Source organism: Hesperophylax consimilis, chromosome 3 (assembly GCF_061612785.1).
Source record: "Hesperophylax consimilis isolate HC1 chromosome 3, BYU_Hcon_1.0, whole genome shotgun sequence".
NCBI classification, from domain to species: domain Eukaryota; kingdom Metazoa; phylum Arthropoda; class Insecta; order Trichoptera; family Limnephilidae; genus Hesperophylax; species Hesperophylax consimilis.
In genome coordinates, this window is record NC_142838.1 from 10,489,443 (window position 1) to 10,758,395 (window position 268,953).

The following is a 268,953-nucleotide window of genomic DNA, read 5'->3' on the forward strand; positions in this document are numbered from 1 at the left end:
AATACATTTGTAAAATTATTAGGCTGTGGTGGTAAAACAGCTAACAGCACGCGACAGTTATGGAGCCAAGAACTAGAGTCAAGAGAGAACTAGGGTTAAGAGAGAACTAGGGTCAAGGTCACTAGAGCCAAGAACGCGGTCTATTAATTGATGTCCGATGAAAGTGTTTACTTTTTCACTGTTGAAACAATCTTAGTTAATTTGTAAATGGTCTACATTTAATGCATAATTTGCAGTGGAGGTCTTTAAATTCTTGAAATAATCTGATAGTAAGGTTATAAGGTTATCGTGGTTATAAGGCTTTTTAAAAATTATTTTTAGATGATTTCTAATGACAAGAGAGGTGTTTTGAATAACATACAAATTATTACACCACAAGTTTCCGTATTCCATGTACGAATTGGTGTTCCAAATAAAGTCTCAGATTGTCATTAAACAAGTAGTGTTGAAAAACCGTTACTCAATATACGTTTTGGACCGCTTTGCTGTACAGTTTAGTAATTCCCAAATGCTCCAATTAAAGAGTCAAGAGCCATGTTTTTGGTGCGCGGTCTTATCGAATAGGTAGTTCATACATTTACAATACTTTATACATTCCAATCATCAAAGGTTCTATCTCAGGTCTCGGGTAGAGAAAGAAATGGCTCTTCACTGTGGCGAAGGCAGTTTCATTTGAGAGCATACGAACATCTTCAGAATGCATCAGATTAATCATTTTAATAATAATTTAAACCTGTCTACTCTTCTGTCATTTTCCGAAGAAAAACGCAGAAGACAGAATGCCGTACATCTCCACATTTAAAAAAAACACCCATATATTGCCAAATCGTTGCAATTTCGACTTTTAACGAAAGTCAATAATAGGATAATTCCAATGTGTTTTTATGTCTCTAAAAGACATTCTCTAAAAAATATATGATTCACTGATGAAGGCATATGAAGGATAATGAATGTAGCGTTTTTGACGTCACTGTGGTGGATTGGATCGGACAACGTCGGTGACAGTTTCCTTATCAATCAGTAGCTTTTAATACGTCATGATGACGTATACAAGCCAGGTGCCGTTTCAGAATGTTCGATTTTAGATTGTTTTGAAAATCAATAAAAATTATGAATGAAAATATTAAAATCATACATTCTTAGTACAACGATCAGAATCGCAAAAATAAACTTTAAATCTTCCACACTTTTTGAACAGTATTTATGGTTTGTGAAAATACCATGTTGATTGATTATGTTTGTCTATTAATTTGATGATTTTCTTCCGAATTGCATTTAAAAACGATCTCAATGAGCAGGTAATTGTAAAAGAATTAATAGAATTGTATTCACATTCGGTGTCTCACTGGAGAATAGACAAATGAGCTCATCCATAGAAAATATGAAGATAGAATAAAGAACCATGTTTCATTCCACCTCATAACCGAAATATTAACAGGCCTCCGTGGCGTTGTTGTCTGCGCAACTCAATATTTTTAAACTTTAACTTTAAATCGAGAGGTTGCGGAATGGATTCGACAAATATACGCCTCACAACTCTTTCTTTGGCGATTACTCCTTAATTTATTAACAATCATGGGTACCTTTCTGCTATCCCAACTCCTGACATAAATCGAGGCGCTATGCATAAAAAAACCTTGTTTTATAAACATTAGTTTATCATTAAAAATCACTGCTGCTGAAAATAATAAAGCTAGGCCTGTGTTTATGGGGGATGTATTATTTCTCTATTTATATTAATTAATTTATTGGACAATTTGTATTGCCCCGCTTTTGTGAGATATCACCTCAGGGGCGCTTTACAGTTGATGCAGGTGCAGGTATTACAAAATATATAAATATTACAAAAATAAAGTGAAGTTAGGTTAGGTAAAAGGAAGAACAGTTAAAGGCGACACGAAAATAGAAGATGGAGAGTCTGCAGCAAGAATCCTAAGTGGTGAAGAAACTGGACCAGCTGCTGCAGCGAGAGAGTCCACCGCGTCCACCAACAGTGCCACCACGAGGTTCGTCATCCGTCCAGGTATGGGTCTGCTGCTAATAAAGCGCTGACACAACATCCTCACATAGATAACAGACCTTGGCAGCACCGCTATGACGTTTGACGAAGAAAAGTATTCATATTTTCAGTGCTTTTAGTAAGAAGAAATTTTTAAGAAGAAATTTTAAATCTCTATTGCTATTTATATTTCTAATACTTTCTTGAATTATTCCCATTGTTTTTTTTATATTTTAGAGTTGGGATAATTAATGTTTGTCTTAGATTTCTATTATTTTTAAAAGGTCCAGTTTCATTAAGAATATTATCTTTGTAAATTTGTAAAGTTTAATGTGAGAAGTATAATGCATATAGTTTTCTGCCTTTAAATTATTTAAACAGAAGTTCTGACGAATATATATATGGTTTAAATGTTGAAATGTTTTAATGTTATTTTTGTGCTGTGTAAACCGATAGTGAGTTTTTTTTTAAAGTTCCACCCCATCCTATAATGCCATATTGTATTATTGATTGGCAAAGTACGTCAATCTGAGGCCAACTTTGTTTAGAATACTTGTCTTGGACATCTGAAGATGAATGTTAGATTCTTCACACTGTGTTTAAGTATGTTAACGTGTGTGGATCATTTTAGACATCGCATTATGATTCACTTTATATTATCACATCTTCCTGGAGCGTCCCCAACTTCTTCCAGCTTTACGCTTCATAACAGATTCGTTGAAATTTGCCTATTAGAAGTTTTATAAACCTTACCAAAATTATTCATGAAGAAATTCACTATATTAATCAACGAACAAAATTCTTACGCCCTTAAATAGTAATTGAACTACTACAAATAGAAACACAAGCAGAATGATAATAGTGCCGAACTTCAATACCTGAACTACCTATCCTTAATTTATTGCCTGCTTTAGTTCAAGTAGTTGGTAACGCGGGCGTTGATATTATGCTATTTTCGTCAAGTATTATTTTTGGTCGAACGAATCTCAGGAGACACTCATCGGGTCACGCGGCTTTATTTATGTTTCATCAAAGCGGAAATGTACCGAATAGTTTTTTCAGGCCCACTAACTCAACTGCTTCGTGGCATGGAAGAGTTAATTTTAACTGTTGGCGATAAATTTGTTGCTTTAAATCGTGTGCTTACTAAACAAATAGGCAGTCTAGGCACACGTAGAGTTGCATGTCACCTGTTATACGCGTGTCGAATAATATATAGGCGGCCGTGGATAATTTCTAATCGAGAAAGAAATTAATTAGTATGACGAACTGGATTGGCTAGTGGCTTGACCGCCTTAGAAAAAATAACAGCATTGAAGGTAATTTTAAATGGTGGGTATTTGTACTAGTATTTGCTTGAAAATTTCTTACGCAATCTTATTAGAGCCCAATCATTTGTTAATTGGTTTATTGATGTTGGAGTTTTGATTTTTTTAAAGACAGGCGTATTTTGTTTATAAACGACTTTAGACCCTCCAATGTCCCTGTATACAGGATTGTGAAGTAGCATGCAAATACTTTCATGTAATATAGAAAGATAAAGAAACATTATCATATTAATTTAAAATGAATGTAAAAGATACGATGTAAGTTAGTTTAAGTTGAGATACATATTAAGGAGAGTGGATATTCCAGAGTGGAAGATACTACCAGTATCGCCCTGGTGTAAGACCACCATTCAGAATTGAAACGTTGCTCCAAATGGCTTTAGCCGTGTTTAGTGACTAGATCTGAATAGCCAGGTACTTCCCCACCTTCCTCTTTCCCTTCCCCACTTACCTTCAGCCTCACAACATCCCCCAATTGGGGATGCCATAGTCTCACTGGCTCCAGACGGGAGCAGTTGGGACTCTTGTGAGGTATTCACTATAAAAAAAAGGGCCTTGCTTTTAAATGTCACACAATTGATCAACAACTTAATTAATGTTGGGTAAATGGATGTTTATCAGTTGTGTAATTTAAAACAAGTTTATTAGTAAGGGTTAAAAAGTGTAAATATACATGTTTAAGGATAAGTAGGGCAGACTTCCCACTCCCGCCGGGCAGTCCCATCGAGAACCTACGTGGCAATCGGAGTAACCGACAGCAGTCAGCAGTACCCGGCGTCAGCGCCCCTTACCTGGCTCCGTTGTAAGTGGGAGAGAATAGAGAATTCCCGAAGACCCTAAGGAGTACGGTTTTAAAAAAAAGAAGTAGGTACGAAATTTTAAAAATCTCCTACTACCAACTAACATCACACAAAGCAGACATGTTGTGGTGGAGTACTTAGCTATCCTTGAAATAGAACTCACGACGCCTGGGTGAGAACACGACGCGTTGCCAACTATGCCACTGACTGGTCAGTAATCGATTTGATTCAGATTGATTATTTTAAACAGCATCATGTTTTCGTTAACATCTCTCATATATCTAACGTAAAAACTAAGAAAGTTAACACAGACTTATTTTACACTATAATCAATCACCAACTTACAAGTATCTATCTCACAAAACCTTGTTCATCAGTGAACAATTTGGGAATATTCAACAAACCATATAGCGTCTTTTCAATTTTTAAATAGGTTTTTTCAAAGCTCCATGGATGAAGAAGTAAATGACATAGTGATCTTATTCTAAATATATATACAGGGTTTTCCAATAAGAGGTGTTATTTTGAAAAGCCCGTTATTTCGGTAGATGTTACTTTTGAAGCTATCATTTTTTGACATTTGACAAGTAGAAACTACGCCATCAATAAAAATGAAACGATACACGCTTCAACAACGCATTGAAATTATTAAAATTCACTATAAAAATGGTGAACATTTGGCAGAGACGGTTCGTAAAACTCGAACATTTTTGGGTCGTCGTGAAGCACCTTGTCAGACCGATATACAGAAACAAAATACAGAAATTGGTGAAAAAATTCGAGTTGTTGGGACAAATTAGTGATGTGAAGAATAAAACCCGTGCACGTCGCTCAAGAACAGCCGAGAATATTGCTGCTGTAGCCGAAAGTGTTGAAGAAAACACAGGTTTGTCTATTCTTCGTCGTTCTTTGGAATTAGGCATTCCACAAACGTCATTACACCGTATTTTGTATGAAGATTTGTGTCTTAAAGCTTATAAAGTTCAGTTAACACAAGAACTCAAGGTGGCCGATCATCAACAACGTCGTGTCTTTGCTGATTGGGTCCTTGAAATGCGTGAAAATGATCCGGAATTCCATCGAAAAATCATCTTGAGTGATGAGGCCCATTTCCACCTCGGTGGCTTCGTCAACAAGCAAAATTGTCGCATCTGAGGCTCGGAAAACCAAAGAGTTAATGTTGAAAAGCCTCTCTATCCTCAACGTGTGACTGTTTGGTGCGGTTTATGGTCCGGCGGAGTCATTGGACCTTACTTTTTCGAAAATGAGGCTGGAGCAACAGTTACGGTGAATGGATTGCGCTATCGAGAGATGATTGATGATTTTTTATCCCCAGAATTGGATGGTAGTGATCTGGACAACGTTTACTTTCAACAAGACGGCGCTACGTACCACACAAGCAATGAAACCATTGATCTTTTACGGGAAAAGGTTAAAATAAGACCTCTTATTGGAAAACCCTGTATTTAAACGGCCAAATATTGTAAATTCGAGTATATACATAGACATATGAATATTAGTAGACCTGCCCTAAGTGATTAAAAGCGTATTATCCCCACTCCCCATACCGGTTCCATTGGAGCCGGCTGTGCTCGCGTATGGCCTCAAGTGAAATTTGAAAACGTGACGTCATCATTCTTTTGCGAACTATGGTCGAGGCATCATCGGTTCATTTTACGAAATAACACGGCAAAATGTTGACTTGTGCTATGAAAACTTGTAAAAATAGATGTGAAAAAGAGAATAAACCCAATTGTCGTATTACATTCCATATATAAGCATTATTTTACTTTATTTTAAGCATATTCACATCGTATAATATAGATCAGTTGTAGAAACATATACTATCACATCGAGATACGTCTGGACGCGAAACACAAAGCTGGTTGGTTGCTGGGAAGTAAATTATGAACATTTATAAAAGTGTCTTAACTAAATACTTAAACTAAATATTCGACTCTGAAAATAGAAGAAATTTTTTGCCGAATTTGGACTTCGCAAATTTGTTCATAACGTGGCGAGTAATTTGCGCTCCCATGTAAAAATGTCTATTCATTAAAAAGCAGATTTTACTTTTAAGAACTAAATGGTGATATTATAATGCGAGATGCCTATTTACTGTCAGATTGATTTATTGACGAATCACAGTCAGCTTTACCCCCTTCGTTCTTCAATAGTTGATTTTACCCCTCGCCATTATCTTCTCGTCTATTAATTCCTATGTCTGTGAGTATATATGTAAACGGACAAATTTCCTGCTTTCGTCCGAATTATATATTTAATAATGAATAAGGCCTAGCCCCAGATTATTTTTATTGAAATTTTTCCGAAAAACAATTGCTCAATGAATTTCTAAAAGAAACAATAAAGTTTGTCTAAATCCTCCAGTTTCCACAGATTCGGTTTCTCTCGGCGTTTGTTGGAATGTTTTGACCTCAGCGACTAGCTACTAACTTATGCAAATAGTGTTCAGCGACAGGCCGAGGGAAGAGGCCTGGTACTGTGTGACCCTCCCCTCCCCCTTCCACCTCCCACCACCTCAAAAATGACGATGTATCCTCTTCACCTCGCCTCGGGCTAATTGTTTGCATTCGATTTCACATCAGTTTGTTGACCAATTGGTTTAGGGAAAACTAACTAAGGTGCTTTTTAAAAACGTGGCAAATAAATTTCAGATATTTATGCTTTTTCGTAATCGAAAAAATCGTAATGAAAATAGTAGAATAAACCAACCAAACAAACAACAAACCTAACCTTAACTAACATAACCTAAAATATTTTTTTTTGTTTTACACGGTTACCGTTTTTGCTGCATTACAGCTTTCTACCAATCAAAAACTTGGTTTATTGGCACATTAAGTATGCAAATAAATACCTACGCCAAAAAACATTCAAAATTAAAGTATGAAAATTGACCTGTACAGTACGTGCACCTTGTTAAGTTTATGAATGATGCACAATTTTATTTCATGTTATACAGAACCATGTAATAAAGAAGAACAATAGAAAAGCAGATTCCGTGTTGATTTGAAACCAATGCCGCCACTAACTTAGTTTTGTACCTTTTGGATTTCGATCATTTAGGACGCGCTCTGTCTCTTTTACATTTTCCTGACATCGGAGGTATATCGCCAACCCATTTATCTTGGATCCTACAACTTGCTAAAAACTATTTCCCAACTGCAAACGGGACAAAATTTCCTTGATCCGTTTTCCCATGCACCAGTATTACTTAAATCAAGGTTAAAGACTCTTCGATGTAGCTGATGCAGAAACGACAATATATTCAACCTTTTGATAATTGGCACGGATACGTGACTTTGACAACCAATAAACTTTACGTATGAAGAGAACCTAGTCTCGAATTGAAAATAACAACAACTTCACCATTCGCCTCACTGCAAAAGGAATTGTTCCCAAATTGAACAAAATTCAATTTACAAAAAAAGATTTTTGCGGGTAAATCTTGTATTTATTATTTGCAGGCAAATCATGTATTTAAATGTATTTGAGTACACCTATAGTATCGAAAGTTACAAAAAACATTCACACAAGTCACTGGTCACTCAGCTAAGAAACAGACCAACCCCCCACCACGACTGTAACTCTCCAGTACCTACCTAACTTTTAATTTTTAGTTGCAAAAAAAGTCATCGGAGACTAAAACATCACCTACTTTTTTACTTCACATAACCCCAGGAATCACTGGTTGAAGTAAGTCATGAATATACATGTATTTTATACTTATTGTTTAATAACTGTAAGAAATAGGATGTACCTACTTACCGTACTTCATATTTTATTTGTATAGTAATTTGAATATGCACGTCAAAAAGGTAAATGCCATACGACATAATAAGTACGCTTAAACTTGCAGTCCTGGCTAAAAAGAAATCATTTAATTTGACGTTGACTAAATAAAAAATGTGTAAAAATCAAAATGGCGAGTCCGGTAATATGACGGGAATGTAATTATTTTTAATTGTTCTTTAAATAACTGCATCAACGAAAAAATCATTCATTCGCACGACAATCTTCGTCAAAGTCAATTAAATTTATGACATCTTATAAAAAAATGTAATTTTTAACACTTTTCCTTTTTGAATCAGTGTTAATTTGATCTGATTGCCGTCATAATTGGTACTGAAATGTCTGCTCTGTGTTAAAAGAGAAATGTATGATGATAACAGTCATTAATATGTATTTCGTAATGATCATTAATTAGCTTGGTGCTCCTAATTCGCACTAATATCTACTTAAATTAAAAATGATTCTTAATAAATTATAATTTTGTGAAATGAATTATTTCTAATTTTGTGAAATGAATCAACCAAAACTCTCACTAGAAATCTGCATTTTTATTTATTTCATTTTAAATGAATTTCGAACAGCAAGATGCTTTTTGCATGTAAAAAATGTTCTTAATAAAGCACCAAATCAAATATTATTGGAAAGAATTTTGTTTTTTCCAAATTAATGCACATTTCTGATATGTACCACTAGTAACTCATTTTATTAGTAAATTACTTATTTTTGTGGTAACTAAGCCTCTGTGATTTCTCCTACAGGCGGTTTGCCATCATATCTGTATCTATGTTTCTGATGGTGACCGAATAAATCATCAAAATGAAAATTCATCACATATTTAAAAAGTTATATGAAGTCATGGAGAGTGATGAAACAAAAACTTTACTAACTGGGTTAAGTAGGTTAGGTTTAAAAAATTTTTTCATTTTTTTTTTTTATTTTTTTTTATTTATTCACATTTAAACCCGCTAAACTACTTATGTAGTTTGTCAGCAGGGACATAGAGACAACATTTATACACTCATAAGATACAATTTGAACGGTACATAATTACATAAATTGGTTACATTGCAGAAAAGTTTAAATAGCAGCATAAAAGCCTTATATAATAAGCAAGTAAAAATAAATGTATGAACAAATTAGTATTATCAACACAGACATAGGAATTAATAGACGAGAAGATAATGGCGAGGGGTAAAATCAACTGTTGAAGAACGAAGGGAGTAAGGCTGACTGTGATTCGTCAATAAATCAATCTGACAGTAAATAGGCATCTCGCATTATAATATCACCATTTACTTCTTAAAAGTAAAATCTGCTTTTGAATGAATAGACATTTTTACATGGGAGCGCAAATTACTCGCCACGTTATGACCAAATTTGCGAAGTCCAAATTCGGCAAAAAAATTCGGTTCTATTTTCAGAGTCGAATATTTCGTTTAAGTATTTAGTTAAGACACTTTTATAAATGTTCACAATTTACTTCCCAGCAACCAACCAGCTTTGTGTTTCGATGTGATAGTATATGTTTCTAAAACTGATCTATATTATACGATGTGCTTAAAATAAAGTAAAATAATGCTTATATATGGAATGTAATACGACAATTGGGTTTATTCTCTTTTTCAAATCTATTTTTACAAGTTTTCATAGTACAAGTCAACATTTTGCCGTGTTATTTCGTAAAATGAACCGATGATGCCTCGACCATAGTTCGCACAAGAATGATGACGTCACGTTTTCAAATTTCACTTGAGGCCATACGCGAGCACAGCCGGCTCCAATGGAACCGGTATGGGGAGTGGGGATAATACGCTTTAAATCACTTAGGGCAGGTCTACTAATATTCATATGTCTATGATTATCAACAAGTACATCAATAGTTTCATAAATAGGGGTAGGTAGTCAGGTATTACAAAATAATTGTTTTTCCATTTTCTAAAAATATTCGTCGTTTCTAATGACTTTATATCATTTTTAAAGGTATATTTTTCATATTTTTAAAGGTGTTGAATTGTCGATGTGTTGATTTATCATGGAACCGTTTCTGATAACTATCTTAGTCAGCGTCATCATAGATTATTCGTCTTGCCAATAGAATCTTCCTGTCTCTATGACCAACCTGCCAATGGTTCTCCCGGAGGAGAATAAGGATATATATTTCGTCAGCGAGGAGAGATTCAGAGGGAAATCCTTTGGATTCTTGAAAGAGTCCTCCATGGCGCGATCTTCACCATTGCCAGTTTTTTTTAAGTTCTTTTTTTATATTGTATGTGATGATAAAATCAAGTTATCTACCTGTTTTTAAGTTATTTTTTAGTGTCAAAACAAAAGTGTCCATGTTACACTACACTCCCGCGACCTTCTTAACCAACAATTCGTTCAACCTTGCAAAATGATGGCACGTTCCCTGGCGATGGACACGGCAAGCCTGTCCGAAACTTTGGCTCTAGGAAGACGAGGAAGCGCGAAGTCTCAACATTAAAAAATCATATTAATGTAACTGTAAGATCTACATATAGATTATGACCTATAGCTGTAAAACTTGCTAAGATACTGATTGCATTCTCCATTCATCTGTTCCTAAGAATGGCGTGATAGCATGTCATTCAGTAAAAGCAGATATTTTGTTCAGCTGCCCAGATATGCGTTTATAAACGCACGCATTATTCAGCTGCATAATATCTAACTTATGTATGAAGAATTATTGTAGAATTCCGTAAAGGTATACCTACCCATTTCGTGCGGGATTACATTATTGACGATTCCGACAAACAGCAACGAGAATCATCATTCCATATCACGCAAATATTCAATTGGCTAGGTACCTTCTCTACAGATCTTTGAAATCTGCAATTGAGATGAGATGTGATCAGTTATCGTATTATCTATCGTTATCATTTCGTTCAGAAAAATATTCTTACAGTATGCGGTGATTTTGATTAGCCAAAAAATTAGAAACTTCAGTATTTTTCCAACTCTTCAATTTTTCCAATTATATTTAGTACAGCGCATAACACATGGTCATAAGCCGATCTTCACAACATTCGAGCAAAAAAGAAACGTCTTGTCAAGCCATATGCTCTGCTCAGTTCTCTCCCACTTATAATTATAAAAAATATCACAATATTTGCAATTTACATAAATGTCATCTAATACAGGGTGTCCGGGGGAAAAGTACAAAAAAATAATATTCTTCTATTATTTATTTTTTATCTTTTTTACTACTACCATCGTGTAGAGTGGTGTAGATCACCTAGGTACATGTATATATATCTACATATTTCTAGACAAGTTTTTTATGGAGTTTCTCTTATTTCCTAACTTAACTATTTTTCCATTATACTAAAGACAGAGGCGGCTCATGACTTTTAAGTGCAAAGATTTTAAAATGATTTTTCTTTGGAGACTTCGGAGAATTTTCAATTTGACGGTGCTCTATACCGCTTTCCTGTAAATCTTCATACAAAAAATAGAATTTTCAAAACAAAAACTTTTTTTTACTTATTGGGGATGCGATAGTTCCACCGGCTCTCGGCACTTGCGACTCACGTGCAGTAATAAGCGAGTATAGTAAGCCACCCAGTGAGGCCAACATTACTGGATAACTCTGAAATGTAAAAAATATTGTACAAAACAAATACAATCACTTATACAAATAAAAACATGCCAAAAAAACTGTTCTAATAAAAATAATTTAAGAATTTAAAACCCAAATTTGGGTGGCCATTGCCCTCCTCTGGTACAAATGCCAAATATTTTAACTATTTTATTTAACTTATCCTGTATTCATTTTTAAATCATATATTCATTTTTATGTATGATTTTGTATGGCTGGCGGAGTATTGCACTCACCGCTCTGTTCAACTGAATTAAACATACTTTATTACTATTATTAACATAAGCCCTTGCGGTGATTTCTGATGAAGTTTCGAGTTGAATTATTGCATTCTCGTGGCATCTGCTCTGCCCGGAGGCTCGGAGCGCAGAAGTTCAAGAAGCTACGCGGGGGACCAAATAATCTGGCTCAAGCCTCGAATATCTGTAAACCTTAACGGTACCAAAACGTGTTCCCCAAAGATATAAACGCCATTATGTTCGGAATTCAAATTCAAGGTTGCCGGAGAACACCGAGATAATAATAATTACTGTATCGCGGATAAATATTTTTTTAATTGGGCTGGATTAAAAAACGGATAAGATTTCCTAGGATGCACGTTAGACTGGTCAACATTACAGGCATTTTTTTTAATTTTTTTATTTATAGTGAATACCTCACAAGAGTCCCAACTGCTCCCGTCTGGAGCCAGTGAGACTATGGCATCCCCAATTGGGGGATGTTGTGAGGCTGAAGGTAAGTGGGGAAGGGAAAGAGGAAGGTGGGGAAGTACCTGGCTATTCAGATCTAGTCACTAAACACGGCTAAAGCCATTTGGAGCAACGTTTCAATTCTGAATGGTGGTCTTACACCAGGGCGATACTGGTAGTATCTTCCACTCTGGAACGTGCCGCAAATATACTATAAGATAATTCACATCAGTTTAACCATATATCTTAACCCAATCGGCACAAAGCACTCTCTTTAGGGTGAATTGCCTAATACAAAAAAAAAATATATATATATACTATATATTATTTTAATTAATTAATTGTGAAATAACACAAATCAATCAAATAAAATTTATTTGCGCACGCCGGGTTCGAACCCGCGACCTTCGGAATGGCAGTCCAATGCGTTACCACTGAACTATGCCGGCCGTCAATTAATCCGTAAGGCCGTTAATCGTAAGCTGCGTAATATTTTCTTATGTGCTCTAGGATACTCGGTTAACTCGATGTACCAGATTCTAGGTAATTATTTCAGATATCATCATTCATTGGACTGTATGTTAGACTTTTTATGCGTAGGTTATACATAGCCAGTACCAAAGACAGTAACTATGTTATAAGTGGTAACTTAACCACTGTCCTGAGAAAGGTGATAAGTGCCGTCTACACTTGCAATTACGAGTAAGTAAGTGATTTAGAAAATTCATGTATTTTTATTAAAAGTAGATTGATTATGCACGAAGATAAATCGGTTTTTACCTTTGCGATAAATTAACAAGCCTTATTAGAAAAATCGTAATTTAATTTTCCTTGGTAATATATTATCATGACGATATAAATATTTTTCGTTGCGATGAAAAAATATTCAGATTTTCATGAACACGTGTTCCGAGATCATGATAATATATTCGTGATTTACAAGAAAAATGTAAATTTTTACAGGAAGCCTGAAATAAAACCAAAATATTAAACTTTTATTCGTTTGGAAGGCCTGCAATCCCGTTTTTAACGGTAGTTAACAATAATTGGAAAACTGACATTTTTCTCCGCGTGGACATAAAATCAGCACAACAATTACAATATCCCCCACCTTACTACAAGGATGCGAGCGTAATGTGGAGGGGGTTACTTAACTGATAAAATAGATAAGATTCGAGACGAGACAAATAAATTGGTACTTGATTTAAAATTAACCAAACAGTTTATTTTCCACTTGTCACTGTCATTGCTACTGGCTTCGTGTAACATAGCCAATGGAGCCAATTGTCATGAGCGGTAGATATTCATTACAAAATCTCATCTTTTAGCCATCTTCAGATATCTATGTGGAAAAGATGGCAGCTGACAATCTTCGATTCCATAATATATATTAGGTCATCACGAATTATATTAAAGGAGTGAGTATTTCATAGGTAGGCATTAATAGTATTTCAAATATTTGCATGGGTCTAATTGTTTGCCATGTTAGTCGTACATGGGTTATATCATAGTACCATACTGAGCTCATGCCCGTATCATGTTAGTCGTACATAGGTTATATTATAGTACCATACTAAGCTCATGCCCGTATCATGTTAGTCGTACATAGGTTATATTATAGTACCATACTAAGGTCATGCCAGTATCATGTTAGTCGTACATAGGTTATATTATAGTACCATACTAAGCTCATGCCCGTATCATGTTAGTCGTACATAGGTCATATTATAATGTAAACGGAGAAAACTAACTAATACAAAATATTGTCAATTTATTAAAAATCTCTTCAAATTATTCGTTTCCCTATTAAAAAACGGGACTCAAGGCTTATAACGAAAGATTTGAAAAATTTCAAAACAAACTACCATATACATATAAATATCATATATGTTATGAGGAATTCGGAACACGTGTTCTTAAAATAATATAATTTTCGCATCTCGTCCATCATATTTATTCGGACCAGGCTACCTGCGTGAACGCATGTTCAGATATATTTAGAATATTTTTTTTTTTTAAATTGGTCATTTGTCTACGTTTAGTAACAAGATTCATTACTCAACTTCTTAAATATTTAGAAACGAAGCATTAATTTTCTTACGAGCGTTACCATCTCAATGAGTCTTTGGGTTTTTTAAAGAATAACTACGCATTTTTTATCTGAAGTGGTTCAGGTACTTTTTACTTGATCTATGTAAATATTTGAAGACTTTATGCATTATTTGTCTAAACTCTAATGAAATTTTTTTCAGATTCACTGCCCAAATTCAAATTTGGCATCAAGTCAATAATTTAAACTGTTCAATGCGCATACATATAGACAAACGCACACACACACACACACAAACAATCACTTATACAATACACACACACCTATATACTACACACGTCACCTGGGAATTAAGGAACCATACCACTTAGCAGACATTACAAGGAAACATATCATAGGTACCTAACATGAAGCATCTTAATCCTGGATATTGTTTAATTTCTGTAAAGCATGTACTGTTTGTTTCTATAGTATAAAATAAACAAAAAATAAATAAAATATTGAAAAACATCGAAACCGACCTGGGATTTCTGACGAATTACGTTCCCCTATTTGGCGACTTTTAATGAATTATGATATCAATTTCAAATAAGAAGATATTCAATAGTAGATACATACAACTTACAAACAATACTTTTTTCCACTAAACGCAAAAAGACAGAAAATTACTTACAAAACATACCATGAAAATAAGTCACGTATGTCTAGGAAGATATTTATTATACGGCTCAAGCGATCTCCAACACGCCTATTAATTTAATCCGTTTCTTAAAATATATCTTAATTTGCACATGTTCTGTTACGTGATTACACGTCGGGTAACTGGGTTTAATTGCCCGGTTAGGTTAGCGAACTTTGTCTGTGAACGTTAGGATAATGAACAACGCCCCGGGGTCCCCGTGTCCAAGAACTAAGAACTGACTTAGCGTGTGCTGAAATTTCATCCAACGAATTAATTATATGTACCTACTAAGCGGCCATCTCCTTCCTCGATCTTCACAAGATTCGTCTCTGCCGCAACTGGAGGATGCTTAAGGGAATGTATACATTTGCGAACCGTACCACGAATTACGGGAAAGGAACGAAACAACTGCAAGGGGCGTTTCGTGCCATTTGCGGTTGCTTCGTTTCTTTCCCAAAAGCTGAGATTCGGTTTGGCAGTTCGGCTCGCGGATGTATACGTAGCATAAGAACATAAAACTTAATGGATACCACAGATAGTTCTGTTGTAATCTCTCCTTCTTTCTCATAAAAGAGGCAAGTATTAGAGAGAGACGTTACAGTGGAGATCTTGGGGTAGGACGGTACGAATGCCATCGGCATAATATAGATGGTGACTGCTGAGGAAAATTACATATCTGATTATGATTTATTATTTTAGTTGGGTGAGCCGACTTCGAATTGTTAATTTTTATTTTTATTTTAGTATATAATATTATTTTCACACAATTAAAATTATTTGTGAAACAACTTTTTCATTTATTTTGAAGGTTATACCCATCAATGTAATATATCATGGAAGAAGAAGATAATACTAATAAATCTAAACGAACGATGAAACAGAACAAGACACATAAAAAAAAGATAACGGTCACAACTAGGAATTGAACCCAGGATCTCTACTCTTACCGGGACAGGCGTCTTAAACCACTCGACCATTGGGACCTATTTATTGATAGTCATATTTCAAATTCTGAATTAACAATATCATCTTGCAACTATTTTTCCCATATTTTTGGCATCTACCTTTTTTAAAATGGTAAAAAAAGTTTTTAATGGATTTGGTTTGTAACCTAGATAGTATCTCGGATAAACATATCCGATTTTTATTTATATGCGACACTTTTTAAAACAACCTACCTACGACATTGTTAATACTAGCCACAAAATATAATAAAGTTTTTGTTTCGTCACTTTCCATGACTTTATATAACTTTTTAAAGATGTGGTGAATAATCATTTTGATGACTTATCCGGTCACCATATTTTGCCAGGTGGCTAATCTCCGGTGCAGTAATATGATGAAATTCCTTTAAATGTAAGGTATAGTAAATATAATTATAGAAAAGAACAATATATTATTTATTAGGGAATTATTTCTCCCTTTTTGAATCTCCGATTACTCCCAACAACGTTGGCCAGTAACCGCCACTGTTATTGAGACGAGCTAACTATAAAAGCTATCTAACAACTATCAGATAATAAAACCTTCAACGAAATTAAGACTTAAATACATTGTTTCGTTTGGCTAGTAAAAATAAAAAAATACAGTGTGTGGCAAGCCTACGCACGACGGAAGTGAAACTTTTAGTATTCTTCTCTCTCTCTTTTCATTTCATTCTCTCTTTTTTTCTGTCTATTGACATATTTATAAGTAGCATGTGATAAAAAAAAATTTAAATTTATAAAAATATGGGATTCGAACCCGGGTCCTGCATAACGAGTGTCGAACGCTCTGCCTCTAGACCGCGAGGAGAGGTATCTCGCGCGACGAGAACCGCGTATACAACCTGTACTCCTCAATTGACTTGTCCCGCGCCAATTTTCGTTTTCAAACACGGCAAATGAATAATATCACATAAAGTCTCGTTAACGCTTTATACAGGGTGTATCGGCACGTACCCGACAAACTTTAACCAGCTATTCCTTAGCACATTTGGAGTAAAAATGTTATGGGCACTTTGCTGTCCGGTAACATTTTTTTAATATTTACAACACAGCGAACATACAAACTTGCTGTCCCTTTCCGCTAGTCACAATAAGTAGGCGTAAACTAGACAAGGGCGCAAAACTGTATAGGAAAACTTAATTATTTTTAAATCATTAGGTTAATGGAAAATGTTGATAGATACGCTTATCTTCCCAATAATATTATTTTACAAGCATCGATACAATTGCTGTCCCTCTTCCGCTAGTGACAATAAATATCCGTAAACAAGACAAAGGGCTGTTCCTCGCCGATGTAAGCGTAAACCGATGCACAAATACATTTTTGCTAAGCTTTTTTATTGCAATCAACTCGCTCTGCTTTACTCGTTTCTTGAATGAATACCAGAGGCAGTGAGGAGGGGTGGGAGATATGGTATATGAAGGTTAGGGCGTACTTCGACATTCAGATTTGGTCACCAAACATGGCTAAAGCCATTTCAAGCAACGTTTCAATACGGAATGATTGTCTTACACCGGGGCGAAACTGAGAGTATCTTCCGCTCTGGAACGTGCCACAAGTATACTATACATTATTTTAATTGAATAAATTGTGAAATAACACAAATTAATTAAATAAAATTTAAATACTGAAGACAATATTAGTGATTTTTTCAAACGAAAATCTGAAACAGAAAAATCAGAAAAGGAAACGGTCACATCTGGGACTCGAACCCAGGACCCTTGTCTTTCCGGGACAGAGCATTGTCCCGGAAAGACAAGGGTCCTGGGTTCGAGTCCCAGATGTGACCGTTTCCTTTTCTGATTTTTCTGTTTCAGATTTTCGTTTGAAAAAATCACTAATATTGTCTTCAGTATTTAAATATTATAATTTGAGGTAATTAGTTATTGTGGTAATTTCCACATTTTCATATGTTTCTTCGGCGATAATTTAATTTTAATAAGATCATTGTACGTACGTAAGTTCTTAAATATTCAGTGCTTATTTAGTCGATAAATGTAATCTTGGTTTTTCTTACAATTTTATAATTATTTTATTTTTTGCATATAATGCAAATATTACTTCACGATACCTCCATGACTATGTAGCAAAATTGTATTTTCTTGATTCAGCAAAAACTCTGGAACCTTAGCGCCCCGTCCTGAAAATCGAACATATATTTTTTTAATTGGAATTTCTAAATCAATAAGTTATTCCGAAAAATAATAAATAAAATTTACTTTTGCAAGCCGGGATTTCAACCCGTGACCTTCGGCTTGCTAGTCAAGAGCCTTACCCCTCGACCACGGATACCGTCAGCTTAGTTGCTACAATTTGTTATTTCGGTCATATTCTACTCCTAAATTTCAGGGTGTGTATGCCGTGTATGGTAGGGATCAAGTGTTCAATTCCTCTGCAAGCTAAATCCTTCATCATTTTACCCCTAATAATGGTAGTAGGAGTTTATGAAATTAATATTGTCGGTTCATTCGTTACCCGGAAAAGTTCATATTTCTTTAATAAATTAAGTAACCAAGATATAGTTACGTGTAAAAAATATAAAATGTATACATATACGAGTATAGATAGGTATTCTTTGTAAGTATCACCACATAAGTTTATTGCGTATGAATAAATGTGGGAACTTCATACAAACAATATTACTTTTTAAATATCGTTCCATTTCAATAAATGTCATTTTCGAGTGACCTTAAAGACGTTCTCTGTCCATCACAACATTACTAATGTCGTAATTGACATGTATATCTAGACACTCTTCTTAAAGTGTTCGCAAATATTATGAATAATAATATATGGCCATTAGAATCACAGCCCAAGGCAAGGTCACTTTGGTTGTTTGTGTCGTTTTATACGTACGAGATCAAGATGGTATTAAAATCCTTTAATGTTAAACAAAGGTATTATAATTTATGCAGGTATGCTCTTGCCTACATAACCAAGCATTTATACGTACATATTTAATCGTAAACACACACCTTGAATGTGTATATTACGCGTGATCTGCGTCGGCGTAAGTCGTCGCCTCTCCTTAAATCTTATTTTGCGAATTGTTTTACCAAAGCGGGAAACGAAATTAATTAGAAACCATTGTTTCAATAGGCCAAAGTAAAAAAACACGCCCACCTGACACAACCGACCACAATGATAATATGCTAATACAGACACAGAAGATTACACTTGCTCAAGATGCGAATGCTGATTTCTGGACAATGATTTGGTGATAATTCCAGTTCGTGCCTATCGCATTCTGCTGACAAAACCACTTGTCATGCAATCAATGATCACACTTTGGGAGGTCTCAACTAAAATTTCATTTCAATACGAAGAACAAAAACACCATTGAAGGACGGTCTAATCATCAATGCAATGGCATTTACATGGGGTTTCCCGCGAGATTAAATTGTCTTTCGTGGTGCTGTTTATTATTTATCTAATTCGAATGAAGCTAATCTAGGTCATGTTGATTGCTATTTGTTGGTTTCGTTGGAGGGATACAGGGACGCAGATCAAGAAGATGGTCTCCAGTGCATTTTATGGACAAGTTCTGAAAGATTTGGATTGCGAGTAGATTATTTTAACAGGAGCGTGATGATCGTAGCCCGCTGCCATGAGAAAACTAACTAGATAAAATATATTTTTTTAAATCTCTAACCCCACACGGAAGGCCCTGAGGAAAATAATTTACCTCAAGGCCTATGTCATCTTTGGGGATGATGTGTGTGGGTTTTTTTAGAGAAAATGAGAGGAAGTTCTGTGAAGGAAAAACGTATGAGGGATGGATAGGAATGGTTATTTGTGGCGGTACTCCAACCAGCCGCCCAAATTTAAAAATCAAGATAAACGAGGTGTAGAGCGTACTCCGTACGAAAGATATTTTATATCGAATTTGTTGAATCTTTTTGGCCTTTTTTTCACTCCACAGACAGGTCTGAACCCTCTCACAAATTTCGACATCTGCAAATAAAGCCTCGTGTATTGTTTGTGGAATAGTATGTTATAAGAATAGTAATTATATGTTTGGGGGCGGCTGCTTCATGGGGTCAACGGGACAGTTACTACCAGAAATTATAAGACGAGAATAATTCATATAAAATATTAATCAAATTGTAACGCATACTTATTTTTACGTGGCCAACAATGCAGAAGAAGAAAGGTTTCCGGTTGGAATTCAAAACTACTTCCACCTAACCATCGATAAATGAAACAAATAACCGAACAATAAACAGTAATTAATATACAAATATAGTTACAGATTATTATTTTAAATTCTCCAACACAATATGTTAACAAAAGATTAGTTATATATATATATATATATATTTTAAATGACCTTCCACCTCTGAACTCCTAGAACCACCTCTGAATATGGGTATGTATATATATATTTTAATTATATTAGTTGAGCTTCTGTATAAATCTGGACAGTTAATAGTCTAAAGGTAATTGACTTTATTTCACACAAAACTAACAATGTGTGCGAAATAACGAATATCCGCTCGCAATTACCCAACACTATTACAGGAAATTATCATATTTGTGATTTCACCAAGTTACCTAATTGACACTATCGTCGGTGGATCATCTCGATTGCGTTAATTGTGTTTCGCCATTCGCATTCTTAATCCACCATTTCGCTCATAATTTCGAGTTCTCCCAACCATATCTTTATGTTGTCTATTTGCATTAAGATTTTGTTATTGTGGTAATTTCCACATTTTCATATGTTTCTTCGGCGATAATTTAATTTTAATAAGATCATTGTACGTACGTAAGTTCTTAAATATTCAGTGCTTATTTAGTCGATAAATGTAATCTTGGTTTTTCTTACAATTTTATAATTATTTTATTTTTTGCATATAATGCAAATATTACTTCACGATACCTTCATGATTATGTAGCAAAATTGTATTTTCTTGATTCAGCAAAAACTCTGGAACCTTAGCGCGCCGTCCTGAAAATCGAACATATATTTTTTTAATTGGAATCTAAATCAATTATTAGTCTGCCAACAGAATTCAATTAACTTAATGAAACATCCATTAAACTGGACGGAGAAAAATGGGCATGGCTGATTTATTGAAATTATGTTAAACACGTAATGGCAATCCATTAACTGATAAAATATTGTTTCATTCAGAATACATCGGAACAAGTGTTAATGCAGGTGGTCTTTTCTTGACAAATATATTAAGGAAATGCGACAATATTAGTATTTTTATGCACACATGTTCATTTTCCGCCTTCCTTATAAGAGGTTCGAGTTATACTGATACTTCGGATATCTGTCAATTCATTCGTTAAAATGCCTGCAGTCCCGTTTTTAACAGGAATACGAATAATTTGACCAGATTTTTAATAAATTAGTAATTTGTATATCAGTAAGTTTTCTCTGGAGCAGGTGGATGAGTTTGTGTATTTGGGAAGTATGTTTACGAGAGATGGGAGGGCTGACAGAGATATTGAAAGAAGGGTAAATGCAGGTAATTCCGTTAATGGAGGACTGAACGCCGTTGGCGCTAACAAAAAATTGTCCAAAGAAGAAGCACAACGGAGTGCTGGTACCTACCTTGATGTATGGAAGTGAGGCATGGAACTGGCAAAGAAAGGATGAAAGTAGATTGAATGCTGTTGTAATGAGATCCCTGAGGCGTATGTGTGGTAAAACCATGTTTGATCGTGTGAGGAATGTGGAGATCCGCAAAGAGTGCAAGGCTGATGTAAGCGTAATGAGTAAGATTAATAAAGGGACGCTTAGATGGTTTGGGCATGTAGAGCGAATGAGCGAAGATAGGAGTGTAAGGAGGATATATGATGCAAATGCGAATGGTAGCAGAAGTCGGGGACGCCAGAGGAAGACATGGCACGATCAAGTGAATCAGATACTCGAGTCGGGCCATGTCAAGAGTCAAAATAATAGAAGAGTATGTATGAGACGATGTATTAATGTGAATGAGGCAAGGAGTGTGTGCCAAGACCGAGTTGTTTGGCGGTCCGTCCTCTCTGCCTACCCCTGCGGGGAAACGGCGTGATGGTTAGTTAGTTAGTTAGTTAGTTAAGTTTTCTCCGTGTACAAAAAATTCAACGTCATGTCGTGTGTCATGTAAGCATGTACCTATCATTAAATTTTTTGACACACGGAGAAAACTTACTGATATAAAAATTACTAATTTATATCAGTAAATTTTCTCCGTGTGTCAAAAAATTCAACGTCATGTCGTGTGTCATGTAAGCATGTACCTATCATTAAATTTTTTGACACACGGAGAAAACTTACTGATATAAAAATTATTAATTTATATCAGTAAGTTTTCTCCGTGTGTCAAAAAATTCAACGTCATTTCGAGTGTCATGTAAGCATGTACCTATCATTAAATTTTTTTATAATATGGCAAAAAACGAATGAGAGTGTTGAGTGTTATTAATCTCAAATAGTTATATTTTGACGCTTCTGTGTTGTAGATATATAAATAAAAATAGATACTTCATCACTTCTCCAATAATTGCAAATTACCATTGTATGTGCGTCATTATAATTCGAACCCAGTACCAGTTCCGGTAAGACAAGAGGACTTGTTTACGAATCTGAATTGCTACTGTTACCTTTTTTCAGTGTTTATCGGTTTCATATTGATATGATCATAAATATTACAATGAGGTTTAAGATTCAATAAGTTATTATGACTACGGTAGGTATCCTTGTAATTATCACCTGGCTCAGTTTAAAGTTCTTTACAAGCGTTGTTTTAAAGCTATCGAAATATTTTGTTTTATTTTTATTTATTTATTTGACTACTTAGATTCGCATTTCGTAATGGCAGATTTCAAAAGAAAGGTAGGTATAATAAAAACTGTTTCTACAAAAGATGCTTTACCAATTGCATGCTTTACCGCCACAATCATCCGAAAATAGTTTGTGAATAGTCGAAGAACAAATTGAAATAATTTATGACCAGATTTCCATTTCAAGTAAACACAAAACATTGAAGTTTTCATGACACAATACAAACTTGTTTTATTTGTTCTGTGTGAAATATTGGATCATTTGCACAATTATTATTAATGTACCTACACATTTATTTGTTGCGTACCAATTAACAAAATTTTCTTTAATTGTTGTAATGATCATTGGACTAGTGATTGAAAGAATATCGAAACATTGAAAAAAAACTCAACGACCACGTTTTTTTTTCAAGTAATTTAATTTTTCAATATCGTCGCTTCCTATAATAGTAAATCGGTTTAAGAATCGATTATATTTTTGTAATAATTAAAATGTATCGAGTAAATTAAAAACTTTTTAGTGGACGAGTTTTGAATCAAATTTGAATACGGACCAAAATAATATTTTTAAATTTTATCATTTCAAAATGTTTGATTTTGTTTTCGATTTTTTGTAATATATCTCGATTACGTACATCACTATAAGGAACAGAAATGTGCTGGTCAAGGCATACTTGATTTAATAACCACATATTGTTGGAATAGTTGGCTTCTTGCAGAGATTGCATTATTTCCTGTAACATATTTTTGTTCTACCTAATTTAGATAAGCGACTCACGCAATGATGAAAGAAACACAGAGGATGTAATAAAAGCAATTTTATATTCGCGACTTTTCACTATTCGGTGTTTTAACGATTTTGTTTCTTCGTTTTGATACTTGGTGCCCGGAAACTAGTAAAGCAAGAATGAAACTGGTGAATTTACAATGCTTTGAGTTGTTTTTGTTGCATAACTTGATTTGAGCTTTCGTTTCCAAGTAAAAGATTCCTGTTTCATCATGTTTCATCATCGTGTTTTTTTGGTTCTCTAGAGATTCTCTCGTAGAATTTTTCCGCTTGTGCCACTAGTATCCGAACACGTGTATAGTATATATAATGTCAGATTAATAATCAAATCATTAATATCTTAATATCAAAGCGTTTTGGGCGTGGCCTATATCACCATATCGCTCGCCGTACAATCCCATACACACCTGTTACACCAGACAGAAGATATTAAGTGTTGGCGTGGCGATGGTGATATGCCGTCAGGCGATATTTTAAAATGATGCGACCCGCTCTCCTGCCGTATATCCTGCGTCAGATCAATTTATTTAGTTGCCGTGATCACTCGGCTGTCAGCTGTTAAGGTGTACAGATCCCGTAAAAAGAAATGATACTCGCGTAACCTTGGAATAATTGTGGACGGTACATTGAGTTATAAGGAACATGTTTAAAAGAGTCACAGTGGTGCTATTTCAAGCTTCGTCTCTTGTATAATACACTAGTTGTACTAGCTGACTTGTACCCAGCGTTGCTGGGGGTTATCCTTAAAATATAGACATGTGCCATCGTGGAATTTTCTGTAGGGCTTTTTAAGATTGCCTCGGCTAATAAGCGCCCAAAATATTTTTCTTAGAACTTGATTACAAAACATTTTCTCTACTTTCTGTAAAAATAATATGCCTTTGTTTTACACTATATAGAGATTAGAGATAAGAGAGAAATATTACATATCAGTGAAATTGCGTAAGATTATTACCGTTAGTCCTAATCTCACAATATTGGACCATGTAGACACAATGTATAGTCCCTCTTTACGAGTATATAAAAAAAAATACAAAAACAAGTGCATCGTGTCCAAATGCATTTGTCCGATGTTCATATAATGCCGCGAGATGCGAGCATGTTGATGTGACCTTAGTTGCATGCGTGTGGTGTCTTGCGACCACTTTAGCAATAAATTAAAGACTTCTATAACCTGTAACACAATTAATAGAAATGTGATGGTTTCGCTGGTTTCCTGTGCATTTATACGACCGAGGGAGTCAAGTCAGCCAAGCGTGAGACCAAGGGTCTAATAACGGACTACTGACTGTGGCATGTAGTCGTCAGGAACCATTGAACTTTACTCAGAGTTTTGAACAAAGGAAGTTCTGCAAGAGCTGTGAGTCTTCTTAGTGAGTAAGGCAGGTGCGTCAGGGTGCATTATTCATCTGAAGGAAAAAAACAACAATTTTACTTCTTCATCAGCAAAGCAACAAAAAAAATATACGTGCATATTTGCATTGGTTCCACGACCACACATAACTTCGGAGAAGTTGAAGGAAATGAACAAGACAACATTTTTTTTATTTATTTTAATCCCGCACAACAGTCGCAACTGCTCTCAATCGCCTGGAGCCAGTGAGACTATGTCATCCTCAATTGTGGTATGTTGTCAGACTGAGAGTATTGGGGAAGGAAATGGGGAAGAAGAAGGTGGCGAAGTACCTACCTGGCTATTCAAATCTGGTCACCAAACACTGGTAAAGCCATTTCAAGCAACGTTTCAATTCCGAATGGTGGTTTTACACCAGGGTGATACTCAGAGTATCTTCCACTCTGGAACTACTATATATTATTTCGAATGAGTAATTTGTGAAATAAAACAAATTAATCAAATAAAATTTACTTGCGCACTCAGGGATTTGTTCCAGCGCCCTCCGGATAGATAGTCGAGAGCCTTACCCCTCGACCACGGAGGTCATCAAAGAACACGCGACCTAACCGAACCTAGCACAATCTATCCTTAAATAATCTAACCTAACCTTTTATTTATTGTTATGTTTTATTCGATTAGAAACCATTTAAACTTGTTTATGAAAACACTTTATTATTAGAAGCGTGCACTAGTGTAATTCTTTCGGAAAACGAAAAACTTCTCATAAACTATTTTTATTGATGATTTTAGAAAAGGTTTTATACTATAACTACTTTTATTCTAGTTAGTTTCAATTCCAATAAATTTATTAGACAGAATCAAATATTTAAATACGGGGTTTTCCAATAAGAGGTGTTATTTTGAATAGCCCGCTATTTCGGTAGATGTTACTTTTGAAGCTGTCATTTTTTGACATTTGACAAGTAGAAACTACGCCATTAATAAAAATGGAACAATACACGCTTCGATTGGGTCCTTGAAATGCGTGAAAATGATCCGGAATTCCATCGAAAAATCATCTTGAGTGATGAGGCCCATTTCCACCTCGGTGGCTTCGTCAGCAAGCAAAATTCGTCAACAAGCATGTGGGGCTCGGAAAACCCAAGAGTTATTGTTGAAAAGCCTCTCTATCCTCAACGTGTGACTGTTTGGTGCGGTTTATGGTCCGGCGGAGTCATTTGACCTTACTTTTTCGAAAATGAGGCTGGAGCAACAGTTACGGTGAATGGATCGCTATCGAGAGATGATTAATGATTTTTTATGGCCGGAATTTAATGGTATTGATCTGGACAACATTTACTTTCAACAAGACGGCGCTACGTGCCACACAAGCAACGAAACCATTGATCTTTTACGATTGAATATCAAAATAACACCTCTTATTGAAAAACCCGTTACATCTATTTGAATTTCAGTTTTGTTTTCGGTAATGAATGCACATCCTGGAAGCGTAAATTAACCCACTTCACGACATCCGATCGAGCTGAAACTAGATACATAGACTCTTTGTCGATGACAGTTCATTCTATCAACATTTGGTGGCAATCGCGTACACACAAGCGGACATCTACGCATTTCTCGGATGAAATTACTTATCAGCATTTGGCGAGGTTGATAGAGTTGTCGACTCCAGTTCTTGGGTAGGAAAGTTAAATCCTCAGTCAAAGAATTTTTTTTAGGTTTTAGAAGACATTTTAAAATATATGTAAAAAAGTGGTAAAAAAATTAATTTTACGGGTTGATTTGTTTTATTCTAATAATTTATTTATTTAAATAAATTTAGGTAAATCTAAAATCACTTAATAATAATACGGTAGAATTCTAAATAATAAAAAAGAAAACAGCTAAACAGAACATGGTTGAAAAATCCATAGAATATATATTTGATTTTAAAAGGTCACCGCCATGCCGTTATAATTATTCATTCTGACAATGAGATATCGAATGTTAGATAATCAAATACCGTAATCATTTCATTGTTAGAGGCTAAACAAAAAAATATAATATACAGCAAGCGAAATTTGGGCTGGTCCATTTGTTTGTGTAAGTAGTCATTATTTCAAAACGATGGAGATAGGAAGAATAACAGAATGCAGACGAAGATCGTTCTGTATCTTGTTATTTAAAACTTACGTAGATTTTTTAGTTAGTTTCTACTGTTATTGTAACATTGAATAGACTAAATTACAGATTCTAAAAATATAACATTATTAATTTTTCAAACCAACGGATAATGTGTAATTTATTTTCTTCTTCAAAAACCTTACAGCACTAACTTTAATAAAAATCAAAAAAAAAAGTTGTTTTATTTCGATGAGCACCAGAAACACAATTGAAATAATTATAATAAAACATACTATTTCGGTTGTCTGTGATGTGCGTTAGTTAGTTATGCGTGAAATCTGGCTCGATTAATTTAAAAAAAAAAAACAATTTAAATGGAATTCAAACAAATAGTACTTACTTGCCAAACATAATAATTTTAGTTGTTTGTGATGTGCGTTATTCCTACGCAAAATTATTTATGTTCAATGTACTCAAATTTGCTTTGAATTTAAGTGTTATTTTCAAATTTGAAACTGCTTGTGTTAAGACTCAGACAAGCGATAAAGTTTATGGATCTACTTATATTTAATTATTATAAGTAGATAATAATTAAATACAAAGAAAATTATTTCAATAGTCCTTTTTAAAATTAGAATTATAATATCAATTTTATAGAATTTTTTTTTACATTTTCAATATTTGATCAGATTTTTCGAGAAAAAGACTACCCCTTGATTTCACACGAGTCGGCGATAGTAAAAAAATAAAACCAATTAAATATTTATTTTATTTAATGTGACAGAATTTACTGATTCATGTAGCTAAATTGAATTGTTTCCGCTATAATCAAAATTTATACACGCATACTTATATATTATATAATACACGCATTCGCATACTATATATATATATATATATATATATATATATATATATATATATATATATTATATTACATGCAAGGAGGAATCCAGTAGTTCCACCCACTACAAACACATCACATGCACAAAGACAATACTCCTACTTAGGGGCTAAAGTGTTAAACCTCATTCCCGATGCATGGAAATTGAAAAGTGCTAGCGCGTTGCGAAAATGGGTTAGCAATTGGCTTCTGGACATGGGGAGAGTCGAGAGCGAACTCATGCTAACACAAACTCACATTTCTATTATGAACAATAAGTGTTTAATTTAAAAAAAATGTTAGTTAAAATTAATTTTTTTAGTACTTATTTAAGTACTTAGATAGAAAAAAATATAATAGCGTTGATAATATTATGTTAAATTTTATTTTTTATCTTCCAAAAGGCTATTTTATACTTAAGAGAGATAAGGATCTAAAGTCACTTTTTATTTCAAGTTTAAAAATGGTTATTTTTGTTCCAAATAACTTGATCTTCATTGTTATTATTATTATTATTTAAATTTAAATTTACGAATCGCATGCGCGGTTTTATTTCGATTACTGTAATTAATAATGACTAGCCATTTAATAAATAAGGATTCGAAATTTTAAAATTGGAAATCCATATGTCATATGGCATATATTCTGGTCTAGTAATGAGTAATTTCTATCACCTAAGAAATTCTAAAAATATAGTACTATAGGATTCATATGTCTTATACTGATTCATAAATGTGGAAATTCTAACTATACAATTGTAAAAATTCTCCAAAATGCCCTGGAAAGAATCTCAGACTTGTGATGTCCCGAAAGAAACCATTCATCTGTTCTGAATGCAATTACTAATGTTATCCAAATTGACCCTGGTAATAAATTATATCTTTGCGATTCTTTCAAGGATAAAGAAACCATCCTGTCACTTCGAATGCAATCAACAATGTTCTCAAAATTTGTTTTGGCAGCATCGCCATTCCATTGTAAGAATATTATGTACTAAATACACAATTTGGCTGTCCTGAAACGGGAATCCTTCCTAGTTGGACAGACAAAGGTTCATATATAAAAAAAAATTAAATTAAAAATGTTAATATTAAAGCTCAGTTGGCATCGCGTTTGGGTCCCACCTAGGTCTCGGACGTTCAATTCCTCGGCTGGTTAAGTCCTCGATCACAACACAAGCAATATTTTCCACTTACTGTGGTGGTAGTAGGAGATTTTCAAATATTGTCAAGTTATTCGTAACCTGGTTTGTCTTTCTTTGAAAAAAAAAAGAAGGTGGTTTTCATATATTTTATTCCCATTGCGACGTGAATAAGTACTATGATTATTGTATCAAGTATGTGTTCATTTTACATTACATAAAATATAAATTGGTAATTAGGTACTAAATTGATTTGATAAAATGTTTTTGAATAAGTGCAATTTCAAAAGCATGCTTGCACAGAGACAAGAGATTATTACTGATATTTAAAATCTCTTCACTTTATTCGTAATCTGATTAAAAACGGTATTACAGACCGTTTCCAGTGAAACTTATAGATCATTCCTGATATATAGAAACACGTGTTCATGCACCTTCATCATGCCTTATATAATGCATTTTAAATGATTTTTATGTTTATGAATACATTCCTCTTTAACTAAAAATTTAACTTGAATCCTATCAATTCATTATCAAGGGGTCTGCAGTTCAGTTTTTACAGGATTACTAATAATTTAAAGAGATTTTTTAGTAAATATGTAATATTTTATATAAATAAGTTTTCTCCTTTTGACGCTGAACAAGGCGTATTTACTCCTATCATTCACTTCTTTCCCAAACACCACATATTCAATTTATCTCCACTACCAATCACATACATTATAGGTTATATACTTTGCTTGGTAAGCTAGTTTTAAAGATTAGACTAACTGATAGTGGATGTGGGATTAAGGTTGAATCATCATGACGCGGACAAATAAAAAAGTATATTATTACAGATTAGTAAAATGGTCACGGATTAACACGTTATAGTTTCTAGAAGTGCCGATATATTAATTTATATTCATAGTAGAAAAACCATACTGAATATTCTCATGCACGAGAAACATTATAATTCCAGAGGTGTTCATGGTTGCATTGTAAAAAAACTGAAAGGATTCCAGCGAATAAAATGAATAGTAATTTAATATTGTTTAAAGCTCATATTAGTTAAATAAGTTATATAGTTATTGCTTTTGCATTACGCATGTGAATGCATTCATTGGTCAGCATTATAAGAAAAACCGAGACTAAGATTCCGCTCAACTAATTATTTAAAAAAATATATATAAAAGAAAGACAAACATTCCCGGGTTACGAATAACTTAACAATATTTTTAAATCTACTACTCCTACCACAGTAAGCGGAAAATGTTGCTTGTATTGTGATGGAGGACTTAGCCTACTGAGGAATTGAACGCACTGCGCCTGGGTGGAACTCAGCCACCGACGATATTTTTTATTAACCTCCTCGGACCCAAGGAAAAAAGTGTGTAGAATTTTTTTTTGTGAATTTGTATTTCAAAAAAATCACAAAAAATTAATTTAACTAAAAAAAATATATTTTGCATGCACAGTTTTTCTCGTATGTCTCTTTGTAGGAGACGCTGGGTCTCTAGCATAAAAAAAATAATTTTTTTCTTTAATGCTGGTAATAAATGTAACAAAATAATATTATTATTTTGATTTTTTGAAAAGCGTTTTATTAAAGTTGAGAGTTATATTGCATTGACAATTTTTCACAGACATGAATGACAAAATATGAAAAATCTATCAATTTAGTGTCATAAAATAAAAATATTAGAACACTCAAAAGTACACATCATAACAGTTGAGCTAAAAATATAGTAAATACAACAAACTTACCAATTTCTGAACCTGCAAAAAGTACCTGCCATTTTGAAACTTCCATAAAACCATTGTATCAGTATTTATTTGAAAAACAAATAATTTTAAACGTATAATTGAAATCTATGATCAAAAGTTCAAACACGAAAATATTTTGCATCTAATAATGATCTGTAATCACATCACTTCTCCGGATACTTTTTATGTCGCCCACAGGAGACGGTGGGTCTGAGGAGGTTGAACATTATTATAATTAGTAAATGCATTAGGATTAAAATTCAAACACAGCTACAAAGCTTATGACAGAAAATCAAAAGCTTTCATATTTCTTACATTTCTGTACCTTTATACTTTGGAGTAATACGTTTGCAAGAGATTTAAGATTCTTCTTCTCATAAGTATAAAAATATCTCTATTCAAGAAGAACATAAAAACATAATATTTAATCATTGAAGACAATATTAACGATTCTCAGTCGAAAATTTGTAACAGCAAATTGTCGCATCTAGGAAATGATCCCGGGACCTCAGCCTTGCCAGGCTTTGCTTTATAACTGATTAATTCGACCCTAACCCCTTCGGCCATACTATTTAACTGTTTCATATTTTCAACTAAGAACTACCAAAATTTTCTGCTATCTGTATGTATGATTACAGAATTCTTTCCAAACTAAATGCAATCTAGATAGTGTCTGATATAAATGATTTAATGTGCGACATCTATTGACTTTTCCACTAAATCTAGAATACATATTTTTAAATAATTTAATAATTGAAGGCAAATTAGAGACTGTCAGACGAAATTTTGAAACAAAAATCTGAAAAAGATTCGGTCGTATCTAGGAATCTTTCCTGGACGCGACCAACTCATTGTATTTTACTAATTGTAACATACATTTTCCTTGAGAAGTTGCACAAATGTTGTGCAAAATACATGTTATGATTACAAAACATTAATAAGACTTCTGTGTATTGTGAAGAAACACACAATAACCGCAATGTAAACATTGTTTGTTATATATTTGTCATAATTAAATAACATTTGAGCGATAACAACTTCATCATAAAAAATACGCAAATTCATGTAACAGATAATAAGTACTTACTTTATTTTTTCAGTAACAATATGTTATGAAAGATTTATTTTTTAAAATGATTAACCACAAGAATTTTCTTTCTTCACAAGAAATATTGCGTTTCTGATAGATGTCTTATATTGTAAGAATTATTCATACATTTCAATCGCAAGAACTTGTTTATTGGAGCAAGCAATCTACCTATATAAAAACTAATATCTTCCTGATAAAACATATTAGTATTTGTATTCATTTCCACAAAATCAGAACCAATAAACTAATTACGTTTATGCTTTGAACTGCCAATAACAATAAAATAAAAAAATTATATTTGATTGGCATCTGATGGTTGGTAGGTATGCAGTGTATGAGTGAATCAAACCTACTAATTTCGGTTGTATGTGATGTGACGTGCCTTAGTTATTTCTGCATGAAATTTTTCACGTTCAATAAACTAAATTTTTCTTTGAAATTATAAAAAGTGTAATTTTCAAAACTTGACTGAATGTGAAGAATAATTCAGAAAATCTACAAAAGTAAGTACAATATTGTAACAGAAAATATACTTTATATGTCTTTTGCACAATTTAAATTATTATATCCCGTGATTTAAATTCTTTACTAAAATTGAAAAATCACGGGATGGTCCGATTTTTTGACAAATCGCCAATTAAAATAATTTTACGTTTTTCTCCCTCAATTGTTTCTGACTTTCACCCTTCAAGTGTGTTCTAGGCCATCATTTTAAATTATGGAGAGAATGAAAGTGAATTTATAGATCAATTTTGTTTAAATAGGCAAATTTCAAAATTATTTGAAAGATTGGAGTTGAATTGGAAATTTGAAGAGATGAGATGTTGAATGGTTGGGAGGCAATTTTAGATAAGCCTTGATAGAAGAGAGGATATTTTTTTAAAGAGGGACAACCAAAAAATGTGTGATCTAAAGTTCTCACATCTAGACCACAGAATCTAGTCTAAAACGTGAATTTGAAAAAGATGAGAATTTACAGAACAATGTCCAATCCTCGTTCTAATAAGTGGGGAAATTTATTTTTTGGAAAAATGGGGAAATTGTTGAAACCACGGATTTGATGCGATAGTTCTTTGTTTTGAGGCATAGCATGCTCTTTTGAGTTGACTAGCAATATGCCAATACTCTGACCAAACATTGAGGGATCTATTTTTTAGGATGAAAATAATAATAGTCATAGGGTTGGATGCTCCTTGTTTTGCCAAGGAATCCGCAATATCAATAGCTACAATGCCAACGATTCCAGAAATTCAAATCTGAGTTACGGTTTTACCAACGCTTTGAATGCAAGCTATCAGCACTCTAATAAGGCATACAAAGTGATCATCAGGATGAAGAAGCGGACTGGATTTAAGTTTTTGGAGGGAACCGAGAAGAGCACAAGGGAATGAAAAAAATTGTTTATATATTTGAGAGATTGAACTATTGCAATCCACTCGGTTGAAAATATTGAAAACTGATTTGAATTTTTTTTTTCATTAGAATTATTGTGGTAAACTTTAGTACCTATACCACAGTTAGGAGAGTCTGGAGATTTGGAGCCATCAGTAAACAAAAGAGAGGAGTTGGGCCATTTAGATGAAATAATTTCATTGAACATATTATTGACAGAACGGGCCGGGAGATTGTAATGGCTTTTAAGGATGCCGTCGTTGGGGATAGGGTGAAGTCACTATATTTTATTTTTTTTAAGGGAAGATCTGAGAGAAACTGAAAAATTTTACAAATGGCAGAAAGGGTTTTAAATATTGTATAATTTATAAATATTATATTTACATGGAGGTACATTCCTACTTTATCGCTAGTTTGAATTCATCACACAACTGATTCGAATTTTAAATTCGAAGCCAATTCGAGTTCAATGAACCAAAGTTAATATTGATGATGATAATATATGTTGATTCCAATAGGAACCGAATAACCCAAACGCAGAACCTCTCCAAATATCCAACACCATTACATTTCATGTGGTTTTTAAAGTTGCTTTCCCTTTCACAAATCAAAGAAGTTTCGATAATTCAGAATGAAGTGTGTCTGCGGTTTCTATTCTCCTACTCACCTACAGCCAACATTCAACTTGATCACTTTCCAGGTAACAAACATCTCGTCTGAATAAAACATGACACCTTCAAAAGTAATAGTTGAACGTGTTAGTTTGTCAGTTTTTCATTGTCAATGTTTTGCAATGTAATTCGTACTTTAATATGCAGCGGAACATTCAAGTCGCTTAGAATTTCATAAAATAGCTTATAGGTATAAGCCGCTACCGTTCGTTGAATAACGTCAAACAAATATTCGTGTTTAGGTAGCTACGGGTTAAGTGCAGGTAGCCAATGATTACAATAATAAATTTTTTTATTTAGTTAGCTTAATTTTGTGATTTTTCATTCGAAGTGCGCATTGCTCTCACATAAGATTTGGTTTCTCCAATAAAATAAAACAAGCAAATAAGATACGACAACAAAGCACAATATTAAATGTTAATGCTTTTGTAAAGTACACAAACGTCGGGAGATGATTCAACATGATAGTATAAGTAAAAAAAAAAACTTTCTTGGAAATTTCAACGTTTCAAGGTAGTTTTCAGGTACAAAAGTTGAAATTTTTGTGTGTAGAAAATAATATTCTTGTGAGGAAAAATATTTTTGTACGGGAAAAAAACAACTGATTTTCGAAAAAAGTTTATATTTTTTCCCCCAGACAACTTATTTTTTCTTTTTACCTTCATTTTACCACCGGACACCCTGTTTTATCTTTTTACCTCCACTCTACCCCCGGACACCCTGTTTTATCTTTTTACATCCACTTTACCCCCGGACACCCTGTTTTGTCTTTTTACCTCCATCTTATCCCCGGACACGTTGTTTTATCTTTTTTCCTCCTCTTTACCCCCAGACACCCTGTTTTATCTTTTTACCTCCACTTTACCACCGGACACCCTGTTTTATGTTTTTACATCCACTGTTTTAGTCCGATGACATTGAAAACGCTGCATTTAATCGATTTTCTGAAGTGGAGTTGTATAGGCACGTTTTTTACAGTCTCTACGTAATCAGATAATATTATTACAAGGTGGTTTTTTTGTATGTTTATTGATGGCAATAGATAACTTTGGTTTAATTCCATAAATGCCTGATAGTAGAGGCTTTTTCGGAAATGTAGACTTTACCGATATAATTTCGGTTCCATCGAATGTGTGACTCGTTTATTGTTCCAATAGTGTTTTTTTTTTAACATTAGCTCCACACAGAAGGCCCTGGAGAAAATTAATCCCCTCAGGAACTATGTCACTATCGGGAAAAGGAAGGAGATGAAGTTCTGGGAAAGAAAAAGGTAGAAAGGGTGGGTAGGAATCTGGCAGTCAGTGTGTCCGGGGGTGACGGACGTGTGAATCCTTCCCTCCCACTGTTGTGCAATGCGATGCTACGAGAAAATCCTGCTGGGTAGGTCAAAAGGTCTCCCTCAACCAGTCTCTCCCAAACTGGCCTGCCATGTTGTTGGTGGTCAGACGTATCCGCAGCCAAGACCCAGACAAACCATGAACCCGGTCACCCCTGCTAAGTAACCAAACTACGCAAACCACTTGGAGTGTCCTATGGCAGAGGTGGTGGTTATCCAATATATGATTTCCGCAGTGGCCGTACCACCTTCCAAATTGTGAACAAGATATTAAAGCATTATTTTTTTTAAGTTCCACACTTTTGCGATTATTGGCCATTCGATGACAGAGAATCTCAGCTAACGCGACAGTTTATTTCCATCTAAGTTCACTTCTGAAAGCTGAGTTCTGTGACAGATTACGGCAGATTAAGAAGTCTCACGGTATATGAGTTTTATTAGACTCTCGCTTGTTTCCGACACGCCCATTAGGGTCGCCAATTGTCGTTGAAATGTCATTATTCCCCGCGAAGGAAAGTGTGCGAGTTTTTCCGATGACATATTTCTCCAAAACAATGGACGCGTTTAAAACGTGGGTAATCAAAAAACACTTTCCAACCTTAATCTTTTTATGAGTTTGAATTTTAGAGGATAGACAATTTATTAATTACTAGCTGACATGTACCCAGCGTTTCTCGACTTTTCTCTACTTTCAATAAATATAATATCCATTTATTATATATTTAAACCTTCCGGAAAAAATCTATAAATTATAGTTAAAACTCTATCAAACTCCGTTGCATAGTTTAAAAGAAGTGAGCACACAAACAGACAGACATACGCGGATAATGATTGTTTTATACTATTTAGAGATACGAATGTATTGTCACGATTACGAATTTACTAAAAGTTTATCAGGAAACCGCCTGTAATCCGGTTTTTAGTTCATTATGATCTGAGATGTTCCGGGATGTTTTCGAACGTTTCCCGAACATTCCACAACTGTTCAACTGTTCTGGAATGTCGTGGAATGCTCTCGAATACTCTCGAATGTTCTGGACTGTTTTTGGCAATTTCTAGAAGGTGAAATTTCCAGCCCTTATATCTTCCAAAGCCCGTCCTTTAGATAAAAAACGGGAACTTTCATTATGGATGGGGGATAGAGGACTACCACACCATATAACTTCCTTGATAGTACCGGGACTCGTTTCAGTTTTAGCGGCACGCTCATTGTACACTTACTTTTAGAATATATACTGATTATTAATACAACATCTATATTTAAGTACTTTGCATCTATATAACCTAGTGTCTACCTACTGTTTTTCCTGGTACCTAAACATAAATTAGACATACCATATACCTTTACAAGCAACACAGTAACTACCGCTCTAAAAAGTTATAGATATTGTACCCCGTCGCGTGCATCGTTAAGGTACCCACAATTTGTACTCTTGGTAGGTATGAATACTGTGTTACATTTTGCTATTAACAAATCTTGCGTGGTGTATATTTTAGAAAGAAAGAACTTCCAGGGGGAACATTTTGACCATCTTTGAGTATCAAAGCTTAAACGTGTTAGAGAAGGAACTTTTAAGCATAAAGAAAGAACATTTAAACCGCAGTGATATGAATCACTAAAGACTGAATTAAGTTCAATGTTGTGTGTGTGGCAAATGAAATAAGCATACATAAAGCATTTGGGCATAAATTTTGCAAACAACTGTGTATGTTTAGGATCGGATAGAATATATAGAACTACAGGTGCATCATAAAGAAAGTGAAAGACCGTTTAAAATGTCTCCTTAAGGATATCAACAGAAATCTTTAAACAGTTCGGCGTTCCAAATACATAAAAAATCTATTCCAAAAATATTCTGGTTCATCATCTCATAAAAGACAAAAGGGCAAACACATCTCATAATCATAAAACCAGAGGAAAGCAAAAAGACAAGTTGAGTATACCTAAGGGTAATACTTCTTCTTCTTCTTCTTCGATGGCGCTACAGCCCATATCGAGCTTTGGCCTCCTGCAACAGTCGCCTCCAACTCCTCCTGTCCTCAGCGGCTGACTTCCAGTTTGTCACCTGGAGAAGCTGTGCTGCATCCCCTCTTACCTCATCTTCCCACCTCAGTCTGGGTCTTCCCACTTTTCTCTTTCCACCTGGGTGACCAGTCAGAATTCTTTTTGGGACGCGTGTATCCGGCATTCTCTGTACATGCCCAGCCCATCTCAGCCTGAGGAGTCTCATGTGTGCAGAGATGCTAGGGGCGTTATATATATCTTACAATTCTATATTGTGCCGGATACGTCACTGTTCGCCCTCTTTCACGGGTCCATATATTCTTCTCAGCACCTTTCTTTCAAAAGTATCCAGCATTTCAGCCATCTTTACCGTCAGTGTCAGCGCCTCACATCCATATGCCAATACAGTTCTTACAATGGTCTTATATATGGTTATTTTGGTTTTTCTGTGGACACTACGTGACTTAAACACTGGCAGCAAAGAGAAGTATGTTTTGTTGGCTGCTGTGATTCTCCTTCTGATTTCTGCTGGATCCTCATTGTTCTCTGTCAGGCTGGAGCCCAGGTAGGTGAATTGATCGACCACTTCGTATGAGTAGTTGTCTTTAAATAGTGCACTACTTCTTCTTCTGTGTGAGGGGTTCCTGCTCTGTACCATCATTTTTGTTTTGTCAACATTAACTCGCAGTCCTACTTCTCGCGCCGCTGTTTCTAAAGGGTCGAAGACCTCCTTAATGGCTGAAATTGATCTTCCGACAATGTTGATGTCATCCGCATATCCGACAACTTGACTGCTCTTGAAACAAATATTGGAGCCAGTGTCTATTAGTGTTTTTCGTATTACAGGGGTAATACTAACTTACTTATTTAATTCATTAATAACTACATTAAGTCCAGCAAATCAGTATCAGAAAAATAACTGACAAAAAAGTTAATGAAAATACCCTACGCCCTAAACCCTCTATCCAATGGATGGAGCGAGGACTAAGAAAATATAATGTATCTATTTTAATATTTGTATATTACGTCTTCTTAAAATTTCAAAATTTCTCAAAGTTTATAATCTAAAAAATTGAATTACCAGTAGGAACATCAGTGCAAATCATGTCCCACATTCCCGCATGGAATTTCTACCAATTTATAACATTTTTCTCTTGAACACTAACACTAATATGTGTATACGAGTATTATGTTATTTTCAAGATAATTTCTATACATAAGCCGAACCAGAAAAGTAATTTTATGAAATTACAGTACGCTTCTAAAATTATTAAAAACAAAGCTGTTTCTGTTATCTAATATTAACCTATAACAGGTTAGAAAAAAATCACTGTGTTTCTTTAAATGCTACTAAAGACATCTGTCGAGAGATTTTTGCGCTATCTGAAATAAGTCGTCTTTTATTAAACATTTTTGCTGACGCCTGTTAATTATGACGTTGTTTTTTTTAATATTAGCGCTCTCCCTCTTATTTACATTTCTCCTCTTCTTCTTCTTTTTAAGCGCTCTCTTATCTGAGTACAAACGCACTTAACACAAAGTTGTGTATTTATTTAATCATTCTATTATCACAAAGTTGAACATATTAACACTTCGGTTTCCGAGCTTCCTTATCGGGTGTAGGACAAAATATTTTATGTCTATCTCCTCCTAATGCAAAAAAGGAAAAACATAATTGTTAATTTGGCCGTACCCTCATTATTTCAGGTAACATAATATCAAACAAAAACCCTTTCTTCCCACTACACAATTCAATGTCAAATTAGCATACCAAAAAACAAAACCAAAAAACGTCAGTTTTTTTCAGAGACCCATCATTATTAGGAAGGTACCAACGCCTTCCGTTTTGCACGCGGCGCATTCGGCCAGCAAATCAAGGTTACACAATAAAAAAGTTAATCATTCGAATGCTTTCACATTTTAGGCGAGCCGTTTAAACTTCACTTTTTGAAAACGGTCAAATAACTGAATAAGGTATGAGGTACCTGTTTCCGAAGCAAGAACAAAGCTTAAAGTAGGACGACATTCTTGACTAGAAAATATTCGATAAGATGTCGTCATCAATAAGCGGACTGAAGAAATTTCGTTGAGGATTCGCAAACCCTTCATACAGTAAAGTCAATAAGTATCTTGAGTTGTTAGGTAAGTAGGTACCTACTAACTTTCCATGCCTTCTTTATTTTGATTGGTCCATGATTTAAAGTACATAATTATTCACTCTCCTCCTTTTCACGCAATAAAAAATGATTGTCATACTTTCTACATTATGAGCTTTATTATTACGAACCATCAAAATATAAATATAAGATCTAGTTCGCATGACTAAAACAGTTTTAAAATTTCGCAAATTGCACAAATACTAATGAAAAACTTCAAACTTTTGATTTGGTATTTGTTGGGAAGTAAGAGTTTCACAGATGCACTCATAGAGGGCAGTGCATAGAGCTTGCGTGGAAGTCCGCAAGATGGCAGCCAGTGGCCAGTAGTCGCCAGGGCCAGTGAGAAGGCTCCCAGACAAACTTACTGTTTCAGATCTCAATTAGCCAGCTTCTAGTTAGGTCGACTATCGAGTCACCATTGTAATACGCGAAGTATTAATAAATCCCTGATTTATCACAAAGAACCATTTATTTATAATCTCCTTCCACGACGAATTGGAGAACTGTTTGTGGGAACACACTCTAGTAATATTTTCCTTCATATTTGGGTGTCTTATACTATATTTCATTGGACTTGTTGTTAACGGTTACATTATTGGTGTAAAACACGAAACAGATATTAGGATAAAACTGAATTCAGGGGGAAAGACAGAAAATGAATACTGATTTTAGGATGAAAAGACAGTTTATAGGGGAAAATGGAGATATAGTCAGAGTCGAATTTTAGGAGAAAAACAGAAACAAACAAATAAAACAAAGCATTAGCATTGATTCAAAAGAACTGAGCACCGCGAAACACGCATTTTTTTATATCTTTATCATCTGATCTCTATCGGTAAGTACTAAGTACCCATATAAGAGAGAATTGTAATCTTTATTTGTAAAAAGCAAATAACTGGCTTCCATTATCAGATACTATCCAACAATCGCGACGGAAGATAATATTTAATATTCGCTAATTTCCGTGCACATCCGCTGCAGTCTAATAATAGGCTCACTTTCGTTTTAGATCTGTTGTTCTACATAATCCATATCAGCAGCATCTGAATGCCGTTTTCCAAACGTTGTCAATACGGAGGTAGATGGCTGGCCTTACAGCCCAATAAGCAGTAAACAACCAAACAACGCAGCAAGTGGACCTGACGACTTTCAATTATTATTGGTGGTTCGACCATCCGGGAACTTTGACACGAGACACGAACACTAGGCAGTAGGCTGGCCCGTGTTTTTAAAATGATGTACGATAGAAAGAGTCTCAAAAGTTGCGAAATATTGGATCAAATTGTCATTTTAAATGTGGGGTTTCAAAAACTATATCCGATACACGCGCCGTACTGTCAAACTTATCAATTTGTGATAAAACTGCACCGAATTTGACGACGGCCGACTGACCAATGGCCGTTGCCTCGATATCAGCGAAGTTTGCTATATTTCCAAATTTCCCAAATTGTTCGAATTCAACACGTTTGGCCCTGTACGGACTTTTTAAAACAATATCGCAATATTTTTTCTACTTCGAGTTTTTATTGAAAAATAAATTATAAAAGTTTATTTTTGAAACTCATAAAAATTGGTCCGTTTTGAAATTGTAGGTGGCGCATCTATCTATCTCCTCACTTTCAAATAATTCAGGGCCATCTGGAGTATTTGGATATTCATTTCCATAATCAATTATTTTTATGTTTTTTTGATCTTCAGCACACGATTTCTCGTTTTAACAGTCAAACAAATCTACCGTGTTAAAAATTTCAATCAATAGCTCCATTCATCTTGTAATGCTATGATGTGCTAGAAAATTTGTTCTACCGTGTGGTATCTTGTTATAAATCGTGGCGACAACTATGGCTGTTATCAGTACCTAAGAGTATATTGGTGTTATGGGGAGTAAAAATTATTTTTTAAAAGGCTTTGACAGCCCAGCCTATCGAACTGATGTGACCGATAACACTGCCTTACTTTCTAGACTCAGAAACGGGCTCATAAAATTATATTTTTGTATCAAATCAGAAAATTAATTATTCATTAATTCATCCATATGGTAAATGTAAACGAAAATAGTTTGATCATCGGTGGAAATGGCGGCGCTTCCTCTTCTGTTTGCGGATTTCTGTGTTCCAGGATTATAAAATTGTTATAACAGAATAGCTATGCAGATAAAAACTTTTTTTTTTTAATTTTGTGCCGCAATTGTATATTTTAATGTTCTGAAAATGGATGATTTCATATCAAGGTTCAAATTATTTTTATTGCGAGGCTTCGCGAAATTTCATTTTCGTTTTCATTTTGGTTTTTTTTCAAAAAATATTGAAAACACATCTGGCGTCTTGTCTTATTTTTTGACAGTTGAGTGGATATTTCAAAGCTCCCTGAAATGCCAAGTAGAAAAGCTGCAACGGATTTAGTACAGTCAGATAGCCACTGAGATAATTTATACCTTCCATATTGTGACTAACTATCGCGGTATTGTTAAAATTTTTCTAACTTTCACGTTGCAATGATTATAAGATTTTTCGAAAATTCTTCTGAAATATATAAGTATCTACCTAGAATGCATATTTAAAACTAGTGCGATCAAAAGACAATCTCAGGAATGGTTCCATGTCAAAACAAAACAGTGACAAAATAGAAAATTGATGAAAAATAACAAACAAATAAAAAACCTAACCTAACAAATTTTTAATCATGTTCTGTTTTGTTACTGTTTTGTTTTATCCGCCTGTGATTCTGTTATGTTATATTCACGAGGGACATATCCCTAACAGTTGTTCATCAGCTGAGTTCGCGGATAAGCAACATTACAAGCAAGAACAACCTACTTTCTCATCGCGCCGCCTCACGTCACTTTCTTGTTCATTGATTTGCAGATTTCATTACTTCTTGCCGGCCAGCCGTCTTGCGACTTGTCATCCTCCTGCGGCTAATTGCGACTTGCCGCGCTTTTGACCCACGCTGCTGGCTTCTCCCGCTCCTCGCGGATGCCGAATCTAATCTACTCAGCAATTAAAATTAAATTTAGAAGATCCGGCGATAATGGAAGTCTCCTAACACGGAGTCAGACAAGGCCTGCGGACACAAGAACGTTTGGCAAGTTTCTTGCACTTGTAGGTCAGTGGAAATTAATTTGAAATAATTAAACCGTTCAAGTGTTAAGAATGCCAGAAGACCTAATTCCATTGAAAATTCTGAGTGCGATTTCACAGGGAAGACGTCCAATGCCTTGTCTTTGCCTCAGGCAAAGCTGGGAAAAGTAACCCCTAAGGATATACGAGGAGAGGCTGGGCCCACCATGCCACCATGGGCCGCCCCAAAGTACAGCAGGACAGAGACGGCTGGAGACGCCATATCGAGATTCCCGACCCAAATCAAGCAAGGGGAAGAAAATGAGATGAGGTGAGAATTAAACAGTTTAAATGTTGAAATTCATCCAATTTGGGTAGGTTTTTAAAACATTTAGGCAACCATGTCCACACAATGTACATAGTTTGGACAGTTATAGACATATATACAACTAAGTTTCAAAATAGTGAATCATAAATAGAAACGAAAATTAAATACAATACAAATAATATATTTATCATTATTGATACTGATACAAATTATATTTTTATCATCAAAAAATTTACAATGATGGACAAGATATTACAAATATAGTCCAATTATTTCAAAACTGTAGCTATTAATAGAAATAAAAAATTGATGTGATATCACGCAAAGATAAAGAAACTAATGTTTTTAGAGTAGCAGTTTTAGAATGCAAAGAATACGATAAACCCCTACCCCACTACAAAATTCTTATTTGTTCTAGTCAAAATAATACGCGGACCACGACGACTGATAGCCGACTACTTATGCAGTCTTGCGAAATGTACTGCAGGATTGGCTTTGATTCATGCCATTTTTATTATTATCAATCTTGCGTTTAGCAAATAGCCTACAGGGAACTGAAGGGAAACATCAGGACTGGGATAGCGATGAAATTGAGCAATCTTATTAGATATTGAAATTAATCATGCTATTTAAACACATCTAAATAATCTTCCATGGTCACGTCCATACAAAAAAATAATTAACTAAAATTATTTAAAGTTCATTGGGACTTTTCTCTTTTGTTACATTATTTTACTTATTTTATAAATAAATACAAAAAAAACTCACTTAATCCAAAGCAGGTTATATTCAACTCAAATATGCCTACAATTATTCTATCTTTATTACTGTGCCATTATACACATTTTCTATTACTTTTCTTATATATCTTATATTAACTAGAATAGTACATTTGTTTATAATCCTGTATTATTTTTTTATGATAAATAAATACAAAAATTCCCATGTATGTGCGCAGTATCACACATTTTCACAACACCCGCATTCTTAGAAACAATTTCAGAAATATTGATCAGAAGTAATGCGCACGATTATAACGTATCGAGAAGGTCTCCTATCCTTATCCTATATTCCTCTTCCTCTCCCCGTTACCTTCCTATTAGTTTTAAGGCAAAACAAAACTTCTTTCTCAAACCGATTTTAGCATAAGAAACTTTTTCGATATGTCATATAATTCTATATACATACAAAATATTTGTATTGTAATTGCCGTTTGTTTCTTACAATAAATAAAAACTTGGTATTTCGAGACAAACATTATTCATCACTTATTTCGAGTAAAAGTTTAAAATAAGAAGAAACCGAAAACCTTTTAGAATTGACGAAGGGACGGATAAAGCCGACACTGAGAGACACGCAGCCTCAGCTTTGGGCAATGCCCATTGCCCATTGCCCAAGGCACGAGGCGGTCCTAGCGTGAGGGAATTTGTAAATAAAAAAGTGCCACAGTCAGCAGCTAAAGTTTAACAAGATTTCATTCATCTCAGACTCAGAGACATGTCTCGATGTCTGGCAGTGGCCCGACCATACTTTTACTATGAACTACTGAATGGATTCTGTTGAAATATACAGAATGTACCATGTACCTAACGCCACGAAAACAATTTATTCCAGAAGAGGTTAAAGACTGTCAAGAGACATCATACCCCTCGTGCTGGTTTTTCTGGAACACTGATTGTTATTATAAAATGTTTTGTTACTAGACCATCTATTGTCATATCACTCACTTCTCCGCTCACTTTTTCACGACCGACTTTTGTGCATTACGCAGTAAGTACCTACGCATTTGGTGCAGGGATTTTGATGTAAATAAAAGGCACATTGCCAAAAAAAATCTAAATTTGACAAAATTTCATAATTCCGTAATAGTTCATGACAAGCTATTTTTGTAAGATCCAACAAACTTAAAAATCAACCTCACACCTAGACTTGACCAAACAAAAGTTATAAACAAATGTGTACGGTGCATTGGAATCAATACACTTTTATACCAGTACAACAATTGGTACATAGGCCCAGTAGGCCTTATAACTATTATAACAAATGTATGTTTTATTTGCAAGACCTTTGTTGACTAACTTTATTTCATAGAAGAGAATCGGATCCCGCGGTCTCCATTCTCTGAATCAAATAATGTTCAACTTTAATTTATTGCACTGCAGTGGGCGTTTTGTTTGTTATTATTGCAATGTCAACTGGTTCACAAATCCCTAGTACTTAAGAATAATATAAATATAACAAGTGAAACTTTGTATTTAATTTAATGATACCCGCAGTGAGAGCAGATGAAACCAGATAAAATGCAAACATTATAATATCATTTAAGCCTCTCAAATATACATTAGCATAAATCGGCTATCGTTGTGCCTATTCTTAAACAAATCTTATCGTTAGATAACCGCTATCATTGATAAGATAAATGTTTTAAAAACCCAATTCAATGGAGGTCATAATACTTTCCTGGGGTATCTTATCCAAAGTGTGACGTACAACGCACATACACAATATTATTATTCAATTTTACTGCATTCCAGAACTAGAATATTGTATTGTACTGAATAGGTACTGAAAGTTGAACAACAAGAAAACTTGACACACGAGTAAATAGGTACAGGTTAGATGTAGGTATTAACTATATATTATTATGGAGAATATAGTTTTATTGTGGATGTAGAATCTTGCTAGTCAAAATACATTCGCACCATGGCCATTTATTTTGGATGTCTATGATCTGCAGCGTTTTCAGTAAAATAATGAATGAATTAAAACAAGACTCGAAATGACAGGCCAAAAAGATGGGTTGTCAAACCAGTATGTGTATACACAAACTTATTTACTTAATTTATTCAAATAACTTCTAAGAAATTAAGGCTTCACTTTTCGTGTTATTCCCGCGTTTCCGTTCAACCAAAAAGCTTCCATGAACTGAAAGAAAACTTTCAGTATTCAGGCGTGATCTTTTCTCTCGTTACTCATGTACATGTACAAACGACTTTCCGCTTTTTGCCTAACATTTCTACTGTTTTAATAAGCCCATAATTCATCAAACAAAGTCATGAATAATGTACAATACGTACACATTTAGTGGAGGGAAGAAATCGCCTCTCTAGAGACTAGCCGCACGAAGCGACTGCCATTCATTCGGCAGTTCTAGTAAAACCAGTTAGACGAGGAGAGACCGTATTGTAATTCAGTCGATAGGTGGCAGGCGTGCGGCGCACACGTTGTCCGCTTGTGTTGAGCTCTAAACTGGTGATAGCTTCCCGTGTATCGTGTAAACACTGCCTCTGCAGGCACTTGTCCGAGAGTCGAGAGACTTCACCTCGTGGAATGTTGTGAACCTGCCTGTAAAAAATATACTCGCAGAATCCTCATCAGCCGGTGCGGCCACTGGTGCCGGCGTTCCCCAATTTCCTTATTGTGTGTGCTACAGATGTTGACATTGATAAAGCGAGCAAATGTTTGATAACAGAGTGATTTAAGCGATACAATTGTGCAATTAACGTGGAAAGTGCTGCAGCTAAAATAATAGTGTCGTATCCAACTACTTGCATTATGTACACATCTCGAACATGAGATTAATATTTATGAATATTTGGTACAGTGTGCAGCATCTGGGAAGCGCGTTTCTCTTAGCGAGTCACTGGTGACGTTTGTCTAGTTTTATTTTGGTGTTGTTGTTTTTGTGTATCTTCTTGAGTAACCCCCGAAAGGTACGAGGATCAGTTTTAGAGCACGAACCAAAACTTGAGAGTGCTTCAAATATTAGTGACTCTTGGTTTTCTAAACCTGACTCTAGAATCCAGTGTTTTGAACATAAATGAGAGTATTACTTATCCTAACCAGTGAGGAATAATGCATCGTTTACTTTATGAGTATTAAAGTATTCGGTTTCACTCCCTAATCTTGGATAAACCCAGGATTTCTTCTTCGCTTGACCAAAGGATTCACCATCAACATTCCAATTTCAGAGGTAACAATAAATACCTACATAAACTAACTTCTTTATTTCAGAAGACCTTTAGACCAGCAATTCAGCAAATGGATACGGTTGAAACACAGCCTTAACTCGTTGCGCCGTTGACTTGTTACGCTTTATATTAATGACCGAGCATTACGTAGATTCGAGATAAGTTGGAAATGAAACATTGTTATTTCCTCACAAAATCTCACGCACATAAATTTATGCAATTGTCGGTAATGTACCGAGGTTCTTGCTGCGAAAGGTTTTGCATTGTTCGGTCGTTTCGGTAGCTAACTAATAATAGTAAAAGTTTTATCAGAATAGTTCATAAGCGAATGAACAATCAAACACAAATACGACTGACATAAGTACCTACAGTATTACAGAAGCATCCCATCAAATATCATTTTATTTTTTACTACGATATACCTATTACGGCCGCGGGCGGCAGTCCCAAACGTTGCGCCTACCCTTCCTGACGATGCAATTTACATAACACCGATGCTCACCCTTCAGAAAACAATTAATTATACTTGTTTTTATTAAATATCGTAGATTGACTACCGACATTTGGATAGCCTCCATAACCTAACGGTCTAGGAAGGTAACACTCCAAAAATATACTGATACGTATATCTTCTGAACAAAACTGGCTGGCTGTTGTGATCATTTTAAAGTTTGGTGAATCTTAAGAAATGGGCATCCATCGATCATCTCTGTTCCGTTCTTCGTATTTCTCAGTCATGACCATTGTTATGATTTCACGTGATAGTTACCGCACAGTGGAAGTGTGGACTGGATGAAGTGAGGGAGAGAAAAATAAAGAGGAAGATTGGGAAATAGTACCTGGTTATTGAAGGCTAATCACTAACCAAATAACTAAGCTCTTTTAAGCCCTCTGTTTGTTATATGTTTGTATTGTTATTTTGTCTAATTTCTTATTTATTATTTCGTAATATGGAATGTATTGCACAACCCCTGCATATATTCTGGAGTAAACTATTATTATTATTGTAAGCAAAGTTTCGCTTATGAATAATGAATAGTGGTCTCTTACCAGGGCATAATTTTATTACGATATTTATGTTCGGACCTAAAAAAGTCGTGCTATCTTTCGATGAAATTCGCGTTATTGAATTTTATTTTTTTGAAAAGCCGTGTTTTTTAGTTTTGTATTCAGTTAAATTGCGGCGTTTTAATGACTATTCAAGTTTTCAAAACCGCAGGTCAAAAATATTTTAATGTATTACTTTCTTATTTTAAAATACCAGAAAATCACGTGAAAAATACGAAAGTTTTCCAGAAAAATGCGAATTCGAAATTTCGAACGCGAAATTTTCAGGAACATGAAATAAGCTGAAAGACTAAGGACGGGTTGTTTCGGAGAATCTGAACAATTCATCAAATTTCAACGTTCATTTTCAAGCTCTGTGAAAGATTTTTTCAAGTTCTGTTTTTATATCATTGTAGGCTAGTTGCTTGACAAAACTGAAATAAAAACAGAACTTGAAAAAATCTTTCACAGAGCTTGAAAATGAACGTTGAAATTTGATGAATTGTTCAGATTCTCCGAAACAACCCGTCCTTAGGACGGGTTGTTTCGGAGAATCTGAACAATTCATCAAATTTCAACGTTCATTTTCGGGTTCTGTGAAAGACTTACTCAAGTTCTGTTTTTATATCATTGTAGGTTAGTTGCTTGACAAAACTGAAATAAAACAGAACATGAAAAAATCTTTCACAGAACTTGAAAATGAACGTTGAAATTTGATGAATTGTTCAGATTCTCCGAAACAACCCGTCCTAAGGACGGTAACTTAAATAAGACTTTCACAGAACCCGAAAATGAACGTTGAAATTTGATGAATTGTTCATATTCTCCGAAACAACCCGCCCTAAATCCCTAAAGATTGATGACAAGGGGGTCCTTTTCAAGCTGCCTGCAACATCCTCATCACACTTGCTCTCTCCGGAACCTCACCTTTATATCATCATATTCACTATCATGATTTAGTATGTACAGAATGTGAACGGAGTTGGCACCAATGGCTTTGCTCAAGGGTTAAATTAAAATTTATTCCAATTGAGTTAAATAATTTGACTATATCAAAGGTAAATCAAGCACTGTGTGCTCACCGTATTTATCAACAAATGGCCTGTTAACCTACGTTTAACTTATAATTTATTTTAATGATCTTGCTTGGTATTTATCATTACGTACTGAAGCATCTAATCTAGACATGTATGTATTGTGAACATGAATAATTATTATAATCATGACTTGATTTAAATATTTTTTACACCCTCGCTTATTTCTTAGAGTGATTAATACAATACACGTTGATTAATAATCATCACGCCATAGATTTTTATAGATATATAAAATTAATTAAATACCTAGTGCACCTATATATGTATATATCGAAGACCTAATGAAATATTGAATGCGGTTTTTTTCTAATTAACTCCAAACGGGCAAACCTGTGTCATATTTGGTGATGCTATGTGGAGGGTCTCTTTAAGTAGAGAAAGGAATGAACCTAGGTCAGATATCCATGTTGTAGGAGGGAGGAAGGACTTGTTGATCATAATAACAAGTCGGAAAATGACCCGCTGATGATGCAGACAATGTCACTGAGAGTTAAAAATTCAATAAATAGTTCTATTTTATATAATTCTGAAAATAGTCTTGACAATCTCGCCTATCCAATATAATCTCAAATTAGTAACGATTCATTTATTATTATATGTAATTATTGAAAACAATATTAGCGATTTCTAAACGAAAATCTGAAACAGAAAAATCAGAAAAGGATACGGTCACATCTAGGACTCGAACCCAGGACCCATGTCTTGCCGGGACACCGCTCTACCATATCCTTTTCTGATTTTTCTGTTTCAGATTTTCGTTTAGAAATCGCTAATATTATTTCAATAGTGAAATATTAAAAAAAAATTAAAAATTTGAGGTTTTACTCAATAAAGTTATTCCAAAAAATAAATATTATTATATGATTCATGAAACTTATTTCACCAGCATTTCGGCAATATTCATTTATGTGAAGTTAATTAATATAATAGTAATAATAATAATTAATTTTATTCCAGAATGTGGGGAGGTTAGTGCAATCCCACACGTCCCATATAGATATACATTATTTTATGTATATTATTTATTTTTTTGTATAATTGATATAATAAATTAACAAATAACAACAACTACGCAGGGCGTGGTCTTGAGTGAGCTTGGGCCCAGCGCTCACTCCGGAGTGGAGCTTTTTGCTGGTAGGCTGCGGTCACCAACCGTGTTGGTGGAGGCTCCAGTGCCCCGGTGTCTCGTCAGGCCGGCAAATCTGAAGTTAAACTTTCAATTTACTCGGAAATCAAGAAATTGGTAAAAAAATAATACCAATTAAAGATAATAGTTTTTACACAGCAGAACTTGTTTATAAATACATATGATGTTAAATTAATTAATGATATTATTCAGTATGAAAAACTTATTGTTATCGGAATATAATTCGACCGAGGAAGATTATTCCCATATCATTCTTAGTAGTTGTGAAGAAGTTTTGTTTTTTACGTATGTGAGTGTTGGTGCCATTTGGGTTAATTTTGTGCCTCTGTAAGTGCCCTGGCTGTCCTTTACTGTTGCTTTATACCAGGGTCCATTGTGAGATCCATCCCCGTGCAGGTGAGCAGAGAAGTGAGGGCACTGCATATTACGATTCTGACTGTGACACACCCACATTGGAATAAGCCACGTGTACCTTCGTCATTACGGCTTATTCGTGTGCTTTCACACGCTAGCTCTCTTCTGGAGTAATCAAAACCGATCAATATCCATTATCTGTGTGCTTTACCTTCGTGGTCATTATTGTGTTGTGAGAAATCGTGAGTTGGACTCATTGATATAAATATAAACTAGATGATCCCTCAACTAACAAACACTCTATTTATTCAAGGTAGTAAATGCCAACTGCAGGGAGCCTATCGGGACTATGACATCATGCAAATTTTGTCAAACGAAAAAAAGGGAAGTAAAAATTACAGAGGTTTATGGAACTTGGATATTTAGAACTGACATATAAATATACCTAGAGTCATCTCAAACAAAGTTTCAGTTCTGAATATTTCACTAGATTGATATTTTTGTGATGACGGTGATCATAATCTGATGATGGCGGGCTATTATAATTGTAGGATTTGTGAAACTGAAGGTATTTATAAAAATATATATAAATTTTTACACAGTTTAAATTTGTGAGAGCTGGTCGTTTATGCGACTTGCTCTTGAGTACGACAGCTCGGCTGTGGAATGATTTGCCAGCCTACGTGTTTCAACCCTCCTATAACGTAGTTCTCTTCAAGACCCATGTTCACTCCTTCCATTCCACAAGAAGACAAAATCAAATCAAAGTTCTATAGTTCAATTAACCGGAGTTACAGACACACAACCGAAATCAGTAATTTTAAGTCTAAATGAATGATTAAGGACCACTCTCATCTCAGCCTCCGCTGCACGTGCGTGAGCCGCACCTCGTCGCGCTGATACCGTGTGACGTCGGTTCACTTAATGAGATGCGCGTCACCTTATCCCACTTAACCGAGTGGTCTCAATAGCGCATTCGATGCAGCAAGGTGAGGGTGGCACTGCAGTGTGTGGTGTGCAGTCTGTTGCACCGGCAGTGACCTTGCTTCACGGGTACTCCGTCTTACACTAACCCGACACACGACACCAGGAAAATGCCCCGCTCTGTTTAGTGTGTGGGAAATTCAATCCCGAGTATTATACTTACCTACTTTGTATCGAATAAAAAGACAACGAATAATCACTCGTCGTGGATCTAGAAATTATGTTGTATGAAAGTGTATTTATTTCACTTGTAATCAATTTCTATTTTGCTTAGTAACAAAATTGCATTCTTACACACAAGAATTGAGTATTTTGTGCTTACATTCAGGCATTACTCACTGTAAGTAACTCGCAAACATTAAATGGAAATTGTTGATGACTTATTTTAAAATATTGTTTATATATAACTCAATGGCAGGTAGATACCATCATATTGATGAGGTATTCTGATTTGACAGCTAGTAGTAGGAACCGCGATCATGCGTACTCTGGCGGGATAAGAAAGGTAGTAACCAACACGGCCACCATCGTGAAACGGAACCGGAAAGTAACAAACAAATTTAGAGACAGATAAAACAGGACTTCACTATGCTACGCTCAGTCAATTAATTTTCTGTTTTAATCAAAGGGTGAAGCAAAAATCTAGTATGGAAATGTGCTACTTTATTAATTGTGTTTCAAATATTTAAATACGAACAATTAAATAAATGAAATTTTAAAAATTTAAGGGCAAGTTTGGCAATTATTAATCTACGATTTTTTACTGTAGAAATATAATGAAATATAAATAATTTAAATATCAATTATTAAAAAAACTATTTAGATGAGTTTAAATTAAAATTTCAAACGACCGATTTACGTTGGAACAGAGACTTATCATATATACATTTTAAATTCCGACACAAAACACACCTTTTTACGATGTTTTATTTTTTTTATTTATATTTAATTTTATTTAAATAGTAGTTTGCAAAAGATTATTTTTTTAATAATTATCATTTGCTCGCAAAAAATGTCAAAATTGCCTATAAAATGGTAAAAAATTGAATACTTTAATTTTCTAATTTAAAACACTAATAAGTAAAACTGCATATTTCCGTACCAGATATTTGCTATACCCTTTGATTTAAAAAATTCGTGGTTAATAAACAAAGTGTTTTATATAAATTAATTATTAAAAAAAAAACTATACAGTTTGGTTAAGTATTTTGGCCTTAAATCCCAAATTTATTTTTTTATTAATAAACCACCCCGCCAAAAGTTAGGCATATATGTTTGAAGTTAGTACTTTCCTAAAAAGGTCTTAAAGGGAGTAGCCATATAGCAAAAAAATTGATTTGAATAAATTTCGGAGAAAATCTCAATCACATATTAATAATATTTTTTTATTTCCTTATTTAAGCATGTGACAGACCACTTATTTCAGCATATCGCTCTCCGTACATTGTATGTAGAGCGATATGCTGAAATGTCGTATGGCTATATGCTAAAACAATTGCGTATAACGTAATCTGTCGGCCCTATTAATCTGAATCTGATATCAGAAGTGTCAAAGTCTGAGAAAATTCATAATAATAATAAGATATCAGAATGCTTGGTATATCGTTGCGCGTCGTTTATCGTGAAAAATCTCCATTAAAATTGCTGAGAAATCAAAAGAATTTTTTCTCTTTTAATGCCAGTTTTACCTGAGAATTCTTAACCCTTTCAGCCCCAGTGTTAATTCAAATTAACACGAACTTTTTGATTTTTTTACCGTAACGGTAGCGATTTAGAAAAGCCATGTTTTTTTGTTTTCTTATAGTTTGTAATCTTTCTGTGGCGTCTATTTTTTCCGCTAGGTTGAAATCCTTATTCCCGCCGCAAAAACGATAAATATTTTGACATCTGCTGATTGTGAGTTTCATCGAATTTCTGCCGTCATTGATTACTTAATTTAATGTGAGATATCAATATTTTCTACTCGAATTACAAATATTGTAGCGCATAAAGATGTGTTTTACAATAATAACATCAGTTCAATTCACTGTTCACAGTCATTTGCCAGAATATCGTAAATGAATTTCAATGTTCATTCAAATTAACACTGGTAGTGACGGACATATTATTCTGGATTATTTATTTAATTTTCTGAATGAATTTTAGTTAAAATGTTATTTGTTTCAAGCCTTAGACATTATCACTACATAGTAAATGTGCATTTTTGACATGAAACAGTTATTTGTATTACTTCTGTGTTGTGTTTATTTTACTTTGTGTTTATTTTTGACGGCCGGCATAGTCCAGTGGTAACGCATTGGACTGCCATTCCGAAGGTCGCGGGTTCGAACCCGGCGTGCGCAAATAAATTTTATTTGATTGATTTGTGTTATTTCACAATTAATTAATTAAAATTATAAATAGTATATTTGCGGCACGTTCCAGAGTGGAAGTATCTAAAAGTGGAGTTACTACCAGTATCGCCCTGGTGTAAGACCACCATTCAGAATTGAAACGTTGCTCCAAATGGCTTTAGCCGTGTTTAGTGACTAGATCTGAATAGCCAGGTACTTCCCCACCTTCCTCTTTCCCTTCCCCACTTACCTTCAGCCTCACAACATCCCCCAATTGGGGATGCCATAGTCTCACTGGCTCCAGACGGGAGCAGTTGGGACTCTTGTGAGGTATTCACTATAAAAAAAAATAAAAAAATTAAAAAAACTTCACTATTTAAAAAATACCCTATGACGTCCAATGTTAAGCCAAATTAACGTAAAATAATTTCTAAAAAATTAAATTAAATACCAAAAATTTTCAAATAATTTTCTGAGGTATTATCAAGGATTACATATTTTACGTATGAGGAAACAATAATTCGGGTGTGAAAGGGTTAACATTTTTCCAAGCAAAGTTTAATGACTATGACTAAAACTTGATAATTTACAGTATGATAAGTGCTTATTTTACTGCCAAGATTAGGAAAGTGAAACATCAAATTTAACCCAATGCAAATTTGTGAATGGTTTTTCGCCTCTTAATCGTCAATTATTGCAGTCTGCTTCACAATCTGATTAATTCTATGAAAATCCTTTATTATTCTCATAATGGTGCCTTAAGTAGGAAAATAATCTAATCTCTCAATTTTGTACTTAAGGTACGTCACGTACGTTATAATCTACGCGTTCATAGATGGCGATAATTTATATATTTTTAATACACTTTGGATTGAATGGATTGGATTCAATCATCGGTACGATATGTATGTCTTATAGATTTGTATGTGTCTATAGATTTGTATGTCTTTCTCGAAAGAATTGAGTTTTTATACGGACAAAACTATTTATTCATATTCATATTGCGTGTGTACGGGCGCAAAAAAATAACGTCTTAATATTTTAAGGCAATAACCTGCAAAAAGCGTATTTTAGTAAAATAATTAAATTGCCTCCATCTATGAACGTGTAGATTGTAACGAATTTTGCGTATAACGTAAATTTTTCTCTGTCAATCAAATGTGTGTGTCTATTTAATAGTTTTGCAATATGTACAGCGTTAACATGCTGTTAAGGCGAAGCTTAATGCCAAATCACTATTTTGATTAATCTTTATAAAGAATTGGTGTACATTATGAATACCAAAAAATATGCTTTAGATATTCAATAAAAAATATAAATGCAAACTCCTAAAAAAAATATTTTTTCAATAGAAATGAATGAACGCATAAATTAAACAACTTTAAAAAATAAAATATTATAGCTAAGATTATCTGTGACAGTTTCACTTGATTAACTTTTTTGCTTTCTTATAAAATTATTTACAAAATAAATAAAAACTAGTTTTTTGCTTGAAATCGAACGTTTCTTGACACCGTTTGTCAAGCGATTTTAATGCCTATTACCTACGATATAAGGTATACCAATAGTATACACATTTTCGACTTGTAGCTTCGTCTTAATCTGCTTTGACAAAATAATTTTGAATGCTTTTCAGAAAAGTTCTCAGCTAAAAATGAACCGATCTACCTTATAGATATAACATATTCCAAAAATAGTTTAATTCTATGATTCATGATCTGAAAATGTGTTAGGTTTTTTTCCATCATCTGCTAACCAATAAATAACTATTTGATTACATTGACACTAAAACAGGCATGTAATGTTGTTAAAACAATATTAGTATAATGGCCGGCTTTATTTACTTATAAAAATGGAAACTTGTATATTCTATATTCCACAACAATATGAATCATTACACCTGTATTCACACGGACAAACACCAAATATTTACACCACTGGTTTCTTTGTAACAATGTCATCGCTGTGATATGAGAAATATGTTGGCGCATTTTCTTTTCGATTCCTGATTCCAGTTAAAATGATGAAATATATTATAATCTAAGTGAATCTAGGTGAAATAATAAGTGACTTAATCATAGCACACTGACAATGCGTTAGTAATCACTAATCAGTAATCATAGCGACTGATAAACGAGTTGTGCGTTTTATGAAGCAATCAAAGCAAGTAAGTCACGTCGTTAGGGAGATTCACACCTGATTTCATAATAACATATAAGACATAGTCAGTGTAGCATCAGGTAATAAATTAATAAAGTGATGTTTTCACTCAGTCGGAGAGCTGTTTGATGGGTAAGAAACGGCGCGCGAAGAGGAAAAGAAATCTCGTTATCCGTTGGTTTCTAAAGCATTGGATTAGATGACAGGTATTGCACGCTCTTGTTATGGCATAAGTGAAATCCAGTGCATCCACTACTTAATTACCTGTGGATCGAAGTGCGTGCGGAGGTAGCATGGCCAATAGAAGTTGGACGTCGACAGAAATCTAGATCTGCGTTACCGCTTCCTCTGATATTCATCCACAGTTCGTACCCGCATGGCTTCGTCACTCCGCCCTATATTTCTAAACTGGCTTTTAGAAATTCGACTGCGCTGTAATGCCATAAGCCGGCTTATCGATAATCGCTACCATATCAGTGACGTGCCGGTAATTCTGAAAAACTTCATGTGTTTTCCAGACAATTTTCCAGCTGAATAGAAAATTCCTTATTTTTTTGTGTGTTCCTTTTGTGTTGTACAAATTAATAAAAAAATAACCAGAGCGTCTATATCCATATAATTAAAAATGTTAATGTACCTTTGTTCAAAATCATAAATCTTCGAAAGTTCTTCACAGATTGCTTTTAAATTTTGACATAACGTTGCATTCGAATACGCGTATGTTTTTTATATAAATTAGTCATGTAAATGTCACATGTGACAGGCAAAAACATGTTTTTTTTTAAACAGCGCCATCTGTTGGACGTAATAGCAACACGCGTGACGGGGTACAGCTAGTTGTAAATAGTCAAAGACTGTGTACCTGATATTTATTCGCCACTCTTGAAATGTTTAAAGGGTTGAAAACCCTCTCTAACATAGTAGTAAATACAGACCTTCAGCAAATAAATTAATAACAAAATAAATAATTTCATGATTACGTCATATTGGAAATAACATCTAATTAAACAATAGTACCTATACCATAACAACATACCGGTAAAGAAATCTTGAGGCAATAGGCTCTGTCACACGTAAACTTCGGAGCGGCGGTACCACGCGCCGCTCCAGGCCACCGCGCAGAAAAGTATCACAATGGACTGCGCTGTAAACCGTTACCTTACCGTCGGACTTTACTTTTCTGCGCGGCGGCCTTCATGGTGCGTGGTACCGCCGCTCAAAAAAATCCACTGCCGCCGCCGTAATTTAAACCAAAAAAATAATATCTATGCTTTCTTAATAAACAGACCGTATGTCCTGGCTTGCCTGCTAAATATTCCATACTGCATTATTAAAGACAGAAAAGCAGAAACAGCAGTAACGTAGGAGAAGAAGAGAAAAAAACATATGCAAAACATATTAGTGGAAGTGTTATATTTTGTACGTCTCTAGACAATAACTACTGGGTTTTTACTGGCTTATTGATTAGTTGAGTTAGCTAAAGCTGATAAGGGCATAGTTCGAATGCTCCACTATTATTGCTCTTGAAAGTCTACTATATCAGGTACTGATAACTGGAAATTCAATGAAGAAACTAAACAATAGTATTATCGAAAGGAATGTTGATATAAATTTATATCCACTATTATTATTTTGCATTAAAACGTGGTCACACTCTACTAAATATATATTTGTTAAAGAAAGCGCAAAACATCGATTTAGTTAGTAGTGTTACCGAGTTAATACGATGGAATCATTATTGTAAATATTGGGGTATTTTCATAAATTATGAATACCGTTAAAATATGTGAGAGATTTAAAGTTTATTTTTCTGATTGCGATCACCTTACTAAAAATATGTAATTTAAATATTTTCAATCATAATTATTTATTTCAAAAACGATCTAAATCCGCACATTCTGAAACGGTTCCAATTGGCTACAACTTATGACAACTTATGAGATTGCTGTCACCAACGTCTCCCGGCGCGAAGTCAACGTCACCGAATTCACGAATAAAAACAAATCGAAAATATCACATTTTAAACCGCTGTAGAAAATGTATCTGTCAACATAAAACTAATTTAAAAACACCCTGATTATCGAATTTTTTCATTAGAAAACAGTGAAAATACTCTATTACACCCCTTTAACTAAGAGAGAGCACCATTAATTATAGGTACCTATTGTAAATTATAACTTCCACATACATATACCTGAGTTCTGCGTGTTCAACAGAATGGGCTACAGATTAACACAATATTAACATTTCATTACTGGTAAACTTGCGATAATTATTATAAAAATATGTATTATTTTCACTCAATATGGTCACACAATGCATGTTTAAATATTAATAAAAACGTATCATTTAGCTTCCATGTGTAGCTAATCAAACAATCAATTTCTTATATAATAATACAATATACAGTAACTACCTATTCTTCTTTCACAGATTTGTATAATATTTATTTTTCACGATTTACAAAAATTAACAAAGCAATCCAGAACGTTAAACAGTGATTATTACGAAGTTTTACTGTGGGTATTCGCAAAAGAATTTATAATCTGCTCTTTCATAGATAGCGCTGCACTAAGTATTCTGTTAAGGCCCCGTAGTAAGCGTTCAAAGATGGTTTGAAAGGCAGTAAAAAATGACAATAATTAGGGTGAAAATATTTAATAAAACACGACTCGTATGAAATAGGGCAAAAATCTCTCGAGAAATGCTTTAGTTACATTTAAAGATACACTGTGATTTTTTCACGCCTATAACATATTAAAGAAAAGTACAAAACTAGTTTTTAATAATTTTCATGGCTTATTTTGCTATTTTTTTTAATTGACGTTTCTGCATTACAAGTGTATAGATAGATATTATCTTCAAAATGACATTTTTTAACTTATGAACTTAAAGAGTTAAAGAGAAACTTGTGATAAATCGGTAGAAATATGGTATGCGTGGGCTTAAGAGGAGACTTCACTAACTTTATCGGAATTTGCCCGAGGCTCCCATTTTATTTTATTTTATTTATTTTAAACGGATGCACACAGGATCTGAGTTAGTTATTTTAAAGATTTATAAACACAGTGTCTTACCATTATATTTTACATACAACGGTTTGAAAATTTTGTAAAACGTTTTCCAACTATAAAATCAGCGGTAAGCACCTGATTTTTTTTTCTAGACAATGAAATAGTGACTTTCCGAGGTATTCATTCTAAAGCATCTTAGATTTTAGTAATATGTTCATCAGAATCAATTAAAATATACCATGGAAAGATCTACTTTCTAGGCCTACTAAGGCCAACCAATGCACTCCGGGCCGCATAATTTTGTAACCGCCTTCTTCACTTGGTGTGGAGGGTCTTTTTGTGGAGAGGAAGGAGTGAACATGAGTCTTGAAGAGTCCCATGTTGTAGGAGGGAGGAAACACAGAGGCCGGCAGTTCGTTCCACAGCCGAGCTGTTGAACTTAAGAACGAATCGTAGAAGCGACCCGTTCTCATGTGACAAGTGTCAACCGTGTACAAATGTAGGGCGCGCGTTTGGCGTGCATCCCGACTACGCACCGGTGCCGAAGAGATCAATGACGCTAGTTCCTCAGAGCATCTTCCATTGTAATACCGATAGAACAAGGACAGCATACCTACCTGACGTCTGTGCTCTAAAGATTGCAGTCCGTTTGTTAAGATTGGGGAATCTATCAAACGGACCGCCCGTTTTTGCACAGAGTCAAGGGTTTTTTTCAGGTATTTAGGGGCTCCGGACCAGAGATGGCTGCCAAATTCGACAGTAGGGCGCACTAAATTCACTTATGTCAAAGATTCCGACTTTATTTTAGAGTATTGTGTCGTCTTAAGATATTTATATTTATTAGTTGCTTCAACTATCTATGGTTTTAACTAAATTTCTAGATAAAACTACACGATTGTGTGATTTTCCTTTATTTGGGTCGAACCTGCATCGCCGATGACCACACGTGCCGGAATGCTAAAATGGCAAATATTTATTTTTTTGTTTTGCAACGAAAAGTTTCTGCGAAATTGCAAAATGCGGTTTAGCAATAATGTGAATAATGCTGGCGTTAACCTTATCCCTGTTGGTATTACAGAATTACAAAGCAAATAATATTATTGTTTTATCAGTTATATTAAATGTTCAATCATTTTTATTTACTTTTTCATAACCCTCGTTGCAATCGAATTGATTTATAAATTTACTAGTAGATAGATAGTATAACATACTGAACACAAGATTATTCACAGCTCCATAGCTCATATTGAAAAATAGCTACGATGAAGTATAAATTACAGTAAAAAAGCTGAAATGCGAAAAATTTGGAGATTTCAGATTTAATATCAAACATTTTTATACAACCCATCTTACTTATTAGATTCTTAAGCGCTGGTCCAACGACCGTACGGTAAAGCTGGCCTTAAGCCTGGTTTAACCATTTTACCATACACTTTTCGCGTAGCGTTATATTTACACCATTTTTATATGTAAGGGGGAACATATTTTATTTTGCATCCTGGATTCGAACATAATAATATTAGGATGTTGAATAAATGCTGATAGTCCCACAAAATGCCTTTGCCAGGTAGTATCTAGTATTTGACTTGGTCAGTCTGCTGAGCCATGTCTTGGTATTAGGATTGTCACTTTTTTGCTGGTAAGTGACTTGAAAACCCCACCTAAATTTGTGGACAAGCCAGGCGGGTAAGGACCGCTAAACAGTGGGTTAAACTATGAAATCTGCAACTGTGAAAGCACTATATTCATGCAATGTGGTAATGCCTGCTAACTAACGCACATTACTTACTCATTATTTATAATTTATAATCAACAATGACCACACAGCGACCATTTCAGTCGCACACTTTTACTTTCCCGGGTTAATATTTACTTTCTACGAATTAACAATCGCTCTCTTTTATGTTCTTAATCCTATTTAGTTTGCGCGAAGTCTATTAAAAATTTATTGCTGGGAGAAAATTGTTCTTGAATTACGCCTATACATAATTAGTACTTAATTACGGTTAAGCAACATGCTGGAATAATGAAAACATCTTTTATGAATAAAATTTACATCACAATGCGTTACGTTCACAAATCGTCCACTGTTATTATGTGGAAACGTGTTGTAATGGATTATATTTACGTTTATCACAGTCAAAAGAACAAAGCTACTTATTTTCTGTAAACCTTCGATTAAAATCTTCGAACATTCCTTGTTGGTTTTTCTCTGTAATCTTTATCAATTGGTTAGGTAAGTACCTACAAATAATGCAGTTGCAAGTTAGATAATATAGCGGAGAGCTGCATTGTTTGATAATCGTTTGATTAATTGATAACTTTTCCAACGTCATTGAATCGTTACTGGATTTCTAAGAAAATGTAAATAATAAGTTTTTATATAATTATATTTGATTTATAAATAAAATAGTACTGTGCTCTGGGAGCACGTTTGTATTGATTTAGAGGAGTTTAATGATTTAATTTCTTCCATATTAAATTATACAACATAAAGGCTGGAACTAGTGTCACACATTCACGGAGAAAACTTCATCGGTGTTAAACATTTTGACTTTCAGCACCGTATTAAGTGAATATGAATATTATGAAGTAATATGGAAGTAATTTACCTATGTTATAAGACTAAGGACGAGTTGTTCCAGAGAATTTGAACAATTCTTAAAATTTCAACGTTCCTTAGCGAGTTCTGTGAATGTTCTATTCGAGTTCTGTTATTATGTCATTACCTGCCAGTTACTTGAAAGAACTGAAATAATAACAGAACTTGAAAAGAACTTTCACAGAACTTGAAAATTAACTTTGAAAAATTAAGACATCTGTCAAATATTTCAAATTTATAAACACATTTCAAATACTTAAACCCATTTCAAATAAAGAATTAGTAATTGATTGATTAAAATAAAATATTTTTTTTAGAAACTTCATTGCTTTATTTATACGTGGTTGATTTCTTAGGCGTCTTTTTTATGTAAAATATATCCTGAAAGCAATTATAAAAAGCATAAACCTAAGAATTAATCAAAGCTTTATGAAATGTTGGTGTTAATACAGTCATAATGCATATGTCATATTTTATAAATATGTTCATAAGCAATGCACATATTTATATAAATTACTATATTTATATGTAAATATATTAATTTTTATATTAATATATTGCTTGCTATGTAGTCATTGTCTTATCGAGTCATTGTTACATATAGTCATTATTATATATAGTAATTGTTATTTGTAATTTATTTTATTTTAAGTATTTGTTATATAATCTAGTTATTGTTATATATAGTGATTAAATATAGGCATTGCTGTGACAGAGAGAGTCTCGTAGAGAACCTCCGTAGTTAAGTATTTACATTATTTGGATTTGAGTGAGAAGATTTAGATAAAAAATTTTGCAGAACATAAAATAATCATTGATTTTAATATCTCTTCTAAACAAATTAAACTGTCTTCAAAAAATGAATTTATTATACATATATGTAGCAGTAAATGGCTAGCAGTAGTTTTATCAATTGTTCAAATTCTCTGAAATAACCCGTCATTAATTTTCAAGTTCTTTGAAAGTTCTTTTCAAGTTCGGTTATTATTTCAGTTAGCCTAGTCTGTCAATCAGCCTAGCTTATAATGATATAATAACGGAACTTTAATAGGACTTTCACAGAATTCGCAAATAAATGAACGTTGAACTTTGATGAATTGTTCTAATTCTCTGAAACAACCCATCCTAAGAGTAAAGACGGTTACAAAAAATAATGGGAAAATATTTGACCTTATTTTAGTGAAACTAATGCATCAATCATTGTCTGGTTCGATGAAGGTGATTGCATTTCTCAGTGAGTTCTCAAGGCGTTACTCGTAAATTTGTTCTATTTTTACAGTTACATATGCGTTATCCTTGAAAATCTGTTTTATATTATGTGTCTTAATAAAGCATTGATATTGTATAAATGTATTATAATAATGTCATGATAAGAAGACAAAGAAGCAGACAGGTCACTTGTAGATTTTTATTTGGTTCCTTGGATTCCATTCATTGGATAACAACGCGTCTGCCATAGGTCACCCCACGCGGTTCGCTACGTTTCGTGACTTAGCAGAGGTGTCCGGGTTCATGGGGTGAGGATTGTCTAGGTCTTGGCAGCGGATGCATCTGCCGTGAAGAGACTCACCTACTATGAGGCGGGCCGGATTTGGGTAGACTGGTGAGGGAGATTTTTTTTACCTCCCCATCAGAACTTCTACCCACCCCTCATACCTCTCCTTCTTCTCCTTCCTTTCCTTAAAAAAAACCTTCACACAGCATCCCCAAAGATGACATAGGCCCTGAGGGGAAATTATTTTATTAGGATGAACTGTCGACTTGAAAAAGTTGCTGACATCGGATGGGTGGGAGTCTCCAAGAATCGGAAGAGTGAGGAGATTATAATATTAAAAAGTCGAAATCATAGATAATTAAAATTATAGTACCAATGAAAAATATTATTTAATTCGTGTATTTATCTGAATATTCAATCAGTGACAGAATACACTTTTATTGGTAGCGTTGTACCTGTCCAATTATAATTTATATATTTGGTGTGGCAATCTTATTTCCTTCGACCAACGCGAACTAATAAAAAAAATCCTTGAGACCGAAACAGCAAACCCAGTTTTTAGAAAGTGTATCAATAAGATCACTACGTGCAATTTTGTGACGTCAGTCAATTACTGTTAGTTGTACAAGTCGACAACTTTACTCACTCAGTGATGCCTTTACTGAACGTGTACTCAAGTAATATCACTTTTTTATATAATGTATCATTCGCCCACCCAGCTTACTTATCAGATCTTGCTTTTTATACTGGCCTGCGATTATTATTCCACATTTCAAATTTAGAATAAAAATAATACTCTGGTCAAAACGATTATTAATATACTATCCACTATAATAATCCATATTTATGTAGATACTAGCGCAGACCCATGGAAATCTGAGAAATTTTAACATCAAATATAGATGAAATTAATTTTCTGTTAAAAAATGTTTATATTATAGGTTAGTACTCTATCATTGATTTATTAACACAACAATGAAAATCACGATTAAAAATTTTGTTTGTTGAAATAATTATATTGTAAGTAGGTACTTTGTCGCTTGTCTGAATTTTTGTAACAAGTAGTTCAATTTTAAAAATGACAGTTAAATTCAAAACAAATCCGAGCTTATTGGACCAGAGTTACACAATCACAGACAGACCTACAACCGAAATTAGTTGTTTTTTTAATTTTAAAATATTGAACCATGTAAACAATTATCTATTCAAAATATTGAAGCATGTAAACAATAATCTATCCAAAATATTGAATCATGTAAACAATGATCTATCCAAAATTTTGAAGCATGTAAACAATGATGTATCCAAAATATTGAAGCATGTAAACAATCATCTATCCAAAATATTGAAGCATGTAAAGAATCAAATCATAATCAAACCGTGATTATTTAATATTATCGTGTTTAAAGTTTTGAATATTGTTATTTTAACCATTATCTACATACCGATATTGTAATGTGAAGTTTAAATTATTATTTTGGTCGTGTCAATTAAAATTGTATGCATGGTGGCAATCGTGCTGACATTTTAAATTCCTGTCAATTTCGTCCGGACCGAGTGTTTGTTGAATTAAAATTATTATGTCATGTTTCATATCTATGTACACTGGACTTGGCTATTGTCTGTGATCTAAACCTGAAAACATTTCTATAATGCAACTTTCGATTTTCAGTTCTCGTTTCAAGGCTAAAGACCCATAATAACTGCCCACTGGACACCGGATCGATAATACTATGTAACACTATTCAATTATATCTTATATTCAAAATTCTTTATGGGGTTATAATTTGGTCGTGAAATACAGTGCTAAGAATAAAGTGTGCGAAATTTATGGACAATAACATAATATCTTGTGTAACAACCTTATTAAATTAAGCAAATGAACGCATTATTTCATTTGAAGTGAAATGAAATATAGCAAGCCCACGCAAAACCAATTTCTACCGATTTATAAAATATTTACAAAATAAATATATGTTATTTTTAAGATAATATCTATACACTTGTAATGCCGAAACGGTAATTGAAATTCCCTCGTTAGAAAAAATCGCAAAGTAAGCTCCGAAAATTATTAAAAACACGTTTAGTTCTGTTATTTAATATGTTATATGTATGAAAAAATTCACAGTGTATCTTTAAATGCAACTAAAGCATTTATCGAGAAATTTTTGCTCTATCTAAAACGAGTCGTGTTTTATTAAATATTTTCACAATTTTCGCTTAATTATTATGGTTTTTTTATATATATTAGCGCGCTCTAATATTCGTATTTACGTATCTTCTTTTCAAACAATCTTTGAACGATTACTACGGAGCCTTAGGGAGGGTTGTTTCAGAGAATTTGAACAATTCTTTAAATTTCAAAGTTAATTTTCAAGTTCAGTGAAAGATTTTTCAGTTCTTTCAATCAGCCTAGCCTATAATGATATAATAACAGAACTTGAATAGGACTTTCACAGAACCCGAAAATGAATATTGAAATTTGAAGAATTGTTCAAATTCTCTGAAACAACCCATCCCTAATGATCGAACAAAGCACACTAAATTTGCGTAAATATTTAAAAAAATTGTACCCCGAATATGGTTTATCGAATTTGATTAAATATATTATAATTATGATTGTACTACTACGGGATGTCCGTTCGATAATTTCCCCATCTTATCGGACAGATTTCAATCTTTTAAACATAGACGATAGATGGATTTCACATCTTATCGGACGGATTACAATCTTTTAAACATAGACGATAGATAGATTCCACATCTTATCGGATGGATTGCAATCTTTTAAACATAGACGTTAGATAGATTCCACATCTTATCGGACGGATTGCAATCTTTTAAACATAGACGTCATGTGAATATTCATGTTTTTATTAACTTAATGAGTAAAACCTGAAATAATGTTTTCAATTATTGAACATTCTATATTTTTTTGGTATTTGAGTAGAAAGTGCTCAGAATAACGAGTGTCATTGATTCCTTCTGCATCGCTGTACATCCGGGAGATACGCCAAATGCGTGACCCATTTTTTAAGACAGTAAACAATTTTCGCATGAAATCAGGATACGTTCAGATCTCGTTCTGGTATAGTTCAACTGTGTAATATAATTTAAAGGGTTTTTTGTTTCTTCCCACCTACTATTCAAACCTTCCACACGGTATGCCCAAAGATAACATGGATCCTGGAGCAAGCCTCAGGGCCTTCTGTGTGGGGTTTTTACAAAAAATAACGAAATTTGTGTTTACCGTTAAGCGTCAATGACATACCTTGTTATTAACAATAACAGTATTCGGCTAATTGCTTTCACTGCAACACAATAACACGAAACCTATCACAATATGTTCATCACAAACAACAAAAAAACAATGACGCAGACGACAAGTGGAATAGTTGTTTTTCTTCCTCATTCAGTGAGTTATTGAACAGACCGAAGCATTTTTGGAATAATTGTGACAATACGTGTTGTTAATTTCCTGGTAATGACCCGTTATCATCAGTAAACATAACTCGAGGACGTCCGTGACTATAAATTATTAGAAGTGCCTTTGACAGTTCTGTAGATAATTGTTAATAATTATTACTTTGATACACGTTGAATAGATACATACGGACTACCTACGCCCAGTTGTTCCTCGACCGATAAGGATAATGACCTAGACCAGAGATCGTTGTTCCCTTGCTTAGCAACATTTTACTTCATCAATTAAAAGTTAATGACTTTTTTCAATAGTAGCAGAAATCCTTAAAAGCAATAAGCATATTATGAGAATTTTATAGCGCAATTTTCATACGCATGATAATAATTATCAATTATTTAATTTTATGCATCAATGATATTTCATTGCAAATCCCCTTTAAGCCAATGGCAAGATGTAACTCTAGTCAAAAATATTATGGCTTAAAAAACATCATTCTTTGAATGAATAAATCGTAATTTTAAAACGATTTAAACCGTGAGTCACCCAAACGCCCTGTGATTGGTCGGCGGGTTCTGACAGCACTTAAGGCGACATAAGGATGTAAGTTATTTATATTTAAGATTAATAAAAACAGGGCCTCACCTATAAAATATTTTATGTAAAACGGTCTGAATATTTCAAAATTATCTTTTTATTTATTTATTACAAAATAATACAAGAATTCAAATTATAACTGCATGCCAAATATTTTTATTTCTAATTATTCTACAACTCCATAAGGTAAGCGTCAAGAGTTCGTGTTTATAGGAGAAGTAAGGATGTACAAAAGTAAAATACGATATTAAAAGACTTATTAAATAACTACAAACGTGATTCAACATACAAATTAACTTAATTCAATATTAAATTTACTACAAACATAATTCAACATTCACAATTTTAGAGAATTCGTATTATAACAATAACCAAAGTATTTTTAATATATATTTTTAATGGTAGGTAGTATAGATTAAGTAAACGTATATTAAGGGTACAATATATCAGTATCCAATTTCGTCTTGCTGACTGCTTGCTCTTACTTTGCATAGGTTGCAATTAATCTACTTATATGTAATTTGTCCCATTTTCCTGCATTTGTATTTTCTTGCAAGATCCGTTCTCACCCATTCGAAATGCACCGATAACGGAAATCGCTCGTCCGAAACATAGGCGTAAGATATGTATATAATTTTTACTTTTTCCCATGAGTCTTTCCGGCATCACAACACATAATGCGTGAGAACCGGAGAAAAGCAGAACATACTGAAAAAGCAACCCACACTCTATAACACGTATTTATACCCTTGGATACCTCATTAAGAACTTCTATTTTTTCCCATTGTAGATTTTACCTAACAAAATTGCTGTTTTTACATTATTGTTTTTTTGCATTCACAGTATCGGCACCCACGACAACTTGTTTTTAAATGAGTCTTTTTGGATACGTTTTAACAATAATAACATTTGCTTTTTTTATTAGTCAGTTTGACGGTGTTTCTTGTTTTTTATCCCCTGGGATGCTGGTCCTTCGAAAAAAGGTAAACCAGTCCTACCTGATCGGCCATACCGTGCTATCTCCCTCTTTCTCGTGAATGACGCATGTATCAAACTGAGAGGTTACAAATAAGCTCTCAGCAACAATACCATATTCGATCCCCTGCGTGTCAACTTAATTACGCCAGGTAAAAATAAATCAACCTAGTAGCAAGAGAATGCGTAGGTTCTTCTACTTATCACGAATATGGTAGTAAAGACGGGTTCTATACGATCAGGTCTACCCTTACCTGCGTTTCGTAGATTGTAGTTGAATATCGCTGAGGCGTGACGTAGTAACGCGTCACCGGGTCCAAGTTAAGTATTCTGTATGGGGAGCCTAAGATTCCCAGGAAGACATAACTCTAGTTTTATAGAAATCTTATGTCATTTGTGTGTTATTTAATTCTGAATTACAATCTGCTTCGCTTTTGGAATTTTTATTAGATACTGTCTTTTTTTAGGATATTGATTACACGTTGACTAAATATAGTCAACGGATACGATTATTATAATTATAATAGGTACTTGGTAGGGTTTTTTTTTGTCCCGTTGACGGCCAAAAAGCCATCAAATATCCTCAATAAATTAATATTCAATTTCTGTGTTGTTTCATATTTTTTTTAATCTTTTGTTTATCTTTGTATCTATCTCATTTATGGGACATGTATTATTGAATTGCATCACCGCTACCCTTCGGGAATTATTATTTTTACTTTTTCCTTTAATTTTTAGAATTTTCATTTTTACTTTTTTGTTGACATAGTAGATGACACGTTCGTTACCATTATTATAATGATAGCACAGAAATGAGATCTTGTTAAAATTAGTTCGTATTTTGAAAATGTGTTAAAAACATTATATTATAAGAAGGTACTACCTACTTTATCGCTTGTCAGAATTCTCCACACAATTCAGATGAGTCCAATTTTGCAAATGACACTTGAATTCAAAGCAAATTTTAGTTAAAAGAATCAGATTTCACGCAGGACGAACGCACCTCACAGACTGCTGAATTTTGTATGCTCTATTATTAAAGTTCCAGCCACTGATGATAGAATCTGAGTTTCTGGTCTCTATACCTACCAATCTAGCAAGTAAAACTTTAGCATTTATTCGCCCATGGGGCTTTTCTATTGAGTACATTGAAATTTTGATGTTTTTTTACAGAAGAGTTTTAACCAATAGTTGAAAAAAATAATTTCTTACATTACAGTGGTTTTTCAACTCGATACAATTAAAAAAAATTAAAATATCAACAACTGAAATTTTCAAAATGTTTTAAAAATTGATTTTGTTACATTAAAAGTGTAAATATCATTGGTATATTCATTAGGCAAGTTTGCTGCATAATTTGTCTGTGAATGGTAACTTATGCCTAGATAAGTAATCTTAAAATGACTAGACTCAAAAGTTCGCAACAGCCCATCACCGAATTTACAATTTTTAAAAACAAGCGTAAGTCGCTTATCTTACGCCGATAATATTAATATTATCAAGACACCTATGTTGTATAGAATATAATCATACATTATTTCAATATATCGTACAGTAAGATCGATGGCGGTTGCATTGCTCGGATAATAATAATAATCTGTTCACCAGTCAAAGGGATTACAACTGTACACACACCGCCCCGGTAGGAATGTGCAGGTGACTACGAACAATAAAATATGTTTATTTTGTTCCTGCGGATTATTCTAAAAACCTCGCCTTTACAACACCACACCGTTACAAAATTCCGAGAAAAATAATTTAAGACTGTTTAGGAAATACATGATATAATTTAATCTGCTTTGTACCTATTCGAGTTTTTCTCTTTCCCACGCTGCTTTAGTTGCCTTTTGTTTATTATCTTAACAGATTTCTTTAATTAAAATTATTTGCATCTATTGTTGATAGTTGTTACTATTTCAAAACGTTTAGAAAAAGTTCAAGTATGCCAGTCGGTTATGTAAGAACCGATAATCGGACACTTTCTAAACAATACCCTTTACCTTCGAAGTGAAAATAACATCGTATTACAATGTAGATGCAATGGCGGACATTTCTGAAGGAGAACTGAACCGTGACTAGGAACCAGTTCTTATTATTCGATTCTATCGAGTCCAGTTTATAATTGAGCAAAAAAACCTAAAGTATGATGATTCGGTCGGGGCGGCTGGAGCTACCCGCTTCTCTTTGTTCCAAACAACGCTTCAGGCTGTGACCGACAGAGGCCGAAATCATCTTCAAGAAATTGAGGTAGTTTTGTTTGATGATTATTGTTGGTATTCATCGAGATTCAAGGATTTATTCTTTCATCTTGTAAGGTGGTTTTGTGTATCAGACAATAGTTTCATAATTCTCAATAATTTATTTAGTTTTTAATAATTACATTTTACATTATGCGTTAACCAATAAAGTTTGCACATAAAATTCATGTTGCATACAGAAAAAAACATAAATAAACAGAAAAACATAAAAACACCTTCAGGAAAATAATTTAGATATCTTAGGGTAGGTACGTATAAATTTGCGAACCGAATCGCGAACTGTACCACGAATTACGGGAAAGGAACGAAGCAACTGCAAGCGGCGTTTCGCGCCATTTACAGTTGCTTCGTTTCTTTCCCATAAGTTTTGGTTCAGTTTGGCAGTTCGGCTCGCAGATGTATACGTAGCATTAGATATCTTGCACACCTTAACGAAAATAACTGAGATATCTTAGATATCTTACACACAGCAGGGGGAGAGGGTACGTAATTAAAATCTCCAGTAACTAGCTCAGGCTCAGGAAGTTATAATTATTGTAGGACGGCCTCCGTGGTCGAGAGATGAGGCTAAAGCCGAAGGTCGCGGGTTCAAATCCCGACATCCGCAAGTAAATTATATCATTTCACAATTTAAATTTAAATCAGATTCAGCTGAAATGTAGGTATTAAGGTAATTATAAAATAAATGTTTTTTTAAACAACTTTTTAGGTTTATAGGTTATTTCTTTTAAATCACTTTTTATGTGTATAGGTCGACCGGTTTCGGTTGCACTCAACCATCTCAGGACAATGGAAATATACACTTCCATTGTCTGTATTATTTTCCAGGTACTGAGTTCTTCACCCGATCAATTCCAATTTTAAAAGAGACAAACTTCAAAGAAAAATTATTTATTATATTTATTTTTGGACAGATTTTACGTACTAACGCACATCACAGTCAACAGATTTTAGTTTTATCGAAATTAGTGTCGAACCAACGTATAAAAGTGAATGTTTTCATAATCAATAGTGACAAAACGATTACGTTAAGAAGTTGGTTAGCTAGTAGTGTAAGTTCATTAATCAGGAACCCCTTCTTTCTAAAACCAGAACTATAATGTTAATCTTTTTATTGTCTTTAGCTGAATAATTTCATGCTAAAACCCCATAATCTGCTTCAAGAAATTGAGATTATTGTAGTTAGTTTCCATTAGTGCTCTTCTATATTATTCTACAATATTCAAGGACTTCTTTCTATGTGCATACCTTCGTAAAAAGTAATTACATCTGACTGACAACAGATCCCTTCCATTTGTATTTTCGATTTAGTTTCTTAATAGATTTATATCTCGAGCTTCTGTTCCGCTTCGTGTCAGATTATTCCTTGTAAGGGTCCACAGCCTCCGCCAACGGCCGCATCACCTTTTCGATCAATCCATCGTCAATAAATTATAATGGCGTGGTTTTTTGCGATCGATTTTTTGCATTAGATCTGAGTCACGCTGTATATTATAGTCTGGCTTCAGAATCGACCAATGACAAAAGAAACAAAGAAGATTTGTAAAGTAAGTCGGATAAGGGACATGGAAGATTTCGTGAATCATTGTTGTTACTAATTCATCTTCTACCCTCTTGCATCGCCAACCGCCACACAGCGGGCCTTCCGGCTGCAATTTACGAATTTTTCCTATGGAGCTACCTAAGGAAAATACGTTTTAACATCGGCTTCACACCTTGCAATAACTCAAGGATCGATTCCGGTAGAAAATCGCCGCTATACCCGTCGAGATGCGGCCGAACAGAGAACACATCGAAAATCGTCTTCATCAATTTATCACTGCTGGAGGCCATCAATTTTCTCACGTCAACTTCTGGACTTGATACATAAAACGGCATGATGTACCGATTTAAATTAAATAAATCCCTTTTCTTTAAGTTGGACCGTTTTTTTGAAAAGCCCTTCAAAACTGCATGGTCTGATTTTGCACTGTCTGTTTTGCCGCATTCTTACAAGAACTTTGCAGCCCTCTGGAAATTGCTGCCATTTTTCTAATCGCTAAATAAGTCATCTTTCGGCTAGTAAGGTATTAACGACCAGTTAAAATATATATTTTTAAATCCTTTCGAAAAAATCAGCCTTATGATAAGGTTTTCTTTAAATACGGCATATCCCAAACCACAAACGGAATTGAGACAAATCAATATCATATTTGGACACTTATTTCGATTGAAAAGTTCATAGTTGTGCTGTGTATCGCGTACAGTTCTACAATCCAACATCTAAGGAACCAACCAAGTGTAACAATCATGTCTCGGAATGAGATCACGCAATCACAATCAGCCTGGTCCAGGGGACCAAACCAGTGCAGTCACCAACTATCAGCAATGAATATGATTGGTAACTGGTATGGTGTCTGGTATTAATGTTAATGAGAAGTGCGGGTGGATGCGAGGGTGTTACCAAATCATAATACAAATACAACTCGGTCGAAATCAAATGCTGATCTCATTTATCAACCAATATGTTAATGTTTGTCAGATTTATGTGTTAATGACAGAAGAATATTTGCGACCACCATATATACACATGTTTTTATCCTCACGCCTTACAGCGTCAAATTTTGTAGGTTTGTAAATGGCAATGTAAAATAAAAGCATGTGAAATTATGTAAACAGTCACTAATTCAATGTCATTTTTTTACGCCACAATAAAAGACAGTAGAATCTCATTTGTATTTCGTGCACATTGATTGTTTAATTTTATATAAATACAATATACATACTTGCAAATAATTATACTAGATAACATACGAATGTTTCTTTCGGAACAGTTTTATATGATGTTTTTATAAATCAATACCCTAACACTAACTGATTGATGAGAAAGAAACACGGAGAAAAATGAATATTGCTGATTTATCAAATAAATAAAATCTCTTTAAATTATTCGTAATCCAGTTAAAAACGAGAACGCAGGCCGTTTCTGATAAACTTTTAGTATATTCGTCATATATCGGAAAACGTGTTCATGCTCCTGCATTTGCCTCTATCATATATAATGACGAAATTTAAAAACATTATGATTTTATGAAGACGTGTTCCGAAATCGTGATAAAACATTCCTATTTTACTAAAAGTTTAACAGGAAGCCTATCAATTCATTATTTAAGGACCTGCAATCTCGTTTTTAACTAGATTACGAATAATTTGAAGAGATTCTTAATAAATTAGCAATTCTTAAAAAAAATTCCGCGAATATAATAATTTTGTCACAAAATGTAAGTTAATAATAAATTCACATGTAAATATTTACAAGTAAACTTGCTTAAAACTGATATTTCCCAACAGTGGGCAACTATGTACTAAAACGTGTATTTGTGTAGGGCCTCATTAAAATTTGTAACCGGCCAGGCAATCACCTGTGCACGTTCACCGTAACGCCTAATTGAATATTGATACCAATTCTGATAATAATTCCGCTATAAAATAACAGACTTATGGACCTGTCCGATTTCATTATAAATAATTTCGGCATCTGGTTCACAGTTCAGGGTTTACTGACTTTTTAATCTAGTACCTAATCCAAGTTGTAATCAATAAGAACAATAAACACAAAAACAGTAATCAGTAAGAATAAATATTTGAATAGATTTTTTATCACTTTGAAATGACTAACATTTTTAGACGATTTAGTCAGCCTACGTAATATTTTTTTCTTTTATTTATTTATTTGTTATATCTATTATGTAGATAAGCACACTACTCACCTAGAGATTAGCAATGAGAATTGGCTTATCTGTGTGATTATTTATTTGGGTAACCATTCTAGATAAATAATTGAAAATATAATTTTCTTTTTTTTCAAATAAATAAAAAAAGAGGTAATATTCATAATGTATAAATAATATTTTATTAAGGCAATTCACCACATAGCGTCACATTTAGAATCGTGCCGTTAAAAATAACGCTCCTTCAGTATATGGCGATAAGGTCTAAATTGCCTTCCATTGATGTGTTTGATGTATGTATAAATGACCAGCTCAGGTACGGAGGCTCCATCGAAGCCTGTCAACCTAGTCTCAAGAAGCTAGGTGTACTGTATAGGTCCCGCAGATACTGCAGATAGTACACAACTGCTGACCCTGTACAGATTGCAAGTGCGCACCACTGTTGAATTTGGCGGCCACCTATAGTCTGGGGCCCCAAAATACCTGAAAAAACTCTTGACTCTGTGCAGAAACGGGCGGTCCGCTTGATAGATTCCCCTATCTTAATGGCGGATTGCAATCTTTGTAGCACAGGTGTCAGGTAGGTATGCTGTCCTTGTTCTACCGGTATTACAATGGAAGACGCTCCGAGGAACTAGCGTCATTGATCCGGCGCATAACGGTGGAAACAGCATTTGTATACGTTCCCGAGTTCAACAGCTCGGCTGTGGAACAATTTGCCGGCCTCTGTATTTACTCCTTCCTCTCCTACAAAATATCCTCCACACAGCATCCCCAGAGATAACATAGGCCCTAAGGGACATCCTTTTCCTCAAGGCCTCATATGTGGGTTTAATGTTTAAAAAAATACCTGCTTAAGACCGCCAAAAGGTGTTTTATTTTATTTTGCGAAGTTCGTGCACAAATTTTTAAAATTTTCCGATAATTTTCCACATTATAAAATAAAACTATAACCGAAAATAGGTTCGTAAGTAGGAGATTTTAAATTTTAAAGCCCTTTTTATATGCCTATTACTTTATTTTATGGACTTATTAGAAGACTTGTGCCATATCAAGATATGTTCTACTACAGAATTTAATTAAAGCTTCTAAAATATTTCAAAGCCATCAAATTTGAAAATCAAAAGATTTTGCATTACTTCGTAGTGTCCTTAATAATATTAATTGTAAATGCTCGGTGTTAAATTTACATAAGGTCGAGAAATCTTATACAACTTATTTGCTTGATATTGTATTTATCACTTGACATACTTAATTAAATACATAGCGGAGATATAGTTTTTCCCTTCATTTACATGACCCTACACAGAGTTTACTTATAAATAAGTAGGTGGCAAATTTCTCACTTATCTTCGCAACTAGACTGTGTTGATATTTACAGTCTAGTGCACTTGTATAAAAGTCAAAGCTCCTGTTAAAAACGTAAAAATGAATTATTTACAGGTACATATGTTTATAATATAATATATGTGAAAGATACGCATGTACTTGTAATAAATAAGGGGTCGATATAATAACATCGTTATTATTAAAAGTTTTTTTTTTAAATCGAATATATATGTAATACGATTGCTTAAGAGAAATATTGTTAATATTTAATGGTAGCTGAAGTCCCGGCGTTGCCCGGGCTTTACGCTTTAGTTTTTTAAAATCATGTAGACATTAATTTTCGTCTTATTTTGAACGTCAAGGGTGCAAAATTTCATCAAGAAGTGTCAAAATTCTGCTTTTGGGGTGGGAAAAGGGAATGGGGGTGGTTTTTTGAAATATCAGGTATGGAATGAATTTCCTCTAGCTGGTAAAGTGTGCAAAATTTTATCAATCTTCTAATAAAATATAGTTTTTTTTATAAAATTCAAATCTACACTGCCTGCCAGTTTCATGTAAGTAAGTCTTTTGCTTTTTGTTATTTGTTTAATGTTGTCCTAAATTAAAACCGGTTGGCATGTGAAATATATCATGGTTGTTGAATCCATTCTAATAATTATGTCAAACCAATTCTAACTTCAATATTAACTTACGAACACGAATCCTTTAAGATTTTTACTGTTTCCCAATGTCATTTCCAATCAATAAAAAAATACATTATGATAGCCAATTTGTGCAATAGTTTGTAATATTTTATGCATATGCAATAATAAATATCATTACTTCCAAGTAAAAATTGAATAAAAAATAAATCAATAAAAGAAACAACGCGATTGTCCGATAATAAAACAATTACTTTTGATTATAAATTTATAATAAATGTTTATAAAACTTGTAACAAAACATAGAGACACTCATGGAGATAAAAATCCGCCATACACGCTCCCTCTTTCTTATGAACGACGTATGTGACAGAAAGAGAAGTATCAACGGAATTCTCAACGGCAGCACAATCACTCGAGGCCAACTGTATAGTCTTATAAATCTATAATTTGTATGCAAAGTTTAAATGTATAATAAATCTTTACTTATAAACCAGGCTTTAATTTATTTACCAACATAGATATATTTTTTATTGAACATCAGTATTAGGTTATACATTGTAATATGCATTATTTCTTTTTCAATCAGCAAACTTTACGTGACCGAGAATTTTACTGCTTAAGATAGCAATTTGTATGCATGGATTTTCAGAAATAAGTGGTGTTCACTATTTTATGTTCGCGATAAGTCACTCTTCTAATCACGGGAAAAAGTTGACCTTCTTCGCAATCTCCACACCTTCTGTTCAATGTGTAGATAAACACGTAAAAATACAAATCTACAAACCTATAAATATGCCATTTTTTTATATTAGCGTTGGTTCTACGTTCTACCTGTATTCCAATGGACGGTGATGCTGTTTGTGACTGTTAATCTCTTTGGCATAGGTGCACGCTGGGCCGTCAAAACATTTTTTTTCAAATCGGAGACACGTAAAGCGCGTTACAGACATTTTTACACTTTGACATTTGCCACATACTCGACGGCTCGGTTAATGATAATAATAGGATCATTTGTATAGCGTCGTTTTTGTGAAAAATCATCTCAAGAGCGCTATACAAATTTGACTTCCCGGGCTCTATCTAATTATATACAAACAGACACAGAAAACATGGGTTCTGGCAGGACACTTCAAATAAACTTAGGTTATGGCAGGTAACTTCAAATAAACATAGTTTCTGGCAGGTCTCTTCAGATAAACATAGGTTCTGGCAGGTCTCTTCAGATAAACATAGGTTCTGGCAGGTCACTTTAAATACACATAATTTCTGTCAGGTCTCTTCAAATAAACATAGTTTCTGGCAGGTTTCTTCAGATAAACATAGGTTCTGACAGGTCACTTCAAATAAACATAATTTTATTAGAAAGTTTAAGCCCGATTTCGCACACACAGGACACAATATTAATAATAATTTTTTTCCGGGCTATATGCAAGAGTTTGTGCTGTGCAATGTAGTCCATATAGGCATAACGTACACAATAAAATGTTATTAAACAATGCGCACTGTATGATTTTGCACTTGCTATTTTCCCCCACTTTGCTAATTGATATTACATTTATAAGAAGAATAGTGGCAAATGTAGAATTGATATATTTTTTTTAAATTTTACGACTGTCGAATTTTTTATACAATTATCTTAAAAATCTAAAAACAAATCTACCAAAGCTTAAGAATATATGAAATAATCAATAGTTACTTACATTTTTAACACATTAAGGACGGGTTGTTTCGGAGAATTTGAACAATTCATCAAATTTCAACGTTGATTTTCTGGTTCTGTGAAAGTCCTATTCAAGTTCTGTTATGATGTCATTATAGCTAGTAGCTATACACAGCTAAATTGATAACAGAACTTGAAAAGTCTTTCACAGAACTTGAAAATTAACTTATAATTTTAAGAATTTATTCACAGCTTCGCAACGTTCATTTCAGTTGTAGAATAACTTATTAATAACAAATTTCTATGTTTCTTCTTTTCTATAGCATTCAACATCACTGTTTAATTTCCTTGTAAGAAAACCTCCACACATCATCCCCAAAGATATAATATGCTGCAATGTAAATAAGGCATCAAGCCTATAAAATAAAAATGTTTGATGGATGATTATCGTCCCAGAATTTCAAAGCTTTATTCATAAAAGTTTGCAGTCGGTGAAATCAAAGCTTTCGTACCTTTACTAAACTATAACAATGTATCCTACTTCCTGGAAGTTGTGGGTTTCATGCAACTTGTAGGACAGTGAGAAAGAGAAATACGCCATGACGACGGGACCTTACAGCATTACCTCAGTCCCAGAACCTCGCCTAACAATATATACCAGTATTATACAATATCTACAATCGTCCATTCATAGAAATGCAGTACCTAATATGCTATGCAATTTACTTGCATCTCGTGCTGCGGGCTTATGCTAGAAACTTGTTTGTGTCTACTCAGCCGGGAATGAAACTACCTTACTGCCATAGAACCGTGCTTAAATCAAACTGGTGACATTTGGTTTATTACGAAACTCTCGAATCTAGGCTCCATCTGACATTCGAAACTTGGCCACCTTGGGCGGCCGCCGCTGCATGTGGTTTCTTTACTAAATTACACTCTTTCCAGTTTAGGTTAATTACCATATGTGATTATTTGTGACAGGGTAATTTCCTCTTATTAAAAACATTCACAGAAGGTCGTCGGGAAAAAAGTTGTGAAATTTTTTTAAAGAGTTCTTGGGCAGTCTTCTGTTAACAGTAAAGTATGTACCGACAAAGTAAAATTATATTGAGTACATCTAAATATAATCAATATCACACACAGTAAATAATTCTTTCGCAGATTAAATGTTGATTTCCTCCAAGTTCTTTGTAAATGTGGAAATGAGCAATCATCAATTATCCTTGAACGGCATTTTGTCCTTATAAGATATTAATTTGTGCGTGTACATGACGGTTCCATGATAACTCAACACAATGGCAATTGAACACTCCTTTAAAAGGGGAAATAAAGTCATTAAAAGCAATGAAAACTAACCTAACCTAACCTAAATTAAACCACGTAACCTAACCTAACCTATTTAACCTAGTTTTTGTTTCATCACGATTCTTATACCATACATCAAAAGTGAATAAAGCAGTTCATTTTAACTTTTTAAATTCGTGACCTTTGTGTAACAAAAACAAAATAAACAATATTTATACAAGCGAAATAAGTGTATTTACGAACAGTTGGTTATTCTGCTAATTCCTTTCAATTATCTATGAGCATGTTGATGGCTGATTATAGATTGTTGACGTTAAATATTGCTTGTAATTTTAATTAACCTACGTTACTCGGTCGACTTGCTTCTCCACACTCTTTGTCATGCTCACTGGTTTCCAATAACCATACGTTTCAAATCAAAAAGCTTCTGGTTTGACAGGTTTTTCATTCAGAATTGTAATAGGATAAGAATCAAGTATTATTTTTTAATCTGAATCCAGCACGGCCAAAGAAACTAGAGAACATAATACAATATTTCAAGCTATTTGTGGTTATGTGAAGAAAATGCTAAGGCAATTACTTTTTTAAATGCCTATTGTCATATTGGACGAAGCTTCTTACGTAACAAGGGTTAGTTGACGAGAACCTTACTTCCTTATTTATATACTCCTCACGTTTAATATGCATTAAATGTTGTTTTATTTCGTTGTGATATTTCAAAACGTTATGATTGCATGATTATTTTTACTAATTTCCCAACAGCGGCGCAAATCAGCTGTGAAAACAATAGAAGAGAGATTTGTTGTGTATTCAGAAGCACAATACCTACTTTATTGGTAATATGATCAGTAGCTATTTTAATATGCAGAGCTACTTTTAGACAAACACTAACAATTGACGGAAAAATCTCATTGCCACATGCTCCTTTCTCTAATAGCGTAACTTTCAAATATTGTCTTCGTAAGTAAGTAGTTAATGTGTATTGTGTATTACAATACTTAGCGATGGAATATCATAGGTCACGAACGATTTACCATTAATAGTTATATTTGGCTATTTTAAATCACCTCAAGGGCGCAGTGCAAATATATTTATTAAATACTAAAACTACTGACTAAATTAGTGAATTACATCTAAGACTTATTAGTGACTTACGACTAAGGCCTATAACACTATCTTATGACATATATATTTTCATATGTAGAAACTTACATTTAAAAATACATCGATAAATATTCTTTCTAATTGTACTAGCGCCAGAAGAAGAAGTAAGTTCTATAATATTAGGGGGGTTTCATAATTAATTTAGAACAATGGTGCAAAATGCGCCCATTGCGTTAGCAAGAGAAAATACTATCAAATTAAGTATTGAAGTTTACTTAAAACATTATTGGTTGGATACAACATTGATTATTTTAACATTCATGTTTTTAATCCTACCAAACTAGGCATATTCCCTTATTCGTGATCGGACTATGCCTATACTTTCTCAATGCCCAATCCCTAAAAAAAAAAAAATAATTAGGCTTCAAGGCCCATAATCACTCCTTCCTCTTCTCCTGGAGGAAATTGTGTCCTTCACGGTCTCCCGTGTGGAGTTAATGTTAAAAAAGGCTCATTAATTTCCCATAAAATATTTATTTACCATCCACAAAAAGTAATTTTGGTAATTCGTAGTATAGAGATTTTGACTTTGAGTAGTGATGTCTGCAAGGTGCTATCCGAAACCAACTCCTATTTTAGTTGTTATTCATTGGGTTATTTGTGGATATACATAATATATAAAAGACATTGTGTTCAAAAATGATTAAAACAGTTGCGGAAAATTCTGAATAGAGTAATGTAAACCACGTCCACATAAAACGTTAGTAGAGTACTTTGTAGAGATTCATCATGATGGCATTATGGAAAATGCTGCACTTTGCAAACGACAATAATATTATCATCTTACATATTATTAATTAATATTCAGCAGCTTTAGAAATATTCCTACTTTACCCTGCCGACTCCACGGTAAGGCTTCTGTTAGTAATTTCAATCAGTATTCAGTTTGCGAAACTCCGAGAGAAGGATGTGTTTGTTCCTGCAGACAATGCACTAAACGTACCAGTACCACGTTGCCAAGTAGAGAAGTAGCTGTATAGTGTATAGCGTATGGTATGGCTTCAATTAGATTCACGACATTTATAAGCCTGTCTCGTGGGTTATATTTATCACCACCCGCCACCCTCCACCCGCCACCAGTCTACAGCCATATATTTTATTGTATTCTACTTGTAACGAAAAGCATAATAATCACCAGCAGTAGATGTACACGCTGAATGCTGATGCTGAATTATGTGTCAAAGTCCATAAAACAATGAAAATTTTATAGAAATTACATTTTTCTTAACATACTTATAAGGTCTTAATATAACAATACCAGATTACATTTATGCCTTTCTAGCTTAAAACAATTTACTTCAATGCTATTTATCAATTGTAGCTCGAAGTAATATATTAATGAATTCAACAAAGTCCATAAGATTATGGATAATTTATAGAAACTACATATTTTCATAACATGTTAGGTCTCAATGACTTAATGTTATTTCTTATTTTTTATATTAATATATGTGTAAATTTACCTTCACCGTTTAATTGCTTCTTGAAAATAACCAATCTTTACCAACTTTAATTACTAAGGGTTATGTTTGGATATAGCTTACTTTAATGCCAAATGGGTTTGCCTTTAAAATCTTTTTAAATTAAAAGCACATTATAACTGATTTAAATTATGATTATTAGTAATTATTGTAATTATTTGTAAATGCATCCAGCATTGGAAGATAGTCCCTGATGATAATTGTGATGATTTTATCTGTAAATTATTTTATCATTTTGGAAGTAGGTATACAATAATATGATTGCTTTCAAATAAAAAGCGGTGAGCTAAAAAGGCATTGCTTTCAAATAGAGTGCGGTCAAATAAAAAGCTCACTCAATGTTCGAGCCAAAAAAATATTATTGCTGAACGAAGATTGATTGAAATGGGAAACGGCGATTAAATCAACCGAACTTTGGACTACAATAGTCGATATATACGTATGAGTATAATATAAAACGTATACACTACACTGCATATATAGTGGTAATCCATTGATTCCATTGACGGTGTTTGATAAGTTATCTCCTACCTTACCAAAAAATGCGATATTTCGTTTGTTAGAGTAGTTTTACTAACTGTCACATATTGTGTAGATATAGGAAATAACGATGGTGTGGTTCGCAGGTGAAATGTTTTATTTACTTTAATGGCCTACTTCTCCATGGATTTATCTTTAAAACCATATTTTTCATTTGATAATAGTTTCAGTTCTACTCTTGTGAAAGACCACCATCCTGAAGATCATTTACTATTTATTTAAAATGGCTTATAAACTCATTTTAGTGATCAAATCTAAATAGCATCACATAAGATTCTCATTGAACTAGCAAGAACAATATCGTATGGAATTTTATTTGATAATTTGTTTATTTTATAATCGTTGTTTTTGCGTTAAGTATATTATTTTTTAATAATAGCATTCAGTTGTGAATATAAAATTCTGACAACATAAAAGTAATTTAGAAGACATTTAAATTTACTTCGACGATTTTTTCCATTCTTGTTTTATTGGTTTGTGTTATCTTATAAAATTGCTATCGAAAGAATGTATAATTTAATCGATGTTTTCTGCATTCAATGAAATGCAGTTCAATACGACTCAACAAGTGTTGTGAATTTTATATGTGCAATCTTGAAATATTTGATTATTCCTTATCTAGAATTAGTTTCCGATACTATTGTGCTATTCCAAGACAATGACGATATGCCTATTTACGTTTACTCAAAAACTATATTGCCAACACACTCTATAACTCTCTTCGAGATATATATAAAAACAGCCAGCATAATCCGAAAATTCAAAGTAAGGATTTAAAAGAATATCTTTTAAAAACATCTTCTTCTTCTTCTTCAATGGCGCTACAGGCCATTTCGAGCCTTGGCCTCCTTTAACATGAGCCTCCACCGCCCTCTGTCCTCGGCCTTCGTCTTCCAATCTGCAACATGGAGTAGTCCTCTGGCATCTTTCCTGACATCGTCCTCCCATCTCAGCCTAGGTCTGCCCGCCTTTCGTTTGCCTCCCGGGTATCCTGTTAGAACCTTCTTTGGTACACGTTAGTACTGGGCGTTGACGATAATTCCATCCAACGCCAACGTCGTTATCGTTGGCGATTTTCAACTGTTGAAAATAACTGTTGAAAATAACGCCGACGTTGACGCAACTATAATTGATTATTTCTAGTGATTTATTAACTCAGGTCTGTTTTTAGTGCTTAATTCTCCATACTCGATGAAACCTTATTCATTATATTTGTTATTATATTTTTTTAGATAATTTACTAATATCTACATATATATATTCAAATTATCATAAAGCATTAAACGTTATAAATTATTACTGTCCAAGTATTTCGAATTTCGATGCTTATTCAGCTTAGTTATTTGTAAGAATATAATGTCCAGTTTTGAAAAATTAATAAGATTAGACGTTTTTTAAGAAAAATAAAACCATGACTTACATTATTTGATAGGTTTACTCCAAGCTCAGTCTATTTATGGTCCAACTTTTTTAGCACAGTTCAGAAGTTTTTACACATAAAATTATTTGTGTACAATATTTACGGTTATTAAGTCATTTAAAGGTTATTTACAAATTGTTTTTTTGCGCATTTCTATATTTTCGAATCCATATTCAAAAACACCACTTGTCGCACTTTTCCAGCCTTTTTAGACTGCACCTGCGGTCAGATGTAATTTGTCCAGTCTTGGAAAAAATTAGTTCACAAGGAACGGATGTTGCTACAATACCGCTTTGTTCTATGAAGATTTTTTCAAATTCGGAAAATATACTCCATGTTCCTTCCACCATTTCAGGGGACAACTCTTTGGACAAGAAGATCCATTTCGAGATACATGTCCAGTTCTTTGCGGATTTTGTTATTTGGATTATTCACTGGCTTAATTTTTTCGACTACTGAATTTAATGCATTCCAAAATGATAACGGTTCGTCTGAAGATTCTGTTTTATTGTCAGAAATATCTTGCGAATAGTCTTGTTCTTCCGAGGGAGTAGGTACCCCCCTTAACAAAAGTACGTGAACTATATTTTTAAACACATTAACAGTGTTGGGATTAGAGTAATAAATCACCATATGTTCAACTGTTTATTAATATTTATCATCAGTCCAAAGTTCAATAACACTACGGCACTAACACTAATAATTATTATTCAATTAGAAATTAGTTTAGTCGTCAAATTTATATCAAACACCTATGTATTTTTTCATCCTAAGTAAAACAATTAACAAAAACAGATTGAATAGACGCGCGACAAGCCAGTACAATCAAACTAAACGTATAGGAGATCGACACGATACCATAAATATGCACGATACTAACAAAAAATAGATCAACATCGTATAGGGAATCCCTATTAACGGGTGGTTCCCCGGATCATTGATGTATTATTATTATCTCTATGCGCCACACACGTAATAATAATCCTATAATAAAGTTGAAACTGTTGGAAGACGTTGGTTTCGGTGTTTAAAACATTACCCTGTTGAAATATTAAAGACGTTGAAGATATATTTTGCTTGTCGTTGATAAATTTTATTGTCCCTTGGCGCTGCGTATCGGCCGTATTGGATGGGAAAATCAAAAAACACGTGCAGTAGGTACGTACATTACCAAAAGACCATTTCAAATTAGGCATAATATCGTTCACGAAGTGTAATCTCTTAACCCTTTTGATTTAACAAGCCAAACTGTTGAAAACAATAGGTACAAAACGTAGCTAAGCGGCCGACGTTGGTTATTTTTTGCTAGTCGTTGATAAATTTGATTGTCCATTGGCGCTGTGTATCGGCCGTATTGGATGGGAAAATCAAAAAAAACGTGCAGTAGGTACGTACATTACCAAAAGACCATTTCAAATTAGGCATAATATCGTTCACGAAGTGTAATCTCTTGACCCTTTTGATTTAACAAGCCAAACTGTTGAAAACAATAGGTACAAAACGTAGCTAGGCCGACGTTGGTTATTTTTTGCTTGTCGTTGATAAATTCGATTGTCCCTTAGCGCTGTGCATCGGCCGTATTGGATGGGAACATACAAGAAAAACGTCTAGCAGGAGTTACATAACCAAAAGACCATTTGAAATATCGAGTAATGTTGTTCACGAAGTGCAAACACTTAACCCTTTTATTTATTAGGCAGTTGAATCGTTGACTGCGTTGAATAATATTCGCAAGTAGGTATTATATTTCAACTATTGACGCTAATTATTATCAACAGCGTTAGACGTTGAAACAATATAACTATTGTTTCCAACGGCTAGTTATATTTTGATACAGTACTAGTACACGTGTGCTTGGCATTCGGTGCACATGTCCGGCCCATCTTAGTCTTTGGAGCCGTAAATGAGTAGAGAGTCTGGGAGCTTGGTAGATGTCATATAGCTCCTTATTGTGGCAGATTCTCCATGCCTCTCCCTCTCGCACCTAAGATTCTTCGAAGTACCTTTCTTTCGAAGGTGTCCAGCCGTTCCGCAACTTTTAAAAACATATAAAAACGAAAATACGTAATTCTTATCTTGTTGTACTTTGTTTTATTTCTCTTTCTCTTCTTTTCTATCCCCTGTATTTTTAATCGAGCATAATCTATTTTTACCAGTGTATTAGTGGGTAAGTACCTCCTCCTAAATTCCCTTAGCTCTGTGCTTATGCGTACGAGTATATGCCGGTCTGTTTCCTTTTTTGTTTGTTCTACTTAATCTTCCTTTTTCTATTTGTGTACTGTTTTATATGTGAAACTTATAATTATAATATTTTTCTATTTTTGTACTGTTTCGAAACTGTTTTGTACTGTTCCGTTGTTTATGTGAAACTTATAATTTTGATATCAAAATACCAATGCAAAATTGTATTGTAAGTTCCTCTCGTCTTACAGTGAGTTTTGTAACTTATCGAGATTGCTCTAGCGAGAAATAAAAATAATTTTAAAAAGTGTTCGAAATAATATAGCTGTAATACAGCTGTAACGCCTGACTATAGCGATATACGTTACATTGAAGCCGTGAAGAAAATGCACGGAAAAATATTTCGGATCTGCGACATAAGGTAGAAGTTAAAAAAAAATAAAGAATCAGGCCTATAAATACTGCTTCAAAGTTCAAAATCTCCTTCTTACGAACCCCTTTTCGGTAATGGTTTTATTGTATAATTTGAAAAATATATTACTTACCGCCATCTACATAAGGAGTGTTATTGCTGGTGGTCTGATTTCAAATGTTACACAACGTAGTGCATCGCCTTTACATATTTTTGTCAATTTCGACAAAGTTTTCGATAACTTTCGTGCATTTGGAAAGATATTTTCGTTAAACTTTTGGAATTTTTTAAACATTTGAACTATTGAAACTTGAAGCTTTTTTACTGTTCATAGTATGTTTGTGTTATGTTTTTCTTTATGTTTTATAATCACATTTGTTTACTCCCATATGCTGTGTTTGTTTATAAGATTGCCCATTTCATAATTCTATTTTTAAAAAAACGCTACTAATTTTAGAAAAATCTTTGGTTTAATAACGAAAAGCGCCCACTTATATTGTACACAGGTTCCTATTTTTATAATTTTGTAATTAACCATTATTACCAGCTCTGTATTGTTTTTGTTAAGTTATGTTTATGTTACACCCATGTTATGTTTATGGTAGGTTTATGTTTATGATATGTTATGTTCATGTTATGTGCATGTTATGTTATGATATGTTTATGTTATGTTCATAGTATGTTTGTGTTATGTTTTTCTTTATGTTTTATAATCACATTTGTTTACTCCCATATGCTGTGTTTGTTTATAAGATTGCCCATTTCATAATTCTATTTTTAAAAAACGCTACTAATTTTAGAAAAATCTTTGGTTTAATAACGAAAAGCGCCCACTTATATTGTACACAGGTTCCTATTTTTATAATTTTGTGATAATCTACTGTTACCAGCTGTGTACCGTTTATTTTAAGTTTGTTATGTTTATGTTATGTTATGCTTATGTTATGTTATATTTATGTTATGTTATGTTTATGTTACGTTTATGTTATGTTTGGTTTATTTATGTTACTTTATGTTATGTTATGTTGTTTTATCAATGTTGTTTTGTCAATCATGTCAATTTTATCCTGTAATTTGTTGTATTTATTAATAAGAAAAATGTTGTAATGTATGGCCAAGATCACTCTTAATGGGTGAAAGCCAAAATAAAGAATAAAAAAAAAAAAAAAAAAAGCTTTTTTAAAACTTTTTGACAATGATACTTTTGTGTAGGCTATGTATTCAATAACTATTTAAAATCAAAAACGTTTTTGACATTATTTTGTATAATTTGAAATTTTTAAAATATGTTAATCGGAAAATATATTCGTTAACTTTTGCCCATTTAGACAATATTTTCGATAACTTTAGTTAATTTTTTTCAATGTTTCGGGATATCTTACCATATTTGACCATATGCTGGGTTACCTCAGCATCCATTGCAAGTCTAGCCTCTCGAGACTTGTGTATCTTCATAAACAGAGTGTCTAATTATTTGTGTTGTAATTGTTTCAGGAGCCGGCAGCCATGGCGGCCACGGTGGCGGTGTCCTACCCAGAGCCCGGGGGGCCCGACCTGGCAGACTACTGGGCCGAGTATGGACTGGCCACCACCTTTTACGAGGAGCCGCAGAATTATGAAGGTAAGCCAGATTTTTTTTCATATTAACCCCGCACAGGAGGCCTTGAACAAAATAACTTCCCTCCGGGCCAATCTCATCTTTGGGAATGCTGTCGGAGGGTATTTTTAAAGAAAGGAAGGAGAGGATATTCTGGGAAGGAAAAGGTATGACGGGTGGGTAGGTAGGCTAGGGATCAGTGTATCCAGGAGTGACGGACGTATAATTATGTAATATGGGTCGACAGACAGTTAGAGACGTCAAAGGGTCTCCCAAAACCAGAATCTCCCGATCTGGCACGCCACGCAGCTGGTTGGCAGGCGCGTCTTGAATACACGTCACCCGATGAACCCGGGCACCCCTGCTCACCAACCGTAGCGAACCACTTGGAGTGACCTATTGCAGAGGTGTTGGTTATCCAGTAAATGTTTCCCGGACGGTGGTACCCAAACCCGCCTCAAATTGAATATACTCTCGACCGTTAAATACTTTCAGTATCGTCATGGTGACAGACCACTATCTAGAGTCGAAACTTTGCTAATGGCTTTAACTAAAGCCTAACGCTTTAACTAAGCCCAACGTAAACATAAAACTAAAAAGTATCGTGACCGGAGGGGTGATTCCGGCTCTACTTGGATAATGATTTGTCCTTAACCTTAAAATGAACAATTCGTAAAACCGGGATCGATCCTCGCTAAGAGATCAGAAAGATATCCAGTTTTGGCCTCGTGACAGACTATAGCCAGATTCTTATCAACCATTTCCTTGTCTTTCCCATTTCCCTTCCTTGATTCATTTAGCTTACCACATGGGACAGCTAGATTTCCCTTCCTTGATTCATTCAGCTTACCACATGGGACTGCTAGATTTTACTCCCTTGATTCATTCAGCTTACCACAAGGAACTGCTAGATTTCGCTTCCTTGATTCATTCAGATTACCACATGGGACTGCTAGATTTCCCTTTCTTGATTCATTCAGCTTACCACATGGGACTGCTAGATTTCCCTTCCTTGATCCATTAAGCTTACCACATGGGACTGCTAGATTTCCCTTCCTTGATCCATTCAGCTTACCATATGGGACTGCTAGATTTACCTTGCTTGATTCATTCGGTTTACCACATGGGACTGCTAGATTTCTCTTCCTTGATCCATTCAGCTTACCACATGAGACTGCTAGATTTCTGGGTATCTAGAACTCTTATCATTGATTTGAATTCCTTTTAGCTACACTTATATTAGATATTTTGCACATAATTCATTCAAATTATCTGTTATTATAGAATAAAAGGTTTCCCGAGTTTCAGACGGCTTCAGTTTTTTTTAAATGTTACGACTAATAATAAGATGTACCCCATAATTAAACTGTGCTTGAGTGTATGGGGTCAGCCTCTTTGTAGCACATTGTAGAATACATCATAATTAATAAATTAAGACATGATTGTAACATATTTTCTGTTATAATGTAACATTATTTTTTTAATAAAACACATTAAAAAAAATAAAAATTAATTAATTACTGGGGCGCTCTTCTTGCCGCACACAATAGAAAATTGGTCCTTTACAACGCTGTTTGGTGTGGTATAAAAATAATTTACAAATTCTCCCATTTTACTTTTCGTAAACTTTAAAGTCGCAATGATCGCCGTTTTATACGATTTGATTTCTGCATTATATTATTACTGTATTGTTTGTAATCTTTCGAACGTGATTAATTTACTAATGAAGCACCCATAGAGAAATCACACACAAGTGCTCAATTTCCATTAAATACTGATAAGATGATAATTTCTCCGCCTGTATTAGTACCAACAGCATGTAATTCAATTTCACTGTGATATTGTGCACTTGTAGTAAGTAAGTACGTACTGCGTTTGCAATCGCAATGATGACATTGCAATTTATCAGCTTAGGGACTTAACAAAGTTTCTCCGTTTTATTTATAGCTATCTGCGTTAGAAAATTGTGTATAAAAGTATTCGGACAGATTAATAAATCATCATTTTAAAAAAAAACATACATTCAGCTTGTTGATTTTTTACAATATTAAAAAAAACCACCGAATGGATAGTATTCACCTTCAAAGAAATAATTTTATCTCATGGTTTCCTTTGGCATAAGATTGATTCATTTCAAACTGTCAATGTTTTTGTGTGGTGAAAAGATGTCTAAAAGGAGTAAGAAGTGTGGGTATCTATTATAGCGTGTAATGTATAGCAAGCTACAGATGTCAAGTATAATGATTCTGTTTCATGGAATAATTAGTGAATGACGCGAGCTCTAGTTTATGTGGGAACCTCTTGTACTTGACTATTATGATTGTCCTGGTTCAATGATACAATATATAATTTGTCTTTGGCGTCTGAGACGTCTCCGCTCGTTTCTGGTTGCACAATGGATCGAGTCAATGCTCTATTATCCGTAGAACCGGACTATTATTGTACCACGTTCACTTTCGCTTTCGCAAAAGCATCTCTTCTCCCAGCTAACACCATCACAAACTCGATGGACCAATAAATGATATCTGCATCTTCCACTCTCCGGGTCAGCCGGGCTAGACACCACTTCGGGTCATTTTTACCGAATTACGCAATACATTAAATCGTATTTACTCATAAATCATTTATATTAGGTTTTTATGCTAACAAGATGGATTTTTATGTATCAAGGACGACTTCTTAAAAATTAAATAAAGTCATTATATATTCAATGACTTCCTTGGTAATAATTCACGTGTACGAATAATTAAAGTAGCTACATTAATATGAACACAATTTAATATTGAAATATGATATGGGTATAGCAATATAATAACTCGTAATAATGTTTATGTGTGATTTTGCCCGGCAGCACTCTTTGCATTAAATTTTGTATGTTGGTTCATAAATAATATTAATTGTTGGCAATGTGTATTTTTTCATGGCACCTTCCAACCTGTTCAATATAGGTGCCCAGTAAATTATACAGAATAAATTATAAGTTGTACATAAGTAGATAAATTAACATCTATTTCGTGAACATCTACGGTCCAGTGTTTTCTCGTCTAACCTGTTTTCTTCGGATTCTGCGCAATAATTGAGAATCGGCCAGGCTATCGATATTGCTAAGTAAGTTGGTATAGCTATTCGGTGACCAGTTACAGCGTTCTAACTAACTTGTATCTACAATTCTCATTTGAAATAAGCCTATAATTAAATATTTTAAATCTAGCCGATCTCTCATTAAACTGTCAATTAAAATATCTCTATTCTTCATACACATGATAGCGAAATTTCAATTAATTAAATTCCTTAACAGATTTTAAGGTTAATCAAATCGATCTCTTAAGTAATAATTGATTTACTTGAACTAATTCTTTGTTTCAATTTCATTCGAAAATTGTTTTCGGCCAAGGCTACCTGACCCAGCAGGATTCCAGAAATTTGCCGAATGGCCAATAAATATGGTAAAATCCGTTTTTGTGTAGGTACCGTAAACAATATTGTATTTTAAATTTAAATCTTTTGAATCAGAACCGTTTTATCGGACTAGTCATATCTATCTGCTTGTTTTTCTAACCGGAATGGGGACTCATTTCATTGCTAGGTCTTGTTCTACACTTGTTATCTTTCCTCCGGAGTCAGTAGTGGTTCTGTTGGCATCCTGAGCACACATCGTTCCCGCTACCCCGATCCTTAATTCGTGTATGTTTGATATCCATAAGGAATGAAAACCTGACAAGAATTAAATTGCTAAACACCAAATTTCAAAGGCCTTGTATCCATGTATCCCTCCCACATTTCGAAGGATTTCTATTATACAGGAAATGCTTAAAATTTTCGCATATGGCATATTTAACATTCATACATGACAGGTAACTTATATTTAGTAGTCAACTTCAGCCATGGCCTAGATAGTGGCAACACTAGTAGTGACAAAAACTGTCTGTAAAGCATGCCTCTAAAAAATCACACAAGCAAAGGTCGTGAAAAAAAAGACTACATATTGCTCAATTTTTTTCCACTACCCTGTTATAACAGATTAACTAAGGATGCGTTGTCTTAACTTTCCATTCCAAATATCGCACTAGCTTTCGCACATGTGAAAAGTATGATTGTTTCCCAAAAATACGTTGAAACAGTCAACATATTTTCCAATAAGCGCAAATCTCCGCTTTTCCCAGAACGCTGTGAGATGCACGTGAAAAAACAAAGCTAATCCATAGATCGGAGATTACCATCTGAGAGTGTTCTCTAACCGAAGTTACTGATGCAGCGGTTATAAATAGACTCCCCTTTCCGGCTTCTGTTCACGTTTCAGGGGGGAACACGTCTTTCAGTCATACAATGAGGAATCGGTGGGATAGTTTAGATACTCTAGATTCTAGATAATATAACTGAATAGTTTCAAGATCATAAATAATTCATCACAAACTGTGCCGATTTACAACTGAGATAACGTTTTATAGAGCTATCTCACGATTAACCATAAATTAAATAACAGTGCTGCGATGGCCACTTGATGGCATTATCAATCTAAATAATTGCATTTTGAAGTGATTTACTAATCTGTATACCACCTAGAAAGCTACTTGCATATTTTTCATCAAAAACCTTTAGTTTTTTCTATTTAGCTTCAAGTCTACCACTTGACTAGTCTTACAATTGTGCAAATTGACCAACCTAACGCTGTTTTATATTGAGAGTTGAGACTGATAAACTACCCAGAGAACACTACATAATCTACTCGTACACTTGTACATTTTAACACTTCTTGGTTTGATAGCTGTGAAACTAATTAGTAGGTAGTAACTTTAATTTTTATTTTATTTTATTTGGATTTACGCCCAGCCGGGCTTTTACATGGGTTTTAAGAGTGAGTTATCGAAAATTTACAAAAAAAATTAAAGCATGATATAACACTATACAGAATATGAAACAATATTAGTAAAACGTGTAACAGTAACATAAAATAATATATAAACTAGAACATCAACTACATATAAGCCAAATCACTATAACTATATTACAAAAGCAACTCTAATTTGTAGGATTCAACAAAGTGCTGGTATAATTTACGCTTAGTTCTATAAATGGAGTCAATAAATATAGCAATAGTACCCCTAAACTTGTTGCCCAGATCATGCATCTTATTGGTTAGTGAGTGTGTCTGATAGTTGGTTGTTTATGTATTGCAGAAGAATGTTACATTTTGTCTTGTGTTCCTAGTCGGCATATGTGTCTTTTGTAAAACATAATTGAAACATAACATAAACGTTATTACACACCTGGAATTATGATTTTATAAAAATACACGCCGTCCTACATACAGCTTGCAGACAGATTGGGAGGTTTTAAATAGAATCATATATTTTTAACAACATTTTTACGAGCTGAAAGCGTAAGTTTAAATGCTTATTATCAGAGTAGGAAATCATGAATCAACTGGAAACAAGCAGGCAGCAACCTACGATACAATTATTTTTAGTGTGCCCGCCAGCCCGCCTCCTCTCTAACTAAAATCTAAACACAAGAAGTTTGAGTGGACCGCCACTTCCGAGCCATTGCAGTCAGAGAACTGCTCGCCCGCTGGCCATTGCTCGAGTTTAAAGTACCAAGTGGAAATACATTATTGTGAAAAATATAAATATGTTCGACTCGTGTATTTATAGAAACTCTGCTCTGAAAGTTCCCAGTATGACGTGCCTCAGTTTGTAGTTGGTCAGTTATAAGTACCATAGTGTGGAAGGTAATACAACTCATGCGTCAAATATGGGTTGAAGTGCATGTAAATAGTCAATAGTGAACGTGGAATGCAGTTTCATTAACTATGGGAATGGGTGCCTTGTGTCCGCTGCCCACCAACAGCTGCTTCGGTTAGTTATCTTTGTTATGAGTTATGATTGTATAATATCTTCCTGTTGTTTCGAATATTTTTTTAATATATTCTATATGCCCAATATCTTTGTTTTTTCATTAATAAAATGGTGGTCATTTTAAAAAGTCCACTTAGATGTAACGTATAATGTATGTACGACAAATCGCAGAAATTAATAATGTTTTATGTGCAATTTCATGAAAATGCAATTATCCGTTTCTAACGGCATCTATTGAGATGATTTAATTTGTAATTAAACGTTCTATGTGAAGTCTACTCATTCATCAATCCATCCAAAATATATTGAATACATTTATGAATATCTTCTTAATACATATATAAAATATCTGCCTGTGTATGTTTGTGCTCGCAAAACTGTGAAAATTTCAAAGTTTGTTCTTATTAGTGTCAGGAGTGTTTAGAGAGAGGTTTGAATGATAGAATAGTCGGGGACGCCCGAGGAATACTTATCGCGATATCTCGCACCGGAATGAGATACGGAGTCGAGTTAAAGTAGATGTAAATGTAGTTTTTTTAACAGTAACATTGTGGTATACAGTAGTCAATGGTGGAAGAAGTCTGAGACGCCTGAGAAAGACATTAGCAATAGCGATGCATCGCGAAGTCCACTAGAAAAATATATTGCTTATACATATATGTATTTAGTATTTTATGACTATAAGTAAACTCGTAAGTTCGACTTTCAATAACGTTGTTCACATGCCATCAAAATAAAGCTTTCATTATTTCTTGTGAGTGTGTTTTTGTTGTTTATGAATCATAAGCTGGAAGGGAAGTATCGCATTCGCACCGGATTTTACCCAACAGCCTTCATTTTAAGTATTCTTGTAAATATTTGAATGGTGAACATAATAAGTGTTGACCTAGTCAATAATTACTAGAAGTAGGTACTTTTTTAAACACAAGAAACTGTCACTAGCTCGTTTTCCATTATCAGTTTTACAGACTTAAAATTTCACGGGCGTTCTGTTTTGTGTCGGGGACGGATTACGAAATGTCTAACGACCGTGCAACTTTCACAGCACTCACTCGAAGTGGCTACCTATCAATAAATATATCAGAAAAATATAAATAAGTATCTAGCAACACTGACGTTCAACCGTCAGCGAGCGTTACTCCCGCTGCACATGGGTTCAAATTGTGACTTAGACTGGACAAAAATAACTAATGATACTCATGAAACAAACAGAAATACTAAAGTTTTGATTAAATAAGTAATTTTTGTACGTGATTGACATCCACATATACATATCAACAAACTTGAAAATAAACTACCACGCGTCTATTGTATAGTATCCAGCGTGTTTGAATTCACATCATGAAAATTTTAATATGTTACTAGGAGCAATTGAAAAATTTACCAAAAAAACCGAGTTGGGTTTTATCAATTGAATCTTACATGCAAAGCCAAGAGTCGACGTGGCCATATGATTTTACCGCCAATCGAATATGATTTTTGTTATTATGTTAAGAGCATTTGTACCTACTGTACAAAATCCTACAAAAGAAAGTATGTTTTTACTTTGGCGATAGGAAAAATTGGCGCACAAAAGGTTAATGAAGCCTTTTAAATTATAACCACAAATGGCGTGAGTATAATTTTTAGGGTAATTTGTTGTTTAGAAAATCACTCAAAATTAGAAATAAATTATAATAATAGATAGGTTAACTTTGCAGTCGATGGCGCCGCTAGTGTAAATTTTGTGGGGAAAAATCTCTGGATTTAAAAAAAAATACGTTTGTATGTTCAATAGTTCCTTCTTTGAGGGACTAGTGCAAAATCAAAGTCTTTATTGAAGTGGAGTTTACGGTGCTGTCATTACCGGAATCTAGAATGTAATTGTTTCTATCCTGTCAATGCATAATGAATTAAATCCGTTTTGATTTTTTCGCGATCGTGTTTTTGACCAGCTAAAGTTTCTATTTGAACCTCTGCGCAACGACGATACGTGATGTCTTGAATCTTCGGCAAAGCAAAGCATCCCTCAGCAGTTGAAGGCATAACGTTGATAGCTGTAGCCTCTCCCTCTTTCCAATAAACGGCACATGAAGCCGAAAGAGAGGTTACAACGGAACTCACGGTGGTAGCAGGTTACATAATATTACCTACTTGCACGCTATGTCACGTTTCAATTTAATTTTATGCAAGAAGCATTAAAATCAACGTCCCTATATGGGATTAAACTACAAAACAGAATGATTATATTCTTAACACGCCCCCTCATTGGAAAAAATGTTTAAGGTACTTTGATTGCGAATTAACATCATTGAGGACGCAATTTTATAGTCTAGTTCTGAACAATAACACTCGTATAAGATCATAAACATGGAACCAGTTCAATCAGTTTTTTTATCATCTACGATTCAAAAAAAATGTTACTACCGCGATCAGAGCCGGCTACACGCAGCCGCAATTTCAGCAGCAGTTTATACATATTTCATGACGCCAAAGCTCACATTTAAATATTTTTTACTGCCAGCACCAAGTTCATAATAATAGTGTAATTATTTAGGTATTTCACGTTAGAGCTCACCTGTAGAGTGTTTTTGCTACTCCAGAAAATATATCTTCTTTTTTTTAAGATAATAAAATTATAATAGGTATAAATTCGCGGCTCGAATCATTTGATTACATTAAAACTGGTAGTCAATGTGTTCAAGATAAATTTTCCATTGAATCACAATTCAAGGCTTGTCCTGACCTCGGATCCAGATTCAGGTCTCACATTCAATTCGCTCTCAGAATAATTCCATATCATTAACCCAACCAGGAACACGGTGGAGGTATTTTTTTATGCAAACCAACTTACCTACGACCATTACAAACTTTATACATGTTATTATCTAGTACCTACGGACTACCCGTGTATTCTACATACTTGTAAATACATATTTTTTATGATTTATCCTTCACGCAATCTTTTTTAGGCTGTCCACCTCACAAAAATTATTGACAGAGTTAGAGATGCTTTATTTCACATAAATATTAAACTTGCGAAGGTACTGGATTGAAATGTGAGTAGGTAAGCAGAGAACTGATGAATCTACATCACACTTGTAGTCAATTTTATGGAATAACTTTTTAATTTAGGCTTTCGTTTTCATCAACCGTCGAAGCCTTGGAGGAAATATAATATACAGTCGAAGCGTAGACTCGCCATTAATATTTTTTTAAACCTTATTGCCGAAAAAAAAATATTAAAATAATCTAAATTCTCAGATCGAAAAAAAATATTCTCGAGGCTTAAGTTTCCCGCCTGTGCCACTAGTTTACGAACACCATGTATAATGTAAACTTGACATCCTGAAACCATGACATTATGCCCAAAATAGACAAATATAGACCGCAGAACCTTTTACATTTCCCCTTTCCAGAAATTTGCTTGCATGGCTCAGAAGCTCACCGATCGCTCCTGACTAATGTTTCTAATATTAATGGTGTTATATGGTTGTTCCAGAGGGCGAGCAGGAGGCCGAATGGCTGGTAGCAGCGGGTCTGAGCCAGCTAGCGCTGCCCTTCCTGGCGGGGCGCGAGGTGCCCGAAGCGGAGGTGGCTGCCGCACTTCGCCGACTACCACGGGCACAAGCCCAGGCCGCCCGCCGCCGCGTCAAAGACCTCAACAGGACCCTGCGACGGCAGCGCGCGAGACGGCCAGACATCAGGGACGTGTTCCGGGACCATGAGGTGAGGATTTCTAAGCTAAAAATAAGGAGTAAAACCTGATAAAATAATAAAAATTCTGCCTGGGCTTCGATTCTCGATGAAGTCGTTGGCGTATGTAAGTATGTACCCTCGACGAGACTCAAGAATAAGAATGTCGAGCATACTTTCGACGGCGATTGCGAGCGGCCTGGATTGGAGAATTGATACCCAGGAGTAACTCGTGGCCACTGGCAAAGTAATTGGCAGGAGAAACACAGGTGGATGGACTGGCCGGGTGATCAGGAAAAGCACAAATTGTTTATTATTTTTATTTTATTTTATCAGGTTTTACGCCCAGTCGGGCTTTTACATGCATTTTAAAACAGAATATATCAAGTAAGCCATCGATAATTATACAAAAATTAAAGAAGACGAATAAAAAATAATATTAGTTAAACGTGTAACAGTAACATAAAATATTATAGAGACTAGAACAATACTACATATAATACAAATCACTAAAACTACATTGCCAACGCTACTCTAATTTGTAGAATTCAACAAAGTGCTGGTATAGATTACGCTTGATTCTATAAATGGAGTCAATAAATGTATCAATATTACACCCATACTTGTTGCCCAGATCATGCATCCTATTGGTCACTGAGTGTGTCTGATAGTTGGTTGTGTATGTATTGCAGAAGTATGTTATATTTAGTCTTGTATTCCTAGTTGGCACATGGAATTTAATAGTGGCAACGATGGCAGGACTTTCAACTAAGTTGTTAATGACTCTGTGTAACACTACCAGGTCTGGCATAATTAAAAAAAACGAATAGACTAAAATATAAAATTTCTTCGTTTAAAAATTCATTTTAAAAATTAAAGTTAATCAAATACAGGCTTCGAACCTCCATTTTGGAAGACCTGTTTATTGTTTTGGCTTTGTTCAGCATTGAAAGTGATGAGTAATATTGTAAGACAACCAAGCGAGAAGATATTTTAGGTGGCTTTATTAGTATGAGATGTAGGCACAAACCACAGAGGTATTTCCAAGTTAAGTTATTTTTTACTGTAATTTCGTATAAACGCATTTTATTTTTTTTTTAATTTAAATCTGTTTTTTTGCATATTTCGAAACGTAGACATGAATATCAACTATGTGTTATTTTTATTATAGATAGTTATTCATGACAACGTTAATTAAATCGCGCTGAATACCTCAATGATTTTCATTTTATCTCTTAATTTCATCAACTTATAGGTATAATACACAATAATTATATTACACAATAATAAATACGGTATAGTGAAATTTTATACAATTTAAAAATAAACTTTAAGGGCTAATAAACGTGTTTTAAATTGTATACACTGATAAGCAACCATTAATGTGTGGTAATAGGGTGACCGGGTATCTCATCAAAATGACAGTTCAACACACCTACAAAAAGTGATATAAAGTCATGAAAAGAGATGAAACAAAAACTAGGTTAAATAGTTACCGATGTAACATATCACTTTTTAAAGGTGTGTTTAATTGTCATTTTGATGAAATATCATGGAACCATTGGCCATGTGATCATTGAGTAGCCAGTCTTTTCGCACCGATTTTATAAGCTTCGACAGATCATTTTGTGATAGGTAGTCAAATTATAATATATAAGCCGATAGGAAACTCACTACCTATGTATTAGGAACACCTCTTTAAGAAAATAACAACGAAAATCAGAACTTATTGTATTCATGCCATACCTACTCAATTTCTGTAAATATAAAATATAATATTTGGGAAATCCTTAAAGTTTATTACATTGTGTAGTGTGTAGACATCAGTAGCGCAGCTATAGCATTCACATGGGTGACTCTCCGACCCTCATGTGGTGGCAAGGGGGGTTCTACAGCTTATTATTTACATCGCATTGATAAAAGAGGTGGTAAACAATAATGTTTTTACATTTTCCAGGATTATAATATTCGATTGCTATTCCCTGTTTTTCAAAGCAATTCTCAGGGCGATGGGGGTGGGGGAGGGATTTGAACCTATCATGAAAACACCGTAAAATGTAGGAAATATTAAATATTATTTATAAATATTCCTCTGCCAATCTAAGAGTCACGGTGTCATGCGTCAAAGGAATGCGGGGTATGCGTTATGCGCCACTTGGAGATAATGATAACGAATTAATGTTATTTGTATTTACCCATTGTTTACTTTACCCTTTTTATTCTGAAACCAATGACTCACACTTACCTGCTTCGTATATGACAATGATTGTTGATCTCTACCACTGTGAACTCTATAAAAAACCCACATTCTGTAAAATGTAATGTATTATGATAAAGAGGGAGAGGTTATAATATACAATGGCTATTATTATTATCAGCGTTATGCACGGACCTTATATGCCCTGAATGGAACTATTTGAGATAAATTTGAAGCCAAGGGGTGAGGGGGAAGATGTATGAAAAATTCCTTACTTATTTTTTTAATAACATATCCCATCTAATTTGCATACAAATCATTTCAAAAGTTCGTCATACAAGATGGCGGGTAAGTAATTTCCCCTCGCCCTTTATTTGGCTTCAATACCATTCATACAAAATCGTACTATTGTTCTGTCCGGGGCTTTTAGGTCCATGGCATTATGTCCAACCCTAGCTATATTTTAACCTAAAACCTATTGGTTGTACCTTTTAATTACCTGGAGAAAAATGGTAAATAAAATACTAAACTTACCATGTAGGTACTACGTAATATATAAGCAAACTTATATACCTACTTGTCAGAAAGTTTTTATGGAAAACTTGTATAAAAGGGATAATAATTATGCAACACTATTATTACTACGAATGTGAAAAATATCTACCCTGGTACCTACCAAAGTATTAATAAGTAATTTAGAGAGATTAGAAAATTCTATTAGCATTTTGGCTGTCAATTTTCGAAAGCTTCTCAGAGATTGTTCTGATAAAAATGAGTTAAATATTTAAAGGCGTAAGAACTACAATAGAATGCGTATTTTCTAAAATGTTTTCGGAAGGTACCTGCCCGTCTGCCCGAGAAATGCAGTTCCTACGCACTTGGCGACTCGGCGCACTTATGAGTTATCGCACCTCAATGGCCGGTGGTAATTAAAAAGTAATTTCCGAAGAAAAACACTCGGGTCAGTAAATCAACAGTAACACTGACTTTTGGCATGTGCCTACCTCACACTCCAGTCAATAACATACTTTTAAAGCGTACACACTCAATTTTATTGCTGAGGGAATTTGTGGCCGTTTGTTATTTTATTTCGTGTTCCAATAATATTCGCGGTTTTTTTTCATAATTCAAACGAACAACAAGTGTTGCCATACAATATGGTTTTGACACACGGAAAGTTTACGCCGAGGATTTATCGGTTTTCGGTATGTTTACTTTATCATAAAAATGTTTTATTGAAGTTTTTACAACATAAATACGCGTAAGCGTTGATTTGAAGCGTGTTTTATTATGGTAATCACATATCGTGGCGTTTTCATTAAACAATGATAATGTCAAACTAGAAATAAAACCTTTTGTGCCGTACCTATTCGGTAAAAAGGTTCTTCATTATTATAATATTATGGTGATAGATATTCATGCGCGAGAGAAAAAATAACTTTATTTTAGAGTTCCAAATTTAAAAATACTCGCGTTCTGATTCGTGCATCGTTTATGAGAAAGGGGGGAGATTACTACGAACTTGCCACTTGTTTGTCTTCATTCATTTTATCATCTAAATATCAGAATACCTACTGGTTTTAAGCTATCTTTTTTTAGCTTAGTAGTTCGTAAATTTAATTTTCATTACCATTACAGAATTCCAGTGGCAGTGAACCCCGATCCCGGAGCGCCACTCCCGACTCTTTGGATTCCTTGCCCAGTGGTGGCTCGGCCAGTCCCCCAACAGAATGGGCTGACCCCTCTCCACTCATGTAAGTCCCCACAACATCATACATTTAACTCACTTTACCCATGGACATAATAAGCCCTGGACGGAACTATTCGAGAAAAAATTGAATCCGCGTGGTGAGGGGGAAGATGTATGAAAAATGCCAAAACCTACTTAAATTTTGTAATGATGTATCCCATTCCCTGTCTCATCAAATAACCAAAAAATCATAAGCCGTTATGATTGCACTAATAATACAAAAATAAATTAGTTCATTATGTACCACTTTCCATACAAATGTTCAATACTTAGTCATACAAGATGGTTGCCAGGCAATTTCCCCTGTCCCTAGATTTGGCTTCAAGGCCATTTATACAAAATCCTACTAAGTCCAGGGCTTCTTATGTCCATGACTTTACCCAAAAATATAATAATCAAATTATAAGTAAAAAAGTACTTACCTACATATTTGAGAGAAAAAGATTTATGAAGCCAAGTAAGATTTTAGGTTGTGGTTAAACAAAGTGGGTACCTCCCATAGAGCTATACGATTATAGGTGCTATTGCGTAACTAATATGTTTTCGAAACATATTCCTCACTCATTACCATGTGATAACCTGCGCACGAAGACAGGATTCGGTAGTTTTAGCTAGAGCGTTGGGAGAGTTGGAGGTCAGATGGAGGTAAAAGAGTGGAACCTATTTTTTCGCTTCATGTCTCATCTAAATAATATAATAAATCAATGGTACCTCCATATTATTAAACAAAATTGATATGACACAAACAGGCACACATAATATTATTGCTATCCAAAAATTGAAAATTTTTACTTTTGGGTGTAAGTATTTATAGAATATTATACTCGTATTTGGTTGGGTTGGTAACTACTGAACTTTTAGAAACATATTTTGATAACTGATCATTCTAAATTTCCTACATGATTTCGCTTAAAACGACACACTTTCATATTGGCAAGTACAAAACTTGCCTTTTGGAAAATTGAGGATACACTTTTCTTCGGCTGACATGTTCACTTGGTTCACAGCGAAGAAGAAGCCAAAAAATGATAACTTGAATTATTTTTTCAGTGACAACTACCCCATCCCCATTCTGAAGCAGAGCCTGTACCGGACGCCCTCTGCACCCCCGGTCACCTTCTCCGGGGGCTCTCCGCCCCTGGTCCCCTTGCCTGTCAGTCCCCGCCGCGAAGGGGGCGTGGGGCACTCGCCCCCGGAGCACCTGCCCTACCTGCAAGCCCATCATCAGGAGCTCTTTAAACCATCCGAGCTGCACTGGGCAGATGTAGCTTCCAATACAGGTAAATTACTTTTAGGATTCTGCTGTTGAGAGCTCTGTTTTAACCTCTCTTTCAGTTACAATTTAAGCACATCACATTAATAGCATAATTTTTTAATTATACTTTCAAGCTAATAACACTTCAAATGATATAACTTTAGGTCACTAAATTTGGGGTACCTACCAATTGCTTATTTTTTCATCTCCTATACTAAGTAGGTATTTGAAGTACCTAGCCACAAATATATTTTATAATATTTTGTAGCAAATCAACTGCACTACAAGATATTTTTTATTATTTAACCTTTAGGAGAGTATAGTCGTACCGCGTACATCCGTAAAAACTATGTGTAAAGGAGTATGCTCGTACACCTTACGGCGGTGTTTGTAGGAGTCCTCCTAATATGTAATAATAAATATTTTTATTATATTAACTGTTTGGGTGCCAATCGTCGATTTTCGTCGATTCGTGTTTTAGCGAAGATTGCCGATCGTCGATTTCCGTCGATTGCATCAGTCGTGTTCTGATTCGCGCGTACGTCTGTACGTAAAATTCTCATTTTTTCGAAACGCCTGGACTTCGGGATCCTCCTCCGCGTGATTCTAAACCAATATTCTTTAATAAAATACCGAAAAAAATCATCGAAATCCTTGAAAATTCAAAGAATTTATGGGGTTTTAAAAAAATATACAGGGTGTCCGGAAACTCGTAGTACAAGCGGGAAACTGGTGAATCTACATCACATTTGGAGTCGATTTTGTAGTATATTTTTTTTTTTTTGAGCTTTCGTTATCGAGTAAATCGAGTTTGAAGTTGATTTTTTTTTTTTTTTTTTTAATCAAATTCTTATAAATTATTACTGAAGATCAAAGTACCCAACTAATTAAAACTATTTGAAAGTAAAACAAATGAAGAAACTCGGATTTGAAGCATTATTTTGAAATCACCCTTCATTTAACCCGGTGTAATCATAAAATATTTCTGCTCTGCAGGGTTAAAACATCTGTTATTCAACCCTAAACACCAGAAAAAACTTTAACCCTAAAATAGCCGAAAAATATTTTTGTTTGGTTTTTTTTTTTTTTGAAAATGCTCAAATCAAAAAACTTTATGTTTTTTTGGGTTCCCCATGTGGTGTAGATTCTCCAGTTTCCCGCTTGTACTACGAGTTTCCGGACACCGTGTATAGTTTCATAAAAAATAATGTTTTTTTGGTGGCATTTTACAAGCAACTGTATGAATTTTTTTGGCATTCAAACGGTTAATAACTGAATAATTCGGTTGTTTTTATCGGTTTTTTCATTTTTAAATTAAATCTGGCGGACCCGATGGGCCACTTTCGTCCATAGTGCAAACTGTCCATATTATTAATATTTATCATTTATTTTCAGAGGGCATAGAGCTATTAGGATATCAAAGATTTGGAACCATCCAAGGACCAAGATTAGGAAGAGACAGAATGGCAACAGCATTACTACAAGACCATCAACCTTTCAGGTAAACACTTAGCCCCTTATCAATTTATTTATGACGGCAAAATGCATTTGTCCCAATCAAAGGGATAACTTATATTATCAAATTTGATTCATGCTGACATTATTGATGATAAATGCTTATTTTCAACAGACGGAAACAATCTCACTCATCTATCACACGTGCCCACAGCGTGGCATCGGAGAGATTTGGAAATGATAAAAGTAATCTCTCCCGAGCGTCCTCGCACGAAGTCTTAAGTTTCGAGCAGAAATTCAAGAAAGACACAGAGAACTTTGTAGTTGATGAGGTAATTTTCAAAAATATTCCTCACCTCCATCATGTTTAAACTGTCAATATTTTATAGCACCTTTTAAGAGAGGGAAGTGTAGTGAATTTGCTATAAATAATTTGATGGTTTGTTTGCAGATGTGGCCAGAAGATGGTATTGCCGTCAATATCGAAGAACTCTCAGAAACACATCTACGAAAGCTAATGCCGTTATTGTGGCTTGATCTTACCGCATTGTATGACAGACATAATCTGCCTTTCCAAAAGAGGAAACCTTACAAGAAGAAGCGAAAAGAAGGTAAATTATTGATACCAAATTTAAAAATCTTCATTTTCAATCATTTTTCTCAGTATGTATAAAAACATTTGAAGAAATGAAGTTTTTGTCTCAAACTGTTTTTAATTTCAGAAAACAACGTTTTTGGTGTCTCTCTTTTGACGCTAGTACGAAAAGACCATTTGGTGGCTGGAGAAGCAGGAACTGTTGTCCCAAAAATCTATCGCCTTCTATTAGACGCACTAATTAATAGAGTTTACGAAGAAGGCATCTTGAGAATTGCTGGAAACAAACACAAAGTAAGTTATTTAATGTAATTATTAATAATAATAATAATAATAATATTGGACAATTTTTATAGCGCCGCTTTTGTGAGTTATCACCTCAGGGGCGCTTTACAGTTGATGCAGGTATTACAAAAAAAATATATATATATATTACCAATATAAAGTGGTAAAGTAAAATGAAGAACAGGAACAGGTGACATGAAGACAGAAGATGGAGACTGCAGCAAGAATCCTAGGTGGTGAAGAGGCTGGTCCAGCTGCCGCAGCGAGAGAGACTACCGCGTCCACCAACAGTGCCAGCACGAGGTTCGTCATCCGTTCAGGTATGTGTCTGCTGCTAATAAAGCGCTGACATGTGTCTGCTGCTATTAAAGCGCTGACACAATATCCTCACATAGATAACAGACCTTGGCAGCACCGCTGTGACGTTCGACGAAGATAGAAAATGGAGACTCTGCAGCAAGAATCCTAAGTGGTGAAGAAACTGGACCAGCTGTTGCAGGGAGAGAGTCTTCCTCGTCCACCAACAGTACCAGCACGAGGTTCGTCATCCGTTCAGGTATGTGTCTGCTGCTAATAAAGCGCTGATATGTGTCTGCTGCTATTAAAGCGCTGACACAATATCCTCACATAGATAACAGACCTTGGCAGCACCGCTGTGACGTTCGACGAAGATAGAAAATGGAGACTCTGCAGCAAGAATCCTAAGTGGTGAAGAAACTGGACCAGCTGTTGCAGGGAGAGAGTCTTCCTCGTCCACCAACAGTACCAGCACGAGGTTCGTCATCCGTTCAGGTATGTGTCTGCTGCTAATAAAGCGCTGATATGTGTCTGCTGCTATTAAAGCGCTGACACAATATCCTCACATAGATAACAGACCTTGGCAGCACCGCTGTGACGTTCGACGAAGATAGAAAATGGAGACTCTGCAGCAAGAATCCTAAGTGGTGAAGAAACTGGACCAGCTGTTGCAGGGAGAGAGTCTTCCTCGTCCACCAACAGTACCAGCACGAGGTTCGTCATCCGTTCAGGTATGTGTCTGCTGCTAATAAAGCGCTGATATGTGTCTGCTGCTATTAAAGCGCTGACACAATATCCTCACATAGATAACAGACCTTGGCAGCACCGCTGTGACGTTCGACGAAGATAGAAAATGGAGACTCTGCAGCAAGAATCCTAAGTGGTGAAGAAACTGGACCAGCTGTTGCAGGGAGAGAGTCTTCCTCGTCCACCAACAGTACCAGCACGAGGTTCGTCATCCGTTCAGGTATGTGTCTGCTGCTAATAAAGCGCTGATATGTGTCTGCTGCTATTAAAGCGCTGACACAATATCCTCACATAGATAACAGACCTTGGCAGCACCGCTGTGACGTTCGACGAAGATAGAAAATGGAGACTCTGCAGCAAGAATCCTAAGTGGTGAAGAAACTGGACCAGCTGTTGCAGGGAGAGAGTCTTCCTCGTCCACCAACAGTACCAGCACGAGGTTCGTCATCCGTTCAGGTATGTGTCTGCTGCTAATAAAGCGCTGATATGTGTCTGCTGCTATTAAAGCGCTGACACAATATCCTCACATAGATAACAGACCTTGGCAGCACCGCTGTGACGTTCGACGAAGATAGAAAATGGAGACTCTGCAGCAAGAATCCTAAGTGGTGAAGAAACTGGACCAGCTGTTGCAGGGAGAGAGTCTTCCTCGTCCACCAACAGTACCAGCACGAGGTTCGTCATCCGTTCAGGTATGTGTCTGCTGCTAATAAAGCGCTGATATGTGTCTGCTGCTATTAAAGCGCTGACACAATATCCTCACATAGATAACAGACCTTGGCAGCACCGCTGTGACGTTCGACGAAGATAGAAAATGGAGACTCTGCAGCAAGAATCCTAAGTGGTGAAGAAACTGGACCAGCTGTTGCAGGGAGAGAGTCTTCCTCGTCCACCAACAGTACCAGCACGAGGTTCGTCATCCGTTCAGGTATGTGTCTGCTGCTAATAAAGCGCTGACATGTGTCTGCTGCTATTAAAGCGCTGACACAATATCCTCACATAGATAACAGACCTTGGCAGCACCGCTGTGACGTTCGACGAAAATAGAAGATGGAGACTCTGCAGCAAGAATCCTAGGTGGTGAAGAAACTGGACCTGCTGCTGCATCGAGAGAGACTACCGCGTCCACCAACAGTGCCATATATTTAATCAATGAAAATAATATTAACAACTCTCAACGAAAATAAAAAGATAACGGTGGAAACTGGTACTCGAACCAAGATCCTCTAGTCTTACCGGTTATGATATTTGTCATTTTTAAATTGAAATATGAGATCGATTAAAACTATCTAAATTAATTAGGTCTCAGTAGCTCAAGTGATGTATTGGTTCCGGTAAAACTAGAGAATTTGGGTTCGAATCCCAGTTTTGACCTTTTTATTTTCGGTGTCTTATTCTATTCTCATACAATTATTCAAATTATTTTCAATACTTAAATATACAATGAGGTGAACTTCAGTAATCCTAATAATTTTATTAATTATTAATGAATATTTTAATAATTTTGCATAAAATGTTAAAATGTGAAATGCTAATGATATAATTGTTTCAGGTGGAACTCCTCTGTAGTGAAATAGAACGTAGTTTTTATACTGAACCTCGAGTGGTGGAAGAAGCCATTGCTGCTGCAGGTTCCCACGACGTTGCTGCTACACTCAAAAGGTTCCTCAGGGAACTTCCACAACCAATTCTCACTACAGAGCTGGTGACTCTGTTTTATCAAACTCACGGTATGTAGCTTTTGCAATCTTAAGATTTTCTGTTTCATGTTTAACAAATCAAACAGAAAAAAATCTGCAGTTCCTCACGTGCCTCTATGTTCCAATGTTCAAATCTCCATCTTTTGATTAATACTCCTTAAATAGACAGAATCTTATTTCTTTAGTTATTTTGTCTGTTTTGGTTAAGCTTCTTTGTACGGTTGGAGAGTAGACATGAGACAAAGGGGAACTGGTAGAATGAGACCTCTTCAACATTGTTCTCCGTGGGTTAAAACTGTTAACATTCACCATCCCCGCAGAGCAAATGACTGCATCAGATGTGGTTTAATATTGTCCACCTTAAAATCTGAACAAGCTTTCTAAGAACCTTGCTTGTAATACTGGTTATCACAATAAATTAGTGTGCACAATTGGTGATGTTCCTTCAGATCAAATGAACGTAGCATCTTTTGTTGTTTTAGCGCTGGATGGCCCCGCACAAGGCAGAGCTTTGAATCTTTTAGTTCTACTGATGACATTTGAGCATAGAGCCACTTTGCTGGAGCTACTCCTGCTGATGAACCAGATCTGCCGATGCCAAGCTTCTAACAAGATGTCCGAGCATAATGTGGCCATGATCATCGCGCCAACCCTATTCCCCCCCAGGTGAGATTCTTGCCCTTCTTTTGAAGATGACCACATTATCATATTCAAACAAGAAGTTCAAATTTATCTCTTATTTTTTGAAAGTACATGTCAATCGTACGCAATTTTTGAACTGATTCAATAAAATTAAAACAGACCATGTGTTAATATGAGATTAAATAATCAAATGCAGTTGAAGATGGTAGGACCGTACTTATTCTAAGACAAAGGTAATTTTAAGAGGTGTTTTTTTTTTTGTCCATTGCAGTCTCGTGATGAGACCGAGCGATGGTTTGGAGGCCCAGCTGCAGATGGCTGCTAACAGTTGCCGTGTGACAGAAGCCCTCATGAGGTACAGCGATAACCTGTGGCTCGTACCTCCCACACTGGCTTCACAACTCGACAGGAAGCCTCATGTACGTAGAACTAATGGACACACGGGAAACTCATGAAGCCTACATCATGAGTCAAACTCATGATCACCGTATCATGAATCAGACTTAGGAAACTCACGATTGTAACCTCATTATTTCTTTTACACTGAGGAAACAAATGATCGCTTCATCGTGATTTCTTTCCAATGAGCCATTTGGATATATATTATGTGGACCATAAAATAAGATTTATTTGTTTTTACCTTGTGACACCAGCTTATTATTTATAAAATCTTATCAAATCTCTCAGATTGTTGATAAAATCAAGAGCATTTGTTACCCATTAAATTTTTCTTTGATAAATCTCGCAGATGTGAAAATAAGTTGCATATATTTTTGAAGAAAATTTGTACATATTTATTATAAATTCGCTTATTGACTATTTGAACGTAAAGACATTCATTTATGAACGTATTTCTATATATTTATAAATTTCAAAAATACTGAAAAATAATTTAAGTTAGCAAATTATTCCCATTAAGATTTGGGCCAATAGAAAATTAATATAAATCAATGAGTCAATTTCTTTGTGCCTTTGCGAAATCCAATACTATATTCAAATATTATTATGTATTAATATACTTATTAACATTTTGTTTGTACATCGTCAATGGTAATTAGTTAGTTGTCGCTCTAAATGTTTTTATCGAATATAAATTATCATCGCTTAGCTATATAAGTATCGCACAGTAAACTTATGACCATTTCTGCACTGTAAATATCATGAGCTTCGAGGTCTTTTTAAATAAGTCGCTTTACGAAATAAGTTACCAACAATGTGATTCATTATATTTAAAGACTCACAGATTTTTTTATAATTTTCAATACAATTATTTATTATTACTTTTAGTAGGGAATGTGTTGAATAAGGTTTTCATTATTCAATGGAAAGTGTAGGTTTTATACCTAGTAGCCAAAGCAATATCAAAGAAATATTATTAAAAACACTTCTTAGTTTTTACATATTTCACTAAGAATAAGCAACATTTTCTGAATTCTTGTGTCGATGTACATAATAGTAATTATACGCTTTTCTCTTCCGATGTTGATATTGTTATTGTATTAGTAACCATGATTTTAGCAACTTTGGCACAATAATTTCGAGTTGAGCCTGCAGCTGTCTTCCAATTTCAATGCACACTTCTTTACTTTGAAAACTTAAATACAAATACCAATAAAAAGATGACCATAAAAAAATATTATTGACTTTGAAAAAAAATCGAAAATAAACTGAAATTTTGATAATCAATGAGCATTATTTGGCTTAACTGAAAGAATCTTATCGGTTTCTCTAACGAATCGGAAGACACCAATGAATTTATATTTATTTCTTTGAACAAACTTTTCTACTTATTTGCTTGTACAAAAAGAAGACTGATATTAATTTGAAATGTACTGTTTAATTTGTTTATAATAAAATTATCTAATTGTGTACCCATAATTCTTTTTAGCATAAATACATTTGAAAAATACAAAATTTGTTTCAATTCTACCCTTAAAACAAAATAGTTCTCATACATAATGGCATATTTATTTATTTAACACGTGCAAAAAATATTATTACACCAGATTCATCATTTAAAATACAAAAACAAACATTCAAGTTATTTAAATGTATTGGAGTTTGTCGTCCACACACAGTGAAAAATTCGCCAAGATATCCGTTTTTTATGTTTTCAAAATGTTCAAACAATGAGTACATATGAAAAATAATTCACTACTCTTAATGAAACAATTTTTTCTCACTCTCATAGATATGGAATAAGTAGGTTGACTTTAGCTGTACCATAAACAACAATAATAATATGCTGGCATTCAATCTGTAGGCGCTAATAGCTCCGTTGTAACTTCTGACTGAATGACGATAAGTGGTAGAGCCGTAAGCTCTTTTGTTCTGGACCCAGAGATCACGAGTTCAAAATCCTGAATGTGTAATTAAAACGGAGCTCTCAGCGGCAGGACTATAATTTGCCAGTTTAATAAATGTATATCATTTATCAGTCACAACTTCTGCGCAGACGTGGTGTCTATCTATTCAACATCTATGAGTGACTCCTAGTCGATTCGCCTCTTCTTTACCAGCGACCCGAGGAGGTCGGAGATGTAGGGCAGGTTATTGGTCTGGTCGTTGGCCCCCGTGTCTCCGGAAGCCAAGGACAGGGACTGAGCGGCACCCCCGCCGGCGGTCTTGGCCTGCCCCTTCATATTGCGGTGCTGGGGGAAGCTAGGCATCAGCTTTGGATCGCAGGCTAAATAAATACATATTAGCGGTTAGCGAAAGAAAAAAATCCTATTGTGATAAGTGAAAGATTCAAATTATGGGGCTGGCAGATTACGCTATACACATCACAGCTTGGCGTATTTCAGTAAATCGCTCGCCAAACACTACCAATGGGAAAGTATGGCGAGCGACATGCTGAAATAGGCCAACCATGAGAATATAGCGTGGTCCATCGTAGGCTTTGTTATAGCTAGACCACAGTGCACATATGCAAGTCTCTTGCAATGTGCAGAATGGGATTATTTATTGGTACATCAGTGAAGAAGAAGATAATACTAATAAATCTAAATGAAACAAAACACAGAAAATAAAAAAGGTCATGGTCTCAACTGGAAATCGAACCCAGGATCTCTGTCTTACCGGGACAACACCTCTAGCCAGTAGCCATTGGGACATAATTGTTTGTGTCATTTTGGTTTGTTTTTTTTTGTTCTTTCATCCTGCGTTCGATTCCCAGTTGAGACAGACACCTATTGTTTTTTCATCCTGCGTTCGATTCCCAGTTGAGACCGTTACCTTTTTTATTTTTGTGTGCCTTGTTCTATTTCATGTTTCGTTTAGATTTATTAGTATTATCTTCTTCTTTAATGATATATTACATTGATGGATATAACCTTCAAAAGTTGTTAATAGAAAAGTTATTACAATAAAAATTGATTTATTAGTACATATGTAGTTCTCTAGTATTCGTTGGTGGCTTGTCACATCGCACTTGCCTCTCGAAACACGCTTCTTTCCAGATGATGCTAAGGAATGGCATTTTGTTTTTGGTTAAACTCTAGTAAGATTTATAATTTAGGAACTATTTAAATGAGAACCAGTATTTTTGGTCACTAAATTGATAAGAGGTCAGCTCCACTTTGAACTGTACCCGTTTATACCTAATTCTCAGCCAAATTTTGATCAAATTGTAATTAGCTGTCAAGCATAACAGTTAGGTTGTGGCAATAAAAAATAAAATGAGTTAACTTACGTAGTGGTGGTTCCTTGAAATATGAACTCTGCAGGCACTCCTCGGCCGTGGCCCGCTTGTTGGGGTCATACATGAACAGAAAGTTAAGTAGCCTCAGACCAGCGGCAGACAGCCATGGGAACCTCTGCTTCAGGTTGTTATACGGCTGCTGCTTCAGGGTGAAGTTCTGCAGGGCCGGGAGGGAACTGAACTCGGGCCAGATGGCATCGGAGGGGGTACCTGAATATTGTTTGAACATCAAAAACAATGAAGAGAACAATATAATTGTGTGTTGTGGGCCTGTCGAGTGTGCCCGAAATAAAGTCAATTTCCAAGTTGAAAAATTTTTTGAATATCGAAATACTTGGGTCTAGGAGCTGAAAGGTCGTATGTAAATTGGCGAAATCTATTATCTTTCAAAATGTCATTATCTGTTCGGAGATCAAGATCACATTATCAAATATATCTGTGACACAATAAAATTTTGATGTTTGCAAAAATATTGCCAATGAATTGCCAAGCTATAATGTCCAATGCCCTGAATTGCCAAGCTATAATGTCCAATGCCCTGAATTGCCAAGCTAAAATGTTGAGCGGCCCGACATGAGCCGGCTGGCACTATTTTTGTAATAACTTACATAACTGCAAAACTATGTTTTTGTAAATTGTACCATCTTACCAGATAATGTGTCCATTTATTTATAAAAATTGTATACATATATCCTTTGTAGTTTCCCCAGGATATGTATTCAGAAGAAAGTTTTTTTTTCTCTTCAATGTTATTAAAAAATATTATTTAATGAAGAAATAAAAAAATGTATTACCATGATTATAGAATTATGACATTAGACACAGTATTTGCAATGCACTTTTTCGCATATAAAACAATATACAGTGAAACTCTCTTAAGAAGTTTTCCAAGGGACCGGGGAAAAAAAACTTCTTAAGTGGGAAAACTTCTTAAGTGGGATTCAATTTTAGCCATTTAATAACTCGAGTCCGGGGCATACGTCATTACTATGTCTACCTACGTTAAATTGTCGTGAAAACAAGCTCATATGATCCAAGCGGTCAAAAAAAATAAATATATATATATACATCTTCTAGTTGTCATGGTAATTAGTATTACATATGTATTTAGAAAAAGGTGGGAATGTGAAATAAATGAAAAATGGTAGAACATAGTTGATTATAAAAAGTTTATTTACATACCTACATATAAATAAATTTTTTTTTTCGAAGTATTTATCTATAGTAGATTGCTTAACTCTATTATTGAATTCTTTTGTTGTAAAATTTTGACTAAACATTACAAATCAAAACAAAACCATCCCATGGACAAAGTAAACACAATTTTAAAACTGTTAAAGTACATCCCTCGAAAAAGCCACTCGAATTTGGATAGTAAAAGTTGCAGCATTCCAAAAGGTTCATACTGTTGATCTTATTTTAAATTGGTGTAAAGGCAATGGATTATACATATTTACTTGTTAGTGATTACTCACTCTTAACTTGACAGTTGAAGACAGAGCTGTGGATATACGCCGTCTCTTTTTTACGCTTTCGTTTACTATATGAACTGAGGGAGAAAGAAAGACTTGTTGTGGTTAATTTTACCAAGCGGTTTGATAAAAGGACACCGCAAGTAATTTTGTTAACCGCAAACTAATGATAGCAGGTTCTTTGCCTCAGAACCGTTTGCGTACTGCAACCCTGCCATGGCACTGCACAGAAAAATCTCACAAAGTCTACGCGGCAAACTGCTTATTAGTTGGCGGACTTTAACTTTTTTGCACGCTTGCTGCTTGCTCCAATGGCATTTGAGAGACTATTGTTATGATGTATTTTCGCCAGGCACAGTCGACTATCGTATATTTTTAAAGTTATTTTAATCCTTTTCTAGAAATTCCTTATGAAAATAATATGCGCAGCTCAATATTATGTACCTGTAGGTTAATTTATGGTCCTACCTAACTAGCAGACATCGAATAGCTACGATTTCGCACATAAATAAATGGCTTGATGCTTGAATCAGAAAGTTATATCATACAAGCTGTTTGACGCTGGAATTATGTATAATCTGTGAACGCATCCAAAAACTAGAAAAATCATTTGCGAAGTTTCGTTTCAATCTACATTTTAAATTTATGCATATGTATTTCCTAACCTTCAAACTTAATTTACGACAAATGTCAGATGAAACATGATGCACGGCAATTTTTGATGTTTGAATGAAACAAACGTAATTATAATGCATATTTTACCATCTCCCCCGCCATATAATCATGTTGTTATGTATAAAGGTGAAATATTCCGTATTAACCGTGATCCGATAGATTATCAAAAGTTTTTCGTGTTTTACAAATTCGATGGAATAAAAATTTTATACAATAATATTACGAAACATCTCTATGTTCATTATCAAAGAGAAGATTATTGAAGCAGGCGTCAAATGTATGCAAATGTAGATCTAGCCCACATTGTCATTAAGGTTGAGTTTAATATAATCTTTCATGTTATTTCGGCCTTAAAGACGCTTGCATATTTGTTACATAATTCCGCATTGTTTATTCGTTCCATTGCTATTTTACCTAGTTAGGGGATTAGGAGACGGGGTATTTGGTTTATTTATTGGATGTTTATTGGTTACGGCAGGTTACGGCTTACGGCCCGGCGGCCGACAAAGGGTTTTATGGTCTCAGGTACTAGGTATGGGTTTCAGTCAACGTCTTTCAATTTATGACTTGGAAAAAGGTTCATTTTAGATATTTTGCGACACAATATTTCGTTTGTGTTGATTTTACCGCCGGATTTCTAAAACCTCTTGCGGGAAGCAGTTTTAGCCCTAAAACTTCTTATGTGGGAAAAAATCGTGTTTTTTGTATGGAATTTTCAAGGGACCAAAAATCAAAACTTCTTAACCGTGAAAACTTCTTAAGTGGGAACTTCTTAAGCGAGTTTTACTGTATTTGCAACTCTTCACTTCTTCAAATACAAGCTAGATTAATATTAAGATACATTATTTCCTTGCCAAGCGAACTCAATATATTTTAGCTTGCTTTTTAAGGTTCAAAATACCATAAAATCGAGACAAGTGCAGTGGGTTCCTAGCATATGCTATATACTTGTTCTAGTACTATGGGCCAGTATATTATGGGGGATGTTGATGTTATTAATTGGTAATAAATCTAAAATAGACAAATAGTCTGGTAAGGTACTATACGAGGAATGTTTCAACGTCAGAACAGTGTTTTCAGCAGTTTATTTGTCATAATTTCATGAATAGTGTACTGACTACAGCAAAACAAATGCTATTTAAAATTAGTATCCTCGCGTATAGCACCATGCTGATTGCAGTGGGGAATTTGTGAAAAAATCAACTCGTAAATTAGCCTGCCTAAAACATTCGACATTTTGAAAGCTCTCGATCTCCCAATGACATATGAGCATAGATATACCATCCATGCAGCATAGAAAATCACTTTCCTCTAATAAAATCATAGAGAATATGTGTAATATGGCTGATATCTAGGTTTCCGACCTATATACGGATTATGTTCCAAGCCGAGATAAGCTCCAAATTCCAACCAAGCCGAGCTTTAAGTCAACCGATATACCGGGCCTATCCTAGTTCCACCACATTTCAAGGGTTTAAAAGCTGCTAAATAATACACATGGCATTTAAAATATGGAAAACAAAGAACACCTTATTTACAAACAAGGTGTAAATATTATACACCGCTTAAGGTTGGAAGAGTGAAACCTTAACTTATTATCATCAGGGCATAAGCATATTATTATATTAACACGGCGTAGGTATATTTAAGCCGGCCTTATACTGAGCTTAACTATACCAACCCTGATCGGGCGTGTAAGAATCTAATAAATAAGGCGGACAAAAATAAGGAGAGCTTGTTTATAGCTAACGTTTTATATGAAATGGAGATATGAATGAGTGATTTGAAGTTATACAGAATGAATATGGAGAAATGATGCGGAATATACTAACCCAGAAGATCCACAATCAACTCCAGTTGCGCAATCTCTGATCGACCGGGCAACAGAGGCTTGTGGGCGAGCAGCTCCCCGAGGATGCAGCCGGCGGCCCACATGTCCAGGGCGGGCGTCTGCAGCGTGGCCTGCAGCAGCAATTCAGGGGCACGGTACCACAGTGTGACCACGCGCGGGGTCATGCCCTTGCCGGGGAGCCCCAGCCAGCGGGCTAGCCCAAAGTCAGCTGGAATAACCAATTATACTTTACATAGATAATATGTCATCATTGGTTCCATGACTAAACAGAACATTGAAGAAAAGGGAAGAAAAGGAACAAACAAAACAAAAACAAAACCTAATAACCTAATTTTATGATAAATTCAGTTAAATTTAATTTCAAGACAATGTCCATATATAATACACAATTCAACCTATTCTTCTTCTTCTGATTGCCCTCTCTTATCGTCTTTTGTTTGTTTAGTTTGTCTCCTATCGAAAGAACTCTAAAGAACTTATAATGATATGATGGTTGAGATCCGCCAAGTTGGCAAATATGGAAAATTTTGAGGGAGGCTGTGTCTTAACAGGTTCACTGCCAGCCTTGGACAGTGAAGGCTTGGAAAACTCTGATATTAATTTATTTAATTCAATTGTACAATTTTTTCATAACATTACAGATTAGGGTTCAAGTCGTTATAATTGTACCGTTTAAACAATGTATTTGCAGTGCCAAAAAACTTGTAAGTGCACTGACTATATATCTAACATATCGATCTTTTGATCAATTGCATTTAGAAGTGCATGACTCTCCCCAAGAGTGAGTTCATGAAAAAATTAGTGCGGCTGGCTCTACAATAAAGTAGGTTATGGCGACGTCCTCGAGAGTGAGACTCCGGTACAAAGAAATTTATTTGAGCTTTTTTTTTTTTTACAGTGAATACCTCACAAGAGTCCCAACTGCTCCCGTCTGGAGCCAGCGAGACTATGGCATCCCCAATTGGGGGATGTTGTGAGGCTGAAGGTAAGTGGGGAAGGGAAAGAGGAAGGTGGGGAAGTACCTGGCTATTCAGATCTAGTCACTAAACACGGCTAAAGCAATTTGGAGCATCGTTTCAATTCTGAATGGTGGTCTTACACCAGGGCGATACTGGTAGTATCTTCCACTCTGGAACGTGCCGCAAATATACTATATATTATTTTAATTAATTAATTGTGAAATAACACAAATTAATCAAATAAAATTTATTTGCGCACGCCGGGTTCGAACCCGCGACCTTCAGAATGGCAGTCCAATGCGTTACCACTGGACTATGCCGGCCGTCAGCTAGAATCGCTAGAATCTCATTGTTGCCATTAGAATATATCCGTTTAGTAAAAGATAAAAATATTTAATCAGAGCAATACCTCTACATGTCTCTAAGGAGTGATAATTGGTCCGAGATATAAGTAGATGGTTATAGCCAGAGGATATATCCATAGAAAAGCAAAATATAAAAATCTTTCAATACACAAAATGTATGTTACTTCGTGTGGGACTCAAATGATTGAATTTGACTCCAATACACTTAAGACTAGTGTTATATAATAGCCTCAGCGTTTGTGCATTGTGAAACAAATATGAATTTCTAATTACAAAGCCAAGAAGCTTGAATGCTCTGCTTACTAAATCATTTATGTGTTGGTGAAAAGTTAGTTTGTTTTCATAAATAAACCCTAGATCTTTAATTTGGTTTAAGCGTTGGAAAACAATTTCATAATCAAAACATACGGATTCTTCGATCTTGTATACAAACGATATTGCACTTAGGTGTACTGAAGCTTAGGTCATTTATTTTGGCCCAGTTTGAGATACGGTCGATATCAAGTCGAAGAAGAATGCAGTCAAGAAGGTTTTTAATTGGACAATATAGTTTAAGTAAATAAATACAAAAAGCAAATAGTGCAAATGAATTATGATTGAGCCAATAGCGTTAATGAATAGCAGAAATAAAAATGGTCCAAGGATAGACCCCTGAGGAACTCCAGAAAAAAATATAAATTCAAGAGAACTGCAACCCTTTTAAAAAACAAACTGTCTACGATTTCAGAAATACGAAGCAAAAAAAATGGTGTAGAGTCTTGTGGAATAACCAAAAGAAGCTAACTTGTTTAGGGAAATGTCAATGTCAATCTTGTTGAATGCTTTTTCCAGGTCAAAATAAGCAACATCAACCTGGTCACCCTTGTCAAGAGTTCTTGATAAGAAATCTGAGATGCATAGGAGGTTAGATGTTACTGACATCTGGGGTCTAAATCCGTGTTCAAATAAATTTCATTTAAATCAAATAAAGTTAACTTGCGCACGCTGGGATTTGAACCCGCGACCTCCAGCTTGCTGGTCGAGAGCCTTCCCCTCGACCACGCAGGGCTTGTAGTTTCTTTGCCTGAAGGAGTGATGGAATATGTGCTTTACAGCTTTGTAACATCAGTCAGTTATGGATCCATCATCATGTATAATACATATTCTCCTATGTACACTGCATCATGTATCACTTCTATGTAAAAGCCTTTTTAGGCGTATATATATATTTAAATAAATCATCTTCAGTGCTGTAATCCTCAGAGTCCTGGCCGCCTCTAGGAAACGACTCCACTTTTGCTGATAACTTTAGTTTCATATGCCCAAGGATGAAGTGTTGGTTTCTATCAACAAATTTTGGCCTCTCAAAACTACTTCATCCTGCAGGCTTATTTTAAAGAAGTTTTGACTGTCTTCCACCCTTGTTCTACCCAGAGGAGCTGTCCTAGCTTTGTGAAACACCCATTGCACCATTCATTCATTCTCTAAAACCGTTAAAGCATTTAAGCCTTTTCCTTTCAGAACAATAAAGTAATACTATTGTAAATAGCACCTTCCAAAAAGCAAACTTCTTTTTTTTTAAATTTAAAGAGCATTGAAAACTTACCAATCTTCACGCATCCTTTGTCCGTCAGCAATAAGTTAGATACTTTTAGGTCTCTGTGCACTATATAATTTGCGTGTAAATATTTCAACCCCTTGAGAACTTGCAGCATCAAGCATTTGACCTGAGATTCGGTGAAGGGGGAGGCCATGTTGTCCAGAAGAGAGGCTAGATCTTGCTCGCAATATTCCATAGACAAAAATATACTGCAAAAAAAATTAATGCCTTCTAAATTCAAAATAAAAATAAACAATACATAACAGATTTTTCAAAAAAATATTTTCATTACCTTTCGAGACTCCGTCCAACCAAGACTTCTTTCAACTGTACAATGTTTTCATGTCGACAAGCCAATAGAACCTGTATCTCCCTCAGGCCGCTTAGTGGAAGACCATCTTTTTCTACTTCCATTCGCACTTTCTTGAGTGCAACAATGTTTCCATTGACTTTATCTTTGGCACGATCTATGGATAATACCAAAAAACAATAAATCATTTCAATAGTAAAGTATATTTCGACATATTACGATTTACACGTTTTCCCTGTTATAAATTGAAAGAATTATAATACTTACAGACAATACCGTATGTTCCTTCTCCGATTCTATTCAATTTTTCAAATTCTCCAACAAATCTGCATCTACCAAGCTGAAAAGACATAACTATAAGTAATACATAACATGTTAAACTACCCTTATATTACTGTACTTTACGCGGCTAACTTATATTACTGTACTTTACGCGGCTAACGTTCTCACATAAAATTACAGATTGCTACATTAGCAGACCAGAGATCTCTTTCGAAAACCAATGTATAATAACTTGTGTATTTTGGTAAATTTTGTTTTTATAATTCGAATATATTTAATGTATTTTTATACACAGCTACAGTTGTTAGAGCCTGTTTTATTGCTTAAAAATATGACATTAAATTGTGAAGTAAATTAGAAACAGTGCTTATGTTTTATTCCCAGTGTAAGGGATATTTTCACATCCCTTACATAGACTGTAAAATAGGGCGCTGGTCAGTTCTGGGGTAGCCGCTTCGTCCACGCTTATTATGGGCCTGGTCCTGGGGTGCGAGTTCGCTGCTGCGATCGGGTATCCAAGAGAATTCAGGGTTCAAAAAAGTGCAGAGTCAAACAAGTTCCAGGGTTAAAGCAGGCAGAAATTAGTCAGGCAGGGCGTAGAGTCGTGAAGAGAGCAGTTGGCGAATGTTGTCCCAAATCCAAGACTAAGAAGTACCGAGGTTACTGATTTGCAAAGGGGCCCGCACCTGTATTTATTGCGGATCCCGACTCCTTGCTCCATTTTTTGTGATGTGCAAAGTTTCGCAAGTTGTATCATCGGCTACGTTCGCGTAGGCCGATATAAAATGCTCTTCTTCACAATCTTTCGCACGACCCAAACTATTTTCTTTTATTAATACCAAACACAAAGATACAAGAATATGGCAAGACAAACATCAGGGGAATCTTAATATATTTCTAAAAACTCAACATACATTATTTTTTAATTACTTATTATGCTAAAGAGAGTCCGGCCTTTCTACCTGTGTTCTTTGTATTGTAATTCCTTCAACCGAACTCTCGTGAAATAATCTAAACATAACAAACACAATGAATGATATTATTCAGTTTCATGTCTATAGTTTCGCTTTGGAATAACGCTGCTTCTCATTGGTCCTAGAGCGGTCACCCATTGGTCCGCCCTACTCGTAGTGAAGGGAAGCAGGGCATGGGTAAGCGAGGCTCAGGTGTTGAAGCTCAACGTAAATATAAACATCACCCTGCTCTCCGCACCCGTCATTTCATAATATGAGTTGGAGGGAGCACCTTGCTGAGCGCTCTTCGACGGTTGTGGCCACAACACCTCGTCTTCGATTACCCTGACAACTCATCCAGTACACCCTGTAAATATTTACCTAAACACCTCACTTTAAATAAGCACAGATTGTGGAAATTACACTTTGTTTCTACTTAATTACTACAAGAAACAACTATTTAGGTCGGGAGAGATTGTAAAAAAATGTATCAAAATTCTATTTTTATTCAATCATGTTCAAAATTTTCCTTAAAAACTAATCCTTTGCCGCGTTTGACGTTTGCGAAATTTTCGTTTTAATCTAAATAACCCAAACTAAGAACCTGTTTTGTGCACGTAGTTAGTAGTTGTTTCTTGTATTTATTGTTGAAACGAGGTGTTAATTTATAATCTGTGGCTAAAGTGCGGCGGTTAGGTAAATGTTTACCTTATTCCCTACTATTTGACAGCTTTCTTATAAAATTATGAGCACTATTGAAAACAAATGGTTGCCATTCTTTCAACTAGTCTGAAATCATTTATAGAAATATAACAATGTGGGCTGTTTTTCAAAAGAGGTTCTTAATAAAAATCAAATGGACTTTCATTAAAATAACAAATTCAATAGTGCTAAGCTCTCATGAAAGGGGTGAAACATAAAAGCCCCATATTATTAAAATTTATTTCCTTTCGTTCACAAATGTATATCAAAAATATTGTACTCACTGTGTCTTTCTCCGGAATTTCGATAAGTTTTCCTGTACGGAAAGACACCAAGACTCCCTTCCTGGCTGCAGAGCCTTGGGAATCGTTTTCATCTTTGGCTGGATTACTTTTATCAGAATCTATAAAACAAAACGAACAGTGAATTTATGAACTGTGGGTAATACAACAATGTAAGACATACCATTAAACTAACTTCTAGTTAATATCTCCATTGTTTATAATTAAAGAAAACAATAACACGTATAGGTTAGTTTATTAACGATATTCAAGCACGAAACAATCCCTATCACCGCATTGCATTGAAAATTATGACAACAACCGGCTGCCAAAATTATTACAATTTCTGTGGTTATAGAAATAGATAAAGAAATTTTAAAATCATGCGCAGTGCATAATCTTTGACAATAATTCAACATTGCTTTGGGAATGTATTGTATCTCGGCGCATTAGATTAAGATTTCTACCTATTAACTCAACATTTGCAAATGCCACGTTCTCTATGGTTTTTGGATTCAACCAAAATAATATCTATCTTCTATGGTTTTATGACTGTCAAATTATATAAATAATAATATTTTTTTAAATCTTACAAACTTTAGAAGAAAATTCATTGTACTAACTCATTTATAAGAGATGCGGCTTACAAACTTTTTAAGATTTCTTTGGCGTCAAAGAACGTATGTATCTAAGTCTTATTCTAAATCGTAGTAATATATTTTAATAATTTAAATATATATAAAGTATGAAAGTGTTTTCTTGAATATCACTTTTTAATTCTAGTGGAGACCTTGGTAAATTTGAAATCGTTGAACCGAGAGACATCGGTCCTCTAAGATGTATACCAGATCATATAGTAAAACCTAGCTATTATGAAACTGGAGAAGTTGTATCAAATCTCACTATGCCAGAAATAAAAACATCGGAACAAGTCAATGGAATGATTCAAAGTTGTAAACTAGCTAGCCTTCTACTAAAAAATGTTGGAGACTTTATAAAGGTACAGACCGATTTTTTGATACCTTTAACACAACAATACATTCATGAACATAACATAAACGGCGAATTAATAGGTATTTTACCTATTTTAATAAATAATTCCTAAATTGTTTTAGGAAGGAATCACCACTGATGAAATTGATGCTTTCGTTCACGAAGCCTGCATAAGTAATGGTGCATATCCATCACCACTGAATTATAAAGGATTTCCTAAATCTATTTGTACTTCTGTGAATAATGTAGCCTGTCACGGAATACCTGATAGTCGACCATTAGCAAATGGAGACATTGTGAATGTTGATATTACAGTAAGTTATAAGCATAAATAAACCACTCACTTATAATAAATTTGCTTTCCTTGGAAAGGTTATATGATGGTTCTATGGTATTATTATTCTAAACAAGTGAGATATAATTCGTGGGTCAGGGGTGAAGGAGATAATTCAGAAATTCAAAAATAAAGTTAGGGTTCTTACCTCACAACTGAAATTAAAACCCAAACCTAAAAAAAATCCTCAGAGAATATAAGTGTTTTACATATACCTCCAAATTGAAAGACTTGCCCTAACTTGAAATCTGGGTATTATTTCGACGAATGTGACCATATTTTTGGCACCGGGAAGTTTCGAGAATGCTTTGAAATAAACTAAGACATCCCTCATAAGTTGACTGCCGAAAAGCACAAATTGAAATAACCAGACCCTGCACAGAAAAGTAAAATTCGCTAAAGTAAGGCAACAGCACAGTCCATTGTAGGTCTTTTCTGCGCGGGATCAGAATGTTCGTAAAAATGGTTAACAAACTGAACCGCTTTCGAATCAAGTTGCATAGCGATGTTAAAAATAGAGTGAAAAAGTAAATAAATAATAGTAACAGAATATTCCATTTTGGAAACAAGCCTGAACTTTTGTTCACCTGATTTGGGATTTCGCAGACTGAATGGTGATATTACCATGCGAGTTGCCTGTATACTGTCCCATTCATTTATTGAATTACAGAAAGGGAGACGGTTACGCCCCCTCACCGCTCCTTGTAATTTGGTTTCTTTCCCTTTCCCTGATGGGCTAATTTATCAATTTGGATGTCTATGATGTTTTACCAAGTTGATTGATTCAAAAATATTTCCACCTTTTTCTGACTTAACTATATCCCAACCTGCGAATTGTCACATGCAGTAGGGAGATATTAAGTAATAATTTCACAAATGTTTTTTATTTATTATTACACGCCCTAATGGGCTTTTACACACTACAAAGTTTAATAGTAGAGTATCACAGTTATTATAAATTCTACAAAATTAAAACAATAAAGGAAACATAATACAACGAAAAAATATTAAATGTTACAACAAAAGCATATAATAAAATAAGATACATTAGTAAAAATGATAAGAAGTCTCACATAAATAGATATTCAAAATAAAAATATATATATTGCGGAAATTATAGATGTCTATTTGTGTCTCGATATACAGGGTGCGCCAGAGAAACTTACTTATTTGAAAAAATTCCCGACCGTTGAGTTGGGCAGGTAGAGGGGCGGGAGGGGGCGCATCTGGAGGAGGACGTCCCCAAGTTTGTTTCCCATTCTCGTCAGTTGCCATTATGCTGTGGTCTAGAGAGCAGCGGGCATGAATTTGCTGCGACAACATTTCCCCAACCGCCTCATCTCTCTCCAAGACGATCTCACATGGCCGGCGCGCTCTCCGGATTTGACTCCATGTGATTTTTTTTATGGGGTTATTTGAAATCCCTTGTTTATGTCGATCGACCACGGACCATAGATCACCTGAAGAACAACATTCCTGATGCTATTGCCAATATTCCGATTGATATGCTGAGAAGAGTGGACGAAAACTTCAAAAAACGACTTAACCAGTGTATGCGCGATGAGGGTCGCCATTTAAAAGATGTAATTTTTAAGACAGTATGAAAAAAAACTTGGTACATTGCATTTTCAAATAAAAAAAGAATTACAACAATAACTACAGTGCTTTTGTTTTTATTGAACTTTCAAATAAGTAAGTTTCTCTGGCGCACCCTGTATAAAAGAATTGAAATAAACAATATTTATATTAATTATTTTTAAGATGAAATATATCTCCCAGATCAGAGTATTTATTTCCGAGACTGTGAAGTCTTGGAATCGGGGAATTTTGATAAGACAGTGTCCTGGTGTTGTAAAAATAAAAGGGTAGTAAATTTCGGCAAGATCTTTTGGGTATGTGGATGCTGATTAATTGGAGTAACTCAGGACAGTCAATTGAAATAACAAAAATAAAATAGTTGGTACCTATTATATTAATTTATTCACTATTTATAATATTTCACAGGTTTTCCTAGACAACTACCATGGAGACTGTTCGAAAACATTTTTGATTGGAAATGTAGACGAGCAAGGAAAAGAATTAGTTAATGTTACCGAAGAATGTTTAATGAAGGTAAAATTACTTATTTTAATAAAATGCTGATATTTTGACAGTAGTATATTTTCCTGTGTTATAAAATTGCTCGTGTCTTTTTTATTACAGGGTATATCCCTATGTGGACCAGGTGTCCCATTAAAAGAAATCGGTTTTGCAATAGATAAATTGGCAAGAAGTTCCGGTTTCACCATTGTACCTGCTTTCCTGGGCCACGGGATCGGAGATTATTTTCATGGGCCGCCAGATATTTACCACACAAGTAAGCATAACTCTTGGTGTGCCGATGCAAAATTTTCACCGTGCTCCATCTAATTCTATTTTCTAATAACTTTGTAAATTTTACTATCTTACTAGATGATGTGTATATATATTTATAAAAATAATATATAATCTACCGTTTGTAGTTTCCCAGAATAGCTATTTATATTCAGAGAAATGATTATTTAAAAATATCCTTAAAGATATGCTGGCGTTCAAGAGGTTAAACAATATAGATTAAAAATTACCCCTAAAACTTATATGAATAAAATATTTTTGCTTACCAACATAAAATTACTACCTTGTTGCCATTGATCCTTGGATCGATTATGAGAAAGAGCTTGCTGGTTTGCCCTTTTGTTTATGTTTTGCGCACGTTTATTCCCTATATTTTCCCCTTTTTCCAACTTGCCACACTTTCTCTCTCGCGGTAACACTTTAGCGACCCACATTTCAGAATGATTTTTTTTGTTTCAGGAAATTCTTATCCAGGTGTAATGTTGCCAGGAATGACATTTACGATAGAGCCGGTTGTTAGTTTGGGAGGAGAGATGATAGAGTTACTTGAAGACGGTTGGACTGCGGTGACAGCGGACAATGCTAGAACAGCCCAAGCAGAGCACACTATCTGTGTAACAGAAAATGGGTGCAATATTTTGACCGACAGCCATTTAGCTGCCTGAATTGTTTTTATTTACTGTTAAATTATTTTTATTTAGTAAATTATGTATAAATATAGTGTTTTTTTATTAATCACTCGTACTTAGTTACTACCCAACTTCGCCCAAGTTTCAGCATGGTTTTTTTCAAAAACATTTTTCTTAAAGAGCGATTGAAAAAAATAGTTGATAAAAATGATAATGGAACTAAAAATAGTTCCATTGACCTAGAAATTGAAGTCAGTAAAAACCTGTGCTAATTTCATGAAGTCAGACCCAATGTTTGAGAGATTTCAGTAACACGCAACGATGACTTTTGATTAAATTGAGTCTGATGAAAAATGATCTTAGGGTAGTAAAATAAAACCGATTTCAAAAATTTATTTAATATTTTTCGATTAAATATTTTCAAATGTCAATCTAAGTCTTGCATCGCTAATATAACACATTAAAACCGGTAGAATGCGGTGCGCGCTCGGCTAGAAGATGAACTCAATTGTATAAACAAGGAGTCTGCTGAAGATGATGACCACCCCGGGTCCTTAAGTAGGGTAGTGACTAAAGAAAAAATTAAGGAAATCGTGCTCGCAGTTTCAGACCGGAAAGTTTTTATTCATCCGATAGCCAATGAAGTGAACAGAAAGAATAGGAGAGGACCTCCATAACCATACTTGGGAAAGGTGATTGCGTGCTGTGTGTCTAGAATATTAACGCCATATGGTCAACCACGCAATTCTCAAGCTGTGTGAATAGGATGGGGAAGATGTCTGCAGGTGAATGTTTAACCCGTGATGAGACGTGAATCCACCAAAACGATCCGGACTCTACAAAAGTGGGTAAGATAGGGTAGAGATCATAGACATATGAATATTAGTAGACCTGCCCTAAGTGATTAAAAGCGTATTATTCCCCACTCCCCATACCGGTTCCATTGGAGCCGGCTGGGCTCGCGTATGGCCTCAAGTGAAAATTGAAAACGTGACGTCATCATTCTTGTGCGAACTATGGTCGAGGCATCATCGGTTCATTTTACGAAATAACACGGCAAAATGTTGACTTGTACTATGAAAACTTGTAAAAATAGATGTGAAAAAGAGTATAAACCCAATTGTCGTATTGCATTCCATATAAAAGCATTATTTTAAGCATATTCACATCGTATAATATGAATCAGTTGTTACTATCACATCGAGAAACGTCTGGACGCGAAACACAAAGCTGGTTGGTTGCTGGGAAGTAAATTATGAACATTTATAAAAGTGTCTTAACTAAATACTTAAACGAAATATTCGACTCTGAAAATAGAACCGAATTTTTTTGCCGAATTTGGACTTCGCAAATTTGTTCATAACGTGGCGAGTAATTTGCGCTCCCATGTAAAAATGTCTATTCATTCAAAAGCAGATTTTACTTTTAAGAAGTAAATGGTGATATTATAATGCGAGATGCCTATTTACTGTCAGATTGATTTATTGACGAATCACAGTCGGCTTCACTCCCTTCGTTCTTCAACAGTTGATTTTACCCCTCGCCATTATCTTCTCGTCTATTAATTCCTATGTCTGTGGTAGAGATGGTCGATATTCCTGTCCCGGTTCCTTTTTTTCTCTGTAAAGAGATTGCCATTGTAAAAAGAACTAGTAATTCGTAAGATTTTATTTTCGCGTACTACATAATGATATTACAATGCAAGGTGACTGTATACTGTCAGATTCCTTTACTGACAAATCACTGACAGAGACACGCACACGCGCCACTTAGTTCCCCTCGCCCTTATGGGCAACACTGTGTATTCTTTCTCTGTAGGTAATTGAAACAACAATGATTTCATCAGATTTATTTGCCATAATAAAATTCTTAAATAAAACAAATGTTACTTGATACATTCAAAGCACAAGCACATTATTATATCACTCATTGTATATCAGTCAAATATTTTAAAACTCCTGACAAGGCAATAAAGCAAATTGGTATTTTATAAATAAATGTCATATGTAATATGTATTGAACTTTTTAAACTGTGATAATAATGTATTAAGTATATTGATGAATGAATTATTGTTAAATTATGTTATTATTTTTATAATCAACATTAAACATTCATTGATTGTGCATTAATTTAAACACAATTTGATTTATTTTCTAGAAACACACATACATTAGTATGTTGATAGATTTTTTTACTAGTTTTTTTTTTAAATTCGAGTCTTTGGTGTAGGTACCTTATATTTATTCACAATACACCAAAAATGGACCATTTTAGGTCAAAATTGAAACACAGTTACGTTACAATCAAAGTCTTTGTTTAAATTCAAACGTTACGAAATTCAATTAAATAAACATTATTAAATAATGTTGATTATAAAAATATTTAGACCTTTTATAATTATTTTGGTGCCAACATCTATAAATATGAATATAGTTTAAAATTCAAATGATGGTGGTGTAAGTACACATATTCAAAGACCTGCATTTGATTCTAAAATGGAACCAACCAGAAGATGGTTTAAATGCACAGCAAAAGAGGAATTCATAAATACAATACTTTCGCCATCATCCTTCTCATAATGGGGTTATGGACGCACATCATAAGAGATTAAAGGTTTCATCATAGTCAGGTAGAATAATCAGTGTGCAGCGTTACGCCACTTTCAAACAGTCATAAGTCGTCTTGTGCAAGAGTTTTATGGACTAGAATATTATTACTTAACTATTAAGTATATAAAATACGACACAACGATGCCGAATTTTCACATCAACAGATATATTTTTGTGAATTATTATAATATTACGAGAATTTTATAAAAAATTTAATGGAAATTTCCAAAAACACGTTATACACGTTTAAACACTTACAAAAAACTTTATATTTAGTAACAACGAGATAGAATAAGATGGAAGGGCTTTAATAATAGTAGATCATTTAACCATTGATTTATGGAAGGAGAGTAATTATTGGATTAAGGATATTAGAATAAATATAATACGTATAGTACTTCTTCAATAGAAGATTAAAATACATACATAAAACTCCAGAATACTGGAGAAATTATAAAGATTCTGTGATAAGTGAATGTAAAATTCATAATAGGAAACCTGTGTAGTTGTGCTCCCAAGATTAATTATATTTCTGACCCTCCATAGGTCGTGCAAAGTACTTTACACATAGTATTTAGAAAGGTGTTTATGCAATAGCAAGAGACGTAAATGAAGTATGAAATTGAAGCATATCCTATCTAGATTGAGCCGTTACTACTTGTTCACTTTGAAGAACTGTTGGACAAACTGTGTGAGACTGAACACCTGGCCCGGTCCCACTGCGGGGTCCATGTTGGTGTATTCGTCTAGGTTGTGGGCGTTACCTGCAACAAACAAACATTGTCGTGACATTTCTGGGAAAGCTTACCACTAATAGACAAATTGATATGGTATTTAAAGGTAAGCAGGCCTACCCATTCCAATGATGGCCGGGTACGGCGGAGGAGGTTTGATCCAAGAACCGTCGGGCCGTTTCATGTGTCGTCGATCTGATGCAAAATTTTGGAAAAATTCTACTGCTGGCACAACACGGAAGTACCTGAAAAAAGAATTATGAATTATTTTATTACAATACTAGTTGACATGTTGGGGGTTATCCTTAGAAGATAAACATACACCACCCTGGACTTTTCTGTAGACCTTTTTAATATATACAATTCCGTGATACATTATTTTGATGTATCTAATAAGGTTAACCAGCGTAATCAATGTAGTGCTTGAAAAAATATTTTTACAACTTGATTATAAAACATGGACTTTTCTCTACTTTCTATAAATAAAATATGCATGTATTATATATATCTTTGATGTACGCCTTCCGGAAGAAATTTTCTAAATGATAGTGATAACCCTATCAATATCCGTTACGCAGTTTAGAAGAACTAAGCGCACAAACAGACAGATGCAGATAGCGACATTATTTTATACTATTTAGAGAAGTCATGTAAGACATACTGGAATAATAAAAATCAGAATTTAAGAAAAAAATTACAGTTGTATTGGAGTTTATTGAAAAAAACTTTTTTGGAAATTCAAAATTTCAAGTTGATAAAAAGTTGTCTCCATATGCACATACCAAAAAATAATTTGTACAATTAAAAAACCTTTATGTCTCCCGCAAGAGGCCTAAAGTTAATTTTTTAAGATGAAGTGATTTTTTCCTGGTTGAAAATTTTAAACAATAGATTGTGAAATAAAAGTATTTAAAACAAATACAATATTATGCAAGGTTTAGATCTCCCGCACTTGGCCTAAAATTGAATAATTTTGCTTATTTTTATAAATTTGTGATAATGGTGCTGGGAACGCCATCCATAAACCTAACAGAATATTTTCACAAACTGAATACTATTAAAAATGTGTGGAAGATTTAAAGTGTATTTTTCTGAATATGATTATGATACCAAAAATTTGTAATTTGTATTTTAATATTTTCATTCATATAATTATTGATTTAAAAAATTATCTAAAACCACACATTCCAAAACGTTTCCAACTGGCTACAACGTCATTGTGACATAGAAACCGCCAACGTCTGGTAAGACGACTGTCACCAACGTCACCCGGCATGATGTCTCTACGCTGCCGAATTCACAAATATGTAGAAATTAACATGTCGTTTTACATATTCATTCCCACGTAATTTGTTGGCAATGTTATCCAGCCTATGGGGCAGTGTGAAACATTGAAGTCAATGACTATGTGCTTCAAGGAACTCTATAACAGTTGATAGTTAAGACTGTTTATCTGTCATTGGTAATCTTATTTCATTTTAATAAAATGTGGCAACGTGCATCAACTTACCTATAATAATCAGAGTTGACCACGTGGTCTGTTCGGAATGTCTCGGTCACATACTTGTGAAAGAAAGTAGGAAAAGGCAGCTCTGAATCTAAATCGTACACAAGGCACGTTTTTTTATCCCAGCAGTACATAAATATTACATGGTAATCCTGAAAACAAAAACAAATATCATTATCACCTTTAACCTTTGGCACGCCATACTAAATGCACTGGGGTCACTGAGTTACCCCATGTATTTATCCATTGTAGTATGTAAATTAAAACAATTTTATATTGTTATTAGGAGAGTGGTAATGGCAGGATTACTCCGTTACCCCTCATGGTTAGAAGATAAAAGTAAGAGTGGCCCAAACTCCTAATAGCTTTACTCTTACCATTCGGAACCCTATTTTGATATCTCAACATAAACTGAAAAAAATTGATTCCATGTTTATTGTGAAGGGTAAACGTAACATTCATTATAATCTATGCATTCATAGATGGCGTTAATTTAACTAACTTATGAAAATACATGTTTTGCAACTTATGCTTTGAAATATTAAGATGAATTATTTGTTTGCACCAGTAAATATGCAATATGAATATGAATAAATAGTTTTGTCCGTATAGACGTACAAATGCAATATTGTATCGTTTATTCAACCCAACATTCTATTTGTATGCCTTCTGTGAAAGAATTGGGTTTGAATATGGAAAAAACTATTATAAAATATTATATTAGGGTTTGAAAACAAATAATTTGTCTTAATATTTTAAAGCATAACTTGCAAAAAGTGTATTTTCATAAAATAATTAAATTAACGCCATCCATGAACTCATAGATTATAATGTATATAATATAACATTTACCTTATTGTCTTCTCTTTAACTATTAGAACGGGTTGTTTTGGAGAATTTGAACAATTCATCAAATTTCAATGTTAATTTTCGGGCTCTGTGAAAGTCCTATTTAAGTTCTGTTATTATATCATTATAGGCTAGTTGCTTGACAGAACTTAAATAAAAACAGAACTTGAAAAAAAATTTCACAGAAATTGAAAATTAACTTTCAAATTTGAAGAATTGTTCAAAACAATTTGCCCTTAATATTTTTCATGAAGTACCGGTCACATTTATATATATAACCAAAATATTAAAATAAACTGCCAAAAGTAGTTCCCAAATAATTTAATTAATAAAAAGTAAGTATGTATGTAGTTAAAACAATTGTTGCATGTTTTGCTAACCACACACACACTTCTTTGAATCATGTGAAAAAAAAATTAAAAATTATGATTTCATAATAATTATTCACTTGGGATTTCTTAATGAGCTAGTTGCATGTGACATGGCATATTTTTGTGATAATCATCTCAGGCTGACCGTTAAAGTCCGAGTACACTTTATTGTTATGCCGTTGTTTGCGTGCTTGTAAAGATTTTTTTTTAATATTGCATGTCCGGCCACTTCGAAATATGTGAACTTGCTATGACAATCCAAAATAGGCAACTTACTCTTTATCTTCGTGCAATTAACAAATATTATTTTCGAAAAATATGCACTGCACTAAGAGCCGTGTCAAATCCATTTTTATGCCAACAGATATAAAGGGTTCACATTGAAAGATCTGATATACGTTTTTTGCCGTATTTGGATTATTTTAATTATTTAATATAAAACACTCCTTAGAATTGACAAAAAAAATTATGCGAACATTATCTATCTATGCAAAAATTATTTCTTCGAAACAAACTTGATGGCTATGTTTTGTTATGATTTTTCATAACTTATCTAAGTTGATTATATTTGCTATCCTATAATCTAAGATAAAAAATAAAAATTATGCCATAATGGTGGAAATTTATATGTCCTTGAGTAAAGTTATTCATGATATTATGAATGAAATACTGCAATTTAATTTTTTAACATGCATCATTGGTAAAAACCGAAAAATATGGCACGCACTACTTTCAAAATTTCTATTTCTGTGAAAGTTTGAAAATTTTTAAGTTCTAAATTTCATATCAATACCATTCACAGGAAAGCTAATATAACTGATCGGTTTATTTATGCTAATAACTATTGTGACAATGTTTTTGAGTTTTCTTCTAAATTTAAAATAAGCATTTCATGAATCTATCAATTTATAATAGTGATAAATCAATAACCGACGTGTATTTATACATACGTGTTTGATTATATATCGGCTAATAAAGAAAATCTAAAGTCTACATCAAACATATTGTAATAAATAATTTTCGTCTAATAGTCTTTGTTCCAGAAGGGGTCACTGACATCACTGGATAATATTAAATTAAAATACAAAATTTAAGAAACTTTTTTAAATTTCAGATTTTAGATACTCTTACCCAAAAAACTAGACGATCTTCTTCACGGCCAGCTCGCTGTCGCCACAGAGGGACTGTTTTGCAAGGATTAGAAATAAAAACGACAAAACAACGCTCCAGCTCCTCTGGAACTCGTTCATTTACATCTTCGCACAATTTCCACACATTTTCCTCACTAAAAAAAAAACACGTCATTTTATGTAAAATAAATAATATTATTATCATAATAACACGAAAGTGGGAAGACATTTATATAGGTTAACTTACCAATAACATGACACATAAGAACAATCGGTTTGTTTTGGAAATAAAGGTTTCATAACTCTATCAGATTTCTGTATGTTTTCGTTGGATGGTCTCGTTTGCGTATTTAAAGACATGTTGACATTCCTCTTTGTTTCATTCCTCTGCTCAAAATCGATTTCTTTCCTTCCCGCCGCCTGTCGGCAAAACAGAAATCATCTGTTTTTATTTCGTCGTAGCACGTAGTTCGTAGTAAATTGCGTAGCAGATAAATATTATAGATCGACCAGAACTTTCCGAACTTAAGCACTAAATAATAACTAAACCAATCGAAACTTCAGACAAGCCGGCCTACGCATGAATAATTTACGAGTTTGTCAAGTAAAACAGGCTAATAGCTTGTGTTATATAGATTGCAGCCTTTGTTATATAGCTTTTTTTATCTAATGTTATTAAACCGGCGAGTATGACTTACGTACGTCCAAAGTATGACTTGCATACGTAAAAAGGTAAATATTTACCATTCCACCATACTCTACGCATAATTACCAAAAACAGTACTATATAATTATAAGAAAAAATATTTTTAATTACCAGAATTTGAAAATAATGCATTTAAAATAATAGCTATATCGTTCAAATAAATATACTGATAATTTTCCACCTAATGTGCGGTCATCTTGAAAGTTGAAGGTGTGGCGGAATATTTAATATTTATTTATTTATTATTGGATAATTTGTATAGCGCCGCTTTTGTGTGATATCACCTCAGGGGCGTTTTACAGTTGATGCAGGTATTACAGAAAATATAAATATTACAAAAATAGAATGAAGTTAAGTTAAGTAAAATGAAGTAAAGGAACAGGTGACATGAAGATAGAAGATGGAGACTCTGCAGCAAAAATCCGAGTTGGTGAAGAAACTGGTCCAGCTGCTAATAATTTCCAAAAATATTTTCTTACAAAGATTCAAAAGGGGTTCAAGAAGTATTTAATGATTTAATACACCAAAATGAATACGCTTTCCGAAATACTAATAATATGATTCAGTTCGGGAATATTGTTGTAAGCGTCGAATAAAATGTTAAAAAGTTTAAGCACTGTACCTGTCTGTGTTTTGTTTTTTTTTTTTATTTGGATGGATTAAAAACATATTTTTAAATTAACAAACTAGGCAGATTTTTTTCCACTAGATATTGAATAAAATTTTATATAATTTTTTTCGGCGGGTTTTTTTGCACCAAATTCATGAATTGTTTTTTTTTTCTAGAAATGATGTTATCTGTATATAGCGCGCTTTGTAATAATAATAATAAACATTTTCGTAAGTAGGAACTAGAACAGCGTTTCAAAATCTTGTGACATTCGAATTGCATGGGAAGGTTGGCAGCCATGACAAATAGAGTAATTTTTCAATACCCTTTGGGTTTTTCTTGGACGGTATTTCAAGTGTGTTGGCGTATTCTCGAATCATTACAAATTCTCGTTACTTTTGACTACCCGTGACTTCAGTCTTTCCTTATATCCAGTACATCAATCGCATAAAATGACTCGTGAGTAATTTTAATAATAATTTATCTACTGAAGCTAAAATTATTACTGTGATCCACATGCGTATATTCAACACCTGCAATGACCAATATTCCAGAAATTTCACAAAATAACAGATTCTGTTTATCTTGATATTATTATTGAATGTTCAGTTTCCATAATTTTCTATTTTAAAACATACGATTTCTCTTAGATGGATAAATTGGTTCGTAATTATAACCTGATTGTTACTAACAATAACAATTGATAGTAATTATAATGAAGTTTCATAATAATTGAGTACATCAAGTTGTTGTTTTTTTTTACATTTTACCAGAGCATTTCAAATAACTGATAATTACTTATATGGATATATTATACTTAATACTTATTTTCCTAAAACCATGCTCCTGTTGATCAGGGACTAGCTGCTGTAGAATTTGCACAACAATTGTGTTAATGATAATTTATTTTTTAAATGCGTTGCTGAATCTCACATCTTTTGTTGATCTCTGTGTATTCGTACATCCCTAAACGATTACTATATTATTTTTACATTGATTTCCCCAGAAAAACCATCACGGCATGACATAAGTCGCCAAAACCAAGTTTTAGTTAAGCTTTTACTCGACGGGGCTTTATTTATATTATATTTCTAGTTAAAGTACCTTCCCCAATGTATGATGGTGTGAAAGTAGACGGGTTTCGCTATTTAGTTTCATTCGCACAGAAGTAGCAAATACTTATTTTTTTTTTTAGTAAAGGATTCTCAGTTATGTAAAATGTTCAATAATAATTATATGCATTTCTCTTATTCTAAAAACATAACTTATAATTTAATTTTTGATAAGATTTGTGTGTTTGGCATAATATTCAAGGAATAGTATATCATTGTGTTTATTTTAAGGTCATGATTTTCAATGTTCCTGCGTAAAAGATTAATATGTAACTTTTTTATCCTTAAAAAGACAATACTTTTTTAAAAATGGTAAAAAGAAACCTTCATCAATTTTTTGGTCTTCAATTCTTTTTGTACTTATAGTAAAGAATAAAAATGTAATATTTCTGTATTAGTTCATTTCTACAAGAAATGGCAGATCTATTTTACCACTAAAATAAGTACACTAAGTACTATTGCACTTTCTAGAAGAGTTCAAAAGCGTGTCACTATTATAAAAGTGAAAGCGTGACTAGTTAATGTGTTATTTAGTTTTACATCACAAGAGTAAAAGTAGGTAGGTATCCATTTTTACGGCAAAACTATTTTTTATAAATCTGGTATTCTTATCTGGCGTTGCCCAGGCTATACACAGAGTTTTTCGAAATCACATACAGACAGTAATTTTCGTCTTATTTTGAATTTCATGTGTGCAAAATTTATGTATCAAAATTCTGATTTAAAGGGGGGTGGAGGTGGTTTTTAGAAATCTCACGTAGACAATGACCTTTCTTAAATTGAAAATCTCAGTCTCTGAATAAAACTGTAGATTTGTTTAAAAAACAAACCCACACTGGGACACTTCTGCTTTGTATGTCATCGTTGAAAAACGGCTATGTGCCAGATTTCAGCAAAATCATGGCCAATCCATTATTGGGCATGATTTATCCGTTATCGCACAATTTGAATGTTGTTTGTTGACACATTTGAATACAAAACTGGGAAGTTTTTTGGTTCCTCTGTAAAATTTGGTAAAACTCTCATAGCTGGATATTTGCATATTTGCAAGCGCAACGACAGTATACAGTAAAGTCTCTATAATCCGAACCTGTTTGGTTTAACGAATTTTCGGATTTATTGAATCTTTAAGAAACTAAAGGATTTTCTGAAAATTTGAGACGTTTTACGGTACTTGAATGTAGATGCTACATAGTCGAAAATGTTATAATTTTTCCTTTCAAATCGAATACTGTGTTACTGTTGGATATCAATGTTATATTCCCTCACTAACTTCATAAAATTCTCTCCCACTTTCAAGTCTCTTTCAAATTACTCTTTTTTCTTCGATGTTTAACTTCTTGTGATTTCCACCCCCACCCCCGTCACCCGATAGTTCAGATTATTAGAGGTTTGAATTACAGAGACCATACGTGACCTATAGTTTCAAAGTGTGACATCTCCATTTTTACAGTTTTGAGATAATCATGAAAACATATTTAACTATTAATATTGACGATGTTTAACCATTTTTCAACGTATTTCCAATAAACATAGTGAAATATTTAATTTTATGAAGTAAGTTCTTTTGTATAATGCATATTTTCATTTTTATTTAACTTTTTAGTTTGGATGTGTCACATTTTGAAAATAATGTATGGATTTGTCATACTTTGAAACTCATGATACTGGATTTGTCATACTCTGCAGCCAACTTATGTAGGTCCGCCATTTTTTTGAAGCCATGGGTGTACGTAACAAACTAGCAAAATTATACATATTTTTGTTAAAATAAGTACTTTATTTTCATGAGGTAAACAAAAAATATTTATTATATTTAAAAAAAAAAGTACAAACACCATTCTCGAAAGAGTGTCAGTACAATCACAAGTTTATTATCTTAATTTTCAATAAACAATTTAAAAATAAAAAAAATTCCAATGAAAGCAATGACAGTTTTAAAAATACACTATTATTCAAATGATAAACAAGAAATTAAAATAGACTCGTAAATTGGTAATTGGTGCTTGTACAAAGGATACGTATTTAATTACAAATCATATTATAAGGTCATTAATTTCCACGATAGGTTCACAATCTTCTTCGCTAACTTCCACATTTTCAATATTCTCGGATTCTCTCTGATTTTCTTCATACCTTTCGATAACATTTTTATAATATTGTAAGCAACCAAGAGCTCTCCAGTTGTTGCCATAATGTTTTTTTAAAGATAATAAACATCCTTAATTTTAGCCATTTTTACATTTGTTCCACAATTTAACTCTTTGGGGTTAATTTGTACTGCAGATAAATTTGTTTTGAAAATTTTCTTTGAAGAACACAAATCTACTCTATAGTGAGCTTCTCCAGCAACTGTTATGACGCCTGATGGTTTTTTGGTTAAAATAAATCTTTTCGAAGGAGCAAATTTAAAATGCCATTTGCCTGGAGGTTTCAAAACCTCCTGAACGGCAGACTTCCAGTCAAAGACTTTCACGTCAGTTCCAAGATTATATACTTTTCCATGTTCCTTAAATAATACTCTTCAGGATTGACAATTACTTCTTTCTTCTTTATTTTTTTCTCTATTCCAGCAAAAACTCTGTCAGATGGTAGAAAGGAATGGCCTGGGACGGGAAAAATTATTTCAATTCTTTTTACAACATCACCTCTGTTTTCCAACCACTTCATGCACATTCCTATGAGAACAGAGTTTTTATTTTGTCCTCCGCATCCATCTACCATTAGTCGAATAGTGTTGATTCCATCAAAATTAATTTTAGAAAGAAGATGGAATAATGAACTTGCGATTTCATTTGATCCTTTTGCGTACTGATCTTCTGTCCAAGCATATATGTGCACGTTAGTGAGTTTAGAATGGGAAGTACCAATAACTGCTGTAAAATTATATGTATATAATTGGCGTGAATAGTAAGCTGCTTGATCGGCAACTTTCGGCAGTGGTTGGTTCTTTTGGCAATCAAAAGAAATTGTTGCCATGCCCTCTTTTTCTTCTTCCAACATTGTAAAGAATGCCTTTGCCCGAATTTTATGCACACGTTTTTCTATTATTAAATTATTTTTCATTGATGCATCTACTTCATACTTAATTTTTTCACCAAGTTCCAAGCATTTGGAGCACTGATCTGTCCGTGGAGTTCCAAAACCAATATTGAACTCAGAATTAAATATTTTTCGGAAATACGAAGCCTTTACGATGCAATCCGATAATGCTTGAGCATTAAACATTTGACTTAATTTGCTGATATTAAGTTCGCAAGATAAATATTGCCGTGATTTTGTTTTGCTACGACGGTAATGAATTTCAAGAGGAATAAGTTTTTTAATAAATTCTATTACAGCATTTTTGCGGTCGGCAAATTTTATGTGATTTCTATCACCTCCCCGTTTCTCAATGGGAGGAGTGCCAGAGTTAAAGTATCTTTTAGTGACGCCAATCACACGCATTTTGTTGATATGTAAAATATCCAAAAATTTGTTTCTGCATACAGGTACCGTAGTCATAGTAGTTGTTTTACGTACATTATAGGTTATTGAAAGAGACTTCTTTTTCCTTTTGTTGCTATCTGTTTCGCTGTTTCCTCTTCTCCTAATTACCGATTTCGGTAAACAATATTTTAACAAGTAATTGTCCTGATAAATTTTGTTAGACAACAAATAAAATTTCTTGTGAAATTGTTGTATGTCTACCATTGTCAATGACATGCATTGAAATGCCTTTGAATTGTGTTGGCATTTTGGCGCAAACGGCAATGTTGATGCAGAACATCTTGAACAAAAAGAAAGGGGATATTTTAATTTTACATGAAAAATAAATTTATATTTAATAATTATTTATACCCATACATATTTACTAGAGAGGTATCTAAAATACCTACATTTCACTTATTAATCTGAGTTGCCAATGAAATAGTTGATTAAAGTGAAATTGATGTTTCTAGAGACAGGTATAAAATACATAAAAAAATTCGTGTGTGAAAAATAAAATTAACTCTCGCACGCCCTTTGCAAAACTGCATGAACCATGAGTGAACTTGACAGTTGAGAACAAAACTTACCTTTTTTTCACTTCCCTGGATCTTTTCCACTTTTCTGGCTGTTTTTTTCTATTCCTTGCTTTCTCTGGAACAACACGTTCCATTGTTTTTTATCTTAAAACTTTTTAAAACTTACTAAAATACCGAAAAACTGTCAACCGACACTCACAGCTGGACACACAAGACAGAAATGGCAGTTAAATCCCTCAATCACGTGACAAGATGGCGACTCCCTATTGGTTGAAGTGGATCTGTCATTATTTGAAACTAATAAGCGAGGGATATGTCATTTTTTGATAATAACCTCAATTTTTAACTCAAATTATGTAGAAATTTGAAAAGATATGTCAGATTCTGTGGCAAAAGCTATAATCAACAATAAAATGGCTACAAAACTGCATCATTATCTCATTTTAGCCAAAAATGGAGATGTCACACTTTGATACTATAGGTCACATACTGTGTATAGATAATAAACCTAAGATGGCATACTCAATCTTGTATATATATATATATATATATTTATTTTTTTTCTTTTCTTCATTTTTTTTTATATGTTTACTGTAGTCTGGTATGAAATGTAGACCATTCAGAAACATTGAAATAAAAATATACACAATTAACATAAAAATGTATTATCAAACTTTTCATGATACAAAGTAACTGGAAAAGCAAAACCGCTGATTATGTATTTTTTATTAGGAGGCATGTTATATATGCATATATATTAAACCAAAAATATAAAATTAGTTAAACCAAACACGTTCGGATATACATATAATATAGTTTGAAACAAACATTGAGCAATAATATTGTCAAGTGGTAAGAATTTGGTGTTGCTGACCTTCACATATACGTGTTTTTACCTCATTAACGTGGAAATATTGCGAAACTTTGAATTGACCATCATTTATGCTGATTGTGGTGCTATCAGTATGAATAGCATTGTTGCAACATTAATATTTGTTAAGTGACACGATTTTCGAATACATAATCATTTCGGGCTGAAAAAATGGTAGTTATATTAGCATTATGTACTTACCTTTACGTGATAAATGCTACAATCTATTCCGGGACTGTTTATATCACTGTTTAGAAGCAAATATAATTTAGACTTATTCTTTTAAAAACAGAATCCAATTCATCAACAACCAATCAAATCACACAATCAGGGCCGGCCCTATGCGGGCGCAATTGGAGCAGTCCGCTTCGGGCGCTGAATTATCGAAGCGCTGATAATACCTAACACCAAACAGTCCTAACACATCGTCCTTAAAATTATTTTTAAAAAAAACTGCGCTACACAAAAATACAAATCATCCGAATATGATTGATTAAAGTGATCACCCACCTAGGCGTCTACCGGTTTTGAGAAGGGGCGTCAAAGTCGTATTCGCGCCTGGCACAATAGAACCACTAGATCCTACTATTAAAAACACATTCAAGAAAACAGACCCAGATTTACCTATGGGGCTAAAAGTTCTATAGCCCAGGGCTGCCAAATTTGTATGTTTCACAAATTTTTGGGTATATTAGATTTAGCTACATTTTTTACAAACTTTGTTAGGCTGATACGATTTTTCAGGCTGCAAGCTTCACTACCATCGTGGTTGATCAAATAAAACATATGTAACAATCGAGAACTACTGTTCATTTAGCACTACCTGCCATAATATAAACGAATCATGCTTTGCCTTTTTTTACTCCAAACTGTAAATCTTAACTCGTTAAGTGATTTTGCATCCATTTTACATTTGAATAATTTCACTTTACAGGTGGCAATCAAAGAGATCTTGCTCGTGCCAAAAACCAGAAAAAGCTCGCCGAACAAAACAAGAAGAAGGCAACCGATGGGATGACCCTGGAGCAACGTAAATTTAGGTAAGCACCATTATGCCATTATTTGTAAATAATCACCCAATTATTATTCTTTCATACAAATACCAATTACTGCAGGATGTTGGCAATTTAAGATTCTATGACTAAGAGGCGTACACTTTTGGGTTCTATTTTTGAATGTTTAGATGTACATATTAATCTTCTTATCTTTGTGTTCGTTTGTGATGATGTGTTTACAAAGTCATGCCGCTATAAAAATTTTCAACAGTTTGTCACATTCATTTTAGAATTTTCTATATTCTTTAGTCTAGGCCGTTGTCCCACGTGTTGGTAATCGACATAAACCGAATGTTGCAACCCTGCGCAGAAAACTAAGTTCACTATAGTAAGGTAACTGTCTGCAGCGCAGTTCAGTGTGGAACTTTTCTGCGCATGGTCTTGCAGCATTTGGTTTATGTCGTGCTCTCTTATTATATCTATTTCTTTCAATAATCAATCTAAATATTTGTGGAAATAACGTGAGATTTGCAAAAACCACAAAGGTTTTCGGATTTTCTGAACAATTCTTTCTCGGCTCTCAGATACAGATAGTATGATTTATGTGGTATTTACATGCAATCATTAAAAACTCTAATAAAACTGCCACTTGGTGGTATACCACTATTTCAACTATAGTTCGCATCGAAAAATCCCGCATTGAAATGGTTAGTCATCAAATTTTCTATGGGTATTTTTCAGCCAATTTGCCTAGTAGCAGTTGTTATTGAAAGTTAATTAAAAGAAACATGCTAAGGAAATACACTCCCCTTTTCAACTACAGCTTTTAATACTGTACCCGGCCAATCCTTTTTACCTAAATGCTGGTCTAGAATTATATTGTCCCGGCCAATCCTTTATATGCTGGTCTAGAATTATATTTCTAGTGTTTTAATATCATGCTTCGAAATATTGTGAACGAGAGGGAGGAAAGTTCAGAAGGTTCAGAACTATTTATCAAACGTAAATAAACAAATTATGCTTGAATCGGCGTTGTTGTTTTTAGTGATCAGATCAGAATGGCCAGGTGCTTCCCAAACTTCCTCATTCGTATTTCCTTCCCCTCCCCACTTCCAAAGTCTTAGATGGCCATACACTTATAAGTTTTTCTCATAACTGACTTACGTAAGTAGCTTATGCCAAAATTACCCATGTTAACAACATTACATGCCGTAATTTATAGCAATTTAACAGTAGTCGTAAGTGGCATGATTCTTTGACAGAAATTGTGTCCACCTTAACTTCCAGTCTTCTCACAGTTTATGAAATCGGTTCCATAAGTTGAGAAGCTTACCGTAAGTTAAAAATGGGAATTAAAAGCGCCGATGCAAAAATTTAAAGTCAATCTGAGATCGATTAAAAGAGTTTAATTAAATTTTAATTTATTATTCGTTTAAAAAGGTGGCTTATTTACTTTTAGAAAAGGTTAAGGCAACTTAATTTTCTTCTGAAAACAATATTAAGATAACACTATGTAAAACGTAAAATAAGTACTACAAAATTGTTTCTTTACATTGTATCTTTTTATGTTAGAACTTTTAACCTCACTGGGACAAGCCTGTGTTGAGGTTAATAATTTTACAAAACAATAAAAATAACACAAAGATATATTAAGAGAACAATATTGTTACATTAACGTTTCTACGAATTGGGTACCTACATGGTACCTATTAATCTAATTCCAGCCAATTCATTACAGTATAATGTAGTAAACATGTAGGGTAACCATGATATAAATTGATATTTGATTGCAAAAACAATTTAATAAACTATTATTTTAAATAGGAGTGAAGAAAAAAATATGTACTTATAAAAGGAAAAGGATGAAAAAATATACATTTACAACATATTATGCCATAATTCAAAAGAACAAGGATGAAAAAAAATGGAAATCCTTTTTTAATGCAGCCCATACCCCCACTCACCCCCTCCCGCTAATAAAATCTAAGTGCGGCCCGCGGGTGACACTACAAATATCCAAATGACCCCCGATGGCGAACAGGTTCCCCACCCACCTTCTAATCGTACACTTCATTGGGCCCTTTGTCTCTTTTGGCAAAAATTACAGCAGCAATTCATTGTTGACGGGAATCCGTCTTATAGCGAATAAACATTCAAAGTGTATCGGTCTCTGTGAGCACTTACATAGGTTAAAGCTCCAAGCAGCTTATGTGAGCATTAATTACCATAAGTTGACAAGTATGTAAACTTACATCTGAGTAACTTCTCAAAAAATTGTGTAAGCCGTAAATTTAAGTTAAGTAAAGCTAGCCTTCCAACACCCCAAATAGGGAGATGCCGTGGTCTCATTGGGAATGTTTTGAAAAGGTTAATTAATAACTTGTATGTTTTGTGTTTTCAGAGATGCGGAGCTGATGAGAGAAAAGCAGAAGAAGAAAGAAGAGGAGGAAGCTGCAGCAAAGGCCACTAAAAGTTAAATGGAACAAGATGATGATTATAATATAACTGAATATGTATCGCCATAGCATGAAATGATCAATGGTCATTATTTAATCTTTGCAGTTTTTCACTTGACAATTTACTAAACTATTTTATTTTTTAAATAATATTAAGTTTAGAAGAGTGATAATTTATTTTGACCTCTTTGATATTTATGTAACTGTAAAGATATCATCACTCTATTTTGTACAATAATTAAATTATAAATAGCTTTAAGACCCTTGCATTTTTCATTAAATCCTCAGTTCCCAAAATCAGTTATGGTTGTCCTTTATTCAATATTAATCTGGTATAGTCCTCCCGCTAAGAGCTTTTTTGAAACCTCTCTTTTTGTTTCATTCTTCGCTTTTGGGATACGGGGAAGAGGTTACAACAGAACTATCAACAGTGCGCATTTATAAATTTATTTTTCATATTGTTCTGCCGCCGAGAGCTCCATTGAAACTTTATTTCTGTTAAATGCATTGTTTATGAGAAAAAGAGAGGTTTCAACTGATCTTACTAGCAAAATGCAACGTGATGGTGTGGCTACTCATATTTTATAAGGAGTGGTCTAAAGCGGGAGATAAACACAAACATACCTACAAAGCAGATCAACAGATTTGGGCTAGTTTCACATTGACATCAGACTTAGCATCGCGATTTAGAGGTGTACATCATTTGCTTATATTTTAGAAAGTGTGAGGCAAACACAAATATACCTACAATGCAGATCAACAGATTTGGGCTTGTTTCACATTGACATCAGACTTAGCATCGCGATTTAGAGGTGTACATCATTTGCTTATATTTTAGAAAGTGTGAGGCAAACACAAATATACCCACAATGCAGATCAATTGGCTATATTTGGCGATTTTGGCTATTATGTAATCACGTGGCTATACATATTAGCAACTTAGCCGTGCAATCATTCTCGATATAAAAAATGACAGTGCTGGATTATAGTTTTTTCTTTTAATACTGCACATGAGTTCCAACTGTCTAGGACAATCTACTACGGCATTGATGACCAACATGCGACTTGCACGCTCATTTCGTACTGTCCTTTCTATCTTAAGCTTTTTGCCCGTTGCAGGCATCTAATGGGTAAAAATGAAGCAAGGAGTATGGGACTACAAAATTTAAAAATAAAAATGTATATTTGGAGAAAAAAAAGTCCCAAGGAGCTTACTGATCATTTTTTCACCGAGCCGTTCGGGTTGTGTAGGTTCAGACGCGTAATTTGATACCCATATCGTATGTAAGGTTTTTGTCACCGACACTCTTGTTTTTATTATAAGAGCAATCATTTTATTCCAATAATCAAATATTTTAAGTTTTCAAAATCAATTACAAAATATGTGAAAGGGTTTCGAAACAAACTTTTGTCAATTTATTTTGAATTAGCCGCCCAGAATTGCGAGTATTTTTTTAATGTTCAATATTTCAGAATGATAAAATCGAAACGATTTAATATATTTATTACCTTCAAGATAAAAAAAAATTCCTCTGCAGATTTTTTGCGTTCCGTTTGTTTTCTTAAAAATTTATAGTTTTAGAAAATACGACCAGATTTGCGACACCACTGACTGCAAAGTAAACTACATCAAGCTGTAACTCTCCCTCTTTGGTACGCTAACAAATTGAAAATGGATAAATTGTTTCTCCGGTTAAAAAAGGTTGCTCATTACTGGACTATGGCGTATGCTGTGAGGCTGAAGGTAGAACGTAGATGAAGAAGAAAGCTGGGAAGTACCTGGCTATTCAGATCTGATCACCAAACATGGCTAAAGCTAATTTTAGAATGGTAGTCTCACCAGGGCGATACTGAGAGTATCTTTTTTAGTTAAACTACCGAGCCGTTTCTTGCAAATGTAGGTAAAGATGATGGAATGCGATACATCTCTGTCCTGAACCATTTTCATTTTGACTACCTACTCGTGTTGTACAGTATTTAATTTACTGCCCTTGCCATGCTTTTCCGGGATGTCCCTGACTCCTTTCATCTGATTCTGACTCATGACACAAGTTTTTTGTGCAAATATTTGAGATTCATTCGATGAACCAGAATTATGTTTAACTTGTTGATAAACAAAATATTTATGCAATGCTTCGCTATTGCTAATGCCTTTCTCGGGCGTCTCTCACTTCTTCCACCATTCACTACTATGTACCACAATTTTACTGTTAAAAAACTACATTACATCGACTTTAATTCGACTCTATATCTCATTACAGTGAAGAGATATTGTGTTAAGTATTCCTCAGGCATTCCCGACTTCTACCATTTAAATATCTCTTAACACTTCTGGCACTAATAACAACAAACTTCAAAAATAGCAGCGCATAATATTTCATTGTTTTGTGCAAATGTTTAAAAAAAACCAACATTTTGTGTGCAGGAGACAAAAAATAAGTAGGTATGTAAAACAACAAGAGAGAATAAAGTAAAAACTGTAAGACCCTGCGTAGAAAAATAAAGTTAGCTACGGTTTACAGCATAGTAATTGTGGAACTTTCCTGCGTTAGGTCTTCGGTTTATGTCGATTACTTACCATTACCAACCCAAAGGGACGACGGGCTTGGTCAACACATTCACACAAGAGGTTGGGAGAAGGTAAAGTTGATTTTTTGAAAAGGAATATGGAAAGTTTTGATAAAATTAATGTGCGGGATGACTTACATGAAGCTGATAATAATAACATTGTCCTTTATTTATTTAAAATGAATACACACCTTCATTATTTAGCTTAGAAAGGAGAATGAGTATAGTTCGACCATAAACAAGTCAGTGCCCCCTTTGGGTTTGTACTGGATTCACAACTGAATCAGTAAATCAGAAGAGTTTTTTTAAAACATTTTCATCCGGAAAGCTTTATTTCTTAGCACGAATTTTGAATAGCTAAAAATCTTATGTAATATTTCTCTTCAAGTTGGGTTAAAAAAAAATGCCTGTGAAAATAAAATAAAATTATGGTGTTGACAAATAAATGAGAACATAAATTCTCAGGAGATTTATTTTTGTGGTGATAGGTATTAGAAATAGAAAGACTACTTCCTTCGTTTTAATTATAAAAGGAAAGATTATTGGTTTCTCACTAGAATTAAAGTTTTTTACAACCTGTGTTACAAGTCTCTATTGTAACCAATTTAAACAAGCGTGATGATATAAAAGAGTCGGGAAATTAAGGTGTTTGAACTATGAAGAAATATTTTTTATTAAATCCAAGTCAGAAGGTATAATTTTAAAAATACTTGTGGTAATATCAGCATTTGGAAATAAAAATGTTGACTTAAATTTAAAAGTTTCTCAAGGGAAGTGAATGTTCCATAAACATCCAATCATAAATAAACCATCCAACAGTGAGAGAGGATGAGAGTGGTTGATCCGGTTTATTCATGATGGAGACGACTATCCATCAACTGTGTCTGTTGTGGCACACCCTGCTAGATTCATCCACATTCATGTTTTTCTCAGTTTTCAAGGGAAGCAAAAGTGATTATTTTAAAACTATTCACCTTTTGTACTTCTCTACTCAAATTAGGTCTTTTGATTCTGTGATTTGCAATTTATTATTATTTAAAATATGCCTTGTTGTATTACAGATATTTTTAATCTGATTTGTTTTATTGAAGTAAATAGGTACTAATTCTAGCATAGGTATTTATTTCGGTTCCTACCGACAATTTTTACAGTTAAGTGTTACCATGTGTTATCTTCATAAAATGCAACATTCTCAAAAGTAAGATGGCAGCTGCGACAAGTGTCGTCGTTCTGGACAGAGGAAATAATACGACTTGTACAGTTAATTTACATGGTAAGTTCGATTAACTTAATTTTACACTCGTCATATGCATTGTATTTCGTTTGCGCTGGTTTTTATTTCTCAAATTCGCCTTGTTATAGTCATTACAACTTAGATTTTTTTCTTTCGTAAAAAAAATATAACCTATAAAAAACACTCATTAGTCAAGACTCTTTCGCTTCTATTATTATTTCTCACGAAGTAAATTGGTTTTAAAAACGGTCTCCATGTAATTTTTATTGATGGTTTGTTACTGTATTTTATAGTCTTATTAAGATTTAATTCTAATTTGTAAACAAAAAAAAACTTTTCTGCTATTCTATGACAGTTTACAATAGTTGAAAAACATTTTACCGCCAATATTTTAAAAAATGTAGTGAAATTCTCGTATCTCGTCGTCACTTTCATAAAGAAATTTTCAAGTGAGGTTGAAAGTTTTGAGGTTTTTTGTTTTGTTTTATTTTCTTCTTGGAAGTTTGATTCAAATTGGTAAAATTTTGTTATAATTTATAATATGTAGGTATAAATATTTATGTTAGTTTTTCTGACTGCGCGTTCTCTTATTGAACTAATCTCATTGTAATGCTGGTTACATCGTAATAATTACCTACTTTGAACAAATAAATGCACCACAATCACATTACAATACTCACTTTTGTTAGTTTTTTTAATGGGTCGTTCAACGCTAGCGACAAGTAACAAAATAAAATACCAATCATCACATCGAAACTTTCGACTCTTTCGAAATCACCGTTTACGTATTAGCTCCGTAAGTTTGTGGGGAAATCTTTGTATAATTTATAATATAATGTTGACTGATCTCTGAAAACTAAATAGCAAATAATGTTCAAAAACGCTGATTTAAAAATCCTCACAATCTGTTTATAATAATAACTGTATATTTTAGAGTTATTAATGCTGATAAGGTCATAAAATAAATAAATATGCATTTGCGCATTACGGTCGATCAATTACAATGTACAATCCCTTGGACAACATTATTTTAAAAACCCAATGAAACCGCTTCTATTACGAATTATGTGACAAATTACTTACTTTTTACATTAGCTCCACACAGGAAGCTATGAAGGGAAAAGGTCTCCCAAATTTCTATCTTCCACATTATAAATAAGACATGGAGTTATATAGTGTTATAGTATTTATTTCGGTATTTATATTTATTGTGTCAGACCTGCCAGAGGTGGCCGATGTTAAGTAACCTAACTTTATAGAGCTAAAACATGACCTTTTATCGGTCATCACAGCCGTGACATACCTTCCAGGGATCGCATCTGTAAGCCAGAGCAGGCGGGGTGAAAAAACTTACCCTTTATCGGCCCTCGCCCTAATTAGTGAGATGAAGCGATGCGGAAATGAGAAAGTATTCGAGATCAAGAACTAATCAATATTATTCTTACTAGATATATTCTGTTCTTAAAATCCATGGAAAAGCTCGGCTGGGCGTAAGACCAAATAAATAAATTAAAAAAAATATACTCCTGAAAACTGCATAATAATTACATGGTTTCTTATCACAGTATTGATATTTAAGGTCTTCTTTCAAATAATAAAGTTTAAGCATCCTACTTCGACCTTTCACATTTGCTTGCACATTTAACTCTTAAACCCTACCACTCTGGGAATATAGTTATTCCTACCACGGGGTACTGAAGTACCCCGCGCAAAAAAATGAATAAAATTAAAGTCTTTGATATTTTTTTTAAATATTATTTTTATTATGGCAAAGTAATAAGAAAAGACAATAAAATTTATTAATAAAAACTAATAGACATTTTTGTCGTTACATGAAGGACAGATTTTGTATTGATGGTCAGCACAAATATGGAGGCGACAAGTGTTACAGACAGATCGAGATTTTCTGTCCTTTGTGCGCGGACAAAAGCAGCAACGACCAGGGGCTCTATTCCTGAATCGAGGGCGCTCGTAATCGCCGTCGAAAGTACGTACGTTGGTCGTCGTTGCTATTCCCGAAATTGGTCGAAGGTACATACTTTGACGCCAAACGTCAAAAGTCATTCCACACAACATCTACTGGGGGCAACCAGTAGAAACAGGGCAGCGAGTGGTAGGTTGTTGGCGTTTCTATGGAATTGGCTGTCAAAATCTAGTCTAGCTGTCAATTTTTGTTTTACCGCGCGGATTCCGCAAATGTAAAAGTGGGTGAAAATTTCCCACTTACTAAGTCATTATCGGAGCTTACAAGCTTAATTAAGAGTTGCTTTTGGCAATTTGTAATATGTCCCGCAGCCATTTCTGTTTTGAATAACGAATAACTGTTGTCTGTTTGACAGTCACACCATAGAAATCCCAAAAACATCAGGAACATAGACAATATTCACAGGGGTGCCAATATAATCATCTCTTCTACCAACTTCGACCGTTCGACGCTCAAGAATACATAAAATTGAAACATTCGAAAAAGTTAGTCGCGGCGACTAGTAGTTTTTCACTCGAAGACGGCGCATACGAAAACGATTGATCGTTTAACTCCAGAATCGCAGGCCAGGTTTGGGATTATCAGGGACCGGCCTATAATCTTCACTATGAATATTCAAGACTGCATGTATAGTTTCTCTGATATCCCGGGGTAAACTCGGCTATTGTAATTTTGCTCTCATATGAGGCTTTATGAGTTCCATTGACAAAGTGTTAAGAAATTCACGCCGCTTGGTGATTTTCTATTTATCAATGTTAGTTGACAGCTTGAATAAGACCCAAGAGTTGACACTAACGGCATTTAGCAACCCGTAGAAGAGACACATGGGCAACCTTTTGATCTTCCTAGACGTCGAGTATTTCTTACAAAGTTGGTCGAACACATCCACCCCGCATTTGGTTTTACTATAGAAATCTATTATTTCTGGAAGGTACACTTCAGTATCCTTGTCAGGGCTGTCATGCATGGTGGACAGCATGATTACAACTTTCTTCTTAGCTGACTTCAGAGGACAATACGACAAAAGTGTGAGAGGTCCGTCGTAGGCAAACATTGATGTGCATCTCTCTCGATTTTTAGTGTCCAAGAAAACAGGAGAAATTTCTCGTTATTTCTTCTTTACAATTCCAACTAATGTAAAACCTTTTTCCAGTAACTTCTTGGCTGTGGGTATAGACGTGAACCAATTGTCACATTTCAGGTTTCTGTTAAGACGTTACCAGGTGGATGCAACAAAATATTGCGGCGAGGCATTCTTGAGCGAGAAGGCTTAACACCAGTCCACTTATGTCGATTATTATGACCTTTTCCGTACAGAACTAATGGAAATTCTAGCACACAAACCAAGCGCCTACCTTCTTCATTTATACCAGCCCCGTCATTGTCAGGCACTAAATACGTTTCATCTCCTTCCACTCTATCTTGATCACCGTCTTCGTGAGATGCGACTTCAAAATGGTTCCGGAAATCCTCGATTACACCGTCGGGCTCATCTTTTGAATCTTCTCCTAGGTTTAGCTCTTCGTCGTCAGAAACCAGCAAAGCAGCTGCAATTTCACCCCCCCTGAGTCTGGGATGCAATATCTGAAAACAATACAACACCTCATTACGCTGCATACATTCTCATTACATTCATAACACATTATTAGTCCATGAATGTCTCGTTATTGGGCGCAGGCCCTCCCTATCAACACTGTACTCTAACCATTATCACAAAGTAAAGTAAATCATAAATAATGTGTAAACTTACCAGAGAGATGTCGAAAAACAACTTCAGTAATTAAAGTATAACTGGAAGGAAGAACTAATACTATTCCTACCACGGGGTACTGGGGTACCCCGGAACACCTGTGGACGCGAATGCACTTGCCGGGCGGTCACGGCTTACTGACGTACTTACGCGCCAATTATCGAGAGTAGATTAGCTAGAGCGATTTTTGCAACAGTGCAATATTGTTAAAATTGTTGATATTTTAAAACCAGGGGGGTACTCCAGTGCCCCAGGTAGGGTTTAAGAGTTAATCTCGTTAGACAAATAATTGTGCCGTGTGTAGGCCATGATTGCATTCTAAAGATTTTAGTCCATAAATTGTCGAGCGTATTTTGGGTTTATATAGTTTATTGTGGTTTCTTGGTATGTGTTGTTCCGGCTCTATGTTCTGACCGAGGTAACACACGCCATTCATTGACCTAACGGTATCTAACCTAGGTAAATATTATATTGACATCAGGGAGGCAAACACGCTTTCTCAGGGGCGGGAGTTAGTCGTTACGCCACTGCGCTACTCTTAAACGATGTTTTCCTACCTGACCTAAACAATTTAATATTATGATATTCTGTCGTACTAGCTTTCGTGTATCTGAATTCAACCGTGGTTTGTTGTCAGTTGCGTCAAACTTCAACACTTGATCGTAGAAATTATTTTTCATCTAGAATATAAAATCCAAACAGGTTTATTATTTTCATCTAGAATCTAAGATCCAAACAGGTTTATTATTTTCATCTATAATCTAAGATCCGAACAGGTTTATTGGATCTTTCATTCGTGCAATCGCAACATAAAAATGATCATGAGAGAAGTGATTCCTGGTGCTTTGAGCCACTATCCCCTTAACCCTCTCATTTTTATTTCCTTTGTTGTTTTTACTCAGTTGTTGTGTTCCACACATCAATGGATAATAAGCTCGGAATGCAAATGTCAATGTGCGCCTAAAATAGTTGATTTTTCCTAGAAATTGGCTGCAGAACTTTCTGTAAAATAATATAATATTATGTATTTAATTTAGTGTCACCTTTTTCTTTTTAGTGGAACCCAAAAAAATACAAACAGACTTTACTTGTGTAGATGTGAATTTATTATTACTAGAAGTACTAGATAATGATCATTATTGTGTAGGTAGGTGACATATCATGCTATGCACGTGATGGCTTGGCCTATTTCAGCATATCGCTCGCCGTACACTACCAATGAGATTGTATGGGGAGCGAAATGCTGAAATAGGCCAACCCACGAAAATATTATTAAATCCAATCCTTATACATAAATTTTAGAAATTTTGACACAACTTTACTTTCGAATACGCGTGTGTGCCTATATTATACATATAGATGTCACCTGTGACAGGTAAAAACATGCTTTTTTATTACCTGTTACATGTAAAAACATGGTTTTTTAGAAAAACGGCGCCATCTGTTGGACGTAAAAGCAACTCGCGCTATTGTTTCTCTATCTGCACAGACAGACTGAGCCACAGCGCGTGCCGGGGTACAGCTAGTATCTACTGTTTAATTTAGAGATTGATGAAATTTTTTACACTTGACCTTCAAAACATGAGGACGGTGAGTCTACATGAGATTATGAAAAACCACCCCTTTTTCCATCCCTTAAAGCGGTATTTTGATACTTCTTAATGTAATTTTGCACACATAAGAGGAAAAGAGTTTTTGTTCACAAGATTAAAATTATTGTTTACAACTGATTTCGATAAACTGGGGGTCACGCCGAGCGACGTTGGTGACAGCTGTCTTACCGGACATTGAAATTTTCTATGTCGTGATGACGTTGTAGCCAGTTGGAACCGTTTCGGAATGTGCGGTTTTAGATGGTTTTTAAAATCAGTAATTATTAATGAAAATATTAAAATTGCGCATTTATCGCCGAAATTACATGTCACAGTTTATTGGTGTAATAGTTTAAATAGATTTTCTAAAGTTCTAATAGATTTCTTCAAACAAATTATACCGTAGTTCAGTCATTTGTATTGAATTTTCTTTCAACCCTATATTTTGAGCGCACGGTATTATTTATAATGCCATCCAAATGTAACATTACGAATACAAAGGTCAAAGAGTCCTTTATTTATGACGTGCCAGATAAGGGAAGCCGCAGCTACCCCTAAGGGCGGACTACCCTCGCTCCCTTATGTTTTCCCGGAGTCATTACTCATTACCACGATGATTAACTTTTAGTTCAGCCGTTGTAGATTAGTGTTTGCAAATTACGAGATGCTGTTTTTTATTATTTTTTGTTTATTCTTATCTACGAGGATTGATAAAAAAACGCGAAATTTGTTAATTAAACGGCCCATTTAGTATAGTAAGTCTAAATTCACTTTTGTTTTCTTGAATTGATGTATGCACATCCGATCGACCTGAAACCCGTTAGAAGACACGCTGTCCCGATTTGGGATTTGGCTCAGTTGTTAGCGCGGAGACTTCAGTCCCTGTGGAGAAAGGTTCAATCTTCGGTCAAATAAAAAAATAAATTATATACCATATGTATGCTTTAATTTTTTAAATGCACTTTAAAAGTTCACAGCAGTTAAGTGCCAGTACCTGGGGAGGAAGATTCAATCCTCAGTTAAACAAACTCAAAAATATATAGTAAAAAAAACATCGTTTTTACGAGTTTCTTTTGTTATTTCGGTACGCTCGTACCTGACGTGATAGATTGTATATTGGATACTTACTTTGTTTCTGGCTCCTCTTTGTTGCCTCCTCAATGTTGACAAAACGTCTTCCTTTCGTGGTTTTTATTTTTATCTTCAGGAGTAGTATAGGAAGAATTAAAAATATTGGATTTGTAGCCGTGGACTTAACCCCTCGATCACGGAGATCGTCGATTTAATTTTATAAAATAATCATTAATTTTTATAAATTTATTTCTTAACAATAGTTCAAAATATCAAGTGTGGATACTGATCTGACTCCATTATACACGAAAATGGCTCAACTTTATAATTATTTAAGCTGTGGGCTTTTAGTTCAATGTGCAAACTGCAACAATAATGCATAAGATAAAACAATTATTACTCCAATCATTACTGTAATCAGTAATCACTGTGTGTTCTAATGACAACAATATCTCTGAATATTTCTCAAGGTGCCCTTGTATTCACACTGATTTTAAGAGGAAAATTCCCAGGAAACTAAATAATTATTATTACAAACCGCGAATTATTTTCACGACGTTTTGAAGAATTATTGTCCTGAAAACGTAAAGAATCGTAGAACCGATTATTATTTTCTTATTTAAAGTCGACCATAAATTTTCATTGCAATGGGGTATTTTCACTAACCACGAATACCGTTATAATTGTGTGAAAGAATAAGTTTATATTTCTGATTCCGATCATAGTACTAAAAATGAGTATTTTGAATATGTTCATTAATTCTCTTAACTCATTTTAAAAACCATCCAAAACCTCACATTCAGAAACGGTTCCAACTGGCTACAACGTCATCACGACATAGAAAACTTCAATATCTGGTAAGACTGCTGTTACCAACGTCGCTCGGCGTGACGTCAACGCCGCCGAATTCACTAATAAAAACTAACATGTCTTTTTAGCGGCAAATCGAAAATGGCACATTTTAAATCGCTATAGAAAAATTCGTCAACATAAAAATACATTCATTACCGTATTTTTTTTCTTAATTATTAATTTCTAATACTGATAGTTTGCAAACTTACACAACTCTCGTGATGTCAGTCATATGATTATTGACTTTCTGTACGTTCATACCGTGCTTTAACAAATTATCTGCTCGGGTGTAAACCATGTTAACTGACAAAAATAAGTTTTGAGATATAGCATTTTGAATTTTTGGATGCACAGAAATTACACACAATTCGTAAAAAAATGAAATGCCGTTTTTATGTTTTATTATATGACAGTACAAAGTTATGTTAATAATAAGATTTGAAACAAAATAATTAAACTAAATGAAAAAATGTTGGTTTTCATCCTATACATGAACACTCGAACCTATTTATGGTATATAACATACTTATATGTTCCAAGTGCAAAAAGGATGAAAAAATTACCAATGCAAATATACGGTAAGTAATTACAGTGAAATTAATATTAGTTCAAAAATGATAAAAAAATTTCATCCACGATTAATCTCGTGAATCACAGAAGATGTAATCGATTGATGACATGACATGCCATGAAATAATAACATTTTTAGGTAAAAAATGGCATGTGCATTTGTCATCAATAAAAGTTGTAGCGTGTAAAACATGTTAAATGAAAATACTTAACATACTTTACATGTAACAGATTAGAAATGCATCAAATTCTTATCGTCGTTAGGGTTGCCAGATGCTCCAGATAAAAAAACGATCATTTTTTATCGAAGGGTCCCTATGAATTTTTTGGTACAATTTGTTCAAAATCAAAGGGTCCTTTGATAATCATAAACCCTTTTGATTTTGGCCAAAACAAACTTATATTTATTTACAAAAAATCACTTTTTAACATTTTAACTTATTTTGACTATTTGATACCTGTGATTTATAACAAATTTAACGAAAACTTTAACTTGAAAAATAATGAGGAACCCTGCCCTAAACTGACAAAAAAGTGGTTAATAAATGAACAAAACGTTTATCTATCCTAAACATTATATTTGGTATTAATATTTAAACTTAAGCTAATGTGTATTATGTTATAACATTAAATGGTAGAACCTACAGACAAGCTGATTGTCACAGCTTTGTGGGACTACCCATATCTTATATTGTATTATATGTAATTATATTAAATGTAATAAATAAAAAAAAAAAAAAATTAAAAAAAAAAAAACATATTTGGCACTATATGCTACTGCTTTAAATAATCGTTTAATACCTGAAATTGTATCTTTAAATTCAGTGCAACTGACATTTAAATTGAAGAAAACACATAATTCGCTTTTTATGGTATTCACACCTAGTTGATTTCTTTCGTCAGTCCATACACTAAACATACAGTCCTTACCCATTACACTAAAAACTCTTTCTACGAAGGCATTGGAGACGGGAACACTGCACACATATTTTACCATTTTCAACAGATTTGAGCAAGTCTTGCTACCACCCGCCAGAACCGCTCACGGCTTTTGCTCTGTAAATTATCACGTGAGTGAGGTATATATCACGTATTTAAAAAAAAAACGGACATTCTATTGTCCGATTTACCAAAATTTTCTAGACCGCTCAAAAAGCCGTACTGTCCGGTCCAAAACCGGACATCTGGCAACCTTAATCGTAGTCATATCTTCACTACTTGAAGAGTTTTGGTTAATGTTTTCGGCAGAAAACGTGGGATCTGCTCCACTGTCATCACTGGCAAAAGAATCCACAGCATTTACAATGTGTGCAAGCACTTCATCCATTAATTGTGATGACACAGAACATGGTATGTGTTGGCCATCCGCCGTCTTGCATCACTTACCATTCTTTACTTGAAACAGTATGTCCGATACTTTAGATTATACATCTCAAATTATCCGTTTAAACAGTGGTACCACTACGAGAGTGATCTCCAGCAAAAGAAGACATTAAAAAAACATCGTTTACACGATTTTTTTTTTTCAAAAATGTCTGTCAACATGGTATACATCCGAGCATTATGTATTCATTGATAATAACATTACTACAAAGCTTCGTTCGAGGTTCAACACACGACATATTTTAAAATGAGAAACAAACCAATTAATTATTATTTTCCGAAATTATATAAATATTTTGAGAAATTATTTTCCTCAGGGCCTCCTGCGTCGGGTTTAATGTAAAAAAATACTTTTTTTTCAGTTAAATGGTTATTATGTATTTCAAAACTAAGATCATGTTCAAATGAAATTAAATATTTGTGTTGACCTAAATAACTTAACAGAATAACTTCCAGAAATATCTGTTAAAATTTCACAGTTTAAATATTTTTTCCTACATACATGGATTATCTGCTTTATAGGCAATACCAAATGTATTGCAGATTACGGGCGACATATTCGAGTCCATTATTTTACGCACAAGATTACATATTTTTTGTTGTTGCTTTAAAAATAGAGAAAATTCAACATTGAATAGTGAAACGCAACGTCTCGCCCTTTGCCCCATCCACACATGACTTATTTTCACAAGACTTCATAATTATTCGTGAATGAAATCATTATTTTATGATCTCCATGTTATTTCTTGTTGGTAATTAAACGTGTTACGATCCATTCTCCCCATATTTTCCCTACAAATCAGCGTTTCCCAAACTTATATGACTTACCGCCCCTTTTTAAAAGAATTCAACCCCCCAAACAATAAGGAAGTTGAGTCCATTTTTTTATTTTTTTTTATCAATGTTCGCATTCAAACTTAAATACTGGTATTTTTTTTTTTTTGTTTAAAGTTTGTTTTCATAGTTAAATTAATTCTCAAAGTTTAAATTTTATTAAGCCCGCCAAAACGAGCGGAATCCGAGCGGTAACAGGCGGGGTGTAGTGTGACGTCATTAGAACTGTGAAAACCACGTCGCTTAAGCATTATGTATGGAAAAAAATTTAATTCTTCAACAAGGAATTCCAGTAATTTTTTTACCAATGTTAACCGTCTATTATAATTGATGTTATTAAAAAAAAAAAGAAAATTGATTAAGATTTCATAGTTAAATTAATATTTTAAGTTAGAATATTTGCTTTTCACGCCCGATACGGTACTTGTACGGTATCGCCGTCGCTACTTGTTGACGTTCCCCGCGCGAATTCAGGACCACCGCGCAGAAAAGTAAAGACCAAAAGTAAAATAACGGTTTACAGCCCAGTTCACTGTGAGACTTTTCTGAGCGGCCGGCGCACAGTGGCTTAAATTTGAGCGCTGGCGCGACATTGACCCCAGATCGGCATGTTCCCGAAATGATTTTTTTTTTACTAATGTATTCTCAATTAATCACTGACATTAAAAAAACAATTGAAAATAACATCCGAAGCTTACTTACTCGGTAATTACGCACAGAACTGAGATGTTCGGGCGCGCAACTATGCTGCTGTATCTAGGCGAGTTTGAAGGCGTGCGAAATCGGGTTGTTTGTGTACTTATTTTACAATAAAAGTATTTTTTTAAATCACTTAAGATATTCTTTAAGATACGTGCTTTATTTAAATGACTGAAAAAATATCTTTTTTTCATAAATTATAACTGTTGCCTTGGTTCAAAGCTTACCTTTTTTTTGTCAATTTTTTTTTCCATTTTTTGCCTTTAATGGAGTAGGAATAAAAATCTTCACGAGTCTTCACGCTAATTTTAATAGGATATTATTGCTGTGTCTTTTTAGTACACGGAAAAAAAAAATCACCACCAACTTTAGCCAGCCACTCCAGTAATTGAATTTTTAAGAAATGATTGTACTTAATTTTCGTCAATTTTTTTTCAGAATCCAATATTTGACTCCGATATGTCAAAGAAGGATCAACTGTATCTATGTAATATTTAGTTCTGCGTACCGTTAGAATAAAATTTAAGTTATTCACAATTATTCACTTTTAATTTAAAATAATATCTGAAACTCAATTATTATGTAATTAGTTGCAGAATAGGGGTATACTGAAATTAGGGCGCGCAACTATGCTGCTGTATCTAGGCGAGTTTGAAGGCGTGGAAATCGGGTTGTTTGTGTACTTATTTTACAATAAAAGTATTTTTTAAAATCACTTAAGATATTCTTTAAGATACGTGCTTTATTTAAATGACTGAAAAAATATCTTTTTTTCATAAATTATAACTGTTGCCTTGGTTCAAAGTTTACCTTTTTTTTGTCAATTTTTTTTTCCATTTTTTAATGGAGTAGGAATAAAAATCTTCACGAGTCTTCACGCTAATTTTAATAGGATATTATTGCTGTGTCTTTTTAGTACACGGAAAAAAAAAATCACCACCAACTTTAGCCAGCCACTCCAGTAATTGCATTTTTAAGAAATGATTGTACTTAATTTTCGTCAATTTTTTTTCAGAATCCAATATTTGACTCCGATATGTCAAAGAAGGATCAACTGTATCTATGTAATATTTAGTTCTGCGTACCGTTAGAATAAAATTTAAGTTATTCACAATTATTCACTTTTAATTTAAAATAATATCTGAAACTCAATTATTATGTAATTAGTTGCAGAATAGGGGTATACTGAAATTAGGGCGCGCAACTATGCTGCTGTATCTAGGCGAGTTTGAAGGCGTGGAAATCGGGTTGTTTGTGTACTTATTTTACAATAAAAGTATTTTTTAAAATCACTTAAGATATTCTTTAAGATACGTGCTTTATTTAAATGACTGAAAAAATATCTTTTTTTCATAAATTATAACTGTTGCCTTGGTTCAAAGTTTACCTTTTTTTTGTCAATTTTTTTTTCCATTTTTTAATGGAGTAGGAATAAAAATCTTCACGAGTCTTCACGCTAATTTTAATAGGATATTATTGCTGTGTCTTTTTAGTACACGGAAAAAAAAAATCACCACCAACTTTAGCCAGCCACTCCAGTAATTGCATTTTTAAGAAATGATTGTACTTAATTTTCGTCAATTTTTTTTCAGAATCCAATATTTGACTCCGATATGTCAAAGAAGGATCAACTGTATCTATGTAATATTTAGTTCTGCGTACCGTTAGAATAAAATTTAAGTTATTCACAATTATTCACTTTTAATTTAAAATAATATCTGAAACTCAATTATTATGTAATTAGTTGCAGAATAGGGGTATACTGAAATTAGGGCGCGCAACTATGCTGCTGTATCTAGGCGAGTTTGAAGGCGTGGAAATCGGGTTGTTTGTGTACTTATTTTACAATAAAAGTATTTTTTAAAATCACTTAAGATATTCTTTAAGATACGTGCTTTATTTAAATGACTGAAAAAATATCTTTTTTTCATAAATTATAACTGTTGCCTTGGTTCAAAGTTTACCTTTTTTTTGTCAATTTTTTTTTCCATTTTTTGCCTTTAATGGAGTAGGAATAAAAATCTTCACGAGTCTTCACGCTAATTTTAATAGGATATTATTGCTGTGTCTTTTTAGTACACGGAAAAAAAAAATCACCACCAACTTTAGCCAGCCACTCCAGTAATTGCATTTTGAAGAAATGATTGTACTTAATTTTCGTCAATTTTTTTTCAGTATCCAATATTTGACTCCGATATGTCAGAGAAAGATCAACTGTATGTAATATTTAGTTCTGCGTACCGTTAGAATGAAATTCAAGTTGTTCACAATTATTCACTGTCAATTTAAATTAATACCTACAACTCAATTATTATGTAATTAGTCGCAGAACAGGGGTATACTGATATTCGGGCGCGCAACTATGCTGCTGTATCTAGCCGAGTTTGAAGGCGTGCGAATTCAGGTTGTTTGTGTACTTATTTTACAAAAAAAGTATTTTTAAAAATCACTTGAGATATTCTTTAAGATACGTGCTTTATTTAAATGACTGAAAAATACTTTTTTTTCATAAATTATAACTGTTGCCTTGGTTCAAAGTTTACCTTTTTTTTGTCATTTTTTTTCCATTTTTTGATTTAATGGAGTAGTAATAAAAATCTTCACGAGTCTTCACGCTAATTTTAATAGGATATTATTTCTGTGTCTTTTTTGTACACGTAAAAAAAAAATCACCACCAACTTTAGCCAGCCACTCCAGTAATTGCATTTTGAAGAAATGATTGTACTTAATTTTCGTCAATTTTTTTTCAGTATCCAATATTTGACTCCGATATGTCAGAGAAAGATCAACTGTATGTAATATTTAGTTCTGCGTACCGTTAGAATGAAATTCAAGTTGTTCACAATTATTCACTGTCAATTTAAATTAATACCTACAACTCAATTATTATGTAATTAGTCGCAGAACAGGGGTATACTGATATTCGGGCGCGCAACTATGCTGCTGTATCTAGCCGAGTTTGAAGGCGTGCGAAATCAGGTTGTTTGTGTACTTATTTTACAAAAAAAGTATTTTTTAAAATCACTTAAGATATTCTTTAAGATACGTGCTTTATTTAAATGACTGAAAAATTTTTTTTTTCTGAAATTATAACTGTTGACTGGTTCAAAGTTTACCTTTTTTTGTCAATTTTTTTCCAATTTTTTGCATTTAATGGAGTAGGAATAAAAATCTTCACGAGTTTTCACGCTAATTTTAATAGGATATTATTGCTGTGTCTTTTTTGTACACGGAAAAAAAATAACCGCCAATTTTAGCCAGCCACTCCAGTAATTGCATTTTTAAGAAATGATTGCACTTAATTTTCGTCAATTTTTTTTCAGAATCCAATATTTGACTCCTTTATGTGAAAGAAAGATCAACTTAATGTAATATTTTGCAATTAATTAACCACTTAAAATATTGCTGTTATTTACATCCAGAACGTAATTACGTTGGTTTATTTATATATTTGCATTTAGTTGCAGAAAACAGATATAAAAGAGGGAATTTCCCTCTTTTATTTAGTTGTATTTGAAGGTGTGCCGAGTTAAGTTCTAAATGTGTTTGTCGTTGAATCAAAGTGAAAATTTAACCATGGATAATGTTCTTCAAGGTAAGTTATTTAAAATGTATATTATTGTTAATATTTAAATACTTGCTCAAAGTTATAAAGCCTTATTTTAATGCAGTTTATATTTCATTAGGTAAACCTTTAAGACTTTTTAACTGTTTCATCAGTAGAAGTCATAATCAAAATAGTTTTTACCGAATATATAATGGAAAAACATGTAAATTATTTATCAAAGACAATCAACCTCAATTACATTTATTTATCTTTTCAGAAAGCCGCGCTATATCAGCATCAATGAGTTTGAATTCGTCAGGAAGACGGACTCTGGCTCAAGTGGTTAAACAAGCGATAACGAGCACACCAAAGACAATAAAGCGACTGAGAAGTGCTTTCAATTTAAAATCACAAAAAAAAATTAAATCGTACACACCGGAGGAAGCACTTGCACTTATAGCGGATCTAAACCTAACCAAGCACCAGTATGTTGAACTTCAGAAGGGTGCTAAAGGTAGAAATAATACGTTGTATCCTCCTTACTATAAAATAATTATTGAAAAAAAAAAATGCTATCCCAATAAAGTTGTGGTTACAGAAACATCGGCAGAAGTGAATCTTCAAGAACTTCTTGATCACACGACAAAGCGTATCGCTCAAGCTAACGACGAAGTTTTAAGGCAAGAGTTATCAGAGAAATTCGACAAGAATTTTCACGATTTAAAAATTATTTATAAGTGAGGAAGTGATGGAAGTGGTGGTCATAGTTTATATAAACAAAAATTTTACGAAGATGGGGCGGACAAGTGCTCTGACGCTGATATTTTGATGACATCCGTGGTTCCTCTTCAATTACATATCGAAGAAATTTCCACTGGAAATAAAACCGTGCTATGGCAAAACCCTCGATCATCCTCCACAAAATTTTGCCGGCCTATAAGATTCCGATTTACTCATGAAACTGCAGAGACCACGAGAGAAGAATTCGCTTACGTGGAACGGCAAATATCAGAACTTAGGCCTACAAAATTAACTGTTGGGCTTAATGAGTTCCTCGTTAACCACGTGCTTATAAAAACAATGGTGGATGGGAAAGTTTGTAATTCATTAATGAATAATACTTCAGCAGCAGTGTGCTACATATGTGGGGCTTCTCCAAAAACCATGAACGATTTGGCAGGGGTCATGGCAAGACCTTGCAAAGAAGACGCATTCTATTTTGGATTATCAACTCTGCATGCTAGAATAAGATTTTTTGAATGCCTTCTGCACATATCGTATAGGTTAGATGTAAAGAAATGGCAGGTTCGAGGAACTGGAGAAGAAAAGATGTTGTTCCAGGTCAGAAAACAAAAAATTGTCGACAGGTTTCGTACAGAAATGGGTCTTTTGGTTGATATTCCTAAGCAAGGATCAGGAACAACAAATGATGGCAACACTTCCCGCAGGTTTTTCGCAGATCCGGAAAAGTCTGCAGAAATAACAGGCATCGACAAAACTCTTATACAAAGGTTTTCTGTAATATTAGATGCAATTTCAAGCGGCTATGTAATAAATACGGTCGCATTTGGAGAATACGCTCTACAAACGGCAAAATTATATATAACTTTGTACAAATGGTTTTATATGCCAGCCAGTATTCATAAAATTTTAATACATGGGGCGGAAGCTATTAACAGAATGATTTTGCCCATTGGGCAATTATCAGAAGATGTGCAAGAGGCTAGACATAAAGATTATCGAGCTTACAGACAACACCATACGCGAAAAATCTCCCGAATTAAAACAAATGAAGACCTGCTTTACAGACTGATGATGACATCTGATCCGTTTATATCAAGTATAAGAAAGATAAGTAGAAAACAGTCATCATCACTCTCAAAGGAAGTCAGAGACTTATTAAAAACTTCGCAACCTAATATTGAAACATCTTTTAACACGGGAGATTTTTCGGACACTGATAATTAGGTCTTAATATTTACTGTATTTTCGGTTTAACCTATTATTTATTACTTGTTTTATTATATGCAAATATTATTTAAGGTACGTGCATTACTGAACCGTTCTATTTAGCTACTTTGTGTTTTTCTGTTATATTATTATTTTGCATATGTCATTAAATTTCAATTATATCTTTAAGTACGTGGCGACTATAACATTTTCGTAAATGCATTCAATTTACTTTTACACATTATTAGCGGGAGTTAAAATATTAGTATAGGGTGAATTACACTAATTACCCTCATTATTAAACTGTTATTCCCCACTGTCTGGAAAATCCTAAGTATTATTGCTAAGTACATCAATTAATAATGTTGTGCCTAATGTTTGGGTTTCTCCTTCAATTTTTATCAGGTTCGGTGTCATAAGAGATTTCAATGATAGTAAGTTAACGTTAATCACCCAAACAGTTTACCCAAATAATTATAAACATAGGGTTACTACTGGAAATCACATTTTGTATTTATGTTAAATTATGTAATAAATATTTAGTTTTCAATATATAATTTATCTGTTTTTTTCAAAGAATTACAATTCATAAAATTATTTAGTTTTCATTGTATTTTTATTATCTGTTTTATAAAGAATTATAATCTACGAAATAATTATTTAAAAATGTTATTATCTGTTTTTTTAAAGAATTATAATGTACAAAATTGTTCACTGTATTTTTATTATCTGTTTTCTTAAAGAATTATAATCTATAAAATACAAACTTAGCGCCCAAGTTACACGCTACTTTTTATAAAAGCATTAAAATCATTATCAACATTTCAACTAATAAGAATTAACAAAAAATAAGTGGTATTTCTTATTAATACTTAAAAAAAACATCAATGATGCCAAATGGTCGAACGCCGAGACCGATGTCGCGCCAAATCATCAAAATTGGCCACTGTGCGGCGGCCTGAAGTGTATCACATGCTATGTGACATGTATAATAATAAAAACATCTAAGTTATGCAATAAACAACATATTATTATAAAGCACTATACGAATATGTATCTTTAGAAATCCATTTCATATAATAATAATAACAAATACGTACATATATTTGACAAACCCAAATAAACCTTTGGCCTATACACCTCTCTCATCTAAATCGACCATCTCTCATGTAATAGAAAGAGATGCACCATAGGTGTTCCGTTGTACGTACAAGTCACGACACATGTGACGACAGAATTCTTTCGACCAATCGTGGAGCGTATACAGTCTATTGCTATTGAATGCTTTTTCAAGAACGTTTAACTAATTCTAAGAATAATAATATAGAAATATATTTATATATTTAGAATCGATATTTTTTGATCTACATGAACATATTTTTTATAAGTCAAAATATTTTTCACTCAACTTCCTTATTGTAGGAAAGCTGTATGACTTTTTTTACTCACAATTAATTGCAATATATTTTTTAAATATATTGAAATTAATTACTCCCCACGGGACGGGTCCCGAGAGGAAATAATTTCGCTGTGGAGAAATATATGAAATTTTAATGTATAAAAATCACGTATCACTTTGTTCGTACACGCTAATCTCCGAAACCGCCCACCCGATTTTAATGAAATTTTGTGAATGTGTATAATTGATTCCAGCTTGAAAGAAAGGATAAATTTGGACCCGATAGTTGGTTCTGTTGTCGAGATCAAATTTATTTATTTATTTTTAGTTTTATCATCCCAAAATACATAAAACCACAAATTTTACTTCCCTTCACCCCCCCGCTATATTTTTTAATTCGTATTTAAGAATTTTTTATACATGAAAAATGGGGCCCTAATTCGTTTTTAAGTTGTGTAAGCTTAATCTATTCATATGGGCAAAAGACGGACTGAAAAATATATTGTCCATCCATTAAATTTAAATTCGTTACTATAATTTAAAACAACAATATTATTTAGACTTAAGGGTCAACCTTTATTTACCTCATTTAATTTTTATCCATTATCAATTAAGAATTTTCATTTTATTGATTACACTTAAATATGAGATAAATAAAAAATGTATATCGAAAGTGTTTTCTATGGATCGTATTCGTACGGCAATCGTAACACTGTGAAAGGCATATACAGGGTTTTCCAATAAGAGGTGTTATTTTGATATTCAATCGTAAAAGATCAATGGTTTCTTTGCTTGCGTGGCACGTAGCGCCGTCTTGTTGAAAGTAAACGTCCAGATCAATACCATCCAATTCCGGCCATAAAAAAATCATTAATCATCTCTCGATAGCGCAACCCATTCACCGTAACTGTTGCTCCAGCCTCATTTTCAAAAAAGTAAGGTCCAATGACTCCGCCGGACCATAAACCGCAACAAACAGTCACACGTTGAGGATAGAGAGGCTTTTCAACAATAACTCTTGGGTTTTCAGATGCGACAATTTTGTTTGTTGACGAAGCCACCGAAGCGAAAATGGGCCTCATCACTCAAGATGATTTGCATTTGATTCACTCAAGTGAATTTTAATAATTCAATGCGTTGTTGAAGCGTGTATCGTTCCATTTTTATTAATGGCGTAGTTTCTACTTGTCAAATGTCAAAAAGTGACTGCTTCAAAAGTAACATCTACCGAAATAGCGGGCTATTCAAAATAACACCTCTTATTGGAAAACCCTATACAACAAGGCAGTTTTGAGAGTATTTCTATACAGGGTGTCCGGAAACTCGTAGTACAAGCGGGAAACTGGTGAATCTACATCACATTTGGAGTCGATTTTGTAGTATATATTTTTTTGATTTGAGCTTTCGTTATCGAGTAAATCGAGTTAGAAGTTGATTTTTTTAAATCAAATTCTTATAAATTATTACTGAAGATCAAAGTACCCAACTAATTAAAACTATTTGAAAGTAAAACAAATGAAGAAACTCGGATTTGAAGCATTATTTTGAAATCACCCTTCATTTAATCCGGTGTAATCATAAAATATTTCTGCTCTGCAGGGTTAAAATATCTGTTGTTCAACCCTCAACACCAGAAAAAACTTTAACCCTAAAATAGACGAAAAATATTTTTTTTTGGTTTTTTTTTTTGTGATAATGCTCAAATCAAAAAACTTTATGTTTATTTGGGTTCCCCATGTGGTGTAGATTCTCCAGTTTCCCGCTTGTACTACGAGTTTCCGGACACCGTGTATAACGGTGCCGGTCGCATTTTTACTTATTTTCTATCGTTTTGAACAATAATCACAATCTGCTGAAATTATCGATATCAAATGAAACGTCAAAACAATATCGACGATGGGTGTGACTTGCGCATGTATTCTGTGTATATTAAATGCATAAAATATCTGACAACAGCGACACCAGATAAAAGGCGGGATTCATAAAATGCGGTCTACAAAAAGGCGGTCTGTGGCAGGACAACGTCTGTCCGGGCCTATTAGTTTATTATATAAGAAAACAACATAAATTATATTGGTTGAGAGCGAATTGAAATCAGGCGCTAGTAAAAGAATTATAATGACAATCATTCCGCGTTCTCGAGTAGTACAATAGTGATCGATGGTTTGTTTCTGCTTCTGTTCACAAACCCAAGACATCCTGATGGATGCATAAACGGATCGTAGGTATGATTCTTGCAACAATGCATGACCGTAAATCTGAATAGTGTAGTGACCAATTTTTTTCACCACCTTCTAATTATCTCCTTACAGCTCTGAGCCCATCGGGCAACTACTGCACCCATGTTACCTACTTTGGGAATCACTGCCATGGCTCTGCAGCTAATGTACTGTTGCAACATCTCTCTCTGTTACGTGTATCGTGTATGAGAAAGAGTGAGAGGTAGCGACGGAGCTATCACTGGTATGCATAGATTATTCTCTGTTGAATTCTGCCAATGGCTCGGCAATGAACAGACTATTGACATTCCTTGCCTTGCCTTGACACGCTCCGTTTCCTTAGACTAAAAAAGTTACAATCCATTTTTCTCCATTGAAATGAACCAATTAATATCATTAGCCCACCACTATTATTTTACTCACGATATACTCGTACATACTTACAGGGATTTGTTCCGTGCACATATTGATGGATATTATATATTTCATGTCCATTATTTTTAGTAAGAACCAACACGTGCAACCCTTAGGGCCAGTTGTTTTACCGCTCGTCATATTTCACATCCTCGTAAATCGACAACTAGCGCCATCTTGATATTTAAACCGGTGGAAATGCTTAAAATTTTAAAATGACACTGATTGACGATGTGCGATGATATCGAAATTCTTTCTTCAACGGATAATTTAATTACAACATTCATTGTCCTGTCTAAAGCCAATGATTCGGAAAGTTTTTACACATAGTTTTCTTTCAAATCGGTGAACATATATCACAGTTCTTGAGATTTTAATATTGTCCTAGAATGTAATTACAACTTTCATTGGTCTGTCGAAAACCAATGATTCGGAAAGTTTTTATACATAGTTTTCTTTCAAATCGGTGAATATATATCACAGTTCTTGAGATTTTAATATTGTCCTAGAATGTAATTACAACTTTCATTGGTCTGTCTAAAGCCAACGATTCGGAAAGTTTTAATACATAGTTTTCTTTCAAATCGGTGAACATATATCACAGTACTTGAGATTTTAATATTTTCCTAGAATGTAATTACAACTTTCATTGGTCTGTCTAAAGCCAATGATTCGGAAAGTTTTAATACATAGTTTTCTTTCAAATCGATGAACATATATCACAATTCTTAAGGTTTCAATATTGTCGTGGAATTTAATTACAACTTTCATTGGCCTGTCTAAAGCCAATGATTAGGAAGGTTTTTATACATACGTAAATCGGTGAACATATTATAATATATCACAGTTCTTGATATTTTAATATTGTTCGAAATAAAATATGTAAGCAATTTTAAAATTGTATATATCACCTCAATTCTGTTTTTAAAACAATTTAACTTGCCATTTATTAATAAAGCTGTGAGATAAGGATTTATGGATCCATACTGATAATAATTCCCCGTTTGTGACTGAGTATCTACCTATTTGTCAATAAAACCACGTTTATTGTTTTCTGAAGGCTACATAAATAAAACAGTAACGAAAATGATTATTTCATTAAAAATGCCATGTCAATTCTAACAGATTTTCTTCAAAATTAACTTTTTCCAGTATGCACAAAATACGAACAAAAACAAATAATCCTGTACATTAGAAAATATATGTAATAATAATTCATACTTTCCCTTGTTTTTTTTTACTTTACGCTTGTATTATTTTTTGACTAAATCTGTGCAAATTCTCATTAAAGCTGTTAATCCTTAATCAAGCCCTTCTCTGACAAGTTGATCGTTATTCGCCGTATAAAATTGTACCCTTTCAACGAGTACATGTACAGATGTACCTTTCCTTTGTTTTCTCAATTTTCTTTCAAGAGAGGGATTATTCTACTATTGTATTTTTGTATATGTTACACAACAACCTACGCAAGAGATCCACCGAACACAGCCGAGGTTCTTTTGCGTCTATGTCAGCGTAGTTTTGTTATTTGACATGATGGTAGCAGAAGTCAGGGACGTCCGAGGAAAACATGGCACGGTCAATTGAATCAGATACTTGAGTCGGGCCATGTCAATAATAGAAGAGTATGTATGAATATGAATGAGGCAAGGAGTGTGTGCCAAGACCGAGTTGTTTGGCGGTCCATCCTCCCTGCCTACTCTTGTGGGGAAACGGCGTGATGGTTAGTTAGTTATTTATTTGAAATTTAAAAATAAGGAAGAATTTTAAAAGGATACATAGGGAAAGATCCACTTGTTAAAGTAAATCATGTTCGTCCCTTAACACCCTGTATATCATTATGTTCTAAGTATATACCCAGAAAAATATTGACAACCTTTCAAAACTATTTAATTGCCTTTGATGTTTTAAAAATTTCTTTCCTTTTCTGAATTAGACTGTAAATGCAATATTTAGTTTGATCCAGTTTTGTTGTCGTGTTGTGGTTCGGCATACTAATATGAAGCTGGTGAAATATAAATAATTAATGTATAATTCTTCCATCCACAGGAGCTACCGTGGTATCGTGGCGAGTGAATAACCAGGAGCAACTTTTTGTGAGGTAAGTGCTATCTTATGTTATTATACTTCTCTAGGGATGCAGTACATCAATGAATTTACTGATATTTTTAGTCGAAACCGGGACTAAATCTGATTGTTAAAATGGCTTCAACCGAAACCCCCGTTGGTTCATTGCGATGAATCTATGATAATTTTAGCCGGAACCGAAACCCATGTTAGTTCATTGCAATGAATCTATGATGGTTTTATCCGGAACCGGGTTTAAATCTGATTGATGCAACGAATCTACAATGGCATTAATCAAAACCGAAACCCATTGCGATGAAACTATGATAGTTTTAGTCGGAAACGAAACCCATGTTGGTTCATTGCAATGAATCTATAATAGTTTTAGCCGGAACCGATTCCCACGTCGGTTCATTGCAATGATTTTTTTGTGGTTTCAGTCTAAACCGATACCCGATCTGATTGATGCAATGAATCTACGATTGGTTTAACCAAAACACATGTTAGTTTCGGCTCATTAATCGTTTTAGTCGGAACCGAGGACCAACTTGGTGCATGGCGTCTATGATGGTTTTCATCAAGTTGATGATTGATCAAACACCCCTACTTAAAATTTGTCCAAATGGTCACGGGTCGAGAATCGTCGGTTACCATTTGATGACAATATCGATTGTGATAGGGTTTCGTAAAACAAGACATTAGTCCCTTAGCTGGCTCCCTTTCAACGCTTTATCTGAACAATGTAACGCATCCTCGACATTTATTCCACCGTCGAGTGCAACACAATATTTATGTATACCTACACGATAATGTATTCCTACATATTTTTAAAATCCGTTCGGTTCGCTATCGTCTGCGAGGGACACTGTATGAATAATTAAAGTCCTTTATTCGATTTCAAAAAACACAATTACCCTGGAAAAGAGAACGTGTTTCGGTGCGGGGTGGTAGGGGGTAGGGGGTTGGGTGGGGGTGGTGGCAGGCGGGGGGACGTGGCTTCCGCGCCTTCTGGGGCAAAAACTAACTAAGCAGGGAAGCTTCGTAATAATCCACGAGACAAGTTAACCGTATTAACTGTTAGATTGCTGTTGCCATTTCGAAGCTTTTTGTTGGCGCTATCAATTCATCATTGTTATTTTTAAAAGTTGGCTCGTGTTTATATTTCTGTATTAGATAAACTAAAATATACCTTTCCTTATTTAATTTATTAATTACTAGGATGTACTACCTGGCTTCATCTGATTGCACAGTTAAAAATATGTAATAACCAATATCGTCTTACATTTCGACTATTTAATGTATACTATTTAAAGTTCAATATGGGAATAAAGCTGCAAGATGAAAATAGGTGCTATGATCAAGAAACTCCAGACATACAAGTTTTTATGTGAATCTCTTCCTTCTTTCTCCAGTGCTATACTGTGAGTATCTTCCACACGTTCCGCAAATATACTTTTAATTAATTGTGAAACGAATTAATTAAATAAAATACTTGCATACACCGGGATTTGAACTCACGATCTCCGGATTCCGTTCGAGAGCCTTACCCCTCGACCACGGAGGCTTTCAAATTCATGACACCAGAACTCACCATTCAAGAGTTTTTCGGGCTTGGTAGACATTTAACTAATTAGTACCAATCCGTGTCTCGTGTCACATAGTATTATAGTGCCAATGATATCTATTTATTAATATATTAATCAAACTCCCTTAGTATTTTAGCACTGTGCGAGTGCGTATCTTTGGCACATTTGGTCACCATAGTGGAAGCACCAAAACATGACAATTTCAGTGGCATTATCAGTATATTTGTATAATACGTAGTAATGAATTAATACCTGGTATACATGTATATGCAGTAACGAATGAATACCTGCGATATTATATGCAGTAATTGATTAATACCTGCAATATCTATATATGCAGTGAAGAATTAATACCTGCGAAATCTTTAGATGCAGTAATTAATTAATACCTGCGATATCTGTAGTCGCAATAATGAATTAATACCTGCGATGTCTTTAGATGCAGTAATGAATAAATACCTTCGATATCTGTTTTTGCGGTAATGAGTTAAAACCGGCGATATCTCTAGATGATTAGTTAATACCTGCGATATCGGTCTATGCAGTGATGTGTTAATACTTTCGATATTTACGAACCCATTTTCGGTTATGGTTTTACTGAATAATATATAAGATATGTGTAGACGTAGTAATAAATTAATTAAAATATGGAATGTATTGCATTGCACTATCCCTGCATACATTCTGGAATAAACTCTTATTATTATTATCTGTGAAATTTTTTGATGCACTAATGAATTAATACCTGCGATATCTTAAGAAGCAGTAATGAATTAATATTTGCATATGTGGTAATGCATTAATAACCGCGATGTCTGTACGTGTAGTAATGAATTAATACTTGAGATATCTGCAGATGCGGTAATTAATGCTTATAAATAGTTAACTTGTAATTTTAAGCTAATTTCTATCTTATTGTGTAAGTATGTATAATACTATAATTTAGTTCTTATGATAATATTTTGATGGTCAACTTTTTGTATACCGTTATCCTAACTATCGAAAATCTGTGTCGATGTTTTGTAAGTAACTATGATTTGTACTTTCCTATAATCTATCCTTGGCTTAATGCAGAATTCAATAATCTACAATCTGATATCGCTCTTCAGAAAACGGTCCCTAATCTAAATCAAAATACGGTAGGTACTCGATAGATTAATCGTTCAAACATAATTGTAGTTTTTATCGCAATATCATTTTACCATGGGATAATAAAGCCATAAAAATGACCATCCTATACAGTTTAATTGAGTTTCATCAATAACGCTTAGGAAAAAAGCCTTAATTTAATTAAATAAATCTGTTTGAGCCTTAGTAAAGGAATACTGGTGAATAAGCGACTACATTTTACCTGCATGAATTTTGTCAATTTTTAGGTTATGAAATTTTCACTGTAAAACGCCTTCTTTGGGTTAATAATAATTGTGTATTATATTATACATTATTATTAAACATTGAAATGTTCATTGCTTGAATACCGTACTAAATTTGTGATATAAATTATGCTTTTTTTATTATGGACATCGTTATCGCATATGATTTTTGAGTAGGTATGTTATACTGGGATCCTATCTGATTTATTCTATGATCTATTTTCAGAGACCATTTGAAAGTGGAAATAAATTGTAATATTTTGTTCACACTTGCTCTTTTCTATGGTCGATTATATATAGAATAAAACGAATGTTGACGTTGGTTTAACAACGGGTTTCTATTTATATCGGGCGTTCTACGGCATAGAAAGCATATATATTGTCACTGATCTATTTCGTAGTTTCTATAAAATAGAACATAGAATGGATGAGGTGGGAACACAGCATTAGGTAAAAAATTCCGAATAATACGTAAATAGGTACCTACCTACTAATTTTAATTGCAGCAATATTTAGGTTATTTTTTTCTAATTGGTGGAGGAATTCCATATGGCAATGCACAACGTCGTGGGGCATTTGGAATCTGGCCACTAACAATAACACTCCTTAAATAGATGGCAATAAGGTTTAAATTCCCGTTCAACACCAGCCGCCTGTTTTGATTTATGCAAGAAAAAAACATCGCCAAAAAGTGTTTTATTTTATATATTTTTATATTTTTATATTTTTGCAAAGTTCAGGTTCAAATATTTTACGATAATTTTCTAAATAACTTGCCACATTATACAATAAAACCATAACCGATATATAATTGAATCTAAATTATAAAGGTTTAAAAAAATCATATGAAATTAGGGTTGGTTTGAGAATATTGCGGAATATTCTGGAAAATGGTCGGTTTGACAAGAGCGGGTTTAGTTTGCCGGGTGCCCTCCCCGCCCCTGCGAACTTGGCGTTCGTCTGCAGAATTTGCCGTCGTGTTTTTGCCTCCGGTCTCGCCACATTCCCTTTACCGCTTCTTTCTCATAGGATTCCGCTCCTCCCATCTCCCATCTTGCCGAAGACAAATGGTCGCGGCCAGTTGGGCCCTTCCCTCCCACTCTAATTACATCCTCTCTCCCTGTCGCCTCTATCACCGGCCTCCATAATAACACAATCGGTCGATAAGCATTCGCAGTCACCCACTTGCGTATCACACTCACCACTCACTGTTCTCTGTCTCTCTGTTCACTGTATCCAGTATCCTTGCCCCTCCGTGTGTGTGCCCCCTGCTCCAGCTAGCCAAACAAGCACCGAGCCGGTACCTACCGCGCCGAGTACCTAACTACCTAGAACTAGTACCTACCCAATCATTACCTTACTATCCGCTAAATGAGTCGTGGACCCTGCGGTTTGAGTTGATTGATAATTACCGTCTCCGAAAGCGTTAGGGCAAAAATTATAGAACGTCTATGATTTTGGTGGTTGTATAATATACATAACACCTTTTCGTATCCATACCATAAAATATTTGGGAGATTTATATAACATCGTTTTTGTGAAAATCACCTCAGGGGCGCTGTACCTCAGGGCCAAAAACATATCTAACAAACAACAACAAATACAAATTTAGCAAATACAACATTTGTACTATACATAATCTATTTCTATATTATACATATTCTGGTACTAAACTCTACAGCAAAATCCCACTCTCATTCAAAACTCACAACAGTATTACAAAATTTAAATAGGTACATTAGAAATAGAAGATATCATTTTTTCCGTATACATACGTATATCTACGTATACATACTCGAGCCGAACTGCCGAACTGAACCTCAATTTATAGGAAAGGGACGAAACAACCGCAAATGGCGCGAAACGCCGCTTGAAGTTGCTTCGCTCCTTTCCCGTAATTCGGTGCTCGGTTCGCGTTTAAGTTCGCAAATGTATACGTACCATCGTCTATTAAATGAAAAAACACACTTTGTAATACACCACTTTTTATTGAATTAACTGATATCCAACTTTCGTTAGCATGTATAATAGCTGTGATGAAGCTTGAGATAAGCGAAACCTGGTTGGCTGTCAGTTATTAATTCAATAAAAAAGTGGTGTATTACAAAGTGTGTTTTTTTCATTTAATACAAAATATATTGACACCAAACATAGTCTGAAATCGAAACCACTTAACTATAATTATTTCATATTATCCATACTACAAAATTTTAATAATATGTAAATGAAATACTCAGCGCGGGAGATCCCTGCGAGGATATCATTATCTCTATTTATTACAAAAAAAGGAAAATAATAAAAGATTTATTATTATATACATACGTGTTGAGTTTAGTTTACGACCAAAGTTCAGCTCTTGTTTTATGAACTTTGTTTACTAACAGAATCATGTTAAATACTGTACATAAAATAATAATCATGGAGGGTTGTGCGTTCTGGATCACACTGATGAATGGGTCGGCCTACTCACTGCGGGGCGGGCCGGGCTGGGAGAGGCCGGTTGAGGGAGATCCAGTAAACCGGTTATCGCTGTCCGGGCCGCTGGATAGTACAGGGGCCCGACCCTTGGGCTCACGACCAAGGGTGGGCTGCCCCACCAGTCAGCGAAAAAACCCTGCCGCTGATGTTGTGCCGGTTCGTGACCGGTGAGGACCCAGCATCTAGCGTTTGGGGCGCACTGGGTGACCTCCACAGCCGGACTCTCCTGCCCATTGCCTAGAACCGCAGTCAGAAGAACATACCTTACATTTGGTGTATCCAGTTGCTCCACTCTCCAACTCCCCACCCAACCTTTTTAACCTAATCCTTCCCAACCCATCCTAAATCCCACAAACAAATAAAACAAACTTAAAAACTATGAACTCACAACAAATTAATATAAACTCAGCGACAGCGAACAGTGGGAGTCCTCAGTGTGGACCGAGGATGAAGGTGAATTTCGCTAACATTCGCGGTCTGCACACCAACCTAACTCCCATCCACCACCACCTTCTCTCACAAAATCCCCATCTCCTCTTCCTTACGGAAACACAGATTGCCGAGCCCCCAGATACCTCCTATCTGAACTGCCCAGGATATCATCTGGAAAGCCTTTTCAGGCCCAAAGGAGGTGTCTGCCTTTACAGCCGTGCTGACATCAGCTGCGCTCGTCTCGCAAATATCGAGAGCGCAAAACACGAAGTGTTATGGGTACGTGTGGATCTCACCGGTATGATGAGAATTTATGCGTGCCTATATCGCTCACCAAACCTTGCCGAATCAGACACTGTTGAGTTGTTTAAATACTTGAGTGACACTGTAGATATTCTCTTGCCCCGGTACCCATCGGCCGAGTTTGTAATCCTGGGGGACTTCAATGTTCATAATGAACAATGGCTGAAGTTCTCGGGCCCAACAAACTCTGCCGGTAGATCAGCGGAATCCTTTGCCCTTATCCATGGACTAAGCCAACTCGTAGAATCTCCGACCAGAATACCAGACATCCCATCACATCGAGCCAACCTACTCGATTTGTTTCTCACTAGTGAGCCACTCGGGTACAGAGTGGAGGTGACAGCGCCCTTAGGATCCTCTGACCACTGCCTGATTACCACCTCTGTCCCATCCTCCATGAACCGTCAACCCGACAAACATGTAAAGAGGAAGGTATGGCACTACAGGGCAGCAAAATGGGACGGCATGCGGTCTTTCTTCGGCGCCTTTCCTTGGAGTACTGTATGCTTTAGCTCCGAGGACCCATCAATTTGTGCACGCGAGGTAGAAGAAGTAATCACATCAGCAATGGATTGCTACATTCCCTTCTCCGTCAAATCCTCTGGAGCGGGCACAAAACCGTGGTTTGACCATCGCTGTGCTGAAGCTGTCAGACTCAAAAATACGGCTTTTAATGCACTCCGGAAGATTAGCTCCATGAATAACCTTTCGGAATACCGAAAACGGGCAAGGGATTGTAAGAGAGTTCTAAATAGAGCTAAGAGCGATCACGACCAGAGAATTGCGAAAAAGCTGGCTGACTGCCCCACTGGTAGCCGTGCTTTCTGGTCACTCGCTAGCTCGATCGGAAGAAATTTCTGCAGAACCACTTTCCCACCTCTGACCAAGCCTGATGGTCGGCTGGCTAACTCGGCCCGCGAGAAAGCTGAATTATTAGGCAAAATTTTCGCGGAAAACTCAACTCTTCAAGATAACGGAGAGACTCCCCCTTCCATTCCGCACTGCGGTTTTCAAATGGAGGAACCGAAGATCCGGAACAGAGAGGTTCTCCGAGTCTTGAACGAGCTGAAAGTCGACAAAGCCAGTGGGCCGGACGGAATACCTGCCTTGGTCCTCAAGAGGTGTTCTGCAGAAATGACTCCAGTGCTCGCGAAATTATTTAGGCTCTCTCTCAAAGGTGGAAAGGTGCCAGATCTTTGGAAAAAGGCAATCGTCCACCCAATCCCAAAAAAGGGGGACCGTTCCGACCCTTCTAACTACCGCCCCATAGCCATCACTTCCATACTCTATTAGAAAGGGTGGTTAACAACAAATTGCTCACATATCTCGAGAATAACAATATCCTAAGCGATCGGCAATATGGATTTCGTCGAAACCGATCGTGTGGCGATCTACTCGGATATGTAACGCATATTTGGGGGCGGTACATGGAACGTTTTGGTGAAACCCAAACCGTTGGGTTGGATATCTCCAGAGCCTTTGACAGAGTCTGGCACCGGGCGCTTATCGGGAAATTACCATCGTATGGGATCCACCCAACCCTGCATAGTTGGATTGCGGACTTTCTGAGGGGAAGAACAATTCAAACCGTGGTTGACGGCTCTTCTTCCTCACCGCACCAAATCAATGCGGGGGTGCCACAAGGATCTGTGCTGTCTCCGACGCTGTTTTTATTGCACATCAACGATCTCGTTGAATGTGCACCAATTCACTGCTACGCTGATGACAGCACCGTTCACGAGGGTTATCTTTTTGACAGGCCCCCTTCCACCTATGATGTCCGAACAGCTCGGGAAGTTTTGAAGCGAAAAATTGACCACCACCTAGAGATGGTTCGTGCCTGGGGTAAGGCCAACTTGGTCAGTTTCAACGTCTCAAAAACCCAAGCGTGTCTGATTTCGGCAAAGAGGGAGATCAATGACTGTCTGGTGCAATTTGATGGGAGCACTCTCCCCAATAAAGACTCCATTGAAATGCTTGGAGTTACTATATCAGACCAGCTCAAGTATCGGGGATCCATAGAAGCCCGAGTAAATCAGGCCTCCAAAAAGTTGGGCGTCTTGTACAGGGCTAGGAGATTCTTCAACAGTGACCAGCTGCTGACCCTGTACAAGTCTCAAGTCCGCCCAACTATTGAATTTGGGAGCCACCTTTGGGCTGGTGCCCCAAAATACTTGATAAACCTGCTTGAATCTGTGCAAAGGAGAGCGATCCGTCTGATTGACAATCCGTTGTTAACAGACCGATTGCCTTCTCTGATGCATAGACGCAATGTAGGCATGCTGTGTCTGTTCTACAGGTATTTCAATGGAGCCTGCTCCAAGGAGCTAGCAGCATTGATTCCTGATGCACCGGTGCACGTGCGCGAAACTCGACGGACACGAACTGAACACCCGTTCACGGTTGACGTTGGCTTCATGAGAACGGGCCGTTTTTACGACTCGTTTTTGTGTAAGTCGGCTCGTATGTGGAACGAGCTACCGGCATCTGTTTTTCCTCCCTCCTATAATCCGAGCCTCTTCAAGGCCCGCATTAACAAATCCCTTCCTACAGCCCCTACCTTACTCCGCCTCACAACGCCGCCCAACCGGGTGGTGACATAGTTCCCCTGTCTGTGCACTGCACAGGCAGGGACACTCTTGTGAGGTGTCACATAAAATAAAAAAATATATATATATATATATATATATAAAAATAATAATTATAGAGTAAGTTGTATTATAAGATCAGAAATCATTAAGACAATTATTCAAGATGGCGCACAGTAAAATTTAGTTGATCCATTCAAAAGAAACAAAAGGCAATCAAGACATGTCGCCTTTCAATAACGTATATTTTTAGTATCATAGGTAAAGATTTTTTAAACATTGATATAATGTAACCATAAATAAATATTATTTTATATCTTGCTGTATTGCAAACCTATGTCCCGAATCAATTTGCATAATACAAGAGGCAGTCATGAAATTATATAGATAAAAAATAATGTTTTTCTAGTTATGTTGCCATCAATCTTTCAGATCTAATAATCTTCTTCTTAATATATAAAAAAAAATCACGAAAAGTAGTCCACCGATATCGCTGAAAATTTTAAAGTTTGTTCTTATTAGTGCCAGAAGTGTTTAGAGAGTGGTTTGAATGAAGTTTTATAACATTGTGGTATACAGTAGTGAATGGTGGAAGAAGTCAGTGACGCCCGAGAAAGACATTAGCAATGGCGAAGCATTTCGGGGTCCATTAGTATAAATATAAAAATAGGTGCTAAGCAGTTGTTACTGCTATACATCATCAATCTGGATCCTTCTGGTTGCATTTGTAGACCACATAACCATTTGGTCGACAGTAGTACTTGTCCAGTGGTAGATATTACAAGTAGTAGGAAGTAGGACCCCGCTAACGAAGGCAAACTGTAAAACAGCGCCAACATTAGGCAAAGCTCTCAACCCTCGAGCCGGGGTCCAAATCTCTCGTCACGACTAACAAAAGCTGTATTAGCTTACATAATTTATAATACGTGCACGTGCGAGAATTTCCTTTTTTTGCCCCCGGCGTATTCCAGAATAAACAGAAGCTTCGAGAACCCCTACGTCCAGTTTCTTTACCTCGTTTTTCTTGCCCACTAAAGTTTTCCAACTTCCTGTTTTTGTTATAAAATATATGGCGCAGTCTGATCCTCGAATTTTCAAATAAACATTAATGAATATAGAAGGATGTTGCCTCTTAGCGCATGTAGAAAACTTACTGATATTAAATACTGTTAATTTATTAAAAATCTGGTCAAATTATTCGTTTTCCTATTAAAAATGCAACGAATGAATTGAAAGAGTTCGCAACAAAGTATCAGTATAAAAGCAAATGTTTTATGCGGACTGCAGAATACGTGTTCATACAAATACTGATGTACTTATATGTAGCGTGCCGTCATGATATCTATTCGGAAAAGAGCACGTGTTCTGGATATATTCTGAATGACTAATAATTTATCAGTTACTTGCCTGCTGTTGCTGTTTTAACAGGATCATTTTTCTCCGTGTTTTATCATCTTGTGTAATGTAATTTTTCTTTAAAACTGAAGGTGCTACTTCAATTCCAGAAGTCCATAATTACAGAGCATGTTACTGCGGAAGATTTATATTCTAGGGGAGAAAGGGGGTGATTAGATAGGTCACTTGAAACCTAATTTTCATGTATAATGTCGGCAAAATGCAGGGGAATATATTATTATGAGATAAGTCTGTCATAGACCACGCTTTAAACGCGCTATATTTTCGTGGCTTGGCCTATGTCAGCATATCGCTCGCTATACATTTCCATTAGTAGGGTATGGTGAGCGATATGCCGAAATAGGCCAAGACATGATGCGTATAACATGTGTCGCCTACCTTAGTGACTTTGATTATTTGAGAAGCTTATTACTTTTTTGTCTTTTAATTTTATTTGACAGGAAAAAGGGTAATATGAAAAGATATACATTTTGACGCCCGAAATACATAGAGTTTTGATCAGACAAAAATTCTAATCAAAACTGTATGATCAACTATTTTTTTACTAAATTGTCGCTAACGCCCTTTTGCTTTTCCGGCATCAATATTCTAAATTTTCTTTTTTGGAATAAATTTGAATATATTTTACGATTATTGAGCAAAGAAAATGGTGGGGGTTGGCTTCGTTAGGAGAAATAAATATTGTCATTATTTTTGTTTTTTTTCGATATCTGAATCTATTGGCTCGTAACGCAACATTCGTTACATTGAGCCCACGTGTAGCCAATATTAGATATTATTAGACATCGGATTATATGCATTTTCATATTTGCATATGCAAATGCATATAACTCTCTAATTACGACGTTAATGCATATTTCAGCCTTTTTCCCCAAATCGTGCATATTTCGTTTAATAGCGGGAGGTATCATCTACGTATAGGGAGCTAGGTGACTTGGTTGCCTGTAAAATCCTAGAAAAAACGAATCATTCAACTGTTGCTCGTTTCATAAATGATTCCATAAGATCTTTGTTTCCCGATTGTTCTGTGGATGAAAAAATCTGCATATTTGTTTCTGATGCTGCGCCATACATGGTGAAAGCTGGCCAAGCCTTGCAAACTTTTTATCCAAATTTACTACAAATTACCTGCTTAGCTCACGGGTTTCATCGCCTTGCAGAAGAGATACGGCTAGAGTATGGTAATGTTAATAAATTGATTTCCTCTACAAAAAAGTGTTTTTAAAAGCACCATCGCGTGTGCAGTCTTATAAAGAGCAATTGCCAAATCTAACATTGCCGCCAGAACCCATAATTACTCGATGGAGTACTTGGCTAAATGCAGTATTATTCTATGCTGAAAATTTTGAGGCCGTAAAACAAGTAGTTGGGCAATTTGACAGTTCTGAGGCCATTGCAATTCATTCAAGCAAGCTAGCATTTGAAGACGCATCCATTAAACAGAATATCGCCCTCATCTCAACACATTTCCACAAGTTACCAGATACCATAAAAAAATTTTAAACAAAAAACCTTCCTCTAATTAAAGCAATAGAAATACTGGAAACAATGGTCGAACTCGCCAACGCCCTTCCTAATTCAATATCAGAAAAGATTCGTGAAAAGTTGACTCTATTTTGTTTAAAAACCCGAGTCTTGAAGATATGAAGAACATTAATGCCTACATCAACAGCACAGGTCATACCCTGCCTAAACAGATATCTCCAGAAATGGCGCCAAATTTTAAATTTTGTCCAATGACGTCAGTTGACGTAGAGAGGTCGTTTTCGGTATACAAATTAATACTGGGTGACAAACGTCACAGATTTGAGCTCGAAAACTTGGAAAAATACTTAGTTGTATATTGTCACAAAAACTATGCATAATTTTAAGAATATTTCGCTGTTTTTGTACGGTCTTTAATTAAAATATATAAAAATATATAAAAATATAAATGGTTTTTTGATTTTGCATTGTGCATATTTTGGGCAAATCAAGAGTTTTTAGTGCATATTTCCGCCTTTTTTAGTGCATATTTGCATGCATATTTTGGCACTTTGTTAGTGCATATAATCCGATGTCTATATATTATTATGCAGAACAAATAAATTGAACCTCGTGTCATAAATTACTCAATTATGTTTCAATCAATTAGTCTTCGGTATCGCACATAATGAGCTGTGAATACTAAAAAAAAACATTGTACTAGATTCAAATTGTGATTGGTAACTTTTTGTTACCGTTATAAAATACGTAATTTTACTTGAAAAACTATGGTAAAAACACATCGATACTAGACTCGATCAGACCATTCGGGCATATAGCAATGTATCCAACAATAATGATAAGTTTTATAAATCGTGAAGGTATGGCTCTACCTCCGAGAGTTCCGTTGTAATCTCTTTCTGATGCATGCATCATTTGTGAGAGAGGTTACAACGGAGCTATCAGCAGTTTGTATGCCTTAATTACAGAGCGATCCGTTATTATCGCGGAGTCGATAAAAGTTATCGATAGATAAAGTCAATTTTATTGGAATAGAGATTCTGTGACATTGACTGATGTGACTTTTTATGGGCATGACACCTGCGGAAGTGAAATCATTTTCCCTAGGCCGATTATTTATATGAATATGAATATAATAATAACCAATTATTTTTAATAATATTATAGTAATGACTCTGATGACTGGTGATGAGTCGTTCGTGAACGAACCAAACAATTGAGCTAGCTTTTTTTGCATTAGTCATGAAAAAAATCCCTCAGGGTCTATATCATCTTTGGGGATGCTGTGTGGAGGATCTTTTTAGGAAGACGAAGTTCTGGGAAGTATAAAGGTATAGGGGTGAGTAGGAATCTGGGGGTCAAGGTATTCAGGAGTGACGAACGTATGAATCCATCCCTCCCACTGCGGTGCGAGACTCCGGCTGGAGAGGTCAAAAGGTATCCCTCAACCAGTCTCCCGATCCGACCCGCCACGCAGTAGGTGGGCAAACGCATCCGCCGCCAAGACCTAGACAAACCTCACCCCATGAACCCGGCACCTCTGCCAAGTCAATAAACGTAGCGAACCACTTGGGTCGACCTATGGTAGGGGTCTTGGTTATCCAATAAGTGGTTCCCGGGGCAGCGGTACCTACCCATAGCTCTTTTTGATGAGCCGTATTCTTACGACTCCCGGTAAACCGTACCACGCCTCAGTTGAACAGTTACGACAATTCATAAAATAGCACCATTAAAATTATCCAAGTATTAATTGTTAATCACATACTTCTAGAGAGAGTGTGTAAGAGACGTGAACGGCATCTGACAGTCCGACATCTGGTCTTATAATAATAATTGGATGACTTGTATCAAGCCGTTTTTGTGCAAAATCACCTCAAGGGCGCTGTAATAATAATAATAATATTTTGATGATTTTTATAGCGCCGTTTTCGTGCAAAATCACCTCAAGGGCGCTGTACAAGTATATAATACATTTCTACAATGATCTATGTTATAAGTTATAACTAACTGTATATGGAGATATTATACAGTACAATACTTACCTGGTAGGTCACTTGAGTTTAACACTTAATTAAAATTAAGTAATTGTTTATTAGATAAATTTAGATACAGGATTTAGGACATAATTGGATATAACTGGACTTTCTCTCAGGAATGATATATTTAATTTAAGGGTACGACAGCTTGAAAAGGTAAGTTTTTAGTTTTGACCTGAATGCTGTTGGACTTGTTATGGATCTTAGTTCTGGAGGGAGTTCTTCCAAGTTATTCCAAGCCTTCGGCCCAGATACTCCGAAAGCGCGATCACCAAACTTAGTATTTCGCTTGCGCTTAGGTTCCATCAGTCTGCTACAGCTGATGATGTAGCTGATCTAGGAGTTGACCGCCTCAGACCAGTGTTTTCCGGGACGCATATTTCAGAGATGTAGGGTGGGGCCATTTCATTGATGGATTTAAACACCAACCAGCACAATTTGTATTGGATTCTTTCAGGGCATTTGAGCCAGTGAAGGTTACGAAGGTGTTCTGAAATGTGCGAATATTTTGAAACCCCGGTTATGAGCCGCGCTGTTGCATTAAACACTGATTGAAAATTGTCAATTTGATATTTTGGAAGGCTAGCATAAATGCCGTTGCAGTAATCGAGACGTGAGACTATGTATAGTTATATTATGTACCTACATCCACTAACTACCTAGCCTAACTTACAGGTACCAGGAGTCGTACGATAATTCATACGCTTTCGCTGGGAGTCTTATCGGGCGAGCACAGAAATCTCATTGCTCTGAGCGGCTCCCGTTAAATTGAGCCGTCGTTCTATTGACTCGACTCTTTGAGCTGAACGAAAATATTGAGCTGGTACCGTGGCTCCCGCTCCTAATAAAATGAGTCCTATTGATGACACTATTTACCATTTACAGCATTTTTTGTGTGTGTTGTATGTTACTTAGATTTTTACATCTTTAGTCGTTTTTTTAACAACACGCAACTCCTAAGCATGAGGTATTATTATTTTTAAATTTCAGGCCTTTTGACCGGACGGAAAATAATAAATACATAATAATATTTCATGGGACATGCCATCAATATTGAATTATTATGCGTGGTGTCCGGAAACTAGTGGTACAAGTAGGAAACCGGTGAATCTATATCACATTTGGCGTCCATTTTGTGGTATAACTTTTTAAATTTGATATGATTTTTTTTATTTTCTATTCAATAGAGTCAATTTTGTTTTTAAATCGGTCGCTACTATCAGCCGTTTATTTTCTTTCAAAGGTGTTTATTTTCTATTAAGCTGTTTATTTTCTTTCAAATACCACCAAAGGTTTTTTTTAACCCTGTAATTGCCGAATTTTTTTTTCAGTTTACCGTGTACAATTGAACGGTTTGTAACTAAACATATTCAAGTGTTAGGTGACGTATAACGTATAAGTAATTTAGAATAATTATTTTATCCTTAATAGACGAGACAATACCCTAAAATAAATCCAGAATCTTAACGACTTAAGTGAAGCAGTCGTGCACAAAAATATGCGACGCGCGGACCTGGTGTATTGGACAGAACTGCGTTTGAATTGGTTTGAATTTGCACTATCAAATCTCTAAAATAAAGTGGGAATCTTTACGACATAACTAATCAAGTCGTGCAAAAACAATATTCGGCGTAATGAACGGACCTACGGTCGACTTTTGCCTTTGCAGGCCTAGAAAATCGATCTTTCCGTTGGGTTTCTTTTAATTATTTGTGATGAACGTATTACTAAAATCTCAAATGTTTCTACAGGGATCTCTCGGGAAGTTATTAATTCTTCATTTTTTTATTTATTGTTTTTGTGTTTAATTCGTAGAACTCCATTTAATTTTTTTTATAAATTCAATTTAGATTAAATTTGATAATATTATTATTAAGTTCTGCAAGTGTTTTAGTTTTTTATTATTGTGACAGCTGTTTCGGCTTACAAGGCCATTTTCAAACAGTTTGAAAATGGCCTTGTAAGCCGAAACAGCTGTCACAATAATAAAAAACTAAAACACTTGCAGAACTTAATAATAATATTATCAAATTTAATCTAAATTGAATTTATAAAAAAAAATATTAATTCTTCGTCTAGAAAAATAAAATCTGGTGCGTACCACTGATTTTATAGTTAAAAACGTTTTATAAAATTTTACATAAAATATTTTAATGTTAAGGTCCTGTTTTCATTCATCTTAAATATAAATCACTTAAATCCGTAGGGATACCTATAGAAACATTTGAGATTTTAGTAATACGTTCATCAGAAATAATTAAAATGTAAGAGTCGACCAAACCCACTTATTAGAGTCTTATAGACAAAATGCTCCCGGAATATTATGCTTAAGATTTAGTATTGAATTTCGTGACAGAATTTGCTACGATTAACTAAAATGAATTCATTATTTTATCCAAAAAAGCTATTTGTCAAAAAAAAACAAAAAATGTTAATTGAAAAGTTTATGACCTCTAAAAAGTAATATCTGAAAGCGTTATTTCGTGAGTTAGAACAAGTTTTAGACTAATTCCTAATTACGTGTATTAAGTACAGATAATCATTGGGCACATATAATGAAATAATAGGTACAGTTTTTGTAATGTAGAATTTAAAATATAAATACGTAGGTACCAGTCTTGAATTTTTTTTTAAAATGACTATTTGTATTTCACTTTTGTTTTCGCGAATGAATGCAAATCTTGAAAATGGAAATTAACCCACTTCCTGACATCCGGTCGAGTTGAAACTCGGCAGATAGACTCGTTTTCGATGACAATGCATTCTATTAACTTTTGGTGGCAATCACCTCCAATTCAGTCGTTAATATACGTAATAAATGTCGGTCCTACGCGATCGGCATTTGGTGAGTTTGGTAGTTGTTGACTCCAGTTCATGGGCAGGAAGGTTCAAACTTTTTTTTTCAGTTTTAATTTAGCCAATATATTTTTTTCAGTTTTAAAAGACATTTAAAAATATATGGATTCCAAAAGTAAAAAAAAAAAAACTGTTTTTTACGGGCTGATTGTTTTGTTTTTTTGGAACAAAATTCGTATGTTAAGGTATAGAAATACAAACCTTTAATATTGTGATCTGATAAATAATTTCAAAATTGAAGAAAGACAATTTAGATCTCGTAACGTATGCGGAAATGCGAAAACCCACGGCGTTTCCGGATAATTACATGGTGATTTTGTGCAATCCCTAATTTATAATGGGATAGAAAATCCTTTATTGTGTAAATATAACCAATAATTATTGATGAAATATTCCTTTTAATTTTCATAAATTTCGATGTTTTTAATTTACGATTATTGGAATGGGTGTAGGTCGCACAATTTGTATAGGTATAAACTTCCGACAGTGATGTCCTTACGAAACCTCACTGAGAAACTGACTTGTCTTACGCCTAAATATTGTTTGTTATGCGGAAAATGACAACATCGAATAGTAATAATTTTATCTTTAATAAATTAATGGATACCAAAAATTCCTCCTAAATCAAAGATTTGTAAGTAGGTACTTAAATACCTACATACTTAATTATAAACCTTATATAGCATGTAACATTTTATTCTCAATTTTAAATAAGGAATTATACAATTCGTCCAAAGAAATGCCACCAATGACAATTCTTTTTTCAAAAGGCAGGTAGGTACTTTATTTTTTTTTTATTAATTCCGCTGTTGTATACAAATTATTTCAAAATAATTCATGTGTTTTGGAAATCTTGTTAAATATTTAAATCTGGATTTGTTGATTTCGTACCGACCCAAATGGGATTAAATTTTGGCGGGCTTTGAAAATTGCAAACTTTGAAAATTATACGAAATCGACATTTGTTAAAAAAATCCTGGTATTTGAACTAGAAGTTTTTTTAATTGATTGGAATTCGTTATGAACTGAGATGCCGTAGTCCCACTGGCTTCAGACGGTTTGTAGCAGTTGGGATTCTTGTGCGGGATTCACTTTTTTTTTTAATTACACTAATGACTAATGATGATAATCTTCCATTTACTTCATTCTCTATACAATTTCCGCCTTAGAAGGTGAAGTTAAATAACTTCGATAGGGCATCCATATTGTTTGGCTGGATTAATTGTAAGTGCCAACTTGCAGGTAACGAAATTGTGTGGCTAGCCTGAGAAGCACGTTGATAGTTGGTGTTATTTAGATCGCGATTTCCCACTAGATTTTTTTAATTAAATTTTTACTGATTAATAATTGTTTTATATTTATTTATTTCAGTAAACAAGCAGTTTTCGATGGCAAGAGGGCAATCCGGGGTGGTATCCCCTTCGTATTTCGTAAGTACATGTTTACTCTTTTAGCCTAAAATAAAATGCTTTTATTTATAAACTTACAGTATTATTTATAATCTTAGAGTATTATTATTATGCTGTCTGAAATTGGAACCAATATGGTCATTTTATGTGAATAGGTTCTGTATAAAAAAGGAACTAAAATATGTGAAAAAAGCCAACCATTTTTTTTAAACTGATCTTTTTTTAAGATCTAAATCTAGCTTTAAAGGAGCTGAGTAACTGGGCCTTATGCTGTACTGATTAATGATTTTGAGATTGCTGCATTTGCCACACTCCACGGGCTAGTTACAAACGAATGTGCTGCCATCTCTAATATTCTAACAGAAACTACTTCCTAGTTGAGATTATTCGCAAGAGAGTAATGTTTTGATGTTTGTTCTTTAGCCCAATTCGGTCAGTGGGCCTTTGGTCCCCAGCACGGCTTCGCCAGGATCACCAGGTGGCTGGTGGAGAAGCCACCAGAGAGGCTGCCCAGCGGAGATGTGGAGGCTATCTTCTCCATCATGGATGATGACTTCACCAGGTCCATGTGGAATTATCAGTAAGACATTTTGTTCTCTTAAATTTTTGTTAAAAAGTATTTTTTGCTTCAAAGGATGTAATGTGATTTAGGTCATATCAAGGCTTCTTCCTTTCTTAGTATTTCTTCTCCCTGTGTCCTCTCCTTTTGGAGATTGGCTACCATCAGAGCATTTTTCACAGTGTAAAGGCAATAGATTTGTTATAAAATGGTGTTCGTTTCGTAACTTGTTCAAATAGATACTTAAATTATTTAAATGATTTTTTTTATCTTTGTTTTAGACCACTTTATTTGAGTTATATAGGTCGACCAGTTTCGGTTGCACTTAACCTTCTTCAGGACAATGAAAATATAAACTGAGTTTTTTGTATATTATAGTTTATATTTCCATTGGCCTGAAGAAGGTTGAGTGCAACCGAAACCGGACGGCCTATATAACTCAAATAAAGTGGTTTAAAAGAAAGTAATTTTTTTTTCATTTATGTAACATCAAGCCACAAAGTTTTTGCTTTCTTCGATAACATATATTATTACTGACGCCCTCAGTAGGTGAACGGTAAGAACTTGAACACTGTGCTGAGTGCAAAATCATTATCCAGTTGAGAAATTATTATTCCAAGTCAAATTGTTTCTTGAAATGGCTATAGTTATGTTCAGTAAGTAGATTGAAATAGACAGGTAAATCTCAACCATCCTCTTCTCCATCCTTCATTTCATAGCTCCTCACAAAACTCCCGAATTCAGGATGCTATAGTGTAGTGTTTTCATCAATGTTGGCAAGTCGAAGTATATAATATGACTTTTTATTAGAATTTATGTCTTCAAAAATCTATGTTTCCTATTCATCGATTTCTAAACTTGTATATTTTTTTGCATTGTTCTAGATTCCGTCTGACATATCGATTGATTTTACGTGAGAAAGAGTTACATTTCAACATTGGCGTGTACAATCCCAGTAAAGATTTGACATTCAGTTTCAACATGTTGTTGCATACATATTTCAAAGTGCCTGATGTGCGAAGATGTCAAATCACGGGACTTCATGGGTGTACTTTTATTGATAAGGTATGAGTTATTAATTTATCTTAACTAACTATAAAAACAAATAAATATAAATATCAAAACACCATTTACCCTTATTTATGAGGGGAAGTAAATAGCTACATTCAAATAAAGGTACCTACCCAATCTTTATTTTTAAATACATCTTCAAATCTAGGTAGGTACTAACATGATAATGACTATTTAATCTTATTTTATTTTAATTGTTTTTTCAGACCCGTGAAGGAACAATGTACCAAGAGGGGAGAGAAGTGGTCACCATTTCAGAATGGACAGATCGGATTTATCAGAACACTCCTCAAGAGCACATCATCACTAATGTGGTGAGCGGTCGGAAAATGCGTATCCAAAAATACAATTTCCCTGATACAGGTAAAGATTTTTTTAAATATTAAATTGTGCATGATATTATTATTGTAGCAAAGTAATTGGGGTAGGTACTTATAAGAATTTCCTTTAGGTTTGATAATATGAATGCATTCCATTTTTAAGTGTTCTAAACCACCATAAACCGTAGAACTTTGTTGTCAGTTGTGCAATATTGGAGGGAACTGAAGATGCTAAAGGGGTGTCAATATTGTTTGGAGTTTAGTGTATAGTATAATAAGTAGGCTCCGAACGAAAATTTTATTATATTTATATTGGCATATATATGGTTTTTAGGACCAATTTGTTTCTTACAAAAAGCCCGAAGATATCGATCTAGTGGGTGGTTTATTTATGGGTCAGGTGTTATTTTGGAAATAATCAACATGATGAGTATTCAATTTGGTAAAATTTCGATCGCGCTGGCCTCGCTTATTATGAATATTTTTTAGATAAAACCTTTAGATTCACCTTAATTACTGTATAACACAACTTTTTGCATTTGGGGCTGTGGAAAATATTGCAATAAAAATTTCAATTACGTAAAATTAAAATCTACTCTCGCATACGAAATCGGCGACGCGGCGACGGTCGGCCTCCATTTCTAACACTCGCTGACATTTTGTTATGTTGGTATTCCTGACACTTTACGAAGAACTAGGAGCTAGATGCTAGATAGTCGTTGCCGACTTCATGCGGATACATACATGATTCGTATAAAAACACTACATAATTTGTAATAATATAATGTAAACAAACCTTTTTAGAATCACTTCAGAGTCGAACTGAGGCACTAGAATCATGTTGGATTTCGTCGTCATTATAATTGAAACTGTACAAAACAAATAGAGTCACAATTCAGTAGTTTAGCGGCTACGCTAGGTTTGTGTAACATGGTTTGTGATACAAAAGAAAGTGTCCCCTTTATAGCGCCTGCTCGCGTCAAGGCAAGAAAAACATCCCAGTTTTCAAGTAGTTTAGCGGCTACGCTAGGTTTGTGTAACATGGTTTGTGATTCAAAAGAAAGTGTCCCTTTTATACCGCCTGCTCACGTCAAGGCAAGAAAAACATCCCAGTTTTCAAATAGTTTAGCGGCTACGCTAGGTTTGTGTAACATGGTTTTTGAGATATATATATATATACCATGTTACACAAACCTAGCGTAGCCGCTAAACTAATTGAAAACTGGGATGTTTTTCTTGCCTTGACGCGAGCAGGCGGTATTAAGGGGACACTTTCTTTTGAATCACAAACCATGTTACACAAACCTAGCGTAGCCGCTAAACTAATTGAAAACTGGGATGTTTTTCTTGCCTTGACGCGAGCAGGCGGTATTAAGGGGACACTTTCTTTTGAATCACAAACCATGTTACACAAACCTAGCGTAGCCGCTAAACTAATTGAAAACTGGGATGTTTTTCTTGCCTTGACGCGAGCAGGCGGTATAAAGGGGGCATTTTCTTTTTCATCATAAACCATGTTACACAAACTTAGCGTAGCCGCTCAACATCGCAGAAATAGTTAACTTAAATAAAAGTTGAACGTAAAAAAATAAAATCCAGCTAATAAATTTCAATCACAACGCACACAATGCATGCATATTAGGTAAATACTAATTTGACGGAATTTTTTAACATTAAAAAAAACGCCCGCGCGATTATGTCTCTAGCCACTTCTAGCCGTTCGTTTCGTCCTATAGTAACAGAAATACCAACAAAACAAAATGACATTTGACAATAAAGTTTGAAAATGGACGGTCTCGTTTCACAAAACGAAAGCTAATTTTAATTTTACGTAATTGAAATTTTTATTGCAATATTTTCCACCGCCCCGAATGCAAAAAGTGGTGTCGTACAGTAATTAAGGTGAATCTAAAGGTTTTATCTAAAAAATATTCATAATAAGCGAGGCCAGCTCGATCGAAATTTTACCTTCAATTTATATATAGAATTCTTATTACATACTAACAAAATCTTAAATAACACCTTTGTTTCTATCATTGATTTTATTAATGTCTGACTGTCTGAAGTGGTTTATATGCTCTTGTATATTATTTTATAATAATAATAATAATAATGTTGACTTTATTTCAGTGGTTTGGAATCCATGGGTAGAATGTGCCAAGGAAATAGGTGACTTTGGTGATGATGAGTTTCCAAACATGGTCTGTGTGGAGGCTGGCCATGTCTCATCTCCGGTAATCTTACTGCCTGGAACAGCTTTTGAAGCCAGTCAAATATTACAGGTAAACAACATTCAATTTTATCTCTACTATTTGTGTAGGTATGGACTAGTGATGCAACGGAAGTGTCTTAACGGAAACAGATGTCAAAAGTAAATCTTAGCGGAAGCGGAAGTGTTAATACTATGAAGAAAAAGCAAAATTTTATTTTTTAAGATTTTTTTAATTAAATTTGTATTTTGTACTTCTAGTACTCGAAATTAAACAGTGGTAAATTATATTTTATAAAAAGTAATTTAGCTGCTTTTTCACCTTTGAGTCTGTTGATGAAAATGAAAGTTTGAAAGCATCATCTAACTTCTCATACTCTGCAAACTGTTCGGCATGAATCGATTTTAGGTGACTCTTTAAAGCTGTAGTCGTGCGACCTTTTCGCGAATACACTTTTTCACAGAGTTTGCATTTGGCACTTGAGTCATCAATCAATAGTTCCAAACGGGACTTGTTTCATGATTGCACTAAACACAACATTAATAAGTAGAGTAGAATAACAGAAGATTTACTAAACGTCACGACTGTCACGAGGTGCGCTGGTGCGCAGAATCATAAATAAACCCAGTGTTGCCAAAATACATAAACTATAAACAAACAAACTCGTTACGACACGTTTGTATCGTTTGTGTCCCGCCCCCTGTCCAGTCTTCCCCGCGCCCCTCGCCTCCGCGCTCCTCGCTGTATTCTCCGTTTAGAGTTCTGTTATAAAGTTTGCGGAACCAGAAACGGAAACGGAAGTGAAAAACTTGCGGAACTTCTGCAGAAGCGGAAGCAGAGCTCTGTTGCATCACTAGTATGGACCGAGGAGAATGAAAATAATTAAATGAATAACGTTCTCTTCTGTTCCAAGATGCAATGAGAATTCAACATGTCTTAGCAATATTGAAATAAATATCCCCAATTCCCATTGTTTAAAAGACACCATAGCATTTTTCACCTGAATATTTTCAAAAATAATATCGCCTATTTTAGCCCTCTGACCCAAATGTGTCGACTGTATAATAAGATTGAGTGTGCTGAAGTAGATATTTTCGTCGATAATTTATATCGATTCAGAAAAAAAATTCTGCTATTGTTAAAAAATATGTTGCACTGATTATATTATGTATTACTTGTGTCTCTTACGTTTCAGTAATATTTGTGTTTCATATATATTTTTAATTTTGAAATTTTATTTTTATTTGTTTCATATTTTAATCTTTATTTAGGTATATGAAAATTAATGTGCCCTACGGCTGTAATTTTTGTCCCTATTTGTATATTAACTGAGTTTTTATAACTGGATTGTTCTCACGTAAGTGAGATCGTCTGTAAAAACCCAGTATAAATAAATAAATACCCAAAGTAATATAAAGTCATTAAAAGCGATGAAAAAAAACTAACCTGTTAACCTAACCTACGTAACCTATTTTTTGTTTCATCACTTTTTACCACTTGTGTTGAGTTATCCAGTCACAGTTCTCTTCTTACTTTGGCGCTATATACTTACCTTTATAGCTGGCCATTTAATGTGTATAGTGTAGATTGTGATAAAGTAAAAGATGTAGTTTGATAATTTAAGTTTAATGAAAATACGTTACACTATAACACGAAATTAATATCAGAAGGATTTAGTAGGAACCAAGAACTGTCGACTGCCAGGGTAGACCGGAGAAACAGGAATGTTGGTCGGTAACGAATTAGCAGCGAGCTCTGCTTTCGGGTTGCTATCCCCAAAACAGTGTTTCCGTATGCAAAAATATCATTTAGGTTGGTTGACAGTTCTTGACTCCACATTACTAAATTAGTAGTTCTGTGAACAGTAGACCCCAAGTGATTTATTTTTGGGGTATTATGCCGTGTTGCGCTTCCTCTTTCTTTAGCCAACGTTTCGGACAGCATTACAGTGTCCATCATCAGGGCAGATGTAATAAACTAAAATTTCTACTCATACAAACGGTTTTTTTAGATGTTGTATTTTTATATCATTTTTCATTTTACATATTAACCTATTAAAAAAAACCAAAGTTGCCCATAAAATAATGCAAAATAAAATTCTTAAATGGCCTATGTATCATAGTTTAAAACATAAATAAATAAAATAGCACATATCCGTACTAGATATTTGCAATACCTTTTGATTAGAAAAATAATCATGTTGTTTAGCTTAGTATTTTGTTGTCAAATCCAAATTTATGTTTTGTATGAAAAAGACCGCACAACCGTACCACAGGACTTTGCTACGTTCGGTTAATGAGATTCCTATTTGTGAGTTAATTGAGTTGTCTTTATTTTATGAGATTATTTTTTCACTGAATTCAAGTAGTGAATACAATTTTGAAGCTAGTCAAATAGTATAAAATGTTAACAAAATTAAAATTAATATAGCTACATACTGTGTAATAAGAAATCTGAATTAAGCAGAATACTTCACAGTTAAATCACATTATTTAGCAATGAATTCAATTGACATTTTTATTAAATTATTTAATTTCAGGTGATGTGAGTAGATGTTTCGAGCGGCAGTACCAGGAGCGAAGGCGTTCACATGGATCCGGGCTTCGGCTATCAGCAGCACCATTCTCACTACTGCCCCGGACAGAGCCTGTGTTCCTTCTGCGTAACACCAAATATGTGAAACACCTCCCCCAGGGCCTTAACCCTACCCCGTCTGTGTAAAACACCCTTAGGGTAAGGACATTGATACACCTTGCATCGCTTCCTTCAACAAGGAACATCTACTGTTAAGATTAAATTCCTAATAACACTGACTTCCAAGTGTCTTATAATGCAATATTTTTTAAATAGATGGTTTTAATGTTATTTATTTACATTGTTGTTGATTTCAAATATTAAATTTAAAAACTAGTTCATCCATGTTTATAAAAAAAAAAAATCATTTAGATTCGTTGACATAAAATTATGTGTCTTTCAATTTGAGATTCGAACTCAATTTTTATATAACTTGTAACATTACATCGACAAATGTCACAATTTTCTACAAAATTAACATTTATAAATTATACATTAAATTTAATAATTACATATTAGCATTCCTGTAAATCTTAGTTTAGAATTTTTAATAAAATTTAAAAAAACTTGCCAAAATAAAAAATAAAATGTTGAGGATTTATTGTACCTTGGATAAATGCCTTGTTTGTACTGTGAATATCATTCCAAAAATAAATATTATATTTAAGGAATTTGTGAAGAAAGGAGCATCTACTTTTTATTAAACTCATAATTTGAATTTTTACTAAATAATCTGAACATTAATTTTCTGGTTGATTAATTCTTTTTAAAAAAAAATTATGAAGTTATTCTGGTGATGAATATTGTATTTGAAGAGAAACTATCTGGCAAAAATTAAATTTTATCATTTCATCAACAGTTTTTAGTACTCATATCAATAGAAATAAAGTATATGTAGTTTTTAACAAATTTATTCTGGTAATGGTGTTCCCCTTGTAGGGCTCTTATGCATATTCATTATTAAATATGTTCTTGCCTAAATTATTTTGCATCATTTTTTTAAATGTAAAGTTATTAATTTTACTTTTTTTAGAAGCCCTTTGAAACAATATGTAATTATAATTATGTATCTTAAATTTATCAAAAATTTTGTAGTTTTCATCAGTAATTTTAATTTACAAAAATTAATGACTTACTTGAAATACGTACCTTTCTGTTATTTCTTAAAAATTTTGTTGTATTGTAATATTATTGAGAAAATAACTGACATGTTTATATCAGAGATAAAATTGTTTTTGTTAATAATTTATTTTACTTGTTATTTCAACCATGCGGGGTATCTGGGGATAAAGTGCATAAACTTCGGTATGTGTTTCGACATTATGGTAAAAGTAAAAAAGATAAATAACTTTTTTACTGTACTATCAACTTTGACATTTTTAAATCGCTTAATTGTGTAATAGAATCAGATGCTATGAAAATTATTGTCACCTAATTATATAGAAGGGAAATATTATTATGAAAAATCTTCCAAGGTTTTGTTTATTTCGAAGTGAATTTAGTGAAATTGATTTATATTAAAAGTGAAATATCAGTTGAAAGGAAGAAAGACGTACATATTGGTTTATTGTCTTTTAGCGGTTAGTTTACTTAAATTAGAGAAAGATCATTTAATGTGATAATCATAATTTTATTATACTAATAACCTTTTCCTTTCATCATAACTAAGTGCTATTAGCTATTATGTTTATTTCATTAAATACTTGTTGGTTTAATCTAGTAAAATTAATCTATATAAATAAAAATGTAAATGTTCATTTCTTCAAAACCTTAAATCTCCGAAATTTCTTCGCCGATTTCTTTGAAACTTTGACACAACGTTGCATTCAAATAAGCATGTGTTTTTAAATATCTATATTATATAATTGTCACTTGTGACAGGTAAAAACACTATTTTTTTTTAAAAAACAACACCATCTGTTGGACGTAAAAGCAATACGCGCTATTGTTTCTCTATCAGCACATACAGACTGAGCCACAAAACGCGTGGGGGGATACAGCTAGTATAAAATAATTTCAAAGTTTTCAAACTCATGCATGTTGTTATTTTTGAAATTTATTATGTCTCCGTTTAAACTTACTGCAGATCTTTGTTAATGAATGATGTTTACTTGTATTACAATGGTTTGTTTTTAAATTAATGGTATCTTCTAGCGTAAGAATATTTCTATTATTACTTATTTTCTACATTAAAGAGGCTCAACATTATACTAGTTACTGTGGCATGCTCAAATTTTAGCAACACGCTGAAATTTTTCTTGCCATATTAAGAGTTCCTACTTGGAATGCCCTTAGCCAAACATATTTGATTTTAAGTATAATGTTATGAATCATTAGTGATTTTAATGTTATAGATCCTTAGCGATTATAATGAACTCGGTGCCAATTATTGTCGGATAGCCTTTTTATGTATGAGTTTTCACATATGTAAATGCATTTTAAATGTACATCACGGACTGACCTGTCATTGCATCATAATACAAGTTAGTACCTTTACGACATTTGGCTGTAATTTTGTATACGATTTAAACAGTAATTATTGGTAGTTATTAAATTCCTAAAATTAATTCAGATGCTCAAAAAACATGCACAATTTTTAAATATTTTACAATTTTATTTGTTTGGTGTAATAGTTTTTTAAAGCTGAAATAAAAATTAAAGTATTTAGGATTTCATTGTTTTCTCTCCAATGTGGTTTGTAAATTACGCAATAATGGAATCTAATCTAATTTGAATTAAACCATAAATGTAATATTTTTTATCATCAATTAAAGAAAATGGGAACTATGTTTTATTTTATTCATATGCGAGATACATTTTTTTTCAGCCAAAAAGGAGAGAAAAGTCTACCTACAGAATAAGTAGAAGAGATTTATTAATTTATAGTATTTGATCCTTGCTATTATTTATGCACAAGTCATTCAAGGTAACTGTTTTATTTATGATCCGAGCTAATACTGAATCTTTATTGCTATAAGTAATTTTAGTGTGACGAAGTACTCGCAAGACTGATGGTCTCTCACAAAACTCTACCTTACCTAAAGAACTCAAGGTAGAAGTTGTAGGAGCCCCATAACAAAATCAGACTGTTATTAAAACAGAAATAACTTTTGACTTAGGGTACCCAACCTGACTTATGGCGGTTGCTGTTCCTGAGGTCAAAAGTATCAACCTTATATAGCTTAAGTTCGAAGTTTGAAGACGCTATGTTGTTTTTGCTTGACAGCCATCAATAGTGAACGCTCATGAATTTGAACGTGGAAAAAATTGGTCATTGTTAAGTGATACCAATACTTTCATTTGAAAGGTCAATATAAGTCAAAGGTAAATATCAAAGCCGAGCTAGATTCCGCTCTAGGGGAGTCTGCCCCTTTGTTTACAATAATAAAATATTGGGTGGCAGAGTTTAAACGAGGCCGTACAGGTTGCCAAGACAAACATCACAGTGGTCAATGAGGTGATCATGCCAGATATGGTGAAGAATATCCACAAAATGGTATTGATATCTGTCGACTGAAAGTGCGCAAACTAGCAGACATGGTAGGCATTTCAAAAAGTGCTATACATCGAATATTGACTGAAAATTTTGACATGAGAAAGCTGTGCGCAAGATGGGTGTAGCGTTTGCTTACAATGGACCAAAAACAGCTTTGTGAGGATGTTGCAATCGACTGTTTAGCGATGTTTCCCCGCAATAAAGCTGAGTTTTTGCATCGATTCATAACCATGGATGAAACATAGGTCCATCACTTCACACCCAAGATGAAAGAAGAGTAAAAAAAATTAACTGAAAGGGGAGAATCGGCTCCAAAGAAGGCAAAGACAGTTCCCCGTCTGCTGGCAAGGTTATGGCATCAGGTTTTTGGGATGCACATTAAGGTGGAATGAAATTTTTTTTTTGAGAATTTCGAAATCGACATAGTTGGGAAAGATGCTCCATATATTAACAATTACAACAAAAATAATAAAAAAAATATATTCACAATACCTGGACATCGCCAAAGCTTTATATTCTATCATTTTCACGATTTTACCTAAGTATTTATAGCTCATGTACGCGAAATAAAACACACATAAAATTTGTATTTTATCATTTATTTTACAGATAATACATTCTTTGATTGTTAGAATGAAACAAATAGTGGAAATAAAAAATGTACATATATTATTTACCGCATTGAAAAACTTGAAAATTACAAAAGTTACTATGAACGGTACTGCATTTTGGTGTTAAAAATAGGCATAAGGTGTCGTGACTCTAACCTTGTTTTTATTAATCCATCTCGCCTCAAGGGTCCACAAACAACGGCTGAGGCTTCTGTTACAATTTTCACACATCTCTCTGTAGCTTGAGTGTGGCAAGGAAAATTCTTTATCATTGGTAGTATGACATCCTCAATTATCGTGTGATCGGTAATGGCTTGTAAAATTGTCTCGTCACTTACAAATTTGGTTAGTGGTGTCTCGGTTATATTTTCCCACTTTATAACATCAATATAATCATCTGCTGAAAAATCAAAAACAGGCACTTTGAAGGTACGAATAAAGTCTGATTGCATTTTCATTTGCCGAGCTTTCAATATTCTTCTCAACGCCAACTCTCTTACGTATTTTCGGTTGTCGTTTAACATGGCTAACAATATATTTTCGTGATGCCCAAAAAAGCCATTACCTGGATTACTGGATCAATAATATCTTTTAAATCACTGGGCAAATACCGTGAAAGCACTATTGTTTCGTGTAAATGCCTTGCACCGAAAAGACATAATGGTTTGGTCTTAATGTTGAACCACATAGGCGCGTAAACTGTTAATACAAATGTCGTTAAAGTTACCATATTTTTTTATGGTTTTAGGGTAAAAATGTCAAGTCGAAGAATCCGATTCGCTGTAGTTTAGCCACCTGGATTGTACAATTTTACCGGGATTTGTTTTTGATTTTCATTGCAGAATCCGGAGTCAATAGTTTTACACATTTTCAATAGATACAGCTGATCTGTTCTTAAATCCTGTGTATTTGTCATACTTGGTAATGAACATTGAATGATTTTAAATTTCACGACAGGAAGTTGTTCACACTTATTTAAAGATTTACCAATAATTCCAGTGAAACTTTGCGGTCCAGTCGTGGTTCCGTCGATGTTCTCAAAGAGATGTCGCAAAATGAGTTCGTTTGCTTGTAATTGACAGACAGTCCACTGTAAAGGCCGTTTGAGATGTGATTCAAGGCGCCGAATAACACCTCCTTTGTACTCCGTATTAACTGCAGTTCCGTCGCATCCAATTGCAACATTTTTTTCCAAAGCAATATCTTTCGAAGACAGTAATGAAATAATTCCATTACTTTTTGATTCAGATTTTCCGGTTTTTAATGAAATTTGTCCCTTGCACCCACTACCTGGTTCTTTTACTAAACTAATGTGTTCTTCAGTTATTATTTTTCGCCGGTTGTCCTCCATGCTTAAAGTTTTGTCCTTCCGTCCATCGAAGTATAAACCAAATTGATTGGAATCGATTACTAATGGCTTACTAGTAAGGGCAGTTCTTTTCTTCATTCGAGCTCGACGAATTTTACTCCTATCCACAATGCGAGATGTATCGTTCTGTGAAATTAAACCAACATCTTGTAATACAGCGAAAACAATTGCAGCTCCTGCTCGATCTGAAATACAATATCTGTCTAGTGTTCTGGCCACAACAGGGAAATCTTTCACCTCATGGTGAGAATAATTTGGTTGTGCTTCACTTTGAATTATTTCTTGAGGGATTGAAGACGAAGCACATTTTTTTGAGAGTCTAAAGTTTAAACTACAAGAAGGAATAGCGTCAGTACCCCGATCTACTAGATAATGTCTAGCGGATCGGAAACTTTGCCAAGATGATACGCGATACACTTCACTCTGTTTGATACGCGTTTGGGATAGAAGGATTCGTTGCTGTGTGGGAATAGTTTAACTGTTCCTACAGTCCTACTTTATAATTATATTATAAAATAATAATGTAATTATATCATAGGTAATAAATAAACACTCAATTTTTTTTTACATAATTATAAGCATTTCTAAGAATCGGGAGAACATTATTGGTGTTTTCAGTGTTTTTATCAAAAATTCAAAGTGGTGGCGATGTCGTAATTATAAATAAATATTTTTTATTTAAGATAAGTACATAACGGAGCATCAATCCCGCGTATGTCGAATTCTATATTACGAAAAAAAAAAATCTCCATACTAGACCGCTCCACCTTAATGCACATGGAATAATATTCATCGATTATCATTAAAAAAAAAAAAATCAATGGCAAGTATTATACAAACTTATTGCAGCGTTTAAGTGATGAAATCAAGAAAAACCAGCCGCATTTTGCGAAAAAAAAGTGTTGCTTCGTTAAGACAATGCACCAATTCGATAAAATAAAAAAAGATAAAGTTATTGAACGCCACTGAAAAGAGTTGATTAAAATGGCATTACAAAGAAAAAAATAACAATTTTTTTTAATTTCAACTAAATTTAATTACAACAAACTATGCAATATCTACAAAATAACATATTTCCAAAAAAACAAAACTACTGAGACAATTCTTTAGGTTTTCCAGTTCCTTCAACGGGAATAGCACCGCATTGTTCTAGCAGATCTCTCTTGCCATCGAAGTATTCCTTGAACCAAGCCAGATGGTCGCGTTTCTCTTGGATGGGCATATAGGGGTTCTTCGATAACCCCACGCAAACCAATTCCATGAAGTGACGGACGGGGCCCTTCCGTGGACACCAACCTTCGAGGTGCGTTTCTAGGAATATGTGCTCAGAGAAGTGAACATCGGCTTCAGTTGTCATACCTGGAAGAAAAAAAAGTGAAACATTGCAAATGACAGATTAGATGTAAGTTTTTAGTTATAAAACATCAGCTCCCAATTGAACTATGGCTTAGTTCTATTTTTACACGGGGGATGGTATACGTTCCACAGCTTACAATGTAAAAAATATAAATATTGAAGACAATATTAGTGATTTCTAAACGAAAATCAGAAAAGGAAACGGTCACATCTGGGACTCGAACCCAGGACCCTTGTCTTTCCGGGACAGTGCTCTACCAACTGAGCTAATGGGACCCTATTCCCCTCGGTCACTTTTAACTGTATCATACTTCGAATTAGAACTACTAACATTGTCTTCATTTTTTCACCGCACATTTTTTATTGGCAACTATCTTTATGTATGATCGCGAGATTCAACCCGAACTAAATGCAATCCAGACAGCGTCTTTTTAGATAAACCTATCTTATTTTTAATGTGCGACATCTGTTGACTTTTCTGCAAGTCTAGAATTAATATTTATTTTTCGGAATAACTTTATTGAGTAAAACCTCAAATTGTAATATTTAAATATTGAAGACAATATTAGTGATTTCTAAACGAAAATCTGAAACAGAAAAATCAGAAAAGGAAACGGTCACAATTTGAGGTTTTACTCAATAAAGTTATTCCGAAAAATAAATTAAAAAAAGTAAAAAATATAGTACATAGTTTATAGGAAAGTGGGAGTGTCAGTTCTATTTTATGAAAATCACTCCAGAATGTCAAAAAATTAAACATTATTGTTATCCTCTACACTTATTTTTTCAAAGTATGTAGCTACAAAACTTTTACATTTTACATCTAGTGTATATCTGTTCTAAAACTACTATTGTAAAGCATTAGAACATCAAACCATCGGTGTTCGTTACAATAACGTCGATACTCAATAAAATATTGACACAACAGCTTTTATGAAAATGAAACTTGATCCATAGAATGAGCGGTCTCAAAGGAAGGTGTGTGCACTGATTCTCTGGGAGGGACTGCAATGGCGACCTTACAAAACACGTGAACGAACCGAATCTGGTATAGTTTTAACATTCACTAGGTTTATCTTTTGCTTTAATCCTTTTTGTTTTAAACTTTTTATTCTAGATAGTAGAAAATTACATTTTCACTTATTGTGATGTATGGTAATAAGGTTGAGTGTTTAATTGATAGATGGCGTTAGTCATAAAGCTTACTCCATAGTCTGTCAGATGTCGTTAGGGTGTAACAGGGACTTGTGAGATAATATTGTCGGAGAGCAAGCTTCTCGGGAGCCAGAGAATTACCAACCCTCGGGTAATGAATAGTGTAGTTTAATCCAGAATGTTAATAAACACAATTATAAGAAGAACCTTTTACTAATTTCAAAGAGTTCCCAACACCAAAGTCTGCATAGTAAAGGCATATATAACACTTATTTAACTAGAAATAACTAATACATTGCACACATTACATATCAATATTATTCACATTCATTGTTTTGTTGATTGAGCATAAAAGTGAATAATTTTTTTTTAAATGTACCTGCACTTTTTTAATTTTGTCTGGAAAGCAATTATATATGTTGCCCCCTTCATAACCAATGGATTGCTTGCCATAGTAAGTATGTATGGTGTTTAACCGCTTCGTGCTTTTAAACGAGTCACGCTCGCGCGCTAAATGCGTTCCAATTTCTGCTAGCCAGAGTGACGCTCGCCAGTTTCGACTAGCAGCGTTCTATTTTTAGCTAACACGAGTAACACTGGTGAGAGTTACCGATGTATTTTACTCAGTTTGAATTTTCCTGCAGTTGAGATTGGTCTTGTTTTTGAGCTTCTTATTTCGTTACTATTTATATTTTAATTGAAAAATGTATAAACTTTGAATAAAACATTTAAAAAAACCTGATTTTTAAAAAAAATACTTTTTATAAAAAAAACCTAGCATTATGTGGATAAATGTATTTTATCATGTTGCCGTGTAAAGTGTGTGTGTACTTGGGACGTTTTAATGAGTTCTGTATTTGTATGTATGAGTTTATTATTTATTTTGTACATAAGGAGACATGCATTATATTCATATAATTTTCTTAATTTTGTTTCCATATATCATTTTTTTGTGGTTTCAAGGTTTGAAGTGAAATAGCTTTTTGGTTACTTTGGTTAGTGTTACCTGTTTTATACATATATGTTTCATATGTGTTTCCCCAGATTTCAATCAAGTAGTTTAAATGTGAATGTTCGAGGCTATAATATAGACCTTTTTGAATTTTATTTGGTAACAGATATGATAACTGTGTGTTGCCTAATAAAATGCTTTAACATTCAAATATACATTTATTACCTACTGACAATTTAATCATAGTGGTCACGGTCACGCATGTGAATTTTAAAATTCAACCTGATGAAAACTCTTCGAGTCACATCCAAGCCCTAAGATATTTTTATTTAATCAAACTAAGTCATAATCTAGAATCAAGAGTCTTTTAAAACTGTTAGCTTCTTTCTGTACAAATAAATCTTGTAATTTTGTTTCATGCTCTTTTCTTTCTACAATAATATTGTATTACCTATGTAGTAAAGTTGGGAAAGATGCTCTATATATTAACAATTAAAACTGTATAATTTAAATTTCTATTCTTGTACTCCCGCAAGAGAGCTTTGTGTTTAATTTTTACAATTTTATTGATTATATAAATTTTATCCAAATGGCTCATGAATGTGAAATATTGCATACATTATGTTTGTGTTTTACCATTTATTTTGCAGATAATACATTTATAAACTGATAAGATAGAACAAATAGTGAGAAAAACAACTTGTCGGTAAGAACATTGACAACATTGAATGCATATAGGTATTTTTTTCCTGATTGGAACCTTGTTTTTGTTAAGGGCCATCTCAAAACATTTTTCGAAACTTTACGCCGATAGATGGTGTTATTTTCAATATCGTCTAATAAAACACTTTTAACACGTTATGCTTTATAATATTGAGATGAATTATTGGTTTGCGAACGTATATAAGTAATATTAATCTGTATAAATTTTTTATGGTACCTATAATTACATAATCGTAGAAAACGGCTGAAAAATACACAATTTCATTGCAAAAAATACGTACAAAAGACATTTCACGCAGCTCCGCGCGCGTTGGTACAGGAAATTTTTATTTACCCAACCAAAACCATTTGCGAAAAAGACTCCATTTCAAAAAATTTACGATGTTTCGCATGAGTATGAAAGAGACACGAGATAGAGGTTTGTTCAATTCACTAAACTAAATCAATGCCTGGGAAGATTAAATAATTTATAAAAGGAGCCGGCTAGGAACAACGGTATGTGTGCCGGGAGCTGGCGTTAACTGGACCTTTTTTTTAAAGGCCGCTTTTGCTAAATGAACATAATCATACCAAGCGATGTAGGTATATACCTACATAGTAACCATGTATTCGCGCTTTTGCTTGCTCACAAATATTTCGCGAATAAGTCAAAAGGTTACACTTTTTCTTACATTTCTATGGGGCGCATTCATCAAACCAACGAAGTGGTTAGAATTGCCAGACGGAGAAACAAATTTGTCATATAATATATATAATCTTTTGACTCTCAATTCAGAAAAAACAAAATTTATACGATTCAGTGCGACAGAAGCGGGCCAACCCAAAGAATTATACAATATTTTCATACATAAATGCATCGAATCAACTAACTGTAATTGCTATAAATTAGAATGCGTGAACAGTATAAAATATCTCGGTATTGTTATCGACAAACATCTTAGATGGGACGGACATATAGACCTTGTGACTACTAAGGTTAGAAAGCTGACGCATATCTTTATGCCAATTAGAAATATCCTATGTCTAAAAGATTTAAGACTCATTTACAACGCTATGTGTGGGTCACTATTAGACTATGCATCATTAGGCTGGGGTGGATGCGCAAAAATGGTTTTAGACCACTTAGCAAAGGCCCAAAAATCCTTACTAAGGGTAATCATGAAAAAACCTTTTAGGCACCACAGCGATTCACTATTTGAAGAGTTACGAGTTCTAGATGTCAGACAATTATACATAAGGAAAATAATTTTGAACACTCATAAAAAACGTCATCTCTACCCATCTATCGACCACTCTCACGACACCCGACACTCACGGAGGAATCCAATCGTACCACCCACAACCAAAACTTCACTTGCTCAAAGACATTTTTCATTCCTAGGCCCAAAACTTTACAACTTTATACCTGATGCATGGAAAAAGGAAAGCAAAGGTGCTCTTCGTAAATCGATCACTGTCTGGCTTCACCAATTAGGGAGAAAAGAGTGTGAACTCACACTTTTCCAAAAATAAAACAAACAAAATATCAAACACATTAAGAAAACAAAAAAACAAACAAAACTAAACAAACCAAACAACAAGTTAACATCAGTTAACCTTATAACTTTTTGCTTTTAATCTTTTATAATAATATTTTCTTTTAATGTATCATTATTTTTTAGTTATATATATATATATATTTTTTTTTAGTTATGTATATATTATATTACTTTTCTTTTTTTTCCTCTTTTGTTTTTGTTCTTACAAAATATGTATGCGTGCATGAATAACTCAATTTTGACTGTCCTAAAACGGGAATTCCTCCTAGTTGGGCAGTCAAAGTATTTTTTATCTACATGTGTCATTGTATCATCACCTGTACTAAATAAATAAATAAAAAAAAAAAAAATAAAAAAATATGCATAAGTCAGAAAGGGCTCTCGTAATATCAAGCATCTAAATAATATAGGCATTGTTTTGAAATCAGCTCGCCACGTGCGTCGTAATATATGAGTGTCCACAAAGACGATGCCTACAGTGTGCATATGAAGTCGCCTTTTCACATTAAAAAACTTTTTGTATTTTGTAAATGGGTATATTTTATTTTCACAAATGACAAACATGTCATGTAAATAATAGTAAATCCTTTATAGGGCAGAAAGGTGATTGAAAAAAAAAACTTTTTGTACAAATATCTTATACACGGTGTCCATAAACTAGTTGTAAAACTGCCATCACAGTAAGCGGAAAGCGTTGCCTGGGTCGTGATGGAGGAATTAGCCAGCTGTGGAATTGAACTCACGATGCCTGGCGGGAACGACGATAGTAAAAGATTTTTTATTTACTTATTTATTTATTTTTTATTCTTTTCACATATTCTGTCCATATTTCTTTTTTTTGTAAGATCCTTTTTCTTTCAATGTTTGTTTTAATATTTTGTCCGATAGCTTGAATTGGTCTACTTTGTCCAATTAATTCATCATCTTTCTCACAGAGAAGCAGTCCTGGATTTCTCCACAAAAATTAATTTTAGGGGTCTCGTCATTCGAACACTTGTTTTCTTTATTTCCGCGCCAGTGTTTGTGGGAACTAAAAGATATAATATAAAGGCATTAAAGGAGTATAATTTTTGAGCAACATTACATATGAATCACCCTATATCAAACGAGCGACATGGGTCATAAAATAACAAGCGTGATGGTTAGTTAGTTAGGTAGGTACCGAGAAAATATTTAAAAAATAATAAAATATTTTGAAATAATTTCATAATACTTACCTGTATTCCGATTCGCCGTGCTGACGTTTCATCCCGTTCGCACTTAAGCTGCTGCCACACGCAAAGCTCACATCAACAGATAATATAAAGCACAATAGCGCTCGCCATACAATCCCATACAGACCCGACACACGTAAAAATATAACGCGCTATAAGTGTGGTTCTGAACTTCGCTAACCGAATTTATTTTACGTAACCGCTCCCGACGCGATATTTGAAAAGTTATGAGTCCTCCTCTCCGCCGTAAAAAGGAGAGGGGGTCATTTTAAATTACGGAGCTACCAACTAAGTTCCGTGTTCCCTTTGACAGCCATGACATAAGGAGCCTAATAATGCATTTCTTATTTATTATGTTAGCTCATATCGTCATGTGTGCTAGTAAATTTAGGAACATAAAAAAAAACTTTATTTGGCAAACATACTTAACATATATTTAAAATATAAATATAATCAATATTTGAATTTGAAGTAAACAAATTTTCGCCCTTTCAAAATTAATCATATTTTTAATCTCATTATGTTTATATGGTAATATCATTCGGTTTTTTGATAAAGTTGGACGGCTTGGACGAAAGTTGAGCTTATTTTACAATAATTTATTATATGTCGCTTTCGTCGATCGGCGTGCGAACTGCGAATTTCCTGATTCGACGGAGAGGTTATGTCAGGTTATGTGAAAATGCGCTATTTACGCGCAGATTGTTTAAAATCTAAAAAGTTTTTTAAATAGCATTTATAACTATATAGTTGGCGGCATCTTCATCTGAGGATGAGCTGTCCAACAGATCCAGCAATAGGCGACAAGTATCATCCATTTCGAAAACGTTCTCAAGCTGTCAGTAAGTAAAGTTGTCACTTTGACAAATGAAATTATGTTCCTCGGCCGCTCTCGAATTCAACTGACCCCCTCTCCTACCATAGGAAGAAATATTTGATAGCGTCGTGTGTCGGTAGAAAAGATGATGCGCTGTACATTAACTTTTGATGTGAGCTTTGCGTGTGGCAGCAGCTTTAGTCTTGGATTCACTCTTTTCCCGGAATACTGATGATTCTTATAAAGGGCACGCCTCATTTTTATGGAATAACAATGCTGTACAAAATCGAAAAAAGTCACTTCAAACCGCGGCAGACAATGACTGTTGTAGCCCAGCTACACTACTCGCGAAGTTGATCGAAGTTGACCGAATACGATAGTGTGGGCACGAACTTCGCTTCGCTTCGGTCATCTTCGCTTCGCTTCGCCCGACTTCCGATTGTTGTCGGTAAATGCGCCCGAGTCAAAGGACTCGAAGTTCGAACACGAAGTGTCTGCCCACACTACTCGGTTCACTTCAGTTCGCTTCGAGACGTCGTGTTTGGTGGTTGTGCGTGCGCAGAGTCATAGTGACTATACGTAATAAAATATGGCTTCTACACTGTGGTCACAGGACCTAATTTTTTTGTTCCTAGAAACACTCCAATCCGAGGCGGTTATTTGGGACCCAATTGAAAGGGACCATAAAGATAACTAACTAACTAACTAACCTTGAATAAACTTGACGGCCGGCATAGTCCAGTGGTAACGCATTGGACTGCCATTCCGAAGGTCGCGGGTTCGAACCCGGCGTGCGCAAATAAATTTTATTTGATTGATTTGTGTTATTTCACAATTAATTAATTAAAATAATATATAGTATATTTGCGGCACGTTCCAGAGTGGAAGATACTACCAGTATCGCCCTGGTGTAAGACCACCATTCAGAATTGAAACGTTGCTCCAAATGGCTTAAGCCGTGTTTAGTGACTAGATCTGAATAGCCAGGTACTTCCCCACCTTCCTCTTTCCCTTCCCCACTTACCTTCAGCCTCACAACATCCCCCAATTGGGGATGCCATAGTCTCACTGGCTCCAGACGGGAGCAGTTGGGACTCTTGTGAGGTATTCACTATAAAAAAAAAAATAACCATCACGCCGTTTCCCCGCAGGGGTAGGCAGAGAGGACGGACCGCCAAACAACTCGGTCTTGGCACACACTCCTTGCCTCATTCACATTCATACATCGTCTCATACATACTCTTCTATTATTCTGACTCTTGACATGGCCCGACTCGAGTATCTGATTCACTTGATCGTGCCATGTCTTCCTCGGGCGTCCCCGACTTCTGCTACCATTCACATTTGCATCATATATCCTCCTTACACTCCTATCTTCGCTCATTCGCTCTACATGCCCAAACCATCTAAGCGTCCCTTTCTTAATCTTACTCATTACGCTTACATCAGCCTTGCCCTCTTTGCGGATCTCCACATTCCTCACACGATCAAACATGGTTTTACCACACATACGCCCTTGAGGTGATTTTTCACAAAAACGGCGCTTTACAAATTATCCAATTATTATTATTATTATACGCCTCAGGGATCTCATTTCAACAGCATTTAATCTACTTTCATCCTTTATTTGCCACTTGAACGTCCATGTTGCCTAGTGCACGGACTCCGAGAGACTGAACTACTCGCGAAGTTGCACGAGTGTGTGGGCACGCACTTCGGACTTCGGCTAACTTCGTCGAGGACTTCGTCGAAGCGCCGAAGCGAGTAGTGTAGCGGCCGCTCAAATGAATGAGAGAATGTGAATTGGCGGGCGTCTAGCTAGTGATAGTTACAGATTTAAGAAAGTTCTAAATAATTACAACCGCTCTCACTATAATTATTATACAGTTAATTTTGCCTTTTTTACTGCGTGCCAAAACCGCAAATGTTCCTTGCGACGAGTAATACTGGAACATTCGTAAAAAAGCAAAACGAACATTCTATCAGAATAACAAATCAAGCCGCGCAAATTGACATTTTTACTACAAATTTACTGACCACTTTAACACCGTAGGAATGGGCTAATAGCGTGCACGTGAAACATATGGCTCGCACATATGTTTGTCTCCTTCTAACACGGATTCGGGCATTTCGGCTGGCGGTGCCCGCATAAAATAATTACTTTTGTTAATTTAATTACTTGGTTATTATAAGTGATAGAACAGTGAAATTTTCGTTCGCGATAAACTCATTACGAGTATTATTTTTCGGTACTAAAATAAATAAAATATTATCTATAGTTTTCAAATGTGGCTGAAAAATAGATTGTATGGGAATTGTCACATCTGTTTCACCTTAAGCCATCTCTCTAGAGTCCACAAGTAGGGTAACCGGATAAATCATCACAATGATAATTCATCACATCTTTAAAAAGTTATATAAAGTCATGGAAAGTGATGAAACAAAAACTTTATTAATTGGGCTATGTAGGTTGGGCTAGGTTAGGTTAAAAAAAAAAAATTTCATTGTTTCTAATGACTTTATATCACTTTTTAAAAGTGTGTTGAATTGTCACTGTGTTGTGTTATCATGGAACCCACAAGTAGTATAACATCAATTAACAGAAAAATCAAAAACAGGCACCTTAAATGGACAAATAACGTTTATTTTCATCTTTGTTTGCCGGGCTTTCAAAATCCTTTTCAGCGTCAACTCTCTTACATGATTTTATCAGTTGTCAGCTAACATGGCTAGCAAAATGTTTCAAAGAGGCCCTAAAAACCATGATGCTGGATTAATGGATACGTAATATCCTTTAAATAGCATGAAAACACTATTCTTTCATGTAAATGTCTAGCATCAAAAATGCACACTGTTTTCTTCTTAACACACTTCGGGTGGGAGAGGTAGTTCTACCTTTTGCGCTGGCCTCATTTCAATGGCAGAAAAGACGGAAATATTCAATGTTTTTATATGAATATTATATACCAGTCTCTTTGTAAAGATCCCAACTATATGTACATCATTATCGAATCGTAATTTCAACAAAAGGATAGTATATTATTTAGATAACACATTTTGTTATTCTAATAATTCAATTCCTGGAATGAGTGTTTTTATGACCGTGAAACCCGATTCGAAGCTCTATCTCTGTTCCGCACCCACTGAACTTCCCATGTGCAAGTGAGTGAGAGCCACTTGGAATGTACGATTTTACCAGGATTTCTTTTTGACAAGTTTTCTTTGCAGAATCCGGAATCAATGGCTTCGCATAATTTCAGTAGATATGCTGACCTGTACTTAAATCCTGCTTATTATCACTCTTGGCAATGTACCCTGAATGGCTTTAAATTCCACCAAAGGAAATTGTTTGCACTTATCTAAAGATTTTCCAATAATACCAAAAAACTTTACGGGCCAGCGATGTAAGCAAAAAGATGTCGCAAAATGAGCTCGTTTGTGTATAACTGACAGAAAATTCAGTGTAAAAACGTTTGAGGTGTCAGATTCAAGGTGCCGAATTACACCACCTTTGTACCCCGTGTTGAATGCAAATAGTCAAATGCAACTAGCTCCTCAAAATCAATATCTTTTGAAGACCGTAAGAAAATGATTCCATTGCTTATTGCGTCAGGTTTTCTGGCAATGAATAAAATATATTGCATGTACTGGTTCTTTAAAATGTATTCATCAATTATTATTTTTCGCAGGTTATCCTCCAAGTTTAAATTTCTATCCTTAAGTCCATCGAAATATAAAACAAATTGATTGGAATTACAGTAGGTATAGCTGAAACTATGGCAGTTCTTGCTTGATCCGAATACCTGTCTAAGTTCTGACCACATCAGGGAAGTCTTCACCGCAGCATTATTTTTTTTCATATTAACTCCACACAGGAGGCCGTGCGGAAAATAATTTCCCACGTTTGGGAATGCTGTGTGGAAGGTCTTTTTGAAGAGGAGGAAACCGGAAAATCGTTCCACAGCCGAGCTGTTGAACCCAAGAACGAGTAGGAGAAACGTTCAGCATATTTTTTTAAGTTGTGCTCCACTTGGTATTGTTCCAACGAAATGCAAATGAACTTAATTTTTCTGACGTTTTTGAGACTGAAGTTTAAACTAAACGAAGGAACAGCTTCAGTTAATTTGTTTTCGGACTCAATCTCATTATTTGTGTTTTCAATATTTTTATCATAATTCAAAGTGGTTGCGGAAATACTAAATATTAATGTATATTTATTATTGGAAATAAGTACATAAGAGAGCATCAATCCCGTATGACGAATACGATATGATGAAAAAAAATTCTCCATACTGGACCGCTCCACCCTATTACGCATACGGGTTGGAAAAATGGTAACCAGATAAACGGTACAGTAACAAAACAGAACAAAACAAAAATAATAGGTTAGGTTTGGATAGGATTCTTACAAGAACTGATATAACTACTAGTAATTCTTTGAACAGTAGACCTCGCATTCAAAAAAGTATAGCTACCTACTTAATTACAAACCATAAATATTTTACGATACATTTTATTTGAAATAAGAAATTATGTATCATGTCCAAAGAAATGTCACCATCTCAATGACAATTCTTTTTTTTATCTTTCTTCAGGCCGTTATATTGATTATTCCGATTTGACAGCGCACAATAGGATCATGTATAATCACGATCATGCAAACTGGGGTGGTATAAAAAGTAGTATGCAACACGGCCAATATCTTACACCGGAACCAGAATGTAACAAACAAATTTATGGACTAATGAAATGCCAAATGGTTGAGTTAAATTAGGACTTAGCTATGCTCAGTCAATTATGCTTTTTGAACAGTGTTATGTATTTCAAAACAAACTAAAAACAGAAAAGACTGTACAGAGTATGCTATCTGCTGTGTACTTTTGTTTGTTCAGGAGAGCCAAATGAAGCTTTGTCAATAATTTTAATTTGACAGCTTGTGAAAGTAACAAAACTTTGGGCAATTTCTAGAATTTAAAGCATATTATGGAATGTGAGTTGGTACTACAACTACGCCATTACCGGTTAGCTTTGCAATTAATGGTACAGATTTTGTGTATCCAAAAAATCACTCAATCAAATACAAAAAGGAAAACTCTCAAAGGTTAATAAAAGATGTACACACCTTGCTCATTGTCGATTGGGAACTTCCAAATCTTTCCTTGGTTGGTCCACAGAATCATCCTCTGGAAGTGGTTGGCGGGCGGGTGGGTGACTGCGATGCGCAGTTCATTCTCCTTCAGGTAATCCCACAGCTTCAGCTCTGTACCCTGGTTGATCGGACCTTCCTCAAAGATACCCAGGGACTCGCCACCGAACAAATCCACTGCTCGTATTTGATGCCTAAACAAAAACATACATTGAAGGGTGTTTGTAATTGCTCATTTTACAGCAAGGGTTCCCAACCAATCGATTGATTGCGTTACATTGTCTGACTGCAGGTAAATACTATTGGTATACAGTCAAACTTCGTTATAGTGAGTACAAGGTGACTGACTAAATTTACAGCAAGGGTTCCTAACCTAACCTAACCCAACCGATTGATTGATTGAGTTACATTGTATTTAAATATCCTGAGAGGACTGCAGGTACATACTATTAGTATACAGTCAAACTTTTTAACGAGTACAAGGGGACTGACTAAATTTAGGTGCTAATTTGTTGATGGTGAAAATTTCTTGGATTCCAGGAAAACTTATAATGTTCAGACAAAATTTTGAAAGCCTCAATCAAGGCTCCCCTTTCTCGTCTTTCTTTTAATGTTGGTAATCATGATAAAAATAATAATTTAATTTGTTATTTCGGCTACTGGCATTATACCTAGTTCTCATTCAAAATTTAGACGTATTAGATCTGTCAAAGAATTTACGTATAAAAATGCAAAAATCAGTCATTTTAAATACATGTAGGATTACGAAAGATTTTTCAAATATTTATACTGAGGGATCAGTATGATTTATAGGTCCAGTTAGGAGTTCTACAGAGCCGAACCCTCTGATATGAAAATATCTGGAGTCGGTGAATTATTTTCCCATTTGATCTCTGGTGAGCTGACGTGTTGTTCTTGTATTGTTTTGTATTTATTATGCTTATATAATGTGGATTGACTAGATGATCATTTGTGGAAGGGTTTAGTTTTTCCTGTGGGGAAGAAGATTAGTCGGAAAAAAATTGTAAAATTAAAAGTCTGTAATAAAATGTGTCAACGACCTTTTGATCTTCAACCTAGGATATAATTAATGGATGGGCTTACTCTTTCTTTTCGAACGGCTCCCTGCGTGCGGGCCTCTGGGAGAATTGCTGACGATACTCTGTCCTGTCCCGGGTCCGGGATAGCGCCGACTGCACTTGCTGTGCCCGTGATGTCATGGGCTGGACTTCCTCAGGCTTTGGAGTGTGGTCCACATTCATGCCCGATATGAGCTCACTGGAAGTTTAAAAGTCAGAACTGTTATTCAATGACGACTTTCATGATACGGGTATGAAACCTGGTGTGGTGGTCGAGAAAACTCAAATAAAAGGTACCATGTAGAAAGACACAATGAATAAAATTTACTTATTAACCTTAACAGTAACGGGTGTTTATTTTTGGATATATAATTGGTATTAGATTTTCAACGAGGATTGGTAGAATAAAATTAAAAGTGTAATAATAATTTGAGATGTAACAGAAGTGTTTTTCTTTTTTGTAGTTGCGGATTTATAATTGAAATGAAATTTTCAATGTGGATGGGTAGAATAGAAAGTCTTTTAACACTTTTGTTTGATGCAGTGTGTTATGTTTATGTATTTTAATTGCAATTTTCAAAATTCATCAATGGTCCGTTATATTTAACGAAAGGTAATTTTGCTGCATTTTATTAAAGTAAGTTTTATGGTTACCCACACCTACCCCACAACTATACCAAGAAAGAAACAATGAAACTATTACCTTCATAGAACTCAAAGAAAACTGAATAAAAATAATCTGCAAACATGACAAAGCTAATTACTAGACACAAACAAAAAAAACAGTCAACTGCAAAATTCGCTTTACTAAATTCATCATAAGTAATTGCCACGTACTATAACAAATAATCACAAAACCAAACATACTTGGTCACTAGAGCTAATCGTAAATTATCGGTTATACTTCGGAAGTGCTTGTTTTTTGAGGTGCGCCTCAAACTAAACAATGCACGACTATTAACTATTATTATATTAGGCTATTAACAACCCAGTATTATTGTACTGCTTTGTTAATGTTGTGAGCGGAATTCCACATGTGGTCTGCCGCATTACACTAGTGTGATGAGTTACTACTACCGACTGCTCTCTCCTTGGATATAAGACATCACAGCAACTGGATCAGAACCCGAACATATAGCAGCTCACCGACTAGAAAACCCAGCATCTCCTATTTACAGTCAATGTAAAGGAATCCGGTCTCATACACTCCTGTATGGGGTTAATGTAAAAAAATACTGTATGGATGTATGCATCATATATGAAAAAGACACATATATAAATACATATATCTTTTCCCTCTTTTCTCCTCCACATTTTTAGGGGAAGATTGCCTCATTGCACGAACCGCCACTGGTTATTTAATTACTAAACCAAAAACAAAACAAATTACGCAAGGCGCAGGAGCGACCCGCTCCCAGCCCACACTCCCGAAGTTTCGTTAAACTTATGTTCCGTTCCGTTAACTTTAATTTTGCAGAAGCGGAATTGATAAATATGCAGAACTTTGTAAAATTGGAATCTGAAATTGCATTAGAAACTGCCTGGAGCCAGTGGAGCTAAAGTATCCCCATTTGGGCAATGTTGTGATTCTGGAAGAAATGGGGGAAGGAGAAGAGAAAAACACGATAAATACATTGTTAAAAGTAAATTCTAGCAATTTTTCAATTGTAAATGTTCTCTCACCGAGGCGATTCTGAAAAGAAAGTAAAACTAAACTACCAAAATACAGGCCGTTTAACTCATCCTTACTAATAATATAATTATTTAATCATTGCCATTTTTTAAAGTATCACCCCCAGGGCGATAAAGGTCTTCAACCGTTCGATTCACCTACCATTACACTGCCATATTTTATATAAATTCAATGAAATTGAAAACCTACAGCACAAACATACACATGAGACAAGGAAAATAAATGAAATAAGACTCCCCTTCAGAAAAAAAAACCCAGAGTCAAATGTCGATAATGATTGCTTAATTAACAATTGCTTCGCCTCCACCTTCTACATTCATTCTTTAATTGTATAATTTAAAAAAAAAAAACAAAAAAATACTGATTTTATTTTCATTTTCACAATATTGTATTAGCTAAAACCTAGTTAACAACCACTCTGTAAATTGCCATCTCAACACAGGCGTTCCACACTTAGTGAGATGGGCAATACGTCACTACTGTAACTAAATGTAATATTAAAATAAAATAAATAAATAAAGTGAAGGTACTAGGCGAATTACCAGAAGAAATTAAATAATAAGAAAATACAAACAAATTTAAACTTAAATTACGAAAATATGTGATCGATTTATTCTAAAAAATGTTTTTAAATAATATCTGTATTAGATAACTATAATAATAATATTTGGATGGTTTGTATAGCTTATATATTTGTATATATTTTGTGCAAAATCACCTCAAAGGCGCTGTACAAATATATAATGCATTTCTACAATGATCTATGTTATTACTAACTATACAGGGTGTCCGGAAACTCGTAGTACAAGCGGTAAACTGGTGAATCTACATCACATTTGGAGTCGATTTTGTAGTATATTTTTTTTTTATTTGAGCTTTCGTTATCGAGTAAATCGAGTTTGAAGTTGATTTTTTTAATTTTTTTTTTAATCAAATTCTTATAAATTATTACTGAAGATCAAAGTACCCAACTAATTAAAACTATTTGAAAGTAAAACAAATGAAGAAACTCGGATTTGAAGCATTATTTTGAAATCACCCTTCATTTAACCCGGTGTAATCATAAAATATTTCTGCTCTGCAGGGTTAAAACATCTGTTATTCAACCCTAAACACCAGAAAAAACTTTAACCCTAAAATAGCCGAAAAATATTTTTTTTGGTTTTTTTTTTTTTTTGAAAATGCTCAAATCAAAAAACTTTATGTTTTTTTGGGTTCCACATGTGGTGTAGATTCTCCAGTTTCCCGCTTGTACTACGAGTTTCCGGACACCGTGTATATGGAGATAATGTACAGTACAATGTACATTTTTAAAATGCAACAAATAAAATAAAATAAATAAATGATCCACAATGAAGCCACTGCTTAAGTACATCAATAATGCAATGAATTTAGAAAGTATAGTAAATAAATATTATATTACCTCCAATTTACTTGAACGGGGTTTTGAATATCTACAACTTTTGAGATTAAATCATTCTGAATTTGTTTACTTTTATCTCCCATGGATTCTCCTACTGCCACTGCAGCTTTAGTCGAAACATCACCTGGAATAAGAACACAATTTAAAATGATCCTCAATAGGAAACATAATCTAATAAATAAATTTGATGTAGTAAAAATTATAATACTAGCATGTTTGTTTTACCTTTTGCTGCTAATTTTTGTTTTCGACTTTTTAAGCCTTTGTTTTCATTAGGAAACTTTGATTTGAAAGTCTCGCTGCCTTTTTTGGCATTGTCTTCGACCATGGCCTTTAAAATCGAGTTGATTCGGTCTGTGACTTCATTTTTTGGGTTGTCGGCTGGTTTATTTTCTTTTGTGTTATCAGCCACAGTTCCATCTTCTGAACTGCCCTTACCAGATTCAGAAGAATATCTTTTGAAAAGGAATGACCTGATGCCCGGTGAACAAATAGGAAGTCGCCTGAAAGAAAATAAATAATTTGTACTGTACGTATTATAGAGATAACCTGAGACGATTGAGATAAACTTAGGGTAAATATTTCACTAACCGCAGCACATTTAATACAAGAAACAACGATTTACGTCGGGATATGAAATAAATTAAATTAAAACAAAGTGTAATTTCCATCATCTGTGTCTGAAGGTGCGGCGGTTAAGGAAATAATTACCAAACTTAGGTGTAGCACAAATCATCAATTTGAAATGGTTATGGAAATTGCTCATAAAATTGCAATGAAAGATTAAATTAAAACATTAATAAATATATTTGTAAAGCGCCCTCAAGATGATTTTTCACGAAAACGGCGCTATATAAATTAGCTAAATATTATTATTAAATCGACGATAAATTACAAACCTTGGCAGCATTTTAAATACAAGAGAAAGAGCGAATCAACGTATTAATTGAAACGGTTTTCAAAATATGCAAATATTTATTTACAAATTAAATCTATTTTAAATAAAAATAACCTAATTTGTAAAATGTGTAACCTCAAATCTGTCAAATAAAATGAAATTCTCTTTCTTGCATATTTTTTTTGTTTTCTATGGACATGATTAAAAAAGGCTACCGATGGAGGAGCATTCTCAGCCATAACCAATAAAATCAACGCATTTAACTGATTACTTGTGAAACCAAAAACTCGAAAAAATATTACTCCCCATCAGTTTCCATCCCCTCTTCCACTTTAGATATAGCGATATCATAATCTCCTGTCTCCAATCACGTAACTTTTTTTAAATTATTTTAATATAGATCATATGGGTTACATTTAGATACATATTTTGCAAAATATAATATTTAGATTCATAATTGGTCATGTCTACCTTATCAGAAAAGAGGAGCTCTTGTGCCTGATAAGGGAAAAAAATATTTTTTGTCCCTCGCTTCAGCATTAGGGCTATTTTTGTAAGGTCAATAAAATAAAAATAAAACCTTTTAGATTTTTGTTTTTCATCAGATCTGACATTCTTGATAATCTGTAACCGACTTTTTCTAAGTTTATTTGGAGTAAAAAGTGTGGATAGCTTTTTGGTCTTCGGTGACTGTTAAGATCAGGGGGGGAGGTTACTCGGTTGAGAGACCAAATAAAAGATTTTTTGCATATTCAAATTGAATTAAGAAAAAAAATAGCCAAGTATGTGGTTTCTAAATTTTGGAAGGAATAGCCGACTGAATTATATTATTTCCCCAGCCGATTTGTTTCAACCAAAATAACATTTACCTGGCAAAAAGTAGTTTTAACCCAGTTATCACACTTACAGCTATTGTTGTAACCGTTTTGAATGTTTAACCAATGCTTCAGTTGAAATGTTGGAAATTAGAATAATAATATATTTTTATATCTATTCCATACAGGAGACCGTGGAAAATAATTTCCCTAAGGGCCTATGTCATTTTTAGGGATGCTGTGTGGATGGTCTTTTTGAGGAAACGAAGGATTGAACCTGGGTCTTGAAGAGAGTCATGTCATAGAAAGAAGGAAAAACAGAGTCTCGCAAATCGTTCCACAGCCGAGCTGTTGAACGAGTGAGAACGAGTCGCAGAAACGTCCCATTCTCATAAGACAAATTTCAACTGTGTACAAATGTTTGGCGCGCGTTTGGTGTGTTTTCCGACTGTTCCTAGGAGCATCTTCCATTGAAATACCTTTGGAACAAGTACAGCATTCCCACACAACGCCTGTGCTCTAAAGATGCTCTGTAATCCGTTTGTTAAAATAGGAGATCCTATCGGAGTTGATGGTTGTTCAGATATTTTGGAGCTTCAGACCAGAGGTGCTGCCAAATTCAATCATGTTTTTGGAATAAATAATTTTTCCAAAACCCCGGCTTTAACTGTTATACCTCGGGTGAAACAAAGCAACTGCCTAGTGGTGAAAAATAAAAGATGGTTCTAAATAACATTCATTAATGGTATGTAGGTTACAACTATACTAATTTAAGTAACTAACCATCACGCCATAAATAAACCACTCACCATCACGCCCTTTCTCCGCAGGGGTAGGCAAAGAGAACGAACCGTCAAACAACTCGGTTTTGGCACGTATACTCCTTGCTTCATTCGCATTCATACATCGTCTCACACATGCCCTTCTGTTATTCCGACTCTTGGCATGGACCGACTCAAGTATTTGGTTCACTTGGTCGTGTAATGTCTTTTAATAATTAAAATTATTATTATTATTATTTTAACTTTTTCATTTTATTATTATGGTCTTTTGTTTTCGTTTATTGTGTATGTATTATCTTACAATATTTCTTTATTTTATTTACTTTATATAATATATTCTATGTATAATATGGAGCTCGTGGGATTGCACCACCCTCCCCGAGATCTGGAGTAAAAATTAAAAAAAAAAATTTAACAGTGTTGGGTTGGGCATGTAGAGCGAATTAAAGAAGAAAGGGGTGTAAGGAGAGTATATGACGAATATGTGAATTATAGAAGAAGTCGGGGAAGCCCGAGTAAGACGTGACACGATCAAGTGAATCTGATTCTTGAGTCTGGCCATGTTAGGCGTAAGATTAATAGAAAAGTAAATATGAGATGATGTATGAATGTGAATGAGGCAAGGATTGTGTGCCAAGACTGAGTTGTTTGGTGATCTGTCCTCTGTGCCTACCCCTTCGAAAAACGACGTGATGGTTAGTTAATTAGTTAATAAACGATGCGGAACCATCAATTCTAAATAAAAATATTTTTTTAATGTGATTTCACAGAACTCTGTATCTCAGATTTCAGAAGTGTCTGTAGGCAAATAATAAAATTTTTATTAGTTAACAATAATAAAAGCTTTCAAATCCCTGTCTCCGTTGAGGGAAAACGTTAGTTTTATTTTATTTCTTTTCGACGCCATCGAGCTGTTCAATGTTTTAAATAATTTTTTATGTACATTAAAAACAAATCTCCATGACAAAGTACGATAAAGGTTATTATTGCATAATAGATTCAACGCTCGTGGAAGTCCTTTCAACTGCCATGTCAATGATTTCAACCAATCAGAAACAGCCACAGGTTTAGTTCCTTGATGTGTCAATAAAAAGACTTCTTCTTTGGTAAGCTTCAGATTGTACACGTATTTTCCTGTCACGTACTTTTGAGTGTAGTACTGTTTGCCGGTACCGGCATAATTTTTCTAACAATGAAGTCAACTATCATAGTAATTGTGCTATGTTCATTATTAGGAACTTCTTATGCCGCTGAAGAAGATGTATTAGATTTAGTTGATTCAGATTTCGCTTCAAGAATGAAGGATATTGATACCGCGGTAGTTATGTTTTATGCGCCATGGTAAGTTGTTTTCCTGTTTCATTAGAGTCTGACTAATTAAAAAGCTAACTTTATCCACCTTGTCTTAGAATCATACCATGTTTATCAAATTAAACCCGAAAATCTTTATATAAAATATGTAGTCATCAAAAATTCTTGAAAACAATCTCTTCTTCATATTAAACCTAATCCATCTCATCTACTGACCTCAATTATTGCTGTTTTAAAAACACTAAAATGTATACCCACCTTTGAAACTTTCTTTCCACGCGTAAAAAGATTAATCTAATAAACTATATATTTTTAATTATTCTTTTTTTTATTTTCAAAAGGTGTGGCCATTGCAAGAGGCTGAAGCCAGAGTACGCGAAAGCCGCCGAACTCCTCAAGGGAAATGAGCCGGAGATTGCCATGGTGAAGGTAGACTGTACCGAGGGAGGCAAGGACACCTGCTCCAAGTACTCCGTCACCGGATACCCAACACTCAAGATCTTCCGTCACGGAGAAGTGTCCAGAGACTACAGCGGACCTCGTGAAGCAGGTATGCCATTTAAAATCAAATTCTAATTATAATTTTTCAGATGATGCTTTTTAAAACTTTTCACATTACTTTATGAGTTGGCTTTGTTCAATTTAACACTTTTCACATTTAATAAAATAAAATACTTTTTTGTTTTAAAACCACGATATTTATTAATTTAAGAACCGACCGGTTTCGCTTTACTTAAGCATCATCAGGGTACAAATTAATACCCTGATGATGCTTAAGTAAAGCGAAACCGGTCGGTTCTTAAATTAATAAATATCGTGGTTTTAAAACAAAAAAGTATTTTATTTTATTAAATATGTCAAACCACAAAGTGATTGCTTTCTACAATAACTTTTCACATTACTTTGTGAGTCGTCTATGTTCAATTTAAAAAGCCTAGACCAAATAAAAATATATTTATTGCGTTGATTTTCAAGCACTTTTCGGTAAAATTTTACTTACAATTAACATTTTTAATATTCATTTTAAAAAAAAAACAACTTAATGACAATAAAAAAAACTTTTTGCATTTGCGATTATGAAAAATAGTGCTATTTAATATTAAAAAATAAAAGGTAAATCATTTCGGAAGAACACCAATGTGAAATTTGCATTTGTTTGTAGGTACTGCCAACCTAAAAAAAGAAAACACGAAACACGTAGGCCTGGTATATTAGTCAGTCCTTATCCTTGATATGGACGCAGAATAGTTCCTTTTTGCTTACCAAGGCTTAAGCGGCCGATTTAGCCCGCTTAAATTTGCACAAGGAATGTCGCACATAGCAAGGATGCGGACTGACTTATATACTGGGCCTATGTGTTTCGTGGTTTCTTTTGTTAGGTTGGCAGTACCTACAAACGAATGTGAATTTCAAATCGGTGTTCTTCCGAAATGGTGTCAGTTTGCAGATTTTCATGTAAATTAATATTTACACAAATAATATTAAATAGCACTGTTTTTCATAATCGTAAATGAAAAAAGTGTTTTTTTATTGTTTTTATGTTGTGTTTTTTTAATTCATACTAAAAGGCCTCTGTATTTAAAATTTTACATATTTTTGTAAAAGAATGATTATTCGTCTTTTGTACAAAAAGTAACAATTTACGTAAATATTTCGTAATACTCATTGCCAGACCATTTGTTCTAAAATGATAAGTCAATTAGGTTTAAACTATATGCGTTGTATGTCTCCATAACAAATGACTAAATTGCTGAATTTGCATAAATAGCTAAAAATCGAACATTTACTGTAATTTGCATTACAGCTCAGGTAATTTGCCCTCATTAAAAATACATTAAAATCCACGATACTAAAAAAATCATGAACATGAGCTGTATTATTAGTAACATAGAAAATTATAATTTTTTAATGTGTATTGTCACCAAAATATTTCTCAACTTAAAAATATGTCAATTTTTAAGCTGAGCACAAGCACCCTTGTGGTGATTTTATCACGAAAATGGCGCTATACAAATAATCCAATCATTATTATAATGCGCAATCGGATTTTGTAACCACCAATGTCATTTTTTACTTCACGGTTGTAACGTAAAAATTGTGACACATCCTCTTAATCCTGTAATCTATGCTTATAATGCCACATCAAAACGCTTACTTTAGACGGCTTTAAAACAGATATTTACAAATATTATTTATCGATACTAAAATTTTTATTGACTTATTGAAAAATTTCTACTGGTTATCTTGTAATACTGAAAATCGATAGTGGTTTTTCTCGGCATAAATCTTCACATTAATTGAAAAGTCCTTTTCGGTTTCAAGTTAAATTTAAATGCTGTCAACAATAATTATTCATATGCTTTAGAAGTTTATATTTACACCTATATAACTGCTAATTGGCCGAATGTGATTTTGCATAATTTCTTTTAAAGAGATGCACAGATAAGTCTCTTAATTATGATAGGCTATCAAAGACTCTGGGCGCCCCTTTCAACTATTTGCCTAACTGAAATTGTTAAAAGTGATTGGTGGGAGAGTCGGAAGAAAGTCATTCTATTTCCAGGTTTCTCAGGAAAATTGGGGATCACAAATTTCAGCATCGAAATAACGACTGATGGAAATTTCTAGAATATGTTGAAATCTATAATAATTTGTTTTGAATTCCAGCCGGAATTGCCAAGTACATGAGGGCCCAGGTAGGCCCCAGCTCCAAGTCCCTGGAGTCCGTGGAGGAGTTCGAGAAGTTCATCGCCAAGGATGAGGTCGGTGTCGTCGGCTTCTTCGAGAAGGAATCCGACCTGAAGGGAGCTTTCCTCGCCCTGGCTGACAAGCTGCGTGAGAAGGTGCGCTTCGGTCAGTCCACTAACTCTGCCGTGCTCAAGGCGCAGGGACAAACGTAAGCATAATATTAAAACTTAACACAAATTATTGTTTCTATTCTCCCTTTATTGATTTATACAACATTATAAAAAGCCAATCGCTTTGGATCCCTAAGTAATATTAGGTTGGATTCCTGTCCAAAATTTAAAATAAAGCTTTTGAGAATTTTTTAAATGTTTTGGTTTCCAAGTTTTTCACTTCGTTCTTTAAAATGTGCGAACAGGGATTTTTTTTACAGAATAATGCTTTTATGGAAACTACTATTAAAACTCAACAAAATATTTATTTTCTTTAGGGCAACTAGTACAAAATGCAAAATACACCATACTCATGCCGCAAAACTTTGGGGGGTGAATTATTCATGAAAAACTTTTTTCATTAGTGCCCGAGTAAAAAAGTTTTGATAAATCTCTTATTTTTGTTTGGTTTTCAAAGCATTTCTATAAACACACCTTTATATTTATTATTATTTCTTCCCACTCGGTCACCTGTTCTATTTAAGATTTGAAATGTGAGGGTGGCCATTTTATTATCCGAACATGTACATTACATGAAAAGTAAAAGCTATGATTACACTGATTTTTACTATATTTTTTTTTGATAATTAGAGTTGCTTTGTTTAAAAAACTTTTTAGGATTTTTTCCATAGATTTTCATGAATAAACTACCACCCAAAATATCACGGTGTGATTGTGAAACACGTATAAAAACAATGCATTACAGGGAACACTTAGAAGCAGAAAATTTCATGTGAATTTGTATCAATAATAAACCACCATGTATTTATAGTAATAATAAAGATAAGAGATAAAATAGTAAGGAACGCAAGAACTAAAATTAGTACAATTCCTTATAATATTTAGTATTTTTTCATTATTTTCCTTATTATTTGTCACCTTCTATTATAATTTAGATAGTGGAATATAACCAAATGACTGCGAATCACATACCAGCGGGGCCAACCCCCCAATTTCTCCTTTACTCCCCTTCCATATCTCTGTATTTCATTACTTACCTATTGTAAAAAGTAAAAGTACTTCTATTTTCATAAGCAGCTCTTCTAGTAAAAAAACGCAAGGTTTCGCATTGAGCACCAGTCAACCTTTATACATATCTGTTATGTATGTTCATTTTTACAACTGATAGAAGATAACATAAAATCTGCTAAATGAATCTACTTTGCCTTTTTTTTAGATAAAAAAAACCTGAAAGATAAGATGTCGATCTTTTCCTATGAATCTTACCTCTTTTTCGTTAAAGAAGATTGAATGCCTCTGACCCTTATCAACTAGGGCTCTGTGTATGTAATCAAAGTTATCAAAATCTTTGTTTATGTTTTTATCTGTTATCTTTTCCAGAGATGCCATCGTCCTGTACCGTCCCAAGCACTTGGCAAACAAGTTTGAAGATGACTCCGTTGTGTACTCTGGACCAGCTGATTCCATCGATATCAACCAGTTCATCACCAAGAACTTGTAAGTACATAAATACATACTAAATAGTTCTACCATTGATAGCATGCTTCAAGGATCGGTTAAAATACTTATTTTAAATGTTATTTTATTAATTTTAATTGTTGCATCAAGGATCGGTTAAAATACTTTCCTTATGTTAAGTGTAGCTTTATTAAATTCAATGTTGTATTGTAGCCATGGTTTGGTGGGACACCGCGTGAAGGACACCGCTTCCGACTTCAAGAAACCCCTCGTGATTGCCTACTACAGTGTGGATTACGTCAAGAACGTCAAGGGAACCAACTACTGGAGGAACCGAATCTTGAAGGTTTGTACATAATCCAGATTTCAATTTTGTAGTTCTGTTAAAATCGTAACTATCTATCCAGATATTAACTGGAATTCTATTAAACGAATTCTTCTTCCGACAAGATTCTGGTAGGACTGCAACTAACCAACCTGTACTGAAAATTATTAAATTCAAATCAACAATAATTTTCATGTGTAAAAAATATTACCTTTAAAATGTTTAGTTAGCTATCAATCTATATTATCTTCCCAGTCAACATACAAAAACTCGTAAAATGAACTGTCTCCACTGCGATAAGTAAATTGCCACATTGGGCCATAAATAAACCTCAGATAGGTAGGTACTTTCTCACATTAGGATTTTGCTTTATAATATGCATTTATTTTTTTACAACATTTAAATTAAGTGTTTACTATTATTTACTATTATTTTTTTTCTTACTGAAACATTATACCAGCGATAAAAAGTTATCTTTGGAAAAACATTATTTTATGTGTTAGTGAAGGTGAACAGTTGTTAACAACTGTTGATTTATGAGCATGATAATAAAAACAACATATTTTTTTTATTTTTGCAATACTGCAACACTCTTGTTCTATGGTACTAATTATTATTTATGGTTAATGTGTGCAGGTAGCCAAGGAGTTCTCAGATGACTTCACCTTCGCCATCAGCTCCAAGGACGACTTCACCCAGGAGCTGAACGAGTTTGGAGTGGACTTCGTCAAGGGCGATAAACCTGTGGTGCTCGCCTACAATGCCGTCGAACAGAAGTTTGTCATGTCGGAAGAATTCAGGTAATTACAATTTTACTGATAAATAGTTGGTTTGCAGTTTCTGTGCACATTGGTAGGCAGAGAGAGTAGAAGGCATCACTCGTTCCATGTCAGAGGCGACTTCTTCATGTATTTTGTTCCAACCCCTTAGGCCTCTGGACTGACATATTCTGTCAGAAGGTTTAGAGTATTTCCGCTTTGCAATAAAATCCTAATATTTCTGTTTTTGAAAGGTGATGAAATACGCTTCCAAATTTCATTGTTAGAAATAAACATATACTTTTTGAAATATTAAAACTCGGAATGCAAACATAAAAAACTTATAAAAATGGCTCACCTTACTTTTTTTCTAAACAAACCGATTACCGATTAATAAAAAAAATAACCCATTTTATTAGGCAAATGTATTATAAACTTTATTATCACCTAACTTTTTTGTCGTTTCATTTAAAAATAATTAATAAAAAATTCTCAAAGTTTCATAGATTTTACTCAGATTGCGGTTGAAAACTTTGGTTTCATAGAAGTGTTCATTTTAATTCTCCTGTGGTTAACTTCTAGATTTGAATATAAAGCGTGGTGTTTTCTCTTTCTAACACCGTTTAGATCATATTTCTCACCATGAAAGTAAGGGAGACACAACGATTTCTATAAGACCTATGAGCTTCTTCCCAAAAGTGAACAAATTAGCCTGAGGGATTAAATACAAATTTTCTATTTCCTAGAAAGTGTTCAGAGGTCATTGCCAAATGGCGGAGTTGGCAATTCCACATCGACCAATTGGCATGTGTGTCAATATAACTTACAATGCTCACTGAAAATCCTCTAACTGTCGGAACGTGTTGTTTTATGCTGGCCCTGTACTTAAATAAATAAATAATTATTGTCCGCTTGCATTTTTGACTACCCACTCTTGTTTTAAAGTTTATAGCGTGTTGAATATGGGTGACAGAACTTTCCAAGTTTACGTGTCTGAGTTTTCCAAGCTTTCACTGTCCAAGACTGCCATTGAACCTATTAATTTGCCTAGTGACCTTTCTCCTAGGATCATCCAGGCAGGCTGATGAAAATGATTATTTATTCAATATGTATACGTAATTTACATATTAGAAGTAAGATAAAATCGACCTTACTTAGGGTTATCGATAAACTTCTTATCGGTTTATCTCTTCAGAGACCCAATTATAGATTGCCAGCGTACTTGCAAACTGCTGATGTGTAAATATAAAACAGCATCGACCAAAATTAGATTTTATACTATAAATAATGAATAAGCACTTTTTAGCAAATATTTTGCAACCAAAATAGCCACCAATTGAGCAAATAACTTGCAGTTATGCCAATACACACGGTTTGTATAGCATCCATATACGTATTAACTTATATTGAGCTCATAATACCTTTACCGGATACGTCTGGCTTTGGACGTAGGCTGTAACGTTTTGAATATTATATTCTCACCTCGGCAAACCTTACTGGCTTACCTCTGAATCGGGTGCCTCAATTGCTCCGCGGCTATGCTCGGTCCTTCAGGGGTGCAGTCCTCAACCCAGTATCATTGTATTGGATAGGTTTGTTAAAAGAAACATGTGATTTTCGACATTAAGATACATATATATTGTTGATTTTATGGACAGATATACAAGTACATGTCCTACCTAGTTTGGCTCTACTACCGTTTAAGATTGTTTACGACGTAAAGGGGGAATCCGTGGTACATTACTTGGTAGCTGTAGTCGATTGGTGTTGAACTCGTGGTGAGGTGTGGCGACGCCTGGGGCTACCTTAGCCCGGTGTTGAACTCGTGGTGAGGTGTGGCGACGCCTGAGGCTACCTTAGCCCGGTGTTGAAGCCGCAGGCTGAATTGTCCGGCACTGTGTCCGGGAGGTCCAACTTGTTAGGTGTTTGTAAAATGTTCATCACTGCACGAGCTTGTCGCTATTTGTATCGTTTAAGCACTAGTATTGTGTTCACTTGCACTCGTTGTTGGGAAGCCGTACCGGTCTATTGTTATTTTGCGCGGGAGTTTGTGTTGTAAATACAACGTGTGATCTAGAATTCGCGCGCTGGTCTAAGTATCGCTGCGTCTCCGCGTGACTTCATTCCTCGAGTTTTTGTGCATAACTGTCGTTAACGGGCGCTCTACTTTGTTTTTATAACCTCAATGGCCTACGTGCACTTGGCTCCCTAGCGACGGTCCGGTAGAGAGCGGTGTGGAGGGGTTTCCTGTCCAAATCTTCGGTGGGCACGTGTTTGCGGGGGTAAGGAAGAGAGCGGGGGTGCGGGGTTTCCTGTCTTCCGTTGGCCGTTGAATTTAATACATTACAAGGCATTGTCCAATTTTTTCTAGTTTTGTGGATCCTTTGCAGCTTTCATTCATCCAAAGCAGTTGTCTTCAAATTGTCAATCCATCTCATCTGTGTTTACCTCTTCTTCTCTTTCCCAACCAATTCAATATTATGGCTAACCGAATAAAACAGAACATGATATGATATAGTTAGGTTTTGTGTGGAACCAACAATACGACATGTAATAAAACATTTCCTCTTCTATTCTAGCATTGAGAACTTCCAGGAGTTCCTCAACAAGCTGCAGAACGGAGACCTGACTCCCTATATCAAATCGGAGCCCGTCCCTGAGTCCAACGACGAGCCCGTCAAGGTTGCCGTGGGAACCACCTTCAACGAGATTGTCAACGACAATGGCAAGGACACCCTCATCGAGTTCTATGCCCCGTGGTGTGGACATTGCAAGAAACTCACCCCCATCTATGATGAGTTGGGATTAAAGGTACGTCAATCATTACAAAGATAAAAAAGTGGGTGTGTCAAGCCTACGCAAGACAGAAGTGAAACTTCTAGTATTCCTCTCTCTCTAGTTTCATTTCATCATCTCTATTTTCTCTCTTAGGTTAGTTTGAAAATTAGAGGTTAAATAATTCAACGACGAAGCATGGATTTGCTTTTTCTAATATTTTCTTATAGATGAATGACGTTCGATTAATGTATAGTTCCAAAAATTTTCAATTTATTCACAAGTATACAATATTACATAAATAACAATATTACAATTAAAAATTACAAAGAAATTACAATGACAATTTACCAATCATGTGCCATTTTCATTGTCAATTTCATGAATATCATTTCCTAATGTCGTGATAATTGGGTTATGGTAACTAAAGTGCGAGATATATACATGAGCACTTAAATCCTTAATGAATCGTGCAAAAACTGCATCGATTGTTGTCCCGTGTCTAGTCGTGCTAGTGTTCCTATCATTAACAATATCCAAATTGAGGGTGTTTTTGAAAAAGTTCAATAACTCTACAGATTCTTCCCTCGCAAAATTAACATTAAAATCTCCCGAAATGATCATAGGAATTTCGTGATAATTCTTATTCAATAGCCTCGAACCACCCTCTGTGTATGGCAGAAGCACATGGTGGATAAAATCTTTGATATCAGTAATCGATTTACCTGGTGAGATATAAATTGACACCATAATAATTTTTTCCCCATTAGCCAGAGAGCATTCTGCAGCACACAAATCCCCAACGGAGGATGTATGACTAGAAACGAATTCATGGTTACGGGCATGAACGTCATTATGTTTTACCACAACATGTTGGAGTCTATTTACATTTTGATATATACCGACACCACCCGCTCTAACACTGGGTCTCTTGTATTGTACAATGCAATCAAAATTTTCAACATTAACATGCCTGTCATCGTCAAGCCAAGTTTCGGAAAGCATCAATATGTCCGAATTTTTTAGAACATTACCTCGTAAATCTGTTGCATGTTTGTTAATACTTTGACAATTGAATGAGAATATCGTCATATCTCCTTTCTCAATATTTTCTAACAGTACTAGATCGAGAGTTTTTAAACGAACCGTAGAAAGTCTGTCAAATTCTCTTCTCAATTGAGCTACTGATGTGTCTTCGCGTCGTCCGTGATGGAATAAAACCTGATTTTCTGCAGGCACAATATAGAGACCTTGAGGACTTGTAACTCTTGATAAAGCTACATAAACCAAGGATTGCGAATGTTTCTTGCTATACGTATACACAACACTATCGTACGTTCCTCCTTGCGACTTGTGAATAGTCATTGCGCATGCTGGCTTAAGTGGAAAATGGTTTCTCTTTGCTTGGATTTTACTGTGTGATTTAGTTTTGTATAATGGGAAAGTCGCTGACCTACGACTTATCGGAGTTGCGTCATTACTTATTCCTAGTCGAGTAGCATATTGAGCTGTTTTACTACGTGTCCGTCTTCCTACACCTTTTGGAAAAATTAGCCAAACTCTGATAATTTTGTGGCTTTGATCATCTAACTCAACATAGACCAATTTACCGACTGCTCCATTTGCTAATCCATCTGTTACATCGATATTCGTTGTGATTAAATATGGTTTGTTCAAAGCAAAAACGATTTGGTACGGGAGGCCACCAGTATCAATTGATGACAGTTGATGTAGTTTGAGTCTTGCATCTCGTTCTTTTTGAAAATCATTACCCCAACCGATTATTTCATCGTCAGCGATAGAATCTTTCTTATTCTCACATGAGTTCAATACAGAAAGATTGTAAGTATCGGCAGAATAATTATCATAGTATAATCTAACTCCATTGGGACAAAGATTATGGGCATCCTCATTCGTAACGAACCTTGATTCAATGAGTTCCAGTTGTTGTCTGGTCAAAATTTCCCCGTTACCAATTTTCGTTAAGGCTGATGAGAAACATTCATTTTCTTGTCTCATAACCTCTGTCAGTTCATAAAATTTAATACTCCTCCATAACTGATTACCACCTATTCTTTGTATTTTTTGCTTATAAATAGGAGTTGCTCTCACTGGTGGCAATTGTCTCAAATCTCCGATAAAGATCATATTCATACCACCGAATAAGGAATCATAATGACCTGTTATCTCTCTCAGTCTTAAATCTATTCGTTCTAACATCTCAGCACCAATCATACTCACTTCATCGATAACTATTACTTTCACGTACTTGAAAAGTGTTCGATATAAAAATTTCAGTTCATTTGATAGTGGAATTCGATTCGCCGGTGATATTTTGAAAGCCGTATGAACTGTTGTGCCCCCAATAGCTACTGCTGCCTTTCCTGTTGATGCGCAAGCAATATAAGCGTTTAAATACCCATCAGTATTAGAAAATCGGTTGAAAATCTCCATTAATAATTTGATGGTGAATGTTTTTCCACATCCTGCTGGCCCGGTTAAGAATAAGTGTAAGGGTAATGCGTTTTCTGTTTGATTTAAATGTATACAGTGTTGTAACAATTCGAATTGCTTCTCATTTGTTAATCTCATTAAATCATTAAACTTGTCATTCTCCATAATGTTATCTTTTTTCCTGGCAATTGCACCAAGTTTGTTCAATGATGCTTGCCGCAAATCAAGATTGGCAATTGAATGGGGATCATTCAGGAGTTGTTCATACGGATCAGGCTCTTGATGGACATTCACTTGATTTCGGTCGTCATCATAAAGAAGTTCTTCACGACATAACTGAGCGCATATTTCCATAGTTTTAGCAATGTCTAAATTTGACTCGAATTCTTTTCTACGTTCCATTATTAATGCCTCATTCTGTTCAAATAATTGTAGAAATTGCATGTCTGCTAAAACATCTGTTTCTTCAACTCTAAACTTGAGGTGTAAAGTAACCATCTCCCTCTTATAGTCTGCCAAGTCTTTTCCCATGTCGTAATTTCTATACCTAATTATTCGTGGTATTCTCCTTTCAGAAATTTTTCCTTTGGGACCTACATTATATTTCGAAACAAATTGTGCTAACGTTACGTCTTCGAGTTCTTCCGGCCTCTTCTCATATTTGTCAAACCAATTTTGTTTCCAAATGTCAGTGCAATCGTAACCAAGTTCTTCAAGTTCTTTATTTGTTTTCCTAATTCGTTCACGCTCTTGTGGCCAGAGTGTTGGTATGTAAACGACTGCTACTGACGTTTTAGACATTGGCAACCGCAATAAAAACCAAGCGGCCTCTTGACTTGTCATTTCAACACTATTGAGCACGTTAACACTAAGTTTTCTGAGTGCCTCAACGATATCAAAGTCCGGATTTTCGTCAATAACCTCTACAATTTGTCGCTGCAAATTGCTGATGCCTCTATTAGTTTTGTTGACATATTCTACAACGTATTGTGCGCACGAATACTCTTCAATAATATATTGAAAGTCCATGTTAGATCCTAATACATTTAACAAGAAAGGATTGAAGAAATTATACCATTTTTCCGAAGGAAGTCGTTTAACAAATACTCGTGGTCTCATTATGCCGGCTCGTATAATGTTAATGTACTCTTCATCCGAAGTAATTAAGTTGCAGTCATAAAAATGATTAATGCTGTCATAATCAATGTCTTCTAGATTTTTCCTGATTAATTTATAACGATTCTTTAGCTCTCGAATTTGTGGATGATCTATCTCCAATGGTGTGAGAATGACAGTTTTACGCATGGGCATAAAAGGTGCATCAAAGCGGCAAGTGGGAGAGTGATTCGGTTGGTTATTTTTGTAGCACGTAAATGTATGTTTGTGAGTTTGAAGTCTAATATTTTCTGAAGCTTCAGCTGGAGAGACTGAGATTAGAGTATCTATGAGGGATACAGTAGCCTCGTAATCTGCGCCTAGTGGATCGTTCGGAGCATTGTCTAACCATATAAGTGAATGAACATGTGGACTACCTCGGTGCTGAAATTCGATGCGCTTGAAGAAATTGATGACTCTATATTTTCCAAATGGACTACATTTTTTCGATTGTAAAATTGAAAAGATAACGTTAATTAATTTATCGAAATGGAGTGCGCAACTAACTGCATCTTCATTAATCAAAGTTGTTTTATCAAAGTAATTTAAATTTTCTAGTTGCTCTTCTGTCAATTTTACACGTTCTTTCAAGAAATGCAAAGTCTGTAACAATTTTTTCCAACCGATTTCATTTGCACTCATTGTTAAAAACATTGTAGGTCTCCCTAACTGACGCATCATTGCAAATAGATTCCGCTTGCGCTCAGACCAATATGCAGCTGAATTTGGAATCGGTTTTAAAAAAGCTAAGTTCTTATCTAAGCAGTTGTTAATGTAGTCCGGAGACATAATAGTCTCTTTACTTATATTTGTATTTGTCCCAATGTGTTTGAAAGTAATCTTTAGAGACTCGCTGACCCTCAAACGCATAATTTTTGCCGCAACGTAAAGAAGTTTATTAGGCGTAACTCCTCTCCTGTCAGAACGCCGTAATTCACTCGTGGCAATCATGAAAGGCGTAACACTAATCTCTGGGTTGAACTCTCTAAATTGTCCGAGGTAGATCGAAGGGAAAGAAAGTTCTTCTGCGTGTTTATCGAATAACAAACTTTTCGGTACGTTTCTTTCACCCGGTGCGATTTGTAAGAATTTGTCTTCGTTCCAGAGCAAAGTATGCTGCTGCGCGACAAGACTTTCTTCGATTGGGATATGTTCGCTCAATTCCTCAATGTTAACCACTTGAGGAGCATTCCTATGATCAAACATCTGAGGAGAGACATTCTCATCACTGTTAAACGTTGTATTGCTAGATTCTCGTACAGACGTGTAGTCTATTTGAATATCTTGCTCAATATTCCCGAGAAAAGAGTTATTTATGGATATTTTATAAAATTTATACATTGGTTGATCAACTAGATACCGTAACCAAGCTTTAATTTCACCTTTTTTCACCAACCCTTGCAAATAACTCGACTTATGGATTAATTTCTTTTTAATGTGTACGTTGATGCAAAAATCGTCATCCACATGTCTTGGCAAAACGCTCACCATATTATCTACCGAGACAGGAACATTGATGATCTGGCCACTTATGCAGAACTGACCGTTAACGTGTCTTATTCGCCGTATTTGCATGAATGGTAGTCTAGGCGAAATTAATCTTTCAGCAATGAGGTTGAGTTGAGGCAAATAGGCTGGTCTTTCCGGATATTTGAAGCCATTGAAGGTCGCTAGCGTTGGAATTTTCTTATTCTGCATACTCCTTTTGCATGTAGTACATAGTTTTGCATCAGCAATGTTCGCAAGAGCCTGGAAAATATGTTAACCATTAATTTCAAACATTGATAAGAGTTACGACATTAAGAAAATTATGATAATATCCACATTATGCTTTAAACATACCGTTATTTTTTTAAGCATCGTTTCATCAGCGGATGTCGCCTTTTTTAAATCCTTTTCGAACCAAAGCCGATCGCAAACGCTACAAGCATAGCCGAAAGGATTTTCCACAAACATTTTTTGAAATTGTTTATGTGCAAATTTGTGATTCACATAGCCACTATAGGGAGGCACAAAGTCATTATCAAATTCTATCGGTGGCCCATCGAAATGCTCTCCAATATCCATGTCGGAATCAACATCACTCAGTGATTCTCTATTCGGGAGTTCATGGTCATCGTGTACATTCTGTTAACAGAAAATATAATTTACTGGAAAACTCATTCGAAATCAATTTTTTCATCTATAATGCAATTTTTCAGAAATTGATACGTACAATATTGGCATTATTCGCATCATCATCATTCGGTTGTGTAGTTATGGCTTCTTGGACAGGAGCCTCTTGTATCTCATCAAAATCCTGGAAAAATTAATACATTGAATGTAAATTTCCAAATTTAATTCAATGTTAATTAATAAATAAATTTATTCGAACAATGTAATCATGGCATATCAACTTACAATTTCGGAGGCATTAGTTTTTTTTTGCAAATTTTTATTTTGCTGCTGCCTTATTGAATTCTGGTGAATATTGTCGGGTTTTGGCATGGAATGTTGGTTATGTATTTGTGCTGCATGTAGGACGTATTTTGGACCATCATTGGGACTCAATAAATTCGCAGTACACGTAGAATTTAGAACGATTTTCCGTTTTTTTGATGGAACTGGAGCAGGTGTTATAGCTTCAGCTACCGCAGATTGCCGAAGTTTTTGACGGTCTCTGTGTGCTTTACAACGTTCTGCTCCCGTTTTAGCTTGAGGTTTGGGAGGCTTTAATTCTTTTTTCCGCTGTCTGTGCCGCCTGTTGGCCATTGCTTTGATTGTAACGACATTCCTACATCATATTTCACTGTTAATATAATCTCGCCAATATATTAAACAATCCTATTCCAACAATACTACTATACTAGCAGTTAAAAACCCGCTCCGCGGGTTTTTTTCTGCTAGGCCCTTCGGGCGGCACTTGGTTGGGCTTCGCCCAGTTTAAGTGATACTAACAACAGTTACATTTAATAGGTAGATATTAGGTCATTCACAGAGAGAGGATGAGTATATATTGTTAAAACATGGAACAGGAAGGAGTTTATGCATATTAAGAATGACAGTTGTTCGGGTAAAACTTTACCTTTCCCGAATAATTGCCTAAATGGCTAAATGTAAATTAATATAGGTAAATATTCGGAATCGCTGGAAACGGAAAATACGAAATATTTTTAAATAATACCTTCTGATTTACCTTAATTACTATAAAAGGAATCGAACAGCATTTGGGAAATTTTTAATTTTAGCTTTTTAATTTTTAATTACGTAAAATGAAAATTCGCTTTCGCTGTATGGGATGACAGCCTGAATAATTTCTGTTGATAACATTTTATTTTGTCGGTATTCCTGAAATGAGCGGCTAGAGACAATTGAAAAACGTAAATTAAAAAAATATAATGTAATACAATATTCCGGCAAAATAGTGCCTACTTAAAAAGCACAAATGATTTATTTGGCTATTATTATCATTATTATTTAATTTAACCTCACCTATAATTAACTATATGACATCTACCAAGCTCCCAGACTCTCTACTCATTTACGGCTCCAAAGACTAAGATGGGCCGGACATGTGCACCGAATGCCAAGCACACGTGTACCAAAGAAGGTTCTAACAGGACACCCGGGAGGCAAACGAAAGGCGGGCAGACCTAGGCTGAGATGGGAGGACGATGTCAGGAAAGATGCCAGAGGACTACTCCATGTTGCAGATTGGAAGACGACGGCCGAGGACAGAGGGCGGTGGAGGCTCATGTTAAAGGAGGCCAAGGCTCGAAATGGGCTGTAGCGCCATTGAAGAAGAAGAATAATTACCTAAACTAACCTATAATAATCCAGCCTAACCTATAATTATCCAACCTAACCTATGTCCTAACCTAACCTATAATAATCCAACCTAACCTATATCCTATCCTAACCTATAATAATCTAACCTGACCTAACCTAACCTCACCTATAATAATCCAACCTAACCTAACCTATATCCTAACCTAACCTATAATAATCCAATCTAACCCAACCTAACCTAACCGAACCAATCCTAACCTAACCTATCCTAACCTAACCTAACCTATACAAATCCAACCTAACCTATAATAACCCAATCTAACCTAACCCATAATAACCCAAACTAACTTTACCTAACCTAACATAACCTGACTTATCCTAACCTATAATAATCCAACTTAATCTAACCTAACCTATAAACTAACTTGAACTATACTAATCCAACCCAACCTAACCTAGCATCACCCAACCTAACCTATCCTAACCTATAATAACCTTTTTTTAATATTTCCTTACTTGTAAAAGAAACCAAAATACCTTTGTTTTATTTTTCGAGCTTGGCTAAAATAGTACCACCTACCTGGTATTTTTCATAGAGTAAATGGTAAAAATTCTAGCCACTCACATCAGGAATACTAAAAAAAGAAAATATCATCAATATAAATTATTCCGGCTGTCATCCAATACAACGAAAGCGAATTTTAATTTTACGTAAGTAATTAAAAATTAAAATGCTAAAATTAAAAAATTCCCAAATGCATTCAGATTCCTTTTATATTAATGGTAAATCCGAAGGTTTTATTTAAAAATATTTCGTATTATCCTTGTCCAGCGATTCCGAATAATACCTTAATATATAATATATTGTATACCTGGCAAAATGATTGTTTTATTATACATATAAGTTCATGTCAGATGAATATAGATTTGTTGGCTAATTTTACAATCAACGAAGCGTTTCTATCTTCCGATTGTCTTTCATATTATTTTATTGAGTTGGCAGTGCCTATACTTCCGCGTATTGTTAACTTCATGTCGGTATTCTGTCAAATAGTGCGAAATTATTATTTACGTAAATAATATTAAATATCAATATTTTTCAAAATCGTACATGCAAAAAGTTGTTGTTTATTGTCATTAAGTTGAATCAAATGTTTGTTTTATTTGTAAATGCGTATTAAAACGGTAGTTTCACGTAAATAATTATCGTTGTTTGAATAAATGAAATTGTACGAATTTGTATATCGCTATTATGCGCTCTGTCGGCCAATAGCGAAACTACTCCAGCGGCCGGTAAAGGAGGGATTGACATTTTTAAGGAACCTTGGAATGCTTAGAATGTAACAGACGTCAAATATATAAAACGTAATTGTGGAAAAATTTTACTGTAATGTAATTAATCCAATGGATTGTGAACTTTCTAAAACATACTTTATTCGATATTATCCAAAAATTATATTAGCAGAAACGATGCTTTTGAAAAAATCTGGTGATTTTTAGTATGAAATCGGGTCGGAATTTAGCCGAAACAGACAATTTGAATTCGACCAATCACAGGGCCCAGACCGTCCAGACGCTGGCACAATAATATTATAGATTGTGAAATATTTATCAACTCTTATAGGTTATATTTACCTTATGTTAATGTCATCACTGTGTGAATCAGACTCTCCTCTTCTTTGGTGATTCTCAGGGGATATTTCCTCTTGTGCCACTGATGTGTTCATCACCTCTATCTCGTCATTACTCATTTTTAACACTGAAATTCTGTACCAAACCGTATGAACCACAATCAATTACGTATTTCACTCGTATTACACTCACGACGCAGTATACTAACCAAGCAGCTGATGCTTTGCGTGGCGCAGTTCGCTGGTGTCTGAGAGAGAGGAAAGAAGAGAAGAGAGAGAACCAGGGTTGCCAACCGTAAAAAAAATTCCCTCGTACGGATGCAGCTAAAAATCTCGTACTTTGACTTTCAAACCTCGTACCAGGGATGGTATGCCCAAAATAATTATTTCCCCAGATTTCGAGGCAAAATTTCCCTAGAATTTCCCTACATTTCGGAAAACCTTGAACAAAACAAGATCTTGGCAAACAAAACCCGCTTCGGGGAGGGGGGTAGGATTTAGGACTTGATAACTACCATAGATAATCATCGCGCAAATACGGCAATGTAATTTTTGGTGTAAGAAGTTCCTATAAGTTCTGATAGATGGCACTAGTTTTTACTGTTATATAATAGTGATGTAAAATGTTCGTATAGCCAAATTATCAAAATCTCGTACATAATTGTACGAGGTTGATAGTCTCCTCGTACCTCGTACGGAAGGCCACAAATCTCGTATTTGTACGAGGAACCTCGTACGTTTGGCAACACTGGAGAGAACGTTCGTGAGCGGCTCCCCCACCTCAACAAGGTTTCACTTCAAAAATGCCACAGCCGAGAATCGAACCTCGCTTAACTGATTGAAAGCCAACCACGCTGAGCACCAATTGTGCGAAAATACGTTATTTAACTTATTTAATAATTACAACGAATTTTGTACACCATTTTTCTGAACGGTGAGCGGTGGTGGGGGTATATGAATATAATATGAAATAAAAATTTTTTTCATACTACTGGAGCTAAAATACAATATCAAAAATATCCTTCCTTTGAAAAATAATGATTCTCCATAAAAAAGGAGTGCACTGCCCGGGAATCGAACCCGGGTCGCAAGAATGGGAATCTTGCATGATGTGCTTCCGCATTCCTAAAATAATTGTGAAATTATAAATACATCCCGGCTGCCAAAAGTCCATATTGAAAAATTAACAATTTTATGATTTTTTTCAAGTCACTGCTTGTATTTAATAAAATGAATTCTTAAAAATATCACCTGAAATAATCAAAACACAAATTAAATAAAACAGTATCTCAGAAAATTGACCAAAAATAATTTCCGGTACCGGGAATCGAACCCGAGCCTCCTGGGTGAGAGCCAGGTATCCTAGCCACTAGACCATACTGGACTTGCGAAATTGTGCGAAAATACGTTATTTAACTTGTTTAATAATTACAACGAATTTTGTACACCATTTTTCTGAACGGTGAGCGGTGGTGGGGGTATATGAATATAATATGAAATAAAAATTTATTTCATACTACTGGAGCTAAAATACAATATCAAAAATATCCTTCCTTTGAAAAATAATGATTCTCCATAAAAAAGGAGTGCACTGCCCGGGAATCGAACCCGGGTCGCAAGAATGGGAATCTTGCATGATGTGCTTCCGCATTCCTAAAATAATTGTGAAATTATAAATACATCCCGGCTGCCAAAAGTCCATATTGAAAAATTAACAATTTTATGATTTTTTTCAAGTCACTGCTTGTATTTAATAAAATGAATTCTTAAAAATATCACCTGAAATAATCAAAACACAAATTAAATAAAACAGTATCTCAGAAAATTGACCAAAAATAATTTCCGGTACCGGGAATCGAACCCGAGCCTCCTGGGTGAGAGCCAGGTATCCTAGCCACTAGACCATACTGGACTTGCGAAATTGTGCGAAAATACGTTATTTAACTTGTTTAATAATTACAACGAATTTTGTACACCATTTTTCTGAACGGTGAGCGGTGGTGGGGGTACCCGCTTTTTCGTTTCGATCTTGACTCGGTTTTACTACGTTCCCGAAAATTCATTACGCGGCTAAAGAAGTTTCACTTCAATAAAATCTGATCTATTATTTATCTTCCCGTTGCCAACAAGGGTATATAAAATCTCTATACTTTAAAAAATAGTGAATTTATAGTATGTATTGGTAATTTTTGTATGCCTACAAACTCTCTTTATGTCGATAATATATGTGGGGGCATAGAATAAAGAATAACACTAAAAGTGCCTTCCATACAAGTTCCATTTAGCCCAATAGCCCAGCGCTCCATCTCACTTACACTCGCCCAAAATCATAAATCTCTATCCCTTTTGAATTTCGCAAACAGTTTTGTATTGGAAATATTTAAATATAGGCAAATATTTGGAACGCCCACAAGTCACTTCTAGTTTTCTTCTCTATTCCATGCGTGGGGGTATCTCAGTGACCCGTCATGGTGACACAAGTTTTGTTTTATATCTTGGAATGTCAAAGGTTAAATATATTTTACAAGGATTCCAAATTATGTAGATTTTTTTATATCTGTTTCTAAGATACAGAAAAACCAAATCTTTTTAGGTGGGAACCTTATACGGGAAGCCGGTAAACTGTAAAAAATTAAATACAAATGTATACATAAAGATATTTTAAATAATTTTATAGTAAAAAAAAAACAACAATGTACATTTTGTCCTTTTTTTAAACCATCCGAACCTGCCATTTTTTATTATATCCTCTTGAATAATAAACAAAACTAACCTCAAAATTTCCCAACAGATGCTGGACGAAGATGTAGCGATCGTGAAAATCGACGCCTCCAACAATGACGTGCCTCCCACCTACCAAGTCCGCGGCTTCCCCACCCTCTACTGGGCGCCCAAGAATGCCAAGAGCAACCCCATCGCCTACGAGGTTTGTGACAGCAGTCTATTTATCAATAGCACAACATTACTGTGTCTGGTGGAACCTGGTTATTATGTAGTTATTACAAAGTAGTCATTATGATAATGGTAATGTAATGCTATAAAAAACTCTAGAGTAGATCTCTCTGGAGCCCATTATCACATGACAGTGCTGTGTCTGATGAAACCTTGTTGTTCCAAAGGGTTTTTTATGGCAATGGTAATACATATTATGATAAACAACTGTGAGTAGATTTCTGTTGAGCTCATTATTGCGTGACAGCTGTCTGATGGAACCTTGTAACGGAACACATGACAAATATGAATGTTTATACTATACCAGAATACCGTCAAAAACATGGAAAAATTTATTTTTCTGATTATCGTACTAAAAATATGTAATTTTATTAATTTCATTCATATCGATTTAAAAAAAGATTTAAAACTGCACATCCCGAAACGGTTCCAACTGGCTACAATTGAAAATTGCATTATGACACAAAAAACGCTAATGTCTAGTAAGACGAATAAAAATGATCATGTTGTTTCAGCGGCAAATCGAAAATGGCACATTTAAATCGTTGAAAATTTGTCAACATAATAAAAAGTCAAAATTCATTATTGTAATTATTTTCGAAAAAAAAAAAAAAACAGTGAAAATACTCTATTTAGTGATATTATAATTTTTTTTATAAGGAACATTTACTCAAATGTGCCAAATTCATAATCTCATTTGGGTCTAATTTAGTTAATATTAATTAGCTATAATTTATTTTGTGTTGCAGCCTAGCTATAATTAATTTAAGCCTGTGGAACAGGCCACGCTATATTTTCGTGGCTTGGCCTATTTCAGCATATCACTTGCCACACTTTCCCACTGGTAGTGTATGCGTATAGTGTAATGTGTCGCCTACCTTAGTCTCGTATTCTAGCTATAATTTATTTTTTCTCACGGTCTAGCTGTAATTTATTTTGTCTTGTTATTTCTAGGGCGGCCGCGAACTGGACGACTTTATCAAGTACATCGCCAAGGAGGCCACCAACGAGCTGAAGGGCTACGACAGAAAGGGCAACCCCAAGAAGACTGAGCTGTAGAGACTTCAACGGCAGTGAGTTGGTAACATTTACCACCGTCATGCAGAATTGGTCCACAATGTAGCTAATTAAGTAATGAAAGGTTGGGAGGGAAATTCTCCATACTGTTTGTCAATTTTTTCACTTGCAATTACTGTGGGGAGATCTTGTGGATTCCTTTTTTTTATTATAAAATAAATATTTTTTTGTAAACAATCGATTTGTTTTTATTTTTATACTTTTATTGCAATATTTGTCTAATCATACCGTGTCAAGCTTAACCTTATCTATGCGGCTGTCGCATGTGATCTATCGGCGGCTATCCCTGTATGCCCCTGTATGCGGATGTCGCACATGTCATCCAACGGCGAGTATCCCTTTATGCGGGTGGCGCATATGTGATCCATCAGCGGTCATCGGGGATACGCGGATGTCGCATATGTGATCCATCGGCGGCTATCCCCATAAGCGAATGGCGCATATGTGATCCATCAGCTGCTATCCTCATAAGCGGATGTCGCATATGTGATCCATCGGCGGCTATTCCGTATGTGGATGTCGCATATGTAATCCATTAGCAACTATCCCTGTATGTAGACGTCGCACACGTGGTCCATGAAGTTTTTCACTAAGGGCTGATATTTCAGTATACTGAGTCAGATTAGTTTATCAGGCTTACTACCAGAGAGCAACTTGACAAACATAAATGTCTCTCAAGCCGAGGTTTAAAGAGCAGCTGAAATACTAGCCCTAGAACACATACATTGCGTCAAAACTTGTCGCTTGGTGGCATAGTATGCGGTGATAGGGTCAGCATTTTAATCTTCTACAGGCCAACACGCAAAGCGATATGCCTTACATATAATGTGGTTTCTTCGTCAGGATGCCAGTGGTTTAGTTATGGTCAGGATTAAAACATTAGTTTCGAAACAAGTCAATCATTTTGATTAAGTAGTGATGTAAACAAAGTTACTTATTTTCTTTAAATTAAAATGCCACAACAAGGTAAATTTGGAATTATTGAAGAAGTTTTTTTAATTATGTTTTGGTACTTATAACAAAGTTAAAAATAAATTTTCAGTATACTTTAAAACATACATACAAGTTATTTAAATAACACTTTGTTTCAACTTAAATACTGCAAGAAACAACTAAATAGTTACATATAAATAAATCGAGGGCGGTGCCAATTTTTTTTAATCAAAATTTCCCTTTTTGATTTTTTTAGTATGATGTGACGTTTGCCGGAAGGTTCCGCTTGAATCTAAATATGCACAAATTTTGTAAATAACCCAAACTAAGAGCCCAATAACCTAATTCATGCATTTTTCCATCTCCTGTGATGTACATATTATTTCTTGTAATAATTAAGTTGAAACCAAGTATTATTTCAATAATATGGACGTATGTATTTAGAAATGAACGGAATATGTAAATTTTACTATGTTAACTTCCAAAAAAACTTTTTAAGAAGTTGAAACTACTGCAATGCTGTAGAACTTTTTTTTGTACACTGTACGCCAATGTCAATGGCCTGTGTTTCAGCAATGTTATGTAATCCCGTTGCCATGGCACCAGCTGCATTGCAAAGTACAAACAAACAAAATGTAAGTCAGTGGGCCAATCTAGTTGAGGAAGTCCAAGTGTTTGTTTATTTGACATAAGATTTATACAACACAATGGACTTCCTTAAAACAATAACTTCTCCTCTAAGGTAAATATTGAGTAAACTATTCATTAATTCACCAACAAATAATACATATTTCTGCGTTATTAAATTGTTGTAAAGGATTATTTTAGTATGAGTCACCAAAAATTGCATAATTTTGCTGTGCTAAAAATTTGCAGAAAACAAACAATGTATTTTTAAAGCATAGCAAACAAATTTACAATGAATTGTAACTTATAAATAAAACGTTTGCAGTTATTTTAATTTCACAATATCTAAAAAAACATTTTGCAACAGTAAACGATAAACTTGTCGAATTTCGCTACACACATAATACGCAAACAAAATTATAAATAGCACTTGGTATTTACTATTTATGTCGTGGGAGATGGTAAAAGATGTAAGTTCCATTTTTGGTTTGAAAGTTAGGAAATATGCATACATTATTAAAATAACAAACTGACACCCTAAAAACCTATTTTGTGTATGTTTACTTAAACACCCAACTTAAAAAGTTGTCTCGATTAGATATTTATGTTGAAATCAGGTGTTGTTTTTTTAAAGAACCTTTGCATGCGGCGGAATTCGCCAAGTTTACCCGGTAAACTAATAATATGTAATAAAAATAAAATAGGAAGAATGAAAGTTAACATTCAAAGAAGAACAACATTTTTTTTTCAGGAAAAACAATCTGTATTCTTCTCGAAGACAGTTAGTGGATACGGAAGCATCTTCACGCAATGAAAATGATAATGACATAGTCGATGATGAAATATCAAGAATATCTCCATTCAAATCACCACAAACTCACAAATTAACAATGGAGGCTCTTATCACAAAATCTATCATGGACACCGATAACTCTTCGGAAAGAAGCATTTCAATTAATGTACCTTTAAAAAATATTAAGGTACCATCAAATAAGTCTTCTCGTGAAGCATCAATAGACGATTTAGTTAAACCAAATAAGAGCACCGTTCTGTTTATCAAAGAGTCCGCTTTGTTTTCTTCAACCTTGAGTGAATCTTCCGACATTGATGAGAATAAATCAGGTTCATCTGCCCATTCCTCACATCGAAGCAATAATAATAATTCTAAAAAAAATAATGTTGTAAATAAAGAGGATTCTCCTAAAAGTATAAATGCATTAAATAAGTTGGTAACAAGAAAAAATAATTCCGGATCCTCGAAAACCAACTCCAAGAAGGTGGAAGACATAGAATTGAAAACTTTACCAAAAACTAGAGAACAGGAGCGGATCAAAAGGACGTTAAAATTAATAGGTAACTCATGTGTGAAAATATATTTACGAATATTTATAATAAGATTTGTCTACACGCAGCGACTTGCATCTGCAATTAGTTTGTGCAAAATTTTACTAAAAAAACACGGTATACTGTGGAGCGTCCATCTGACAGCAATTTTGCATGCGCAAACAGTTTGTGCAAAAGGCGCAATCATTTGAAGTGTATGTAAGCCATTTGCGCATTATACAGTTTTTCCCTCTTGACATATTTGTTTACTTGTGCAAATTAGAGCAAATTTAGTTTATGCAAATTAACGATCATGCAAGCCGTTCGCGCGGTGCACAGTTTTGTCTTCTTAACATACATGCTTACTTGTCGCTGCCTTAGTTCTTGTATGTTCAATAGACCATTTAGCAAATTTTACAGGAGACGTTTTTTTTTGTTTTTACAGGCAAATTCTAAAAAATTCTCGATTTTGGTCATTTCGTTTAATACATATTATGTGTAACAGGAAATTATTAAAGATCATTTTTCGAAGATTGAAGCTATAATATGCCCATATTATGACTTTAAAGGTGGACGTTGAACATGGCTTGAAAATGATGATTATTTTGGGTATTGAACATATCGTTTGGAGATTGAACAATTCGGCTCCCATAAGTTTGAGGTATTTTTTGTTCAATTAGCCAATTTGTGGTAAATTGTATATACAGGGTGATTTTCAGATTTCAAATACTTTACTTTTATCTTAGTTAGTAGTTGACTTAAAGTATTACTTTAAAATACGAGGCGTATCCAGAAAGTAAGTGTACTGAGGCTCTCACGACCGAATGAATTTTATTTTCGACATGTTGGCTACACTTACATGTAGCCTGACTCTTCCCCTCCGCAACGAGACCAGTTCAAGGTCAGTACGTTGAGAAGTGTCGACGCGACAACACGTTTCGTGAAAAATGTCAATCCAATCTCCCGCCAAGTGCGAAATACGCGGCGTCATCCGTTATCTCGTTTGGAAGGGAAAACCTCCGTTTGAGGTTTATAATTTGGTGAAAACTGCATATTGTGATAAAGCTTTGAATCGTACGAGTATGTACAAGTGGTATCGCGAGTTTAAAAATGGTTCTCACCTCTTCTCATGAAAAAATGGTTCTCAAAAAGTTCAAAACCACAATTTCAGCCAAGAAAATTATGGCATCCGTGTTTTGGGACTGTCGAGGCATTATTTTGATTGAATATCTGCCTCAAGGGTAGACCATCAACTCTGCAAGATATTGTGAGACCCTAAAAAAATTACGAAAGGCGATTCAAAACAAGAGGAGAGGCATGCTGACAAAGGGAGTCAGCCTGCTGCACGACAATGCCAGACCATACACGGCCAACGCAACGAAGGAACTGCTTGCTTCGTTTAAATGGGATGTCCTAAACCACCCCGCGCATTCCCCTGACCTAGAACCTTCAGATTTTTATCTCTTTACCTCCCTGAAGCTGTACAAGGGTGGAAAAAGGTTTTCAACAGACGAGGAGGTAAACGGGGAGGTGGAGAAGTGGACGAAGGGGTTGGCGGGAAACTACTTCGAGGAAGGCATCAAAAAGTTGATACCCCGCTTCACCACCTGCATTGAGAGGAATGGCGACTATGTCGAAAAATAGCTTACATATGTACTACGGTAACCATGTAATTTTTATGTTTCAATAAAGAAATTTGTAACCTACAAAAATTCGGTAGACTTACTTTCTGGATACGCCTCGTATACAGAGTCCTTGAGTTGAATTTTCACAAAAACTGCTCTATATAAATCATCCAATATTTTGGAAGTTTGAAAACAATGCACAAGTACAAAGGTACCTACCGCTAATATACTACTATCGGTTGTCGGTGCATGCGTGATGTGAAATATTCTTACATCGTACGTATTACGGCCTCCGTGGTCTAGGGGTACTCTTGACTAGAAATCCGGAGGTCGCGGATTCAAATCCCGGCGTGCGCAAGTAAATTTTATTTGATTCATTTATGTTATTTTCACAAATTATTCATTTAAAATAACATATAGTCTATTTGCGGCATGTTCCAGAGAGGAAGATATGGTGTAAAGACCACCATAAGAATTGAAATGGCTTTAGCCGTGTTTGGTGATCAGATCTGAATAGATACTCACATACCATCTCTCTTCTCCTTCATCCTCCTTCCTCTCTTTCTCTTCTCCATCTCCTTCCCCTCCACACTACCTTCAGCCTCACAATATACGAATATACCCCAATTGGGGATTCCATAGTCTCACTGGCTCCAGATGGTTGGGAGCAGTTGAGACTGTGTGCGGTATTCCATAAAAAAAATCCCGAGTGATGCGTAAAATTATTAAAGTTCAATTTTTAGTTGAAAATTTGTTTTTTTTTTATTGTTTCGTTACCTACATTTGATAAATGTAATTTTTAAAGTTTACTTACTTTAGAAAGATTTTTTTTTCTTTCGGAAGGTCTTATTTGCTGTGAGCTTATTATTTATGTTGATTATCGTGAATAAAATATTATTTTTTTAAATACTTTCAGCTATTAAAATCCTAAAATTATAATATCCCGCGATTTGGGTTATGGGTGTGCGCTATTTAACATTACATTTATTGTTGTTAGTCGTTTGCCTAGTTGGTTTTATTGTAGTTCCTACATAAGAATATGTTTATTGTTTTTTATGTGACTAAAAAAAACAAAAAAACAGAAACTTTTAATTGAATGAATTCAAAATTGAAATATTTGGACTTCGTTTTCATCAGCGATCTCAGCAGTGATAACGGACAAAATGTGTGTCGTAGATGTCTTTCAATCAGACTATGAGGACAGTCGACTTTTTGCACATTTCCATTTCCTGGCTCTTTTGTTGTATTTCTTGAAAAAAAATAAGTTTTAATGCACTAATATAATTTATTAATACTCATTTTAGGTAAAAGTCCTAAGTTTGTAAATAAATAATTGAATAAATAAATAATAAATGAAGCATCCTGTATATTTGCCTAGCAAATTCAAGAAGTACATGTAAAATATGGTGAAAAAGCCTATAAATGATATAATTTTAAGACTTACCTTTCTATTTGAGCTACTGTTCTAAGGTTTATTGTTTCTGGAGTCAGTGAAGTCATTTTTTAGTTCAATAACAGTATATATTCGCAATTAAACGTATTTTTAGTGGAACAATTTCGTTGTTAGAAAACAACTAAAAATCAACATGGCCGCACATTTTAACTAGCCGGCTCCTGATTGGTTGACAGTGGAGATTGAACATTCAAGACCTCAACCTTCTGCGGGATGTTGAACAAATATCTATGAACTTTTTAAAAAATATTATATTCATAACTTTGAGTGTTTGAATGTTCAATATCCAGAAGATTGAACAAATAAGAACTGAAACATTATTCCGTGAGTGGATATTGGCACTCGAAAAATGCTTAAAATGTCACTTAAAAACCAAAAAAATTGTTTTTTTTTTAACTTCATTAATGCGCAATAGGCTAATGTACACATTGGCATTCATAACTCAGTTTTGCAAAAAAAGGTCTATTGAACATACAAGAACTAGGACAGCGTTGTGCAAATTAGTTTGTGTAAGTAAGATTGAGCATTAGATGGACCTTTCAGCAATTATTGTGAATCCATCAAAAAAACTTATTCACAGTTTGAGACTTGAAGTGCCTGTATATGAATTAAAAGCAGTTGCAGTTTTGTGCAGCGGCGGGGACTGAAAATGAAAACCTTCCGCCTACCAGTCATTGCTCTATATACAGTGTGTCCGGGGGGGAGGGGGGGGGGGGGGGGGTTAAAGTACTCTAATTTCGGAGGGTGATTCTACATAATTTTAGAAGTGGAAAAGATAATTAACTTTTTTCAAAATTCCAACATTTTAAGGTAGTTTTTAGGTAAAAAAATTGAATTGTTTGTATGGGAAAATAAATATTCTTCTATGGAAAAATATTTCAGTATGGGAAAAAAGTTGGAATTTCGAATAAAGTTATTTATCTTTTTTACTTCTACCATCATGTAGAATCACCTCCCGAAGATAGTGCACTTTACCCCTGTCACACTGTATTTAACTATGGTAAATATACGTACAGCAATAGCTCTAAGGGTGACATTAGTCATTCAAGTAACAAGTAGATAGGTGTCTATATAGGTTGTGTATAGTTTTTACTAAAAGATCTTATTTATTTTAGGGATCCACATAATCAAAAGCGATCTTTTGAAAGACCATCCTTTTTTGATTTATCCATTTGTTAAAATCCACCTAGTAGATTTTGATAATGGTCAATGTATAAATCTTAAAAACTCAAAAGAAATTCTTATTTCTACAAAATCGTTTGACTTTGTCAAGCATAGGTGAGTAACGATTCATAATAATTTGAGTAAATTGCAAATTAGAACAATAACAATAACTTATCACAAATCATGGTAAATGCTATGTTATAAATACTGACATTTTCAATATTAGTTGCTATGAAGTGTTATTATTTAAAAGAAACAGGTTTCTTATTTTTCCTTGATCTTGCAGAACGTTGATACCTCAATGGAACGAAATTGTGTTGTTCGAAGACACAATCATCGAAGAATTACAGAATGTTTCCAGCTTGGTGATATTTTTTGAAATCATAGATTTACCTCCAAGAACTAATAATCATGAACAAGGTACTTTCTTTTACAATAAAAATTGAAGTCATCCTTCATAAAAATACATTCTAGCCAAACCAAAATAAATGTTATTATAATTTTTCAGCAAATGAAAGGAATCAATCAATTGCGTGGGCATTTGTCAAACCTTTTGGAAATAATGGAACGAGTAATATCAACAGAAAAATTAAACTGCAGCTGTATGAAATTTTAGAGCGCGATTATAGTACAACAACTGTTCCAAAAGCTTACGAATGCTGGAAGGAAAAGCCTTGGAAAAGTTATCCCAGTGTCTTGTATGTCACATTGAAAGGAATTAAAATACTAGAAGAGCAAGACCTTATCAATAATATGAAGTTAAATATTTTCAACAGTATAATTAATAATAATAATGAGCAAGAATTAATTAGTGATACCGGAAATTTTAAAGTGCAGGACAAAATTGAAACTGTTAAAAAATATGAAAAACGGGAAAATGGTCAGCAATGCAAAATACCAAATAGAATAGTAAAATGCTTATCTAGCAAAGAAAAGGGGCCATTTAATGTCAAATTTAGTTACTGTGGAAAATATTTAGCATATTCCGTAAATGACCATGACAATTTTGTTGTGTTTGTTTATACAGTAAGTGAATTTTTTTTTTAAACTTTCCATTGTATTGTCAAATTATTTGTGTTTTTACCATCATCTTTGTTCTGCAGGTACCGCAGTTTGTACGAGAGGCCCAATTTGTTCACCACAAAAAGTTTATTTATGATATAAGCTGGAATCATTCAAGAAACATACTGCTGACTGCATCAGCAGATTCGTCAGTTTGTATCTGGGACATGGCCGATACTAAAAGACGTCCGATACAGAAATTAGTTCACCCTGCTTTTGTATATTCTTCGCAGTTTTGTCCTGTCGATGACACCATTGTTACCGGATGCTATGATAAATTAGTTCGTGTTTGGGCTAAAAATAATGATAAAGACTATATCCAGGAGCAAGAGCTCTCGGGCCATGAAGGATTTGTGAATTCAATATGTTTTGTCTGCAAAAGCAAAATATTCTTCTCGGCAGATAGCAACGGAATAATAATAAAATGGAATCACAGTAAAACGCATTGGTTAAAAATGCTGTAAGTATATTTAAAAGCAGAAAGAAACGAGCTTGTAATTGTCTGCAGCCATTTCAACTATGGTACCACCAATCTTCTAAACCTTAGCTTGTAAAAATAATCATTCTGGTAAATTAATTCTCTTTTTAGGACCATAAAAGTTGTAGAGCTAAGAGAATGTGTCATCAACGATCTGGTTATATTTCCTGATAATCGTAGAATGCTGGTTGTTTTGAGGAATTCCATATCATGGGTCTTAGACACCTCTACAGCATCTGCGCTTCTCTGCTTTAGAGATGGATTTGAGTACACGTGAGTACACAACTTTGGTTATTTAACAACACCACACAAAAACAAAATGGATTCTTCTAAAAAATTTTTTTAAATTAAATCTGTTACTCACGCAAACCTTTCGGTTTAATTGAAGATACGGCTGATCTCCCAAGATCATGTTCCTTTCCAAACCTCAGTTTGAATGGCATTCTGTGTGAAACTCCTGTGGCTGGTTCGTCGGTCAGTTTGCTCTGACCACTCCTCGTGACCACGGTGGGACACGCCACCTGCACCGCCCCATTTATGCTGCGTAGATATTTTTCTTTCGCTTGTTCTCTAAATATTAGCGAAAAACTTTCATCAAATAAAAACAAAATGTATAAAATAATTTACAAAATTCTAAGTGTTAAAATATGTATTTAATTTCAGATATCAAATAAGGGGTACAATTTCACCTTGTGGAACATTAGTTTTCATTGGAAACTGTATTTGGAATACTTCCACAGGAAAAATACTTGCAATTTACAATCCAAGTGTATTCCATCAACAAACAATAACAGCTATTGATTTCCATCCACATTATAATCTCATCGCCATGGGGTGTGGATTTCTCCCTTCTCCACTACTCGTCTGTGAATTCAAAGAGAGCTTTACGGACATAAACATGAACATTGACTATTTTAGAGATGTTTCTTACAGTAACAACGAACTGAACAACAGTTTAGACAATGAAGATGACATAATTACTGGCAAAATTATATCGAATGGATATCAATCCCTTGCTTCAAAACTATCAAATAATAACAGAATGTCACCTGCCAAACCCGGATCAAATGCGATATTAAACTTAAAGATCAACGATTCAAAATTGTGGAATTTAATAACCAAAATGGACGATGTGCTTTTAATTGCACGAAAGGGACGTGAGTATTCAGAAAGTAAAGTCAATGCCCTTAAAAATGAAAAGAATGTAATATCACATAGAGATGATAAGGAACTATTATCCTCGTCAACATCTGCGCATTCGGACAATGAGAGCAATACAACAATCTCCGTAGATTTATCACAGTTTAATAGAATATTTCAAATGCAAGCAGATATTCACATGCCTAAGAGAGAGTCCATAGATGCTGAGAAAAGCGAACACACATACGTGGTTGACGAAGATGATGATGGTATCAAAGAAATAATTATTGACGACACGCCGACACTGAGTGCGGCCGAATCTTTAGATGACGACATGCATACTTATACTATTTCACTAAATGATCAAAATATTCCCATGTAACAAAATAAAATAAAAATGTTTGTAAAAAAATAAGATGTTTGCTGCAGATTCAAATACAACCAATGCCACCATGATTTAATTTATCATTTACATTATTAATATAGTATTACATACTAGTTATCTGCACACTAACCTGGGAAATTTGATAAGATTAATATGCGCTGATAAAGCTTCATGAATATCTACATTCTTTAGAATAATATCATAATATGGAAGGATTTTAGGGACAGAGATACTTTCAAGCTACCTGACTGTGACCCAACCACAATAGCCTAACTGCTGCTCTTTAAAGCTGGTTTCCGTACACAGTACTACCCGAATTATACTGTACTTGATCATTTTTTCAAGTGCAGCCGTGGAATTAATACAATGTCAAGAGACTAGCGACGAAGATAACAATATTATGTTCTTTATATTTACAAGCATAAAAAAGTGTTGATTGTAGGGCATTCGTCGCCGCCAAGGAACTATATGAGAATAATGTTAAATCAACATTTCTTTCCAACTTCAATCCACACCTTCTCCGCTAAATCTTTTCTATATATACATGGATATTTTCCCACTTCCAGAAAAATCTTACGTCCAAATCTTGTTCGGATGTCATTACGTCAAACGAGTAGTAGACATAAGTGCAACTCGCGTAGCGTGCTGCCAGCACTGTCAGTACCATGCAACTGACATCAAATCCGTAATCGTGGCTTCACGTCGTTACGATCACTAGAAGAATAGTATGGTACGCACACAAAACTCAAGACTCTTGTAAGTATCTCCATGTATGAATGGCCTTACTAGCAATGGGCATAATACATTTAAAGAAAGTTATAAGAACGGAAACATTTTGAAAAGTTAAAAACTTATTCATTCAAATTAGTAGATAATTGAAACATGTCATAATCATTTGAAATTTTACAAATTCATTCACCCCAATTACTGTAGACAAAACATTATTTCACAACAGTTTGAAATGGTCAAAGTTTGTTCACTCTATAATTTATTATCGATTGAAACATTGCATAATCATCTGAAATATTCAAAATGCATAACATTGCACAATCATTTGAAATATTCAAAATGCATAACATGCGTAACTATTTGAAAAGTTCAAAATTCATATAATTAAATTAGTAATGAAAATTTAAAAAGTAAATTCAGTACTGTCTCAGTTAAGACGTTATGTTTACGCTTGCGAGAAGAGTCCATTTTGTAAACTTATTCCAAACAAAAAATATGGTAGAATTAAATGAACAGAGACACATGCGACAGTTGCTAAAATACACCAAAATAGGGTCAACTGAAATGTCCTAAAACAACCATAACGAATACTGGTGACTGATTAGTGGTAAGTGAAAACAAAGTAGACGGTGCGGTATACGTACATCTCTGTAGTATCCAGGAAATTAATTAGAAACATACGATTTGAAATTTTCACGGCCAAAAGTATTATAGTGATTTATTTTTGGGTTATTATGCCGTGTTGCGCTACCTCCTTCTTTAATAATAATAATAACATGGCATTTAATTAGCGCAGTTTAGTGTCATTTCACTTCAAGTGCGCTTAATTATAACAAACTTAAAAACAGTAATTTAGTATAGTGGTCATGTTCTTAAAATTATTCCTACAGTGTGCCTTGCCCAATACAGATCTAATATTATAACACTAAATATACTGTTTATACAAAGTGATGACAAAACTTAGAATAACAATAACAGCAGGACCAAAACAAGAATATTAAAACTAAAACATAATATAAAACAGGAGGCAGTTTGTGCTCAGAAATGAGAATCTTCTAAGCAGACATTTTAAAGAGGCACAATAAGAAGGCAACCGAAACCAAACATTTACCGGAAATTTTACAATATGGCCTATTATAAAATATTGAAAACGTTTTGGAAAGCATTGCAGTGTCCATCATCAGGGCAGATGTGTAAAAACATATTTACACATCTACCCTGATGGATGGACACTGCAACACGGCATAATACCCCAAAAATATCACTATAACATATTACGGGTTTATTTTTTAAAGAAACTATACAATCAAAGTTTTATAGTACCTACACTCCTATTCAATAAGAACAAAAAGGTTCTTAAAAGGAAATAACTTGGTATCCGCTGTGAAATACAAAGTCGATCAAATTTGTTTATGTCATTGTTGCACTATTACACTAATTTAAATACAATGTTTAAAATAAATATATTTTTATACTAGCTTTTATCCGCGGCTTCACTTGCATGGTTTAAAGAGAAATTACTGAACAAAGAATTTTCCCACAGGAATGAAATGTTTTTCCGAGAAAAAAATAACCTCTCTCACTTCCCAGTTCTTCACTATCCCTATGCAAAAAATCAAGTCGATCGGTCGCTCCGTCGCGATGTGAAAGAAGGACAAACAAACGAACACACATTAGAATTTATAATATTAGTTAGGATTTGTCGTGGTGCTGTATATCATCAATTTATCAGCTAATTTGGTTTCTCAATACAATCATGATTTGTTTTTTTATAGATACAGTTAAAAATCCTACAACTATATATAGTAATAATAATTGTAACATCATCAATATAACAGTAACAATCTAATGGCAAAGCTTAGACAAGAACCGTTCGGGGCATTGCTTGAACTAAAACTGAGGCTTCATTTTTATTTTGCCAACGTTACGTTTCTAATATACTGAATAAAACAGATGATATATTACTGTTATTAACTATTAATTATTGTTAATAAAAGGCCTCATTATAGATTCTTGCTACATTCTCTGATAAAGTATGTGTACCTATATCTACTAGGGCCTCTTAAGAGGGAATTGGTTTTAAACATTATTTGCTAGGAATAAATGCATGATAAGTTGGTCTACAAACTACACAGTATAGAAGAGATTGACGATTACACAGTAGTATACAGGGAGGTTAGAATGTAATATTATTATGAGAACATTATTTTTTAAATTAAATAAAACTGTGAGCTTTCACTTCCTCCACTTTATTTTGTGTTAAAGTGAACCAGTTAACTAGAAATAACTGTGATTCCTTTAGGGCATATGTACTTATGCATATCATTGTAAAATTTAAAATAATTTAATTGTTATATACGTGAAAGAGTCAAGTTTTCAAGATATTGATTGATTTGTAGCAAAAGTTTTTAAAAGTCAGAATCAAAATCCAGGTCATCCAAAAACTTTCTATAATTTACCTCTGGAGCGTATAAACCAAAGATATTAGAAGAACGAGATATGCTATGTTGGCCGCCGGACCGTAGCCGGAGTACTACCTAATTAGGGTACTTTGAACGGTATCGGGACGTGTACGCACAGAAATCTGTTCTATGTATTAGTGCGGATACCTTAGCGCAAGCGAAGGTGTGCAGTAGTATTGGTGAACAAAACCGGCGACACTCGGCAAAACAATTCCACTCAGTACGAACTGCGCATAGCACATCTCGTTCTTCTAATATCTTTGGTATAAACCAATTTGCTCTGTATATTGATCATTCCGTTGATGTATGCATTGTCTAATCGTTTTATTATCTGCACATTTTACAAAAATAATTGTTTATTCACATAAAATATCACTGTCTTTCTAGGTGTAAACTTGATGCATTTTTGACTAAATAAGAACATAATCAAGCACTGCCCAACAGCTATTCACATGCCGAATAGCACTATATAGTGATAATTAGTGCTAATAGGTTATTTTTACGGTTTTTTTTACTTTCCAAAAAAATTCTCATTTAAATTATAAATTATTAAAAATTTGAAGGTATTGTTATTTTATTTTTAGGTCAACAAATAAATTTTCTGTACCGATTTAAAATGTGCCATTTTCGATTTGCCGCCAAAATGACATGTTCATATTTATTTGTGAATATGGCAGTGTTTACGTCACGCCAGGCAACGCTTTTGACAACCGTCTTACCACCCAGTGGCATTTTCTACGTCATAACACCAGTTGGAACTGTTTCAGAATGTTCGTTTTTAGATCATTTTAGAAATCAATAATAATGGAAGATAATATTAGCTATTCTTAAATGAAAATTTGAGACAGAAAAAATAAAAGATATATCTGATTTATCTGTTTCAAATTTTCATTTAAGAATCGCTGTCTTCAACAACTAAATATTACAATTTGATGTTTTACTCGATAAATATGAAAAAAAAATTAACGAAATAACGAAAATATTGAAATTACATTACACGAGGCGCCCCGGCAAGGCGAGGGTCCTGAGTTCAAGTCCTAGATACGACCGTATCTTTTCTGTTTCAAATTTTTATTTAAGAATCTGCAATAGTTAAATATCACAATTTGACATTTTACTCGTTAAGTTATTCCAAAAATAAATAAAAAATCAATAATAATCGTTAAAGAAAATATTGAAATTACATATTCTTAGTACATAATCATGATCAAAAAAATAAACTTCAAATCTTCCGCACATTTTTAATGGTATTCGTAGATTGTGAAAATACCCCATTGGAACTATATTTAAACTTGAAGTACGTGTTACTTCTTGAAATTATCTAGAACTGCTTAAGGAAAGGAAGATTGTGTCTGAAACCAGATGACTTCAATCTACAATGTAAAGTTTACAATTTATTTATTAAGAACACAGAATACGTAACCTCTAGAAAGGCCGACAAGTTAAGGTACTTCCCAAATATTGGTCCACAATACATAAACTGTATAAATCACTGCTGGTGACCAAAGATTGGCTCATTTTAAATAACAAAAGTGCTGGTGAATATGATATTTTATATCAATAACTATTTTTAGTACCACAGAGTATAATCTACAAATTACACGTCGTCACATGGTTCTGGACATTAATTTCAATACTTTCACTTGACATTATTCTTCTTCCATGTTTTAATCCAGGTGATGATGTGTTTGATATTTTCAAGCAATTGTGCTTCTGTATCGTTCTGGAGCTGGTGAACTATTTGAGAATCGTACGATGATTGCGCCTCTTCCAAGATAGTTTGGAATATTTCACACTGAACATTGTCTTCTAGTTTCTTGCCCGAGTATCCCCTGAAAACAAAGATGGGAAAATTATTACTTTGTAACGTGAATACAGAAGATAATAAGATTTATATTTATACTAGCTGTACCCCACCATGCGTTGCTGTGGCTTAATCTGTCCGTGCAGATAAACAATAACGCGTGTTGCTTTTACGTCCAACAGATAGCGCTGTTTAAAAAACATGTTTTTCGGCAGGTGGACCTGTTTTTAAAAAAGCATGTTTTTACCTGTGACAGGTGAATTTATATAATATAGGTATATAAAAAATCACGCGTATTCGAATGCAACTTTGTGTCAAAATTTCAAAGCAATCGGTGAAGAACATTCAGAGATATAAGGTTTTGAACAAACATACATTAACATTTTTATTTATATAGAAGATTGTTAGACTTTTGGGGAATTACACTTTCTCCTCCTTATTGAGCCAATGTTTCAGTCTTGTGCATTGTAATGATGGACACAAAAGACTACAAAAGCAGCGGGAAGTTCAACACAGTTCAATACCATTGGCCGTGAGAATCTTAAATGCCATCGAAAGAAAGTTAGGTGTTGGGTTCATTTTCACAGTATAAAAACAAATGTAAGATTTATAATATAGGTAATATGTTTTACCTGGCAATCAATCTGTCGTAAAGGACAGTATTGTCGGTACGTAATACAAATACAATATCGAACCATCGCTCCGGGAAGAACTCACACCCGTGGTAATCTACAATATTCCCTCCTTGGCTCATCGTGGGCTCCAAATAATCCAGCAACTGAAAAATAAAATTTAATTTCAAGTATTGATGTAGGATTGTTTGCAGGATTAGAATTTTTAACTTACAATTTATAGCACAAACTGACAAGTAGTAGAACTATTTAAGAATAACAAAAAGGTACCTTTTCTTCGTCTAGAACTGAAGACTGATATTGTTTATCGTATTCTGTGAAACATTTTTGTTCCTTAACTATTGTGGAAATATCTTGCCACAAGAGGCCAGTTTTCTTGGACAATTCCCGGCATAAACGGGTCTTGCCAACTCCCGGAGTGCCTGGAATTAAAATCAAACTCTTATAATTAAATCAAAAGCAATATTTTAATTTTCGGAAACAATAATCTGACATTCGACATGTTGTATAACTATACCCCCGAGAGTTGATGATTGATTGCATTATTCTCATGCCATTTCTCGGTAGGGATATGCAGAGAGTATGCAATACACTCCCAGGGTTATACAAATTCATTAGTACGTTTGATAAAATATATAAAATTACACCTTTTATATAATAAACTAACCTGTAATTAAGATGTTCGGTCCTGGAATGCTTGCACTCATTTTTATTAATTGATTAATAGATTCGAGATATCAGAAACGGAAGCTATTATATTAACTGAAATATTCTTTGCTAGGAATATTTTTTTAAATCGATTTTGAATTCTGATAATTGGTTCTGTCAGTTGTCAGTTGTCAAACTCGGCGCACATTTTTTTTTTGCCATAGAGAAAGTTAATGGCGTTTATTATACTTTCATAATAGATAATTTTATCATAACTCATGAAAAGCCCGGGAGAGAGCATTAGTGCTATTTTGCATGATTGGCATTGAAGCCAAATCTAGAGTGAGAGAAATTTTCTGGCAGCCATCTTGAATGACTACTTTTGAACTTATTTGTATGCAGAGTGGTGCATAGTGAACTATCGTTAGTTTATTTTTATGTTGTTAATGCAGTTACATTAGCTTATGATTTTTCGGAGTATTTAATGACAGTGAATGGGATACGTCATTAAAAAAATTAAGTAGGTTTTGTCATTTCCATACATCTTCCCCCTCACCCAGCGGCTTCAAATTGTTCTCGAATACTCGAATTGCTCTGTCCAGAGCTTTTTAGGTCATGTAACTCATGGACCTAATTAAGCCCGGACGGAACTATTCGAGATAAATTTGAAGCCGCGGGGTGAGAGGGAAGATGTATGAAAAATGCAAATCAACTTAAAATTTTGAATAACTTATTCCATTCCCTGTCTCGTAAAAAAAACATAAGTCGTTATAATTGCATTATAAATGAGAAAATAAAACTTAAAAAGAAACAACAATAGCACTTTGCATACACATTATTTCAAAAGTTTGTCATTCAAAATGGCTGTCAGGCAATTTCCCCTCACCCTGTTTGGCTTTCACAAGCAGAGGACGTGTAGAGGGTTCTCTCCTGGGAAGTGGGGGTACATTGTTTAGAATATTTTTGGGACTTCTGCTCGCCGAAACTTATTATTTAAATACACTGCTAAAACAGATAGGTATAATATTATTGTATTTTTCAGGAATTTAATCTATTGTAAGTACTATTTTCTTTTCTGATTCACTTTGAAGACATTATTATACAATAAATGTCTACCTTTTAGCATTTTGTTTGGACTGGCGTTTGTTCGTTGTTTGTTAATAATAATTAATTAAGAAATTGGGATTTAAAAATATTCATTGCATTTTATTCTCTCAAATTTAAAGTTTAAAATGTTATAGATCTGCTAACTTATTCCTTGTACGTAAATATAATAAAGAGCGATATGTACATTCTCTATTTCCCTGGTGAAAGACCATCATTCAGAATGGAAACGTCGCTTGAAATGGCTTTAGTGTTTGACGTGTTTGGTAACCTGATCTGAAAATTGATTTCCCCACCTTCCTTTCCCTTTTTCAATACCTCCAGCCTTACAATATACCCCGATTGAGAATACCGTTTTATCTCAGTGGCTCCAGATGGTTAAGAGCAGTTGAAATTCTTGTACCAACATGACCCGCCAAGCTGCTAAAGCAGGTCATGTTCACAATATTAATTATAAAACAAAAGCACACATATAACGAGAAACCACAGCATAGAAAATAGATATAGAATAATAACATTTCAAGTGACTATAATATAAAGTCATAAAATACATAAAGAAAGATAGATATAACACATTTAACGTTTTCATAGGCTCATATACACTCAAAAGTACACAACATATTTAAATTATGTTTTAGATTAAATATTTTCTCACAACATTCAACAAAATGAATTGATTTTCAAAAAACTTATTACTAAAAAGTGTACCTCCAGTTTCATGCAAAGCTACAATCTAGTTACCAAAATTGAAAACGAGAGCAATTTTCATTTTATTTAAAAAAAAACAACTAACCCCTAATTTCTTCGGCTACGTAGGTAGTCACACACGAAGTGTACGCAACCGGGGTTTAAACGCATTCCTTGAATTTCCGATTGGCGGATATGCTTCACGAATTCATACTTCGTGACGAACCATTTCTCGGCCATTCTCTTTGGGGCTTTTCCCGTGCGTGGATTATTCGATTGTGCCGGTGCTCACAGGTAACGGCTTGCATGGAATGGCTGTTAAATTTATGTAGACGTTTACTTAAGAATATCTATTTAGTGACCTTTAAGTTAATAATGTAGTTGTAGTTTTAATTTAAATACCAGTTATTTGTAACAGTTCGTGATTTTTCTGTTGTAAAACCAGTGATCGATTATTTAATTTGTGCAATCTGTGATTTTATTGTTTGAAACTTATTCAATTCGGTTTTTTATGTCAAAGTTCCACCCTTTCGAATGAGTTAAAATGGTTTAGTACCAAATTAACTGTGTTTTCCTTTCGGAAGTTTCTGTACATGTGCTTACGCGTCACCGGTGTCTGTCTCAACACGTGGTGATTACTTTTTACGTGTCAAATGAGATGTAGAATTGAAGAAAAAGTAGAAAATGCGCAATAATGATTTAGTATACGTTGGTTACTTTCTTAGTTTGGTGGACATTTCTGAATTAAAGTTATATTTCTCACTTTTTCCACCTCGGCATGGTTTGTCGTCCGCCATATTGTCCTGCCCTCAATGATTTCTTTGTAATGTCATCCGCCGACTTATAGTTTTAAACAATGTTTTCTGCTGAAAATTAATAAAGTTGTTGTTTTATTTCAGATCTATTACAATGGGCAAGGAAAAGGTCCATATTAACATCGTCGTGATTGGACATGTCGACTCCGGCAAGTCCACGACCACCGGTCATTTGATCTACAAATGCGGAGGTATCGATAAGCGCACGATCGAAAAGTTCGAGAAGGAGGCCCAGGAAATGGGCAAAGGTTCCTTCAAATATGCGTGGGTTTTGGACAAACTGAAGGCAGAGCGTGAACGTGGTATCACCATCGATATCGCCCTGTGGAAGTTCGAGACAGGAAGGTACTACGTCACCATCATCGACGCTCCCGGGCATAGGGATTTCATCAAGAACATGATCACTGGAACATCCCAGGCCGATTGCGCCGTCCTCATCGTCGCTGCTGGTACCGGAGAGTTCGAGGCTGGTATCTCCAAGAATGGCCAGACTCGCGAGCACGCCCTCCTCGCCTTCACCCTCGGTGTCAAGCAGCTGATCGTCGGTGTCAACAAGATGGACTCCACCGAGCCCCCATTCAGCGAGTCCCGTTTCGAGGAAATCAAGAAGGAGGTTTCCTCTTACATCAAGAAGATCGGTTACAATCCATCCAACGTTCCATTCGTCCCCATCTCTGGATGGCACGGAGACAACATGCTGGAGCCCTCAGCCAAGATGCCCTGGTTCAAGGGGTGGGCTGTCGACCGCAAGGAAGGCAAGGCTGACGGCAAGTGCCTGATCGAGGCCCTCGACGCCATCCTCCCTCCCTCTCGCCCCACAGACAAGGCCCTGCGACTCCCCCTGCAGGACGTTTACAAAATCGGCGGTATCGGAACAGTACCCGTTGGCCGTGTGGAGACTGGAATCCTGAAGCCAGGCACCATCGTCGTGTTCGCCCCAGCCAACATCACCACTGAAGTCAAGTCCGTGGAGATGCACCACGAAGCCCTGCAGGAGGCCGTTCCTGGAGACAATGTCGGTTTCAACATCAAGAACGTGTCAGTCAAGGAGCTGCGTCGTGGATACGTGGCTGGAGACTCCAAGTTGAACCCTCCCAAGGGAGCCGCCGACTTCACCGCCCAGGTCATCGTACTGAACCATCCCGGACAGATCTCCAACGGATACACCCCCGTGCTGGATTGCCACACCGCTCACATCGCTTGCAAGTTCTCTGAGATCAAGGAGAAGGTCGACCGTCGTACCGGCAAGTCCACCGAGGATAACCCCAAGGCCATCAAGTCTGGAGACGCCGCCATCGTAATCTTGGTGCCCACCAAGCCCATGTGCGTGGAGTCCTTCCAGGAGTTCCCTCCCCTGGGAAGGTTTGCTGTCCGTGACATGAGACAGACCGTTGCTGTGGGAGTCATCAAGGGAGTCAACTTCAAGGATCCTTCATCCGGAAAGGTGACCAAGGCCGCTGAGAAGGCGGCAGTCAAGCCCAAGAAGTAGCTATGCCTATTATCTGCAGTGCTACCATTTAAATTGCTTCTTAAACACTTTTCCCATCGGAAGGTGTTCCGCAGGAAAAAGGCTTTACTCATTCCTTACTATATTTTTCTACTTCAAATATTATTTTATTTTATGTAAGTTTATATACATACGGAATCTGAGATATTTTTGTAACTACAATTTCTGAAGTGTAAATTTCATAGTAATAAACGAGTAGCCAAGATTTATCCAAGATAATATTGTTTTATTTCGAAATTTTATTCTACAATGTTACTCTTAATTCCGAAGATGCAATTATTAATGATTCACTTATATTTAGCGTATTTTTTATTTTGTTTTGTCTAATCTGCGAGATTACAAAAAATTGTCGAAAAAACTTGTTTTTATTCTGATATTATCCCCTCCCACACACACGCCACGTGTTTACACTAATTTGACAGTTAATTCAAAGAGTTGGAAGAGGCCGGGCTATGACAGTTTGATCATCAGCTGCTGTAAATGTTAAGGCGCAATGCGTTTTTTTTAAAGATTTTCCTGACTTCATCGTCTCAGTGAGCGTGGGGCGGGCACAAGCCGCCAGCTGCCTTTACCTTTATATTATTACATGGGGTGAGGTAGAGTTCGTTACACAAGTCCAAGAAAGTCGCTTTGCAGACAATATAACTTTTTATAAATAATTGCATGATTAGTAAACATGGACGTAACTATTGCAACATTTTTTTTTAGATTTGTGCAATAACGGCTATGCATCATAACAACTACTAATGCATTCCACAAGTGCATCTCGTGAATTCCATTTATTTTATAAAATACCAGTTGCCTCGTTAACGTGTTGGCAAAACAGAATTTGTGAAAATAGATGAACCGGATTTAAAATGTAGCTCTTGCAATTAAATTAATATGGGTACCTAACTTTCCTGTTTGTTATGTTTTGAAGAGCATAATCTTTAGGTCACCTTCAGCCTGATAAGAAAATTATCTATTTTTGTGTTTTATCTTTAGCAAAGTAAGGTAAAGAAGACCTGCTCCAGCATTTCGTTTTGGTAACACTGCGACTCTTTTGAGGATTAGGAAATAATGCAATGTGAATAATGTTTGATACATCCATGTGAATAATATGGTTTGCTCGGTGAGTCTCCATGTATGCAACATGAGTGCATGAAGGATCATTATGGCGCGCATACATTTGCGAGCCGAACCATGAATCATGGGAAAGGAACAATTAAATGATTCGTGGTTTGGCTTTATTAGAGTAAAAAGATTTATTATTTACACAGATGAAGGTTTGAAAACATCTGATTATTCCTTTTGAATATCTCGAGCCCTACATAAAATGCCCATCTGAAAGTACGTAAAAGTACCAAATGCACAATTAATTAATCGTTTTTGAGATATTTTTAATGTGAAAACTGCACAAGAGTCCAGTTGCTCACAACCGTTTGGAGACAGTGAGGCTATGGTATCCGGAAATGGGGTATGTTTTGAGGCTGAAGGTAGTGGGGAGGGGAAAGAGGAAGATTGGGAAGTACTTGACCATTTAGAGTTGGTCACCAAACATAGCTAAAGCCATTTTAAGCAAAGTGTCAAGTCTGTATGGTGGTCTTACACCAGGGTGATGCTAAAAGTACCTTCCGCTCTGGAACGTGCCGCAAATATACCATACATTGGTTCCATGATACCTCATCAAAATCTAAAAAGTGATAAAGTCTCAATGTCAGATAAAAGCATGAAAAAAAAACAATATATAAACCTAACCTACCTTATCTAGTTTTTGTTTCATGACTTTACATCACTTTTTAAAGGTGTGTTGGATTGTCATTTTGACGAGTTATTCGGTAACCGGTTGTAAACACAGGGTAGAGTGGTAGATATTCGCAGTATAGCCCTGGTAAAAGACCTCAACTATCATTTAATCATGTTTGGTGACCAGATCTGATAAGTCAAGAACTTTTTTCACCTTTCTCTTTGCCTCCCCAACCCTTCAACCTCACAACATTCCCTACATGGGGATGACATTGTCCTACTGGCGTTGGGATTCTTGTGCAGTGTACACAATTTTTTTTGTAATATTTCTACATGCCTTTTATTGGTCACTATGCCCCACAGGGTATTCATAAACAATATATTTTTAGCTTTGGCTAAAATCAGTAGTCATGTTTGGTGACCAGATCTGAATAGCCAGTAAATACTCCACCTTCCCCACCCCATCTCCTCACAACATACCCCAATTTTGGATGCCATAGTTTCACTGGATCCAAATGGTTGGAACTCTTGTTCGATAAGTAATCATGTAAAAATAAACTCACTTTTGATTAATATTGACTTCAAACTGGATGCCCTGGGTGAAATAATTTCCCTCCGGGCCTATGTACCCTTTGGTTATGCTGTGTGGAGGTTCTTTCTTAGGAAAAGAAGGATTGAATGTAAATCTTGAAGAGACCCATGTTGAGGGAGGAAGCACAGAGACCGGTAAATCATTCCATAACCGAGCTGTTGAAAACAAGAATGAGTCGTAGGTAAGATAGACCCATTCTCATGTGGCAAAAAATTTCAGCATGGCCTATATAGACTAACTACCCATCATACCATTTCGGTCTTGACACACACTCCTTGCCTCATTCACATTCATGCATACTCTTGTTATTCCGACTCAAGAATCTGGTTCACTTCATTATGCCATGTCGTCCACCACTTCTACCCTTCAAATTTGCATCATATATTCTCCCTATTTTATATTTACAAACCTTGGCACACAAAGGCCAAATAGCCGATCATTATATTAGCCTGCTGGTTTACTCCTCCACGTTCTTCAATACACTTCCTGCAGCTCTACTTACATATTTTCCACAAGGGTTAATAATCTATATCTTAAGCAGAAAGTTGGTTGGTTGAACCGGGTTCAAAACTTACAATACCTTATTATTCAGATAACTAGTCGTTACCTGTGAAAAATAACAGAATATAACTTGACTTGCACGGTTCCACTTTTAAAATGGCCTGCGGAAGCTGTAATATTTTTGTGTTTAAAAATAAAAACCTTCTGTTGTCACTGTTTTATGCAGTAAATTATTTATTTATTCATTTTGGGGAAATCGACAGTTTACATTTAATCAGTTTGTACATAAGTGTTATTTAGTAAAATAAAACCAATTATGGAATTCCTCCTTGTGACTTTAACTGAGACAGCATAATTTAAATTTGTGAGACAGGATTATGTAAAATATGTATAATGTAAAAGCCCATCAGGGGGTTTAAATAAATATGTATGCGCATTTTAAATATAGAAATAAAATAATTGAGAGCTAAAATATTATAGAGGAAGTACTAATTGGTTGCGTGGATTTGAAAAGATTCTTCTAATTTGATGATTTTCTCAAAACATTTATCAGTACCAATATTTTTGAAAAGTTCATACTCATATAGACGGATATACTCAAAAAGGAAATCATGTTGTAAATTGTTAGATCTAGGATGGTAGGTACTTTAATTTTCATAGTAAACTGAAGCATAACAAAAAATAGCTAAACATATCTTTATCATTTCTAGAGGCTCTGTGGTCTTTTCACAGAGAGAAAGGAAAGGGATAAGGTTTGGATGGAAGGAAACAGAATGGAAGAAGTCGGGACATCCATGGCACATTAGCCGGATATAAGCGTAACATGGCATAGCTAGAATAATTACAGCATTAAACTCAAGATGTAGCCATTTTGCATGTGACAAATCGTTTTCATTTCTTGAAGTCCAGACGAGTTGTCAACAGTAGGATTGTTGTAGCACTATTGGAACAACGAGTGTCACCCCTCTAAGGAATTTGTAGAAGAATGAAAGAAATAAAAATACCGCTGTAAATAGACTATTTATTCAAATTCTTTTTGCTTCTTTTCCTTTACTTCTTGATCATACACATAGTTTGCAAATATTTCTGCTTTTTCTAATCTCCGCCTATAATTATATGGCTGAACTACTGTTTTAATTACATAGATTGATCCTATCATCGCAATGACACCTAACAGCACTTTCGAGGGTTTAAATCTGCTAAGCATTATGTGTCCTGAAAAAAAAAAAAAGTTAAATTCTTATTATTTAAGCAATTTCATTTGGGGAATGTTGCGAAGCTGAAGGAAGTGGGAGAAGGATACGAGGTGAAGATGGCAATGAAGTACCTACCTATTCAACTGGTCACTAAACCATTATAATAAAATCCTCCAGATTACTAAAATGTATTCAACAACATCACTAAAAGTAGAGTATGATTTTCATTTGTAAATAAGAAAAAGATTTTTTTTTTGAATTACAAAAACCTTCTGCATTCTTTGTGTAAAAATCTTAACACATACATATAACACAGTGGTCGGCAAACTTATTGGCCAAAGAGCCAAATATGTACATTACAATGATAAAAAAAAAATTCTGAGAGCCAAATCTGTTTTTATTTTAGTAAACCTTTATTATAATTTTAGACCTTCGTTAAATTACGGATACACTGAATAAAACTTGATTTCACAGTTAATAAAGATTCATTCGTTGATAAACAATAATATGAAAGTAAGGTATTCATAAATTTAAATCATGACAATGATTGACTAACACTTAATGCAAACTATATCCTTGTATCTCCTTGGAAAGTTTCAGTAAGTCAGGTTTGTATGTTGTTGTTTTTAATTTTAGGCATGATTCCAGGTTCTCATCCAATAAGACGCCTTCTCAGTTTACTCTTGATAAAGTTCATGCTTGAATAAGATTGTTTTCATGAATATGTAGAATCAAAAAGGGAAAGAACAGCAAACGCGAGTCTTAAGAGTCAGGAATACTATTCCAGACGTTGAAAATGATCATGTCTTCCTTCTCCAGGTCTTTCAAAGCAGACCAATTTTGTTGTGAACTAAGATCACATTTGTTCTTCTCCAATATTTCCAAATCAATACAAAGACGTTGAAATTTAGAGCTCCATATGTTTGTTTCTCCTTGTTTTTCAAATCCTGCAATTGTATTTCAAAGTTACTAATGTCAATACCAAAAGGAGAAAATTTCAACTCAGTTAGCATTAAGAGGATTTTTGACGAATGCTAAAGTCGCTCTGCTGTTAAACTCCAAAACTCCTGAAACCTGCTGATACCTGCTGCCCGTAGATATTTGTGGCAGAGCCTCACCCAAGGAGCTAAAGAGCCGCATGCGGCTCTGGAGCCGCACTTTGCCGACCACTGGTATAACAGAACAATAAATCGACAAATATTGTCGAAAGCAAGAATTTTGTACTATCGAATACATTTTTGTGAAGAAACTTGGTTAAGAAAGAATAATGGAAATGGAATATGATAATAATTGTGTATACATGGGACATAAATCGCACTCAAACTAACAAGTAAAATCAAAACATTGTGAAAATTTAATCACGTTATGATTGGATATAATTAATACGATACACCGAACGTTAAATACCTTGGTAGGTGTATCTTCTGATACTTCTTTAGGTTTAGATGGATTGAAAGATTGGAAAACGGGTCTCCAAATATAAATGCCTCCTATAACTCCTAACACTGTGCACACGAAAAAATCGACTTTTGAAATTCCTTTAATTTTTCGTATTCTCATTTTATCGCCTCTTGCTGTGTGATTGTATTATTCGACAGAATAATATTTGCATGTAAGGTGTTTTGTGATATTTCCTTCAGTTGAAAATATAAACGATATTATTATTTTTGGTGTTTGAATGACATAACTTCCAGTGGTAACTTTTAAGATGATCTAATTATTTATTTTTTCTATGGTATAATATTACTTTGTCCCGGTGTTCTCAGAATTTTGCTAGCCATATTCAGCCAGAATTTAGTACTTGAAAATATAAAATTTTTCCCAAATTCAAACAAAAATATTAGCATACCGATCAATCATAATCAGGGCCACCGAGAGCTCAAGCCAGCCCCGGGGTTGCTCATTAGTGCTCATTAGCAACTGTCCCTAATCTCGATTAACAAGCATAATTAATTGTACACTCGAAACGATTCCCAAATTCAACGGACCGCATTTATTTTATACATGGTCATGGATTACAGACGTACACAAGCAAGACAGAAGTACAGTCATGCTTGACAACAGTAGGTTTTAAGTACCTAACTAATAATTGATTTATTGACTTCGGAATCATAGTAAAAGTCCATTTCATATATTTTACTAAATCATATTATAATATAATGCCTGGCGTAGCTAATTCACAACTACACTAATAAATAACTAACCGTCACAGAACTCATTAGCGATCTATGAAAGATAGAACAGAGCTTTTTTTGTTTTGGGCGGAGAGATATTATTCCTATACTAGTGGGGAAGATGTTTTTTGTAATAAAAAAAAGAAGTGTAGGAACTCAATAAGGTTGAACAAATTTTTTAAATTTTAAAATTAGGTTAATA

At 34.5% G+C, this 268,953-nt stretch overlaps 13 protein-coding genes across 14 annotated transcripts; 8 read left to right on the forward strand and 5 right to left on the reverse strand.

The window, feature by feature from the left end:
* Positions 1-45,970: 45,970 nt before the first annotated feature.
* LOC149424925 (rho GTPase-activating protein conundrum-like) lies at positions 45,971-110,044 on the forward strand. Of its 2 annotated transcripts, XM_089647833.1 has the most exons (12): positions 45,971-46,771; positions 87,594-87,720; positions 97,033-97,259; positions 101,062-101,177; positions 102,224-102,453; positions 103,824-103,929; positions 104,059-104,215; positions 104,335-104,494; positions 104,606-104,772; positions 107,360-107,537; positions 107,990-108,173; positions 108,421-110,044. In XM_089647833.1, exons 2-12 carry the CDS (start codon positions 87,606-87,608, stop codon positions 108,602-108,604), a joined length of 1,824 nt encoding a protein of 607 aa, XP_089503959.1. In that variant the 5' UTR covers positions 45,971-46,771; positions 87,594-87,605; the 3' UTR covers positions 108,605-110,044. The 2 variants fall into 2 exon arrangements, with proteins under 2 accessions (XP_089503959.1, XP_089503968.1); XM_089647842.1 differs by lacking the exons at positions 45,971-46,771; positions 87,594-87,720; positions 97,033-97,259 and adding an exon at positions 100,206-100,628 and having other exon boundaries at positions 108,421-110,043.
* A 59-nt stretch (positions 110,045-110,103) lies between these two features.
* On the reverse strand, positions 110,104-121,608 carry Cdc2rk (cyclin-dependent kinase 10). Its single transcript, XM_089647854.1, has 8 exons — positions 121,476-121,608; positions 121,283-121,401; positions 119,329-119,401; positions 119,044-119,218; positions 118,758-118,960; positions 115,829-116,056; positions 111,841-112,059; positions 110,104-110,835 (listed from the first exon to the last, which is right to left on the reverse strand). Exons 1-8 carry the CDS (start codon positions 121,492-121,494, stop codon positions 110,642-110,644), a joined length of 1,230 nt encoding a protein of 409 aa, XP_089503980.1. The 5' UTR covers positions 121,495-121,608; the 3' UTR covers positions 110,104-110,641.
* Positions 121,609-121,822: 214 nt separating this feature from the next.
* On the forward strand, positions 121,823-126,118 carry LOC149424927 (methionine aminopeptidase 1D, mitochondrial). The gene is made up of 6 exons (XM_089650859.1): positions 121,823-121,959; positions 122,063-122,279; positions 122,395-122,586; positions 124,611-124,718; positions 124,809-124,962; positions 125,439-126,118. Exons 1-6 carry the CDS (start codon positions 121,916-121,918, stop codon positions 125,642-125,644), a joined length of 921 nt encoding a protein of 306 aa, XP_089506985.1. The 5' UTR covers positions 121,823-121,915; the 3' UTR covers positions 125,645-126,118.
* Positions 126,119-127,545: 1,427 nt separating this feature from the next.
* tun (N-terminal glutamine amidase tungus) lies at positions 127,546-133,485 on the reverse strand. Its single transcript, XM_089650860.1, has 5 exons — positions 133,057-133,485; positions 132,811-132,964; positions 130,463-130,611; positions 129,073-129,197; positions 127,546-128,982 (listed from the first exon to the last, which is right to left on the reverse strand). Exons 1-5 carry the CDS (start codon positions 133,167-133,169, stop codon positions 128,873-128,875), a joined length of 651 nt encoding a protein of 216 aa, XP_089506986.1. The 5' UTR covers positions 133,170-133,485; the 3' UTR covers positions 127,546-128,872.
* Positions 133,486-134,432: 947 nt separating this feature from the next.
* Positions 134,433-143,827, forward strand: LOC149424929 (putative SERF-like protein). The gene is made up of 3 exons (XM_089650861.1): positions 134,433-134,584; positions 141,050-141,155; positions 143,512-143,827. The coding sequence occupies exons 1-3, from the start codon at positions 134,578-134,580 to the stop codon at positions 143,585-143,587; spliced, it is 189 nt and encodes a 62-aa protein (XP_089506987.1). The 5' UTR covers positions 134,433-134,577; the 3' UTR covers positions 143,588-143,827.
* Positions 143,828-147,331: 3,504 nt separating this feature from the next.
* On the forward strand, positions 147,332-194,975 carry LOC149424930 (uncharacterized). The gene is made up of 8 exons (XM_089650863.1): positions 147,332-147,407; positions 169,683-169,734; positions 187,625-187,683; positions 188,086-188,242; positions 189,106-189,286; positions 189,499-189,655; positions 191,743-191,894; positions 194,362-194,975. The coding sequence occupies exons 1-8, from the start codon at positions 147,338-147,340 to the stop codon at positions 194,368-194,370; spliced, it is 837 nt and encodes a 278-aa protein (XP_089506989.1). The 5' UTR covers positions 147,332-147,337; the 3' UTR covers positions 194,371-194,975.
* A 5,908-nt stretch (positions 194,976-200,883) lies between these two features.
* On the reverse strand, positions 200,884-218,020 carry mRpS31 (mitochondrial ribosomal protein S31). The gene is made up of 6 exons (XM_089647865.1): positions 217,868-218,020; positions 217,194-217,471; positions 216,969-217,092; positions 213,878-214,051; positions 212,750-212,967; positions 200,884-201,231 (listed from the first exon to the last, which is right to left on the reverse strand). The coding sequence occupies exons 1-6, from the start codon at positions 217,876-217,878 to the stop codon at positions 200,963-200,965; spliced, it is 1,074 nt and encodes a 357-aa protein (XP_089503991.1). The 5' UTR covers positions 217,879-218,020; the 3' UTR covers positions 200,884-200,962.
* A 2,545-nt stretch (positions 218,021-220,565) lies between these two features.
* ERp60 (disulfide-isomerase A3) lies at positions 220,566-242,162 on the forward strand. Its single transcript, XM_089647877.1, has 9 exons — positions 220,566-220,804; positions 221,116-221,324; positions 223,442-223,670; positions 225,013-225,129; positions 225,304-225,436; positions 226,052-226,215; positions 228,753-228,984; positions 240,748-240,882; positions 241,863-242,162. The coding sequence occupies exons 1-9, from the start codon at positions 220,656-220,658 to the stop codon at positions 241,965-241,967; spliced, it is 1,473 nt and encodes a 490-aa protein (XP_089504003.1). The 5' UTR covers positions 220,566-220,655; the 3' UTR covers positions 241,968-242,162.
* LOC149424933 (uncharacterized) lies at positions 231,318-234,903 on the reverse strand. The gene is made up of 5 exons (XM_089646607.1): positions 234,773-234,903; positions 234,400-234,684; positions 233,818-234,306; positions 232,033-233,721; positions 231,318-231,332 (listed from the first exon to the last, which is right to left on the reverse strand). The coding sequence occupies exons 2-5, from the start codon at positions 234,622-234,624 to the stop codon at positions 231,318-231,320; spliced, it is 2,418 nt and encodes an 805-aa protein (XP_089502733.1). The 5' UTR covers positions 234,625-234,684; positions 234,773-234,903.
* A 1,046-nt stretch (positions 242,163-243,208) lies between the features above and the next one.
* On the forward strand, positions 243,209-250,003 carry LOC149424934 (uncharacterized). Its single transcript, XM_089650864.1, has 4 exons — positions 243,209-243,660; positions 244,297-244,898; positions 249,062-249,224; positions 249,397-250,003. Exons 1-4 carry the CDS (start codon positions 243,626-243,628, stop codon positions 249,554-249,556), a joined length of 960 nt encoding a protein of 319 aa, XP_089506990.1. The 5' UTR covers positions 243,209-243,625; the 3' UTR covers positions 249,557-250,003.
* Positions 250,004-250,455: 452 nt separating this feature from the next.
* Positions 250,456-252,406, forward strand: LOC149424935 (uncharacterized). Its single transcript, XM_089647889.1, has 3 exons — positions 250,456-250,632; positions 250,762-250,923; positions 251,314-252,406. The coding sequence occupies exons 1-3, from the start codon at positions 250,628-250,630 to the stop codon at positions 252,170-252,172; spliced, it is 1,026 nt and encodes a 341-aa protein (XP_089504015.1). The 5' UTR covers positions 250,456-250,627; the 3' UTR covers positions 252,173-252,406.
* Positions 252,404-258,659, reverse strand: Ak6 (adenylate kinase isoenzyme 6). The gene is made up of 4 exons (XM_089647901.1): positions 258,470-258,659; positions 258,073-258,224; positions 257,803-257,948; positions 252,404-257,198 (listed from the first exon to the last, which is right to left on the reverse strand). The coding sequence occupies exons 1-4, from the start codon at positions 258,507-258,509 to the stop codon at positions 257,006-257,008; spliced, it is 531 nt and encodes a 176-aa protein (XP_089504027.1). The 5' UTR covers positions 258,510-258,659; the 3' UTR covers positions 252,404-257,005.
* Positions 258,660-260,405: 1,746 nt separating this feature from the next.
* Positions 260,406-262,782, forward strand: LOC149424937 (elongation factor 1-alpha). The gene is made up of 2 exons (XM_089647912.1): positions 260,406-260,535; positions 261,141-262,782. Exon 2 carries the CDS (start codon positions 261,151-261,153, stop codon positions 262,543-262,545), a length of 1,395 nt encoding a protein of 464 aa, XP_089504038.1. The 5' UTR covers positions 260,406-260,535; positions 261,141-261,150; the 3' UTR covers positions 262,546-262,782.
* The last annotated feature ends 6,171 nt before the right edge of the window (positions 262,783-268,953 follow it).

What these genes read in the sequence shown, in the direction of transcription:
- LOC149424925 (XM_089647833.1), top strand. Translation starts at nt 87,606, where the DNA reads ATGGCGGCCACGGTGGCGGTGTCCTACCCAGAGCCCGGGGGGCCCGAC. An exon ending in AGATGTAGCTTCCAATACAG is followed by an intron (nt 102,454 to 103,823) that starts GTAAATTACTTT and finishes ATTTATTTTCAG; the next exon opens with AGGGCATAGAGCTATTAGGA. An exon ending in CCAACCCTATTCCCCCCCAG is followed by an intron (nt 108,174 to 108,420) that starts GTGAGATTCTTG and finishes TGTCCATTGCAG; the next exon opens with TCTCGTGATGAGACCGAGCG.
- Cdc2rk (XM_089647854.1), bottom strand. An exon ending in AAATTCCGGAGAAAGACACA is followed by an intron (nt 119,402 to 121,282) that starts GTGAGTACAATA and finishes ATGTCTTTTCAG; the next exon opens with CTTGGTAGATGCAGATTTGT. An exon ending in CAAAGGATGCGTGAAGATTG is followed by an intron (nt 116,057 to 118,757) that starts GTAAGTTTTCAA and finishes TGGTTATTCCAG; the next exon opens with CTGACTTTGGGCTAGCCCGC.
- LOC149424927 (XM_089650859.1), top strand. Translation starts at nt 121,916, where the DNA reads ATGCGGCTTACAAACTTTTTAAGATTTCTTTGGCGTCAAAGAAC. An exon ending in ATGTTGGAGACTTTATAAAG is followed by an intron (nt 122,280 to 122,394) that starts GTACAGACCGAT and finishes AAATTGTTTTAG; the next exon opens with GAAGGAATCACCACTGATGA. An exon ending in GCCAGATATTTACCACACAA is followed by an intron (nt 124,963 to 125,438) that starts GTAAGCATAACT and finishes TTTTTGTTTCAG; the next exon opens with GAAATTCTTATCCAGGTGTA.
- tun (XM_089650860.1), bottom strand. Translation starts at nt 133,169, where the DNA reads ATGTCTTTAAATACGCAAACGAGACCATCCAACGAAAACATACAGAAA. An exon ending in TCTTATGTGTCATGTTATTG is followed by an intron (nt 132,965 to 133,056) that starts GTAAGTTAACCT and finishes TTTTTTTTTTAG; the next exon opens with TGAGGAAAATGTGTGGAAAT. An exon ending in GTCAACTCTGATTATTATAG is followed by an intron (nt 129,198 to 130,462) that starts GTAAGTTGATGC and finishes TTCTTTTTTCAG; the next exon opens with GTACTTCCGTGTTGTGCCAG.
- LOC149424929 (XM_089650861.1), top strand. An exon ending in CTGGAGCAACGTAAATTTAG is followed by an intron (nt 141,156 to 143,511) that starts GTAAGCACCATT and finishes TTGTGTTTTCAG; the next exon opens with AGATGCGGAGCTGATGAGAG.
- LOC149424930 (XM_089650863.1), top strand. Translation starts at nt 147,338, where the DNA reads ATGGCAGCTGCGACAAGTGTCGTCGTTCTGGACAGAGGAAATAATACG. An exon ending in AGGTCCATGTGGAATTATCA is followed by an intron (nt 188,243 to 189,105) that starts GTAAGACATTTT and finishes GCATTGTTCTAG; the next exon opens with ATTCCGTCTGACATATCGAT. An exon ending in GGTGTACTTTTATTGATAAG is followed by an intron (nt 189,287 to 189,498) that starts GTATGAGTTATT and finishes TTGTTTTTTCAG; the next exon opens with ACCCGTGAAGGAACAATGTA.
- mRpS31 (XM_089647865.1), bottom strand. An exon ending in ACAAAAATTAGCAGCAAAAG is followed by an intron (nt 217,093 to 217,193) that starts GTAAAACAAACA and finishes TTCTTATTCCAG; the next exon opens with GTGATGTTTCGACTAAAGCT. An exon ending in GAGCCGTTCGAAAAGAAAGA is followed by an intron (nt 212,968 to 213,877) that starts GTAAGCCCATCC and finishes GTTTTTGTTTAG; the next exon opens with GCATCAAATACGAGCAGTGG.
- ERp60 (XM_089647877.1), top strand. Translation starts at nt 220,656, where the DNA reads ATGAAGTCAACTATCATAGTAATTGTGCTATGTTCATTATTAGGAACT. An exon ending in GTTATGTTTTATGCGCCATG is followed by an intron (nt 220,805 to 221,115) that starts GTAAGTTGTTTT and finishes TATTTTCAAAAG; the next exon opens with GTGTGGCCATTGCAAGAGGC. An exon ending in CAGCGGACCTCGTGAAGCAG is followed by an intron (nt 221,325 to 223,441) that starts GTATGCCATTTA and finishes TTTGAATTCCAG; the next exon opens with CCGGAATTGCCAAGTACATG.
- LOC149424933 (XM_089646607.1), bottom strand. Translation starts at nt 234,624, where the DNA reads ATGGATATTGGAGAGCATTTCGATGGGCCACCGATAGAATTTGATAAT. An exon ending in CGATGCTTAAAAAAATAACG is followed by an intron (nt 234,307 to 234,399) that starts GTATGTTTAAAG and finishes CATATTTTCCAG; the next exon opens with GCTCTTGCGAACATTGCTGA. An exon ending in TTCAAATAGACTACACGTCT is followed by an intron (nt 233,722 to 233,817) that starts GTACGAGAATCT and finishes GTTAACATTGAG; the next exon opens with GAATTGAGCGAACATATCCC.
- LOC149424934 (XM_089650864.1), top strand. Translation starts at nt 243,626, where the DNA reads ATGGACTTCCTTAAAACAATAACTTCTCCTCTAAG. An exon ending in ACAATAACTTCTCCTCTAAG is followed by an intron (nt 243,661 to 244,296) that starts GTAAATATTGAG and finishes TTTTTTTTTCAG; the next exon opens with GAAAAACAATCTGTATTCTT. An exon ending in TTTGACTTTGTCAAGCATAG is followed by an intron (nt 249,225 to 249,396) that starts GTGAGTAACGAT and finishes TTGATCTTGCAG; the next exon opens with AACGTTGATACCTCAATGGA.
- LOC149424935 (XM_089647889.1), top strand. An exon ending in AGAGATGGATTTGAGTACAC is followed by an intron (nt 250,924 to 251,313) that starts GTGAGTACACAA and finishes ATTTAATTTCAG; the next exon opens with ATATCAAATAAGGGGTACAA.
- Ak6 (XM_089647901.1), bottom strand. Translation starts at nt 258,509, where the DNA reads ATGAGTGCAAGCATTCCAGGACCGAACATCTTAATTACAG. An exon ending in ACCGAACATCTTAATTACAG is followed by an intron (nt 258,225 to 258,469) that starts GTTAGTTTATTA and finishes TTTTAATTCCAG; the next exon opens with GCACTCCGGGAGTTGGCAAG. An exon ending in TACGACAGATTGATTGCCAG is followed by an intron (nt 257,199 to 257,802) that starts GTAAAACATATT and finishes CTTTGTTTTCAG; the next exon opens with GGGATACTCGGGCAAGAAAC.
- LOC149424937 (XM_089647912.1), top strand. Translation starts at nt 261,151, where the DNA reads ATGGGCAAGGAAAAGGTCCATATTAACATCGTCGTGATTGGACATGTC.